Genomic DNA, 253,552 nt, shown 5'->3' on the forward strand with positions numbered 1-253,552 from the left:
TTCTGCTTTACAGTTGTGTATAATAAGGTGCTTTTAGGTAGAAGTGGTTACCTTTTAGGGTGCATTTTGTTTCTTTCCAAGTTCACTCTCCTGCGGCAAATCAGCCACGATTCTGCATGCCGAGGAACAGTCTCTAGTGTCACCAGAAGGAGGTTTGACGGTAAAAAGACCAAACACCCTCCCACCGACTAGCCCTGCTGCTGCCTGACCAGAGACCCCAAGTCTTGGTTTGCTGCTGCCTGACCTCGCCGGGCTCCAAAGCCGCCAAATCAGACACCCATGTTTCAGGGTTCCAGATTTAATATCTGAAGATTTCTTCTGCTACAGAATGAGGAATGGGTATCCTCCAGCACATGTAATCGCATCCTTTTTAATCTGTGGGAACATTTTCTTTTAAATGCTTAAGAACTATAGAAACATTTCATAAATGTAAGACTAGTGAATAGTTTACAGTATATAACACAGTGTAGAGTAGCACAGTCTAACAGGTTTAAAAAAATGTATGTTTTGCTTTACAGCTGTGTATAATAATTTGTTTTTAGGTAGAGGTTGTTAGTTTTTATGATGAATTTTGTTTTTTCTCCAAGTTCTCTCTCTCCTGCAGTTTATTAGCTGCTGTTCTGCTGCCTGACCAGATATCCCCCTTCACCTCAGCTACCACCTTACCAGGCTTGGTTGTACTGCGTCTTACCAGATACTTCCCCGCCTTGTTCTTCTGCACCTTACCAGATATCCCCCTCCCTGCCTGGCTCCACTGCTTTCACACCAGATACCCCCTCCACTGCGGCCTGACCAGACACCCATGTTTCAGGGTTCCCTGCTGCTACAGAATGAGGAACGGGCATTCTCCAAAACATGCAATCGTATGCTTTTTTTAAATTCATGGGCACTTTCTGCTTTAAAGGGTTAAGAATTATAGAAACATATAGTAAATGTGAAAATAGTAAATAGTCTATAGTAGTGTAGTGTAGAGTAACACAGTCTAAAAATATTCACAAAATATGTTCTGTTTTATAGTTGTGTACAATAATGTGTTTTTAGGTAGAAGTGGTTGCCATTTAGGGTGCATTTTGTTTCTTCCCCAAGTTATCTCTCCTGTGGCGAATCAGTGAATGCCGAGGAACAGTCTCTAGTGTCACCAGCAGGAGTTTTGAAGAGTAAAAAGACCAAACACCCTCCCACCGCCTAGCTCTGCTGCCACCTGACCAGAGACCCCAAGTCTTGGTTTGCTGCCACCTGACCAGAGACACCTCGCTGGGCTCCACAGCCGCCAAACCAGATACCCATGTTTCAGGGTTCCAGATTGAATATTTGAAGATTTCTGCTGCTACAGAATGAGGAATGGGTATCCTCCAGCACATGCAATCATATCCTTTTTAATCTGTGGGAACATTTTGCTTTAAATGGTTAAGAACTCTAGAAACATATAGTAAATGTAAGAATAGTGAATAGTCTATAGTAAATAGCATAGTGCAGAGTAGCACAGTCTAACCGGTTTAAAACAAATGTATGTTTTGCTTTACAGTTTTGTATAATAATGTGTTTTAGGTAGAGGTTGTACTTTTTAGGTTGCATTTAGTTTTTTCTCCAAGTTCTCTCTCTCCTGCAGTTTATTAGCTGCTGTTCTGCTGCCTGACCAGATATCCCCCTCCACCTGTTTCCGCTACCGCCTTACCAGCCTTGGCTCCGCTGCGCCTGATCAGATACTCCCCCGCATTGTTCTTCTGCACCTTACCAGATATCCACCAACCCGCCTGGCTCCACTGCTTTCTAACCAGACACCCCCTCCACTGCCGCCTGACCAGACACCCATGTTTCAGGGTTCCCTGCTGCTACAGAATGAGGAATGGGTATCCTTCAAAACATGCAATCATATCCTTTTTTAATTCATGGGCACTTTCTGCTTTAAAGGGTTAAGAATTATAGAAACATATAGTAAATGTGAAAATAGTAAATAGTCTATAGTAGTGTAGGTTAGAGTAGCAAAGTCTAATAGGTTTCAAATAATATGTTCTGTTTTATAGTTGTGTATAATAATGCGTTTTAGGTAGAAGTGGTTACCTTTTAGGATGCATTTTGTTTCTTCCCCAAGTTATCTCTCCTGCAGCAACTCAGCCGCAATTCTGCATGCCGAGCAACAGTCTCTAGTGTCACCAGAAGGAGGTTTGACGGTAAAAAGACCAAACACCCTCCCACCGCCTAGCTCTGCTGCAACCTGACCAGAGACCCCTCGCCTGGCTCCACAGCCGCCAAACCAGATACCCATGTTTCAGGGTTCCAGATTGAATATCTGAAGATTTCTGCTGCTACAGAATGAGGAATGGGTATCCTCCAGCACATGCAATCGTATCCTTTTTAATCCGTAGGAACTTTTTCCTTTAAATGGTTAAGAACTCTAGAAACATATAGTAAATGTAAGAATAGTGAATAGTCTATCGTAAATAGCATAGTGTAGAGCAGTACAGTCTAACCGGTTCTAAAAAAAATGTATGTTTTGCTTTACAGCTGTGTATAATAATGTGTTTTAGATAGAGGTTGTTAGTTTTTAGGATGAATTTTGTTTCTTCTCCAAGTTCTCTCCTGCTGTTTATTAGCTGCTGTTCTGCTGCCTGACCAGACCTGTTTCCGCTACCGCCTTACCAGGCTTACCTCCGCTGTGCCTGACCAGATACTCCCCCGTCTTGTTCTTCTGCACCTTACCAGATATCCACCAACCCGCCTGGCTCCTCTGCTTTCTAACCAGACACCCCCTCCACTGCCGCCTGACCAGACACCCATGTTTCAGGGTTCCCTGCTGCTACAGAATGAGGAATGGGCATCCTCCAAAACATGCAATCATATCCTTTTTTAATTCATGGGAATTTTCTGCTTTAAAGGGGTAAGAATTATAGAAACACATAGTAAATGTAAAATAGTGAATAGTCTATAGTAGTGTAGGTTAGAGTAGCACAGTCTCATAGGTTTCAAATAAGATGTTCTGTTTTATAGTTGTGTATAATAATGTGTTTTTAGGTAGAAGCGGTTACCTTTTAGGATGCATTTTGTTTCTTCCCCAAGTTCTCTCTCCTGCAGCAACTCAGCCGCAATTCTGCATGCAGAGGAACAGTCTCTAGTGTCACCAGAAGGAGGTTTGAAGGGTAAAAAGACCAAACACCCTCCCACCGCCTAGCTCTGCTGCCACCTGACCAGAGACCCCAAGTCTTGGTTTGCTGCTGCCTGACCAGAGCCGCCAAACCAGATACCCATGTTTCAGGGTTCCAGATTGAATATTTGAAGATTTCTGCTGCTACAGAATGAGGAATGGGTATCCTCCAGCACATGCAATTGTATCCTTTTTAATCTGTAGGAACTTTTTGCTTTAAATGGTTAAGAACTCTAGAAACATATAGTAAATGTAAGAATAGTGAATAGTCTATAGTAAATAGCATAGTGCAGAGTAGCACAGTCTAACAGGTTTAAAACAAATGTATGTTTTGCTTTACAGTTGTGTATAATAATGTGTTTTAGGTAGAGGTTGTACTTTTTAGGTTGAATTTTGTTTTTTCTCCAGGTTCTCTCTCTCCTGCAGTTTATTAGCTGCTCTTCTGCTGCCTGACCAGATATCCCCCTCCACCTGTTTCCGCTACCGCCTTACCAGGCTTGGCTCCGCTGCGCCTGATCAGATACTCCCCCGTCTTGTTCTTCTGCACCCTACCAGATATCCACCAACCTGTCTGCTCCACTGCTTTCTAACCAGACACCCTCTCCATTGCCGCCTGACCAGACACCCATGTTTCAGGGTTCCCTGCTGCTACAGAATGAGGAATGGGTATCCTTCAAAACATGCAATCATATCCTTTTTTTTAATTCATGGGCACTTTCTGCTTTAAAGGGTTAAGAATTATAGAAACATATAGTACATGTAAAATAGTGAATAGTCTATAGTAGTGTAGGTTAGAGTAGCGCAGTCTAATAGGTTTCAAATAATATGTTCTGTTTTATAGTTGTGTATAATAATGTGTTTTTAGGTAGAAGTGGTTACCTTTTAGGATGCATTTTGTTTCTTCCCCAAGTTCTCTCTCCTGCAGCAAATCAGCCGCAATTCTGCATGCCGAGGAACAGTCTCTAGTGTCACCAGAAGGAGGTTTGATGGATAAAAAGACCAGACACCCTCCCACCGCCTAGCTCTGCTGCTGCCTGACCAGAGACCCCTCGCCTGGCTCCACAGCCGCCAAACCAGACACCCATGTTTCAGGGTTCCAGATTGAATATCTGAAGATTTCTGCTGCGACAGAATGAGGAATTGGTATACTCCAGCACATTTAATCCGTAGGAACTTTTTGCTTTAAATGGTTAAGAACTCTAGAAACATAGAGTAAATGTAAGAATATTGAATAGTCTATAGTAAATAGCATAGTGTAGAGTAGTACAGTCTAACCGGTTCTAAAGAAATTTATGTTTTGCTTTACAGCTGTGTATAATAATGTGTTTTTATGTAGAGGTTGTTACTTTTTAGGTTGAATTTTGTTTCTTCTGCAAGTTCTCTCTCTCCTGCTGTTTATTAGCTGCTGTTCTGCTGCCTGACCAGACCTGTTTCGGCTACCGCCTTACCAGGCTTGCCTCCGCTGCGCCTGATCAGATACTCCCCCGTCTTGTTCTTCTGCACCCTACCAGATATCCCCCTCCCTGCCTGGCTCCACTGCTTTCGCACCAGACACCCCCTCCACTACCGCCTGACCAGACACCCATGTTTCAGGGTTCCCTGCTGCTACAGTGTGAGGAATGGCCATCCTCCAAGACATGCAGTTGTATCCTTTTTTAATTCATGGGCACTTTATGCTTTAAAGAGTTAAGAATTACAGAAACATATAGTAAATGTAAAAATAGTGAATAGTCTATAGTAGTGTAGGTTAGAGTAGCAAAGTCTAATAGACTTTAAATAATATGTTCTTTTTTATAGTTGTGTATCATAATGTGTTTTTAGGTAGAGGTGGTAACCTTTTAGGATACATTTTGTTTCTTCCCCAAGTTCTCTCTCCTGCAGCAACTCAGCCACGATTCTGCATGCCGCGGAACAGATTCTAGTGTCACCAGCAGGAGGTTTGGCGGGTAAAAATACCAGATACCCTCCCACCGCCTAGCTCTGCTGCCACCTGACCAGAGACCCCTCGCCTGGCTCCGCTATCACCTGACCTGACACCCCCTTGTGGCTCCCCAGATACCCATGTTTCAGGGTTCCAGATTGAATATCTGAAGATTTCTGCTGCTACAGAATGAGGAATGGGTATCCTCCAGCACATGCAATCATATCCTTTTTAATCTGTGGGAACATTTTTCTTTAAATGGTTAAGAATTCTAGAAACATATAGTAAACATATAGTAAATGTAAGAATAGTGAATAGTCTAACTGGTTTAAAAAAATGTATATTTGCATTAGAGTTGTGTATAATAATGTGTTTCTAGATAGAGGTTGTTAGTTTTTAGGATGAATTTTGTTTTTTCTCCAAGTTCTCTCTCTCCTTCAGTTTATCAGCTGTTGTTTTGCTGCCTGACCAGATATCCCCCTCCACCTGTTTCCGCTACCGTCTTACCAGGCTTGGCTCTGCTGTGCTTGACCAGATACTCCCCCGCCTTATTCTTCTGCACCTTACCAGATGTCCACCAACCCCTCTGGCTCCGCTGCTTTCACACCAGACACCCCCTTCACTGCCGCCTGACAAGACACCCATGTTTTAGGATTCCCTGCTGCTACAGAATGAGTAATGGGCATCCTCCAAGACATGCATTCATATCCTTTTTTTAATTCATGGGCACTTTCTGCTTTAAAGGGTTAAGAATTATAGAAACACATAGTAAATGTAAAATAGTAAATAGTCTATAGTAGTGTAGGTTAGAGTAGCGCAGTCTAATAGGTTTCAAATAAGATGTTCTGATTTACAGTTGTGTATAATAAGGTGCTTTTAGGTAGAAGTGGTTACCTTTTAGGATGCATTTTGTTTCTTTCCAAGTTCACTCTCCTGCGGCAAATCAGCCACGATTCTGCATGCCGAGGAACAGTCTCTAGTGTCACCAGAAGGAGGTTTGACAGTAAAAAGACCAACCACCCTCCCACCGACTAGCCCTGCTGCTGCCTGACCAGAGACCCCAAGTCTTGGTTTGCTGCTGCCTGACCTCGCCGGGCTCCAAAGCCGCCAAATCAGACACCCATGTTTCAGGGTTCCAGATTTAATATCTGAAGATTTCTTCTGCTACAGAATGAGGAATGGGTATCCTCCAGCACATGCAATCGTATCCTTTTTAATCTGTGGGAACATTTTCTTTTAAATGCTTAAGAACTATAGAAACATTTCATAAATGTAAGACTAGTGAATAGTTTACAGTATATAACACAGTGTAGAGTAGCACAGTCTAACAGGTTTAAAAAAATGTATGTTTTGCTTTACAGCTGTGTATAATAATTTGTTTTTAGGTAGAGGTTGTTACTTTTTATGATGAATTTTGTTTTTTCTCCAAGTTCTCTCTCTCCTGCAGTTTATTAGCTGCTGTTCTGCTGCCTGACCAGATATCCCCCTTCACCTCAGCTACCACCTTACCAGGATTGGTTGTACTGCATCTTACCAGATACTTCCCCGCCTTGTTCTTCTGCACCTTACCAGATATCCCCCTCCCTGCCTGGCTCCACTGCTTTCACACCAGACACCCCCTCCACTGCGGCCTGACCAGACACCCATGTTTCAGGGTTCCCTGCTGCTACAGAATGAGGAACGGGCATTCTCCAAAACATGCAATCGTATGCTTTTTTAAATTCATGGGCACTTTTTGCTTTAAAGGGTTAAGAATTATAGAAACACATAGTAAATGTGAAAATAGTAAATAGTCTATAGTAGTGTAGTGTAGAGTAACACAGTCTAAAAATATTCAAAAAATATGTTCTGTTTTATAGTTGTGTACAATAATGTGTTTTTAGGTAGAAGTGGTTACCATTTAGGGTGCATTTTGTTTCTTCCCCAAGTTATCTCTCCTGTGGCGAATCAGTGAATGCCGAGGAACAGTCTCTAGTGTCACCAGCAGGAGTTTTGAAGAGTAAAAAGACCAAACACCCTCCCACCGTCTAGCTCTGCTGCCACCTGACCAGAGACCCCAAGTCTTGGTTTGCTGCCACCTGACCAGAGACACCTCACTGGGCTCCACAGCCGCCAAACCAGATACCCATGTTTCAGGGTTCCAGAAAGAATATTTGAAGATTTCTGCTGCTACAGAATGAGGAATGGGTATCCTCCAGCACATGCAATCGTATCCTTTTTAATCCGTGGGAACATTTTGCTTTAAATGGTTAAGAACTCTAGAAACATATAGTAAATGTAAGAATAGTGAATAGTCTATAGTAAATAGCATAGTGCAGAGTAGCACAGTCTAACAGGCTTAAAATAAATGTATGTTTTGCTTTACAGTTGTGTATAATAATGTGTTTTAGGTAGAGGTTGTACTTTTTAGGTTGCATTTAGTTTTTTCTCCAAGTTCTCTCTCTCCTGCAGTTTATTAGCTGCTGTTCTGCTGCCTGACCAGATATCCCCCTCCACCTGTTTCCGCTACCGCCTTACCAGCCTTGGCTCCGCTGTGCCTGACCAGATACTCCCCCGCATTGTTCTTCTGCACCTTACCAGATATCCACCAACCCGCCTGGCTCCACTGCTTTCTAACCAGACACCCCCTCCACTGCCGCCTGACCAGACACCCATGTTTCAGGGTTCCCTGCTGCTACAGAATGAGGAACGGGTATCCTTCAAAACATGCAATCATATCCTTTTTTAATTCATGGGCACTTTCTGCTTTAAAGAGTTAAGAATTATAGAAACACATAGTAAATGTGAAAATAGTAAATAGTCTATAGTAGTGTAGGTTAGAGTAGCAAAGTCTAATAGGTTTCAAATAAGATGTTCTGTTTTATAGTTGTGTATAATAATGCGTTTTAGGTAGAAGTGGTTACCTTTTAGGATGCATTTTGTTTCTTCCCCAAGTTCTCTCTCCTGCAGCAAATCAGCCGCAATTCTGCATGCCGAGCAACAGTCTCTAGTGTCACCAGAAGGAGGTTTGACGGTAAAAAGACCAAACACCCTCCCACCGCCTAGCTCTGCTGCAACCTGACCAGAGACCCCTCGCCTGGCTCCACAGCCGCCAAACCAGATACCCATGTTTCAGGGTTCCAGATTGAATATCTGAAGATTTCTGCTGCGACAGAACGAGGAATGGGCATCCTCCAGCACATGCAATCATATACTTTTTAATCCGTAGGAACTTTTTCCTTTAAGTGGTTAAGAACTCTAGAAACATATAGTAAATGTAAGAATAGTGAATAGTCTATAGTAAATAGCATAGTGTAGAGTCATACAGTCTAAGCGGTTCTAAAAAAATTATGTTTTGCTTTACAGCTGTGTATAATAATGTGTTTTTAGGTAGAGGTTGTTAGTTTTTAGGATGAATTTTGTTTCTTCTCCAAGTTCTCTCCTGCTGTTTATTAGCTGCTGTTCTGCTGCCTGACCAGACCTGTTTCCGCTACCGCCTTACCAGGCTTGCCTCCGCTGCGCCTGATCAGATACTCCCCCGTCTTGTTCTTCTGCACCCTACCAGATATCCACCTCTCTGCCTGGCTCCACTGCTTTCGCACCAGACACCCCCTCCACTGCGGCCTGACCAAACACCCATGTTTCAGGGTTCCCTGCTGCTACAGAATGAGGAATGGGCATCCTCCAAAACATGCAATCGTATCCTTTTTTTTTAATTCATGGGCACTTTCTGCTTTAAAGGGTTAAGAATTATAGAAACATATAGTAAATGTGAAAATAGTGAATAGTCTATAGTAGTGTAGTGTAGAGTAGCACAGTCTAATAGATTTCAAATAATAAGTCTTGCTTTATAGTTGTGTATCATAATGTGTTTTTAGGTAGAAGTGGTTACCTTTTAGGATGCATTTTGTTTCTTCCCCAAGCTCTTTCTCCTGCAGCAAATCAGCCGTGATTCTGTATGCCGAGGAACAGTCTCTAGTGTCACCAGAAGGAGTTTTGAAGAGTAAAAAGACCAATCACCCTCCCACCGTCTAGCTCTGCTGCCACCTGACCAGAGACCCCAAGTCTTGGTTTGCTGCTGCCTGACCAGAGACCCCTCGCCTGGCTCCACAGCCGCCAAACCAGATACCCATGTTTCAGGGTTCCAGATTAAATATTTGAAGATTTCTGCTGCTACAGAATGAGGAATGGGTATCCTCCAGCACATGCAATCGTATCCTTTTTAATCTGTAGGAACTTTTTGCTTTAAATGGTTAAGAACTCTAGAAACATATAGTAAATGTAAGAATAGTGAATAGTCTATAGTAAATAGCACAGTGTAGAGTAGCACAGTCTAACAGGTTCTAAAGAAATGTATGTTTTGCTTTACAGCTGTGTATAATAATGTGTTTTTAGGTAGAGGTTGTTAGTTTTTAGGATGAATTTTGTTTCTTCCCCAAGTTCTCTCCTGCTGTTTATTAGCTGCTGTTCTGCTGCCTGACCAGACCTGTTTCGGCTACCGTCTTACCAGGCTTACCTCCGCTGCGCCTGATCAGATACTCCCCCGTCTTGTTCTTCTGCACCTTACCAGATATCCACCAACCCGCCTGGCTCCACTGCTTTCGCACCAGACACCCCCTTCACTGCGGCCTGACCAGACACCCATGTTTCAGGGTTCCCTGCTGCTACAGAATGAGGAATGGGTATCCTTCAAAACATGCAATCATATCCTTTTTTAATTCATGGGCACTTTCTGCTTTAAAGGGTTAAGAATTATAGAAACATATAGTAAATGTGAAAATAGTGAATAGTCTATAGTAGTGTAGTGTAGAGTAGCACAGTCTAATAGGTTTCAAATAATATGTTCTGTTTTATAGTTGTGTATAATAATGTGTTTTTAGGTAGAAGTGGTTACCTTTTAGGATGCATTTTGTTTCTTCCCCAAGTTCTCTCTCCTGCAGCAACTCAGCCGCAATTCTGCATGCCGAGGAACAGTCTCTAGTGTCACCAGAAGGAGGTTTGACGGTAAAAAGACCAAACACCCTCCCACCGCCTAGCTCTGCTGCAACCTGACCAGAGACCCCTCGCCTGGCTCCACAGCCGCCAAACCAGATACCCATGTTTCAGGGTTCCAGATTGAATATTTGAAGATTTCTGCTGCTACAGAATGAGGAATGGGCATCCTCCAGCACATGCAATTGTATCCTTTTTAATCCGTAGGAACTTTTTGCTTTAAATGGTTAAGAACTCTAGAAACATATAGTAAATGTAAGAATAGTGAATAGTCTATAGTAAATAGCACAGTGTAGATTAGCACAGTCTAATAGGTTCTAAAGAAATGTATGTTTTGCTTTACAGCTGTGTATAATAATGTGTTTTTAGGTAGAGGTTGTACTTTTTAGGTTGCATTTTGTTTTTTCCCCAAGTTCTCTCTCTCCTGCTGTTTATTAGCTGCTGTTCTGCTGCCTGACCAGACCTGTTTCCGCTACCGCCTTACCAGGCTTGGCTCCGCTGCGCCTGATCAGATACTCCCCCGTCTTGTTCTTCTGCACCTTACCAGATATCCCCCTCCCCGTCTGGCTCCACTGCTTTCGCACCAGACACCCCATCCACTGCCGCCTGACCAGACACCCATGTTTCAGGGTTCCCTGCTGCTACAGTGTGAGGAATGGCCATCCTCCAAGACATGCAGGCGTATCCTTTTTTAATTCATGGGCACTTTATGCTTTAAAGGGTTAAGAATTACAGAAACACATAGTAAATGTAAAAATAGTGAATAGTCTATAGTAGTGTAGGTTAGAGTAGCGCAGTCTAATAGACTTCAAATTATATGTTCTGTTTTATAGTTGTGTATAATAATGTGTTTTTAGGTAGAAGTGGTTACCTTTTAGGATGCATTTTGTTTCTTCCCCAAGTTCTCTCTCCTGCAGCAACTCAGCCACGATTCTGCATGCCGAGGAACAGATTCTAGTGTCACCAGCAGGAGGTTTGGCGGGTAAAAATACCAGACACCATCCCACCGACTAGCTCTGCTGCCACCTGACCAGAGACCCCTCGCCTGGCTCCGCTATCACCTGACCTGACACCCCCCTTGTGGCTCCCCAGATACCCATGTTTCAGGGTTCCAGATTGAATATCTGAAGATTTCTGCTGCTACAGAATGAGGAATGGGTATCCTCCCGCACATGCAATCATATCCTTTTTAATCTGTGGGAACATTTTTCTTTAAATGGTTAAGAATTCTAGAAACATATAGTAAACATATAGTAAATGTAAGAATAGTGAATAGTCTATAGTAAATATCACAGTGTTGAGTAGTACAGTCTAACTGTTTTAAAAAAATGTATATTTGCATTAGAGTTGTGTATAATAATGTGTTTTTAGATAGAGGTTGTTAGTTTTTAGGATGAATTTTGTTTTTTCTCCAAGTTCTCTCTCTCCTTTAGTTTATCAGCTGTTGTTTTGCTGCCTGACCAGATATCCCCCTCCACCTGTTTCCGCTACCGTCTTACCAGCCTTGGCTCCGCTGTGCCTGATCAGATACTCCCCCGCATTGTTCTTCTGCACCTTACCAGATATCCACCAACCCCTCTGGCTCCTCTGCTTTCGCACCAGACACCCTCTCCACTGCCGCCTGACCAGACACCCATGTTTTAGGATTCCCTGCTGCTACAGAATGGGGAATGGGCATCCTCCAAAACATGCAATCATATCCTTTTTTAATTCATGGGCACTTTCTGCTTTAAAGGGTTAAGAATTATAGAAACACATAGTAAATGTAAAATAGTAAATAGTCTATAGTAGTGTAGGTTAAAGTAGCACAGTCTAATAGGTTTCAAATAATATGTTCTGTTTTATAGTTGTGTATAATAATGCGTTTTTAGGTAGAAGTGGTTACCTTTTAGGATGCATTTTGTTTCTTCCCCAAGTTCTCTCTCCTGCAGCAACTCAGCCGCAATTCTGCATGCCGAGCAACAGTCTCTAGTGTCACTAGAAGGAGGTTTGAGGGATAAAAAGGCCAGACACCCTCCCACCACCTAGCTCTGCTGCTGCCTGACCAGAGACCCCTCGCCTGTCTCCACAGCCGCCAAACCAGATACCCATGTTTCAGGGTTCCAGATTGAATATCTGAAGATTTCTGCTGCTACAGAATGAGGAATTGGTATACTCCAGCACATTTAATCCGTAGGAACTTTTTGCTTTAAATGGTTAAGAACTCTAGAAACATAGAGTAAATGTAAGAATAGTGAATAGTCTATAGTAAATAGCATAGTGTAGAGTAGTACAGTCTAATCGGTTCTAAAGAAATTTATGTTTTGCTTTACAGCTGTGTATAATAATGTGTTTTTAGGTAGAGGTTGTTACTTTTTAGGATGAATTTTGTTTCTTCTGCAAGTTCTCTCTCTCCTGCTGTTTATTAGCTGCTGTTCTGCTGCCTGACCAGACCTGTTTCGGCTACCGCCTTACCAGGCTTGCCTCCGCTGCGCCTGACCAGATACTCCCACGTCTTGTTCTTCTGCACCTTACCAGATATCCACCTCTTTGCTTGGCTCCACTGCTTTTGCACCAGACACCCCCTCCACTGCCGCCTGACCAGACACCCATGTTTCAGGGTTCCCTGCTGCTACAGAATGAGGAATGGGCATCCTCCAAAACATGCAATCATATCCTTTTTTAATTCATGGGCACTTTCTGCTTTAAAGGGTTAAGAATTATAGAAACATATAGTAAATGTAAAATAGTAAATAGTCTATAGTAGTGTAGGTTAGAGTAGCGCAGTCTAATAGGTTTCAAATAATATGTTCTGTTTTATAGTTGTGTATAATAAGGTGCTTTTAGTTAGAAGTGGTTACCTTTTAGGGTGCATTTTGTTTCTTTCCAAGTTCACTCTCCTGCGGCAAATCAGCCACGATTCTGCATGCCGAGCAACAGTCTCTAGTGTCACCAGAAGGAGGTTTGACGGTAAAAAGACCAAACACCCTCCCACCGCCTAGCTCTGCTGCTGCCTGACCAGAGACCCAAAGTCTTGGTTTGCTGCTGCCTGACCTCGCCGGGCTCCAAAGCCGCCAAATCAGACACCCATGTTTCAGGGTTCCAGATTTAATATCTGAAGATTTCTTCTGCTACAGAATGAGGAATGGGTATCCTCCAGCACATGCAATCGTATCCTTTTTAATCTGTGGGAACATTTTCTTTTAAATGCTTAAGAACTATAGAAACATTTCATAAATGTAAGACTAGTGAATAGTTTACAGTATATAACACAGTGTAGAGTAGCACAGTCTAAGAGGTTTAAAAAAATTTATGTTTTGCTTTACAGCTGTGTATAATAATGTGTTTTTAGGTAGAGGTTGTTACTTTTTATGATGAATTTTGTTTCTTCTCCAAGTTCTCTCTCTCCTGCAGTTTATTAGCTGCTGTTCTGCTGCCTGACCAGATATCCCCCTTCACCTCAGCTACCACCTTACCAGGCTTGGTTGTACTGCATCTTACCAGATACTTCCCCGCCTTGTTCTTCTGCACCTTACCAGATATCCCCCTCCCTGCCTGGCTCCACTGCTTTCACACCAGATACCCATGTTTCAGGGTTCCAGAAAGAATATTTGAAGATTTCTGCTGCTACAGAATGAGGAATGGGTATCCTCCAGCACATGCAATCATATCCTTTTTAATCCGTGGGAACATTTTGCTTTAAATGGTTAAGAACTCTAGAAACATATAGTAAATGTAAGAATAGTGAATAGTCTATAGTAAATAGCATAGTGTAGAGTAGCACAGTCTAACAGGCTTAAAATAAATGTATGTTTTGCTTTACAGTTTTGTATAATAATGTGTTTTAGGTAGAGGTTGTACTTTTTAGGTTGCATTTAGTTTTTTCTCCAAGTTCTCTCTCTCTCCTGCAGTTTATTAGCTGCTGTTCTGCTGCCTGACCAGATATCCCCCTCCACCTGTTTCCGCTACCGTCTTACCAGCCTTGGCTCCGCTGTGCCTGATCAGATACTCCCCCGCATTGTTCTTCTGCACCTTACCAGATATCCACCAACCCGCCTGGCTCCACTGCTTTCTAACCAGACACCCCATCCACTGCGGCCTGACCAGACACCCATGTTTCAAGGTTCCCTGCTGCTACAGAATGAGGAATGGGTATCCTTCAAAACATGCAATCATATCCTTTTTTAATTCATGGGCACTTTCTGCTTTAAAGGGTTAAGAATTATAGAAACATATAGTAAATGTGAAAATAGTAAATAGTCTATAGTAGTGTAGGTTAGAGTAGCAAAGTCTAATAGGTTTCAAATAATATGTTCTGTTTTATAGTTGTGTATAATAATGCGTTTTAGGTAGAAGTGGTTACCTTTTAGGATGCATTTTGTTTCTTCCCCAAGTTCTCTCTCCTGCAGCAAATCAGCCGCAATTCTGCATGCCGAGCAACAGTCTCTAGTGTCACCAGAAGGAGGTTTGACGGTAAAAAGACCAAACACCCTCCCACCGCCTAGCTCTGCTGCCACCTGACCAGAGACCCCTCGCCTGGCTCCACAGCCGCCAAACCAGATACCCATGTTTCAGGGTTCCAGATTGAATATCTGAAGATTTCTGCTGCGACAGAACGAGGAATGGGCATCCTCCAGCACATGCAATCATATCCTTTTTAATCCGTAGGAACTTTTTCCTTTAAGTGGTTAAGAATTCTACAAACATATAGTAAATGTAAGAATAGTGAATAGTCTATAGTAAATAGCATAGTGTAGAGTCGTACAGTCTAAGCGGTTCTAAAAAAATTATGTTTTGCTTTACAGCTGTGTATAATAATGTGTTTTTAGGTAGAGGTTGTTAGTTTTTAGGATGAATTTTGTTTCTTCCCCAAGTTCTCTCCTGCTGTTTATTAGCTGCTGTTCTGCTGCCTGACCAGACCTGTTTCCGCTACCGCCTTACCAGGCTTACCTCCGCTGCGCCTGATCAGATACTCCCCCGTCTTGTTCTTCTGCACCTTACCAGATATCCACCAACCCGCCTGGCTCCACTGCTTTCTAACCAGACACCCCCTTCACTGCGGCCTGACCAGACACCCATGTTTCAGGGTTCCCTGCTGCTACAGAATGAGGAATGGGTATCCTTCAAAACATGCAATCATATCCTTTTTTAATTCATGGGCACTTTCTGCTTTAAAGGGTTAAGAATTATAGAAACATATAGTAAATGTGAAAATAGTGAATAGTCTATAGTAGTGTAGTGTAGAGTAGCACAGTCTAATAGGTTTCAAATAATATGTTCTGTTTTATAGTTGTGTATAATAATGTGTTTTTAGGTAGAAGTGGTTACCTTTTAGGATGCATTTTGTTTCTTCCCCAAGTTCTCTCTCCTGCAGCAACTCAGCCGCAATTCTGCATGCCGAGGAACAGTCTCTAGTGTCACCAGAAGGAGGTTTGACGGTAAAAAGACCAAACACCCTCCCACCACCTAGCCCTGCTGCTGCCTGACCAGAGACCCCTCGCCTGGCTCCGCTATCACCTGACCTGACACCCCCCTTGTGGCTCCCCAGACACCCATGTTTCAGGGTTCCAGATTGAATATCTGAAGATTTCTGCTGCTACAGAATGAGGAATGGGTATCCTCCAGCACATGCAATCATATCCTTTTTAATCTGTGGGAACATTTTTCTTTAAATGGTTAAGAATTCTAGAAACATATAGTAAACATATAGTAAATGTAAGAATAGTGAATAGTCTATAGTAAATATCACAGTGTTGAGTAGTACAGTCTAACTGGTTTAAAAAAATGTATATTTGCATTAGAGTTGTGTATAATAATGTGTTTTTAGATAGAGGTTGTTAGTTTTTAGGATGAATTTTGTTTTTTCTCCAAGTTCTCTCTCTCCTTTAGTTTATTAGCTGTTGTTTTGCTGCCTGACCAGATATCCCCCTCCACCTGTTTCCGCTACCGCCTTACCAGGCTTGGCTCTGCTGTGCCTGACCAGATACTCCCCCGCCTTATTCTTCTGCACCTTACCAGATATCCACCTCTCTGCCTGGCTCCACTGCTTTCGCACCAGACACCCCCTCCACTGCCGCCTGACAAGACACCCATGTTTCAGGGTTCCCTGCTGCTACAGAATGAGGAATGGGCATCCTCCAAAACATGCAATCATATCCTTTTTTAATTCATGGGCACTTTCTGCTTTAAAGGGTTAAGAATTATAGAAACACATAGTAAATGTAAAATAGTAAATAGTCTATAGTAGTGTAGGTTAGAGTAGCAAAGTCTAATAGGTTTCAAATAAGATGTTCTGCTTTACGGTTGTGTATAATAAGGTGCTTTTAGGTAGAAGTGGTTACCTTTTAGGGTGCATTTTGTTTCTTTCCAAGTTCACTCTCCTGCGGCAAATCAGCCGCAATTCTGCATGCCGAGGAACAGTCTCTAGTGTCACCAGAAGGAGGTTTGACGGTAAAAAGACCAAACACCCTCCCACCGCCTAGCTCTGCTGCTGCCTGACCAGAGACCCCAAGTCTTGGTTTGCTGCTGCCTGACCTCGCCGGGCTCCAAAGCCGCCAAATCAGATACCCATGTTTCAGGGTTCCAGATTTAATATCTGAAGATTTCTTCTGCTACAGAATGAGGAATGGGTATCCTCCAGCACATGTAATCGCATCCTTTTTAATCTGTGGGAATATTTTCTTTTAAATGCTTAAGAACTATAGAAACATATAGTAAATGTAAGACGAGTGAATAGTTTACAGTATATAACACAGTGTAGAGTAGTACAGTCTAAGAGGTTTAAAAAATGTATGTTTTGCTTTACAGCTGTGTATAATAATGGGTTTTAGGTAGAGGTTGTTACTTTTTATGATGAATTTTGTTTTTTCTCCAAGTTCTCTCTCTCCTGCAGTTTATTAGCTGCTGTTCTGCTGCCTGACCAGATATCCCCCTCCACCTGTTTCCGCTACCGCCTTACCAGCCTTGGCTCCGCTGCGCCTGATCAGTTACTCCCCCGCATTGTTCTTCTGCACCTTACCAGATATCCACCAACCCGTCTGGCTCCACTGCTTTCTAACCAGACACCCCATCCACTGCCGCCTGACCAGACACCCATGTTTCAGGGTTCCCTGCTGCTACAGAGTGAGGAATGGCCATCCTCCAAGACATGCAATCATATCCTTTTTTAATTCATGGGCACTTTCTGCTTTAAAGGGTTAAGAATTATAGAAACATATAGTAAATGTAAAAATAGTGAATAGTCTATAGTAGTGTAGGTTAGAGTAGCGCAGTCTAATAGACTTCAAATGATATGTTCTGTTTTATAGTTGTGTATAATAATGTGCTTTTAGGTAGAAGTGGTTACCTTTTAGGATGCATTTTGTTTCTTCCCCAAGTTCTCTCTCCTGCAGCGACTCAGCCACGATTCTGCATGCCACGGAACAGATTCTAGTGTCACCAGCAGGAGGTTTGGCGGGTAAAAATACCAGACACCCTCCCACCGACTAGCTCTGCTGCCACCTGACCAGAGACCCCTCGCCTGGCTCCGCTATCACCTGACCTGACACCCCCCTTGTGGCTCCCCAGACACCCATGTTTCAGGGTTCCAGATTGAATATCTGAAGATTTCTTCTGCTACAGAATGTGGGATGGGTATCCTCCAGCACATGCAATCATATCCTTTTTAATCTGTGGGAACATTTTGCTTTAAATGGTTAAGAACTCTAGAAACATATAGTAAATGTAAGAATAGTGAATAGTCTATAGTAAATAGCATAGTGCAGAGTAGCACAGTCTAATAGGCTTAAAATAAATGTATGTTTTGCTTTACAGTTTTGTATAATAATGTGTTTTAGGTAGAGGTTGTACTTTTTAGGTTGCATTTAGTTTTTTCTCCAAGTTCTCTCTCTCCTGCAGTTTATTAGCTGCTGTTCTGCTGCCTGACCAGATATCCCCCTCCACCTGTTTCCGCTACCGCCTTACCAGCCTTGGCTCCGCTGCGCCTGATCAGATACTCCCCCGCATTGTTCTTCTGCACCTTACTAGATATCCCCCTCCCCGTCTGGCTCCTCTGCTTTCTAACCAGACACCCCCTCCACCGCCGCCTGACCAGACACCCATGTTTCAGGGTTCCCTGTTGCTACAAAATGAGGAATGGGTATCCTTCAAAACGTGCATTCATATCCTTTTCTAATTCATGGGCACTTTCTGCTTTAAAGGGTTAAGAATTATAGAAACATATAGTAAATGTAAAAATAGTGAATAGTCTATAGTAGTGTAGGTTAGAGTAGCAAAGTCTAATAGGTTTCAAATAATATGTTCTGTTTTATAGTTGTGTATAATAATGCGTTTTTAGGTAGAAGTGGTTACCTTTTAGGATGCATTTTGTTTCTTCCCCAAGTTCTCTCTCCTGCAGCAAATCAGCCGCAATTCTGCATGCCGAGGAACAGTCTCTAGTGTCACCAGAAGGAGGTTTGACGGTAAAAAGACCAAACACCCTCCCACCGCCTAGCTCTGCTGCAACCACAGCCGCCAAACCAGATACCCATGTTTCAGGGTTCCAGATTGAATATCTGAAGATTTCTTCTGCTACAGAATGTGGGATGGGTATCCTCCAGCAGATGCAATCATATCCTTTTTAATCTGTGGGAACATTTTCTTTTAAATGCTTAAGAACTATAGAAACATTTCGTAAATGTAAGACTAGTGAATAGTTTACAGTATATAACACAGTGTAGAGTAGCACAGTCTAACAGGTTTTAAATAATATGCTTTGCTTTACAGTTGTGTATAATAATGTGTTTTTAGGTAGAAGTTGTTACTTTTTAGGATGGATTTTGTTCTTTCTCCAAGTTCTCTCTCTCCTGCAGTTTATCAGCTGTTGTTTTGCTGCCTGACCAGATATCCCCCTTCACCTTTTTTGGCTACCGCCTTACCAGGCTTGGCTCCGCTGCGCCTGACCAGATAGTCCCCCGCCTTATTCTTCTGCACCTTACCAGATATCCCCCTCCCCGTCTGGCTCCTTTGCTTTCTAACCAGACACCCCCTCCACTGCCGCCTGACCAGACACCCATGTTTCAGGGTTCCCTGCTGCTACAGAATGAGGAATGGGCATTCTCCAAAACATGCAATCATATCCTTTTTTTTAATTCATGGGAATTTTCTGCTTTAAAGGGGTAAGAATTATAGAAACACATAGTAAATGTAAAATAGTAAATAGTCTATAGTAGTGTAGGTTAGAGTAGCACAGTCTCATAGGTTTCAAATAATATGTTCTGTTTTATAGTTGTGTATAATAATGTGTTTTTAGGTAGAAGTGGTTACCTTTTAGGGTGCATTTTGTTTCTTCCCCAAGTTCTCTCTTCTGCAGCAACTCAGCCGCAATTCTGCATGCAGAGGAACAGTCTCGTATCCTTTTTAATCTGTGTGAACATTTTGCTTTAAATGGTTAAGAACTCTAGAAACATATAGTAAATGTAAGAATAGTGAATAGTCTATAGTAAATAGCATAGTGTAGACTAGCACAGTCTAACAGGTTTAAAACAAATGTATGTTTTGCTTTACAGTTTTGTATAATAATGTGTTTTAGGTAGAGGTTGTACTTTTTAGGTTGCATTTTCTTTTTTTCTCCAAGTTCTCTCTCTCCTGCTGTTTATTAGCTGCTGTTCTGCTGCCTGACCAGATATCCCCCTCCACCTGTTTCCGCTACCGCCTTACCAGCCTTGGCTCCGCTGTGCCTGATCAGATACTCCCCCGCATTGTTCTTCTGCACCCTACCAGATATCCACCAACCCGCCTGGCTCCACTGCTTTCTAACCAGACACCCCCTCCACTGCCGCCTGACCAGACACCCATGTTTCAGGGTTCCCTGCTGCTACAGAATGAGGAATGGCTATCCACCAAAACATGAAATCGTGTCCTTTTTTAATTCATGGGCACTTTCTGCTTTAAAGGGTTAAGAATTATAGAAACATATAGTCAATGTGAAAATAGTGAATAGTCTATAGTAGTGTAGTGTAGAGTAGCAAAGTCTAATAGATTTCAAATAATATGTTCTGTTTTATTGTTTTGTATAATAATGCGTTTTTAGGTGCTGCCTGACCCGAGACACCTTGCCTGGCTCCAGAGCCGCCAAATCAGATACCTATGTTTCAGGGTTCCAGATTGAATATCGGAAGATTTCTGCTGCTACAGAATGAGGAATGGGTATCCTCCAGCACATGCAATCATATCCTTTTTAATCTGTGGGAACATTTTGCTTTAAATGGTTAAGAACTATAGAAACATATAGTAAATGTAAGAATAGTGAATCGTCTATAGTAGATAGCATAGTGTAGAGTAGCACAGTCTAATAGGTTTTAAATAATATATTCTGTTTTATAGTTGTGTATAATAATGTGTTTTTAGGTAGAAATGGTTACCTTTTAAGATGCATTTTGTTTCTTCCCCAAGTTATCTCTCCTGCGGCAAATCAGCCACGATTCTACATGGCGAGGAACAGTTTCTAGTTGGCCTGCTGCTGCCTGACCAGAAACCCCCCCGGGCTCCGCTGTCAGCAGATCAGACATCCATGTTTTAAAGTTCCAGGTTGGATATCTGAAGATTTCTGCTGCTACATAATGAGGAATTGGCACCCTCCAACACATACCATGATATCCTTTTTTTAATTCATGGGCACTTATTTGCTTTAAAATGTTAAGAACTATAGAAACACATAGTAAATGTAAGAATAGTGAGTAGTCTATAGTAAATAGTGTAGAGTAGCACAGTTTAACAGGTTTAAAAAAAAAAACATGTCTTTCTTCATAGTTTTATGATGCATGTAGTTTCTTCCCAAAGTTCTCTCTCCTGCAGGAAATCAACCGCTATAGTACTATAGTACTGTAGTACTATAGAAACACATAGTAAATGTAAGAATAGCGAATAATGTATAGTACATAGCACACTTCAGTGTAGTACAGTCTAACAGGTTAAAAAATGTATGTTTTGATTTATACTTATGCATCATGTATTTCTATGTAGACGTTATTACTTTTTAGGATGCTTAGTTTCTTCCCCAAGTTCCCTCATGCAGCACATCTATCATGATTCTAAACAGCGAAGAAAAGTCTCTAGTGTCACCAGCTAGAGGTTTGGCGTGTAAAAAGTTCAGATATCCCCCACCTGGCTCCACTGCCATCTCACCAGAGACTCTCCTGTCTGGCTCCACCACCGCCCCCCTGGTTGGCTCTGGTACCACTTGAGCGCACACCTGGCTATGCTCCAGCCTGACCAGACACTGCACCACTTGCCTGGCTCTGCTGCCTCCTGATGAGACACCTTAACAGACACCTCCCTGCGTGGCTTTGCTGCAACTTGACCAGACACCCCCCTGACACACCTGGCTCTGCTGCCGCTTGAACTGACAACAAATCAGTCTCATTCTACACAGCGTGGAATAGCCTCTAGTGCCACAAACTAAAAGTTTAGTGCCTAAAGATATCATCAGAGAAAAGAGAGACTGCTTTTTTTAAACATCCACAGTATATATATGTAATTTAATATGCTACCAATAAACATTATATTAACCTCTTAAAGCCCAGAGGGAAGGGCAATTCTTCAAGCCATGGTTCCCCAAAGGTTTCCTCCAAATATATGGGGGTTTTTCCTTTCCTGAGAATGCTGAAGAATGACTCTTTATGAGTCCAGAGGTCTTACCTCCTTTAATGTAAATATGTAGCTTCTGCTTCTGTTCACAAATATTATTTGATTTAATAATAAACTTTAGTTTTGTCTCTCAATTCTTTCTACGTGTAAGTTATTGTTTTAAAATATCACAAGGGTATATATTGCCTTACATATGAGAAAATGGGAGGGAGTACTTTATGTATGTGTGTGTACTAATTTGTTAGATGATTGCATTTTTAAGCTCGAACATAATTGTTGCACAGCATATGAGAAAGTTTTAAAAAGTCCAGGTACATGACCCAATAAATAATATATATTAGAATGAATATAGTTTAATATGAAACCTTGAAATAATTTAATCTTTGGTATATTAAAACACAAAAAGAGGAATAATGGTTAAACATACAAGCTTGAGTCTTTATGTTGTAAAATACCCATAGTCATAAAGGGGTTAACTGCGGTACTGTACAAAGTGACCAAGTACTGAAGAAAGGTGTGCTTTATGTTGTATAATGAACATTCATTAACTCTAGATTTGTAATATATGAAAATAAAAACATGACTGGGAAAGAAAATACCACTTTGTATATATTAGAGGCATGTGTGAAACGTATATAACATGTTGCAAAACACACATTTTCGTTCAGGAAACATCCCACTGCTACCTCCAAACACAATATCCTGCAGACCCCTGCAAGGCTCCTCCCAATGCACCTGGATTTAAATGGTTTTACGATATTGAATGTGTGAAATTAGTTACTTATATTATGAAGCAAATAAATGGAATATTGTTCATAATATGGAGGAAGCGACAGCTTTAATGTTTCCTCTACCAGTTAGTGATGTTAACAAGCACCTTCTGAATGTTCAGTCCCTTTCAAAATGCATTAACAAGCCTTGGTGACTGTGACAGAATGAGCTGTCATACAGGGCCCCAAGGTAGTCCAGAGGTGGCTCCAGCCTGGCTGCCAAACAGGCAGGAACTCCATTATGTAAACTAATCCGATTAACAGGATTGCCGCCAGGGGGAGCTTCAGTAGCTAAAGGGGATTAAAGGTTGGGTTGTCTACATGTACCTGTTTATCAATGTTAATTTATGTTAATAAGGTTCTGTGGCTATATCAGTCTATGTTTTACAAGAATAAACTGTCCATTCCTGCTGTACTCAATTCAAGGTAGTTGTGTCTACTTATTGGGTACACATAGCAGGGTTCCAAGGTGTGCATGCTGACTGGTGCTGGAAGTGATTTCGTGGGACTACAGGAGGATACATGTGGGTGATCTCTGGGAGTTATTACAGCTCTCTTGGTGAACCCGTTACATTTACGGCAGCGGTTGGAACCTCCTTGCAAACGTCCCAGCGGAGTACCAGCGGGTATACCAGCAGCAAGCTAAAGATGGTTCCAGCGCTACAGGACGTGTTGGTGAGCAGCAGAGTCGTGAGTTACATAAATGCCTGGATGGAGGCTCTCAGAGTGGACCAGGGTGTCCGGGGAATAGTCCTCCCATCCTCCAAGGACCCCAGCCTCTCTGTCTTCTCCCCAGCGGCTGAGAGGACTGAAGGGAGAAGGCACATTTGGCCCTTCTTCCCAGAATGACCTGTCATACAGGAGGATACATGTGGGTGTTCTCTGGGAGTTACTACAGCTCTCTTGGTGAACCTGTTACAGTGACCCACTTGCATTGTGGGGCCTGCAGGGTTCTGTGTTACGTCCCCAAAGCAGAAGGAGGCTCAGTTGCTTGTAGAACTCTAGTATACATCTCTGGCTGATGTCCATTGTAACAATACTTAGATTTGTAAACTTGGGTTATTGTGTTGGTTGTGTTATTTTCTTGGTATCTCATACCCTATGTGACTATGCCAGAAATGAAACATTATGTGACAAGGGGTACACTTTATTACTGAGAATACACAAGCTTTACTTTCACATACTTTCAATAGCATGTTCCAGGGCACATCCATTTAGATACAAAGCAGCATATGTATATCGGGAACTGCTCCTTAACAGAATTGCAAGTGCATCCAGGATCTTGTGATGCCACTGTTCTGTTTACCAAACAATACCATTACATAAGTTATGGTGGGTAAAGGTGATGGAAACCCTTCCACTTAAATTTAAGGGGTAGTAGAAGTATTATTAAACACTCATCTACAGACACCAGACAAGCCAAAAGGCTTGTTTTCCCCTCAGAAATCTCATGGTGCTGCCGCAATCACAAGGGATTCTGGGTAGGCACATGGAAATAAGGCTAACAATTATCACCTCTATATCCACTGGATCCCATGAAAGTAATTGCCCGCTGTACAGGACAGCCTTTAGACAAAACTCGGGAAGAGGTGCAGTAGCCAGATCATCACTCATGGACAGCTGTTTTGTCCTTAATGGGACTCATCAACATGAGATTGTGATACTGGCTTAGTTAATAGTTGAGGCTTGGGGTAGCCAAGAAATACCATTACATAAGTTATGGTGGGTAAAGGTGATGGAAACCCTTCCACTTGGTGTGGCAGAGCCTGTCCTGGTGTGTGTGTTTGGGTGTCAGTGTGGCAGAGCCTGTCCTGGTGTGTGTGTGTTTGATGTGTCGGTGTTGTAAAGCCCGTTCTGGTGTGTGTGTGTTTGGTGTGTTGGTGTGGCAGAGCCTGTCCTGGTGTGTGTGTGTTGGGGTGTCGATGTGGCAGAGCCTGTCCTGGTGTGTGTGTTTGGCTGTCGGTGTGGCAGAGCCTGTCCTGGCGTGTGTGTTTGGGTGTGTCAGGGTCCTGCAGGAAGGATTCGCCGCAGCGACTCACCGGAGTACCCGCTGCCCGCGGGTACGGGTTCCATCGCCGCGACATCCATCTTCTGTTCTTCCTCCGGCGTGTGTAGCTAGGGGTGAGCGCACGCCCTCTAGCTTAACTTTATTGTTCCCATTCTGGGAACACTGTGTGCACGCTCGGAGACTGTCCCGCCCCTAGGGCAAGTTTAAAACCAAGGAATTGTGCTTCCTATACGTACCTTCTGAGTGCTCTCTCCTGCTGATTGACCCTTCGTATACCAGACCCGGCTTGCCTTGATTCCTCTATTGATTGACCCTTCGTGTACCAGACCCGGCTTGCCTTGATTCCTCTATTGATTGACCCTTCGTGTACCAGACCCGGCTTGCCTTGATTCCTCTATTGATTGACCCTTCGTGTACCAGACCCGGCTGGCCTACGTTTTTCCTTGCGGTTCCTCCTTGGCCTTGGCGTCTAAACGGCTGCTTCACCTGTGTACCGATTTTTGGCTTCTCCTTGACTTCGTTTTTGGAACTTATTATCTATTCCGTGCCTGTTTCTCCTGCATACTGGTCTCCGCTCCATTACTGTCGTTGCAGTCCAGTAACCCTGATAGGGTGTCAGTGTGGCAGAGCCTGTCCTGGTGTGTGTGTTTGGTCATCTGTTTCCTGGCACTTTACTTACTGTAGGGATAAATAATCCTGTGTATGATAAATAATCCCGTGTATGATGATTTTTGTTTTAGTGTACTGGTGTACTCCCAATCCCCTCACATAACATCAATATGCATTAGAAAATCAGGAAAAGATGCGCATGGATGTTGGGCTGATTCAGTGGCGCAATGGCCACTTGACTAGCTTTGCCCCCCAGGCCACACCTATTGCTAACAAGTGTAGAAAATAAAAAACACATTGACAGCTATCTCCACAGACAAGCACTAACAGTAGAATGGATCGTACTGGAGAGCTCAGTAACTTGAAAGGTGTCCTCAAGCAGTTACAAGCAGCTTTAATGAAGAGCTCCAAGCTATACATATTTCTCATAATTTGTTAACCAACTCATACCACCCTCTTCACACATGCACACATTTTCTGGCATTTCTTTTACTTTTTGTTACATTGTCTAAAAAGATAGTTCCTTTTCAGGTGAAATGATGCACTGTGATTAGGGTTATTGAGAGGGAGGTGTACCAATGTAGGGTTTTTCATAAAATATTGTTTGAAGGTTGTCTGATTCTAGGAATTAATACGCCTCCAGGCGTCTCTTGATCACGCAGAGTTCTCTTACAGAGTTCAGGTGCTTTATAGATGAGATCAAACACCCACCTCTAGTTAGTTACAGCTGAGGTGAAGACTACTTTACCTTTCTTTGCACTGTTTTTCTTTATCACATAATTTGTTGAACATAAAAGCAAATGCCACCTAATGAGACCTTGAGCGGAATTTAAATATAACTTGATGCCCAAATATTCCATCTTTTTGCAGATTATTTACACAAGGGACACAAAAGGATACACGGTACAGCATTTGCTTACATTTCTTGTCAAAGAAAATATTACATTTAAAGCAAATGAGCAACCATTGTTAGGTATTTCTATACTTGTTGGTTATTACCTTTAGAAATATTAGTATCAGTGTTCCACCATATCTATGACCTTCTAAGAAGCTGATAACATGAACGCACAGCAGTGCGGTACAATATTGTTAACTATTAACCCAAAATGATATATCCTAATATATTTCTATTACTAAAACAAACAAGTAGAGTGTATCAAAGAGAAACACTGGAAAAGAAAGTCATTAGAAATGTTATCTTGTTTCGTATTGTCAATGACCTTGCAAGTGTAAATGACTACATGAGTATACAACAGAATAAAGACAAAAAACATAAAGAGTATAAAAATTTAAATAAAGTCACTTATCTCCAGCAACCATAAATTAGCAGTGTAAAGACATTTCGCAACAGATTGGTTTGTTCATGAAGGTGCAGTTCCTTAGAGTAATGCAAGCTAGTGGCATTAAATATATTATTGTGATAAGAGCATTCTGTTTGCAGATAAGAAGACTAAACTTGGAGAGATTAAATAAACTATATTAAATTATAGTATAGCTAGCTGTCCAACTGAAGACCATGGGTTGGATTAGATCCAATAGGGATTTTATATGTACCAGATATGTTGATCTATGTTCAATAATATCTTTAGTATCCATAAACTGGGTGTTTTTTTTATATGTGTTATACTTATTTATTACCATGCCTTGGAACCTCCATATGTAATAAAAGATTTAGCGGCACAAGAGCTACGGTGGATACAATGGTTGGATGTTTCTGATTATATTGTGTTCTGACTGCAAGTAATAGAATGTTGGTTGATGCAATTTTTCACAAGAAAACGCAAACTAGTGTCCTGTAATAAACACAAAACATGGTGGCATTTTATTGTTTTGTTACTTTGAGGTACAGCTTTTTGAGCTATTAACTATATTACCAGGGATGAATTGAGCTTTCCTAAATTATAAAAGTGTACCTCTCAGTAAACATTTCTATCAAACTTTATTAGTGCAGAATTCTTTACATATTATGTTAGCCAAGAAATGTATGGATGAAAAGTTACCCTATTGATAATACAGATGTGTGTACAATATTTCTGTACACAATGTGAGATGCATTTAACTGCATTGATTGAATTCTGTGATAGATCTTGTTGTACAGCACTGTATGATATGATGGCCCTATAGTAATAAAAAGAATAATAATGAGAGAACAGCCGACTGGACAGGATGACAAGAAACGTTTTGTATTCTATTTATATAATTGAGAAGAAATTCTCTATCGCAATTTACATATTCAATGTGACAGTCTGTGTTTAGCCATAATATCCACATGGTGCTTGTGGCATCTATATAGTGGCCTTTGCAAAAAAAACTTAACTTTTACTGTAATTTTAAACTAGGTTGGCAGCATTACAATACAGGCTTCTGGCCTGCGACAACAAAAGTAGCAGACAAGTCAATCAGCAGGGGATCCCTTCTGTCTATAGAAAAAAGCATGAAGCAACACCATTAAGATACACATGACCCCGTCAATATATGTCCTCTCTCTGACAGGACCTGGTCAATGTCCCACTGCTGAGGGTCGTGGTAATTTAGGTCCACTGTGTGTACTTTAACTTATCTGCACTGGAGCTGGCTGGTCTCTTTCAGTCAGCCTGTCTCCTTGCAGGCTGTGAGACTTTCCTGACTGAAGAACTAAGTGGGAACTGACTGCTTTCCTCCTGCCAAGTTCCCCAGCCTCACCAATAACAACAAACACAACGCTGGAGCCAAGCAGCTCCATTCCAAGCACAGCAGACACTGCACGGCAAGTCAGCAACATGCTCTGTGCTCTCACATCTTACTCCCCCTAAATGGTCATGTCGCGCTTCATGCCCTATTTGTAATCTGGTGAACAAAAAGGAAAGGGATCATTGTTAATTGTTCTTGGTCGACTTAATCTGTGGCAATTAAGTCACTTGCGCAGTGACACTTACAATATCGCATGTGGGTAAATCTCCCTGGGTTTTGTTTTGGGGCCTGTTATTCTATAATTCCTGCGGGAGGCATTTGTTCACCGCAATGAAGTATATAAATACTTGTCCAGCAACATTCTTTAATCTGGTTTATTTCTTTTTACAAAATGGCTTTAATTATCTTTCTTGTTTTAGTTAGAAATATATATATATATATATAAAAAATATTGTTTCATCTACCGAACTAATATCAACTTTGTATTAAGAATTGAAAAAAACACCATTCTACCCTGTAAATGTTTTTTATTTTTTATATTTTTTAAATATAATTTATAAGTGCTTACTGACTCTAATTCAAAGTAGACAGACATAGAGAGATAATTTTTATTATTATTAGGAATTATGCCATTAGTAAAATCTGTATATATACACATATATATATAATGTTTATGCTTCTAAGTGATGTCTATATTGTTGAGGCTATATACATAAAAGATTATTTTATTTATATAGCCTGGATTCACTATGAGTATTAATTCATTTATAAAGCACCATCATATTCCATATATTCCACATAACAAGAAATGCATCACAAACGGATGTATTACTATTATTTATTTTTTTATATAGCACCATCATTCTCCGTAGCGCTGTACAAGGGGTAGACAGGACATAACAAGTAGTATATAACAAAACAATTTCACTTATAGAAACAACAGGTGAGGAGGGCACTGCTCAAACGAGCTTACAATCTAGTGGCATTCCTAGTATTGTCCAAAGGCCAAATGTTTCTCAGAAATAATTCTTTAAATAATGCCAAATTTTGCATTACTCAGGAAATGGTTAATTGTCATGTGACACAGAACCAGGCATTGATGGGGCATTGCTATCAGAGGAAAGGATGAAATGACAGATCTGCTTATTTGCTTAACATGCTAGAGAGGTCAGTTGATGTTTTGTCTAAGTGGAACAGCACTATTTATGTTATAACTTCTAGATATGTGTAGCTCACATGTAGTAGCCCTGCAGAGGTTTATTTGCTAAACTGTTGTATATTCCTGATGTAAAATGTGTGACAGTGTAATGGGACTTGAGAAAAGAAGCTGAGCTGAAAACAGGAAAGCAGCATGCTCCAAAATACATGCTTTACTCAAAAGTTCAAATAAATCACATAATTCTTTTATTCTACAGTCTAAAAGTGTCATTCTCTAACATCAGCAAGAGCTTAAAGTAACTCTGACATTTTATTTTAAATAAAATGTTAAAATGCACAGCATCGCTAAGGCTAGAGCCCTCCCACACACATGTATGGGCACGGGGATGAGGACAGGTCCAGAGACATAGTTTGTTTAATGATCCTTGTGACAAATAATATCAAAATATGTGTAAATTTAAAACTGTTACTAAAATGTGTAATTGCTGTTATAAGTAACTTTGATGGCATAAGAAAATTGAGTCATTTCTTGATTTTTAAAAACAAAGCATTAACAAAGAACATACAGTACCACATATCTATATGTCATATATAACTTCCTTCTGTCTCAATCTCCCTCAACCTCCTAATAGATTGTAAGCTCTCAAGATCAGGGCCGTCCTTTTGTTCTATTATGCTTTTTCATGTTATTGTTCATTTAGTATGTTGTTCATTTTCATGTTATTGTTCATTTTGTATTCTCTTATTGTAATAGTGCTACAAAATTTGCTGGTGCTCTGTAAATAAAATAATAATAATAAAAACAAATAACTATTCAGGAGCCCAATCAAACAAAATCTATGTTTTATTCACAAAATTCAACAATGCAAATCATAAACCTCTGTAGAGTACTTTAAGCAATTGCTTTGGCCATGTGAACTCTATTATAGAGCGAATATTCCTATATTTCATCAGACTTCCCTGGAAGGGGTCATGCAAAGACCACATCTACATTTTCACAAGAATGAAATTCAAGTCTCGGAAGGAAATGGAGCCAGTCATTTTTTGTTCGACACATGAATGCTACCAGTGCAATCAGACTCATGTAATTCCTCATGAGTTGACCTGCTTTTTGTCATTACTGTCTTGCATTTAAGAAAAAAAAATAAGATTGTCCACTGAACTGTTGTAACATTCATCAAGTCAAAGTGCAGTTTGCTGCTAAACTGAATTAAACAGAACCACAAATGAAAGTCGTGTGAAGGGATCAGATTAATCACTTTTACAACTCAATTTTTTATGTCCTTAATAGTGGGATTGTAATGATTGCAGACACTGGCTATGTGCACGTAATATGGGAAAATTCTCCTGCTCTAATTATAATGAAAGCCAGCATTTCTAGCTCTGTTAAATACCTTGTGAATGGCTGGGTGACATATGTTCAATAATGTTATTGTTCCTTATTCATTAAGCAGACGAGAATGTCAATTAACACAAAGTGATGAAATAATGTATCATCAACAAGACAACAGGCTGTGCCGTTTATTCAATTAGACAATACCTAAAAATTCATAAAAATGTTAAATTGAATAAATAAGATTATGGCACCATATCTGCTAATTTCTCATCAATATTTCTATTTTTTTTCGACTCGTGTTAATTAAATACCATGGGTGTACTGCAAAGTATTGGTAGTCTTTACATGAATGACTTTCTTATATTAAATACCGCTACATAACCCCCCTCTTATGAACAGTACACTCTTCATATTTAAATTGAAAGTTTAAATTAAACATAATAAGTAAAGCAAAAGTTCCAGGGTAAGAGGGTGCTTGTGAAAAATAAGGCATAGAAACTCAAGAGACATGTTCTCACTTTGATCACTTACAATGTTCTTCAAACATGATTCCCAACTCTGAAATAATTCAAAGAGAATACTTATGTATGTATTTCCAAACCTGTTTTGAATTATGTTTTTCCTGTTGTTAGCTTTCCGGTTATTATTGTTATTATTATTATTAATACCTTTTATTTATATAGCGCCAATTTACACAACTCTTACTGCATTACATAAATTCAAAGGGTATTGAATTTATCAACATCAGTTGTTGGCTACCAAGGGTTTAAAAAATTCTAGTGTATGACCAGCAAGACTATGTTTTTTTTTATTCATAGTTACATAGTTACATCTGTTAATTGCTGTCCAAAAGCAGGCAAAAAAACTCCAGTTTGTAGCTCTTTCCAATTATGCAACAAACTAGGAATTCCTTCTTGACCCCAGAATGGCAGTCAGATCTCGCCTTGGAACAAGAAGCTGTTTCCCCATAATTTAAAAATTATATCCCTGAATATTATGTTTTTCATGTGATAAAGACATGGGAACTGCTGCCAAATATGAAAATGGGTATTCCCAGTGAGTAAATGCATACCTGGATACTCTCTGCGTTTTTGCCCCAGTCTTAGGGTATCGGTGTGAAGGGGTAGATTCTCAATGTGACATAGTTTGAAAGTGGCTCGTTCCTATTGTACACTGCTGTGATCATACCAAAGACTCCCAATTAGTGCTTTTGTTACCAGTATGGTTGATATCCCTGCTTGAATGCGGTTGAAATATATCTTTTCATGATGACAACTTAGGGTTTCCGTGAGTACCGCTATTAGAGCCATTTGGTGAACACATTTGGCGAGTCACTACATATAATCTTCACAATGGGCTATTAAAGAGCTAAGGAGTGCTGGGATCAGCTCATTTAGAAAGTCTCCACGTATACGCAAGAATGGAGCAGTTAGTTTCCTTCTCAAAGGATTCTGATATGTTTATCGCAGATCCCTGAAACAAAGCATGGCCATCCCATTAAATGTTTTAATATGTTTTCAACCAAAACTAACAAGAGGCTGTAATTTACTACTGAGAACTTGAAGTGCTTCGTATTTTCTGCCAATAAAAAAGTGACATAATTGTCTTGTTTTTCTGCTCATTGTTTTGACTGACATGCAAGATAGTAAAATGTATCATTGTTTGCAAACTTGAAAACCAATTGGAAAGCACATCACATATTGCATGGCTCAGGTCAGATAGACTTGGTTCCTTTTCAGAAGGTTTGCCTTAGTCTCAAGGACACTACTTGCAATCTTTCTTCTCCAAGATTAAGCTGGCAATATGCCATAGCAAACACTAAATCTCACTTACATGCTCGAAAGATTAAATATCTGATTAAATTTCTGGCTGCTAATTTGTTGTACTTGGCCACATGAGTCACTTTGAGCAATGAACGGCCTTTAATTGTGCCTTTTGTTATTTCACATGACGGAAAGGAGGTTGCATTTTATATGAAAAATTAGCACAGAATGATGCTTTTTTTTTTTACTACAAACTTTGTTAAAACAATTAACTCTTTCTATTTTAGGGGTCAGCTAATATTTCCCTGGAGAGAACATACAGTATATTGAAAGAAAATAAATATAATATAAACAGACAAGTAAACAAATGAGTCGGAAATATAATTTACAATATGCAAAATGCTGGTAGATTTCATAGAATTAAATAAGCTAGTGCTGTATTCCTTGTTATAGATAGTAATTGTAGCTAATGATTTCTTATTACTGCTCCCCCAGTCCTAAAAGTCAAATTCTACCATTATTTCAACATGAAGTTGAGAAACATTGTCAAGCATATTTAGCATTTTCTAAGGTGTTACCAGTTACCAGTTTTATGGTGCATTGTTTAAATGTTGGATGCCATATTTTGGCCAGGTCTTTCATGGGGTCTTTTTTTTTATTGGTATTAGACTAGGGCTGCGTAGTCCTTGATGGCAAGAAAATAACATTTTTGGATATCCTAAATAGAGAACAGGTTTCTCGATTAAACATGAATTAAAATAGTTGTCGGTGAATTCACGGTCCCAGAATGAAAGTCAAATAATATAAAGTAGCGAGAGTGGCACACCCGCAATTACTGTATTTGCTCGATTACAAGACAAGGTTTTTTACAGAGAAAATGCAGTCGTCTTCTAATCAGACTATGGTCTGACTATGAGACTAAGATCAAGATCCCCCGCAGCACTGCAGGGGACCTGGATCCTCCTGTCTGGTAACCTCCGCTGCTGCTGGCACTTCCACCGGGCATCTATCACCGAGCGCCGGCGAAAGCAGCGGAGGTTCTTTACGTGCATACCTTTCCCGGGATGTGCCCTCAGCATGGGGGGAGCCTCCTCCGCTCCGGGATAGCCCGCCCACTGCCAGGGAATAATATTTTATTAAATATATAAATAGTTTACATGAATTAATATTTACTAGTAAAACTTTTTTCCTATAGGGTCGTCTTTTAATCAGACTTTTCTTTTATTTCCAGATTTTGGGGGGTCATCTTATAATCGAGCAAATGCGGTAATTAGTATGTTATCTCCTCAGAATGGAAGTCACCAGCATGCAGTGGCGTCGCTACAGGGGGGCAAGGGGGGGCAATTGCCCCCCCTAAGTTATTCCTTGCCCCCCCTGTTGCCCCCCCGCCGAATTTGTAACCCCTTGACTGCTAACGACGGCATGGTGCCGTCGCTAGCAGTCCCAGTCAGGTGCTAACGACGGCACCATGCCGTCACTAGCACAACCTTACCTTGATGGAGGCCTGTGGACCTCCATTACCACCTACCCCGGCGATCTGCCCCTCAAACCGAAGGGCATCACCGGAGCCACCCGATCTGCCCGGTGACGTCTCGCGCAATGACGCGATGACGTCACCGCGCAACTTTATTAACAACTGACAATTGTCAGTTAAAGAGGTATGGGGCCATGCTGCTTAGATGCCTGTATCTCAGGCATCTAAGCAGCTACAGACCACCAACATATACCATTGGAAAGGTAATTGCCTCGCCTTTCCAATGGTATATAGCTTGTAAAAAAATAATAAAAAATATTAAGTTAAAAAAATAAAAATGTAAAAAAAATGATTTGGGGGTCTCTAAAGGCAGATAAAAAAGATCAAAATTGCCTAGAGACCCCCAAATTAAATTATTTAAACATAAAGTAGTTTAACGTAAAAAAAAAAAAAAAGTTTAAGTATTCTAGCTAAATGATCACTGTGGTAGCCAATGTTACCACAGCGATCATATAGCTATAAAAAGTCACATTCCCTTTTTAAAAATGGCCGATACTAATTTTTAATCCTATGATCCCTTTGATCATGGGGTTAAATTTAGCCAACGGTAGAGGGAGGTAATTTTTGAAATCCTGATGAACTGCAAATATTATTAAAATCAGCCATTTAGCTTGTGCGGTACGTGAGTAACCATCTCATCCCTGGAGCGCCTTGCATTTTTACTGCAAAACTTAATTTTGCTATAAAAGTGATTTTTTTCTGCCTTTACCATCATTTCTTTGGGATTGTAAGGGGAAAGAATGGTGTGTGCTTCTGTGAGTGAATGTATGGAAAGTATGGTGTGTGCTTCTGAGAGTGAATGGAGATATGAAAGGCGTGTGAATGATCAGTAATTAGAGTTGAAGCCTTGACGTGGCATTACTGCTCACGTAGGAAGTTAAATTATGGCACAAAAAGTACACATTTGCAAGAACTACACCCCTTGGCGGATCAAATGAGGGGCTGCATGTGTTTCTAGTACAAACCTGGAGTGCGCTAGACACAAATGAACATGTCGCTATGGATAGAAAAAACATATTTTCAAGCCAAAGCAACATATTCCATCATTATTTGTGCACTCAACTTTTGTCCTAGAAATACATGTAGCCCCTCATTTGAAGCTCCAAGGGGTGTAGTTTCTTAAAATGGATGAATTGTCTGAATGAGGGAGAGCATGAGTTAATGTGATTGTGCGTATCATAGATGTATAATTGTGGAAGGGCAAAGATGGCACTAGCAGGATGTTTGAGCCTTGGGGACCAAGATGGCACAAGCCGGGTGTATATGGGACAAAGATGGCAAATCGTATGTGTGTTATCTGGGTGTGCAACCTGTGATCTATCCCTGTAATTTAGGGGGTTTTAAATATACCATTAATGCCGTGTTTTTATGTGAATTCCAATTGATCTATACCTGCAAAGCTGGGTTTGTGTGTTCTTCTGTAGATCCATATCTGCTATGCTATGTGTCCATACATTATTTATGTATACCTGCAAATACAGGATTTGTATGTCTTGTTCAGTTGATTAATACCTGCAATGCTGTTTCCATGTATTTATTTGATCTATACCTGCGATGCTACGTTTCATATATTATTATTGTATACCTGCAAATACAGGATTTGTATGTCTGATTCTGTTTATTTGATATATACCTTCAGTGCTGAGATCACAAGTGAATTTCAATTGATCTATACATGCAAAGCTGGGTTTGTGTGTTAATGTGTTGATCTATACCTGCTATCGGCAGCAGGGTCTAATATTTATATCTATAGCGGCAGCAGAGACTAATATTAATATATATATCGGCAACTGGGGCTAATATTAATATATATGGGCAGCAGGGGATAATATATATATATATCGGCAGCAGGATCTAATATTAGGCCCTGAAATCATTTAGTGCAAAAGTTAAGGTATTGTGTTGTTTAAAGGATTTCAAGGATTAGTCGTACTAAATTGTGGCTTCAGGCTTCCCATGTTGAATGATCAAGTATTGTATTGTCCAATAACAAAAGTATCATTCCATAGCACATTACTTTTGGCAATATATATATATATATATATATATATATATGTGTGTGTGTGTGTGTGTGTGTTTTTTCAGTGGTATGATTTAATGGTGGAAATTATTAATGCCCCCCCAGTTTGACTGTGGTATCTTGTGTGCCCCCCCTATATATTGTTTCTAGAGTCGCCACTGCCAGCATGGTAGATGATGGTATAGTCATTATGCTGTCACATGCAATGGTAGAGACACAGTAACACAAGTTGCACAATAACAACGCTATACATATGGATTAACTATATGCATTTACACCCCTTGATTTTTAGAACAATTAGATGGGCTCTATTCTAGATACACTATTAATAGTCTATTCTATGTACTCTTAGCACTTTTATTACATATTACAGAGACCTACTAACAACTCCAACTATATGGGAAATGAACCTGCTTTATTTTGCTTGGGTCTCTTTTAGTAACTTTTCTTGCAATATAATAGGAAAACTTCCCATTTCCTAAATGATACTTGACTCACCTTGTCCTTGTAAGCACAATTGTACATATTCTTTGTACATAAAAAAACATGGGTCACTGGTTATTACACATTAGTCAATTAAAGCATGAATCTGTTGGTTTTTACATGTAGTATGATGATTAACATAAATTATTACTTAACATTTCTGTTGGTAAGGGTGTCACAGTTTAATTAGGGAGTAATTATTTAATTACTCCCTAATTAATCAATTAGCATGGGTAAATGATGGAAAAATATTTATTGATGAAAACAAAATTGAGTAACATAAACATTAAAGGTTTTTAGATGAACTATTATAAATGTTATTTGATAAGTATATGTGAAGGGTTGGTTATATATTAGTTATAATTCAACACCCTGTGTCTTTGAACTATAGCCCAAAAGGAATAAATTATTTTTTTGCTAACCTGTAAAGAATATGGCAGAATCCAAATGTTTTAATGAATAAGAGTGGTTCATATGTGCTTTTTGGCTATATTTCAAAACACTAAAAAGTTAAGCAGTAGCATCTGTAATCCTGAGATATATCTTTATTTACTCTAACATTACTATTGTGTTGCTATGAGAACCAGGATAATGCAATTATACTGTCTGCAGAATGTGCTAAAAATGCAGTCAATATAATGAAAACAGCTCATACAATTGTGAGATTTAAATCATATCAGGGGGGTCCATCAGAGAGGGGAGTAAAAGGCTGCATATTCCTACGTGGGCATTATACCCCCAAAGGATGAAGATTGGAGATCCGGGTTCCACTGTGGCCCTATTACTTTGGATCACCTGTCAACCTCTTCAATGTACAAGGAGAGTCATGAGGTACCTTCTAGGATAAAAAAAATAAATTTGACTATCCTTAAAGCAACTGTAAGTCCCTGGGATGAAAACAAACTGTGATGAGCTGATATGGAAAAACAGAGGCCCACAATTACACTATCCGTGCTCCATCCATCATAAAGTGTTGAAAGGAAATAAAGTGAAACCAGACTGTCCCATCTCCGAAATATACTTGCCCAGTGCTTGACCAAATAAGGTAGTGGGCAATTAGCTATACAGCATTCTTAGCCATGCTCGGATTCTGTAATGCTGTGTAATCATGTTCTATGTGTTTAACTGTCATGATGCATTTGTCAATCAGTTTTAATTGTTTAGTAGAACAATTAGCCAGCGCTACCTTGGGAAAGCCCTTCTGTTGTATCTGACATAATTTCGGTTTTCTACTTATCTTCTAATTTTCAAGGTGGTAACTTGCTATAAATAGAATATCATTAATAGATTCACGAAAAGCAAGCATGAAAGGCAATTCATCTATAATTATATCTTTACAACATGAGTATTACCTTTTGTAACTTAATTTAATAAAAATCAGTACTTTGGTGGCAGAAGTCTTGAGTGAGTAATTAGAACTGATAAACACCATTTCTTCCAACAATGGTACCATAGAAAACAAATACAAAGGTATATAAGCTTTCAAGACGAAAAGCTTATGCAACAATACATATTTTTCTGTTGACTGAGTAAAAGATTCCATTTTATGGTGGGCTAACACAGCTATATCCCTTATATTTTAGTAAGACCGAAAGTCCATAAAATCAGGAAGAGATAGTGTGACCAACCATGTAGCCCGAGGGCCATAAAATGTCACAGTTAGGGGTCTTAAGCACAGTCCTCTAGGGCAATCAGGCAAATGAACACCAACTTGTAGCATAACACTGCTTTATTTTTAATTGATCAAACGAAACACCCCCCCCCCCCAAAAAATCATAAAAAGAAACAACCTAGCTCCCAATTGGAGCCCTCTCTAACTACACTATGCTGGCCCAGACTGACCCAGTTAAGTCAGGCTCTGGAAAACCTCCCCCAGACAGTACACAAATGGTCCAGGTCGGTAATGCCTCACTTGGCTCTTCAGGGCCTCTCATTGCCCTGGGGGAAACTTAATCTTCCCCCAACACTCTCTCTGATTATCAGGCTCCAGGGGTTTAATGTCCAGCACCTGTGCCTGATGCCGGCCCCATATGAATCTCAGACCGGATCCTGCAGACTTCTAGCCTCTTGGAGAAGCTGGCATGGATTTTCCACATAATGGAGGAACGGAGCATTGCCCCACCCTGCTCTCCAATTGCTCCACCCCAGGGACCAATATGTATGATCTGCATAGCACCTGTACCCAAATGCCATGCTAATCATCTCCCTGGGATTTACAGCCTCACAATAGCTATAGGAATTTTGGTAAAATAAGTAGCTTGCTACCATGCCAATAAATTGGTGAAAAAAGTCCCTAAAAGAATGTAGAATAATCAGGGTAATGGGAGAAGGAGGTTCACCAACATCTTCCAGTAAAAGGAGAGAAACCTGTCACCTGGAATAAGGTACCAGATTGTAAACTGACAAATTGACACAAACAACTCATTACCAAACAAACAGCAGGTGTTCGCCACATCTGTTCCTCTTAAACAGTTATACACCTGTGGGCTTTCTTAGGGGCACAGTTTCTCCACACATACAGGCCTATTTGCCAGCTGTACCAATTTGCCTTGGACAGTCCTGTGATTTGGGATCTGGTCCCGTCATATTCCTGTCCCGGTTCATGTCCCGTGAAATCAACACTTGCAGGTATTGTACAGCTGCAGGGCCAGTTGGAGAGATTATTTATCTCCCGCTCAATGGCCCAAAATTAAGGGAGTGTGGGGTGCAATGCTCAGAGAAATTTCAAAAACTCAAGTGTTACATATCAGACTCTATAGGCTTCAGTTAGCATGTCAAATGTTAAAGTCCATGACAGTACAATTAGAAAAAGACTGTACAAACAAGTATGCTTTGTTTGGAAGGGTTGCCAGGAGAAAACCTCTTTTCTCTAAAAAGTACATGGCAGCACATAGGTTTGCAAAGTTACATCGGCACAAAACACAGGACTTCTGGAACAAAGTCCTTTGGACAGACGAGACCAAAGTAGAGATGTTTGGCCATAATGCTCAGCGCCACATTTGGCAAAAATCAAACACAGCATATCAGCACAAACACCTCATATCAACTGTCAAGCACGGTGGTGGAGGAATGATGATTTGGGCTTGTTTTGCAGCCACAGGAGTCATTAAGTCGAACATGACCTCCTCTGTGTACCAAAGTGTTCTAGATTCAAATGTGAGGCCATCTGTCCGACAGCTAAAGCTTAGCCAAAATTGGGTCATGCAATGGATGAAAAAAAAAGAATCAAGGTGTTTGAATGCTGTGGTGGGACCTTCAGATAGCTGTGCAGAAACAAATGCCCGCAAACCTCCTTTCAATGAAGCAACATTGTAAAGTGGGCCAAAATTCATCCACACCTATGTGAGAGACTGAAAAAGTCATACAAAAAAATATTACTTCCAAGTTATTGCTTAAAGTGGTTCTACAAGCTATTGAATCATAAGGTGTACTTAGTTTTTAACAGATAGCTTCTCCATTTTGGCTTTATTTTTGTTGACTAAATCAGGACTAAGTGTAATATCTCATGTGTTGTTGTTCACCTGAGGTTGTAGTTACCTAATTTTTAGACCCGCTAAAGAACAGATGATTGTTATTATGTTATGATATGTAAAACCATAAAATTCAAAGAGGGTGTGCTTTCAAAATCTTTGCCCTGCCAATCAGCACTTTTGTGCTGATGTCAAACTATTGGTATAATAAGGACATGTTAGCGCTATTCAGCCGTTATCCCTGTCTATGCCCTATATAATTTTGCCTATGTCCTGCCCCATGAACATGTCTGTGTCATCAGAGGCATGAATATTAATCACCTAAAACGAACAAACTACCAATAATGGTAGAGGTACGTGCACTGTACATATATAAACACCAAAACCTATTGCAAGGAGAGCACGTAAGGAAAAAAGGTATATACAAAGTAAATCTTTATTAAACAATATGATTTGAATACATATAAAAATATATATATAATATAAAAGCATCTCGGCACCAAGACACATATAGGAAGGTACATATGAACAGAGGCACAGGACTACAGGAACTAGGATGGAAATACGTATGTATATAAAGGCACAAATAAGAAACACAGCGATAAAGTGAAAAGGAACAAATGAAATAACATACAGCAATGGTACATCGGTGCTCAAAAGTTACTAACCAACCTAGAAACAAGGCTGAAAACAGCAAAAAGCCAGGTAATGAATGGTGCCAAGTCCAAGCGTACCAACCCCAAAGTACATTTCGCTACAATGAGCTTCGTCATGATCTACTGAGTAAATATCTATTTACACTCTAATTCATATTAACAATTTGTTATCCATTAGTGGATCACAAAGTACTAGTCGACTTTAGTTATGTAACAGTCGCTATTCTGTAGTATATTTGGTTAGTTTCCAAGATGCAATAGAATGATTATGAGAAAAGCAAAAAAACTCTTAAATAAGGTCACCTATGGGAATAACTGATATCCTAATTATATCATTTCAAATAATAACTTTTTAAAAGGGGACTTTGTTTAGAAGTAGCTTTGTTTTTAAGATAGACAACATTGATCCTATAGACATGCGCATTTTTGAAATGTTTAATTGTAATTATAATTATTATTTATTTATATAGTTTTAATCAACATTTTGGTGGCATAAAGGAAATAGCACAGTATACATGTTAAAGCTGGCAGTATAGTATATCACAATAGCACAGATTAGCGAGGTTGTTTGAATGGAATAAATTGTAAAGCAGCAGATTTTTCTCAGTATAGTAAGGGTTAAAAACTACACAAATGTAATTACTTTTTTAAATATGTTCCATTGATTACATCTTTCAGTTATTCATGTATTCACGTCTTTTCTATTGCTAAGGAAAAAAAAGGAAAATCTTATTATTTTATTTATTCTTGTTCCAAAAATCCAGGATCAGCCACAAAGAACAGTCACCCTGTCTTGGCAATAGAATGTATGGGAAAGTCTTATAATAAAAACAAATGTGTTTGTGTACTGGGACTGTGTTAGCAAGTTCACTAATTTAAAAGGATCTGCTGTAGACCAATAACTCCCCCAGCAGTTCTCCTTTCTCCATTTGCATTTAGTCTTTATTTATGCGTTTATACTCTGTATGTATTATATCTGCCACATTTAAATTAGTAGCATTTGAAAGAACACATTAAGATACATGGTAAAGAAAAATGCAAACAAGTTGCTTAAATAGACACTCAAAGTGTTTCTATTTAGCTCCACCAATGATACCTTAATATGCATTCATTAGATGTCCCAAAAAATAAATAAATAAATAATAAAACACTAGGAGACGATGCATCTTCAAAACTGCAGGCCACCACCAGGGGCTGGTTGGCCCGAAGGCAATTGCCACCCTGGATAAGCCAAAATTCCTGGCCCAATCGGGTAGGAGAGAGCACAGTGAGGCCACATAATGCAATATTATCATTGCCATAAGGAAAGGCTCAGGACAAGTTATGTATGAGGTGTTATGATAGTGTGATGATGTTTTAATGTAAGTGTGCATTAAAGTAAGTGTATGTTAGTTGAGTGTGTGTATGTATAAGTGTATGAGTGTGTTAGAGTGGGTATACGTAACTGTGTGTGAGTGTGAATGCTAGTGTGTACACTCACTGGCCACTTTATTAGGTACATCTTGCTAGTACTGGGTTGGACCCCCTTTTGCCTTCACAACTGCCTTAATTCTTTGTGGCAGACTATCTACAAGTTGCTGGAATCATCACACAGTTGCTGCAGATTTGTCGGCTGTAAATCCTGTTCCACCACATTCCAAAGGTGCTCTATTGGATTGAGATCTGGTGACTGTGGAGGCCATTGGAGTACAGTTGCTCATTGTCATGCTCAAGAAACAAGTTTGAGATGAGGTGAACTTTGTGACATGGTGCATTGTCCTGCTGGAAGTAGCCATCAGAAGATGTGTACACTGTGGTCATAAAGGGATGGACACGGTCAGCAACCATACTCAGGTAGGCTATTGCATTTAAACGAAGCCCAATGAGTACTAAGGGGCCCAAAGTGTGCCATGAAAATGTCCCCCACATCATTATACCACCACAGCCTGAACTGTTGATAAACAGCAGGATGGATTTATGCTTTCATGTTGTTTACTCCAAAGTCTAACCCTGCCATCTGAATGTCGCAGCTGGAATCGAGCTCAACGGACCAGGCAACGTTCTTCCAGTCTTCCATTGTCCAATTTTGGTGAGCCTTTGTGACTTGTAGGCTCAATTTCCTGTTCTTAGCTGACAGCAGTGGCACCCGGTGTGGTCTTTTGCTGCTGTAGCCAATCAGCTTCAAGGTTCAAAGTGTTGTGTGTTCAGAGATGATTTTCTGCATACCTTTCTGCCCATTCTCCGCTGACATCAACAAGGCATTTTCGTCCACAAAACTGCCGCTCACTGGATATTTTCTCTTTTTTGAAAGTCCCAGTAGATCTGCAGTTTCCGAAATACTCAGACCAGCCCGTTTGGCATCAACAACCATGCCACATTCAAAGCCACTTAATTCCCCTTTCTTCCCCATTCTGGTGCTTGGTTTGAAGTTCAGCAAGTTGTCTTGACCACATCTACATGCCTAAATGCATTGAGTTGCTGCAATGTGATTGGCTGATTAGCTATTTGTGTTAACAAGCAATTGAACAGGTGTACCTAATAAAGTGGCCAGTGAGTGTATATTGACTACAGGAGGGAATTACCTGTCCACTGCCCCATCCATGGTCCAGCTTTCAAGTCAGTTTTGGTTTCTTTAAGCAGCCAATCACTGGTAGGAAAGTGCTTCCACTGAAATCCATGAGAGGACTTTCTGGTCATGCACATGTGAGGTCTTGTTAGACCAGCCAGGGAGCTGGGGGGGAAAATGCAATTGCAAATGCAAAATGTGTTAATTTAAAGGGGACACTTGGAGGTGCATATTATGCCTGGAGTGTCTCGTGAAATAGTTTTTAAAACAATAAAAGGATCACTGTAGTTATATCATTCATATGGGCTTAAACCTCTGTGCAATTGTGTCAAATATTTACACAGAGAAAAGTTAGATTTTAAAATGTAACAAAATACACATAAATATATTAGTTATATGCAGAAAAACTGGTCTACTTGTCAACAACCATTTTGGAAAAAAGCTTTTTTGATATCTAACATTGTTAAATAGACATTTAAAGTCTCATATACCGTACTTCCTAAAATATAGGGCAACTCGCATTATAAGGCAAACTTCAACAAACTTGAAATCCTAATGCCAGAAAAATGGACAACCCTAAGGAAAGATGATTCTCACAACTCAGTAAACAGTGTATTTCCCTAGAAAGGGCAATTTGCACTCTGTGAGTCTCAGCCACTTAATTTAGTAGAGAAAAAATCTGAATTAATCTGAATAACCGTACTTTATTCGTCGGTCAATAAAATGATACCTCTGCATTACACTTTCTAACAGATCCCATAAAATGGTATATGTGCACACTCAATCACACTATCATCATACAGTAATTGTATCCAGCTGGCAGCCACGCATAAAAGTACCGGATCTGCCACGTGAGCAGCAATAAAAGTATATGGGAGGCATCATGGGGCATTCGGTTTCCCAATGGCCATCTTGCTTTCGAATCTCCTGCTATATGCAAATTGAGGTACAATTCATTACTGACTAATGAGTCAGGGTATGATGAGGCAGGCTCAAAGTGCTAATGCATATCAGAGTCCAGCAACTGATTGCCCTAACCACTGAGCTGGATGGAGGGGAGAATCAATGTACACAGTTAAGCTATGCATTAAATTGTATTATTGCTAAGATGTCATTAACTACTTATCCTTCTAATGTTCCCTTTTAAGAGAAACAATCACATTTGTTATCACACTATTAATCTATATTACTAAGAAATAAGGGATATTGAATACTCTGAGTGCAGGCTGCAAAGTCTAAATACAGCGAATCTTTTTTTTTCCAATGCTATAAACTCCTCTATGAGAACAGGAGCCCCCGTGGACAACTGGATCCCTGGTCTTTGTCTTTATATTCTTATCTACTTAAAATAGGATAGACCTATTACCTCCCTTCCACAGTTAAAAGGCCAGCCAGAACGGCCACGTTTTCTCAGTCCCCATGAAGAAAAGAACAGTTGGCATCTACTTGGCCATCATATTCCATAGCACTGTACATAGAATATAAACTGTGAGTTGCACCTTTCCTACTATTTGTAATTTTTTAACATGATGATCCATTAATCTATCATGAATGATATACTACATTACAAAATGAGCTAAAAAAAAGAGGACAGTAATAGTTGGTATATAAATATACATAGGTATATGTCTAAAGGCTAGAATGATAAATACTAAAACGCAATTAATTATTGATATGAGCTACATTTATTATGGGTAATCATCAAGGCCTTCATCTTAGATGAGCTTTCTCTACTTGGTGGAGAGTGCAGTCCTCCATCACACCGTGCCAATACTGGCTACATCAAATATAAAGCTGTACATATTTTGCAATTCCGGGACAAAATGTTTAAACTGGTGTTTTCCCTAAACTTGTACATAAGGTCTCTGTTTAGTTTTAACCTGGGTCACCATGCATTCATGACAACATGGCCTCTTTGTGGATCTGTACGGCGGTTGTTCTAGAAACTAAGGGATGAAAAAAAACAAACAAACTCTGCTTTAAGGTAAATTAATTTTCAAACTGCCAAAGAGGAAGAAAAGGATAGAAACCAAGAAACAGAAGTGCATGCCACCACCTGTTTGCAGTACAAGGATGTTGAAATTCATTCTGTTTACCCTAACACACCGTTCCCAGCTCGGACAAAAAAATGGTTTTATTATTTACAGTCTGCACTTAGCACAGTCATCAAGGTTGATTGTGGGTTTATTGTTGCTGGCCAACCTCCTTACACCAGCAGGTGCCAGGCACTAGGAGCTACACTCCCATAGAACATTGACCCTGGAATACGTGAACAAGCAGTGATGGATTCTGTTTACTCCGACCGTAAGCCTGCTCCTCCCGTCCTGTGGACACATCCCACGGACAATAAAATGTTTGCAGCGAGCCAGAACTGTGGGATCATTCACGCGTGACTCATCCATGATCATATTCAGCCGTATAGAGGAATAGTTAACTTTTTCACTGCCTATGAAAACACATGCATTAAAATAACCTAACTCTATACATTTGGATACTGTATATATTTATATATCATTGTATATAGATAGATACTATAGATGTATGTCAATGAGACATATTTTATCTACATTATATATATATATATATATATATAATACATAATACAGTAATACATGTTAATATATATATTAGAGAGAAATACAAAAGGGAATTCTTCAAAGGGTTAAAATTCCTGTCTGAGGCATGTGCTTCGGCTGAAGGGGGCGAGAGGCCCCCCTCTGCTACCAGCACAGGAAATTCTCAGAAAATGGCACCCATAAATGTTATCAATGCCCCACCCCTCCTTGGATACGGTTAATAATTTGTGTGTCTATATATATATATATATTTGTGTGTGTGTGTATATATATATATATATATATATATATATCTATATATATATATATATATATAGATATATATATATAGATATATATATATATTGTGATATTATGTATATTTCTATATTTTCTGTGGATGCGTATGGTGTCAAGTAAAGACATGCTACTTAGTTACACTAAACAGGCCATATATTGTTTACCCCAAGCTGGAGAGTTTTAACTAATTCTAACAGCAATATTTGCCAACATTTGAAATGACCAAAAGGGTACACGTATATAACTTCTATATAACTGAGTAGGCATTCAGAAGAGAAATAACGTATTTTAGTTACATCGTTTAACCAATTTTGAGTTGTTCTATATATTTTTTAGGGGAGGCACAGAGTGTCTGTACTTCCTTAAGTGTGACATTTGGAAGGTATGCATGACTATATTGACACAAAGGTGGCACCACTTTGGGTGTCTGGGGCCGGTGCATATTTATCCCTGTGGGAAACTGGGCCAATTTTTGTAGTTTTGCAGCCGTTAGATTTAGGCGACAATCATATAAACAGTTTACAGTTTACCTATCTATTTTTAGACAAGTAAGTTAGGCTATTAATAGATGACAAGTTTAACGCAAACAGTGCATCAGATCCCGTTACAGGAGTAAAAATATTTGTTTCATAATGCCTTCCAGAACAAATAGTAAAAGTAATTAAAAAAAAAAGCAACTCATTTTCTAAAAAAACAAAAACGCCTGTATAAAACTTTTTCACTATAGATTGCACATAGAGCTAATGCAGCATACACTATATCATAGGATAGGCAGTTAAGGGGTTAAATTTCCAAGTTATGCTAAAGACAAAATATCGGTAGAAAATATGTGTCTACAAGAACAGCATTGTTTTTGCACCCATGGTGCAATTTTTTTTTGTGGGCTACAACTCCCACTCAGGAACATTCTGGCCACACAAAAAAGATAATTGATCCTTTTAAATAAAAAAGACCGGTATAAGTCTTTATAAAACGTTATCTGTATTTTGAGTTTTTGGGGTTTTTTTAAATCTTTTTTTATACTGAGGCAGAGGGTTTAGAGTGGTGGTGGGGACACCTGCATGCAGGGCTGGTGCAAGGATTTTTGCCACCCTAGGCAAAAGACAATTGTGCTTCCCCCTGGCTGCACCCCACAAGCCCCTCCCCCTTTGCCACACCCACTTCTCCCCATAGTGACCGCGAGCCACGGCCGCGCTTACTGAATTATCACGGCCGATAAATGCATTAATTTGATTTGGGTATTTACTTTAAGCACTGATTTTCTCATCATCAAGTGTCGGATGGTTAAAAGTTTAAATCTTTAAAGTAATAATGAACGGAGACAACCAGCTTGTCCCTACCCCCCTCGTATAGATTTCTATGAATAGTGTGCCTGTTATACTGGATGATCTCCAGAACTAAAAGAGGATTCATCTCTAATAAGGAGTATTAATGCACTTCTGGAATTTGCCTAATGACAAGATAATAATGTCTTTTCCGAGTGTTAGTTGAGATTCTTGCCAGCTGAGCACGACAGGCATAAAGAAGATGATAGGTGTAATGTGGCTACAACGCAGACACAGAGGTCCTGGGCAATATCATACACAGAAAGATAAAGTGGTTCATTATAATTAAAACAACTAAAATAGTAAATTAGTTGCTTGCTAACATGATGCAATGGAAATACAAGATTTTAAAATGCTTTTTTTAACAAGCAGTCAAATGATTGTATAGCTATTTGAATAAGCACACAACGAAAGTTTGGCACCCAAATTTAGACATTTATGTGAAAAGCTCTGCTTTCCTATAAAAAATGAACTCTTTGCTAAAAGTATGTAAATTTGCCTGAACCCATATATACCGTACTGCTATATGTTTGATGGGTGAGCCGGCATTTGTTCAAGCCAAATGTGCTGCGTGACCTGGCTTGTAGACAGTGCAAGCCTGAGCCAAGTCAACTGAAACCAGGGGTGAGCACCAACAATTTAATGATGTTCTGCAGACCTTTACAATCCTTGCCATGGACACTGGGGTTCTTGTACTTGTCAGTATCCTTGACTGAAACCCCTTTTTGCTATAGCATTTTAATTTCTATAAACAGCAGGCAAGTCCAGCTTGGTTCTTATAGGCTTGAAGAATCAGACCTGGGTTCTGGTTCAGCTTGACCACATTACCAACCAGCTACTTTACAAGCTAGCTCATATGTATAGAAAGCATATGCTAACACGTGCATTTAGACCAGGACCATAACTTCAATGGGGTAAGCAAGGAGCTGCTGGGTGAGGGGTGGACTTTAACAGCCTGATGGCAATGCCCCTGCACTTCTTTGCAATTTTCTTTACTCCTGGATGTGGATTTGACACCAGCCTGGAGTGCAACCTCTGACTTGTCCCAGGCACCAAGATTATAGCTCTTTTATACTGTCTGAAACATTAAAACAATGTGAGTTCTAGGTCAACTCTATGACAGGGTGACCATATACAAGATCTGGTATCTTTTTAAAAGCTACTAGGTTGCAGCCCTATTACTCCCAGAAATAAATTATTGTGGCTATGGACAGGAACATTCTGACTGGGTAAACTGAACTTTGCATTGGAGATGAGATGTTAATTAACAGCTTAGCCCTGGGTCACTTCCTTATTCGGTGGGCCAGGAGGTAATATTATAAAGCGCGTTGGGGTGATAGATAAATAGACCTCCTGGTACAATGGGGGAATTAATAGAATATGACATTATAAGGAGACCAAGGAAAGAAAAAAGGCACAGATCTCATTACACACCCATAATATCTCACCAATGGGTGGGTGTAGAGAGGACGTAGGTAAACCTTGGTGATTTGAACCATGTTTCAACTATAATAGCAAAACCGGTATGTCAGATTTGTCATTGGTTTGATCTCAGAAAGCCTCTGGTGCATTTATCCCCCTGGTGGTGGTGCAGTGGTAAGCACTCAGTGGTGCATTAGGGTGGCGGCACAATCTGAGAGGAACATGAGATGACTACCTCTGGCTGTTATTGTCTGAGATGTTACATGTTGAAATATCTAGGCTTATGAGTCAGCTAATGTCAGATGGTTACTGGAAAAGCAGCTGAAGTGCCTGACCAAAGCAGAAATAGAACGATAGTAAAGGGTGTGGTAGGAAGAAAAAATGCTTTTTTATACTAAGATCACATGGGGAATTTCATGTGTATGAATGAAGGAGATAAGGCTTAAAACTCTGGAGCATAAAGTAATGGCATTGTGCAAGAAAATGGGGCAATGTTATAAAAAGTAAGAGATAACAGCAGCTGACCTGAGAGTGATAATGCTCTGAGAAGGGTGACATTTTGGGTAAAAAAGAGGGAAACCACAGAAGACCACACTGGGATTTATATTGATATACATGGACAAAGACAGAGTTATAATGATGTGGTAAGAGCACTAAAAATGACATATGGGGTAGTGACAATGAAAGGAAGTTGGCAGTAACAACATCAAGTTTCTTCAAGTTACTCCTTCAATTTAATGCCATGTGCTAAAATGGAATGTGATTGGAAATGCAGATAAGTAATGACTATTTCCTAACTTGCCACCATTAGGCTTAATATTCCCAGCATCCTCTTTAATTTATAAAACCATTAAACAATGGCATGAACGTTTACATCGCCATTCTGACAGTAACTATGCAAGGTAATGACTTGCAATGGAATAGGAATTACTTGCAGGTGAGGTCATATGGCCGCATGTTAAGATGGACTTTGTTTTACAAATAAGCTTGCTGACTCATTTCTGGTCAGTCTGTTAAAATACCTTGAATGCTGGGTGTTTCCAATAACAGGTTGAGTTTTTATATATTGCACCAATGTACTCGGTGTTATATATGAGTTAGATGTATATTGCATTATTTTATTGATGTTGTGCAATTCTTTTACAGCCCCCACATGACAAATAAAGCACCGTGCTAAAATAAAGTTTTGATTTGTTAACTGAGACTATTCCAAAATAATATGAAAAGCGGATATGTTGTATCAGTTGTAGTAGGAGCGCTACTGCTTGCGCAAGCAGGGCTTTTCTTGCCGAGATCGGCAAAAACAGACAACCAACATGAGAGGTGCTGGAAAATTGTGTAGGTGATGAGATGAATGCTGAATATGCCAAAACAGTTCTTATGGTGATGTTTGTTATTTGCTAAGGTTCAATCTGGAAAGGTTATGAATGGGGGTAGCGGAGAATTATTAATATCAGAAGTATTCAAGTTACCGATAATGTTGGAATAATTTGGACTGGAAAACTAGGAGGACCTCATGGTTGTATAATAAATTAGATTTACAGTATTTTTCTAACAAGGAACCCTGTGCGCATGTGCAGAAATTTCTTCCATTGATTTCAATGATCAGTTTAGTGTCCAGAACTGCAAACTTAAGGATTTTTTTCTATGCACATAGCACCCAAGGTGGGTGTTCTCTGTCAATGCAAAGACTCACCAAGACAACTGACCTACTCCAGCAGCGGTTTACTGATGTAGCGGGACAAGGGATGCCTTTGGATCATCTATAACTTCATGCGCATATAGCGGGTGAAAGCATTTGTTCATTCTATACCATGTTGTATAGGCGACAACTATTGTTTTGATTGGCCCAGTTGAATTGTGTCAGTTGGTGTAGTACCACGTTTACTGCATGAAAGCTTCTTAGACCCTTATGATGGAGGACTGTCCTTTTATGTTTCTTAATTTTCTTTTGTTTACATTTTTGACACATACTTCAATTGATTTACATGATTGTTGTTTTTTTATATTAGTGAACCCAGCTGTGAAATGTAAACTGTGACATAAGGGTGATGGTGACGTGCAAGGACAAGTTAGTTTTTAGGTACTTTTAGGTAGTTATATTCAGATATTCTAATTACAATGGAATAGAGAAATAACATTTAACTGAAGAAATAATACAAATGCATATTAGTAGTGAAAGAAGTAGTGAAAAATAACGATCAGAAACATTTAGGAAGAAAAGGTTGTTGGTTTTTTTATATAAACAACAACAGTAATTCTTTCATTATAACTACTGTATTTGCTCAATTATAAGACGACCCAGATTATAAGGCAACCCCCCCAAAATCTGAATATTAATTTAGGAAAAAAGAAAAAGCTTGAATATAAGAAGACCCTATAGGAAAAAAGTTTTACTAGTAAATATTAATTCATGTAAAGTATGTTTTCATATTTAATAAAAGCTATGATTGAGAAAAATATTTTTTTGTTGTTTTTATTTCCTTTTATTTGCACATCTGCCTCCCTGATATGCCTTTAACCCCTATATGCCACTCTGCCTCGAGAAATGCCTTATACCCCCTTTATGCCATTCTGCCTCCAGAAATGCCTTTTAACCCCTATATGCCACTCTGCCTCCAGAAATGCCTTATACCAGAGTGGCAAGCAGTAGCGGGGGTTGTCTGCGTTCATCGAGCGGACGTTCGCAGGCTGGCAGAGAATTCCCCGCAGCGCTGCGGGGAATTCTCCTCTCTTGCAGTCGGGGAAGGTATGCGTGATGTGCGTAGACAACCTCCGCTGCTGCCGGCACTTTCGCCGGCGCTCGGTGATAGACGCCCAGTGTAAGTGCTGGCAGCAGCTGAGGTTACCAGATAGGAGGATCCAGGTCCCCTGCAGCGCTGTGGGGGATCTGGATCTTAGTCTCATAGTCAGACCTCATTTGAGGTCTGATTAGAAGACGACTTTGATTATAAATACGGTACTTTAAATACTAATACAACTAGCAAATGTTCATTTGATGAATGTACCAGTGTTTCCGATGCAGTCTCATAAATAGCCATCTGGGTCCAATGTGCAGACCTATTTGTGTTACTTAAATAGTTATTCATAATGTGTAAGGGTAGTTGGAATAGATTTGCTTGTCACATTGGATGAAAAGGTAATCTATAATTTAAACTTTTGTGGTCAGAAAATGTAATTCTTTTTTCGAAATGTAAAAAATATACTTAAGGGATACACACATCTATTTTGTTATGGGTTAATGGATCCAATAAAGTTGTTTGTTAATGTTCCATGCATTCCAGATTAAGGGAAAAACAATTAATAAATTATAATTCTAACTATTTCCAGGGACATAAACCCCCATGGTGTTACATAAACAGGGTGTTGGTAGCAGTACCTATTTAATCCCACCAGGTGTCCCCATCAAATACCCTCCCCTCTGAACAAACACTAGACATTTATTTAGCACTTATTCTTTACTTACAGTACAAGATGATACAATTTGGACTGTGCATTGGACAACAGCACTCATGGTGTTGCATAAACACGGCACTATTACTAGTACTATTAATTGCTACCATCTGCCAAAAAAGGCATGAATTGGAAACACAGCAAGCAAACTCCAGAAGATATCAGGAGAACGTGTTCGGATAAGAACTAGACTTGTGCATTCGTATTCGTACAAATTTAAATGTTAACGAAATCTACATATTTCGTCAATTCATACGGATGTCCAAAAACAAGGAGGGACCCCCAACCAAACAAATGGAAATTATGCTGTCTTCTTTCTTCATCCGCTTTTTCCCATGTCTTCTTTCTCTGGTTATTAAAACTTCCAGTCACACCCTAACCACCAGATTGGCAGAACGGGGGAAGAGGCTGTCCCTGTGGCTCCACCCTTTTGCAGAAGTGCATCGAGATGCCACATTAAGGCAGATAGATTCGCGGAGAAAGAGAGGTGCATTCGTGCATTCGTGGAGAATGCTTCTCTTTCTCCACGAATCTGTCTTCATTATTCTGGCCTCTTATCCTGTGAGAGCGCCTTAGCCATCTGAATTTCACATTTGAAAGCCCTCTGAATTACAAAAATTTCCATGAAATGGATTTTGTATACTTTTATCATGCAGTGTCAGCCTTGCTAAACATATTTACAAATAATAATGATTGTTTCCTTTGATGGGAAATAATAAAGACTTCCCCAACGGTACAAGCCGTTGGATGTGTACTTCCCACATTATGCAGAACTGATTGTGAGTAAATGACTGGCTTTCTCATACAATATTGCATAAATCGGGGTTCCCTTTAGCCAGGGCAGTTATCATGTATGTAGTTTACATACTAGTACTCCTTAATAGACTATTAACTGTTTTTGAGTGCTTGTGTTATGTTGTTATACTGTTATACTGAGGATAGTTTATTGGAAATATGTTTTTTGCAATCGTTTACATATCTTTAAATTTGTATGTGTATATTCACATACTGTTATATGATTTTTGCACACATTTACCTTTCGGTACACAGTTGCTGGGAAATATTGCTACTCTTCATTGCATGAAAATTAAATTCTAGCTATGTGAGTCCACCTTCCAACTAAGGCCTCTATGGTCATTGCTAACAACACAACATTTCAGGTGCCGTTATAGTTATTGCTGGGGTGGGACCACCCATCTATATCAACTGTTTTTTTTTATCTTGTGAGGTATTAAAGCAGAACACTGTGATATGATGTAATATTGAGGAGCAATACGTAGGTGCAAAAGCACAGATCAGTGAGTTGGTCAGGAGAGATCTTCTGATCTCCCTAACCTGCCCATGACCCAGCTGCCAAAAAAGCAGGGCAGTGCAGTGGGATTGTCCTGCTCAAATGTGACATTTAGGGGGTATGCTACCTATTCTTGTGTAGGATGTGAGTCAGAGGTAAAAAATACCTCTCCCCAAAGAAATATATCTATCTCTGATGTGGCATGAGAATTTCTCACCATCTCTCCTAGTTCTTCTCGATGTTCTTCATTCTGTGCGTATGAGATGATATGACATCTGACCACATCCATCTGTCACCTGTACACACACAATAATGGTAGTGAGGTGTCCCTGACAAATTTTCAAGAAACAACGGTAGTGTCAGGCAGCACTCCATTAAATCCAGGAGCAAAAATAAATAAAAGGGATATAACTCAGCACTCTGTAATAGAGACGTTTATTTCACCACTCGTGGCAAATTTTCACTTCTCAGCAAGCATTAGACGAACGCTTAACATTTTTATTTTTTACTTGCATTTCTAGTTGATACAAATTGCACATTATCTGTGCATTGTACAACAGCGCCACCTATAGTCTGTGATGGAAATTATAATTATAAGAGAGCATTATTCTAGAAAAATGGAATTGACGTCAGACTAATAACCAATAAGGCTAAAGTGCATTCTTTCTACCAACCTGGTGTTTGGATTAGTCTTATTTTTAAATTCACTGAATTCATTAAATGCTATCGCTTCTGCTGCTTGATTTCCCATTGCTGTGGTTTGGGGGGGGGTGACATATTGACAGCACAGTTTGTATTTACTAGATTAATTGATAAACAAAAAGCACTGTCCATTTTTACATTATGCACATCCTTGTGATATACTGTATCAATGTACAGGCCTGGACTTGCCATCTGCAAACTGTGCAAATACCAGTCAGCCGTGCATAAGGATGCCACTTGTTTGCCATTATTGCAACAGATGCCATCCTTTAGAGTGCTACCAGTGGATGTATATACACCTGTATCTTACACCTTTGGAGAGTGCAGTTGGATGTATCAACACACTTATAGATTGGGTTATTTTATCAGCCAGTGGCCATAAAGTGCCAGCAACTATTTTAATCCCCATTCCAGCCCTAGCTATTAATCTTTCCCCAAGTTGTCAAATTGGCATGTAAGGTTTACAATGTGGTTCCAGAGTTTTATTATATTAGGTACTCTGTTGATATAGTGGAACATTATAAAGGACATGAAGTTGTGTAAAGTTAGCAGAGGGACACATAAAATTGTAGTTAATTTTTTAAAAATATATAAGGATATATTCATATCGTTTGGCACAACATAAAGGCTTTATCAAACTGCTTTGAAGATAAATTATTAATAGGCCCTATTATGAACAAAGCAGGAATTATTGTGTAAAAAGCAATTCTCCATGTGGGTGGTCAGTGAAAAATATCCCCTCTTGGATTCCAAGATGCAAACTAGGAACAGCCTCACATTCTTCAGTCCAAATCAATCAGTCTACAACAGATCAATAAGATGTAATTCACTACAGAGGACCTGCAAGCATTAACCGCAAAGAGTTATGGGAAGTTGTAAAGGGCATACAGTCGACAGGTTAGCGTTACTGATCTTATTTACATGAGTTACCTTGGTAATGACAAAAATATATGAAAATATATTTTACATTGCAAATGACATTTAGACAGTCCATGGTACAATTGCACTTTTGTTATTTCAAGGTTACAAAGAGCTCTTTGCTTCCTGCACTCTAAATACGAGAGGTTTGCAAATGTGTTATTTAGAACATAGCAGATAGTGTGTCCAGCAAGATTACATAATGCTATAAAACTCAACATGGTGAGTAAATTTAAACATGGATGAGACGGACATAAAGCTTGAAGACAAGAGCAAGGACTGATTCATCTTTGAGTCTTTAAAGAAATGGACAGACTAGATGCGCCAATGGTCCTTATCTGCCGTCATATTCTTTGTTTCCAAATGATTGTTCAACAATAGCTACTCATATAATCAATCACTGGAGTTATATACAGTCAGAACAAAACCAAGAGATTAAGGAAAATCTCCACAATTTCATGAATAACTGAATATTTATATATTTGTTTGAAAGTTAGCCATTTGTCACAACGCATAACTGATATGAATTGTTTAAATTCACCTAAAACCTCAAGTTTAATGCAAAAAAACATAGTTAAGGGAGATGTATTTTGTATATATTGAAGCAACATGTACTCCTTGCTTAAGAAAATGGAAAGCATTTTTACATACACTAGTTTTTTAATTATTTACACTTATAACTGTTCAGCTGGTTATTAATTGTGGATGTTGGCGTCTAATATTACAAACATTGTTTTAAGATCTATAAATCTATAAGAGAATAGGAGGAAACGTGTGTATAAAAGGGGACCTTTAAGGGCATGAAAGTTGGACTTTATGCCAGAGGAATGTGGGATTTTTGTTTCACTGTTATATATCACCTTGAGAGAGCTAAAGGCTGAAACCTTAAGTCTCCTGTGTTTCTGCAAAACTGTGACCTTTCTACCATTTTTCTCTTTAAATACTTTTTTCCCCAGACAGACAAAAAAAAAAAGAAAACCAAACACAATGGCATCATTTATCACAATATGCTGGACAATAAGTGGACAATCCAAAAAAAACCCATAAATAAATACCAGCATTTATGTATAAATCTGTCTAAAATATCATCTGATCTGGGTCAAAGTTACAATAATGAACAAACACATTCCGCTTTAACTAATAGCACACACATTATTGTATTGTTCTTATCCACATTGAATACATGATTCAAACATTCAGTGTGGGTTGGAAAAAGTATGTGAGCCCCTAGACTAATGATAACAAAAGCTCCCTGGAGTCAGAAGTTACCAAACCTGGAGTCTAATCAATGTAACGGAATTGGAGATGTATTGAAGAGCTACTGTGACGTAAACCTTTTTGAGTTTGGTATTCGCAAGAATCACCTGCAGTGGTGAACCATGCCACCCAAAAAATACATTTCAGAAGATATGATCGAGAATTGTTGATTTGCATAAAGCTGTGTTACAAGGTAATATTAAAGAGTTTACATATTCATCAGTCCACAATTAGACAAATCATTTATAAATAGAAATGCTTTGGTAATGTGGCTACTCTCCCTAAACGTGGGCGCCCAGCCAAGATGACTGAGTTATACAAAAGGCTTTCGTCAGAAGTAAAGGGAGGAAAGAAAAAAGTAGATAGTAAAAGAAAGATGCAACTAAGCAAACACCCCAGAGTGTGTTCCCATATCCTAGAAGAAAAGCAAAAATAAATGGATAATTGGAAATGGTACTAGCGAAGAAAGTAATAGGGTAAATAATCACAGGTATAAAATACATTTTATGAAATAAATCTTAAAACATAATAAACATAAAAAGGTCAATAAAAGCAAAAAAAAATGTGTAATAAACACCATGGGCGTAGGAACCCCTAAAAATCTGGGGGGGATAGCATTTTTACTGGTAGGGTATACCTGACCATTTCACCAACAGGGACTTTTATGACATTGCATTATAAATACATAGACATTAATATTTAGTTGGTCCCCCTTTGGTGCTATAACGGCTTACACTCTTCTGGGAACGATATCCACAAGATTTTGGAGAGTTTCTGTGGGGAATTTTTGCAACCATGCCTTTATGGACCTTGTTTTGTACACTGGGGCACAGTCATGATGGAATAGAAAAGGACCGTCCCCAAAACTGTTCCCACAAAGTTAGAAGCATAGTGTTGTCCAAAATGTCTTGGTTTATCACCTTCAGCTCATAAAACGTTCTACTAGATGAATGGGAGAAAATTCCCACAGAAACTCACAAAAAAAGACAAATCTTACAACCACAGATGGACCCCACTGGACACAGCCACAGAGACTACTATGATGTACTGAAGGAACCATCTAAGACTCCTAACACGTCATGCACACAGGAACATATCTACACGCTTAAACACTTGAATAACATACACACGCATGCACACACACACACACAATGGGTTAAACATGTGTTACAGGGAATCATTATCTTCCCTTTAAGTACGACATGCCTGCTCATACACACATATGCACTGCTCTTACGCATGCCTGCCCACAAAAACACACATATACGCTGCAATTGCCTGCAGATACACACTTGCCAGTACTCACACTTATGCACTACCCTTATACACGCCTGCCCAAACACACATAAACTGCTCACACACACACATGCCTCCCCATAAATATACACTGCTCTTGCACATACTTACACAGACATATACACTATAAGACAAATACACTCCTTATATACACACATATACACTGCCCATACAGACGTACACGTATACAATGCCCATACAGACGTAAACATATACACTGCCCATACAGACGTACACATATACACTGCCCATACAGACGTTCACATATACACTGCCCATACAGACGTACACATATACACTGCCCATACAGACATACACATATACACTGCCTATACACACGTACACATATACACTGCCTATACACACGTACACATATACATATACACTGCCCATACACACACATATACACTGCCCATACAGACATACACATATACACTGTCTATACAGACATACACATATACACTGCCCATACAGACATACACATATACACTGCCCATACAGACGTACACATATACACTGCCCATACAGACGTACACATATACACTGCCCATACAGACGTACACATATACACTGCCCATACAGACGTACACATATGCACTGCCCATACAGATGTACACATATACACAGCTGCCCTATACACAAACACATATGCCTGCCCAAGTACCCATACACATGCCTCACCATATGTATATGCACACACAAATCTACCATCAGACCCCCCACCTTCGTTCTCCACATCAGACCCCCCCAAACCTTTGTTCTCCACATCAGACCCCCCCTCCACAACCTTTGTTCTCCACATCAGACCCCCCCTCCACAACCTTTGTTCTCCACATCAGATCCCCCTCCACAACCTTTGTTCTCCACATCAGACCCCCCTCCACAACCTTTGTTCTCCACATCAGACCCCCCCCACCTTTGTTCTCCACATCAGACCCCCCCCACCTTTGTTCTCCACATCAGACCCCCCCCACCTTCGTTTTCCACATCATAACCACCCACCTTCGTTTTCCACATCATAACCACCCACCCACCTTCGTTTTCCACATCATACCCACCCACCTTCGTTTTCCACATCATAACCACCCACCCACCTTCGTTTTCCACATCATACCCACCCACCTTCGTTTTCCACATCATATCCACCCACCTACCTACCTTCGTTTTCCACATCTCTTACCTTTCTCTTCCTCCTTTCTGCTTTCTCTTCCTCCTTTCTGCTTTCTCTTCCTCCTTTCTCTTCCTCCTTTCTGCTTTCTCTTCCTCCTTTCTGCTTTCTCTTCCTCCTTTCTGCTTTCTCTTCCTCCTTTCTGCTTTCTCTTCCACCTTTCCGCTTTCTCTTCCAACTTTCCTTTTTGCCGCTCGCAGTCTGTGCAGTGCGGCTGCGCACAGCTGTTTATGCTGAGCGCCGGGGCTGGATATAAACGTCATATCCCGTCGCCCCGGCGCTCAGTTACAGACAGCACGCTGGTGAGTGTGACCTTTATGCAGCTGCAGCCTGCAGGACTGGTTGGGGAGATCACGGATTTCCCTAACCAGTCCTGCAGGCTACAGCTGCTCATCGGGCAGCTGTGAGCACCCTCACAGCTGCACCCGAGTGCACTCACCTCAGGTACAGCCCTGGGGGGGATATCTATATTATCGGTCCCCCCCTTATGATTTCCTGGGGGGGATCTGTCCCCCCCGTCCCCCCCGGTTCCTACGCCCGTGATAAACACATTAAAAATAAAATGCGTCTGATGTGTTTCGCCTTGCTGGGCTTCTTCAGAGGCAAGTGCACAGTAAATAGACAAAAGGCAAATTTACCTTTTTATGTTAATATGTTTTAAGATTTCATTGTTGTAAAATAACTTTTATATCTGTGATGATTTACCCTACTATTACTTTATTCTGAAGACTGGTTGCAATTATCATTGTACAATAACCCTAAACATTGAAATAAATCTACTACAGAATTGCTTTTGAAAAAAAATTGCCTTTTGGTGTGGCCTAGCCAGAGCTCAGACCTTAACCCATTAGAGATGCTGCAGAATGACCTCAAGAGATCCGCTCACACCAGACATCCTAAAAATATGGCTGAGCTTAAGCAGTTCTGTAAGGAAGAATGGTCTAAAATTCCTCCTGATGATTACTGCTGCCAAAGGAGGTTCGACCAGCTATTAAATCCAAGGGTTCACTCACCTTTTCCACCAGCACTGTGAATGTTTAATTGGTGAGTTCAATAAAGACATGAAATGAAAGATTAGCAAGTTTGTTCATTATTGATGAAGATCAGACTATATTTTCAGACAAATATATAAATAAATCCTGGTTTACATATTGTTTTTATTGCCACCGTATAATGAAATGAAGAGTTTAATGTTAAGGATTAAAGTATAGCTTGGTGAGGCAACATGGGTCCAACATGCACTTGAGCCCAAGGTCACGCTCGCCCCAGCTCATCAATGTGAAACGAGTGTGAGCCAGAGATGAAGAAGCTAAAGGGCCTTCTCCTCTTTGACTGTTGGGTCCTTGCACAAGGTGTAAAACTGGTTCATTTTTGTTGCAGGCTTAAATCCAATTTTTTGCAGCAGAAAAACTTTAACGAATAACATTGTGTGTTGTTTTTGCATTTCTTCTGAACCAGTAGAGAGGTCAATTAAAGAATGGTTGTGGACATCATCCAGATTATGGCTACTCATACAATGAACACAGCATTTACCTTACATCCTCTGGCTTAGAAATAACACATCAAACCTACAATGGCTCCAGTGCATTTTGTTTTTTGCTTTCTTCCTTATCAAGAAAGAAAAAGACCAACACTCCATTATTTCACTATGTGGAAAAAATGCCCCAAATGACTGTTGTCATTAAGGTGCAGAAGTCAAGATAACTGAGCTGCACTATTCCAGGTGACTGCTTGAAGTCTGTGTGATTTGGTTTCTGGAGAATAAATTCGCTAACAACTCTTAGAGGAAGTTTCATACAAACAGAGGAAACAGGGCCCTTTTTGAGGAAAAATTAGGAGCTCAGCTCTGATGCCTGCAATCGATAAAACCTGGGAAAACGGGACTCCTTATTGTTGCTTATGTGATTTTACTTGTGCATCTGAACTGTTGTGCATATATCACTTATTTTCATACGGCGCCCAGTGAAACAGTGGGAAACCCTTTTAATGTCCCAGGTTAGGTCAAAGTCATTAAGTCATGTCGCATTTTCCTCTTTTTTTAAAAAGAATAATATGTTTTTCTAGTTCCCCTTATTGTTGTGTTGCTATTCAACAAATGGGAAAGTAGAGAACATATTTAAAAAGGTCATTCCAACACTCTTGTTTTGATTTCTGAAAACAAAGGAACTGTAAGAGCTCTTTTTTCTGAGTGAAAACTATCTGTTCTAATTAGGGGTTATCTGTATTCTCCTTCAGTCTGTTAGGCTGCAAGTCCCAATAGCCACTTTACTCTGTGACTTCTTTAACTGCTTCGTGGTCAATTACATCATGAAAATGTGTCCCTAGGGAATCCATGATGTACCTGGTACGATCCTGGGATCACTTATTCGGCCAATCACATGCATGTATATAGTGAAATGAAGTGCTTGTAAACAGGGCGTTTGGCCCTGTTCTCTGCCCCTTTCCTTTTCTTCTCACTGTGATCATGAACTGGAGAGAGACAGAAAATATGTTGTTTTTTGTTTGTTTTTTTAAAGCCCTACTTGTCCTGAAAAAGTTAGTGGGTTCACCAAATGATAACAAGGAAAATAACAGTTAAAGAGAAACATGAAAAATATTCTGATCCTGTACCGTAAAATAGCTAGGTCAATATGCAAAATAGGGGTCAAAATAAAAACAAAGCACTTACGCAAAACACATGCTGCAGCCCTGCAGGAGAAGCTGCCCTTCTCCTTCATGGTCTAACATTTCTTGCCACTAGGAGGAAAGTGCTTCCTTGTGAGTGTTTTTCACGCATTTCTTTGGGGCGAGGGGAGGGCAAAAGCACATAGGGGGAATTCTGCGGAAATCCCCCCCATGTATTTGCAAGAGAAAAATAAGATGGCTGGAGTGTTAATTTAAGCCAGTCAGAGAATAGAGAACAGCCGTTCTATACACAGTATGAACATGGCAATTCATTGCCCCAGGCTGAAAAGCAAACAACCAACAGCCATAAGCAATGCTATCACGTAATCAGACCATAAAGTGTGCAGCGAGAACAGCCAAACCACTTAAGCCCCAATAAATACCAAACGATGTTTAAGTGCCCTGTATACCTTGCAACAACCTAAACAACCTATATAAACTCCCGCGGAACTGTTAGTCTTTGGATGGACTTTCATCGAACGACAACACAGGGCGAAGGAACGGTGGATATTTAGAGAGACAGAAAAGAAGAGAGAGTTGATATTGGATATATTTGGCCGCAGGTATACGAGGAGAGACCTGCACACACTGCTATGTATTACGCATTCTAAAATGTTATTTGAACCATGCAATTTGCGACTGACAGGGCATTTTGTTGAATAGGGGTGATACGAGTGTGCAAATGAGTAGTGGAGCATTTTGAAGTCATGATGGTAAGTTTGCTTAGTAATGTGTAAGTAGTGCAGGAATAGATGCGTCATTGATATCATATGGTTAATAACATGTGCTGAATTATTTGAGGGTCTTAAGTCTACAGGCAAAAATGTATCCATTTTCGATGCACCTCAATGAATCACTTTAAGGGAAGGGTTTTCTGTGGTTTCAATCTAGCATTGTCTGTAGTCGTACGAGCCATTGAATTGCTACCTGCGTTCTCTTTTTCACACCGTTGAGGCCAATAAAGGTTAAGTCAAGTCAGAATCAAGCCCATTATTTCTTCTAATACATACTTTAAGCACCATCTTTCTATAAAAACGGAAGCGTTATATATAAACCCAACAATAGATGGCGCAAAACCCACTTTTTGTGAAAAAGATTTCACAAAAATCCACTGGGCTTTATTTATAATAGAGAAATTCTAGTTTACTATACTAATTCTGGTTTTATTATTATTATTGTTTTATCTAGAGCTATCATATTCTGCAGTGCTGAACAATCAGACTTACAGAAACGACTATGCTAAATACCAAGTAGACACAAATGAAAGCAATGTAAACTACCAGGATTGCTTTGCATTTAGCACTTAGCACCAGAAGTGCTCTGCAGAGATCTAGTACAATCTGTGGCTTTTTGTGCAGACAAATTGAAATATTGTTTCAAGAATGAATTGAAACATTGCTGACAGTGCTAGAATAAAACTGCACTTAAAATGTAAAAAATATACTATAAATGTAGACTTTTTAAAAAAATGAACCTTTCCAATGCTGATAACTGAATTATTTTACGCTGAAATTACTTAAATTCTCCTGGGCCTGAAGTGTCCATTGGTAATGTTGTACCGTATTATAATCCGTGTCTCATACATCAAACTTTCCTCAGCTATTGAATATAAATTAACCACATGTTTTGGTCCAAACCAAACCAAACCAAGCCAAGTTAAATATATTTCTTTTAACAACTCAATTTGCATACAAAATAGTATTCTGCTGCTGATACCATGAACAGGTATATAAATATTGCCATCCAGAATGCAAAATAGGTTTTGTTTAGTGTTCATTGGGTTGGAAAAAAAAGACACCAAGAAGAAACCACATACTATTTACTAATATGAACCACTATAAATACCTATAAACAAGTTTGTAGCACCCTTTAAGGACCATCCTCTGACAGCCATATCAATGCACTCTATGGCAGGACCTTAAGACTTAACTTTTATTAATTTGTTTTAAATCACCGTGAATCAGATCTCCAAGACACACAACCCATTAAATTTGAAAACATAAAATGGTGCTGTGAATCTTTCTCACTGTAGAATGGTAGACTTTAACTTGTTTGGAAATGGCCTTATAACCCTTCCCAGATTGATGAGCAGGAATAATATCTTCTCTGAGATCATTCCTGATGTCTCTCCTCCTTGACATTGTGTTAAAACACACCTGAACGCTCCAGACCAGCAAACTGCTTAAAATTCAGCTTTTATAGAGGTGGCCACACTTGCTGATGATCAATTAATCAAGGGCATCTGATTAGCAGCTCATGTCTGCTGCTTAGCATCTTAATTCCTATGGAAGCAGTAAGGGTGTTCTTAGTTTTTTCACACATGGCTTTTCCATTTTGGCTTTATTTTGCTGAATATATCATGACACAGTGTAATATGTCATGTGTTGTTTTTCATCTGAGATTGTATTTACCTAACTTTTAGCTAAGGAACTGATGATTGTTATTATACACTGATATGTAAAACTATAGAATTCAAAGAGGGTATACTTTCTATTTCACACAACTGTATATCAGATTTCTGATGTTCTGAGCATTTGTACTGATGATGCTTTTGCTTCTGTGGTGCATCCCAGTACAGAGTGTATTTTATTGATACGTGTTTTAAATGAATGAAAATAAAATGTAAATGAATATATATATATATTTATTTCTGTAATGGGAGGAGCCTGAACATGAATTACTGCTTTGAGGAATGCATTCTGAGCCTTTGCTGGTAGAGGCATGTCGCCGATGCTACTAAAACAAACCAGGAAGATGAAATTAATATCAAGTTCTCACTTGCTTTCAGGACAGGGTGCGCTGGCAGCTGCTGTCATCAGCCTTGTGGCAATGTATTTTTCTAATGTGTCTAGTGTATTGAATTAAAGCACACTGCCTGTTAAATAGGGAGGAGACGTGAGCTGACAAGACAATCTGAATAATACTCATTTCTTCCATTTTCGTGAAGGCTCTGTTTACAGTAAAGGTTGTGAATGAACTATGACATACCTGAAATGAATTAATCAACTTTCCGTGGGGAAAAAAAACACAATATTTTCTATCATGAGCCCAACCCTGAATTGATATAATCCGGGCATATATGGATATATAATTGCACAGTATTCAAGTACTACAACATGGTGCATTACTACCACTACCTAACTTTATTAACACTATGATGTGAAATAAAACATTTTATATGTGAGTGTAGTGGCATTAGCATTGTTGAATGTTATTTGTTTCTACCTAAGAAATCCTTTCACTAATGCCAAGTGAGTCAGCGAGAGCACACTGTGGACAAGAAAATAGTAATACATATAAATCTTTTTGTAACATACATTTTAGATACATTTAGCAGATTTTGTAAAGTTGAAACAGATTAAAAGTTTATGGAATAAGATTTTTGACTACTCACTGTCAAAATAAATCCCTAACTGGTTGTTGATATGAGAGTCTCTGTAGATGGTTCTGAAAGGAAAGGAAGGGTTAATTCCATATGTGCCATAGGTGCATGTATAATAATGGGCTACAAAGGTAGGTTACAATCCCTTCAAAATTGAACTGTTTATATGAAAGCATATAGAGAAAGGATTTAAGGTCCACTGATTAATGTAAATGTGTTTTTATTTGACAGGCCCAATGTAATTTAAGCTTCATGTATGGGTAATGTCATTTGTCTTAAAACCTGGCACAGTCAAACCCACCTGGTATGTCAATGCAAGCCACGGCTGATGGAGCCTTCCACAAACAGGTGCTTAAGTTTGGTTAACAAATAAACAGGGATTGAGTTACATACAACAACCACAACAAAATGAACTTACCGTTCTGGCAGAGAACCCAGACGCTGTCCTTGGCTTGACCTCATGGAATTCTCCTTCAATTATAGTTGCTACAGACTGGCAGCTTTAATAAGGTTGTACTGTACATAAAAACATTTTTATCAGAAAGTAAATACTCAAAATAATTGGCAAATGATTATTTTCAAAGTCAAATAAGAAGTTAATACTTCAAATACTTTCTTTGGAATAAGCGTCAATGCCAAAATGCGTTTGTTCATCAGTTTATTCTAGCTTGTACCATGTTCTGTAAATATAGAATATATTTGTATATTTAAGAGGAAATGGTCCAATACTATTTTCATGACTAGTTAGGCCCACTGTGTATGCCTGACATGATTTATGATCTCCCATCTCCAAAGTATCCATGGCAGGGTCATCATCCTGGTAGTGGCTGGATCTGGAATCTTGCCAAACTGAATGGAAAGTGCTTTCACAGCAACTCCCCTATTCCACTATAATGTCAGGAAGTTGGCTTCCATGAGTTTCCCCTGGGCGACAACATTCAGATATCTATAGAAGACAATTGCTATTGTAAGAAATGTGTCCTGCATAGGACAGACACCACATATATTGTAACAATTCTGCTTACACTGGTAATGCAACATCCTCAGAAGTAGATCAGGGTGTGGCAGCTGTAGATGCTACACTGATATCTTACCAGGGGGAGGCTGGCACCTTCTGGCTCAGGAGGCAGTTAAGGCCAAGTAGCCCCAAAGGGACCCTCCCTGTAACTCACATAAGCAGCAGCATACACATATACACACATTCTCACACTTACTCAAGCCTACACATTCATGCTAACACATGAACACACACATGCTCACACACACTTACACATGCAAATTTATGCTCACACATACTTACAAATACACATTCATGCAACCTCACATGACAAATGCTAACACACACACACACACATTCAAGCTCGCACACCTACATGCATGCATAAACCCTCCCTCCCTTGTCCTCTCACTCGCAACTCTCTTAACGTGACCCTGTTGCATTACATTACATTTATTTATAAAGCGCCGGCAGATTCCGCAGCGCTGTTACAGTCAGAAGAATTTATAATCACATACAATAACAAACTGGTGCAAAGGAGAAGACGGCCCTGCTCTTGCGAGCTAACAATCTAGTCGGTGGTTGAGGGGAGTGAGACAATAGGAGAGGACTGCTTGGATGGGGATGAGTTAATCTGGTTCAGATGATGTGTTGAAGGTGTTGTTTGTTCAGATGCCTTGATTATGATGATGGTTGGGCGTAATGGGAAGGAATGTTACACGCTTCCCTGAACAGGTGGGTTTTCAGAGAGGTTTTGAAAGTTACGTATGAGGCAGAAAGTCTGATGGAACAGGGAAGGGAATTCCACAGGGTGGGGGTGCTGCACGGGTGAAATCCTGAATATGGGAGTGGGAAGAGGTAACAACAGTAGAAGATAGCCGCAGGTCATGAGAAGAGCGAAGGGGTGTATTTGGATAGGAGTATAGATATGATAGGGGGTCAGAAGTTTTTCCCCTGCCCCCGGGCTAGTCCAAAGGTCCAAGTTGGACCGAGTAGTGAAGATTTTTGGATTGGCCCAGGGGCCGCTGCCCCTATTTCCTAGTGGGGGGCAGGCTACCCCAGATTCTGACATGAACTATATTTAGTGTACCCCTAGACAGTGACGTATTCTGGCCCAGGCCTCCTTGCCCTAGGGTGGTGGGTCCAGGGGGAGGCAGACCCTCTGCTGCATATCAGGGAGCCTCAGGCTGCATCACCACCACTCAACAGGCTGGTTAAAGCTTATATCTGTGATCTTCCCAATCAGTCTGTGCAAAGTCGGCATGGTTTCCATAGTTTCATTCAGCACCTTTTAAAAGTGTGACACTGCCATATGATGTTATATCCCAACACCCATAAGTATGGACAGCATCGTGCAGGATGCAGCAAGTGGTGCTGCCATGGGTTAGGCTTAGGGCAGCACCGAAGGAAAGTAGATCACTGCTCCCCGCTTCCCAAAACCAGGGCACCCCTAGCTTTCCCAGCCTACTCCCACCACAAGCTCTGTTAATTCAAATGGTAGTTTTGCGACAAGTTCATTTTTTTTATATTTTCTAAAAACACTAAGTGCCCTAAAGAAGTTACCAGTTTACCTTTTCTGAAAAATGGCGTGATAACACCAACTAAACATTTTTTGAAGACCATATAAAAAATAATTGTTGTAATTGTTTCTGTTTTAAAACACCAAAAGTCAGTCAAAAAACAATGTCAGAGATTACTAATTTCCAGAAAATGGGGGGTTGGCTTTACCATTGCTTTATTGCCATTTACGTTGTGTCATATTTTAAGAGTGTCATAGTTTACTAGATGTACCTTGTCACATTTTTCTTTCAATACACTGTCCTGTAACTTTTACACATCCATTCTCCAGTATATTAAATTAAGACAACACCTCTGATTGCTTAGAGATTTAGAGTAAGCTGAGAAGTACCTGGCAATTAATTTCAGGAAGCATGTAAATTCTTGCAAGAGCAGAAAATGAAAAGGGATTTTCCAGAACTTTACAAAACCATCAGAGGTTTTTTGCATTTTTTACCATTATGTTTATTAAACCATTTTCCTTTTTCCCATTTTTGATGTACTCATACAAATTATATATATCATTTTTTCAAGACATGTAATGATGTAAAAAATGGTAAGTTTTTTGGGTTTTTTTTGCAATTTAGTGTAGGATTTCTTCTACATAGTAGGTGTCACTATTTAAAAACTCAATTCATGTTTAGCAGAATTCTCTAATTCTGGTAATACCCTCCACACATAGTTTTTTATGTTCTAGAGATCCTTCACATTTTTATAATGCTTCTAGGTTTGCGGTAGTGAAGGTTTTTAAAAAATATTTTGAAAGGAACATGATTTTCTTTTTTATATATATATATATAAAATGGTACAGGTGGTTTTAAGGTTGCCATCAAAATCAAACCATAGCAAAATTGAAAAGTGGCCCTGGACGAAAAATGTATCTGAAATGGCAATTGTTTACAAAAAAGTTAGGTTTTTAAGTGAAAGGAGTAATGTAAAAGGGCCACGATGATTTTAGCACCTGCAGTTACTTCATATACTGTCCAAACTCCCTGTTTCTGGTTATAGCTTGCCTGACAGAGAGACTTTTGTATTCTTTACTCTTTATGCTTTTTCCTGTACAAGGTGACAGTGATCACAAACAAAGTCGTGCAGAAGGTGCTGCCAGGACCCAGGTATGATGATTTCACGTGAAACTCAAACGTCCCATTTAAAACACTCTTGCAAACCATCACGGAACAATGCACGAGCAACAAACATATGATCTGTTCGATATGTGGAAAAACTTGATTTTGTTGTTCTAAGCAACCCTTCAGCCAGTGCCTTTTTATTCTGTATATTATTGGATTTCAGATTTTCCATTACACATTATGAAAATATCTTCCAGTATTTGCATGAAGGTATTATATAACTAGTTATCATACACATGTAAGCAAACAGTAATATTCAGCTGTTAAGTGACTAAAATATTTGTAAATTGAAAATGCAGTAAACATATGTCCTGGTGTTTACCCAATAAACTAGATTTAAGATATGGCATGATACTACAGAGAACATGGATAAAATATAAATAATTTGAACTCTATATCTGATTTTCTAAAATAACTACTGAAAACAAGATAACTCAATATATTATTCCTGGCAAAATACTTCTAAACTAAAAAAATCAGGCCGGTCCAGTGGTGTATTTCTGGCCTATGACAAGTAGGCCTTGAATGCCAGTTTCATGGACAAAAGCCCTTCTGCCTTAAACCACGAAGGGCAGAATGCTCCCAGTTCTTTTGGCCAGTTACAGATATCTCTCTTGTGACCATCCAATTTCCACCGTGGAGGACTGTGCTGAGCTTTTCTGGTGAAGGGGAGCTAGGTAGCTCTTACGACTGCCCCCCCTCAAAACGTGGTTTCAGTGGCCCTAACCCTTGTGGGAAGGGGCCAAGAAGATCCAACCCTCTTGCAGGTGTCCCCTTTGGGGAATGTGGTTTACAGAAGAAACAAAAAAGGGGACCTGGTGTGGCTTATCAAGGCAACATGCTGTTACCTTGTAACCTTTGTTCCCTTCCTTTGCCAATTGTCCTTTAGGATCAGATGGTGAAGATTCTGCAAAATTTGGGCTGGTTAATCAACCATCAAAAGTCCTTCTTAGTGCCATGCCAGTGGTTGGAGTCCATGGGTCTGGTGTTTGACTCTGATGAAGAGATGGGAAAGGTCCCCTCATTCTTTGGAATGCCAGGTGATAATCCTCAGTCACAAAAAGGCGTTTCTTTATTGGTGGTGAAGGTTTTCCAGAATGGTATCTTGGTTGTTTCCTGATTAAATATCACTACAGACACCAGTTCAGCAGGTTGGGGAGCACATTTTGGAAGCAACTTTGTGCAAGAATGATTGCCAGAGTAAATTCAGTGTCACTATCACAAAGTGCATCACAACAGAAATCAGTCAGTAAGTATCAAGTGCGACAACACCTCTGTAGTGGTGTATTTGAAAAGGCAATATGACGCAAAAAGTCACAACTTATGTATTTTAGTTTTAGATGCAAAGGGGTTTGTATCTGTATTCAGGGTGTTCTGAATGCTACAACAGACTACATGAGTCACCATCCTGTTCTTCCAGGAGAATGGAGTCTGCAGCCATAAGTGTTTTCTTGCTATGCCACACAAATGAGTGGGAGTCTGGAAGGTCCAGACGCCCTGTCCCATGTCTGAGTGTTCAATCTAACCTGCGCATTTCCACCCTTCCCTATGATGTCAAGAATGGTCCACAAGATCAGGAGAGGCAGATCTCATGTGACCCGTATTGTTACAAATTAGACCTAGAGGATCTGGTACTCAGAACTGGTGGGAATGATGCTGGAAACATTATTTTCCTTTGCCTGTGTGTCTAGGACTTCTATCTCAAGGTCCAGTCATGCACCCAGATGCTCAGTCTCTGAAGTAGACATTCTGGTTTCTGATGTTTGCTCATTGGTGCCACAAGAGAAAACTACCTATGGTTGAGGTTTCAGCCTCTAACATACTAGACAGGAAGGGTTAGCAAAGAGACCTGCAGCTATAAAATTCTTGAAACCTCAACATAAATATGGAGACACAGAACGGGGATAGACGTAGTCACAACATCTTCTTGAATATATCTATGCATAGCATAAAATGCCTTTATCATGCAAGTTTCATTCATCATAATGAATAGTGACATGATAGAGTTAAAACCACAACTCTCCTGCCAACTCTTCCTTTAGTGTTTGGTGAGAGAAGTACTGATTTGCTTTAACATTCTTCACGGAATATTTGCATTCTTTGTACCATATCCACCTTTTAGTTATATAGTCTATTTAATACATGCTGTGATTTAGCACTAGGTAGATGCCGCTCTCAAAAGCAAAGTGTAAAATTGCACATTATAACGATGCAGGTCAAAGAATTAACCTTAAGCTAGTTTTACTTTTAAAGGGAATCATAAACAAATGAACCATAAAACTTAGTTACCGTGAAAACAAGTAGTCATGCTTAAAACTACAAAGGACAGACATGTAAATGCACACCTTTTCTGGGGGACTAATTTTATTACAATGGAAAAAAACTATACTTTTCCCTTCGAGTTTATTAGCAATCTATCTGAATTTTGGCTTGAAACCGGTCACTGCAATAACCAAAAACATTTTGTAAAATTAATATATATAATATATAATATATAATACAATACAATGTACCTACTACAATCCCATATGATAACAGTAGTGAGGTTTATATTTTATATGCATTTCCAACTTAAACTCTAGGGTATTTTTTCCCACATATGTTTATAGCACTGCAAAAAAATACTATGTAATGTGGTATCACACTTGGCTCGAAAAAAAATGGTTTTAGCGAAAAAGGTTACGTGAGAAGACAATGATTCTGCAATTCATCTTCATCAGGCTCAGCTTCTTCCTCTTTAAACAAAATATGAGTGCTGCAAATAACGTGCCCTGTGGCACAATGCTAATTATTGTTACATGAAAAATAGTTTGAAAAGAATCTGCAAATCTATTTTGCCTTTCATCATGGAGCTCTTAAAGCATGAAGGGAAACGTTGGAACAGCAATAATCAGCTCGTGTATGAATCTGTTGTGCTTTAGTTGAGCTGAAACAGACAGGGTGTGTTTGCTTTATAGCTTACTCATTCAGCAATCAAATAAGACAACATTAATCTTTTGGATACCAGTGGGGGCATACAACGCTTATAGCAGTGCTGGGGTTGGAATAGAAAAAAATAATGCATGAAAAGTTGAGAATTACATGAGATGCTTGTTTCAAAACCCATGTAGCTTTTGTATTTAAAATTGTTTTATTAATACAAAAAACTATACAGGTGGATGACAATTTCAAGTGATACATATTTACTGTACATTTGTAGGTACTGCAACGCAACGCAGGACTATTCGTGTATAGTACAAACTCACATTTATGGAAAGCTCTGACTACAGTAAAAGCAAGTGTACACTTATAATTCCAGACATGGTACATATGGTTTAGCACATTGGAAAGCAGACCTGGAGAAATGGGGTGGTGTTGTGGGTGCAGAGTGTAGGTTTGGGGCCAGGTGAGGGTTGAGGAGAGTGGGCCAGGAGGGAAGTGGGACTAGTCCTCCTCCTGTAGAATGTCCCTAGGAGAATAGTCCCCTCAAAACATGTACCCAACATACAAACATTTGTACTTTACTACTAGCTTACAGTGGGGCAAGAAAGTATTTAGTCAGCCACCAATTGGTTCTCCCACTTAAAAAGATGAGAGAGGCCTGTAATTTTCACCATAGGTACACTTCAACTATGAGAGACAGAATGGGGGAAAGAATACAGGAAATCACATTGTAGGATTTTTTATGAATTCATCAGTAAATTCCTCGGTAAAATAAGTATTTGGTCACCTACAAAAAAGAAAGATATCTGGCTCTCACAGACCTGTAACATCCTCTTTAAGAGTCTCCTCTGTCCTCCACTCGTTACCTGTATTAATGGCACCTGTTTGAACTTGTTATCAGTATAAAAGACACCTGTCCACAACCTCAAACAGTCACACTCCAAACCCCACTATGGCCAAGACCAAAGAGCCGTCGAAGGACACAGAAACAAAATGGTAGACCTGCACCAGGTTGGGAAGACTGAATCTGCAATAGTCAAGCAGCTTGGTGTGAAGAAATCAACTGTGGGAGCAATTATTCGAAAATGGAAGACAGGACCACTGATAATCTCCCTCGATCTGGGGCTCCACACAAGATCTCACCCCGTGGTGTCAAAATGATCACAAGAACGGTGAGGAAAAATCCCAGAACCACACGGGGGGACCTAGTGAATGACCTGCAGAGAGCTGGGACCAAAGTAACAAAGGCTACCATCAGTAACACACTACTCCGCCAGGGACTCAAATCATGCAGTGCCAGGCGTGTCCCCCTGCTTAAGCCAGTACATGTCCGGTCCCGTCTGAAGTTTGCTAGAGAGTATTTGGATGATCCAGAAGAGGAATGGGGCAATGTCATATGGGCAGATGAAACCAAGGTAGAACTTTTTGGTAGGAACTCAACTCGTCGTGTTTGGAGGAGAAAGAATGCTGAGTTGCATCCAAAGAACACCTACGGTGTGGAAACATGGGGGTGGAAACATCATGCTTTGGGGCTGTTTTTCTGCAAAGATAAGATAAGTTTTAATATGTTTACATAGGACTTGTTGGACTTGGGTCTTTTTCTACCTAAATTGCTATGTTACTACACCTTTGAGTTAGACTTGAAAGTTACCAGGGCATTTCTGTTTACTTTACTTCGTTATAATTTTTTTTTATTATCATAGCTTAAAAGGGGTACATACTGTAAATATAGTTATATTGTTATTCTTTAAATAAACTTGGGAAGTATATCAGGTCTGTACTGTATATCTTTCACATCACCCCTTTAAAGTATATACCTGGAAGGCATGGATTCTCTGCTGCACTCCCTGCATAGCACATATCCCTATAGTTATAGCATTTTTACCATCTAACAGCATCCCCTCTGCACTGGTATTTTGAAGCCCATAGGGCGGATGTGAAAATGTAGGAATAGGTTCTAATAATAACAGCATCTATAGGATCTTTGTGTACCTGACATGGATGTTTGCCACTCCCCCAGCAGAACGCTAAATTATTTTGCTGGAGGCTACAACATTCTCTCCCTGTTTGTTGAGCGTTGATCAAGGAATGAATCATTCACAGAAGTGTATGGAGCTTTGTGGTGCTGAGCCACAGCATGTCCTTGTAGTCTTTGATGAAGACCGGTTAAACTTGTTCCTAGCTGACTGAGCAACTGGTTTGACCAGTATTTTATGCCAACAAATTCTGGTATCATTCCATGTTACACAGTATGCAGAAACCTGCCCAGCCAGTTGAATGAAAGGCATATTAGGATATCCATTGCACATTGTATATATGTGAGGTGTAGCTTAACTTAACTCTCACTTCAGCTGCAGTTGCACCAGGATGGTCCAGCCTGCACACTTCATCGCTGAGAACCTGAGGAGGCGACAGCAGTAAATCCTCAGCATCATTTGCAATCACATAACTGAAATAAAAACTGTAAGTCTCTTATTCATATACTGTTTTTTATATATATTTTTTTAATTAAGAACAATCTATTTTTGAATTACAGAGTGCTATTTATTTAAGATGAAGCACATTTGTAAGAAGATACTTCGGCGTGTTTGTATGTTAAATTTAATGCAATGATCAAAACATTAATTTTATGTTAATTTTTTAATTACTACTTTGTTTCAATGTACTAATTGTACTAATAATGCCTTTATGGACAATAATTCTGTATATTAGAAAAGCACTCGCTAACCTGTCTGCCAGGACCTCAGTGGGATTGAGAGCACCTCCAGTGAATCCAAGAACTGGCCTACTAATATGTATTTAGATGTTTGTCTTCTGAAGCTCAACATTGTGTGGGATCCTCAAAGTGTTTTACCACAGTAAAGTTCATCTGGAGTGTTTGAGGTCAGTGTATTAGGGAATTTCTTTAAACGGAACAGTGAGTGACAATGTTTGTGAGCATAGCTGAGAAATAAGGTAGAATGACCTGGTAAAGAATGCTTAATAATAGGAATAAAGCCACAGTCAAGTAATTGATTAACCTCAGAACGTCGCATAATATACTGGAGCCGAACAGAAAGGAATGAAGACAGGTTACATCATGCCTATCAGTCCTGAAACATTCTTTAGTTCAGGACAATTAGAATCTGCATATAGTATTTTCAAGGTATAAATAAATAAAGCAAGAAGTCTTATGACCTTTTTCTACACCATACCGTCTGAGATGCCACTGAATTTAAAATTATACTATGTCTCACAAGAGAATGAGACAAACACAATTAGGATTCCAAATCACAAAAAGAATCACTAACACAATATGAGTAAAAAAATAAAAATAAAATGTGCAGCCAAAACATAAAATACAGCAATAATTGTTATTGTGAGTGACATAAAATATTTCATACAGTCAACTTCACTATGCATTATGCCTTTGTGCAGGATAAGGGGTTGGCTCATCATAATGCATAGTGAAGTTGACTGTATGAAATATTTGATGTCACCTTTATGTAACCATAGTTAATGTGGAGAGATTAATTGATCTCGCAGATTGCTCTGTACATCATGTAGGGTCATACTTTGCAATGGCACTGTCTGGATTTGGCCCTTCATAATGTAAAGGGAAGTTGTTGAGACAAAATCATTCCTCTCATCTCAACTTGTCTTCAAACTCACCTGAAACATAATATTTAGAACATTTTAAAAGATAACATATGTGTTACCTACTTAGCACACAGGTCTGTTTTTGTATAAAATGGTACTGCTTCGGATTACTAATGGAATTGCTGCATGGAGGGAATTCTGGGGACTGCCTATTTTTTCCATTCTGTCTCTGATGTGGTTCAAGTTAACAAAGACACTGTCCACAGGACCAGACACATAGAGCGTGGAAAGACAGAAAGTCCCCATAATGCAGGGGGGTGTTTTCAGTTCACCATTTGCTAAAGTTTCTATTACATTTAAAGTACCAAGAACCAAGTATATGCCCCATATAAATTCAGGGAGAGAGGAGATTTTGGCAATTACCGGGCAAGCTGGGCAGGTCTACATTGTCATCTTTTTCAGTCCTGTTGGTATGCACAACTGTGAATCTCTTGGTACATACATTTGTTGCTTGCCATTAGTTCTGGAAAATGGACCTGGATTTTTAGGCCCAAAGAAAGCACATTTTGTTTTATGAAAACTTGCAGTCGTGAGAATTTAGCGGACATTAAAGCCTGCAAGACATTTTGTACATGTGTTAACTATAACATAAGCAAGTTGGATGGACTTTTGAAATTTAGCTCCCATTCAGCTTCCCATTCTACTCAAATGATAGGGATGGGAAGGTGCACCCAGTTTTTCTTCTACAGGGGCACAGTGTCACTTCAGGATTATGCAGCTGTAGCTGGGTAACAAAGAAGACATGTGTTCTTTCTATTTAAAAGACGTGATGCTGAAATGTAAGCAGACTCAGACTTCAGGGATTCCATGCGTGCTCTGTTGAGGTGTGGCGCAATTAAGGAACTCCAAAGACACATTTGTATTGCATTAGTATGTGTGTGCTTCCCATTGCATTAAAAGGACACTTGAAATATTTTTATTTCGTTATTGTACTCCAGGGGCCTAACTAAATACTAATAATAAATCTTAGGTCAATGTAGATGGCAGTTTCTATAAAATTGTAAATTACTGAATATTTTCTGGATTACATGTCGCACAGCTTCTAATGTACTCTTTACAAAGCTTATATTAATGGCAGTGTCTGGAGGATCTACAGTCGTCTGTGTACAGTGTTTCTGTAATAGACATTGTTCCCCATGGTTCGATGCTTGCAACAAATATGGATTTCCTTTTTTTCCACTTGATAAGCTGTCTGATGTTACCAGAAGCAGTTAATCATCTGAACAAGCTGCTTCATATGATGCTAAATAATAATTGTAACAATATCAGGCCAAACAGGTAAAATCATTTATCATTCTATGTTTGACATTTACTTTGGTTCCAAAATAAAGGGGAAGTTCGTTACGGTCTAGTTTCACCACAATGGATTGAGTTTCCAAAATGCAGTAACAGATAGGAAGAAGCTCTTCAATTAATGTATGTGATAGCTCATATTTACGCATGATAATGTTTTCACTCTATAGTCGGTTTTCATTTATTTACACTGTCACATAAAACATAATTGTTAGATTATATTGGGCTCACTTCACGCATCTGTAAAATATTACATTATACAGCGTGAAATAAATGTATTACATTTATGAAGATGATGATTGGGTTTTAGGTGCAAGAGACGCGTTGCCATTCCCTGGTTTCCTATTCCAGAGAGGGACTCAATCTCTCTCGCTCTCTAGATGTATAATATAACATTTTGTTAAAGGTTATTCTTTGAGTTTTAGTGTTTGAGGTATAACACGTCGTGAAAATATATCAAAAAAGCATAAAAAAATTAACAAAGTATTAATTCAAATATTTTTTACCATTAATACAATTTGGAGTATTTCAGAGGCATTGCAGGTATCTAACAAAACCAAATATGAACAAAAGGTTAATTGTTCTTCAAATTACATGTTGATTATGTTACATTTGGTACCTAAGAGATCATTTGCCAAGTTAGATAATTCCCTTTGGGGGGAAAGCAGTGAGCTGTTTTACATTGTGATCATACATGCGTTTGCTGTGTCTCGGGGGGCGCGTAAATATAAAGTATTATTATATTTTTTTTTATTTTGTAGTTAGGTTGCTTACACGCAGACCATCAATTAATCTAGTAATACGTTCACAAATATCAACCAAATTTAATTTCAGATCTGCTTACTTGTAAGAATACTAGCCTGATTCTTTTTTCCCACACTTTTACTGCTTAGGTGTGTACATATACTTATAGTCAAACCAACTAGCTCTTCCAGTCTGCCCAGTAGTATTCATAGAGTGAGTGTTGAAGAAAGGAACACGTGAATGAACGGTGGAAAATTTTGAAAATTCATATGTGCGCATTGTGGAGAACCATATCTTTTTTCAGATGTTTATTTAGGTCTTTGTTGTCTTTGGCTATTTTGGGGTTCGGAGAGCAAAAAGGAGGGAGTGTTAAACTGTTAAACACAATGGCATTATGATGTAAGGTATGCAAGGAATGTTTGTATAATAAGCATCGATATTTAACTAGACAAATATACATTTAAATAATCTGAACGTTAAGTAATACAGAATTCAGATTCAATTGTGAGTGAAAGAAAAGCTTGTTCTTTTAACCTGTAGCATACTAAAGTTGTATTTACTATTTGGTTCCCGAAACTTGGGCTGCAGCTACAGCCTATTAATCTAATATTTCATTTATGTACAGTATGATAGGGAAGAACTTTGATTTTACATTTTATTAAACAAAACGTAGGTGCGCCCATCCTCTGGATGACCCAGGATTCATCGGTCTTTGAATTTAACAAAATACAAACTTTATGAGTATTTTATGAGTACCAAGCGTGGGAGTGTATTACAAATTCATTTTTTGATGAATGATATTGACAATCCTGATCACCAGTGCTCAAGTTACTAGGGTTGCATCCGTTATGATATGGCTATCCCAATATATGAATATATTAATGATTATAAACTTATTTAAATATGCATGGGACAGACACACGGCTACCCTGAAGATAGTTACTTTGGGGTCTTTGTATTTATAGGAATATGTCTGCTGTGAGTTCTGCTCAGCAGATGACGCGACTTGTGAGCAGTAATATGAAAAATCATGGCTACTTCCTATTTGAATAGCGCTATAGGGGCACACAAGACTAACCCCAATTATTTATGGTGCTGTGTAGAGTGCAAATACCCATGTATACGATTCTAGCTTTTATACACTAGTGACGTTTGGCAGAGACGATAAATAAGCATGTAATCCCGGTATCCCGCCCCGTTGTGTGACAGACAATGCATGTTACTAGCAGTGCAGAGTGTGACAGTGTGTTAATAAAGTTCGGAGGAAGGGGAAGTCGCTGATTTCCTGTGTTTGTATTTCCCGCCCGGCGCTCTCTCAGGCAGCGGAGTGGAGGGTTCTCGCTACCCACTCTCTGCAGGGGTAAACGGACTGCTGCTCTCTCTGCCTACCGCTGTACGTGGGATTTCAGCGGGTTCGCACTTATATATAGACGTGATCGCCGCAGATCACCCAGAGTTTGTCGCCCGGGAGATATAAACTCTCTTCAGGTATTGCAGCATTGCATTGTGGGATGTGTAGTCCGAGGCAGCTGAGGTGCCAGCCTAGGGGGGGCACACTGTCCGCATGAGGAAAGACACCACCTTACGGCCTCACAGTAGGGTTTTTTTTTTGTTCTCTGTTGTTAAGTCAGTAACAGGTTATTTCTCAGTTTAATGTGATTTACACTTTATTATATCTGTCCAAACACACTGGCAGTTTTAATGTGTGTTATTATATAACTTGTATAACTAAATTAATATAGCACTTCCATCTCAGTATAGCTGATGTGATCATTCTTGGTCGCCAGAGTCCGTCACTGGTCCAGAATGTACTTTAAGCCTCACAGATGCCGCTGACGAGTCATTTCAGGACAGTGACATTTGTTTTTTGTCATGTTTACAAAAGCAATTACTCTATGGTTAAGTTAACATTTCTCCTAAAGCGTATGGATGTAATTACTACGGGATTCATGAAATAATGAACTGTAATTATACGTCCTCCTGCCATATACACTCTAGCAAAAATTTCTAAGGTTTGTTATTTACACTTTTGGCTAGTTTGTTTGTTTGTACCCCCGAATGCATACTTTTCTTGTCAGTGTGAAAGGGTTTTACTGAAATAAAGTACATTTACGGTACAGGTTTTTTTTTAAGCAATATAGTTTAAATCCATACACCCAGATACATTCTAGGCTATCAGGTTAGAAAAGTGGTTTTATTACCATAGCAACCAATGCATTACTCAAATGAGATCAATTAGACCAAGCCTTGGTTTAACATTGTAACTTTGTTTAAACCCTTGAATTGTCAGAACTATAGCAGTAATTTTACATCTCTTACGTTTAATACATGTGCATTTATCAGAATGGTTATTAATGTCTCTTGATTAATTTGTTTGTGACGATAATGTTCCCTCAATCTGTCTTTTCAGGCGTCTGCCAACGTCTTGTAAGTGCGGTATCACTATGAGATTTGCAGAAAGTAAGCCAGTTGGATAAGACGTCGGGGTTGCTTTTGTCTTCAGGATGAACATCTCAGGAGGCAGCTGTGGGAGCCCAAGCTCTACTGAAAGTCTTCCTGCAGGGGACCTATTTAAGGAGCTATGGTCCAAACTAAAGGAATGCCATGATAAAGAATTACAAGGTATGATGGGAAGCCTGTGCAGAATTAAAAACCGTGTGCAATTACTTTCTTGTGTCATAGGACAAATCATTTTATGGAAAAATAGTTCATTCTGTTGCTTTTGTAAAGATGCCAAAACCGTACTTGTGTACAGGAGATAAGGCTACTAAAGTTTCCCTGTATAGTCGGTAAGGTGACTTTCAAGAATTCTCGGTGTGATTTAATTATACATTATACAGGGCCAGCCAGGCTCCTCTTGCAGCAGGAGCTCACTGGGGTTGGACATTTCATAATGTGTAATGGAATTGGAGAGTTGAAACAACAGCATTCCACTGTAGCGAATTAAACGCTTTGTCCTGTCAAAATGCTCCTGCCCTTTTAAATAAATCTTCAGCATTTTACTTAGAAACGCCGCCTGAAGACTTTCCACGTGTCGCCTGCATGTTTTCTTGGTGGCCTTGCTACTGTTTATACTGCTCATTAGACATTTCCACATGGACCAAAAGGATTCGGACACGTTTGTTTCTTTTTTTTTTTTTTTTTTTTTTTTTTTTTTTTTTTTTTTGGACAACAAATTTTGTTGAGAGCTGAGAGAGAGAGAAATGAATACATGCTCGCCAGAAAAACATTAGGGGCTGAAGCAAGATATCTGCTAGGGCTGGGAAAACTATTCCTAATCTGTCACAGTTTTTATTCCTTGATTTGGTGTTTTAGCTCAGTGAGAATACTTGAGAAAAACAAAGTATGCTTGCCAGTTAGCAATATTTTACCTGTTCATGCAAGTAGAGACCAAGGAGTAGCGTTTCCTACTATTGCGTTAATGCTTGGCCACTACGTAGCTATTTAGATTGTTCTAGCACAATGAACCACTCATTGTTCTCTGTGAGCGTACAGTTTATACTATTTAAGGCTAGTTCCCGCTTGCTAAATGGGGGGGGGGTCGCTGCATGGTATTTTTTTTACCTTTGTTTCAGGACTGTACATGTGGTCACATCTTATTTTACATAAAACAATGAACTGTACCAGGTCTTGGCTCATGGTGATGGGGTTTGCTCACAGAAGGCAGCTATGAAAGGTCTGACTCCTAAATGGTTTGATTTCAGAAATATTTTCAGACCTCTGATTTATTTGACTTTGTGTGTGTGTATATATATATATATATATATATATATATATAATGTGTTAAGCATCTGTAATTTAATATACCTGTTTTATACATGAATTGTGCCCATTAAGTTGAGGGCATGCAGACAAGATGTCGTAGTCTGTATGATCAATTTATTGTCTTTGCATCTTTGTCTAAAAGCAGAATATCCGTGTGCTCTTTGGGGAGCGGTACATGTGTAACTGAAACCATTTCTTTTCTTTCAGAGCTTCTATTGAAAATCGCCAAGCTAAAGAAGCAGAGGTGCTTGTAAGTATTGAACGCGCTGGATGCAGCCATATTCAGTAAGATTCTGCAGCTGCTGATTAATCGGGGAGAACAGAATCCGCTGAGTTTAAAGCAACACTAATCTTTAACCCCTTAATGTACATGTACGGGCTCAAATGCATTGTTTTCAATGGGTTTAGGGACCGCCCATTGTCCTTAAGGGGTTAAAAATAACTGCTTTCTTATGAGGAAGTGGGTTATTTTTCTAAAACAAACCAGAAATGCAACCTGTACTTTAGATCTCTTTCCCGACTACAGTCAGGCGATGAAGGCGGTCGAAACAAGGTCCCCTCTACTTTTTGCTGCCGAGAGAGGAGATGAAGGCATGTCCGCAGCCAATCCGCTGTCACTCGTATAGCTACAGAAAATTAGTTGTATTTTCGGATGCTGCATTTTGGTTTCTGATAATAAATAGAAATTGAATCCAAAAGGATTTAAAAATGTTTTCTTTTTTAGGTTCTCTCTTGCAGGTGATGGTAGCAATTCTAAGAAAACCCTCAAAAAACACTCATAGAAACATTAAGATATATTCACCCCCCCCAGATCCTAAGATAATACAGCCTATACTTACTTCCCCCCCCTGCACAGAGCTGTATATTTTGGCTATGTAATAGATAATATCTAAAAGAAGACTACTTTAAATGTGGAAGACAATCCCACAGTTCTGGCATTGACCATGAAATTTACAAACCTACTGATCACTCCTCCTTAATTCTGAACTTTCAGAAACATTTTAATTTGAGGGAAGAATGGGCTGACTACATAGTACTTATCTGCTGTCAAATTCAGTGTTTATATGTAACCGAAGAGGTCCTTCTTTAAACCAATATGCTGTCTAAAATTCTATCCACTTTTTCCTAAAACAACGTTTGACTGTAGAAATGTGATGAGCTTTGGTGCTCTAATTCTGCAGTATTAAAGCATTTCGTTTCCGTGCTTTCCTTAAACATGAAAGAGTATTTTATTTTCACCAGCTTGGCTGTAGTGTCTGTGGGAGACGAATATCCTCCACAGGCTTCTGTTGTGACTTAATGCATACCAATCCAAATACCTTAATTATTGTTTGCTGGAGCCTCGACAAGCACTTCATTGTAGATACAATAACTGTATATAGGCGTTCTTGTTCTCTGTGACCCTTGCTAAATACCTGAGGTTTAATATTTCAGAGCTGATAACCAGAACGACAATGAGTGCCTTATGTTTATTCAAGGTTTCCCATTGAATCTTATGATCTCCGAGAGGCCGGGTCATAGACCATGATTGCCAATGCAGCGTGGAGCCAATCTGTCAGTCGTTTTACATGTAGCGACTCAAATAGTTTGAACCTGCTTTTAGTCCCTTTCTCACGGTGTGCACCTTGAACCCATGATTTGGGTCTGCACTGCTCTGCCATTTTTCATATATATATTTGTGCAAATACTGGCACAATCACTGGACTTTCCACAGATGAATTGTCGTTAAATCCCAAATCTTCATATATATGTGTTTTGATGCAAAATGTCACCATGAATACAAGCATTGATTTATTTTGGGGAGAATACCACGGATGCCTCTTCTCTTGTATTTTGATTTAGCTGGCATTTGGATTTTATTTACCTTCGGAGTCAACACGTCTATTTGTATGTGATATTTATTTATTTTATTTTTTGTCCAGAGATGCGCAACGTTTGGAAGAATTTTACACTAAAAATAAGCAGTTGAGAGAGCAGCAGAAGGTGCTTCATGACACTATTAAAGTTTTAGAAGACAGGTAAGATAATATATTATGTGTGAGGCCATCAAACATCAATACTACTCACCGGGACAAAATGCGCACCCAAAGCTTCTTCCTGCAAAGAGGTCCCAATAAGGACCGGAACTACTAGTTATGATTGAGCATTTCCATAATCTTTAGAAATGATCTCTTGGTGTATTTAAAGTTTTTAAGTATACTTTGTAGTAGTCATTTACATATGAACATAGCACCCTCCTTTTTTGCGGTTTGGGAATTCGGTATGCGATTTACCTCGGTAAGTATTATTGGCCATCGATCTGTTTATTCATCAGGTAGGTATAGAGAGGAAAATGCATATTTAGGTATATTACCTGCTTTCTGTAGAGGTGGTCGTTAAATGAGAGAGACGTCTAAAGAATATGTGCTTCAATGTGCATGCAGTAAAATGCATTAAAGGGACACCCAGCTTCTATATGCGTATGATAGCTGACTGTAATCTTTAAAAGAATGTTTTGTCTTCCGGCGTGAATGTATGGAGGGATTCACAAAAATCTCCTTGTATGCATTTTCGCTGTGTCTCTACCTCCCATCTGTTTGGCTTGCTGGAGATGCGTTCCATTCCATCTGTATGGGATTACATTTCTATTGATATCAAGCCAATGTAGGGAATGGTGCGCTTTAAGTCTGCAGTCGAAGTGTTTTGGGAAGGTAAGGTTGTCTTCCCTCTCCCTAGCATTTGTTGAATGCGTATTTTAGTACTTTAACATTCTTAGTTGGTGGGGTGTTAAGCTTTCCCTTTAAATAAAGATAAAAACAAAATAGGCACTAGACTGCTCTCCAAATAACTGTGATCTTGAGAGATCAATGTAGTGTGAAAAGGGGGTGGGAGTGGAGCTAACATAAAAACATAAAATCCTTCAAAAAAATTAAAAAAAAAAAATGTTTAGTTTATATGTACAATGTATTTTATAGGGCTTAAAGAGTATGTTTTCTTTGTGCTTCTCATCAGACTCAGGGCTGGGCTGTGTGACCGCTGTGCTGTAACAGAGGAACATATGAGAAAGAAACAGCAGGAATTTGAAAACATCAGGCAGCAGAATCTGAAACTCATCACTGAACTTAGTGAGTTGGGTTACTCTGTTTCATTTATTTTTTTTGTACAGCTATATTACTTTACAAACAAAATAATATACTGTGTTTTTATGTTTTCCGTGTTTTGCTTATATTATTGTTATGATATTGCATGGAATGGCCATTAGTGTGATTGCATTGCTATTACTGTATTTGCTCGATTATAAGACCATGTTTTTTTCAGAGCAAATGCTCTGAAAAATAATAATTGTCTTAAATTTGAGGTTGTCTTCTAATCAGACCTCAAATAGAGGTCTGACTACAAGACTAAGATCCAGATCCTCCACAGCGCTGCAGGGGACCTGGATCCTCCTTTCTGACAGCCTCTGCTGCTGTCAGAGTGGCATATAGGGGGGTGTACGGCTAACTGGCAGGCAGATGTGCATAACTGGGGGCAGGTTGACAAAAGGAAATAAAAACAAAAAATGCATTTTTCTCAAACATAGTTTTTATTAAATATGAAAAAATAGTTTACACGTGAATTAATATTTACTAGTTAAACTTTTTTTCTTATAGGGTAGTCTTATATTCAGACTTTATTTTTCTAAATTAATATTCAAATTTTGGGAGGGTTGTCTTATATATCACAAATACGGTAATTTACACTTATAAGCAAATACGGTAATTTACGCTTGTGTATTACATGATTAAACAATGATTTGCTCTTAGCCGCTATCATGATCTCCATTACTGGGCAACGCCCCAGCTTTTTATGCGGCTGTTTGTGTTTTCCTGGTAGAATCCTAAAAATTATTAGGTTTTTGAACTTTGGCTTTAGTCACTGGTGTATGTATATTTACTAGTATATTAAACAGGCATTTGCATTTATATAGTGCTATAAGAATGCATATGTTATAAAATAAGATCCCTGTCCCATAGAGTTTACATTCTAAGTAAGTTGTAGGTGTGTTTGTGGTGAGATAAAAAAAAAATGGTTCAGCTCTGCTTGCAAGTAGAAACTGGAGTGTCTCTTGTCCTCATTGAATCTTGCAAGCTTGACACTTGTGTTAACCGTATTGTGTGTCACGCACTGCTATACCTGTGTGCTTGGTGATGAGTGTGAAGGTGCACCTATTGGTCAATTTGAATTTCTGCAGATAAAGTAGTGAAACTGTAGTGAAGTTAAACCTATTTTCCTTTTTTCGTTTCCTGCAGTGAATGATAAGAACACTCTTCAGGATGAAAATAAAAGGCTTTCAGAGCAGCTCAAGCACATGCAAAAAACAGAGTGAGTACTTTGTTCAAATCCATTTTCTTTACCAATTACCTCTGATCTACCTTGAATCTAAGCTTTAGTTGAGAGTTAGGGTTACTTATCCCATTGATAAGGCTTCTGTTTTAGGCATTAAAAACAAATAGTTATAGTATTTCTAAGATTAAGTAAACCAAAATAGTGGTATCTAAAGCAAGCCCTTCCTGTCCTCAGAGATAAATATATATAATATATTTTTTTTTTGTGTGTGTGTGTTGGCACGCTGAATGAGAAAATTACAGATAAACATGAGCACTACAGCCTTGGTCAGGAAGGGTACGAAACAAACAAAAAAAAAACTACCGTACAGTCCTTCAGGGGTTGAAATACAAAAAATGTTTTTTTTGTTTGTGATGATCTTTACTTTAAATGAAGAATACATCTTCATTGCTTCTGTCAAGCTTACTTATGTGGCCACTATTACTCTAACATTAGTTCCCATGTTTAAGGGATATTTTAGGACGTTCATACCTCCTTATTGTTCAGAGTGTTTGAAATACTACATGATGGCCACTACTGGGATCTGCTTTCAAGCCTTTTTTAGCCATCCCAATTCTTCACATGCATTCCCATTTATTTTAGGGTTTCCGTTGTTCAGTCTCTTGTGGCTTTGGCTTACTGTTACAGCATTTATTTTAAATCTTTATATTCAGCATTAAGCAGATAACAAGTGACGGGCCAACAGATGCTGGAGGGGACTGCGAGGATGGTATTATCCCAGACTCCCCAGTCAGTTCCTTTCCCCTGTCCATGGTCAGTCGGATGCGCAGAAGAAAAGAAAACCAGCGTGTCAGATATACTGAACAAGCACAAGAAGTGGGAGCTGCGGAACCCAGCAGTAAGTGTGTGCTGCCTTTATAAGTTTAAGGTCCATACAGACTTTCATTTAAAAAAGAAAATTCTTACAAATGTTCTTGAGTCATATTTCTATGGAAACTCATGAGTTAAGATTGAGAGAAACAGTTTTGGCAGAATTCCTCCGTAATTTATATGTTTAGGGCACTTGATGGTAACCTTACCATGGGATTTGCTGTTGGGGGACTTCCTCTAAATCCTGCGAATGACGTCTGAACTAAGATGATCGTTATGGTTCCTACCAGGACATACATGAGACCAGCTCTCCGCTTACTGATTAAAATCAAGCAAGCCCAAATTAGCAGGACTGTTACTCAAAAAATGAGTACACACCAGGTGTTAACACTCTCACCAGTGCTCTTTTTTTATTTTATGCTATAATGGGTGTTATACACCCCCACTTAATACAGCTCTTCATATTCTTTGTTATTAATAAACTTTAAAAGCAACACAACTAAGTCATGCTCCCTTAGACATTTTGATTCTATAAAGAACATTGGCTTTGGTGTGTCTTTGAAAGAGTGCTTAAGAGCTGGAACTGAGCATATATCAAACATAACTGGCTGATGTGGCTACACAAACCGCGTGTAATCGCACATCCTTTTTTTGGCTGATTCCGAAGCACTGTTCATGCGGTAAAATGCAATATGTCTTTGCCTCCTTTTGTAGACCTTAAAAACCGCCGTTTGTAGTACAATACATTGTTTTTGTTAAATATTTTTGTTTGTTTTAGGTTCTGGGAGCGTACTACGTACACCCACTCAAGCAAATGTAAGAAAAGGAGAGGATATTTTGGTAGCAGAAACTTGTGACATGGAACAGTCTTCTGTTTCCAGTAAGTACATGCAAACGTGGGGCCATATATCAGCCAAATTATTCTTTTTTTGCATTTTTTTTCATCTGACAAGATAATCTGTTCATTTTTACCTTATTACATGTTCATTATTACTTGGTTTAATTTACGTGTACTTATCCTCTCAGTTTTCATGTTCGCTCTTCTTTTCTGATTTAATTGAGTTCAAGATCATGTAAAAGACACGTTGAGCCTTAATTGTAAAGAGCAATTGTGGGGAAACCATGTTATATTCCATTATTATTATTATATTATTTTAGAACGTTACCCTAAAATTGCTGCTTCCAAATACTTGGCATAGTTCCCATGGTCTCATTCCTTCCACTTTATTTGTTGTTTTATTTTTCTTTCCCTGGCAATATTTTTAATATCACTCCAATCTTATTGAGATCTTACTACAGTGTTATAGAGTTGTGAGAGCTAGTCAGATAAGAGGATGTTTTGGAGTGTGTAACGCCACTACGCAGAAGCAATTTTCATTCTCAAATTGGTCATTTTTGTTTACACAGATAAGCAAGGCGAGAAACCATTTTTTAACTTGGCAGCAGTTGTTGCAGAAACGCTAGGCCTTGAAGCACACGAAGACTCTGTAAGTACAACTGCAGCTGTGTCCAAACAAATGTCTAACATGCAAACTATTAATTAATCGGCAGTAGGGAGGTACGGTGATTTGGGCTTCTGTGTTTGAATATTAACATAATCTTGCTTTTCTCTATTTTGTTCAAGCAATCCCAAAGTGTCTTAAATCATCCTCGGGCTGATGCTCACAAGCAAGAGGAACATTCCCCAAGACTGGCCGAGCTAGCGTAAGATCAATACAGGTTAAGGTTTTAAAGGGAAAGTAATTGCAATATGTAGCACATGTGCTTAAGCCTAACAGAATTGGATTTTTAAAATATCAGATTTATTGTATCAACTATTGCAATAGTACAGGGACAGTGTAATGTCCCTGACACCCCTACTATGCTAATTAAAAGATTCTGTGAATACATTAACCCCTTAAGGACAATGGGCGGCCCCTAAACCCATTGAAAACAATGCATTTTGAGCCCGTACATGTACGGGCTTTGTCATTAAGGGGTTAATATGCATTCTTCCAAAATGAAATTAAAGCTCTTACCTAACATAGAAGACAACAGAAACTGTACCCCTCCTTCATGATCTGATTGGCTGCTTAAGCTGTCAATCAATAGCAGCATAGTACTTCCAATAAAATCATTGGGATTATGTCCTGTCGCCAATTGACATCTTAGACAGCCAATCAGTGGCAAGACCCGTGTTCCTCAGAGCCAGTGCTGTGGCTGACCGGTGCTGCAGAGATGCATTTGGCCGAATGCGACTCCTGCAGGGCATTTAGCTGGGTAATGGGGCAAATGCATTTGAGGGTCGTCTGCAGAATACCCCCATGCATTTGCAAAACGGACCACATGAAAATTTAGAGGGATCACACACCTAGCATATGCATTAAAGTGGATATGCTGGCAACAGTGTCTGTTTAAGTCACGAAAAAGGCAGAGCTGAACATTGTAATATGGTTATTTGAAACATTCTGATATTTTCAGCAGGCAAAAAAAGCTGTTTTGATGCATTCTTATGGCTGCGTCATTTGGCATTCTGTATTTTTTTTAATTGCATGGTATCATTTTGCATCAGGTGTACTCTACTTTTTTCTCCCATTCAGATATACAGATAACTCTCAGGATAATCCACATGGAATGGAATGGGGCACACAGCAAGCTTCCCCCGTATTTGGAGCATCCCCTGTGTTAAATGGAAACAGCACAGATGCAGACACTTCTACGTCCGTCCTTATGGGAATAAAGAGCAAGTTGAAGTTTCCGTATTATAGCAGAACATCTGACTCTCCGTTGCAGAAAACGAAGGCATTGTCTGAAGATGCGACTGTAGTTGTGCCCGTCTGCCTTGGCGCAGAAGCAGATTCTGTAATAAGTGGATATTCAGGCAACCGACAACCAAATGTCTCCATTATCGATGTCATCAACACTAATGACAATTTGAGTACAAAAAACACTTTTGACAGAGAGCTTTATAAACCGACCAAAAACAGATATGTGAAAAGGAGAAAAGCGGATAGCGATGAAGAGGTCAGCTGTGACATTTCTGTCAATAAGGAAAACAATGGACCTTATAGAACCATCTCGCTGGACAAGCCTTTGGATCTTTCAGATCGTTTCTCAGGGCTTCACCCTCGGGAGAGTAGCCACAATAGTTCTAGCGCCAATGTTATACCCCTAAATGCGCAGGACTCCTTGAAGCTGGGTTCCAAAAAGAACTCCTCATTTGGGAATTTGCATGGAAGCTCATTATTACATCCAGATCTCAAACAGGATCCCCATCTGCAAGAGCCACAGGAACAAGCTCTTGGATCAAATAACGGGGGGCATTATGAAAACAATGATGAAACCGAAGATGACAAACTACTTTTTGATGATTTAAAGGTATATTTAATCTCATCTCATTTTTTCAATGTTAAAAAAACTAAAAGGATATTGAAGCAGATGGTATGCATAATGTATAAATATAGTTAAATTAATGCCTGTTGTAAGTATGAGGGGGGGGGCATTTTGTTTATAAGGACGGGGCTCGCTCTAATGTAGTGTTGGAGAAATTGTTGGCTCCTTATAGATAGGATTTCTTGGACCAATCCAGGAATCCTTGAAGTATTTGGGGTTAAGTTTATTTAATCCATATAATGCTCCGGTAATTCACTTTTGCAAGTTTCTCTGTGTTGTTGTTTTTTTTTATTTTATTTTTTTATTATATTTAGACTGGAAGCACCCAGGAGCCAAGGAGAAAAGGGAGAACGGTGAACAGAGGCTGTGAGCTGACGTCCGTTCTGCAGCCAAACCCCCACATGGTACAGGCCAAAGTCATTTCCTTGAATAATGGGCCAAGTAAGATTTTCTTTAAACAAAAAAATAAATAAAATACACTTTAATGAATTTGGGACATGATAGTGTTATTGTCTGGCTGAAAATGATGCCAAAATCAAAGATAATAGTGGGATGGATCTATAATCCTAAGTAGTATGAATTCAAAGGTAATCATGGCATCAGTCAGTATAAAATAAGGGTTCCGTAAGGCAATAACGGGTGCAATCAGCATGAACAGCGATGTAATAAAAAAGAGCTGCAGAAGGGTGTTTTGTTTATCCATTGTACATCACTGGGGAATATGATGGCTATAATATATATATATATATATATATATATATATATATATATAACAACCCTAGATGCCAAAATGTGGGCCACTCTTTGTCTTGTCTGTTAACTGCGCATTTTATGTGGTGACTGTATTAACACATCATCTGTTGGCTGTGTGGGGATAATTTCCATAAAAGTTATGTGTGTAAGGCAATAGCCTAAGTTCAGGAAAACGCCCCTAAAGAAAACACTCTTAGTTCCCTATTTTAGTACATGTTGTTGAACAACGTTATTACAGTAGTGATTTATTAATGTGGAAAAAAATCTGCTAGGTACAAAGTGCAGTGCTGCCAGTGAAATGCATGCTTCATGAAAGAGAGATGGATGGATGTGTACATGTTCCGTGACATGGAGCGCATCTCTTCCCTCATGTGTATTGTGTTACGCTGACAAGGCATTTGATAAGTGCTGACATGCACCCATTTCTCTTCAGCCTTAAGTGCTTATTCCTCACTGTATGTTATGGGAGACCAAGAAAACATTTCTCTACATGGTTAATGATTTTTTTTGTGGGGCTTTAAAAGTATATATTTTCAATTCTGATATTTTGTTATCCACATCTCTTTTACTGATTCTAATACGCCTAGCTGTTTGTGTATAAAAAATATAAAAAAGTGAAAATGTAAAAGTTCTGGTCATCAGTAGTCATGCCTCAAAAGCTAATGATGAGTTTTCTTTTTAAGGTACACCTCCATTGGATAACATGCCATGGAGCATAGATCCGGGGGCAGATCTTTCTCAATACAAAATGGACTATAGTGAAGAAGAAGAAGCCAAAGTAATTGACACAAAATGCAAATAAAATTCAGGGCTCACGCTCTAGTCAACTGTCTAGTAAATCATTTTTCATTTTTTTCTATTTTGATAAATAGGATGAGGTCCTAGGAAAGACAGAGCAGGACGACATGGACTACACCTATGTGAGTGACAGTATGTTATTAAAGATGAGAAAGCAGGAGCTCATTGACAGTGACACTCCACGTAAGTGTATAACGTACCCAGGGTTTGTTTTCTATAGAATATAATGCGGTTTCATGCAAACACCTGTGATTAGATTAAAAAACATACACGAGGAGGAGTATTGAGAGATCTTAAATCCTGTCTAGGTTGTATATTTAAGCGGTTATAAACTATATGTATGTTGCTTAAAAAGGGGCATGTCAATATAATTGTTAGATGTTGATGGTGATTGTTCTACATTACTGTCCGGTTGCATTTTATTCTTTGGCATTGAGAGAACCCCCATGACCAACAGTTACTTGCAAGGTATTTGGCTTTAAGCCCCAGTCCAAGCATATAATATGATCAAGACTGACAAGCTTTCAAGACATCAGCAGTGTTGTCTTCAGGTGTAAGAAGGGGCCTCTGAAGTCTTGGGAGGTTGTGTGATTTTTGCATTTGATTCTACCTCTTAGATTTCTCCACTATAAGTTATTGCACGTTTCTAAAGAATCAATCTCTACCGGAAACATTATAAAAAGATCAATGTTTAGCTAATTAGCTTTGAGGGTCACAAACAGACATATATTTCCCATTTAGGGTGTGTTACAACAGGGGTATTTGCCTGCTTCTGTAGTTATTATAGGCACTCATGAAAGCCCAATGACCATTTAGGTGTTTCCAAAGACCTGCAATTCTGGCATAAGGCAAATGGGATAAGTGAAACTTAAATGCTTTTGGACCTTATTAAACTTGTTAAAGAAAATTGTGTATATATGTACGTATGTATGTGTATATATTGTGTCCATTTTAATGCGCTGTACGTGATATAATTAAGCAATATGCAATGTTTCCTGCAGCAGAAGAAAGCAAAGAAAATGACAGCTTTGAGGAGATGTTTGACAAAACAGAGTGTGGGGACTATGTGTCCTATCTCCATGAAAAGAGGTTGGAGGTTGATGGAGAGCATGAAGTGTCTGCATTGAAAAGGAAAAAGGGAAAAGAAAGAGGTTAGCAGTTTTTAAAACTGAAAATGACATACCTTTTTAGTTATTACAGAATCTTGCATTATTACCCTTTTTGCTAGAAATCATCATCATCTGTAGTTTATGCCATGTTCAAATGGATGCAAGGTTTTCATTGCATAAATTCTGTGTAATCCTGTGTTCGCAGAGGCTGATGGTAAGGAAGTCACCCATCGGAAACAGAAGGCATTTATAGAACCTTACTTCCAAAGTCCTGAAAGGTAAGATATCTTTGCCTAAATTATAGCTTTTATAGGACTGTATGAATAGTATTCAATATTGTAGATTTTGTCACAACGTTGGGGTTTATTCAAGAGTGACTCTTGACATTCTGGCAGCTTTTTGAATTCACACTATACATACTGCAGTGTAAGAGCTTGTCTTGACCTGTTTTATGTATAGTTAAATCAGTGAGGATGCTTCATTCTCTCTACCCTTTGATTTACATTATTATTTTTTAAAGCAAGAGTTAAAACCTCAGCCTTTAGGGAATAAACCCACATTTAGGCCATAATGAAATTATTGGTACAAGACCCATGAGTGCTTCATGTTATTGGTGGATATATAGTATACATACACAAGCGCTTCTTGCATGACCAGTATGTACACACAACAAATCAAGGAACCAGTAGACACCGAAATGCTATGTTTAAAATCACCTAATCTAAGGCATAAATATCAGGGATTCTGTCGCATAATTTTGATGCATCTTTCAGGAAAAGGTCTGCAGTGGACTATCCTCATATTGAGGTTGTACGCAACAAAGAGGAGAGAAGAAAGATGCTCGGGCATACATGCAAGGAATGTGAAATCGTAAGTACACAGGCCCTTGGACCTTTATACTCTACTAGGAATTTCTTAATCGGGGAAAAAAGAAAGCCGAAGCTTAACAAATGTTCTAAAAATGCACAGGTATGACACTTGCTTCTGAAGCGGCAGCGTGTGCCAAAATCCCTAACTTTTAATAGGTACCCTCCCCGCTATAAAGAATGGCAAAAAATTGACCTGCTGTTAACCCCTGTTTTGTTTGCCCCCTCTCTATCCCGTTTACTGTGGAATAAAGGGTTAATGGATACTAATCCCATGTCCATTGCACACTAGCCCAGAGCTGTGTCCAAATGACTCACACAAATTAGTTAAGGGACTGTCTAATACTTTGGTCCACTGTATGCAACATAGGTTGGGGATTATTGCTTGTATGACCTCTACCAATGACCTTCACCCCCCCCACACACACACAAAATGATAATCCTATTGTACCCACTATTTACCTCTGAGCTGGCAAGTAGGGAAGACTATGAATGGGTGCAAGGTAAACATTCATAATTGTTTTGCTCTGTGTATTTTCAGTATTATGCTGATCTCCCAGAAGAAGAGAGAGCAAAGAAGCTGGCGTCGTGCTCAAGGCATCGCTTCCGCTACATCCCACCCAGCACACCAGAGAATTTCTGGGAAGTGGGCTTTCCTTCTACCCAGACTTGTAAAGACAGAGGCAAGTACAGACCTTAACTCATAGATTGTTCCCCTATTTGTAAAGCATCATATGTGTATATCATTGGAAATGAGGAAACACACAACCCCTTTTTATAAATCTAGCAATTTACAGCATGCACGTTTCAAATCTTTATTCTATCTGCCTGTGGCATGCTTCCAAAACAAAAGAAGATGTCAAAAGTAGCACCTGCCATATTTCATAACTACTGCCATTTGAATCGGACACAATTCTAAAAAGATCCTATATCTATATACATACACACACACTGCCATCAAAAGAAAGGCTAATTGGTAACTAACACTTAGGAGCATAATTTTTATAATGATCCCAGAATAATCCCAAAGGGACCCAACTCCATATAATCAAACATTGTCATTCATATAACAATTACTACATTATGATCACATACACCTACAATATCATATAAGACACAAGTCAAATTCATATAAAGGGACTTAAATCCAATTGATTCACCAAAAAAGCCCACTGCAGCCATCTTATGCACTTTGCTGCATGGTCCCTTTTTAGATTTCTATGCCGTCAGTTTTGCAAATGGGGAAATTACCCAGAATCTGCGGTCCACACCAGTCTATTACCGTATTGGCTCGGATATAGGCCGCCCCCGTATATAGGCCGCACCCTAAAAGTTTGGTGCTTTTTTAAAGAAAAATTTTTTTTCTTTAAAAAAGCACCAAAAAACATGCTGCCACTCTGTCCTCTCCCCCCCGAGATATGCTGCCACTCTGTCCTCCCCCTCCGAGATATGCTGCCACTCTGTCCCCCCCCGAGATATGCTGCCACTCTCCCCCTCCCCGAGATACGCTGCCACTCTGTCCTCACCCCCCTCGAGATACGCTGCCACTCTGTCCCCCCCTCGAGATACGCTGCCACTCTGTCCCCCCCCCTCGAGATACGCTGCCACTCTGTCCTCCCCCCCTCGAGATACGCTGCCACTCTGTCCCCCCCCCCTCGAGATACGCTGCCACTCTGTCCTCCCCCGACTAACCAGAGCAGACTCCCGGGTGTCTTAAGGGGCCGGAGGGGGACATCTATGCACATCGTGTATACAACTCCCGGTGCCGGCACTGCAGCGGAAGTGCCGGTACCGGAAGTTGTATACGCGTATTGCGTAGATGTCTTCACGCAATGCTGAAATATTTTATTTGGCTAAAATCCATCACTGCTTTCCTAGTAAAGTTTATTTTAAAGTCTAAATATGTATAATATTTTTTTTTAATGAAGGTTACATCAAAGAGGAGCTTTCGCCCTGTCAGCGTCCACGGAGAAGACAGCCGTATAATGTAATGTTTTCTCCAAAAGGCAAGGAACAGAAGACCTGAACACGAGAACAGACTTTTTTTATGTGAATTCAGTAACTTTCTTGGCTAAACACAATTTTAGGAAAAGAGCAGCTGCATTTCTGTGGGCATTACTAGCAGTTCTGTGTACGTTTAATGGAAGGGGTTAGCTTCCGTAGGCGCAAGCAATACCTATTAGACGGTCTTGCTCAGTTTTTTGGTAGCTGGATTTTGATGTAACACATCAATATTAATCAAAATTATAAAACATTTTATACGTAATTATAAAACAACCTTCTTAATGTCTATGTATTTTCATTAATATAATTCATGATATGCATGAAGCATTAATATCCACATGCCTTCATTCTTCAAATGTACCAAAAGATAACATGTGCTGTGTATGACATGATGTCGTCCCGCAGCTCTTATTCTGTATGTGTGTTATATACATGTGTGTATTGTACCCAGGATTTTACTTTATGCGTTATCTAAAATGAGACTTTACCTTGCTTCACTCCTGCCTCTTTAAATATTACAATACTGGCTCAATAGATCTTTTTTTTAATTATATATTTTTTTAATAAATCATAATGAGACCTTGTGACAAAAAGTGGTTGTCAAAGGGCCCTAAGATCTACTAGGTCTTCTGGCACCAGTCTTTAAAAGGATCTTTTTATACTTCTATAAAAAGCTACTCTTAATTAAGCTCATAATTTGGTAAATATGACCTGCATTCTCTTTATAAGGTGGAGGTTATAATCCTGTTTTTCTTGTTTGTATAAAATATCTGCAGTTATTATATTTATGTGTAATTTTGTATTTGTAAATGAGTCTGTTTGTATTCTAGCACCTTTTTTAGTGTTTAGGGTGCACTCGGTTTTGCACTGGATAACTTAATGTAAAAACATATTTTTTTTGTTTAATAGTTGAAAAACCAGTAATTGTAATAAAATTGTGGATTATAGTATGGGTGTGTGTTCTTTTATATAGTTTAATAATTTACACAGTGCTGTATAGTACATGGATTCAGTGGGTACGACAAAACTGGAATTGACAGACTAAGACATTTATGCTTACAGTGTTTAACCAATATATCAACAAAAACATATGCATACATTCCCTATGTGACTTACCCTGCTTCATCCATCTGGGAATTCAATTCCATCATCATTTTGGGGTTCCATTAAATCTAGCATGATGTCATAGAATATTGCTATATTAAGCAATAGGTTATTATTGGGGCAAATGGGGGGAGTTGGTTGGTTAGAAGTTGAAGTTAGTGTTAGGAAGAAAAAGCTAAGATGATACAATATACTGTAATGGCCCGAATATAGGCCGCACTTTTTTCCCCCACTTTAAGTCTTTAAAGTGGGGGTGCGGCCTATATTCGGGGTCTAGCGCCCGACGCCCGGGACATGCAGTCCCGGGCGCCGGGCAGGCAGCGGGGTTAGGATACAGATCCCCCGCAGCGGTGCAGGGGACCTGTATCCTACTGTCTGGTACGCTCAGACAGCCTCCCCTGCCGGCACTTTCCACGGGGGGGGAGTACCGGCACGGGAGGTTGTCTAAGCGCATCGCACGGACGTTCACCGGCAGCGGCGATGCGCCGTTGCCGGTGAACGTGCGCACGATGCATTCTAACCCCCCCCGACTTACCAGGGCAGACTCCCGGGTCTTGCAGGGCCGGCGGAAGACATCTACGCAATACGCGTATACAACTTCCGGTACCGGCACTTCCGCTGAGTGCCAGCACCGGGAGTTGTATACACGATGTGCATAGATGTCCCCCTCCGGCCCCGTAAGACACCCGGGAGTCTGCTCTGGTAAGTCGGGGGAGGGGGGAGGACAGAGTGGCAGCGTATCTCGAGGGGGGGGACAGAGTGGCAGCGTATCTCGAGGGGGGGGAGGACAGAGTGGCAGCGTATCTCGAGGGGGGTGAGGACAGAGTGGCAGCATATCTCGGGGGGGAGAGGACAGAGTGGCAGCATATCTCGGGGAGGGGGAGAGGACAGAGTGGCAGCATATCTCGGAGGGGGAGGACAGAGTGGCAGCATATCTCGGGGGGGGAGAGGACAGAGTGGCAGCATATCTCGGGGGGGGAGAGGACAGAGTGGCAGCATGTTTTTTGGTGCTTTTTTAAAAAAAAAAAAATTTCTTTTAGGGTGCGGCCTATATACGGGGGCGGCCTATATCCGAGCCAATACGGTATATATATATACCGGTATATATAAAAAAAAAAAATCCTAGTTCCATGTTTTTGCTAGGGTGATGTGATCTGGGGGGGGTTGCTACTGTTTTTTGTTTGTTTTATGTGTTTTGTTTCTTTTCCTGTGATAAACTTACAAATTAAATAATTGGTCAAATATATAAATATTGTATTGGAAGAAATCTCGCTTCATCCTTAAAGCAATAAATAATTCATTCTGTCGGGGCAGCTCTACACACTACACGTGAAACAACCAAGGCACGGAAAGGTAGGGACAATCATCTCCGTCAGTATCTGTGGCTGCTGTACCTCCTGCTGGTGGCCATGTGTTAGTGAATGGTGGTAAAGGGAGTGTATGTGACAACTGCAGTAAGTATTTATTACAGTAAGCAATATCCATACTCAAAAGAATCCTACCTCAGATCACGCAAAACTTTAATATCTTTAAAAATTTCAACCATAACACCAACTTGTAGTAGAGAGGATCACTCAAAACGAGGAAAAGAAAAAGATTCTGGATTTGAAGCTACTAGTATGAAATTTTGGTCCACAAAAATAAGTTTATGCTTCACTCAGCTGCCCCTAAATATAGAATAATCCTTGCTTGACCAACTAAATAGGCATCCCAATCGAAGCAGTTATGACATTCACAAGAAAACGCGCCGGGCTTAATGGTTTATGCTTAATACACGTTGGGATCCTGGGGGCGAGTAAACGTAAAAATGTGTGTCACTGTAATATGTCATATCCAGCTGCCTCAGGGATTTCATTGTGACCTTGTGTGATGGAGCAGTTACCATGATAAAAAAATATTTTAAGCATTATATCTATTTTAGTTTTTTGCTTTAGTTTAAATATTTCTAATTTAAGAAATATTATCATATTTTCATAGTGGAAAAAAAAAAAGCGCCTATATTAAACCGGATACAAAAATTTGTTTAAAATGTGTACAATAAAAAATCCCCCTACACACACACATGGAGTTTAAAAGCATTTCAGTTTCTCAACTTTACTGTGATTTTGAAGAGAGCCAAACCCAGCAGCTTTCTCTTGCAAGAAAGAGGAATGGTCCTGGTATAAAGCATATTTTAATGATAACTTTATTATGCATTAGGCAGGGCCAACTCAATTTACAGAAGACGCTCACTGTATAAAGTATACCTGTAATCTCCCAATTCAGGGAATAATTTGTATACTTATTTGAACTAAGATGTTTGATTTGTCAATATGACTCTGAGAATAACCAAAATGTTATCGTTTTGATTGTAAAAACTGAACCTGGACTGGCTCAGTCAAACACAGTGGAGTCATGTTACTTGACTATCCGGGCCGGACCTAAAGCTGTAGGAGGGGTAAGGAGGTACAGGCTGGAGAGAGGTAGTGTGTATGTTTGTATGTATGTGAACATGAATGTCTATGTATACATGTGTGTGAGCATGGATGTCTAAGTGGGGTTGGATGTAGTGTGTGTGTGTTAGCATGTGTAAATGTGTGTGTTTTCATATGTATGCCACACTGTATGTTGGAGGGAGGAAGGGACAATGATGACACAGGCTGTTTGGGGGTTAGGATGGCACTGATAAACTGCTTGAAGCAAAGGTAGTGCTCACAAGCTGTTTGGGGGCAGAGGTGGCACTTGTGGCTTGATGAGTTTGTGTGGTTTCTAGTTACACCATGGGTGTAGCATTCCTAATGTTGGCTGTGACGGATATTGAACCCTGATGTTATCAAGATTATTGGGACTGCAATTTTACATTGAGTTACAGGGGTTAAATTGTAATACTTGTTTCTGTTTCTCTGTGTATTAAGAATGACTCACCGTCTAGTCTACATTTAAGTGTTACTTCCATAATCCCTTCATTTGCACCATTGTTGAATTTGTGGGGAGATTAGTTTGGAGCCGATGTTTGTATAATCCAATGCCATTGTGTTATGTGTTAAGCCCTGTCCCAATAAAGCGTTCTCATGCATCCTGACTGGTGTGTCGTGTGATGAATGGTGGTGGAGCGCCTTTACTCTGAGAACCGGAGCATCTACCCATCTTGTAACCGGCTTTTGCTACGAGTAAGGTGGCCGTGACAGCCAGGGACATCCTAGCACACCCCCTGATTCCCGTTAAAGTGGCCATAGAATATTACATTTTTTTTTTAAGGAGGTAACACCGCCTATTAGTTTTCCTATCTGTCATTTTGATTGCTTTGCCGTTACTTGGTTTAAAGGCTTACCACAGGCAAGCTGAGATATGTGGCTGTATGTGGCAGACTCGGCATCATCAAATGTTGCTGTTGAAATTTATTTCCCTTGTCTTCACCCTCTCTTACAAAAACCAGATAAATCTAAAAAGTAACCAGAGAAATAATGATGCAGATGCTGAGAATAGTAAGTTATTATGATTGGTCACATTTAATATACAGTCATCCAAACAGAACCAGAAGCAAACATTTGACTGCTCCCATGACTTTAGTTTTTATGAAAGATCACACTTAGATTCAACTGAAAATGGTTTGAAGTGACTGGGAATTTATTAGCCTTATTGCTCCATTTTGTAGCAGATTTCTGATTTCAGATTGTTTCTCACTGTGCATTTTATGGCAAATGACCACAATTTCAATTACAGCTGACAACCCAAGAAGTCAAGCAGAGCTCTGCTTTGGTTTCAACAGTGCCAGATCTCTTTTTATTATGTGTTTACAACTCCTGTACCCTGCTTTCTTCGTAAAGTCTCCAAAACTTTGTATATTGATTAAAATTTTGCTCAGTGTGTTGTTTCATGTAAAAATCCTTGTGGTCAATATTGAGACTTTTAATAGCAGTTTGAATGTGCAGTTCCTCAAACGTCCACTAGAGTGAGACACACACTACAAATGCAGCTTGTATGTATTGCTGTTTTTGCAGTTCCTCAAACGTCCACTAGAGTGAGACACACACTACAAATGCAGCTTGTATGTATTGCTGTTTTTGTTTTAATGCAAGTCCTTTTAGGCGTAACCGCACTTTTTGTATAATAAGAGTGTAGGTGAAATTGCAAACATCAGCAATATCAAAAGTTCCATCGACACATTGAACTTGACAGCCGATAAGAACAATTCAGCTCACCTAGTCTGCCCTTTTTCCTGCTGTACCAAATCAGACCTCAATCAGACCACCAAAAGATTAGAATTTAAAGCTGTGGCTTCTGCAAGGGTGTCCAGCTCTGTATCTGGGAGGTCTTTCCTCCAAGTGGGTAAACCCTGTCTTTAGGAGCTCCATAATCTCACATTTCTCTTTATCTCATCTCTCCATTTTCACTTTATCTCTCCCATTCTTTATCTCTCCCTTTTCGTCCTACCTTTTTCCTTTCTCTTTGATCTCTTTCACGTTATCTCTCCTTTCTATCTCTCTCCTTTCTTTTTATCTCTTTGTTCTCACCTTTTCTCTTATGTCCTTATTCTCTCCTTTTCTCTTTATCTCTGCTTTTTTAAGTTTACCTCCTCTTTTTTTATCTATCCCTACCCTTTCTGTTATCTCCCCTCCTCTTTATCTTCCTACCTCTCCCTTTTCTCCTTTACCTCTCACACTTTACTTTGATCCTGTTTCTTATTATCTCTCCTCTTTTTTATCATCTCATCTCTCCTCTTTCTCTCTCACTCTCTCCATGTTATCCCTATTTCTCTCCTTTATCATTATCTCCCCTTTTTCTCATTATATCTTCCCACTTTCTCTCCCATCTCTTTCTCATCATTTCTCACTCCTTTATCTCTTTATCTCTCTTTCATATTATCTCTCCATTTTTATACTACCTATTCTATACTATTTATCCCTCCCCTTTCTCCCCATCACTTACCTTTCTACAGACCTGTAGTGGGAGCCCAGGGTATGATAACATCATATCCAGGCACTCAGGATTAATAGCCAGGATGCTTCAAAAGGGAGCAGTGACGCAGAGGTCTGTATGAACATTTTTTTCTTTATTTTGGGTCGGTTAGAGGGAGATTCACGATCAGCCTATTGGGTCCTACTCCTCCAGTGACATGTATTTAAAAAAAACACAGACGGTGTTTCAGTAGGGCGGCATATGGGGTGGCCAGGATATTATGAAGGGGGGGCATGGCGCCCACTACCCACTGTTATGAGCATGCATGGTTCATTAATTTAAAGGTAACACTAAGCTGTTATACGCATTAAAGTGCATATGGTGGCTGGAGTGTCACTTTTATTAATAATAAAGTGTAAGATTATCACTTCACTTACAAATTCCTATTTTTTAAAAAAAAAAAGCCATTAAAGTCCTTCAAAATAACATGAAATGGATCGGATTGTTAATTTTGTAAATGACCGTAGCAAGAATTGGCTATTTTTTTATGGAATATCTTCATAGGCATACATTTATCACTCCCATCACTCCTTCATCACCCCTGTGTTCCAATGGCATGCTGTGTTTGCTAATCCAAGCGTCAGTTTAAAAGGATAATTGATCGTTAGAAAACCGTTTTGTACTTATAGTTAGAAATTTCCATGTTTTCCTATGAAACGTGACCGCCAACTTTTGAACAGTAGCGTATGTTCTGCTCAAAGGGAAGCACCATAAAAATATACCGTATTTGCTTGTTTATAAGACGAGGTTTGCTCTGAAAAATAACCATCGTCTTATATTTGAGGTCATCTTCTAATCAGACCTCAAATAGAGGTCTGACTACAAAATCCTTTTTCAATCCTAGTTTTTTATTGACTGTGAAATTTTGTTTTACATGTGAATTAATGTTTACTAGTAAAACTTTTTTCTTATAGGTTAGTCTTATATTCAGGCATTTTCTTTTTTCCCTAAATTAATATTAAAATTTTGGGGGTCATATTATAATCAAGAAAATACGGTATATTTTTTCTCTTTGAGCACATAAAATGCAATGCTGTATGCTGTACGCAGTAATGTAGGTCGACGTTGACAAACTCATGACTTTATTTCACTTTCTGCCGTTAAACTCCTTTTATTTGCAGACCTGGAGGCCACCATTGTTGTCAGTCGTGTGATATTTTGGGTGACTTTCCTGCTCAAACACCACACTGAGCTGATTATGGCCATGCCAATGAAGTCTGTTCCTCCATAGAGTTAAAACTAGTCAGTGTCCTGCTTAGTGATTCAGACTAAGCCATTCTATTGCCACATACAGAATGTGTTTGTCTAGTAGATTGGGCTAAGACTACAGAACAAATCGCTAACAGACCGTTTTATAAAAGGTGAGCGCACGTTTTATGAAACGTGATTCCAGTGCTAATAAAGCGAGTTGCGGGTAAGGCGGCGGGAGGCCGCGGTGCAGGGCTTGCATTATTTACACACACCGGAGGCGGTCAGGAAGCATGTCAGCTGAGAGCCCGCCCCCTCCCAGCAATAACAAGCAGTGCCTTACTGCTGCGCTGCGACCGGCTGCCGTTCATCATACGCAGATACATGGCGACCGCCGCCAGCAATGGAATAATGATAGGAGGCTCCGTGCAGTCCCCGGGTGCCCACAGTCTGGATCATGCCAGGAGGCAGCAGCAGCAGCAGCAGCGCATGGACCCCCGCAGGAGGCAGGCAGCCCTCTCGTTCCTCACCAACATCTCGCTGGACGGGAGACCCCTGCAGGATAACGGGGGAACCGGAGAGGAGGAGGATGCAGCGGGCGCTCAGGAGCCCGCATACAGTTCACCGCCCAGCGAGTCCCCCGTGCACCGGCTGCATGCCCCCTACAGCAGGGCGAGCTGGGCCTCCCCGCAGCTTGTCACGATATGTGCAGAGGGCGTGTTACGGCAGAGTCGGGAGAGCAGGGCGTGCGTGGAAAGTGCGCTACTTGGCGAAGGGGAGGATGAGTTCGGAGGCGGCGGCATCCCCCTGTCTGCCTTTACAGGTAGCGCGGTGCCCGCGGGGAGCCGGGGTCGCCTCAACTCCTTCACCTATGGGATCCTACCGGCTGCCTTCAGGAGCCCGGCTGCCCAGAGCTTCTCCTCTCCGGACCCGGTGCCAGGGGCGGTGTGCAGCGCCATCGACTGCCAGAGGTCTCGGTGAGTGTTAGCTGTGCCGCTGCAGGAGCCCCGCGGTGTGGCACCGGGGGTATGGGGCATGATGAAGGCCGGCTACAGGGCGTCAGTAGCTGCTGCCCGAGCGGTTCGATGACAAACATCTTTGGAACAGCAAGTGGCCCATTTAACCCTTTGCGCTCCAATTATGTTGACCCAATTGGCTTTATCCAGGGTGTACAGAGAACCCTGTGTTCTGTATGTATTAATGCAGGGCGATGTTGGAACTATTCCTTCCAGAGGATATATCCAATAATATAGACTTTTATATTGTAAGTTGCGTGTCAGAGAAGACCTCCGTGTCCCCTGAAAAATGAATGCATATTAAAGTATGTTTTAAGTCATTTAATATGCATTCATTAAACCTGCTTACATAGAAGCTGCATCTCCAGAGCTGCTGCAGAACACCTCCCCTATGCTCTGACTTTTCATGGTGCTGATTGGCTGCTTGAAACAACCAATAGGTGGCAGTGGGAGCACTTCTAACAGGTGTGCAGAAGGGCGTCTCGATAGACCACTTTGGAGCCAGCGCCGAAGCTCACTGGCAGCGAGTATACCGCGTGTCGGGCCATGTGAGATGTGTCCACCCAAAAACAAGAACAAAAAAAGTGCAGTTTCACCTCCGTGGCAGATCCATCCGGTTTAACACGGCGAGATCTGTTTACTAAAGGGAGCGATGACAGGACAGTTTGCCAGAGCGCTGTGGTTTCCATTTATTGACTTCTCTATACATTATGAAGGGCTAGCCTCCATATGCTTCTGCTTCAGAAAGCGCTTGGCTGGCCCTGGAATAATGTATATATTAATCAGTGAGATGTGCAGAAACTTGCCAGTGCTTGTCCTTCATGATAAATAATGAAGTGAGGAACCCCCTCCTTCAATAAATAAACCCCAGCACCTTTTAATGAACTCTTGGCAAATTCTGCCTTTCTTTTACTTTTCCTGAGGAAATGGTAGATACGTGGCACAACCTCCCAGCAGAAGGGGTCGATACTATTACAGTGAGGGAATTTAAACATGTACTGGACAGACATAAAGCGATCCTGAATCTGAAACAAGACCAAGGGCTGTTTAAGACCTCGGTCTCTACATTAAGAAAGCGGGCAGTCTAGACGGCTGAATGGTTCTTATCTGCCATGAAATTCTATGTTTGGGTAGAAAGCTGCAGTTTCACTTCTTTTCTGTATAAAGCCAGCCTAGAAAGTCTAATCCTGCCATTAAGCAATGAGTACAGCGTGTGGGGCGAGAAGGGGGGAGCGTAAGGTTAGTGGTGCCTGAGAGCAATATTTCTTCACCCCCCCCCCACATAGCTAACCCACACACACCAACACGCAGACTCACTCTAATACATTGCTTCCCCTCTCCCAGGCACACACACACACACACACACACACACGCTAACGCCAAATACTAACAATAAAGCAAGGCTGGGCAATGTGGCAGCATTTACCAGTTAAACCATATCTCTGTAATTCCCACTAAATTGGGCGTTATTGGGTTAGTAGCTCTACAACTGCTGGAAGGCTGTACGTTGCCCAGACCTGTTCTAGAATCACAGAGGCAAATATATGTATCAGCAATGACGAGCACGTTTTCCTCTATAAGTGATTGTATGTAAAGTGGCTACATGTTTAAAAAGCACTTTATCTGTGTTTATCCATTTACGGGAAGGGTGTAGAAAACAAATTAGTTACTGCCAAGGGTTTTCTGGACGGTCTCTCAGGTAAGAAGTAGAGTTGTTGTATACATTTTTCGGGAGCTGAAGATGGTCATTTAGGTGTCACAGTATTAACAGGCCTCCGTGTCTATGTTATATATTATATATGTGTGTATGTATGCATTCACTGCAAAACACCTCTAGACGCTGCATTCTGGGTTTGTTATAGGTTATATTGTCTCCTAAAACTACTTTCTGGGATTTGAAGGAGTAATGGTCTCCTGGTCAATAAACCGACCAGCTAGACTACAGATTATATGGAGTAATGATCAGCCCCAGATCAAGGTCTTATATGAAAGGCAAGTGTCTTCTGTCTTAGCAGTCACAATGAACTTGCACCTGATTTTTTTTTGATGGTGTAAATCTACAAGAAAGTGCATACCTTGTTGCGATGTACAGCAAATGGTAAAGAAATCCCCCGAGGGCAACCAGTAAAAGTAATGATGCTCTGTGGGGAATGCCTCATGTTTAGATGAACGAAGAACATCAAGACCTATGGCACAACCTCAATAAATTAGAGCTAAGGCCTATAGTGAACAGGCTACATCATGCCAAGGGGACAACGCTGGCTGAGTATTATTTTGTTTAAACAAAAAAAATACTTTCTTCAAGAACTCTGGATCATATGACTGTATTTAGAGACAAGGTGGTGATTTTATATTATTATTAAACACAAAGTTTTGATTTAGCAGGAATATAGGAGCTATTCGCACTTTTTTAATATTTATTTTGTGGGCTATAATCACACACGCTGCTACTGCACTTCTTACATTTTGTAACGTGCTTATATCATAATCCTATTCAGCTAGCACTGGCTTTCACAAGCTAGACTGTCTGCAAGGGAGCAATAGGGATGGTCCACAATACCATGTAGAGATTTGGGACCAATGACAAGCTGCTACTAGCTGCCCAAATTCTTTTAATCCAAACAGACCCAGGGACCCAGAAATGGGTAAGATGGTCATAAAGCAACATTAGCGGAGCTGGACTGAACAAAGTTCCTTGAATGTCTACTCCCAGACACGTTTTGGGACCTACTAACCAAGGATGCGGGAAGGCATTTGCACTAGTTCAATCTCCTTATAATGCACCTCCTGCCCTTATAAAACCAGGCTCAGCTTTTCCAATCTTAATTCTTAGCCTTCTGAATTGTCCGTGTCCTGAGCGGGCCTTCAAACAGGAGTGCAACTCTTACAGGGTCCTCTCTTCTAGTTTGTTTTTAGGAATATTCTACAATGTATTATTAAAGTTTGAAAACATAAGGAAAGAGCTGCTGCAGGTTTAGTTTGATCGCATTGATGATGGAACTTGCCTTGGGGAACACATTTGGTTGTCTCTGAAACCTTATCGTTGGGTGCATAACACCACCTGTTAAAGACTGAAGGCAAAGTGCTGCTACATTATTCAGTGTCTGCTCATATACGTTAGATTTATTCCAACATAGGACATAGATTAGCACACTCTGCAATTTCATTTTATTAGACCTGAAACAACGAATCGATAAAATCGATAATAATCGATAACGGGAATCGTTGTCGACGATTTCCGTTATCGATTAATCGAGTGATGGATTCGTCGTTGGAGCGCTCGGCTCCTTTCACTTACCTCCGCCAGCGTTCCCCCGTTTCTGCTGCAGAGCTCTGTAGTGTCCGTCTGCTTGAAGTTACGTAATGACGGATGTGACGCGCGTGAACGATGAAGATTTGAATAAAGTTTTGCGGTTGAACGTTGTAAGTGGAACGATGCGGTAGCGGAGGTACGGAGGTACGGAGGTACGGAGAGAGAGAGAGAGAGAGAGAGAGAGAAACTGATGGGGCAGAGTGTGGGTGGGTGCAGGGCATTTCATTAAATTATTAAATATTGTTTTTTTTTATCCGATTAATCGAAAAAATAATCGGCCGATTAATCGATTATTAAAATAATCGTTAGTTGCAGCCCTACATTTTATATATATTAATTCATAAAGGATAGCTGAATAATGCACCTAAATCAGATTAGGTACGTGGACCTTTGACAATGAAGTTGTTTACATTATTGATTTCTGCCATGAATAATACATTGCTTGCTTGGAGCTCAGCTGCCATCTCATTGGCTGATGGTCCAAATGGCTCTCATGCAGTCTGTGATCTTGCGGTGCTTTTAGTCATTTAGGAGGAACACTCATGGTCTGCTGATGTTTTAAGTATGATCCCTATGAAGGAATGGGCTTTATTTCATTTGGATTGATTTGCCATAAGGTTTTTGCTGCTGTTGTCGCTCATGTAAGAGGCCTTGGTGTAATTGAGTAGCATGTATATCATTTTTATACATTGTTTCACCAATCAGAAAACTAATATTTTGAGGAAAAGGCATCTGGTGCAGCATAGGTCTGGACCCATCACAAAGCCATGGCTGTGCATTTTATCACTTGTGGATATAAAGCAATGTTTAGGTGTTTCCTGGAGTATCTGTTTAGCTTCCAAGAAGGTTTTATATTTTGGTTCATCAGCAAAAGGCAGACATATCCTAAGCGTATGGATGTTGGGTTATGCTGTCGTGATTGCCCTCTTGCGTTTTTGTTGGACAGGTTGTGCAAGAAGATGCCAAGATCGCGATTTCCTTACACATTCTTATACGTTTTCCTTAGCCGCTCCCAAACACTGCTCTTTTCTGTATGTCTGTCCCTGAGAGCATTTTGATGTTTTCGGTCTACAAACCCTTATAGCTCCAGCCACGATAACTTAAAATGAATGAACTATATAACCCGTTGAACTGTTTATACTTTCTTTGCCGATTATACACCTGTCAGGTGTAAGCTCCTGTCCATAGGCTTTTCTAAAATTACAGTTTTACGTGAATTATGGTATTTTTAGAATATGGTTACTTCCCATTTCTCCACAATTAATGAGAATAGTTTGGAACCCGTCCAAAATCATCAGCCATAGGTACAATTTTTTTTAGGCTGCTCATCTATGATAATAAGCTTGTATAAGGCTAACTTGTATCATCTGAAAAGCCATGTTTCTTTTTTTGTTTTGGTCTTTTCCATTAAAATTCACAATAAATCAGAATTCTGGAAATATCCCCTGTAACGTGGTTATTATGGAATCCTAGCATACTAAACCGCAGAACATGTTTGGCCTTTTTTGTGTGTTTGTTTTAAGGAAATAAATAACTATGAAAGCCGATGGCACGTTATTTATATTTAACAAAAACACTACTTCTATCGTATTTAAAATGCCCTGTAGGTGGAGCAAATGGTCTATGAAGAGATTGCACTTTGTATGAAATTGGGGAGATCCAGCCCATTCCTGCACACGTGCGGTAGTCATAAACAGGGGAGGGGAGGAAAGGAAGCATGTCATCTGGGAGCCTTCCCCCTCCCAGCAATAACAAGCAGTGCCTTACTGCTGCTGTTTGTGATCTGCTGTGTACTCGTGCTCTGTGCTGCCTGCACCGAGCTCCCCATTCATCACACTCACACTCACACACACACACACATATATACTATGGCAACTGCCACCAGCACTAAAATCAGCAGCAATGGAATAATGATAGGAGGCTCCGTGCAGTCTCCAGGTACCCACAGTCTGAATCATGTTAGGAGGCAGCAGCAGCAGCAGCAGCGCATGGACCCTCGCAGGAGGCAGGCAGCCCTCTTGTTCCTCACCAACATCTCGCTGGATGGGAGACCCCTGCAGCCTTATGGGGTATCAAGGAAAGATGCAATTACCGAAGACGCCCATATAGAGGGGCAGCAGCCTGCACATAAGGGGGCAAATCAGGGTTCACCACCCAATGCAAGATTACCTGCAGCCCCTCAGCTCAATGTGCAATACAACAGGGGAGGCTGGGCCTCTCCATCGGGACCATTACCATGTGCTATAGTAAACAGACAGGAGTCCATGGAGCAAGAGATGCAATTAAAAAGGCAGGAGGCGAAGGCGTATGATGAGGAAGACGAAGAAGAGGATGCATTTACAAGCAGTGTTCCACTGTCTGCGCCCCCCGGTGGTGCTGGGTCTGGCCTACCTGGCTGCCGGAGTCGCCTGAACTCTCTTACCTCAGGAATATTATCCCCTGCCTTCAGGACATCAGCTACCCCAGCATTCTTCTCTGACCAAATGCAGGGGACTGCCAGCAGTGCCTTCGACATTCCCAGGTCACGGTAAGGCATAGTGATCTAACCCCCGGCATGGGTTGCATGACCTCACCAACAAGAAGGTAATCTAAGTATAGCAAAATAAAACAAATATAAGGGACGTCAGTCGACGGAGGCCGGGTGTGGAAATGCAGGTGCTCTCTATGTATTCATAAGAAGGCATGTGAATTGTGTAACTCGGATATATGGTAATACGTGCCAGCTCTCTTGTTTTCTAGAAGCTGTGTAGAGTAGGTGTTTTGGAGACTAAATGAGCTTTTGTGTAATATTTTTTTTACATAATTTGATATTTGTAGTCCCCCAAACCTTTCCCTGCCTAGAATAATGTTTGTATGTGAAACACTCTGCGGATAGCGAAGCCCCTCCGTCTCCATGCACTAGTACTTTCAGGAGGCTGGTGTATCCGTGGCATGGACAGGTCACAGCCGGGCTCAAACTGTGGATGCCAGCAATGGACTTTTGGCATGACGTTCCTTTATATAACAGAGAGGTGTGTTTTTAGCACCTATGTACTAGGGTGTTACTAATAAGTGTCAAAGGTACACTCCAGCCCTTGTGCACCTTAATGCCCTCTCTATACATTTGGTGAAATGCATCTGATCACCGTTGCACAAGGAACCTACCTTCTGCCAAATCCAGCTCTGCCTCATGTGAGATTTCCGAGGAAAGGTTCTAGTGAGATACACGGTGTGCATGCGCATTTGGCTTTCCTGCCACAGATTGGTTGCTTGACATAGGCCAAGAACCATAGACAATCTAATATCTTGTGCAATGAGAGCAGGTAGATGGGAATTAAAAACCACCTATAGCGTTTTTCCCCTGGTTCCGTACGTCATTCATGGCTGTGCTTCCCCAGGCAATTGCATGCATTTATCACATGTCACTCAAACACCTTGTTAACACATCTGCAGTTAGCATGGGTTCATTGAGTTGTTGAAGAGGCGCATAGCAGCCGGTTGTAAGATGCTTGCATATGCAAATATGTGCATACAGTCTAAACTGATCTAAAAATGCTTGCCGCGTAAGAAAATGTATGCTGTTGGATGTCTTTTGGAAATGCATTGCACGGGGCAGCAATTCTGTAATATACTGGTTCTGTACACACCCCAGTTTAAAAGGAATACCCTTCCCCCAACACACTGCAGCTTCACTGGTGATGAATGGGTGACTGCTATCAATAACCTGTTTTTGTGTGCATTTACAATAATGTCTTTAATGCGGTCATGGTAAAATCCAGTTCTCTAGTTACTGTTGGGCTACAACACCCATCACCCTCTGACAGGTATGAAAATGGGTGTCTTAGTCTGGTTCATGAAACTTTACCAATTCATTGAGACGCGCTGAGAATGAATGAACGACTGTCCATGTGGACACATCGGTCAGCTCTGCCCTGTCATTGCATCACTTTATATAGAGCTGCCTGGAGCATTGTGGGTGTAAGCCATCCATTGTTCAGGTTTCCTAATGTAAAGCCTCCTCCGTAGAAGTGAATAGACTATGGGAGTAGACGCCTGGTGATCTTACACGCATTCTGTATGTCAAAAAGCTTCCATGGGAATGCAGCGTGCTGTGCGTGTAGCTGTGTGCATTAGCATCCCTTTTCCACTTGCTCTCCAAGCTGATTGGACCAGAAAGTCAGTCTTCCCATGAGGAGGGCAGATATTGCCTCTCTTACACATGTACGGGGTCAGTCCTTATTTCCCCCCCCCCCCGATTAAATAGAAGGATCTTAAGCACAGTCTGTTGATCATGATTACCCCTTTAATAGCAAAGCGTGATTCATTGATCAATATATGAGCAGAGCAATGCACCTGCGCTGAAGAGTAGATATAGATAGATATATAGATTAGATATAGATATATATATATATATATATATATATATATATAGATATATATATAGATATATATATATATATAGATATATCACACACTACAGCATCTTGTAATGAGGAGGCAGATGAGTGAGATACTATGCCCGTTTCTTCAAACTTAGAACTGTATACTACACAGGCCGTGCTCAATGCAGTTCGGACACACTTTGTAATGTGGCCAGTTACATTTGTTGAGAAAGTTACAATAGTTGGTCAATTACTAGATCAGTGGCTTTCTGCGGTCTGCAGGGTCATAAAAAGAATATGAACTGGAGAGCATGTCTTGCAAAACAAGAATACATCTGTGTATTATAGAAAGTTGTGTAACTTTGTAAGACAAGTACATTTTTTGTAAACTTTAACTATTATTATTTCAGCTATTGAATTTAATAGATTTTTATTTAAAGGTGCTGTTCCACTAAGAAAAAAACTGATTGTATTCTCTAGTGTGTAAAGCAGCTCTTAGCAGAGATGTCTTGTATTCTTTCCTCTGAAGGTTAAATCACATAAAAACCATAAAGAAACTTCTAAGTAGCTTTTTTTCAGTTTCTATGATAACCTTTTTTTTTATTATTTATTTTTGCACATGAGACAATTTGGTGTTCTTGACTAAAAATAGGTGAATTCTAAATGATTGACTGTTGGGAACTGTTTCTTATGTTAATTATAAAAATGTCGACGAATTATTGGAGCAATGCCTTTTAAAAAGAGTGAAAAAGTGATCCAACATAAACTTTAGCCATAGATCTGGCTCGTGCTTTTCCCGTGATCCTGCATTTCTGTCTGTAGAATAGCAACGCAAGGCACTCTGGCCGAGTTCCATCTTTGGGCTACCTATACCAATCCGTTGCTCCTTTGGTTTTCTGTGGATGTCCTAAAAGTTTACATCAGAATCATTATTCCCATGATCACAGCATGGTATACTCTATAACACCGTATTCTAGGACGTTTCAAGAAACGCGGGAATGGGATCAGAGACGTTGCCCACCCCTGACAGTAATGCCACAACAGGACAGCTGTGTGAACACGAAATGGGCCAGTTAGGTTGACTCGGGTATTAAATGAAGTGGCTTGGAGGAGGACTGAGAGAATATAGTCTATGCTTGTTCTGTTTGACCTCAGGCATGGAAATTCTAATATCTCTCTATTATGGATACCGCAATCAGGGATTTGTCTGAGTTGTTTGAGATCGTAAAAGCCATTTCAATAATTATTCTGTTCTTATGTGAAATCCCTCTAGCACTGTTTTGTTTTTATATCCTTCCCTTCCCTTGGAATACAAATATAGAGGGTGATTTGTTGAGCTCCTAGAAAGGCAGCCACCCTTTCTAGTTTCAGAGCACGACTGTTCACGCGAACAAAAGCATAGCATTTACATGTGTTAGCTTTGCTGTATTTTCCTTTTGGGAACCATGCAGAAAAAACAAACAAATTGTCATTAGCGCAGGCTGATTCAGACGTGTGGATACAAGTACGTAAATAGTTTGTGCTTTTACAGGAGCCCATTATGAAGAAATTATCTCTATCTGCTGTTCATATTTGGAAATGGTAATAGGTTTTATAATTCCGTTTCAAGAGACATATATATATTTTTTTTAACAAAGTGTGTGTAACCTATTTTTAATTAGATTTAACATTTTAATTAAAAACATGAAGGCATCAAAAGGTAGCTTAGCCTAAGGAGCGTGCAGTAGTTGGGGGCAGGTTCACATGAAGCACATCTAGGTAGTTTTTTGCTTATAGGAAGAGCTTAGAAAGGTGATGTTGTCCCTAGACAAAAAAGATCTGCTGCTATGGCAATAAAGCTTTTCAGAGTGATCCCCAGTGAAACCCATGTATAAACGTTACAGAATCTGAGAATAGCTTTACTGATATTTGAGACCTTGATGGACCCACAGTATTTAATATGTATCAGAAAACATTTCAGATGAGCTAGATGTTGGTGACATCCATTACTTTGGCAACATCTTTTTCATAGCACTGAAGAACATTTGGGAAGTCTTCTTGATAAGGCCCAGAATGCACTGAATGGAGTAGGCTGCGCATGAATAACAGGTTTAGGGAAATTTATGTAGCCTACATAATTTTATAGATATTCTCACAGCAATACCATATTGTGCACTAAATGGAACACAAGCTGTTGGGCTGCTTCCAAATAGCCATGGGGCAACTTGCTTTACATGGATCTGTAGTCCCAAAAATGCCACTTTTCATTGTAGCTCTCAAATTGTTCATCAGTGGTAAGTAGGTCTCATCAACTTTTCTCTGTGGCTTTTTTGTAGGGTGGTCCTTTGCTTAATTTAGGAAAAGCAATATAATTCTATCCGTGTAGTAACACAGGGTGCTTTTGTTTCAATGGGAGGCCGTTGTTGTGCAATATTCCTTTAAATGCTCAGAAACTGTATTATGTTGGCAATGTGTTGTAAGTCTAAAGCTGCTTTTGTGTGAGTCTTAATCTGTGTGCATTGTCTGTCTAAATTGATGTAAAACTCTTCCTTATAACACATCAATTGTCATGGATTAATTAATGCTTTGTTAGTCTAAAGTAATATTCTCAATGCACGGACAAAAGGCACCAAAGGTTGCATAACCACTCTTGGCAGATCTCTTTGATTAGTATAATAGAAAATGTGCCTAAAGTTTCATTTTATTATTTGATGGTTTAATATAGTCCAAAAACAAAACACATAAACCTGTAAAAAGCCTTCATGTCACATAGCTGCATTTACATTTTTATGATGCTCCCCATGCAAGCTTTTTTTCTGGCACTGATTCGTTCTTTAAGAAGCCAATCAGTGATGAGAATCATCAGGCCATGGAGGAGGAGGACAACTTCTACCTAAGTTAAGTGCTTTTATAATATCATAATGTATAGTGGAGTCAAGTGTATTCACCATAATGCTAGTTGACAAGAGGGTTTGTAGGAGAGTTGAGTTTCAGTTCCTTTCACTTCATTATACATTATATATATTAAAAAAAAGCATAATAAGATCAGTGCACCTCTGCTGCAACACAAGTTTGGCTGGCCCTGTATAATGTATTGTTAAATCAAGATTTCTCCTAGGTCTTCTCACCCGTATGTTATGTGGAGCCAGCTCAGCTCTTCTTGCTTAAGAAATCTGACAGCGTTTCCCTTCATGATGAATAGTGAAGTGAGAGAGAAGTAAAACCACAACTCTCTTGTTAACAAAGGTACAGGTAAATGAAAAAGGGGGTCTGTGAAAATATTAGTGTGTGCATATGTTACTGAGTGTATATGTGTAAGTATCTTACTGCGTGCGTATGTTTTTTAGTATGTGTATGAAAGTATTTTACTGCGTGTGTGAATGTTACTGAGTGTGTGTTAGTTTGTGTAAGTATGTTAGTGTATGTATGTTGGTGTGCATGTGTGTAACGGTGTTAGTATGTGTAATATTTATCATCATTGGGGGGGCGGCTGGCTCCTGCAAATTTGTTGACCCTTGGTCCAGCTCATGCTTTCCAGTTGCCATTTTCCTTTGAGGCTGCCTTCGTATTCTATCCTGCACACGTTCTGTGTTCTGTCTGTAGGATAGGTGTTGGCAACACAAGGCTTTGCCATGGGCTACTTACACCAACCCATTAATCTTCGATTGTATAGAGATGTTTGTAATTTCTTGTCCTGGTAAACTTGTTACCTCGTATACTATAATAACATTTACTGGGCAACATAGAAAACTCAGAGATCTCTCCTTTCAATGAAAACATCAGTTTTATGTACTTATTAGTAAATATATTATGACCTCATAGCAAAAATCTGACTCGGTGCTCACTTGACCACACATTTTTATCTGTGTTCCTTAATGCAGGTAGAATTGGTTAATGTTTGTCATACAGCATAGTACCAAATAATCATATACATATTTTTCATTCGGTTAAGTGTATTCAGGTGACAGATTGCAGAAGTGAATGTTTACTTAAATAAACCATAAAGTGTTTAATTCTTCAAAGAAAGACTGCCAGGAATGACAGATGTAGAATTTAGCCCTGAAAAAAAGGAGTTTCTGTTTAACAATAAATACAGTAGCCACTTCGGCCTGCCTTAAGTTAGTTGGGGATGAGTCCTTGTCATGGGGAAATTTAATAATTGCTTGTTTTGGGTAATTAGTATTTTAGACCAATCTTTAGATTTACCGCTGATCTATTGTAAATGCCACTCCTGTTTTCATGTCGCTTATATAACCTATTTATGGAACATGGAAAAAACTGGTTTGTGCTGTGACAGCAACTCTTAGTTTTTGCAGGCAGATGATGTAACCATAGTCCTGGTCCTCTTCTTATTTCAGTGCAGCTCAACACAGTAGTTATTAGCAGGGTTCGCTATCAGGGCGATGGGTGGTGTTTGGCCCAGGAGGGCCAGAATTTCAGGGTACGCAATTATTCTTCACCAGCCATCCGTATATTCGCATCAGCCCTTAGTGCTCTAGTATATAGAATACCATGAGAGCTCTTTCACTATTTCTTTTAATCTTTTACTTTTTTTTTTATCTTGTTTGTAATATTTTTAAGGTTTGTTTAAACACAAAGTAAACTAGTCTCTGCTCCAGTTAAATATTTGGTGCATTTTATAGCTTTAAAAGGGTGGATAGTTACAGTGTATTTGTTATATATTTGGGTGATGGTATCTGTAAAATATTTTCTCACCAGTCGCAAAATTTTTGCAGGAAAAACTCCCCAGAGTGAGCACTTTGTAGTTCATTGTTACTTCAGCCCTTATATTCAGACAATATTCCAATAGCAAATCTTTATGCGTTTCCTTAGATTGCAACTGATGGATTACAGCATAAAATTGGAAATATTCTACGTTAATTTACCTTTTTTAGAAATATACAGACACAGTTTATATCCGAGATATTTTGCCAACCAGTAGTAGTCCCAAATAAGCGATGGGAAATTGTAAGCATAAGGATACGAAGTAAAGTACTCGCCATTTGTGTGAGTGGTGAGGTTCTGAGTGCTTGGCCAGTTTGCAATTTAACCAACATCTCCTGGATTCTGTGAATTCGGAACCTGTAGCGTGGCTTGCAGGGTCATAACTGGCAAGTGATAGCGGTTCTCCTGCAAGAAGTCCTGAGTTTGTCCTTCAGACATTTCATTGAATGGCCTCTTCCCTTTAGACCAGCTGAGCCCTTAGTGAGTGTACCCCAGAGTGAACTGTGCCATACTCGGTCCTTAAACATTATGTATTCTTGCAAAAAAAGGTCAAAACAAGCAGTGTGACATACAAATCTGTGATTGTCTTCACAGTGGGCAAAGCAGAGCTGGTTTGGATAGACAAGCAGGCTGGGTGCACGTGATGTGTTTTAAGATATTACTAATACAAGTGATTTTTCTTTTTATTAAAATATGAATTTCTCCAAACATTCTTTGCAGAAAAGCCATGGTCATAATACGTGAAAATGTCTTATGTTGGTTGTTTTGAAGCTAGCCTAGGTGTAGCAGTGAATGAATGATGATTTCTTGGATGGGTGATATACACAGAACAGTGTGTGCTGAGCTCCAAGACCGGAATTAGCATAACAATGCACGTTAACGGCTAATTCCCAATCTACGATTGGCAGAACCAAAGTGTTTTATTTAAATCTGATTGCAAAGCTGTTTGTTCTATTTTTAATGAGCTGCCTCATGCCCTGTCACATTCAGGCTTGTGACACAAGTAATTTAAACTGACCCCGTATGGATGATGATTGGATGATCCTTGTGTTAATTATCGGAAATGAAACCCATACAAATGGGTGGGGGGGGCTCCATTTGATGTGTTTTAATACTATTGCTTTTACAAACTTCATTCACGTTTTACTGAAATGCCTGTGTACTTTACTATGTAGTTTACTTATTTGTGTCGAAACATCTCCAGTAACAGAAATGCTAACATACAGTACATTGGGCCTAAGTCATTGAGGGGCTTCTGAAGAAGTTCTCTAAACTCTAAATATGCTTATATTCATGGGACTCCCTTGTCAAAGTAACACTTGTTTATGTATTTTAAAAGACCACCATGTTGTACAGTTTTACGTGTTAATCCTTTGTATATGCTATCACTTTCTCTGTGTATATTGTAAAATGTTTTAGACTGAAAACTAGCAGGCTATGGTGTGTCGCTTCTGAGATAAATATGAAGTTCTATGAGTTCTAATGGTTGGAAGTTGTGATGTCAGTGCTCCCAGAAGGCATTGCGTTTTCTGTGTTAAGTATAACGTTAAGCAGTAATAATTAGCATTTGGGAACCGGTCCCTGATTTAGTGAATAAACCTGCAGGTGCTTATCTGAGTCTTAGACGTGCACTTTGTTTCTCCTTGATGACACTCGTAGGTTCATCTGGTAGCATTGCAGGTCACCACGTGTAACCACGTGTCACAACTATAAAAAACAAACACTGTTACTGTGTAAATAAAGACTTTTAGTTATCATTGGTGATAATCTTTTTTTCCATGAGTCAGGTACATTCACAGGCAACACCTGTAAACTTTACAAGAGGTCAGCAGAACGATATGTTGGTAACGTTTTAAGACAATTGCGGAGTTGCTTGTATACACGAACTCATCTGAGCAAACTCTCCTGGAGAACTTTTTTCCCAAGAATACATAAGATTCATCAAGAATTTGAGGATAATGCAGAAACATCCTGTTTAGTTTTTATGGAATATTTTATGTTTTTAATAATTTTTTCCCCACAAACTAGCTCAACTAGCCCCATCTCAACTAACTGCCCCAGGTGAGCCACTTAGTTAACTTGGCAAGATAAAATGCTTCAGATGAATTTATTGAACCAACCCGGTGTATTTTATATGATAAATAATTAGGTGGAATGGCCTCCACCTCATGTTTTTATCAACTTGCATACATGTGAAATACATGTAGAACAAGCAATACTAATGATTTTAGGTACGAATCCTATTGCTAATTTTCTTATGCCGGTACACAGTAAAACATTAAGTAATTACCTAATTGTGCTATAATAGGTATTCTGAAAAATATACGTCATCATCATGAAAAAAAGGTAAGGTCTTAGATTCAGCTCTTATGGCATAATCCTTATGTTCCTTGCTCTTTTAAAAGCCGAAACTGTTTTTTCCTTTGAAGAAGTAGACAATATTTGAATCTTAAAATATCTGTTTTGTAGAATATTACACTGTGTATTCTTTTAGAAAAAATAGAAAATGTATATGCATAGGGACTGTTATCTTTACAAATCTAGTTCTTAGTATAGTCTATTTGTCCTAATAGATTGCAAAAATGGGGCTCTCTTCTCCTTCTGTACCAGTATGCCTTGGGTATGTTAATGTTTTTCTCAAATTAATGTTTATTTTTCACTGACCCTTATTGTAATGGCTCTACAGAATCTGTTGGCTCTCTATAAAATGTCGCGTCATGGAATCTGTGTGTTTTTTTAATCCGAAATTGTTAGCTCTGACCCATGCGGGTGAATCTGAAAACAGGAGCTAGCCGTATTCTGCATAAATAATATGCCAACATGGGCCTGTCTTAAAAACTTTTTTGCTCTGAATTCACAGTTTCCATTAGTGCCTAATAATTCCAAAGATTTTTTTACTCTGGCCCGCAGGGTGCTATTTTTGGGTCCCCATGTCATGTGTAAATGCTCAAACATCCCTTCAGAGGTACCATTTTGGATTATGGTCTGATGGGACTGTGCGACATCGTAGCTGAAACATAGAAAGCAGTCATGGAGGGGGAGGGGTGCCATTTGAGTCTGGTATACATTCTGTCAAATATTTACAGCATTGTATTTTATGTGGTAGGAAGCAGTACTTCCCTTTTCTAAATACTGTTTTAAACCAAGATCAAGGAAGATATATTTATATACGGTACTTTTATTAATCCACTTTATCCTTAACTGTATAGGTGTATAATTTAAAAAAAATAAAAAAAAATATATATATATATATATATAATATACATAATTACACTGTGTGTATCTATAATATATAATCACCTAACTATCCCTGTGTTTTGCAGCATTGAACACACAATCTGTTATATTGTAATTTCACAAAAGCCCGGTCATCTTCTCCTCCTTCACCAGTCTGCCTTATTGTGTGTTTTGTATTCTCTCCTATTTTATAGTACTACAGAATATTCAAGGCTCTCGATAAATAAAATGTATCTTATTTTATAATACTTAGAAAATGTATTATATGATTTCCACGGTTAAAACCTTGTGTATCCCCTCGATGAAGTCGAGATACCCTCCATTAGATTAAGAACTATAAGGCATAGTAAACCAGCTGGAACCCCCTGCATAGAAAGTGCTAAATGCAGTCCACAAAGAAGCTGCAGTTTATTCTAAATGTTTCTAATTGTTATTTCTTACAGGTAAATAATGCATATTAGAGTACCCACACAGTGCTACCATATGCTTTCTTTGATGGCGGGGCTGTATGGGATATAGGCGTGCCCTTTTAATATGCCTGTAAAGGTAGTTCGATGTCAGGCAACACATTGACTGTTGCCCCTTGTGTCTTAATAAAATAGACTTGGCTTCTGATTTGACTTTAAGACAGTGGTCTCCTTGATTTTTAGAGACTGAAAGGGACTCCATGAATGCTCTTATTCTGGTTTTGTAAATGGTTACTTCGCATTGGTGACAGTTTTGTCATTGGTTACACCCATGCTAATCTGCACAGCATGCATACAACTTTGTGTCTTATCTCATCAAGTCTTTGTCCTCTTGAATACTCTTTAATACTTTAGTATTCTCATGTAGGCTTCTCTTATTTGCCCAGCGCCTCATTTTCTGCTCACTGGACACATCTCCTGTTCTCCTAGTTTGGGTATATGTAGACATGTATTTACCTTCCCTGCGGCTTCTGCTCCTTCTAATGCAGCCCATAATGTAAATGAAATGTAAGTGAGATCAAAGATCTCCTCTGTAACCGACCCATTGAGCAGCATCAGACCGAGGGGCCAAGAGGGAGATCTGCCCCTTGTTTTGCAGCAAGAGGACTACCGACTCCTGGACCTGCCACCCTGCACCTAATTGGCCTAGACCAGGATATTCATTTTCCACCCTGTCTTTGTGTTCTCATATTATGATCATTGATGTATTCTTGTTTTTCTGTCCATTCTTGCTTACTTATGGGTAATAAATGATCAGGTAGCTGACAGACTTTGTTTCACAGTTGACACTCGTCTATGTAGGCCAACATTATAAGTTAAAGGTTTTCCTCTTATTTTAGCCTTGCCTGTTCCTCAGTCCTTCATTGTCACCCTTCCCCTGTTTCTTCCCTCAATACAATCTTAAATATTTAACAGACGTATATATCAATGTAATAAAATACATCTAGAACTAATGAGCGATTGAGCTGTGGTTGTATTTATTTTTTTATATTGGGTACATATGCCTGAAAGACTACTTCGTTGCACAATAGCTGGGTTGGAAGGGATCCAACCTCTCTAAAGGGCTATTTATCATGGATAGTATTATGTTACAGCCAGTGAGCCCCAGTGTTTAGAAAAACATAGCGGAGCTCTATGAAAAAACTGTGTTAATATAATTAAAGTGGGTCACTTTCTCAAGTCCCATACCTTAAGAATATATAACATTGTTGTTTGTTAGTAATGGCTTTTAAATATGTGTATCGTATCCCCCTCATCCCCCTAAGATGAACCGTGCAACATGCAGATCTTTAAATGTGAATAAAATCAAAAAATGTAATAGGGTTTGCTGAGAGGAGCTATGCAGCTGCTCAGAATCAGTCCGGTGTGATTAATGTACATTCTAGAATAAAACCATGTTTAAATCCAAAGTGCAACCAAATGGAAGTGTGTGGTCAATAGGGACCAGGTATCTAAGCCCTTATTTCTTTCTGCATGCCTATTAACTGGCACACTTTATAGATGGTAAGATTTGAATGTTATTTTAGCAGACACAAACTTGGGCAATATTCCACAGATCTTGTTAGTATTATTCTTTAGTTTTAACCAGCCATTTTTAGGTGAAGAATTGGCTGTCCTACCCAACAGGTCCCGGCTAACAGTTACAATGTGGCTAGTATAACACCTGATAATTGTAATAACACTTAAAGTATGCGTGATGGAAAGTCGAAACACCTTGAGCAGCATTATAACAGATGGAAATCTTGTGATCGATCCAGCTGGGTTTGGTACCCAAGGTGTAGGCCCAGCACTGGTAGAATAGCTTTTCTCTGTCGCCAGAAAAAAAAGCTTTGCTCAACATCCAGTTGTCTGATCCGACAGCCTTGGGGCCTCCATGGCATGCATAGTATGCTAAGTGAGATTGGTACTAGAACTTTGGTGTTCTCAAAATGTGCAACACAAATTTCAGGTCCTACAAGGTCAGAAAAAAATACATTGAATACAAACCACTGCAGGTAGCTTATTCCATCCATTAAGTAATGCTAGGGAAGTATGTAGGCTATTGGACTCCTTTGCGTTAAATAGATCTATATCGCTCGGATCACACAATGTTGTGTACCCGCTACACAATGTAAACTCATTGACCAAGTTTTGGTCGTGCCACTGAAATGCTGAAAGTCGTTGGGTTCTGCAGCAAAGTTTATGGTTTAAACATCCAAATCCACAGAATGCACAGAACAATCCCTGAATGGGTAAAAAAGAAAACTAGACAAATAACTTATAATATTATTATTATAGCAAAATTGTTCTCTCCTTTAAAAGCAGCCTCTCCTTGTCCTTACTAAGGCCTCTTATTCTAATATTATAAACTAAAATTGACCCCGCCTGTAACCTGTTCATGCATTTTAAACATATTGCAACATATAATTAAAATTAAATTAGGCTTCTGGGACTGCAATCCTGTGTTATTACACACATATCTGTGCTTTGTTACAGAGTATTGCAAGTATTATTGTTTTTACCTGCTTGTACCAGATGCGATCACATACGTTCTCTTAGGTGCCAAGTGGAAGGGAGCTATTCTAACATCTGCCTTCCTGTCGTAACTAATCCTTCAATTGTTAATCATGTGTGACGAAGGAAAATGAATGAAAAATGAAAATAAAACAACCTGTCGTTTTGGATTCTGGAAGGATTTCCAGTTTTATCTTGGGGTCCCAGATGGTGGTAGAATTTATTTTTTAGCCGATATAAGTTAAAAGGGTCACAAACAATGTATATGAAAGTAGTTTGTAAGGTCTTTCATCTGCATTTGTCAAATAAAAAATAAATAAAAATGTATTTAAGAGCTGCTGCAGCCCACCCCCCTGTGACCCTAGGATTCTTGCCTCTGATTGGCTGCTTGAAGCCAATCAGAGGCAAACTCTACCAAACTGTAATCTGGAGTACTAAAGTGTTGATCCCCAGAGGCTTGGGTTTCAAGTTTCTTGTTGTGTTTATTACCAAAATGCTGATTCCCAACGTTGGACTGTAATCGTGTTGCGACTGTATTGATTTTAATTGTAACGCTGGGGAAGCGGTTAGATAATTGAGTTTTAATTCACATGTATCTAGCTGCCAAACTAATTGGCATTTGAATCCATGCTTGTGATTGTCGTGAAGCATTCCTGCTCTCAACTCCTAGGCAACCCCACCTTTTTGGCAGGTGTTAAACAGATAAAAGCAGTTTATGCTTAAATTGAGCTATTCTGTAATGCTTCATAGATTGCGAAAGACTGTCTCTAATTAGGCTGTTGCTAAGTTACAGGAGAGCGCTATAAGCATCCCCTTTATGTAATATAGGAAACGTCCCCTTTTGTTAGGGGAACTGGTGCTCACTTTATGTAATGGTAACATTTTCCAGCCAGACTGCAAACTATGAGAACATTTATCTGATCTCAAAAAAGCACAAGTAAAGAGTATGTATTCGCAACACATATTGTTGTCTGTATTCCAAACACCGGCAAGTGTTTATTTCCTCACTCTTAAGTACCAGCTTTGATAGCTGCTGTTATGTAACCATGTTTTCGTGTTGGAATATAAGGCTTTTCACCATGGTAACCATTAAGTAGAATGATTCTTTGCCGTAGCTGCCAGGTATCCATCTTTTGGACCCAAAAATAGTTTGAGTAAGCATGTAGAGAATAAATCCCCCTGTGCTCATATTTGAGGAGATCTTGAAAACGTGCAGTGTTGTTTTATCACCTCCACACCGCTTCATCACAAGTACCTGTAATACGTACTGTATGGGGGTGAAAATGTTGCGCCCCAGTATTGCACCATACCAGTGGCATCTGTTCCAGGACTGTCTCTCACTGTCTGCGAAATAAGTATTTGGGATATGCTACCATATGCTGGTGCTTGGTGTCGGCAGACCGTGTAAGCACCGCTAAGTGGTGTTTCGGTGCTTGGTTAATTACCCAACGTTGGTCATGCAGGTGGTCAAGCATTGGGAGCACTTCTACACGCATCACTCTGTGTGATAACAGACAGGCTTACAATACCACATGTTCTTTGTTTTTTATAGATGCATAGTATTGTTGTAGGTAGCAGTGTGGAGTTAATTACTAGAAAATTTTCTTGCAACTGATTGGCTGCTTCAGGCAGCCAATCAGTGGCAAGAAAAGTCAGACCAAGGATGAGGAGGGCAGCTGCAGCAATGGGGTAAGTAACCTGTTTTATATATTTTTTGTTTTGAGGAATGCATATTAAAGTACTCACAGATGGCATTACTTGGCATTCTTCTTTAATAGGAGTGTCAGGGACATTAAACTCTTATTTAAGATGTCTGTTAGAGGCATTTCTGCTTTATTTCCACACGTGACCTAGAATTTCAGCACATTTCTCAAATAGGGCAGTCAGCCAATAGTTTTTGGTATTTTTTGTTTTTTTTTTAATAATTTTATTTGCCTTGTTTATAAACAGAAATTTTGCAATCTACGGTTTACTCAGAATCCTTTCCCCATTCCTCAGGTATCGGCAACAATATATTTATTTGTGGCTATCCTGCTAAAAATACTCAAAATATATTTTTAGAAAATGTAATGTTCCAACCCTGTTTCCTGTAAGAGCTCTCCTTATCGCGTGAGTTTTATCACATCTATTTAGAGGGGGGAGTATAGTATCCTGACTGCTGGGGTCAGTGAGGAAAACGTGTTCTTATTGCAATCGATACAATAGTAGTTACTAGTTCATTGATAAGATAAAGGCATGCCCTTCACAGCTGTCCACCGTACAGACTCAACATCTTCTAGTACTTGGTGACGTCATAACCTCTGGAACAGAAAAGTACGAAATGGGGGAAAGGGGAAAACTTTCGCTTTGGGCCACTTCCACAATATTTTTTTGTGTGATTCCACATACATCGCCAGGCTGTCTGAAGTAAAATGAACTTAATGGTAGCGTGTACACCCTAACCAGATCCATTTGTGTGGATTTCTTTTCTATAGATGTGCAGTGTGTTGACATTACCTCTTTTGGGGCTACGTTGTTAGTGTGTCATTCTGTTACACCCGTGGCACATGATTTAATGATGTGAGGAAAACAGAACATAATTGGAATATTTCAATACATTTCCCTTTTACCTTTATGATTAAACAAGAGCAATTTGGGGGAAGGTGATCAAAGCCTCTTACAGCAGCCCATGGCCAGGAAAGCTTTTATTCATTCAAGGTCCGGACCTGAAAAGTTCAAAACTGAAACCTACTCCGTTTCCAAAATATTATGTTCTTTGCGAATGGCAAGATCTGTATTTTTATTTTGGCCAGATAGATGTCTGCAGATGTTCTATAATAGTCATTATGTTATTAGTGAAATGTCTTACAATACAGTTTTTATAATTAAAACATTTTCTAAATACCGGTACTTCTACTATATATATATATATATATATATATATATATATATATATATATATTATATATTTATATTATATTATATTATATTATAAAGCATATATATATACTTATGGGAAGGGATCATGTATGTAAAACATGTATCATGTTTTAATACACAACAAATAATCCCTCATTCTAAAATATATATGTGTGTGTGTGTGTGTGTGTGTATATGAAAAGGTAACGGGCACGGCCTGGATAAAAGCAAACACTAGCAGCCTAATGCTAGAGCCGGTCATGGGATGCCATTGTTGGAAGTGTACATAACCATTCTGAATGCACCTGTTGACAGGGAAAATAAACAACTCCCATTGTACAGCAGGCTTTTTATCAGATTCTCTTTCCAGCAAGTACATCACATGCTTGCTTCCAGCGGTTCCAGAACAAACAGTATTAAAACCACTCTGTTCACACCTTTTATTTTTTTGTGAAGACTGTTTAAGAAACAAACAGCTGATTCAAATCTGATTCATTTTTTTAAGTTTTTTAAATGTACAATTTAACTTACATCTCCCATTTATATGAGAGTTTCAGATCTTTGTATGAGCTAAACACTCAAGAATTCTAGAATTTCTGAAGAAACTCTCGGAACCAACATGGCCCCCATGCCAAAGCATTTCTACTTCATTACATTTGAGCATCTATCTGAAACCCATTGAGGTTTTACAGTAGAACTGGTTTTCTGATTAACAAAGCAGTTGATTTGGCTCACAAAACCCTACAAAAGGTTATTCCTTCTCTGTCTCACCATGACAGGTGTTCCAGAACCAGCATCTTAGAAATCATAGGACCTATTTCAACTTCATCTGTGTAGTTGGCCAATGGTCACGCTATCGATTTGCCTAGTAGCAGCCGTGTCATATTTTGGGCGACATTCCCTGCTCAAACTGCTTAAAATATAAAATAGAGTGCTGTATGCTGAAAGCGTGTTTGAGATAATTTGCCCAAGAGGGGGTCTAAACAAACTGGTCCACTTTGCCTAAATACTCAAACAATCAGAAGCACTCGCTTTAGAAGCAGCATCATGGAGTTCCTTGGGAAACTGCAGTAAAATAAACTGATGTCAGTTGATTAACATTTTGTTGTGTTCTTGTTTTAGTGATCAGCAGGTGTTATATTTCATTTTCTAATGCATTTTAATTTACCGTCTTGTCCCCCCCCCCCATTCTTCTTTCTCTCAGTGTGGGTCTGATGCTGTTTGTAGGAGATTATTTATTTTATTTTTTTTGGAATGTATGTTTCTCAGATTTCCAAAGCAATGAAACTCAATATGGTGTCTGCTTAAAGTACGGTAAATGTGTTTATAACGTATTTATACGCATTATACTGTATATGTATTATAAAAGACTTGATTATGAAAAAGAGATGAAATATAAAAAGTGGATCATCATGCCACTTCAGAAAATAAAATACTCCCTTTGGCCATTTGAAATGTTAGGAGGTATATTTTCTGATTATGTATTTTATTTATGTACAACATTTAATTGTATGTTAATTTTATTCAGGCGACGCCTTATCTCCCAGAGATCATCGTTGGAAACACTTGAAGATATTGAAGAAAATGCTCCTTTGCGGAGGTAAAATCCATGTTGTCTGGGGTTTTTGTTTTGGTTTGTTTTTTCTTTCCCAGGGTTTTATTTTTTGGTTTTGTTGAATGGGTTACAATAACATCTGGTTACCAGCAAGTCTCTGATGATCAACTCTCAATGCCAGTGTGCTGCTACTTCAAGCCTTGGCGTCACTAAATATTGAACGAGCTCGTTTCTGTTCTGTAGCCACGTAAAATGCAATTCATGTTTGTGTTTGACACCTTTGCCTAGCCGTTCCAACGGGAGAGTAAATTCTTGCAAAGAGATTTTGACAAGAAATATTAGAAAGAACTGAGAAACTTTGAATGATTACCTTTTATTCCAAACTGCTCCATCCAACAGAGCTCCTGAGGGTAGATTAAATTCCTACTCTGCGTGCATGCAGCGCAAGCACATTCTCACACAGTGTTTACTTTCAAGTGTGATCACAATTATTTTTTTGCCTCTTCTGTGACTAGTAGATTAAATGGAAGGAAACTGTATGTAGTCCTGTAAGAAAATGTTACGGTAGGAAAAAAATAGATCTCCCCCCTGTATTTGTTCGTTGCGTTCCTGCCGTCTGTGAAATGCGGGTAGACTGGAGTCATTTGTCTGGTCTTTCCTTCCTGTCTTTGTGTTGGGATGCCACTAGCGGCTTCAGTCTTGGCTCTAATATCCTTATTTTTCAGATGTCGGACTCTGTCCGGTTCCCCCAGACCAAAGAGTTTTAAGAAGGTTCATTTTATTAAGAGTATGAGACAACATGACACCAGAAGTGGCAGGTAACCTACAGTGCACACACTTCCTAAGATTTCTTACATGTTAACAATGCTATAATATATATATAATATATAATATATTTCTGCGGTGTGCATCTTGTTTTTAATCCTATACATAATCACCACTCGTCAATCTTAATTATTGTTCATTTTACAGAATAGTCTTGATAAGTGGAAGAAGATCATTCTGTAGCATATTTTCAGTGCTACCCTACAGAGACTGTGCAAATATTGGGTATGTACAAACTTTCACGCAATGCTCTGTCTCTGTAGATTTCCTTAAATTTATCTGGTTTATTCCGCCATAGCATTTCTTCTTAACCCTGTAAACGGAAGAACGGTTCTCCATAAAAATCACGAGCTCACTTACAGCGTTGGGAGAGTCCCTGTTTGTATGGAAACTTGTAAGGACCAAATCGGCAAAATTAGCCAGCTCTGCTCAGACTTGCAGTCCTCCAGTCTTGGTTAATTATCTTTATATCCATACTAATAAATTATTACAGGAAAGTGGTTAATATTTTTTCTCCACCCTATTCCACCGCCATGAATTTTTAACCATAAAATACAAAGTGATGCACCAAATAACCCCCCACTTCCTTGTGACAATTTAATGACTAAAAGTAGGCATAGGATTAAGGGGGTTCCTTCTGCTCTTATACCTTAACATCAGGAGAGGAACTTCTAGGAAGACGTCTGTGTCTTTGGGGCATTGTTTCTCACTTGGCCGTGTCTACACCATGTGGCACCAGGCTGTAGTAAAGAGAAAGCACTGGTGCCACCATTGTGGACCTGTTGACAAAATGGGATCTTAGTACTTTTCTAAGGCAAATATCAGTAAATATGAAAGACAAAGGCAGCTGCTTTTATGCTGTTATTCTGTTATTTCCATGGTATTGTGGGAGAAAGTAGGTGTAATTCAGTGAGGAGAGAATTTGGGGGACAAAAAGGCATTTCACAGCGCAGGCTAGGTGTGTGTGTGTGTGTGTGTGTGTATATTTATGTGTGCGTGTCTGTAATATTAATATACTTGTCTAAATAATAAGTGTCAAGAGGGTGATAAGGAGCAGAGAGCTTGTGCACATGAAATAGGAATCATTTATATTAACCAAGCCTTGTAAATCAGGAAATCTGATTCTGTGAATTGCTGGAACAATATTTTGTTCTTTGATTTATCTTGTTTAGAGACACATACCAAGGCCTTTATCTTTCACGCTTCATTTCTTGTTAAAAATGTTCAAATATTTAATAAGCTTTTTAAAATAATCCCCAGCAAATGCTTGCTGGCGAATAAAAGGAACAATGTAATACCCCTGACACTCTCACTAAAGAAGAATGCATACTAAAGTACGCTGTGAGTACTTTAATATGCATACTTCAAAACAAAACAAAAAAAAAACCAATTACCCAAGCTAGAAACTGCAGCCCTGCTGTTGCAGTTGCCCTCCTGCATAAATGCATATTGGGATATTCTGCAGAATTTGCAAAAGGAACATGTAAAAGGGCCACACAGCATTAAAGTATAAATGGTGACTGGAATGTCCCTTTAACAGTAAATGCCAGAAAAACCAGTTGTATTTCATGCTTCGTCTATCACATTGTTTCAAAGACAGCGCATGTAGAGAGTGTGTTGGGTGTGAAACTTGTGTTAAGATATGTGATCATGTAGGGGAATATATTTATTATACTAGAGGTTCTGCATTGGTTCCTAACATTGAATTGTTATTAGAGAAATATTTATCATATCCCACCAACTCCAAGCATAGTAAATTAATTCTCAAAGGTAACTCATTGCTGTGTGTTGTTGGGGGTCAGGTGTCTCGGCAGCATTTTTATGCCTTATGCTGCTGGTGTAGGAGTTATTTGGTCTAAGAGTGAAAGAAAGTAGGTCCACCGTCTGGTTCGCGTTGTATGCTAACGTTAGCCCCCTCGTTACTAGCCCAACATGCTAAACATTGTCATCCTTAATTTAGAGTAATAACATTTCTATTTTTAAGACTCTCACTTTTTTGTCTACAAAATGTCTAAACAGACATGACTGCACTGAGACTCGTCTTTTGTAGTGTTTAACTTGGCACAAAGTATTGTATTGTTTGGCTTATTAATGATCCATTAGATAAATTCCTCCATGTTATAGAAGTAATGACTTTATATGTGATTATTTATGGAGCTGAATATATAAACTGCTGTACTCCAGGTTCCTTAGACTTTGGGGGGGAAAGAAAACTAAAATAGTGAAGTAAAGGAATGTTGTTATTTGGAGGAGTAGCCGTTCTTCAGTTCTTCAATAATTCACATGACTAGGCAGACATCCCAGGAAGACAGGATTAATCACGTGAGGCCAACATCAGTCGGCTTAGCTGCCCGCGGTATCCTGGTGCAGTGTCTGGACATTTCTAATACCTGGCTTTAGAGTTCTAAGAAGTTTTTCCCCCAGCTAATTATCTTTAATAATGACATATATTAAAATGGAAGTAGATCCCTGTCCATAATAGGTTACATTCAGCTGGCTTTAATCCATTATTGCCAAAAATGGACAGTGCTCGTCCTTGGAAGAGGTAGGTCCTTTTGTGGCTCTATCTTAGCCAAGTGGACTTGTGACTTGTGACATGTTCCACTATTTAAAGGAGACTTGCCTGTGTGTTTTGTTCCGGTAATTTGTGTTTATTCAGTAAATCAGGAGATTTGCAGTTTCAATTCACTGGAATTAGCATGTAATATGTTGGGCCAACCTCATCTTTTGCAAAAAGGACTGGGGTGGCCCTGTATAATGCATAATTCAATGAGTGAAGAGACTTTGAAGAAATCTTAGTAATTTAACTTGCAGGAGGAGCTCAGTAGGGTTGCCTGTTTACAATACATTGAACTTGGCATGCTGAATCAACCCCTTTGCGATAGAAGCACTAAGCTTTTATACTTAAAAGAACAAAAAATGTTGAAAATATAAAAAAAAAAAACCTGTTCCAGGGTAGTCACTTTCTATATTCCTGCCTTGTTACCCCTGGGAGTCTTCACAGCCTCTAAGAAGAATTTTGTAAAAGAGTTACAAATTCTAAAATAGCCATAAAAATCAATCTATATTACTTTTGATTGCTCCAAAATTATCCTCCTCCAAACTTTTTTGCTTATGTTTTGGAAGCGAATAAAGTAGTCATGTATTTCTTACGCCACGTGGCAACACAGTACTTACTAACATATGAAATGCACGTTTAGTTTACAAGGTATTCGTGTATAATGCTTTTTTTTATTAATGGAAACGTGTTTGGATTTATGAGGAGTAACACTGAACCTGTTTTCATTGGTTGTGTACGATAAATAGGGATCTGAAACTCGAAGGGACAAGGCAGCGCCATTCCTCGGGCGGAATCGGAACGCGAGAAATGATCCTTGGCCTGGAAGGAGTTGAACTCGGTGCTGATGGGAAGGTGAGAGCATAGGCAATTACTTTATACACCAGGGCTATCATATTGTCAAGAAGTAGTGTGAGCTCGAGTACAGCAAGCGGCTTAACATATAAATGTGTGGAATAATTTGCACTTGGTGACTAAAACTGGCTGGATTGTATGTCCGCAAAACCTAGGGGAGCTTATTCACTAAAGTTAGCTTTATACAAGAATCGGGTTAAGTGAAATTGTTTGTATTGCACAAATTCTGATCTATGCAGTCTCTACAGATGACAAGTTCTTTGCTTCATCTTTGGACATGGAAACTTATTGGCTTGAGTTTTACCAAATGGCATGTATCAGCTGTGTACAGTAGTCATTTGACAATCCAGTCCAATCCCCATTGTGGCTCTGAGATACTCTTTCTGGCTACATTGCATGGAGGTGAATGAGCGTCCTTAAGTGACTGACTATGGCTGTTCTTAAACACCACCAAAGCTATTAATATATGTTACGTGATGGCTTTGTAAGGTTGTTACAGATTCTCCACAAAAGTTTTCACCTCAGTTCGTCACTGTTTTATTAGTGAGTTGACAGACCCCGTAGGATTAACAAAATGGCATAAAAGGCAAAAATGTGTGTAATAAACACTGGTACAGTGTCTTCAGATAAAGTTCAGGAAGCAGATTATGTAATAATAACTGTAGGATTCTTTCCCTGGCTTTCTGCGTGTAACTGCTTCTAGGAAAATGTTTCACCGATGATGCAAGAATAAAACGGTAACTGTGTAACTATTTAACCCCTTAAACAGCTGGTTATGGGGCACTTGATTCTGCCTGTTAAATTTGTGTTTTTAAATATACATACTTGCATCTGTCTAAATATTTGTGTTCTTGCTCCTCCAGACTGTTTCCTATACCCAGTTTTTGTACTCCACCAACTCCTTGGGAGCTCGCAGAAACACAATAGATTCAACCTGCTCCTTTGCCCAGGGGCGCAACACAAGTTACCGCAACCTCACGCTGGGCAGAGCCAACAGTATCCAGGGGAGCATTGATACAGGTGACGATCATTTTGCTCACTGTTTATGAATGGCTTCAGAGCTCATCTTCTGAATTGTACCCTAGCATTCAGTAAGGCGACATCCCACCTTTTTTAGTTAATCACTGGCAATGACATACAAGTAGCTCAAGTTCCCGTTGTACGGCACTGCAGACTATGATGGCACTATGTAAATTTTTTAATAGATTATTTTTTTTGTGTGCATTTTCAGCACCGTGTCAGAATGCAAGGTTTTTTTTCCACGACACGACTTTTTAATTTATAGATCTAGTCTGTATGTATTTTTGTAAAACAATCATGGTTTGGGCCTCTGAATACAAGATCAGATCATGAGCTGGGCAGTGATGAGGATCGTTTTCCATAATATTCTGAAAGTAATCAAGTCATTTCGTGTCTTTGTTTATGATGTAGGTAGCGACATAGGAGATTTCATTGAATATGATCCAAACCTTCTGGATGACCCTCAGTGGCCATGCGGCAAGCACAAAAGGGTGTTAATATTCCCTTCCTATATGGTAAGTGAGTTTTCAGCTACAGGGCTATATTTTTACACTTAGACTTAATATGAGTGTTTATTGAACAAGTGCACAAAGCCCTCTAATTACATCTGGATACGTATCAATATTTAATTAGGCAAAATGGAGTTTGATGTGTGTTTAAGTAAAAAAAATGCTCTATATATGTTGTGGCTATTAGAAAATAATATTATATTAGAAAATATTTTATATTGCATAATTCACAATGTTTTCAATAGAAAAAACTTGTAACTTTCTGTATTCCATCAACTCCACTTTTTTGTGTTATAACAATGTTGTACCACGGAGACAGACTATTTCCCCAGAGCTGTAACAAAGTAATTTAGTGGGCTTTGTCTTGGGGTAAAAAGTATTCTTAATGAAACATTATTGTCAGAAATATGAGGTCACTTAAATGGTACATCACTACAGTTTACTCTGTACAACCGCTTTATTGGTTCCTTTGTTAGCTGTGGTGTAAAGTCATCTTGTGGTTTGTTTGTGTTTTTAAGCATACTTTTGACACAAATTTGTACATACCATTGTTTTCACACCTTTCCAAATTACTAAAGTGCGTCGGGGTGATTTAGCGGTCCGTCAATCACCTGTGCGGAGCAAAAAAATAACAGAAAACACAAGTTTGAGTACTTGGCAGAATCACCACTCAGTGGGCAACCAATGCTAGGTCAACAAATTGACAATTAATTATAGTCCACTGATTAATGTTAAGTTCTCTGTCTTTTGTTTTCTCAACAACCTATTTTACCTAGGGTTTCCTTTTGAAGATAAAGCCCCAGTCATTCTTCGGTTGTCTACACGCATCATACCATTTATCTGTGTTTAATTCCACAGGTCACGTTGATGAACACATACTCTGTGTACAAATATAGTACTTCTACAAGAAGATGGGGTTACGACATCAGCATAATTACCTTTTGTAAAAATTGCAGAATGCGAATGAGATACAAACGTGATCTCTGTATGGGAAAGCAATACAGGAAGCAAAGCCAGTCTCTTGAAAAATTATATCCTCATTGTATGTATTTCACCGCAAAGTCTGGTCCTGATGCGGCCTAGTTTGTTGAGGTTACTACTGTACCCAGCTGAGTATATGAACTGTCATGTCAAAAAAAAAAAAAAAAACTTACATAAAATGTAGAATTCTTTCTTTGGCCAACAATACGAGGCACCATTATATATTAAGAGGCCTGTCGTTTCCCCTGTTAAATTTGTTGTAGTTAGTTCCTGGTGTCTCGGCTTCCTAATGAAAATTACAGTTTGCTTGGCCTCAAGATCCAACCTAAATCCTAAAGAAAGTAACAATTGTGTTGGTATTTATGGCATTGCTATTGCATGCCATATGTCACCCTCTACCATGCAATATTTCACATGCACCATTACATATGCAATAGACATAGAGTATGTTTAATAAAGCTATAAAGAGGACACAAAAAAGAACTAGGGTACCACACACAGTACACAGTTCTTAAAAATGACGTGTCGTTACAAACAGCAGGTAATTTTACAAAACAAAATAAAAAAGAAAAATCTACAAACTAAAATGTCGGAATTTTAAGCACCAACTTTACATACAGCAAATTCCCTTTAACTAATTCAGGGTAGTTAGCATAGGTTTAACCAACTTGTTTCAAGCACTGCTTAGTTGTCCTGCTCCCAGGAAGACAAACTCGATTCTGGCCCATAGTCTCTGCACACGGATAAACAGGTTGTTGAACCAGCTAAATGGGAACAGGGAGTAGAGTTTTATAGGGGTTTCTGGGTCCTGGATAACTTCCCACTATTACTCTCTATACACCCTATTTGCCCGGTTATAAAACAAGTTTTTTTCTGAAAAATAGCCCTCATCTTATATTTGAGGTTGTTTTATAATCAGACCTCAAATAGAGGTCTGACTACAAGACTGCAGGGGACCTGGATCCTCCTCTTTGGCAGCCGGTGGGCGTCTGTGTGATGCGCCTCTGCTGCTGCCGGCACTTCCGCCAGGGCTTCTGACAGAGCACCGGCGTGACACGACCTTCCGGTGCTCCACCGTAGAAGCCCACACAGACGTTCACCGCCTGCTAGAGAGGAGGATCCCCCGCAGCGCTGCAGAAGACCTGGATCCTCCTCACTGGCAGCTGGTAAACATCTGCATGATGCGCACAGACCACCTTTGTTGCTTACGGCACTTCCGCCGGGGCTTCTATGACAGAGCACATGACCTTCCGGTGCTCAGACATAGAAACCCCGGCGGAACTAACGGGCAGCAGTGGCAGAGGATGTCTGCGCGTCTCACAGACGTCCACCGGCTGGCCCTACTAGACACCGGGGAATCTGAAGCACGGGTGGACAAGTCTAGGGATGCACTGGTAAGTTTGGGGGGGTAAGAGTGGCATATAGGGGGGTACAAGGGATTTCTGGAGGCAGAGTGGCATATAGGGGGTTAAAAGGCATATCTGAGGGCAGATGTGCATAATTGGGTGTAGGTTGGCAAATAAAAGGAAATAAAAACAAAAAATTCATTTTTCTCAATCATAATTTTTATTATGGCATGGATGGGGTGTTGCTAGGTTTTGTGCTGCCACAAGGAAAAATGAAGATGCCCAGTATCACAGGTTTCTGCAAGCAGTTTTTCCCGGTAAAATGCTGCCTGGATTGCAGGAAAATGTTTGCTTCGCTAACGCCTGAAGAAATACGCATAAAACAAGAGTTGGGTGGTGCATATTAAAAGTATAACAAGAATACTAAAGTGCAGAAGTACACCCGCTAATGGGAAATATCACTTGGCAATCCCAAAGGATGGCATAAAACAAACAAGCATACCACTCACATGTTTTATGTCATGCACAAACATGTTGGCCATACGTGTTATAGTTGTTTTATAGTTATTGTGTTATAGTTATTATGTTATAGTTATTGTGTGAAACTGTTAAGACTGTTACAGTGGGCTCATTTAATATATTTATTTGTGTACACTTGTGTATATGTTATGCTCCGTCACACATTCATTAAAGAACAAACCTTGTAAAGGATGATAATGGTTGAGATATTATGTTTTTTTCATATGAAGATGCTAAGGAAGGACGCAAAGTAAATGCACAAAGGAGGAAGGCTAAAATGAAGTTCAGTGAAGCTGATGCTTAACTTATGTTGGGCAAGCACACTGACAGCTGAAGCATTTGAAGTCGTTTAGATTGTATTTTTCTGTATCCACAGACCACTGTGATAGAGTATGTGAAACCCTCCGACCTCAAGAAAGATATGAATGAAACGTTCAAAGAGAAGTTTCCTCATATTAAGCTGACGCTCAGCAAAATAAGAAGGTATGGTAAATTGTATGTGTAGCCCCTGCTGCTACCAATCCATCTTCGTGTTTTTTTCTTTTGTCATTCTAGGTTTGACTATTATTTTTCCCACTGTAAACATGTAATTCTGTCCAGTCCATACAATATATATGATATATTTATCATCTGTCCAGTCCACACAATGTATATGATAAATACCGTATATCATCTGTCCAATCCACACAATGGTTATCAAGTAACACTACCTATTATCCTATTACATCCACCCACCTTCTAGTGTTATCCATCCATGTTCTAGGCCAGTGTGGCACTTTTTTTTTTTGTGGCTAATGTAGAATGATGGCATGTATTAGATTATGTGCACCATAGGCATATACACGCTGGATTTAACAATTCTTCTCTTCACTGGTGTCTAGTCTAAAACGTGATATTCGTAAGCTGGCGCAGGATGACTGTGGCTATGAGGAGCCCACGGTAGCCATGGCTTTTGTATATTTTGAGAAGCTTGCATTGAAGGGGAAGTTGAACAAGCAGAACAGAAAGCTTTGTGCTGGAGCCTGCATTTTATTAGCTGCCAAAATTGGCAGTGACCTCCGGAAACACGAAGTTAAACACCTCATTGATGTAAGTTTATGTACTTTGCTTGATTTTTTGAAATGGCACCATGTTGCTACCAATATGTTGAAGCTTAGAAAACCCATTCCATAGGAACATATTTGTATGTCAAAGTTCTTTGTGACTGTGCAGAAAAGGAGAGGAAAGGGCCATGTAGGGGAATGAGAGGAAGGGGCTGTGCAGAAAAGGAGGGGAATAAGAGGAAGGGGCTGTGCAGAAAAGAAGGGGAATGAGAGGAAAGGGTTGTGTATAAAAGGAGGGGAATGAGAGGAAGGGGCTGTGCAGAAAAGAAGGGGGAATGAGGGGAAGGGGCTGTGCAGAAAGGGAGGGGAATGAGAGGAAGGGGCTGTCCAGAAAAGGAGGGGAATTGAGAAGAATGCAGAAGGGGATGTGAGAAGGGAGGAGTGTGTATATTAAAACGGGGACTCAATTTAGCTGTTTGTGAAGGATGCAGGATGGGATAAAGATGTGAGCCATGTGGTGGATGAGAGAATGATTTATTTACTAAAACAGTCATTTGCATTTTCAACTCCTGCTCATTATGCAATATCAAGGGCCAACTCTGACAAATGTCTGTATGACGGACTGAACTGGTCCTAATGACACCTAGCTCACCTGGAAAGATGACTATGAAATGTTTACTGCAAGCTCTTGTAGGAGAAGCTCACTGGAGTTGGCAGTTTGAAGGATGCATTATTTTAAGGTGTATACTATACAATTTTTTTAAATAATCATTGTAAATCTCAGATTGTATGTAACATGCCCTCTGCTCCTCTGTATTTAGAAACTAGAAGAAAAGTTTCGTTTGAACAGAAGGGAGTTAATGGCCTTTGAATTCCCTGTACTGGTTGCCTTGGAGTTTGCTCTTCATCTGCCGGAGCATGAAATAATGCCTCATTATAGACGCTTAATCCAAAATTCCTAGCACAGGACACACAACTCTTCTACAATACTGTGTGGATTTATCAAGCTGCAGCTGCTACTGGAAACGCAAAAAAATCAATGAAATGTCCTTTTTGGTGCGGATCTTTGGTATTTTTTTTATATATACCAACAGATAGAAACACTATTGCAAATGCTACTAGGAAGAGACAACATATAACTGGACCTCAGCTTTTTTAGGAGCTACAGATCACATTTGTTTCATCTCCACTTAACTACACATCTGACATTAAACATAGTGATAAAGGACTCTACACTTGTGTAGAACTTTGGAAGCCACCTTAGCTGTTAAAATGTTTGTGCCAATCAATTTTTATGATCCGCTTTTTGGAAGCACTTTTATTGTTTGTACTTCATAATACAGAATCTGGATTTCTTTCTACCCTTGGAAAAATCGAACAGAGATTCATGTTCGGGGGGAAAAAACATGTCTTAATCCTCTGAACAGAGATACAAGGAAAATCAAGCTGATTTTACATTCCCTTGACGCAGTATCCAACACTACAAATGGATAAGTGCATCAGAACATTTCATTCCACTGATATATAGCTAAACCTGGACGTTTTTTTTGAGTTGCTGTGTATCTTGAAGGCCAAAATAAGACTGGTGAAAAAGCCATGACTTTATAAACAGTTGCACTTTTCCACAGTGGATGAGTTGCGGATAATTGCACTCTTTAGTGTGGCATTCCTGTGCTCTATGTTAGAGTACGTATAACGCACGATTTATAGTGCTCTTTGTTCTGCAGTGTTTCGTTGGCATTAAAGCAGTCATCTGTGGTGCAGATACATTCAACTTCATGACTATGAGAAATGTAACTTTATTCAGTGAATCCTCTTGCTTTTAAAGCCTTTTATAAACCAAACAATCCAATCAGAAAGCATCATTGCATTTTAATAAATCAATAATCCACTGCCAATTAGGTGCAAAAGGTCTAGGTTGTTAATCGTGCAGATCCATGATATAGTTTATGTGGATGTCTTCTACTGCTCAGATCTTTGCATACGCTATCAAGAATAGATATATCTGTGTGGACAGATATCGAGACAGAAGATATTTTTATGTAAGGAAAAAACATATGGTGTTTTGATGTTTTGGGGGGAAGAAAAGTTTTAATACAAATATAGTGTTATACATTTAGGAGTGGAAACAAAATTGCTCGGCTATGTTATGGCGCGTTCCCCCTGAACCCGGCTGCGAGCCTGGATTCTCTGTGACTCGGAGTGGCTGAGGAAACGTGAGCTAGAGAAACGTGGAATTTCTTGAGTGCTGACGGTGCTCGAGCTCCACATGTATTGTTATCTATGTCAAGCCAGGTCTGCTTTATAAAGGAGCTGTATTACAGGTGGCAATGTAACATAGGTAATTGGCCCCATAAAAAGAAAATTAGAAACTGTCAATATCATGTGTTAGTATTCCCTTTATTAATGTTTAGCAAAGGAAGATATTCAAACTAAAGCCAATTAAAACGTATTGGTTTTAAGGGTGAGTGGCCTTGACACTGCTTGGCTCAAACTGCATACGAGATGTTTATGGACATATGCTAGGACAATAATACCAGGAGAGGAGAGGCGTATTTTAGTTGGATGTTGCTCATACTTCTCCCCATTTGAGGAACCAGACTGGATTGGGTTTAAGTACACTCTGGCTAGTATAGCTATAGTGCATACCATGCGATGTTGGTAACAAGAGTGCACCTGCCTTCGTTTTTTTGTGTGATTTGCTACTTAATTTCAATATTTTTGAAATGTGTTATAGCCACAGAGACCTAGAACACAGAGGAATATTTTTGTCCCCAGGGCCCAGATGTTCGGATAGCTCGGCCAGACCATCATAATTCATTTAAATTAACCTGGTAAAGGTCATTTCTGTTTTCAGAAATAACATGAGTATAGTATTACAGATCCTGGTATGGAAACGCAACAAGGAGAACCTTTTGGTTTTATTTTTGAAAAATGTATCTGCTTGTTTTCTCCACAATAAGCATCGTCGGAGTTGCATTGCTTTGCTTTTCAGCAGTTTACTGGCTTAATAATTTTAATGACCCTAGTTTGAACAGCTTAAGTTGTATGAACAAGAGACTACGCCGTTTGATTGCTAAAGCCAATTGTGTCAAAGTGTATTATTTTGGGAACATTCTAAATTTTGATGCAATAATTATAATCTGATTTATACTTTGAAAATGAACAGAGCTGAACGGATATATAAGGGCTTCTTCATTCATTACATATCTTTATCTGTCACTAAATAGGTTATAATGGAAGAAATATGAGCCTTTTATCAATATCGTCATTTGTAGGTACAAATAAGCAACCTCTGGCAAGGCAAGTCTAAAATTAAAATGAACCACTGTTTCCTGGATGAATAAAGTAAGTGAAAACGGAAGTGTGAGCTGTATCTGTTTCAAATTACATAATATGTAATTTATGCCACACAATGTTTTTGTTTCCAATTATATTATAATAGTATAAGATGACTGAAGCTGACTAAGAATCATGGAGATGCTTTTCCGTTACCCAGACTGGATGCCATGACTTTAAAATAAAACTATTTCTAACATGCTGATTCAATAACAATGTCATTTGTTTGATTGAGCTACTTACGATCTCCTTTTAATTTCTGTGGTAGGTTGCGTTAAGGCCAATGGCAGTGCAATATATGAACCTGGTTCATTACCCCCCTAATGTCATCTATGGCCCAGGTTATTGGACTAAATTCCTAAAGTTTGTGATGTCTTATCCTCCACAACTGTTTTAATTTGACACCTAAGATGCTTGACCCGCTATATTTTGTATCCGACCTGGAATGTCTTTGATCGTGTAGCCTGTGCCTCTTGTTAGGTCTCGCACAAGATGCTGACACTAATGCAAGGAGCATACCTGTGCTTCATGGCTCTTGTGAAAATAACAAACAAAAGGGCTACATCTGTCCCAAGAGCCTAATACTAACGTGTGTGTGCGTGTGCGCTAATGCTGCAGTCTCGCTGTATGGCATAGGCTGACCCATTCAACACAAATTATTTTTTATTTATATAGCGCCAACAATTTACTCAAGACTAGAATTGACAGACTAAGACAAACCGATACATTAGGTGGAGAAGGCCCTGTTGCAAGCTTACAATCTTGAGGGAATGGTTTAAATGACTCAATATGCATTCTCCTGGTTTGGTTAATTGAGAGAGGGGGGAACAACAGCCTTTCAGCATTTTCAGAGAACCTTTAAGAGACAGTCCAGCCATCATATGCATTAAATATTATATAATGCATGGGGGAGGGAATCTGTATCAATTTGCCTCTTTCCCCTTCCCTCCAAGCTAAATGCTGTGCTGGAGCCATGCTTGAGATGTGTTCATTCCTGCCACTCATAGGCTGCTTCAAGCAGCCTATCAGTGACGAGAATCATTGGACCATGGAGGAGGAGGGCAGCTGCAGGGATGCTTTTTAATTTAAGAATGCGTATTAAAGCACTGACAATGTATTTAGTGGGGCTTTAAAGTAACCAAGAATGTATCATGATTATGTTCACTGACCTACCCGTCCAAAAGATATTACTATATTGTGATAAAGTACCTTTACATCAATTTTTCATGTGTGTCTAGGATTAAAGAATATTGTGGCCCAAGCATGTCCTCTGTTTCGCAGCATAGTTTAGCATTGCCAGTGCTCTGTTACATGCTGTGTTTGGTCTGTCTGCTGTGGGTAGCTCACGCTCCCAGTGAGATGGCCTCAGACCAGCCTTGTGGTTAGAATTGCTTTCCAAAAACATTTAGTTCAGCTATGCTTCTGTAAGTAGTGGAAATTCCCAGGTTCCAGATCATTCCTGCCAGCAAAAAAAAAGGGAACGCTAATTCCTAACCGAATAAGAAATGTTTAACTCTGCTTAGCGCTGAACACTGCATCCATTCTTCACCGTGAGGTTACTAATCCCCTGTAATTGGTTGCAGGTTGTCTTGACGTTATATTTTGATAATGTAAATTTATCTGTACATTTTGGTATTCAGATCATATGTATGTCAAAAGCTCAATTTGAATCTTAGCGCTATTATTTCAATTTTTATATTGCTCCAAAGACGATACCAAAAACTGACTACAAGCTATTCTTAAATGTTTAAGTTATACATTAGATACAGTAAGAGTTAATACCATAAAGAATGATATGCTTACATGTAATGCTACTTAAAATACCATTAGCAGTTGGGTGGCCAGCTATTGTTAACACATTCTGGATATGGTTTATAACAGATCACAGTAATCGAGATGTACAGAAAATGTGCTCAGACTGTAATATCTGTATGATAGAGACTATTTTTTCTATATGTCAAATAATAGCGATACAGCAAAGATCATTTATGGGTTCCACATAAGCCAAATCACAGGGAAAAATGAGTGTTTTGTAATGACTTGCAGAGTTCCAAAATAACAATTTATATCTCACCACGTGAATATTGTCCGTGTCAATCCTGGTGTAGGGGTTTTCTCAATAGGTTATACCATTTAAACTAAAAGCAATTACCTTTTAGAGGCAAATCCAGGAGGTCAAAATCCAGTTTGGAGTAAATCATCAAAATTTAAGATACTGACTCTGCCAAATGGAAAGCAGGTCAACAGCTGTTACTCGTCATTCTTATGATTTCATTTTTTGTTTCATTTTTGAGGGTATGTGACAACCAATACTTAAAGCTCTGTGCAAAACACAGCACCATTGATTCTAGCCAGACACGGACATGATATTTATGGTGGTACTTGATACTACTAGTTCTTAGTGAATGCCTGAACACAGCACTGCTTCTCTCCTACCAGTGATGGGGTTTAACAAACTCCAGCCTCTGAATAACCACAATCCTCTAAAAGAAACCCCTGGAAACACATTAGCATGATAATTTAGACAGGTTATGTATATATTGAAATTTTGAGGTTAAGCTAATACTTTGATGCGTTGAGTTTGATAAGTCAAATAGGAAAAGGAGAATAATTAGCAGTTTACAAATTCTACTACTTTCTTGGAACCATAGTTTATACTAATTGTAAAATGGTGTCAAAAAGGAGAAAACATGAAAGCTTTGCATTTATGCTAAAATGTTCCTGAACCCATGGCACAAAAAAAACATCTACATTGAAAAATGCACTTAAGTTGAACCGATGACCTAACTGATCCAAGACCGGATTCAAACGTTTTAGTATGTTAGGGAGACCCAACGCCACATGCCTGTTTAAGGCATACCTACCAAAAATATAAATTTTCTAAATGCAAGTCTCAAAAAAAAAATTGCGCTGTGATAAAAATTTACTTTGCCTTTTAATAGGGAAAGATGCATTTTTTACGTGCAGATAATGCCTTATTCTCCAGCATAACAAAATGCACCTAGGTTTACAGGTATGTGTATGGAACATTATGCTTTACATCAGGAATAACCAGCCAGACTAGATCGGCTGAATGGTATGTGGTCAAAATCTATTCGTTTACTTAGATATGTCCATTGGCATATTTTATAACGCAAACACACAAAGTATGTATTTTATATTATTATTATTCCTTACCCTTGGTTACAGGGGTGCCCTCATTTGAATACACAGCGTTAATTTTTTTTGAGGTACATGGTAGGAACAGTAGTGAATCTTGAATATCTAGATCTAGTGCATATAGCCAACAATGTTGGGTCATAAGAGCCAAAAAGCCACTGTAGAAAACTCAAGGTATTATGATTTCCTATCTGTTGTAGAAAATGGAGGTGGCCATGTGGATACCCAACCTTCCCAAAAGAGCAGAAGGAGGGCTCAATCTTCTTGCCCCCCCCCCATCACATACACAAAGAAGAGGGGAAACCATTTAAGTCTTTTGAGGCGAGATGATGGCCAAAGGCAGCCCCCACCAAAGTTGAGTCTTGCTGGACCGACCTCCAGTGTGTGCGCAAATTCATGTCTGAATCATCTCATTCAATCAAAACCAGTGTGCTTACCACCACAGCCCCAGTGGGTACTTTGTGAAAAATCACCAAAAACACACCCATGCAACTAAGGCTTCATTGTTTCTTCAGCCCTACGGCCAAATAATCAAGTGTTCCCTTCTCTTATAGAAACACATGATCTTCGCCAAAAGGAGGAGAACCAGAAAAATACACTTGTGACTGTGTGCGTACCTCAGCCTTAGATGTGCCCATAATGGCAGAGTATTTTATTTTGGGAAAAGTCACAAGGAAAAGCAGTTTCTACATCTTCTACTTTCTGAGGGCTATAGTTATAGCATTTGTAAAACGGCGACAATGTTGAAAAGTTCAAAAAAAAAAGTACTAACAATGGAGGGCTATTGCCCGTTTTGACCCACCATAAGCACATCTGTTTACTTCTTGTTAAAATATTTTAACACTTTCCCCCTCCTTTGTCAAACCTTAAAGCTTTTAATAGGAAACATGAGAAATACTTCATTTTTTCAGTAGTAGTCGCCTAGTGCTTCTATGAGGAGCAGTATACGTTGTCCCAAAGTCCATTATTCTAGCTGGTTCCACAGGATATCCACGTATAAGCTACAGACATTCATAACAATAGTGTTTAAGTGCCAGAAGACAAGCAGCACCCAGAATTACTGGGTATATCTACTTATCTAGATAAGTGCAGGTGTCCCTTTAACCAGAAATAAACCTGTCCAGGTTCTGAGCGAGTTGTTTCACTGTTTTTGTAACTGTATATGCAATAATAGCATGATGTGATGTGACCCTCAACTGTAACTGTACTTTTTGCCACTCTGAATAATAATCTTTGTGGGATGGAGACTTTTGTGAATAAAATTCACCTTATGGCCAAGTTTTACATTCTTATCTGCCCATCCCTTCGGAATAGAGTCCTTATCTAGAGTTGTTTTCCTGCATTTGAAAAGAGAAGTAATGTATCATCACAATCTGCTGAAAGTATTAATGACTTGTACTATTTATACCTAGATCTTTAAAAAAAAATGACCTACAGGTTTAGCTAGGGAAATAGTTAAGCAATGCATCATGTGCTAAAAAATAAAGTTTGTTTCATGAGTAGGGACTCCAGCTCTACGAAAACAGTTACAAGAAATAAACCTAATACTTTCACATACCCACCACATATCTGTATACCTGAAAGTTTCTTAGGATCCACAGAAAGCGTACCTTGATACGAAATAAGCATCTCTGTCCAAAAGTCATCTTATTAGCAGATGTGCTAGAAAATCCTATTTTGGTAATTTAGCTAATCCATATAATGTACAAGACTGCGGTTTCATTAATAAAAATGAACGATGAAGCTAGAGGCTACAAAATCCCTAAATGCAGAGTAATTTGTTTCATATATTAGCGCCTTATGTCTTTGCAATGTTCCCGACAGCAATATAGCCACTCCAGTCAAATTTCACAGGGCTACAATTATTTGACCGAATTATAATTTAGAACAGAAAACATTAACATGTTAAGAGTTCAGTATACGTTTATCTGTTGTTCACCGTTCAATCTTTCATTCTGTCCACTTTCCTTGGCTTGAGGCTTTATAAAGCCATACGATGTCATCGTGGATTTTCTGGACCAATAGTAAATAAAAGAAAATTTACAAAAGGCTAATAGAAAGGGAACAGTGGATTTCTTAAGTGAAAATGTAAATGTTAGGTTGTTGCCCTTTCGTAATGATTTCCTGTTATTTGTGTGAACATCCTTGATTAAGGAATTCGCTTCGGCTTTCCAGGATTTCTAGAAAGGTTTTAAAGGAAAATGCTTGGAAGTTATAAAAAAAAATATATAAAATAAGCAATGGAAAGTTTTTTTAAAATATTTTAATATCCATAAAGACAGAAACAGATGAAATATGATCGTACATTTTATAAAGAGTAGGGACATGAGCCAAGAGGTACTTATCTTCTCAGTTTCTGTAAAATCATACAGACCGTTCATTAATTTTCAGGCATCGCAGAACTCTAAACATGCGCTGATTTATTTTGTGGTTACATTTTAGGTATTCTAACAAGAGCCATGGTGTTTCCATTACAAGCTTCCATTAGCATTTGGAACAATGTGCAGCCTTCTCCAAAGATTTAAGTCGGATGCTTACTTGGGCTCTTTCTGGTTGCTTCAAAACATTTATTTAAACAAAAAACATTATCTTTTGTTTCCACCCGGTGACCTAGACCACCTTAAGTGTTTTTGTTTGCTACAAAAATATTTAAAAACATTTGTATAGAGCGAGTACATATATCATATAAATATATTTATATACAAGTATATCAAGTGAGAATAAACAGTTTGCAACGTGTTCTATTGAATTCTATTTTCTAGGGATTTCTTAGGATAAGGATGTTTTTCTACAGCACCCTTTATAAACCATACGGCCACAATAACGGTTAAAATGCATTTTGTAGAAATTCACAGTATAACGAGCGAGGATGCAGCTCCAGTCTTTACGTCTTCAATATAATAACATGGTGATAATATTCTTGTCTCGGTTTACTCATTGGAGAGATGTTGCGAAGAATGGCATGTAAGATACAGATTGCAGTCATCCCATTCTATATGATGCTAAATGGTAAAAATAACATCTTCGCTTTATTTATACAGACAGTATGAATGGAGTTGAACATTGGTACACAAAACGAAACCTTGGCAGCGGGAGGTATCTTTTTTCGGAAGATTACATGCCAAACATTCTTCCTACTGACTTCTCAAAACATACTGTGTCGTGGGCTGTAAACATCTCTGGCACGTTTGGCCAAACGGGCTACCTAAGCATGCTGGGAGTCCTAGTGATCTGCATTTGATCATGGCCTTTGTAGCACAAGTAACACCAAAAGCAGACAAATCCTGATCCTGCCATGATGTGCCTGCTGCGTTTTAATAAAATGCACGGTTAGAACAAGGCAAGTTCATGTCCTTGATAGTAATTATTTACAACGATGAAGACAAAACACGTTATTGGTATTGTGGTTCACATGTAAGAGAACATCATTCTGTTACCAATGCAAACATTCCCCGATTTACACAAATTGTAAGAACACGACTACAATGCATAGGGTACCACGTGTGAAACGTCAGGTATCACTAACTTGTCCACTGACAGATCAATGCCAGACAGTCAATGGACTTGACTTTTTTGAAGAATTGCAAGAGTTGAATCCAGAACTCCCATTTGCAGCAGAGACTGAAGAGATCTGTGATTATGAGCGGAAGCCTGGATGGAAAAAGCTGCCATTCTGTAGTGTGTTCTACAGTTTAGATTATGATCCACATACCCCGGTTATATTCCTGCCTTCTCCGTGTAGACAAGAAGAGCTTCTCCTAAACCACACGTTACAAAACTGTAGGGAGAAAAGGCAGAGGATTAACAGATAAAGCATCAAAGCAAAACAACATACAACACAATAACAATTTACTTACATTCATTGCCCTAATGTCATTTTACACAACATATCTCTTTGGTTTTACTCAATAGTCCACATTCAAAAGTTTAAAGTTAATACAGATTGGATGCCTATCCTCCCGTGTTGCTCACAACAAAAAGGGAGTTAAAATATATACGCAAAAAAAAAAAAACTGCAATTTTGTTTTATAGACAAAATTCAGATCAATGCACTTACCATATACAGAGAGGTGCACTCATTGAGATTTCAAAGAAGAACAATGACAAGGCAGATGTTATGACCTTAAGGAAGAAACAAAAACAAATTACAATAATGCAACATATGAGTGACCCTTAAACGGACACTCAAACTCTATTCTTGTGTTAAATGCCTTTTGGAGTACATTTTGCATTTTACTGCATACAACCGGTGCAGACATTCTCTAATTCGGTTTCACTTAACTCCTCCTCCAGCTGCTTCAACTGAAAGCAGGGAGCATACCACAGTATGCTTCCTGCACATGCTCAGTAGAAGTACCTTCTAGTCAACAGGAGCTGAATGCCAACAGAAATCAAAGGGAGGAGCAGCAGCCAATCAGATGCATGTCTGAGCACTGTTTCACTCGCATATATATATGATTGCTGCTTCCATGACTTCAACGGGAGTGTCACCGAGCATTTTCATGTACACACTAATGCTTCCTGCTTTCAGTAGAGACAGGAGAGGAATTAAATTATTTAGTGAAGTACAATAACTAAATAATGTATGCTCCAATTGGACTCCATGCATTAAAACAATAGAAATACAGTTTTCGGGGCCAGAGTTTTGCTTTTACTCACAAAACACATTTTACTGCAAAAATCTTATTGCATTCGATAGCAGTGCACTGTACAATCCCTTAAGTAACTATCTAAGCCATATTATTTTGCCTTTCTTCAGTGTAGGAACAAGTGTGACCAGATACAAAAGCCACTTCTGTGCTAAACCGAATATACACCAGACAATCATATCTGGAGTCAAAGATCGTAACATTTTCAAAACATACCACACTGAATATATCTGCAAATCCACACTAGGGGGGTACTTCTTACTATTATTAAATACAGAAAGTGGACAGACATCCCCACGTCCTTACATGACTTCCAGCCGGATGCCAATCCACAGTAAAAGGATCACAGGTTGAATCAGGAACTAAATCATGTGCCTACTTGTTTAGAAAACACAATGAGGATTCTTGGCAAGCTGCATACAAATAGAGCGTTATTATGACCCAATCTCTACCAAGGAAATTTGCCAAAAGAAGGTTCAGAGTTGTTTTTCCTAATAAAACTGAAACAATGGTTCTTTTAAGCTGGTTTGGGGACTTATAAACGCATAGTTTCATTGTTTTTTTTTTTTTGTTTTTTTTTCGATTTTAAATTAAATATAGGAATGTAAAGGAAATATAAAAAATATGCTTCCGAAACATTAAGGAGCAATTCAAAAACTAATGCTGTATAATAAAAATAAAAGTAACGCATATTCTGTTAAATTAATAAATATGATGTCTTCCCGAGAACTCGGGCTTCAAGGACAGCATTGTCTGTATACAGGCATAATATCTAAGGTTGTTGAAGAAGGTACAAATATTAGTGATAATGATCTCCATTAATGATTTAATAGTGATCAGTGAAGCACGGTGGTGGAAAAGCCAAAGTCCCCAAGGCTCGGGCCCCCTATTAGGTTGAATAATTCAAAATTAGATAACTGTAAAACACCACTTCCCACACTAATTTCCATGACATTGTCTACTTAAATATGCATATGGTCATTAAACCCAGTAAAAAAGTTTGATGCTTGGCAACATTCACTGGCAGTACAGGAGAAGTCTAATGAATGTACAGGTTTCACTTTGCATACGCAACTGTACACAAAGTAAGATTTATTTATGTTTTGTTTAGGATTATTTATATCATATGTAGATCATATTAATCCTTTCATTGGCATACGGATAGTTAATATCACAATGTGTACTTCGAAGGTGTGGCAGATACTCAGTCCAGCTTCAAGTGAGAGAAAATGATGTCATAGTGATTAGAGTACATTATCAGCAGACACTATACCAATAGATAGAATGAAAGGGGAAGCAACGACACATAAGATACTGGATTTCATTTTCCAGTTGACCTTGCACTGTTCAGTTGACCTTGCACTGTTAGGCAATGCTCAAATCAGTAGTCTATAACTAATTGAAACCCCTTATTTAAAAAGAACCTGCGTTGTACTAATCCCCTTTATAGTGTGAATTCATCATAGCCTTGATATTCTGCATAATTCTCTGATGCCTTTTCCATTCCTTGGGACAGAAACAAAAACAAATTAGGGTAGAGTAATACAATTCCCAAACGTGCTTCGTGGGGAATGTCGGTGAATAATTTCTTGGCACGTGCTGTCTGAACACACTAATTATGTTCATATATGCCATATTAAAAGGGACCATAAGCAGTTTATGTATACAATAGCTGCATGGGCCCTTCAGAATTCCATGTTTGTTCCCCCTTGCAAAAGCAATAAAGGGGGAATCTGGAAATCCCTCCATATGTATTTGCCCCTTTGCCTTCCCCGGCTACCTTCCGTGCAAGAGATGTGTTTGGCGGAGCACATCTGCTAACACGTGGCTTTCCTGCTACTGGCGGGCTACTTCAAGCAACCAAATCAGTGGCAAGAATAGTATGACCGAGGGCAGCTGCAGAGATTCAGTTTCTACCTCTAGTAAGTAAACAAATAAAAAGTACTCAATGTCATTTATTTGCGATGCCTCTTTTTGTAACAGTGCTATGGAATCTGCTGGAGCTATATAAATAAACACAATGTACAGAATACTTTAATACGCATGCTTCTGTGGTGGGACGGTCAGGGGCATTAGATTGTCCATTTAATAAGTAGATGGTATGCTACGTTTGTTAGGTACGCGTTTACACACATGGTTTAGTTTTGCCAACATCTGATGCAAATCCATACATATGTATGCAGGATTAACTATGCATGCACTTTACATCAATATCCCTTTGCTGATTTATGGGGGTTAAAATAAAATATTCAACAGTGAAATTACAAAAAGAAACGATTCCTAAAATCGGTACCATGTCCAACGGGCACATTCTCAGAAACTTGCACAGATTAATGCAGACAAGCAATCAACACAAGATTACAATCCAAGAAAAGATGTGAGGTCACTAAAAACATAAAAAGGAGCTTTAAAAAATGCTCAGCCTCTGCATTAGTATGCAAAGTCAGGAACTCTGCCAACAACGCACAAACTTAATCCATTCTGAAGCACTGATTGCAAAAACAAGATAGAGTGGATGCCGGCTGGTAGACATGTTCTGTTCATGCGCTTTTAGCTTAAAAGGTCAATAAAATACTCCCATGGGAAGAACACGGGGAATAAAATTCAAAGCCGTGAAGAGCAGCCCTCTACTACCAAACTCACCCTAGATTACAAATGGTTGCTTCTGTGACGTATAGGCTTCTGGTGGGATGAAAAAGTTAGTCGGCTTTGCCAACAATGGAAAATTAGCATAAAAGTATGTTTTGTTTTTACAGATGTTGTGCAGGTCTTAGTGCCAAACACACCAGCTTCCCAACACACCTCTGGCTGGGGAAGGTTCTGTATATTTACATAAGAAATCATTTCTTTACATTGGTTAAAGAAATGCCAAAAATGCTTGTTTTGGCCCACTGAGAAAGACAACCGGACTCTTCATTGCCACTTCCTTGATTGAACAAGGTTGATTCACGTACTGTCACTGGGTGAACGTACACACATTACCTGCCGCGGACACGCAAAGCTCAGAAGAAGCACCGCAAGGGAGAAGGCATTAACTTGTAACGATTGAAAGTTTTCAACAAAGTTGTATATTGCATTATATTTAATTCTCCGATACAGTCATTTCCATAAACAAGTGCCGAGGTATTTTAGTGAAAGAGAGAGTGCATATTTTTCTTCCCCTAAAAATAGATACTTTTATCTAGTTTTACTTTTTTTTTTTTTTTTTTTTAGATATTCAAGGTCAAGGTTAGGAATTTTTATTTTGTAAGTGAAAATGTTGTATTTTTTTTTAAACCACATCGGCAACCCTGCTGTATGACTATCACTCTCCACTGAGGAATACAATTGTGCTGATCTATGTTACTTCAGGTCTTCTACCATCCTACCAAATTTCATGAAAATCTGAGATGGTCGGATTATACAACAACCACACTACCTCTCACCCTTTCTCTGTTCCTTATGTTTGTCCTCATCCCATTCCCTCAAGATTGTAAGCTTGCGAGCAGGGCTCTCTCCACCTAATGTATCGGTTTGTCTTAGTCTGTCAATTCTCGTCTTATCATACCCCTTGAATATATGTATTGTATTAAGCGCTGCGTAAACTGTTGGTGCTATATAAATAAAAGATAATAATAATAAAAATAATAATAATTAGGAGCTGGGATAATTTGGAATGGAGTGGCAAAATTAAAGCAGTATAATTCCCCTACACAGCCTAACCAATGAAGAATGTTATTAACATACTTCCTAAGCACTTTAATATACATCTTTTACAGCAGCAAATAAAGAAAGCTGCTGCTTACCACCCTAAATGTTAATTTAAAGGTGACACCCATCTATCAAGTAAATACAGAAAAAAAAAGCAAGAAAAAAAGTTTTACATTTTCCACAACAAATTTGGATCAAATATGATATTTGAAAAAAGCCTACTGTCCTGGAAAACTTACATGGATGTAATAATGAGTGGTTATATCAATGAACAAAAACGTAAAGGTTGCATTTTTTGGATGAATTGCGTCCAAGACTCTTGAAAACAGTGTGAGGTTACACAACGGGCAGGGAATGACAAATAGCATGTATCCTCTATGGGCAACAGGGGGTAGAAGAGCTGGCAGAAATACTTACTGCCAAGCTATCCGGCCCTCGAAGGACTGATCTATATTGCACCCTCCAAAATGCATTCTCGGATATCCCAGTAACTGAAGGCTTGGTTCTCATTGCACAATGTTCTGTATGAAACAGTGTTCTGCGCCCAAAGATTAAAAGAAATATTTCTCGAGGAATGCCAGCTGTCTGTATTCTCAGACACTGAGTAATTCCTTCATGGTCATTCAGCACATTTTTTTTTAATACAGAACATGAACAGAATCAAGGTTAAATGCAAAAGTAATATTATCTTCTATTGAAGCGCCAACAATTTACGCCGGGCTTCTTACAATAGGCACATTGAAAGGGTGAAAGACAAACCAATACATTAGGTAAAGAGGGCCCTGCTCACAAGATATCTTGTATCTTGATTAAGCTGTGAAACGAGGTTGCACTAAATTACCCCCAGCTTACACCGACTATCTGCATTGTTACCAATAACTGACGTAAAATGCCTGGCATCTAACCCCTGGTTTAAGCATCCGTGGCATCTGGTGATGTTAGCAGCCACAGTAGCCCCGCCAACCTCTCATAAAGGTATGTTCTACAGCATCTCAGACACACTGTAATACCCTACATGTATAACAGGTCTTTATGTTATTGGAGGAAATAAAAGTGGCAGAATAGTTCCTAAAACACATTTCGGCCATTCAAACTCAGTGAAGCCCACATTGAATGTTGCTACGATGTTGATCACCTCGGAGCAGTGATGTTGTCTCTCGATGACAGAGGGGAGATCAGACTGTTGGCAGGCAATGTGACCTCCTGTAGACCGAGAGGGAGATGGCACTGGAGCTTCTGCACTGGTACAACGCCTCAGAAGAGGAAGGGATATTTTTTGGAATCATGTGAACAGGTGCTCCCTACATCTGCGAACAGTGCTGGGCAAAAGTCTGAAGATAGCCACCAGGGAAGTGACCTATCAACATAGTTTGTCTTAATGATCATTAAAGAAAATGTGGAATGACAACCACTTTAAACAACTATTCTACTCAATGATCAATTTTATCATCAGTATTAGACCCCACTAAAACAAAACAATGCCTCGAGTAGACAATCTTGCTTAATCCCATCGTGAAACCACAGAGCACTATCATCAAGGTCTATACTAGCAGCTCCGTAAGAAAATCACAAAATCTGCAGCTGCTGCTGCAACAATAACCTAACTTATGGCTCTTGGGGGTCAAGTTCATCATCAGCTGCTGAGCCATGTGTGGCTCCTCTCAGTAGAGATATGTTTTTCCTTTTACTATCTTAAACTGCTTTTTGTGGTAAACAGCCATATAGCTAGAAAAAGGTTAATCTTCCCGACAGGGGATGCCTTCTGATAACTTTGCAGACTTTGAGCCCTGCTAGAACATTTGTGCGATACTCAATAACAACCCCACCCTGTCTAATTCAGACACCGAGTGAAGTGCAATATACGGGAAAGGCAGCCACGTAACGAGCAAATGGCAGCACCTCCAGGAGATAATAGCCAAAACACACACATCCCTTTCCTCTGGCAAACAGCTTCTAGAACACAAACACGCTGCCATTGTCTGTCTGGGTTACAAAACAAGTCAGAAGCTGCAGCAGACACCGCTCCATTACTGCGATCACACGAACAAAACTATTAATGTGAAGCTTTAACCATTGAGTCATATTTAACTTTGCTTGATAATTGCTAGTTCATGCAACCCAACCTTTTTTTTTTTTTTTTTTAACCCATACTGGACGTCAATTCCAGTTCATTTATTGTGTTTGGTTGACCATAACCTTTAGAGTGCTTCCTTGCATTACAGTGGAATGAATAAACGTGTTTAAATAATTGGTTTTCCATGCATATATACGGTCATGCATCTTGCAGCTCAAAAAAAACTTTTATTTTATGGGCTTATATATTCACCATCTTCAACATGCATTACAAAAGGCTTAAGCTGAAAGGTTATAGTCTTATAACCTTACAAGGAGGGCTGAGCTGGCTTTGCATAATGCGTAGTTCAATATGTGAGTTTTGGGGAAATCTCGCTGATTTAACTGCACATTCCATATGATCAGCTCAGTCCTCCTAGCAACAGAAGCTCACTACTGTTGGCCCTTCATAATGCATAACTAAGGTGGTAAGGTGCAAGGGTCCAGCAGACTAGAGGACTGCATTGGGAGGCGGGTCACACAGGTCCCGCCAAAAAACTTGCGGCCGTGGGCGGTCTAGCTGGTGTTGCGGACGGTCAGGCACTGTACCTGTGCGTCCCGGTAATCCTGCGCAGTCCTGCAAGGCTGCCTTCGCGCTGCTCCCTTACAGTGTCTCTTCTCTTGCTCCGCCCAGGAACAAAGCTGAGTCACGTGATGTGACGTCACTTCCCGTGACTCCGCCTTGTTCCTGGGCGGAGCAAGAGAAGAGACGATGTGAGGGAGCAGCGCGAAGGCTGCTCCTCCAACTCGAGGGCAGCCTTGCGGGACTGTGCGGGAAAGGAGGTGGGCGGGATTGGCCACAAATGAGGCGGGCGGGATTGGCCACAAATGTGGCGGGAGCGGTCGGGATTGGCCACAAATGTGGCGGGAGCGGAACACCCACATTGCGGGAGTGGGCGGGATTGGGCAAAAAAATCTGCGGGAGCGGGATAAAAAAAGCAGTCCCGTGCAGGGTTCTACAGCAGACTCTTGCCTTAGTGAAAAAAAAGTGCATTCAAAGCCTAAATAATTGATTGTTAGCTTGCTCTGGTATGTAGCATTTAAGGAATTTCTACTTTACATTTCAATCACCACGAGGGATGAAGACCTATTCTCCATGTGGCTTGTAGCTTTCTGACATACATTTAAATTATCTTATAGTTTACGGAATCATTTACTGCAGATTTTCAGAGTTATTGCATACAGGTGTCAATCTCCATATCAATATCTTCTTACAACATTATGTTGGCACAGAAGTAAGACTTTTAAAGTACCTTAACCCTTTAAGGTTGACAGTTTTTTTTACACTTGGGGACAAGATTGTTTGCAGCACTTTTACTATGTCAAATTCTGTAATTTTTTAGGGTGCAGCTTGTTCTTTCTTCGTTAACTATATTACATATATAAATATACTGTATATATACACGCACACACGAGTTAAAATACGGAACGGACGATCTGTGTTGAAATCTAGCAAATTAATTATTTCATGCCCCGTTATCTTAAAACCCTTTGAACAGGGTGGTTAGATAGCTGTTTCCATGGTATACAAATAAGGTGTTTTTCTAATACGTATAAATACCAGGCAATTCTCCATGTTTAGCCCGGAGACTCCAGGTGAAACGCTGCTTCTCTGGGTTACTAGGGGGAAACTTTGGGTCGCAGGAGCAGTATTGCATCCCACCCCACTCCCCCATCAACAATGGCATGTACCATGTGTTAACGGGGCTGCCCATCTACGTTAGTAGAAATTTCCCAGGTATATACACATTATACAAATATTTAGAATTTCAGAAAGTATTATAATTAAGTTAAGAATAAACCAAGAATAAAATGTGAATATGAAATACACCCAAGAACCTGATCTACAAAGCATGCCAAAAAACGGTCAAAGTCTTCAGGGGAACAGAGAGGAATATCAGGGGTGGGAGAGGCCAAAAGGAGTATTTTCATTTTTCCCTCTGGGGCACAGATATACCTACTGTGTACTCTCTATAGACTGGTGGAGAAAGTCTTTTGTACACTTTGTTATACATTCCCTCTACAGCTTTCCCTACCTTAGACATTATGAACACCACAAAGAATTAGCTTAGCAAACTACCTAAATTTACTTAATTCAGTATTATTAAAAGAAAAAAGTCAAAGTGCTTATTCAGAGGAATCTTAATTGTTCTTTCTTCCTCTGCTCAGTCACGGATTTTGCCTTCATCACAGCTCTGATTGTGAGCTTAACCTTTTGCATTTCCTTTCTTCTTTTTTTTTTTTAGCTTTTGTTGCCCAAAAAATATGAGGCAGATTTATTCTTCAGCATATCCTAGGTCAAAGAGGAAATCTTGATAAAATAAGACCCCCAAAACCACTGTCCCTCTTTAGCTGGTCGACGTGGTTATGTGACATCTAGAACTATAAGAAGCAATGTATTAGAGAAGGGAGTTACTGCACCCACGAAGAATTCCAACAAGGAAAACTCCAGTAACCAGTAATATTATTGCACCCAAAGCAGAGGTAAGCACTGGGAGTATTTATATTTTTACCCTAATTATTTACGATGACATTTTCACTGCTCACAGTAATTTATTACACATACTATATCTGTGCAAATCCTGTTAGTGGCAAAGCACTGAGGCAAACTGAACGTCCTTATCAAATAAAGGAAGCGGAAAGACATACTTTTAAGTCCAACGCCACATAGTTCTCATACTTGTGCATCAGAGCAATTTTTGGAAGGGTCATTGCTCCCAAAATAAATACAAATACAAAAGTGCCTCCTCCTTATAAATATAAACTATATATATAGATAGTATAGACAGATATACATGGACTATATGGAGAAAGGTATTGGGAAACACCTCAATTATTACATTTAGGCGTTTCAATCAAACCCATTGCCACAGGTGTATAAAATCAGGCACCTAGTCTGCATTTACAAACATCCTGAAGAGCTCAGTGAATTCAAGCAAGACTGTGATAGGAAGCCACCTTTACAATAAGTCAGTTTGTGAAATTTCATCCCTGCTAGGTCAACTATAAGTCGTTATACTGGAAAGTGAAAGCGTTTAGGAACAGCGACAACTCAGCCGCGAAGCAGAAGACCACAAAGTCTCAGCGCGGGGTCATCGAGTGCTGAGGCGCATGGTGTGTAAAAGACGCTAACACTCTGCTGATTCCATAGCTGAAGAGTTTCAAACTTCCACTGGCATTAATATCAGCACACAAACTCTGCGGCGGGAGCTTCATGGCATGGGTTTCCATGGCCGAGCAGCTGCATGCAAGCCCCACATCACAAGCGTTAGATCGAGTGGTGTAAACCACGCCGTCACTAGACCCTGGAGAAGTAGACGTGTATCTGTTGAGTGATCACGCTTCTCTGTTTGCCAGTCTGATCGTTGAGTCTGGGTTTGGTGGATGCCAGGAGAACATTATCTGCCTGACTACATTGTGCCAACTGTAAAGTTTGGTGGAGGAGGGATAATGGTCTGGGACTGTTTTTCAGGGGTTGGGCCCCTAACTTCCAGTGAAGGGAAATCAAAAAAGACATTTTGTACAACGCAAATGCTTCCAACTTTGTGGGAACAGCTTGGGGAAGGCCTATTCCAGCATGACTGTGCCCCAGTACATAAAGCAAGGTCCATAAAGACATGGTTTGGTGAGCTTGGTGTGGAAGAACTTGACCGGCTGCACAGAGACCTGACCTAACGGAGATTGCGAGCCAGGACTTCTCGTCCAACATAAGTGCCCAGCCTCACAAATGCTCTACTGGATGAACGGGGGAAAAAATTCCCAGAGAAACAGGTATTCAAATACTTTTGTCCATATAGCGTGTACGTATGTACTGTATGTGTACATACATATAAATCCGAAACAGTAGACACAATTTGCAAACAGATTTTTTTTGAAGAAAAAAAAAAATAAAAAAAATAAAAAAAAGTTGAGCAGTTTGCAAGATGTTTTTGTAATAAAATGGGACCTATGTGACCCGTAAACTCATTAGGCTACGGGCCTTTTCAGCACACTTCTACGTGCCCCTCAGCTTGATTTCAACATCAGACAAGTTATAAACTATTTAAAGAGACACAACAAGCAGACAATCAGTAACACCAGTCTAGGATATTTTATGTTGTAACCAAAACTGTTAGTGTAAGTGCTAATGTGAAATAAAAACCATCTTTAAAACGGCAAAATGGTTTTTAATATATACAGCACTGCATTAACTCTTTGTGTGTCGCCGGTTATGGCACATTTTGTCAACTGAAATGTTTGAATTGTTTTGCTATACTTAGATTTAGGTGGCAGCTTAGATTAGGTGGCAGCTTAACCTAGACATGCTAAATGATTCAAGCATGCCTAGTGTAAGGCAAGCTGTGCATCCCATCCCATGATAGAATGATAAAATACAATTATATTAAATTTCATATTTATATATTCAATTTCATTATTTTTAAAAAGTAAAAAAAAAAATAACTATTTTCTCACAAGCCCCCACTCTGTAAGTGTATTGAATATATGCAGTTATACATAAATATGGGCGCAAAGTCCATGTAGTTTATTGCATGGTAGGTACACATAAGGGGTTACATTCCGTAATTCTGCAACACTTTTTGCAACTCCTGTGCATTATTTTTTGAGGGCTAAAGCTATAAACCTCTTCAGCATTTTGGCTTGAAGGCGATGCCAAGTTCCAGTTTAAAAAATCTCTTTATATTAAAAAAATTAAAATGCATTCATATACATTTTCATGCTTTTGTGCGAGATTGTATTTATTTTTAATATTAGGAAAGGGTTTTGCCCCAGACAGAGCCTCGAGGTTTACGAGAGGCCCCCCGTCAACACACTAGAGACTTCTGTCGGGGGAGGAAAAAAGAAGAATCCCCATCTTTCTTACACACTACAGACATTTTTTTGTTATTATTATTTTTAAACCTAAACCAAAAGAGTCGCACATAAAACTATAAAATAACTCAGTATGTATTACTTACTGCAATTTTTGTTTTGTTTATATACCGCTAGAAATGACCCCAAAATAGCAGAATACTTCCCATTCTACTAGACAGACAAGCCATCTGCGAATTTGTATAGTGTTCACGCTGTTTTACAAGTGATGTCATGGAAAAGAAGCAGACATGCTAATTACTGACTGGAAAATCATGGTTCTGCTGGAATTTGAGTTTTCCACGGGATACAAATAAATTCCATGTTACAGCATTCATACTGTAAGGGCACAAGGAATGGACTGCCTGGGAATAATGTAAAAACGCACAAAGAACTGGCAACAATCTCCATCAGGCTGAGGGCAGTCTAGTCCAGAAACACAATTTAAATCTATATGATGGGACCAACAACCCCAGGGCTATGTTTCAGCCTTTGTGGGCCTTGTTTCGGAGGTAGACTGCTATACATTTAGGCACAGTGAACGACAAGGTCTGTCCTTTGATTCTCAGGGATAAGATTCTACAGTCATCAAAAAATTCAGCACAAAAATTCAGCACAAAAATGCAAATGAGGAGATAGTAATGAAGCGCTGTGGACATGTAGACAATATTCCTGGCCATACAGAACCTACGCTCTAGTGTGAGGACAATTAATATACCGCCCTGTTAATCTGGTATGTTTTTTGCAGTTATAGCTATCGGAATAAAGCTCACCTTAGCTAGGAAACTCCATGATACGTGATGTGCAGGGGACAGACTGCTCCTTAACTTTACAGACATTAGCATTAGCAGGAAGCCTAAAATCCCACTGCAAAAAAAAGCAAGAGAATATAGTTGACTTACATTTGGATGGGACACACACCATATCACTTGATATACCGTATCATCAGCCATGTATCTTTAAATGTACTGTTAGTAAGAGATTGAAAAATCCAAATAAAAATATACTTTAAAACATCTGTCCTAATAAAGTCTAAAAAATATTTTTTGTGTGTACCATATTTCATGTTCCACGTTAAAACCAATCAAGAGAATAGTTTCTTCTTCCAGCATTGGCCAAGCCAAAACGTGGCTATTAATCAACGAAACCCCATGGTGTCTTGATATTACCTGGCACAACATCCACTGTGAAATCTGTAGAAATACAGGAATGGAAACTCCAAGGCACTGAACAGGTCACCTTAGGATATAAAAAGGATCAGTTAATAGAAGGGACACATGCTTTAAAAAAAGGTATATGTGTGTTCAAAATATATCCTGTTAAATTCTCTATTAAGCATGATTAAATTCACTTCTAATAGGTTCATCATATAAATTCCCTGCACTGGTGTTCTGAATGAGGTGGGGGGGGAACCGAGAGAGAGAGAGAGGAGAAAGGAGAAAGAATTATAACCAGTAAACAGCATTACATAAGCTTATTTCGTGTAATAAACTCTAAAATGCTACATTTGGATAGGTGTAATTAGTCACGTATGAATGACCAGTTTGTTTCCAAGTCATATGAATGCTTTATTGTCGAAGACTGAAAACTTGTGAGCAGGACTGTCTTTAACTTAAGTTCCGATCTGTCGTTCTTATTGCCATATACCCATAGGCTGTTTAAATTAGTGGAGACACCAATGGTCAGAATGATAATTCAGTAACAAGCATAGACGAATGGTAAACAGTCATCTATCACCATATGGCAAGTTTTTTTTGTTTTTTTTTTAAGTTAAAATGAAAAATGTATAACAAAACAATCGGTATGCATGACCCATTTCCTTCATTAGTTTATAAGGGTTGGAAGAACATTCCTTTACATTAAAAGGAAGAAAAATATTTCCCTACATTTCTCCTTCTGCTATTTTTGATCAGTTATTTTTTTCTACCAGACTGCAGATGTCAGGGCTTTTTATTCCAGTTTATACAAAACGTTCATAATGGGTTTTCTTCAGCTTTCCTGTTTTATAACTAGCTACACTTCGCATGAATTTACCAAAGGTCATCCCACACTTCATATAGATAAGCATTCAGGGTCATTACTAATCTAAAAAGTACAAAGCAAACCTATTAAGTACAAGCTGGTTGACTTAAGACACTGAACTACGTGCTTTATTTTTATCTTCCAAGAACATGGAAGCTGAACGCGATGGTAGATATGTACGTGACTGAGGAGTAGGTGGCGTGATCTGCTTTAAAAAGAAATTATCTAAACCGTGCTAAACCAAAAAGGAAATATTGATGAAACAATTGGACACAAAAAAAAAAATAAAAAAAATCAGTGGGAGCGCGTGAAAGCGGGATTAAAAAAGCAGTCCCGCGCAGGGCTCTACTTTACAGTCTAATTAAACAAGCGGCAATGTAAATCAAACTTTTAAATCAAATATGTATGGGTTAAGTTTGTTGTTTGTTGGGCCATTATAGGAGATTTGTAATTTTCCAGCCTCACATAGTTCCAACAAGAAGTACTTTTCTAGCTTGTTACTTCGTTGAAGTTTGGACCATGCAACAACAGGACCTTTCAGCATGGGGACTGCTCAGCTGCTAGCTACCAACACACAGAGGATGACTTGGTTTTTTCGACACGCACGTCTGTTTATTGTCCAACACTGCATTACTACATTCAGACTGAGCACAGTGTAACCCGAGACCCCAAATGGGTCACAGGAAGAAGAGGCTTGGCTCCATAGTAGAAAACATCACAGGGCACATTCCTGTTATGTGTAACTCCAGCATGTTTATACGGAATAATATTGATGCTGAAATCCTTTACGATGAGACGTCTTGCACAAAGTACACAGCACAGAAACAAAACCTTCAACATGTAAGTACAGGGATGCACTACCTTTCTTTAGCAGGCAATAGAACAAAATAAGTATGTAAGAAATGTTCTTAGAAAAGTTGCTCTCACGAGGAATGCTGCAAAGTAAAGTATGCAATTGTATTTAATAAAATGTTAGGATGTCCCAAAATATGCTTACCTGTTGGATGAGAGGCAAATGCCAACAGTATAACACTGCAAAATATAAAATATGCTTCTTAGCTTAAAGGATCACGTTGCACAAACACTGGAAGACCCCCCAACATGCATTCATGAAATAGTACGTTTTGATCAACTCAGGGAATCATGAAGCTCCTATAAACATTTCCATGTCAAGTGTCTCCTCCAAGAATGTCAACGAGCAGCCAATGAGGCTTAAACGCAAAAAGGAGAGTTTCCTGGAGAATTGTGGTTTTAACTCTCTCACATCACTATTTATTGATGGGTCAACAATGGACGGTTTCTCTAAAGGGCTGAGCTTTGCCCTGTATAACCTATATTTAAATGGCTCACCAATTTAACTATACAGTATACATGGTCAGCCAAGCTGCTCCTACAGCAGAAGCTCACTGGGGGTTGGACCTTCATCATGTATAAAGATGAAGCTAAGAAGCTGAAAAGCAACTGTCCGACGAGTTTGAATTTTCATCCACCCCAAACTTCCATATTAGCAAATACAAAGGATACATTACATCATAATGTAAAACAAGACAAGCTATACATACCTGAAAACGTAGTTTATGTACTGCTGATCAAGGTCACTGTAAAAAAACAATACAAAAGTAATAATGCTGCAGTATTTTATACTATGCACAATCTTAAGCATTACCATATATTCTGTATTAGCATAGTATGGGCTATTGTGTTACATGTAGCGGGTAGTTATTGCAGACAGATGTGTCTGAGTGCCAGTAACGTCACCAGCAAAATTCGGGGCGCATGTGTACATAGAAAAAAGAAATAATCTGATAGTGTAATATTGTCAAAAACAATAAGATATGTAGAAGGTGTAAAATGCACTCACAAACAGTGCCAGCACAACAGGCTCGTCTGAGGTATGAAGACTGTTCTTTATTCTTTAAAATCTCTAAGAGCATAAAATAAAGAAAACAACCATATGGTGCAGTATCTTCCTTAATGGTATGTGCGCAAGTTAAAAAAGCACTTACAGGATGGTTGAATTCAAGTCGCTATTCAAAATAAATGTCCATTGAAGTGGATCAGGAACATGCAGATTAAAAAACTTCTCAACGCGTTTCGCCGCTCACTGGGCTTCCTCAGGAGAAATAAATATCAATTGATGTCATCCGCTATGATAATCCGCAATCGTGGTGAGTAAAAATATTTTTACTCACCACGATTGCGGATTATCATAGCGGATGACATCAATTGATATTTATTTCTCCTGAGGAAGCCCAGTGAGCGGCGAAACGCGTTGAGAAGTTTTTTAATCTGCATGTTCCTGATCCACTTCAATGGACATTTATTTTGAATAGCGACTTGAATTCAACCATCCTGTAAGTGCTTTTTTAACTTGCGCACATACCATTAAGGAAGATACTGCACCATATGGTTGTTTTCTTTATTTTATGCTCTTAGAGATTTTAAAGAATAAAGAACAGTCTTCATACCTCAGACGAGCCTGTTGTGCTGGCACTGTTTGTGAGTGCATTTTACACCTTCTACATATCTTATTGTTTTTGACAATATTACACTATCAGATTATTTCTTTTTTCTATGTACACATGCGCCCCGAATTTTGCTGGTTACGTGTTTGAACGCCGAGAGGAGCGTTTTGGTTGGGCTGCGGCAGTGATACATTAGAGAAGTATTTTTTGGTTCCTATTCTTTTACCATCACCTTACACGTGTTTTTTGGGTGTTTTTAGTTTTTAGTTTTCCAGTAACGTCACACAAGGATTTATGAGTGATGACAGAAGCCAGAACGTCTAGGGCTTTAACTAAAGACGAGATCTCTCCTCTTGTTAGAGAATTTGTGGGAACCACAAGACAGCATCTACGTTTGATGAGCTAATCTCATTTTTACTTATATAGTAAATGAGCGGCAGTAAACCCCAAATGTGTTTTTTATTATGCGCTCTAGAATTTATAGGGATCCTTATGGTAGTCCATGGCAGCTGTCCATTTTGCTTTGCATGTAGGACGACCCTGCAGACATTATATTATAAAAGGTTTCACAGTGTGATATTTTCTTTAGTTTTGATGAATATGGTTGACAAAACTAAAAGTTGTCAAAATAAAATTCTAGACTTAGGTGAGCTTGGGCGTTCAGATGCTGGATGACCTCTCCTTTTCAGGGCATTATTACCTTAAGGTTGACTTTTGAATTTTCTGGAATGCTCTGTAACACCCTATCAAAATACAAAAAAAGATATAAAAACATTACTATATAGGAGTGACTACACAGACGTTGTATATATTTAGCGTGGGGACTAGTAAGAAAGAAAAAAACAAACAAACAATGGGAGAAGATAACTTAATAGGAAGTGCAGAAAAGCAAGTTAATATAACTGTTCCTAGGGTATACATATAAGGTGTCACCTTCTGCCACAGATCCCATTTTTAAATATTAAAATTAATAAATTCAGTTAAAAGCTTCCCCTTTCTATTTTGCAGACAAATGTTGCTGTAACAGCTACAAACATCAAGGGTTCCTTTATTAAAGCTCCTTAGCGTGAGCACAAAATTAGATTGCGTAGGTGATGATGATGTTGCCCTGAAAACATCATGAGGTCATTATATTTCAGTTCTTATGTTGTCATAGTTACTTGGAACTGAAGAAACACCTGGAAGCTTCAAGTCTTACAGCTACATTTCGCTATCACTGGTTTCTTTAACATTTGTATTCACCTGAGATTTAGAACGGGGAACAACTTTCTGTTTTAATCCCCAAAAAGCATGTTACTAAAACAAGAGACCAGAGGGAGGAAATGAGAGTTAATAATATAAATGCCATCAAAGAAAATACAGCAGATTTGTAGAAAGCCTCCAATAGAGTTTGTAGGAACGTTGTGGCTGAAGATGTAAAATAACGTCTTGTTTTAATAAATGTTTAGATTTGCTTTCATAAATAAAATGCCCTTTACTGACTTAACTTTCCTATTTCTGACAACACATGTAATATTTTAGCTTCTCTGTAGTAAATAATCCCAATGCGCCATACAAATTAATGCCCCCATAAGTCTGGTCACTTACCTACACACGTTAGATGAATCACAGCCCAGAAATAACCGTCGGCATCAAACTGCAACAATAAATGATATTTACAAAATATGAATAACAGAATTAAAGGGGTTCAGGGACCTAAATCCATCAAGTTTAACATTTCCAAGACTTCCTTATGTCCAGATGCAGGAAGTAAAAAAGCCAATGCCAACTTTGCCTCAGAGGGCAGAAAGAAAAGCGTAAGACTACGAAAAGGCAGCCTGATCTTTCTCTGGATCAGCACCTATTAATTACAAACAAACCATGTGCCAATGCATGCCTTTCCTTGCCAAGAAAATAATTCAAATATTTCTGAAAAGCATCAACATTATTTGCACTCTCCACTTCCCTAGGTAATACATTTCCGGGCTTCACTGCCCTCACAGTAATACCTTCAGGACTTGAATGGCCATCAGGCACACTGGCCAAATGCCTGCCGTGCCGCTGGCCGACAATGCCCCATACTCACCCAATCTTTGCAGAAGTCTGCCGGATGGATATGCGCAGCCGCACGCGACATGAGCTTAAAAAAGTACCACATGGCCAAGCACATACAGCCATTGGCTGCATACACAAGGCGGCCGCCGGCCTTAAAGTGCCAGGGTCTCCTCATCACTGCCTGTCCAGCCCGGAATATCATCCTCAGTTTTTAAACATTTTTAGATGGAGTCTTGTTCATTGCTCAGTTCATGGAATGAACTATTTCCCAGAGTAAAAATACACAGTTTGGCCAGGTGCTCATCGTCATTCAATCCATTCCATTCCCCTAATTAATTTAGTAGCCCTTTTTGTATCCTATCAAATTCTAAAATATATTTATTAGTTTCATTCCAAGCAGTGCTCTAGCTTCCGTTTTGCTTTTTATTAGAGTATCATAAGCTGAATACAGAACATTTTCAAATATATGTAGGTGATATAAATAAATCTGTAACAGACAGGGTAATAATAAAGCAATTTGTCATCTAATGGCACATCTAGTATTTTCATTTTGTTGAATCTGTGGTTTAAATTGCTATCATCTGAGACTTAGGTTTCAAGGAAAAGCTGCAGTATATTAAGAATTAAAGCGTTTAACAGCAGCCTTGAACTTTCTCTCTACAGAAGGAAAAGAAATCCTGTGGCACATAGCCTGGTTGCCAGAGCAACCGATATACCATGCGAGTTCACAATCACTTGGATGTATTTTTCTATCACATGTGCTGTAAATCTCTCACATATATTTATATATATATATATATATATATATATTTATATTATACATACACACACATACACACAACTACCGAGTTTTACCAGTGCATCCAACAAGACATCATAAAACATTACCGCACGTTACATCCCACATATAATAAAGCAGGCATTCTGACTGGTCACATGTTCCACCCAAATTACTATTACCTATGAATCTTCTGTGAGCTACACTGGCATAGTTTTGACTTCATGGCCCATTTTAAAATAGAAACAAAAGTCTTTTTCTACTAAGAAAACTCTTAAATTATCCAATCACCATTCCAAGCAAGGTACCATAATAGATAAAACCGTGCTAAAAATAATGTTTAGTTGTATTCATTTGTTAGTTATAATTGAAAGCTGGGACGGCCTATTTAAGGGTATTTTGTTCAAATGAATATAACATTTGAAACCCTGTCTTATGGTTGGTTTCTTCTTATTTCCGCATCATTGAGTTTGGAAGGCTTCATTTCTTTATAATTTTGTTTTTGCTATTACCATGTGTACGCTCTATGATTTAGTGTGAGTAATGTATACTATTTAAGTATTAATTACTGAGGAAGAAAGACTTGGTTATTTAAAGGGGTACAACATATAATCAATGTCACCAATGGAAAATAAGCTTTTATTACGGAAAAAAAGATGCATAAATTCAAGGGGAAACAAGGAGAATTAAGACTTTTCATGAAGTAAATATGTAGAAAGAATGCCAGGCTGACATTCAAAACAGTGTTGCATTTACAGGGGTTGGATGGCCCAGAGTAGCACCCAAGCTCTTCCTCAGGGCCTACCCTGGGAACCAACGCCTCTCCCATGTGTACTTTGTTCCAAGTGCCTTGGTGCTCCCCCTCTAGACACGTAGGGTAAGCGTGCTAAAGAGATTATGCCAACAACATAATGGGTAAATAGGCAAGGTACAAGGAACTACCCAGACCGGGCCTAATGAGCAGTGGTGCGCCAGGAAGCCTTATTACCACATTACAAGACAATCTGCAGCCCATGTGATACAAGGGATAACCCAGTAACCTAGGCCAGAATACACAGATGGTTCACAATACTGAATATATGGACTGATTTGGTAAAGAAATATAAAATAAAAAGACACAACCTGTGGATACCAAACAGATCCCACTGATGATGCCTATGGAGGCCAAAACGTATGCATGGGGTTGTTGGCTTCCTCATGCAAAGTTTGCCTTACAGTTCAGGACTGCCCTTGGGACAGGATCAGACGGATATGTCGATGGACATTGTTCTCTGTACTGGATAAAATGCGAGATGCCCAAGCGGGACGCACCGTAAGGCAAGCTATAAAGCTGCTGTCCGTTCTTGGTGACGTCTTGCTTCATAAGAAACAGTACCCACAACAAAAAAATTAAATTCTAAGAAAATAACTTTTTTTTCTGCATAGTTGTCATTGAGCAATAGAAATGTATGTTATCCCTTTTTGTTTTTAAAATATGCTTCTGTAACGAGTCCACAAAGTTTTACCAACATTGGACTATTATACTATATACAGCGTCTAGACTTTGGGGGTTATGTACATACCTGAGAACTTCCCAGGGTAGGCTACCTGAAGCTCTCCTTTGAGGGGAGTGGCTTCATGAAGGGGTGGGGCTACCCATGCATAGAGGGATAACAAGCCCAAGACATCCTTTAGTGGGTTGGGAGTGGAGGTAAGTGGGCAGTGAGCAGGCATAAAGTTGATGTGGATGGCAGCGTCCTAACGCCAAACCCTACCTGGAGAAATCAGAAACCGACCCGGAGACCTGGGTTCACTCATAGCCTGTGTGTCAATCCCGGAGAATTCTCAGGAAAAGTCGTGTACGATAGGGGATTCTAGCACAATAGTGTGATACCGTCTAAATCCGGGAACCAATCATGATATAAGTGCCGACAAATGTGCTTCCTACTCTTAAAACCCTGGTGGCCATATGGAGAACTGCGAGAAAGCACAAAATCTTAAGGTAGTGGCTTTAAATCAGAGTGGCCTAGGGTGCCCCCTTGCAAGCTCTTCCCTGATGGGGAGGAATATCTCTCAACAACCACAAAACAACCAGCAAACCATGAACAAATTAAATAGATTGCGTAGCCTAAGCACTGCAGTAGTTGCAGTAGTAATTATTGTGTTACATTTTTATTTCTATTTTAGGGAATGTTGTTGTTCGCTGTGTCATAATAGAATAAATAGTAGGTTTTTGAAAAGAATATTTAAACGATAGGTGGGAAATTAAAGCATAAGAACAGGAAACAATGGGAGCGCGTTAAATGTGATCATGCAGCTCTGTTTAACCTGCAATGTTAATCATTAGAGGTTAATGAAGTGCGCTCGGTGGGGGATATTACATGGAGAGGAAAAAAAGCAAATAAGCCGCATTACCAAGTAAAAGGTAATTTGACTGGATTCCTTCAATAATTCCCGACAGCTCCACAGGTTTCTTAGATAATTGGTACCTTGTATAACAGCTTGCACTGTAAGTAAACAGGCAGCTATAGAAAAGGAAGGCTCAAGGTTTGTCAGGGGCGAGATCAGCATTAGGCTGTCAGCTGTCATAATACACTACTAGTCCCATCATCATTTAAATCCATGATGGCATAAGTAGTTAGAGAAAGATTATAAAGATGAGATATATTTGTATAGAATATTTTTGTCTCTGCAATACTATACCTGGGATACACCCTGTCATTACTAGTATTCATGTCCTTTATCTCGGATCTCATGCTGGTATTCATCGGATCCTGCATATTTTGTATTTTCTTCCGCATAGAAAAAGCTCTTCATGTATAAGGCATGCCATCTCATGTTTAAAAAGCTCTTCATGTATAAGGCATACCATCTCATGTTTAAATCCCATTTTCTAATAACAAGCCTTTTCTCTTTCTACAACAATCCTATGAATGCTTTCTCCTTGTGCCGTATGACTACAGGATGAAATTAAGCAGTCCCCGAGAAAAAATACGGACGGAGCCAAATCTGACATGAATATACCGTTATTTCAGGGCAGCCTTTGGGCTTTCAGCAAAACAAGAGAAGTGAACTCTAATTTCCTAGTTTATTTCCAAATGTAAAAGTGCTCTACATTGTAAGCTTGCGAGCAGCGATCTCTTTGCCTAATGAATCAACGTGTCTAAATCTGTCCATTCTAGTTTTGTCACAGCCTTTTAATATATGTAATGTAAGAAGTGCTGCGTAGATTGTTGGCGCTACATAAATAAAAGACAATAATAATCTATTTGTATAGATGTGTAAATCATCTGTACAGAGATAACAGTTGCTGCACTTATTACCCAATAATAGGTTCTTCTAGACAAGTGTATTGAAAGAACACAGATGGTTGTCTCCAAAATATGATTTGTAACAAGCATTAAAGTTAAAGGAAACCACAGTGTACACTGAATATATTAAACGGATGATGTTTAACAGGGGAAAACAGATTCTCTATTTCAGGGAACTTTACTGAAATGTAATCTTAGCAGCATAAGGCTCACTAAGACAGCCATCTGCTAGGGAAATACACACAAGTAGGAATGTGAAAAATGAGGAGGCATACATGAACGCTGTGCTAACCCGTTAACGTTGCTGAGGATTGTAGGGTTTGTCCAATTCACTCTCTGTTAGAACAAAAGACTGCGTTTGTTACAGTAAAAAGCATATGACGTCACATTATGTGGAATATAATAAAACCTACATTTACACTTTGTGCAGGCTACGGGGAAAAAAATTGATTTTCAATTAAATTTTGCATGTTTAAACGCCATCTAGTTCTAAATATATATATATATATATATATATATATATATATATATGTAAATGTATATATATACACACACACACACACACACACATTTTCTACAATGTCTTTTTTCACCAAACGAGATGTCCCTTCTTAGGAGGTCTAAGAACATGTGCCACCTGGAAAGTTTTAAGCGCTATGATGGTCTGGCCCCAAGACGATATACTTGTACATAACTAAAACAAAGAGCATTTAGTTTATGTACGTACCTGAGGATCATGTAATGGAAGGCACCCAGCGGAAACCAGCATCAATAGTACACTGAGAAGAAAAGGAGACATGGTGAAGAATCTCTGTAACATAGCACACAAAGTTCTAAACAAAATTATTGAGAACGACAAGATTTCGCAATTTCATCTTCATAAATGAACATATTTATTCATATCTGATAGAACCACTAACACAGGCAAAAACACAAAAAACACAGGCATTTCACCAAACACTTGATTTATATACTTATATTACAGTATCAGATGGCAGCACATTCATAAAAGCGTGTTTAAGAGATATTTGCTCCAGAGCACTTGAATTTAAGAACACTTTTTTTTTCCTCAGGAAAAACACATGAGGATCTTCAATTTAAGATGTTAATGGATATAGAACAGAAAGCAGATATAGCTACAAATAAACTCCAACAAAACAAAAATACTTTGATGAACCGGGCACTCTTTTGACCATAGACCGTTCACCACCTACATCATTGTCCAGGTGACACTATAAACCCCATCCAGTTAGTCTCCATAGTATATTCTAATAAATGAAAGAGACCTAAACAGGCAGTTCACAGGGGTGTAAAACCCAAGTACCAATCTGCCATGAGAAATTATATAGTGAGCGACTGAGCGTATCAAGCTATTACAACCCTTTTGGTCTCTGACATTAGGGTGATATAAGTACTAGATAATGTACTCTCACCATTGTCTGAAGTAGTTGCCCCTTATTTTTAAATTCACGTACACAGTACATTGGTGGAACAGATTTAGTTTAATTATGGTTTGGAGTACTGCGTTTAACATAAGCATGTGATGAGGAGGACATCAGGGACTACACTGTCTAAAAGACCTACTGAAGAGTCATACCTGTGCCTCTGTTTGGCACTTGCTATAGTCATACGAAAGAAGCGTTCCAGATTGAAGGTTGTTACCTTCTTCTCGACAGTTCTCCATTATATCTCTTTGTCTTCTTTTGTGCTTGTAAGAGAAGATAAGGCTTGTTTTTGGACTTTGAGAGGAGGGTGGCATTATTAAGTGAAGGTGAAGCAAGATAATTGAAAGGTGCCGTTCCATCTGGTCTCCTAAATGTTATGTTTTGTTAGCTAAAGACAGCATTAGAAACATGATTTTAATGCTGTTTAAATGTCCCAACATCCCTTCAATAAATGCATGTATATTAAAGTACAATGTGCATTCTTCCAAAATGAAAAGGAAAAAAAAGCACTTTAAAAGCATCTGACGCAGTAGAGAGGCATCCCTGCGGCAGTGGCTGCCCTCCTCCTCCCTGGTCTGACTATTATTGCCGCCGACAGGGAATACTCCCGGTACGAGCCTTAAAGCAGCCAAAGCCAGAATCGAAGCTAAATGAAGGTGAGTAAATCTCGTACCGGGAGATTTGTTTAGCTGAACAAACTTTCCCCACAGCGTTTAGCTGGGAGGTGGAGGAAAGGGGTAAATGCATACCCGCAGAATCTCCCCCAATGCATTTGCACAAACATTAAACGTACATATGGTGCATTGAGTGTCCCTTTGATTCCCAAACACTTCTTATCTTTAATCGTGTAAACTGGTGCTTCTTTCATAATTTTTGGAGGGGAAACAATCATCACGTTTTGTTGCTGCTTCTAAGCCTTTAGAAGAAAGAATAAAATGACAGATACTAATGCGTATTTTCTTAACATGGTTTAGGTTTAGTCTAAGTGGCACAGAACCTTTAAATCCTAAATCCTAACCAACAATATCATGCTAGGTTTTCTCCATCTCTGATGCATTCATTTTCTTCAGGCTTTCCTGTTCATCCAGGTGTAATTAGTATTATTTGATATTATACATAGGAATGTATACCAGGACCTTAAAATATTGCAATATTAATTGGCTACTGTAACATTTCCTTTTATTTCTGCTTGTTTCCCTTGCCCAAGTGCAATGATTCAGTAGTCCTATTGTCTTTACATCAGTTGGGTTTACAAATCGATGGGCATATCAAACAATAAAAAAACAAAAATTGTTTAGACACAGAGAGAGAGAACCTTACCTGGAAGTTCTTGTGTAAGAATATTGCTAGAAAGAAATAAAAGTATGTAAAATGTCATATTTTAGTAAGCCATCTAACAATTACCATTTCATGTTAATGTGGTACAGTGATCATTCTGTGACACATTTATCAGACGTGATCACGTGTAATACATAGGTAATGTCATACCTCTAAGGAAAGTCCCTCTTTGCATCACATATCCTTGCCTGCTGTCTCTATTTTCTAGGATGTTTTGATGGTATGTGTATATAGACATTAATATGGATGTTAAAAAAAAAGGAAATGTGATTAAAAAATTGTGTTAAAAAAAATATATTTCCCAAAATACTGTATTCAAATTACATAAAACTATCTACTGGTCAATGTCACATAGGAGGACTACGTCTAGTCACTGCCAGGGGCATAACTAGAAACCACAGGGCTCTGGAGCGAACGTTGCCTCCTCAAACAACTTGTCTGTGCCTTCTTTGCCCTTCCTTTCAACATACACTCTGGCACATATATGCAGACACACTTACACAAATTACACACACAATTGGACATCCATGCTCTCGCAAAAACACAAATAAATATACATACAAATGTTCCCGCCCCCGCAGCTTTCTGTCCGGCTGCTCGCACTTCGGTTTCACCGCGGGGTCACGTCACCACGTGACCCCGATACACTTCTGTCTCCCCGTGCCGGTTCAAAAATAGTTAAGAAAGGGCCCTTCCGATCTGGAGTGGTGCAAGGAGACATAAACAAGGGGTTGGACCGGGCCCCCTAGAGGAACGGGCCCCGTCGCAGCTGCACCCCTGTAGTTACACCAGTGGTCACTTTTCTTTTGGCTATATAAAATGCTGGGAGGTGTGCACCAAGTATCTGCATATAGGTGGGTCCACAAGCATTCAATACACTTTTCCCCTTTGAACCATCAAGAAAGATGAGGAATTCAGACAATAAGTGTTTTTTTTTTGTTTTTTTTTTTATAAAACACCATGCTTTTCTATTGAAAAGGATGGGATCTAAGTCGAAGATTTCCTGCTTCATTTCAGAGACAAAATGCTTAGGGGCTTTAGTCACTTTTCCCAAATTCTGCATTCTACAGGTTTATAAATTGATTATTCCTATGTAACCATGTCTACAGATTAGACAAAATTATTGAACTGACAGACGCAAATGAAAAGCATGTTGTTTGTAGTGTCAATAAGCAAATATCCCTATGCTAAAAGCTGCGACAGCTCCCCTAAGGATATCGCGGTTGTCTCTTTCTGCCCAAAATGATTCTTACCTCTTTGAAGATAAACCTCTGGATTCCATAGCTCACAGCTTCGGCTGCATTGTGTAACGTGAAAAACACAGGTACAGGCTGCAGGGGGAGATAACGGCCATTAGAAAAACATGTTTGTCTGCCCATTCACACACACGCTAACCAAAATAAATTATTATTATTATGCAAGGGCAAAGCTGAGAGGGGCCAAAGAGAAAGGGGGAACATATTTACTTTGATATAGTATATCAAGAAAGCAAACAGCTGTGGTCCCTGCTATTAACTGGCAAAGATTATTACTATTTGTTGAAAGATGTTATCAGGAGACAGTTATTTTGTGTATGAGCAGCCAAAAAGTTCATGTTCCACAAACGCAGTAATACCATCAGAGAAGCAGAATCTACTAAGGATTTCGTGGTCACAGCACTGAAAGAAGACCTTTTCCCCACTGCTATTTATTAAGGAAAGGATCTATCCCCCTCCACAATTTGCAGAGCTATGGTTTTAGATTTTGAAGCACTGAGAGAACACAAAATATACAAATTCTTTCAACGGCACGCAAACATCTGAATATTTTTCACGCATCCTACTATTGTTTTTTTTGTTTGTTTTAGTATGGGTTGTCACACAAGAAATGGGATCTGAAAGGCCAAAGACCGAGTCACCCTATTAGTCACCAAAAGGGCAGACTGTTAGCTAACCGTTTCAGAGCAGGATATGGGTGAGTTAGTAAAGTTGTACAAAAATAAAAAATAGAATGTTGTGAGGAGTGATTAACACAAAATGCCAAATGTAGTTGGAAAGCAATGTTTATTCTATGACATACCAGTCTTGACAATGCCCTGGAACCTGCATAAATGTTTCCCACAAAAAGAGCAGAAGCTGGTAGCCATGATACAAAGGCCCTAAAAAGATAATGAATAAGAGGCGTGTTAATTCAATCAAGGTGTTCAGAAACTGGATACTGACCATATTGAACGACATGAACCCTTTTGGTGTACTTCCCAATTAAAAATGACAGGGATGCCATTTAACCTCCCTTTTTAAATTTTCTTCTTTTCCATTTAGTGTACCCACACAAATAATATATTGGCTTTTTCAGGACAAGAGGGGTTTTTTTTTTAGACACCATTACTTTGATAATATATAATTTACTATAAAAAATATGGTGAGAAATTGAAAGAAAAATTATTTTTTACTCCTCCACTTTCCCATTGGCTTTTTAACATTTGTCCTGAGTTCAGAAATGTCTTGCATTTTGTGTTTTTGCAAGTTATAGTGCAATAAGTAAAATAGTGTATTGCTATTTCATATTTTTTCAAAATAAGAGACTGTAACACTGATATATGTCATAAACATCTGAATCACCTACCACATGTACATATTTTTCAAAAGAAGAGAACCTGGCGTATTCAACTTGCAGCTATTTTACCACAAATCTTTACCAAACACAGATCGCAATTCAGGTATACATTTATACAACAGCCCAATAAACATCTGGTGAGCAGAGTGAGACAAACCATGCATAGGTTTGATTGGTCTTTTGGGGGCTAAAAGGCCACAATTGGGACATATGCATTGCCGCTTTTCATCATCTGGTCATCCTGCACCCATGTCCTATTTGGGGCATCTTTAAAGCCTGCCATTTGAATTTACCCCCACAAACCATATATACCCCATGGTATTTCAATGCTTTCTCTGCACTAATGCTAACATTATTTAAAAAAAAAAATCACTATTATTTATTGATTTATATAGAACCATTATATTCTGGAGCACTGTACAACCAGTAAGCAGGACATAAGTAATGCATCACATAATTATAAATATGTGCTTTCCTGCTGTACATGTTGTAAATAGTGCTAATACAATTGTCATAATTTGTGTATTTTTGATGAAGAATCATTTATACATGCATCCCCTAATTGTCCATTCTAACTGAGAAAGAAGGATTTGAAAAATATTGCAACGTAGATTGTTTATCAATCTGGAATAGAAATGGTTTAATTGTTTGTGTTATATGTGTCTTCACTCATAATCTGCTACACACATTTTGTGTTCTATCACACTGCTATATCATTGTTACAAAAGTCTAAGCGAATACTGCCCCCTGGTGGCTAATCTAAAGTAAAGCCACGGGAGTATAATTCTTTCAAAATAAATAAAAAAATAAATATACCGTATTTATCGGCATATAACACGCACTTTTTTAACTAAAATATTAAGCTGAAACCCTACCTGCGTGTTATACGCCGATAAATCCTAGAGCCAGTGGCGGAACTACCGGGGTCGCAACTGCGACCGGGCCCTGGAGTTCTGCCAGTCAGGGGGGGGCCCAAGGGGTGCCGAGCGGTTGCTGAAGACGACCGCTCGGCAACTCTCGGGCCCCCCTGACTGACAGAAATCCAGGACTCCTCTGCTGGCGGCCGCCGCCGCCTGCCTCAGCCGCCTGCCTCAGCCGCCGCCGCCTGCCTCAGCCGCCGCCGCCGCCTGCCGCCTGCCTCAGCCGCCTGCCTCAGCAGCCGCCGCCGCCTGCCGCCTGCCTCAGCCTCAGCCTGCCTCAGCGCTTCAACTCCTGTGTTGGAAGCGTGAAGCGTTTGTCTCGGGTGCCGGCGCTCAGCAGTGAAGCGCCGGCACCCGAGACAAACGCCTCACGCTTCCAACACAGGAGTTGAAGGTAAGTGACCGGGATGGGGTTAGGGAGAGAGAGGGGAGATCCTGAGAAGGGGGGTTAGGGTGTGTGTGTCTGAGTGTGAGTGTGTCTTACTGTGTGTGTGTCTTACTGTGTGTGTGTGTGTGTGTGGTTTCCCAGATAGCAGTGATTCTGATGAAGTTTTTTTTGTTCAGTTTTTTTTGTTCAAAAATGGGGGTGCGTGTTATACGCCAGTGCGTGTTATACGCCGATAAATACGGTATATCATTTGAAGCAAAGTGTTAAGGAACATGTTTGGTGAAAATAATAAGGAAAAATAGTTTTTTTTAAATTGAACAAGGAGTAAGAAAGAAAAAAAAAATTCAACATCATGTTTCATTTGCATTCCACCATTTAAATGTAGTCTGTATATAAGCCAATATTCACATATATCTATATGGATTTATTAAAGTAAAAAGTACACTCACTTCTAATGGCAACATGAAGACACAATGAAATGTTAATCCGATCACAAAACATAGATATTAATATACTGGTCACAAGGACTATAGTCTGAAAATGTAAGCATATCTGAAGAAGTCTTCATACATTTAATCAAGAAACGAGGGGGGTTAATTGAGTAAGTCAATTTAATTGAAAGTACCTGGAACCGCAATTTATCTCCACCCAGCCCAGCTTCCAGCATATGTGAAGAAGAAGTCCCCCCACAAGGGTCTGCCACCTGCCAGGGAAAGAACATACATTACAGCATATAGAAGGTATGTACAGTGAGCGTCGCATGGCATTGCAACCCATACAGCGTGAAACATCTGTGCTTCTCTACGGAACATCATTGTTGTGCTAACAACCAATCCTTCAATATACTAAAGTAGGGTAAAATGATGTTTAATATGCAACATTTCACAGTAAATCGTGTGAATTGATATTTCACCTCTGTTCCTTTACAGCAGTTTACTGAGTTAACGAACCGCAGAACCGGGAAACAAAATCGGCATTAGCAGAAGTTGGGTGCAAAACACTTTAAAGAGGGACATAACCCAAGATGTAAAAATATGCAGCCCAACTTATAATTTTTTTATGTGTTTCATGTGGCAAGAAGAAAGGAAAAAAAAAAGAAATACGTGTATTAGAAACCAATTTTCTTTTTTAGGCTATCTAAAGATGTTTTTTTAAGCGGCTACCTGTCTTGGCTGTCTAAAGGTCTAAAGGTCTGAGAGCCAAGAACAGAAATCTTAATGACATCTACGCCAGAACAAAAGAAATGCATGACATCAAAAACTAACCTACATCAATTGAACACCCATATGAGTACAGGTAAATAATAAATATAAATTCTGTAATGCGTAGAAATAATACTTACCCTTGGAAAAGAGTAGGGTAAGTGAATTTCAGAATAGACAGGACATACTGTAAAACAAAGACCATATTGTGTTAAATCATCATATAGCACGTGATCTACTGATTGAGACTACATTACGCAATAAGCAAGTACAATTTCCCCGGACACCATAAAACAAATGCTCAGGTTAATCAAAGACGGGAAAATTACTGTTTAAGGTATATCAATTAATTTTTTGCAACGGAAAATTATTTAATAGGCAAGAAAAAAAATTAAAATAAAATGATAAATTATTTATCTAAACATGATAATTAACTAAAGTGAAGTATATATAGGAACAAAATCACATACAAACAATGAAAGTATTTTATTAATGATACATAAAGAGGTATTATTATCCAATGACAATTTGCACAATTCTCATACAATGTGGCTTTGAGGTCTTTCGCTGATCTTTATTTTGTAAATGATATAGGAAGACTGTATGGAAAAAAAATCCCTTTAACATACGGGTGGATTTAAAAAAAAAATATATATAAAAAATAAATGTATATATTGCAATACACTGAGTTTTCCTTGGGGGATTTGGCGAAAAAGTTGCGTTTCACTATACATTATAAAATTCAAACCACGGCGAGCTTCTGCTTCCGGGGAAACGTGGCTGGCCCTGTAAAACGTATAGTCAAATCAGGAAGGGTTCACGAAATACTCTTTACACGATGGTTTATGCATTATACAGGACCAGCTCAGAACTTCTTGCTGGACAAACATGCTAGTGATGGCCCTTCTTCGTGAATAGCGAGAGGGTAAAAACCACAAGTCTCCCTTTAGTGAAACCCTTCTGTGTCACCACTAACAGCGGGGAAAGGAAAAAACTGTGGGACATTCACTGTGAACCTGAAACTATCCACACCCAACTTGTGGTAGCCATCTACTGAGTTAAACAAAGCAAAGTCCAAGGTGCTGATGACGTGGAGTTTTCACTCGACTGCCATGGCACCCGGCTAATAAGGCATTTAGTGCATAAAACCGATGTAGAAATCATACAAAGTATTTGATGTCCAACTTTTTTTATTGAGGTTTTTCAGCCAGACCATAAGCCCAGACGGCTCCTTGGGCCCACTGGCTTCAGTTGGGACAACAATGTCACAAAGATCAGTGATGAGCATCCTTCCCAAAGTAAATCACAGGTATCAGCAGACGTTCTTTGCATGGTCTTCTGCACATTACAAGTAGGACGCGACATACAATAGTATATCAGCTACGTGATCCTGAGAAGGTCACAATTTATCTCATCAACCCAGGACTGCACAATGTACGTTATCCATAACTGGTGTCCACCATGTTGACCTCTACTACGCTGAAATCCCTGATCCCCCATACACACTGGCATTGGATGCACGTCTCCATCTATTTGGGTATATTTTTTAATATGGTCAAATATTCTGAATTTTTATTAAAAAAAAATAGAATTTGTGCTCCAGCAACATAATTAAACTATTATATAAATCTTATAAGCATTAGAAATACAGATCTGCATAAAGATGGCAGATTAATTAACGGATGGACCACTTTACAAAATTATAACATCTGAAAATAGGTAAATAATACAACTTGATGTTTTCAAGCCAATAATAAATATTAATAATAATAGATTATTTATTGATTTACAAAGTGCCATGATATCCTGAAGATCCGTACAATAAATCCATATGTTGTTTCGTACATAACATGTAAAAGTTAAAAAAAATACCAAGCCAAAAGCTTTGATTGCTTATGTCATTAGTTACAATATTTTATAAACTTTTAACCTTTAACGTGCCAAAAGGTGGGAAACTACATTAAAATAACCAATGGTTGTGACTGAAATGAAAGCCAACACATAGCGTGTATTTAGGAGAAGTGTCACCAGATGCTCTTCTCACCTTATTTGTGAAATAGAAAGCCAAAAAGAAGAATGAGAAGGAGAGACCCACGGCAGGGACCCTAAGATACATCTGTCACCGCATTACACTGTGCTGCGAGCGCCTACATCCCCGACTTCATTCCTCCGGCCGGATCTACAGCGGGGCAGGAAGGAGACAGCTGGGAGCTGCCATAACGGAGACACGTTGCTGAGACCCTCCTCCAATCAGAGATTTGGACTCACTAGAACGCCCCGCCTCTTTAAAGAGATATAGCAACAGCAAAACCCAGTATGCCCAGCTTTAGATCTGCAGCAGACAGAAGCTTCTTGATCTTGTTGGCCCTGGTGTGGTACATGCAATTCAGTATTTACTAAAACCCCCATCAGATCTAGGCTGACCCACCATGATGGCCAGGGCGTCGGACTGGGGATGACAGGTGGCCTGTGCACTTTAAGGCCGGCAGCAGGCTAATAATAAAAGCGCGGCCAACGGCTGGATCTGAGTGGCTGTAAATCACTTTTGCTCGCGCTGTGTGCAGTCAGGCATATCCAGCTGGTGGACTGCTGTAAGCTAGCGGCCCATCCTGTGCTAGAATGCCAGTCCGGGCCTCACTCTGGCATACTTCCCAAATACGCACATACGTTTAAGATGTAAACAGTTACCCTGCGGTATGAGGGATGTACCTGAGTAACTGATCAACTTGTGTGATTTTCTATATCAGACATACTGCTGGGCACCACTTTTCATATGCTGTTCAGGAACACTTGTAATGTAGGCATCCTGGAAAGAATGGCAGATGTGGTCACCCTAAACAGAAAGCGCTGTGCAAATCACTCAATGTTTTAACGGCATTGCCTTTAGAGCTAGTATAAACCCTTCGTTACCCTACAAGTACAAGTATGTCTGCAAAAGGCATGGCAAGACTACCTTTAGGATGCCCTGCCTCTGTGTGGGAGATGAGGCTGTCTATTGACAGTCTGGACTCCCTAATGTCAGCAGAAGCTGGATTCCAGCAGACTGATTGTGTGTAACAGCGCTCAGCGAGAGCCCGGTACACCATTATATAAAGAATGCCTCATTAGGCATTCTCTTACGGTATACGTCCCTGCTGACACCCACTAGGAAAGTTACTAGAGGACAGGAGAGTCTGTCTAAAGACCCTGCTAGGAGCTCCAATTGCTCCCCCTGCTGGCTGATTTTACGCATTGCGATCATCAATGGATCCTTGCTTGCTGATCACAATGTGATCAATGTGGGGGAGATCAGAGGGAAGAGAGTGAGAAACAACAAATAATACACTGAAGACAGTGATGTCATTGTGATATCACTGGCATACATATGATGTATGAGGGGCCACATTTTTTTCCATAAAAATATGTCTAAACTGTGTGTACATCAAATACGGAAAAGGGGAATCTTGATTAAAGATAACAAAAGTTAAAAATGGCAAAAAATATGGTACTTGGGATACTAAAAGCCTTCAGTACCGAAGGGGTTAAGCAGCGTGTGTACAGGAGAGTTGCAATTTCGATCATGCATTCCAGTCTTAATAGTTTCACCTCGAGAAAGGCCGCATAGCAAAGTGCTCAAGGGGTGAGTCACACTGGGGTTTATTCACTAAAGTATGAGCCGGCAGGAGAGTCGGAGATTCAACAATTCAACGAGTACAAAGACGTTCAATAAATCTCACTGCCCGTTACATACAGCCAAGACTCTGGCAGGTTTCTCCAGCAAAAAAGAGCTGAACTGGCCCAGTATGATGTATATTTCATTGGGTAAAATGACGAGACACCTCAATGATGAAACTATACATCAGACAGGCCAGCCAAACGCCTAATGCCGCAGAAGCTCACTGGTTGGCTTACAATGTATAGCGAATTAATCTTCAGCAAACCCATCCGTCAACTCCCGCTTTAGTGAATAGACCCTCCTCGGTGTTACATGGCATTTATTTCCCTTTAAGCTGTGTGGTCTCCTTGGTAACTCTCGCGTCACAACCGTATACATCGCTATAGAACGCCCTTCTCCGATGGTTCTCTCCAATCGGCGCCCGCATTCTTTTTGATTGATAGGTGCTGGCTAAGCTAACATCAAAAGGTGTAATGCCTGATATCGCGTGACACATTCAGTGATATGTACACATTTCACACAAAAAACCGAACATTTGTCTGGAGACAGTTTTCTTTTGCGTTGTTTTTGTTCCGCAGAATAGTTTTTAATCGGAGACGCAGACGTAAAACGTGCTTATGTCTCTAGTGTTTAGAACAGTGGCATAGCCTCTTTTGACCCAGACGTTCAGACGTAACGAACGAGGTGATGTCATCTTTCCCAGCGTGCGTTGTGCTCGTCAACGGGGTCCCGGCAATTGTTTGGTGACAGGATCTTCGGCTATAGTCTTGCTATACAGCCCCCATAGGTCGCCTTAGAGTGTGTCAGTGGGCACCTTCAGGTACGGTACCGTAAAATTGTATGAACCGTATCGGCCTAAGCGGAAGTTGACCCAAAATAGACCCAGCTCAGTGACTGACGGACAAGTCCGGGCAGATCCCGATTTACAGGCCGCGGTTACGTCACCCGCACGCTATATATATCGAGATATCTCGGAGCGCCCATATTCCAGCGTGTTTCTCACCCTCCGCACACTGACGGCTTTTCAATCCTCCTGTATCCGCCCGAGTCTGAATGAGAAGATGGATCAAGTGGGCTTTATCACAGCTGAAACCCGGCCGGTGAGCGTTCAGCCTTCCATACTTGAGATAAACCTTTTATATAGCAGCTGTGTACCGTTTGTGGATATTTACCGGTATACTAATGTATACACTTCCGGTATGCTAATGTATACCCTCCTGCCATCCTATGACGTCAAGATAATGGATGAATAAAGTATATTTTAGTTTGATATTTGTAACATGTAGGCGGTGTGGTTTTCTATTTTTTGCCTGTCTGGAATTTGTTTGCCATAAGGGCATCGGGTAAACCCGAAGGGCGAGGGGGGGTATGTAAACCTTATCACATTTATTATTATTATTATTATTAAGCATTACTAGAACTCAATGTCCTGTGTGGACCTTGCTTGATACAGGATATATAATAATAGTTTATATATTGGCATTTTTCTCTTAATTCTAAAACTTTGCTCCAGAATGTATAAAACTCTTTTGGCAAAATATACTTTTTTTGTGTGTGTGTCAGATGCCAATTTTAACACTTAGGAGTCGTGTTTTTTTTTTTGCTTTGGTTTATGATCTGTATAAGATATTCATGTGGTGGGTCTTGTGTCTATTGTGTGTGTGTGTGTGTGTTTTTGTTGTTGTGGTTTTTCTCAATTTACAGAGTTAGTAGCCTTTTAATCGGCACTTACATATGTTGTCCCATTTTCTGCTTTGTCATTCTGCTGTCCCTGTCACTCGATGACCTTAATAGACTTTGTATGTTCGTCATACTAGGAAGGGGTGCAGCGATCGCAGTGATAAGATGTTTGTGTGTCACGGCGCTCATGATCTTGTGCCGAGATCGTTGTTAATGCTCTTCTTCCATTCCCTTCCTCCAAATCATATTTTGGCCAATAGAGCTAATACTGCTGGAGAGCACACCCGTTTCAATAGTACATTAAATGAGTCATTTTTAAAAACTTATTAATTTGGTTTTGTGACTTCCAATTAGACTTGAGGGCATTTATTTATACCGTTATACCGAAAAGAAAACGGGTACCGGGAATCTGATGGTACTGATGCCAGTTAGTCCTGGGTGTTAGTATAAGTTAGTGGTGGGAGAGCTATATAGCCTTTTTTATCTTTCTAGTGCTCTAAAATCCATGGACAATGTACTCAAAATCAAGCCTTTATCCCGTTAAATGTTAACGCATTTGAACAGTCTGGAAAAACTGACTGCCTAAAACAAATAATTTAATAAGAAAGCTAGAAGGTAGAGTGATCGTAGCAGACACGCCATTTGGTGAAATGATGGTTTAGCATACTGGCTAATCCTCTCCACACCCTGTTTGCTAACTCCTCAAAGGTGAACCAGGAAAACTCCCTCCCCGACGGGTGATTAATAGACATATTACTGCCCATGGAGGCTTGTTGCTATGTACACGCACACACACACATACACACACACGCTCTCTCTCTAGGTAATGCTCCATTTCACAATCTACAGTTGCGTCGTCTGTGACGGGTAAAGGTGATTTGGCATGATCTGTCACTGTGGCGTTTGTCTTTAAATAAATGTTAGGATTTCAATAGGTCCTCTAGCAATGCTCCAAATCTGCTCAGAAGAAGTATTTGATTATAAGATGACCCCCCCAAAATTTGAATATAATTTAGGAAAAAAAGAAAGCCTCAATATAAGACTACCCTATAAGAAAAAAGTTGTTTTTTTTTTGTTTCCTTTTATTTGCGCATCTGTCCCCAGATATGCTGTATACCCCATTATATGCCACTATATCCCCCAAAAATGCCTTATACCCCCCCAGATATGGCACTCTGCCCCCCAGATATGGCACGCTATATGCCACTCTGGCTTCCTGATATTATTTTTAACCCCCTATATGCCACTCTGCCTCCAGAAAGAATAGGCCTTTTGGGGGTGTCCAGAATATGAGTTTTAATCTCCAGACGAGTCTTCCTAAACTCCAAAAACTTGCATATAAATGTCTCCTGTGTTTCAGCATAACTGCTGTAGATATCGCTTCGTCTTGGCATATAGCATATAGAGCCACAAAGTGGTTCCCTTGTATCACATACCCGCTAGCCGGCAGGAACTCTTGAGCCAACTGGTGGTTAATAAATGTAAAGAAATGGCATACTAGTCTGTTCTGCGTTACAGCGACCCCGACGGTAATAGTTTGCAGACGTAGTTACTACCCGAAGCTTCCTCTGTGCTCTGCTATGGTGATAAGCCTGCTTTCTCCACAAGAATAACCTTTTTATGTATTACCGCCGATGTAATGTACCTGGCTTTAAAGGGATTGCCTGGTACATGCCTGGTACGTGCGGCACCTGTATTACAACTATATATATATATATATATATATATATATATATATATATATATATATATATATATATATATATATATATATATATATGTGGCTCATTTAATGAGAGCAGGTGAATGAGCCAATAGCGTATGGTCTTGGCCTCATTGCTTGCATGGCTGATCTTTAATGGTACAATACAGCAATCATATGTGCTTTAATGCATATGATAGCTGCATGTCCACTTAAACTTTGCAAATGCCCCCGGCTTGAAGGAGATTCCTTCACTAGGGGTCTCTTTTTAAGGAAGAAGACTTGACTGCAACTTTAAAGAAAACCTGATTACAAAATTGTCAAGTCATGAAACGTAATGTGCAGTTCCATGCTGTGTTTATGGATCCTTCTTCATCAAAATATATCTGCCTTCTAGAGGGATGGTTATCTATTCTTTTCAAATACATTTGACGTTTGGGGACAAATGGCCCATGAACAAGGTAAATGTGCCTTTGCTCAAAATAGGGCAAATTACTTTGGACTTCGACCTGCATGGGGACCCTAGTGGACTCCAGAAATATTCCCACTATTGCTGAAATCTATTAAATTACAAAGCTGTGCCAATAACTTAACACAAGCCATGCCACCATCTTAACCGCTCCAAGATAACAATGTTAACCCTGTGATTTCAGTATTGTCCATTGCATAAAGGCCACCGATTGTATTGCATTTAATCGCGGGTTTCTTTTGTCTGGTTCCTCTGTAACCTGTCGTGTAACAGCTCCCTGTTCTTACAGTTTTATGCTTGCTTTATTACATTTTCAGAGCCCTTGGGGCGTAGCTACAAAACCTGTAAACCAATGCTCGTTGGCCGATGTCATGAGTGAGCAGCTGGCAAGAGAGCTCCAGCTAGAAGAAGAAAGCCATGCCTTTCCGCAGGAGCTACTGTGAGTGACCAAACGGGGTTTTCTCTTTCCTTAAATGTGAACCTAAAGCAGTTTTTTTTCACTCAACAAATGTTTGCCAGCGCTGTAGACACCACATGGGTGCAGAACAGTGCTTTGCTGTATGTTTCAAAGAAGACTGAAGCAATCACAAATATCTATGTAGTATTACACATGCTTTAAGAAAAACGGGTGCTTTTTTTTGTTTTGCTGTCAGGCACCATGTAAGTGTTTTGAGAATAAAACTGGCTAGAGGTTGCTGTTAGCTTGGCGCCGTCTACTGTTTAAGTGCTTAACACCTTTCCTTAAAAGTTAGCTCATTTTTTATTTTATTTTTATTTGTATGATTTTGCCTTCCAGGTCTGATGAAGGTCCCTTCCTGACTGGGGAGGGCATTGAGACATCAAGTGATGAAGTCCTGGCTCAAATGCTGCAGATGCAGTTTGACAGAGAACATGATGCTCAGCTTCGTAGAGAGGAGAAAAAGTTTAATGGAGACAGTAAAGGTAGGACAACGAAGTAAACAATACATTGTGTGGAAAATAAGTCCAATAATTAGAGGAATCTCTAATTTCGTGTGTGTGTTCCAGTCTCCATATCCTTTGAGAACTATCGGAAGATCCATCCTTGTGAGGATAGCGACAGCTCTGGTGAGGAAGTGGACTGGCAGGACACACGTCACGATCCATACAAAGCAGGTATACATTTCATTATGGAAATCTGATTGTTACCCAGGTTTTTACATGTTATGTCCAATTATTGGAGGAAAAACTTTGCCCTGTTTTGTGCCATGTTACCGGAACAAGGTCTCAGATCTTGACAATAGCAGACTGTAGTTTTGGCCCTTGTGGCATTTTGTAAACTGGAGAAGAGTCATGTAACTTATTTTGATATTTTCTTTAGATAAACCTACCACCACCCCTAAGAAGGGCTTTGTTGGAAAAGGGAAAGACATCACAACTAAACATGATGAGGTGGTGTGTGGCAGAAAGAACACAGCTAGGATGGAGAATGTAAGCATTGAAACAACTATATTGGAATATACATCACAGCCTTTAAGCTTTTGTGTTTGGTATCTCTAAACCACATTCACGAGGGGCCAGTGACCCCCCCCCGAACCCTATTTACAGTTTAAATATTTAACTCACTGGTGAGAATGTATTTGTCTTGGAATGACGGTCTGTCATTGATGTGCATTTAAGAGAAACGGCGCTGAATTCAAACCGGTCTTGTCATTCTGAGCCAACCAGATGTTGAAGTGCTGCCATCTTTCTTAATAGTTGATGTAAAAAGACTCCAATATGCAACCTTTTGTGTCTGTTTCAGTTTACACCAGAATTTCAGGTTGGAGATGGCATTGGAATGGATCTAAAGTTGCCAAACCGTGTTTTCAATGCCTTGAAGCAACACTCTATTTCTGAGCAACGCAGAAGTGCCAGACTGCATGATAAGAAGGAAGTCTCCACCGCTGTAAGTAAAACTATCAGCAAAATGCCCCCCCAAAAAAATGACCGAAAATAATCGTCCGCAGGGCCCTGCTGCTTACCTCTGCGTTTCTCAGCACCGGCTCTTGTTTCGTCCAGGGGAAGCAGGAACCCAGCGGAGTCATGTGGATGTATGTCACCGCGTGTGACTCCGCTCCGTTCCTATTCCCCTGGAAGGAACAAGAGACGTTTGCACAGAATGCGAGCAACGCAGAGGGAAGCAGCAGCCCCTGCTCTGCAAGCGGCACTAGAAGATCTGCAGTTCAGGTAAGAGGGTGGGGGAGGCTGTATGAACTAGTATGCGTGATTGAGGAAGTGAATGAGTGAATGAACGTGTGAGATAGCATGGGTGTGTGTAAGTAGGGGGGCATGGCACAGGGAGGCTGTAAGCGATGTGCAGACCCCATATGCTTGGGCATGATAGGAGTGTGATTGCTATATTATATATATATATATATATATATATATATAATTAACAGCAATCACACATCAGTCCTGCATATGTGTATATATAAACATTTCATATACATGGTGTCATTCAATCACACTGACTACTCTGATGCTTAGGCAGCCATCACTCAGCAGATTCCAGCATATACACACAGAACCATTATGTCTACGTTGTCTGTATTTATTCAACATGTTTTATGATTTATTGTAGGAAAAAGTAGTGGACCCGAAAACCAGACTCTTATTGTATAAAATCGTGAATTCTGGAGCACTCGAGAACATCAATGGTTGTGTAAGCACTGGAAAGGAGTCAGTAGTGTTTCATGCAGATGGTGGAAGGTATGTTTTAATGTCAAGTTGCAAACGCCTGTACTATAGACATTATATGGAAAAGTACCTCTTATCAAAGGCACATATTCCAAACACGTGTTAACATATTTGTAAAACTACACTATAGGTTGAAATGTTTGCGCATAAATTGTCATTACCGTTTGCGGCATCTCTTGCTTTGTGTGAGTGTTAACTGGTTATGATGCTGTTTACAGCATGGAAGATCAAGACGTACCCCCTGAATGTGCATTAAAGGTCTTCAAGACTACCTTAAATGAGTTTAAGAACAGGGATAAATACATCAAAGATGACTATCGGTTCAAAGATCGCTTCAGCAAGCTGAATCCACGCAAAATAATTCGCATGTGGGCTGAAAAGGAAATGCACAATCTGAAGAGGTGAGAAGATGCCCTGATTTCGTAGATAATTTTTATCTACCTGATGGAAGCACTATGCTATATCAATCCCTGTGACGAGTGGCTCTAAAAAACCCCCAAAAAATAATTAACAAACAAAAATGCTTGGCATGTCATACCTAGCAAATGGGTTTATGTAATGTGTAATGCGTTTATAATCTATGCATGGTGCATTTAATAACTATCTTCTGTACAGAATGCAGAAAGCTGGAATACCGTGCCCTGAAGTTGTCATGTTAAAGAAGCATGTTCTGGTCATGTCCTTTATCGGAAAGGATCAGATGCCAGCTCCCACGCTGAAGGAAGCAAAGCTTGGTCTAGAGGAATCCAAGCAGGCTTATTACCAAGTGCTTTCTGTAAGTTCCCATGTTTTGCAATGCATTGATTCCTCTGACAATGTGTGTAATATATATATATATATATATATATATATATATATATATATATATATATATATATATAATATGTGTGTGTGTGTGTATGTATGTATGTTTAACATTCATCAAGGGGAAGAGAGCAGATCAGGGTCTGTGGTTGTGCATCCACCATATATTTCACACAATCTTTCCTTTGTTTAATCCGTAACCTGCACATACCTAGGTTATCACAATATACAGGTCAAAAATTCAATACTTGGTATGATACTTACCAGATTTGTTTTTTTATTCCCCCCCGCCAGATGATGAAGCAGCTTTATGATGAGTGCAGTCTTGTCCATGCAGATCTGAGTGAATACAATATGTTATGGCATGATGGAAAAGTGAGTATAAGAAAGAAATCCTGTCCTAAATGCTTCAATTTTTTTTTTCTGGGATTTATCCAGTCGTTGTACATTATATCAGTAATATCTCATAGTTAAGTACTATATAGGGATAGGCTGAGCTCCATAGTCAATTTTTTATTTGTTTAATGTTCTGAGTAAAATGATTTCTTGTTGCAGGTGTGGCTTATTGATGTGAGCCAGTCAGTCGAGCCCACTCACCCTCATGGATTGGAGTTTCTCTACAGGGACTGCAGAAACGTGTCCCAGGTACGCAGTAGATTCACACATCTGCAGACCACCCTGAACTTTTTGAGCCCAAATCATTGACTGAAGACAATTACAGTAGATGACAAAGTACTCAAACACTAGGGTGGAAGCCATTGTTACAAGATTACTGTCAAAATTTTACATATTGGAGGCATTCCCACTTTTTTGTGCTGTTCACATTCTCTGTGCACTTTAATGCAGACCCATCCACACATGTGAACAGTATTGTTTTTGCCTGCCGTGAGTTACTGACAGCCTTCTTCCTTATTACATTAGTTCTTTCAGAAGTCGGGTGTTGCAGAAACGCCTAATGAACGTGAGCTATTCAACATCGTGTCTGGCTTGAATATAACTTCAGACAATCAAGTGGATTTCATGGCTGAGGTAAATTTATAATCTGTAGATTTATTATTGCTCAAAAGCGTCGTGTATCTTATCCAAGGAAAATGCACTTCAGGATATGGTGAAGGTCCCTAGATGTAAACCTGTTCAAAAGAAGTGTGAAAATTCATTGTATGTGTGTTTATGGGGGGCGTACATATACCCTGCCCTTACACATAAATGCCCATTGACACATATGCACTGCCTACTTACATGCGCGCACACACACCCCTGCCCATACACACACGCAATGCCCTTAGCCACTTCTGCCCACACACTGGCTTGAAGCTTACAGCAACCCTTAATCCCTATCAGATACCCCCTTTCACATGCACAGCAAATACCTCAATTTCTGCCCCAGACATGGATTTGACAGGGAGAAAGTTGTGAGGTATGCCAGTCGGTCCTGCAGCCACCCCTCATAACTGCGCCCCAGGCAAGTGCCTCACTCGCCTCACCCTTGCCACGGCTATGGTGAGACACAATATCATAACTATATGTTGTATATTACAGATTGAAGCATTGGAGAAGATGAATGAAGATCATGTTCAGAATCATTCAAAGAAGATATCCACGTTTCAAAAAGATGACGAGGGCCCTCCCTTAATTTATGATGAATAACCCTAATGCAATGTGTAACGATAGTTAACAAAAATAAGAAAAAAGATTGCTGTGCTCCAACAGCATTGATGCCCTCTGCCTCGCGTAGGTTGGAAGTGATGAATCAGAATGCCAAAAAAAAGGCACTCTGTATTCTAGCTGAGGTGTATGGCGCGTCTGGATTTAGCCAGCTGAGAAATTGAAATGGCACCATTTTTTCTCTGTTCGTAGAAACATTGTGCATGTTTTTAAGCAAACTTTCACATGGGTTGTTTAACTTTTCCAGTTATTTTGCTGGCTCTTCTGTCACTAAAATGCGTGTTGAATACGCAGGTAAAATAGTTTATTGTAAGTGAGGGTTGCCAAAGGATATTGTCAGATCTAAAAATCCAAGGTGTCCATACGGTCATTGGACTGCATTATCCTACTTCTATATATGTTGCAAGATCAATTACAATCTATATTTATATTTTAAATAAACTCACTCAACTGTGCATTCCACAATTAGCGGAATACAGATATTTATCTTAAGATTTCTGCACAAGAAATCTGAAAGAACCCAGGTTAGATTGTTTATGTATTTCATTGTGCTGGTGCATTCAAAGTCATTGGGAAACCCACTGGATTAGTTGTGTAAAGGCCATAGCCGTGCTCTTTTACATGGCCTTGTGCTAAAGAGTTCATAAATACATGCTCAGTGTTTCCATGTATGTCTTTACTTGGCATTGCCAAGGACTCCACAAGGTGCTAAGAACCTTACAGGGTTTGCCTTCATTGCTTTAAAACTAATTGATGCATTTTAAGGTTTACATAGTATGTGTCTTCTTATAACATAGTTGGAAAATAGGTGTTTTACTCAATGTAACCATGTAGTTAAGGGAAAAAAAACTTGTAGTTTAAACAGTTATTTGAAGTAATTAAGTGTCCTGTGTTGGCATTATAAAAAAAATAAATACTATGGGTTAAAATCTGAATTAGTTTCTTTTTTTTTCCACCCAAACAAAAAGCACATTTTTGGTGTTAAGCAATGGATACGACTGTTAATGTTAACCTTTTGTACTGTGCTGCGGAATCTGATGGGGCTATATAAAAGAATAAATTTGAAATCTGATTACATTATTGCAGTGTGACTTTACCTTTAAGTGACTTAAATTATTAACTAGGCCATTGCTCAGCTGGTAGTCAATCACCATTTTGAATATACATGGTCTCGGCAGCAACATTTACGCGGGATACTACACAGTTCCTGGAAGTACATTTGTACAAGCGTTGATCCAAACTAGCATCTACACAAAAACAAAAAACTCTGATACTGCCAACCGTGATAGATAAGTGTAAAAGCCAAGGCTTTCTTGACGTTGACAGACTCGTTGTCTTCGCAATTTCTTCTAAAACATGCATAGGTTTAGCCATAGAATGGTTTGATCTTATCTAGTGCATATGTATGTTAATGTCAAGTTTCTCCAGAATAAAGGGCTAACCTGGCCCTGTGTAATGTATCGTTTGGTGTGTAAGGGGTTCACGCTGATTTAACTATACATTATACAGGGCAAGCCAAGCTCTTCCTAGTTGTATAGTGAAGTCAATGGTTGGTAAACACTGACTGCTTTCAGTGAATGAACAACATACAAAATTAACAATAACTTGTCCTCATGTTAAGACATACTAATATAGAAGGGGAAGAGGACCCTGCTCTTTTATCTAATCCAAGGAAAGCTAAACTCTTCCAGGAGAAATAAATGACACCAATAATGGTTGCATATCACCCATCATTTTAAATTGCTTTATGATTTTCCAGGAACAGCGTGGTGTTGAGAGAGTATTTCATAGTCTGTTACTGCCGTGGATTTATCCAAAGCCTGCTGAGGGACTATTCTTCTACAGACAGTCCCGGTCCTAGCCCACACTCCTCAACCCTGACAATTTACAATTTCAGTACTGTAAGAATTTACCTCTATGGAAAAGTAAGCAGCTGAGGAAGCACTAAGTACACTACACCCCCTTCCCGTTCTCCTGTCTATTCTTTCTGTGCAGTAGAACACTATCTCATGTACTGACCCCCCGCCTTTCTCCTTACTCCACCCTCTTCTGTCAGGAATGGTCCCTGCTTCTGCTAGGGGGATCAGAATAGACCAGAAAATGATTGGAGGAGGTAAGTAAGCTGGCAGGGGGCACAGGCAAGACTGAGGGATCGAGAGAGGTATTTTTGTGCAACAAATTTAGTTTTGTTTAGTATGGCTAGTAGTGCTGAGTGAGGGCCATCTGGGTAGGGGGCCTCAGACCATTTGTTTGTTAAGGGGCTCCAAAACTACTGATGGAGGCCCCGGGGAGGGTCAAGCTGACAGAATAAGCAAATGCATGCGCTGTGCGAGTGTGTGCTGCCAACGCCAAAGGAGGGAAAAGCGGACTCTGCCTCAGTCTCCAGAGGTGTTGCCGGCAGTCGGACAGTGCTTCAGTCTTCCACTACAACACTAGGTCCTCATTATAGCCCTTAGAAAAAGACCAAGAAGATCGGCCCCTCTTTCAGGATTGGGCCTGGCAGGGAAGAAAGGCATATACGTTTGGGATCTGGTTTTCCACTGTTACACGTTGTCCAGCACATTTAGGTCACCTCCTCACTTCTTCACGCAAAAAAAAATAAAGTGTTATGAGCTCCAGGAATAATTAGCTCAATCAATCCATAAACACTAAGGAGGTACCCATCAGGATGCTGAAGACACAATACCACTGACAGAAGCGGAACTCTCACTAACCAACAGCACAGATGAAAGCTTTTATACTTTTATTATTTAAAAGTGCTGTGCTTATTACTTATAGTTATTCTAACTGCATGTAACATTGCGTCACAACTACCCTTTAATTATGAAGATTGTTTTTTTTATGCTGTGAAACGTGAACGCCTGTTTACAGCTACAGCCCACCAACAAAATGGCCGCTTACTGGTATAGCGACGTGTATTATTTCAGGGGCGGTACCCAGACAGCGCTGGAGAACGCTTAGCTTCACATGACTCGCTTACGTTTTAGTGACGCCTGAAGTTTGTATTCAATGGAAGGGGAAGCGGATCCTACCGGGAAGAGAAGAAACGGTACTCTGCGGTTAATGTTGGGCGGTGCACGGAAATAATCCCCCCCGGAGCGTAATTTAATCTGGCTGCCCGGATTTCTGGTATCACTTCCCGAGGCGGACAGAAGGCTGTGCCCCTGTTACCTACCTGTCACTGAGGGTGCAGCCATGGATCAGGACTATTATCTGGAGCTGAGTGACAGACCTGTGCTGTTTGAGAAGGCCACCAATGTCAACAGCGTGTTCTTCGATGAGGCTAATAAACAGGTGACATCCCACCATCTGAACACAAGTGATATCTCCCAGACAATTAACATCTAAGTGCAGCCTAGACTGAGTGATGATTATTACTATATGTTATCACTAGTATCGCATTAAACACGGTTTAAAAGTTCTGATGTAGGCAGCTGAGAGTTCGCGCTCTTTTAAGTTAGCTCAATCTACTAGACAAACACCCTGACCGCTCATCATACTGCCTGCGGTACACAATAGAATTGCTCAATGTTAATGACATAGCCTGACCCTCTGATTTATGAAAGGGTAAGGAGAAAATGACTTAATTAGCATTGCCATAAAGAATCAGCTCTGTGTATCCTCTGAGCACACGACTGCGTACGTGTTGTACTATTGGAACAACATGCAATAAAATAATGTAATGTTCAGTGCTAAACTGTATTAAACGTCTTCTAAAACCCTGGATGGAGATCTGTGCAAATGCAAGCCTTCTAAAACAGATTACCCCTGCAGATCCCGCATTTTACGGGACCGCTTCTGACTCATCAAGAAAAAGTAACCGGTTACATGCCAGGCCAGCGTAGATGAATGTGGGATACATTATATACCAGCATGTTTAAAATAGTTATTAAAAGTACTTCCAGTCATAACCGGATCCCTGGAGCCCGTCCTGTCTCCTACAATTTGAGTTATATCACCAATTAGGAACGTAATACTAATAAGAGGCACGTGATATTGTATCATAGGATGAGGGTAGGGATCCAATCTGAGTCTCTGTCTCGATTGGACAATATATAAGTAAGTTTTTTACAAATTAAATGATCGCTTTGAAAACCTGTTTTTTTTGCTAGGACTGATTAGGGCCAGGGATGTCTTTTAAGAGAGACTTCAAACACTGATGGAGATGAATTGTGTATGTAAATTCATAGGACTGGCGTTCATAGTGGGAAAGGAGAAGAGTGTGTGACTTTACACATGGTAGAATCCAATACAATGTATGACACATATAAGGTAGCGAATGTAATGTATATTGCTATCCATGGGAAGGGGGCTTTCAATATTTCAGTTGTCCGGGTTTGATTCTATAAATATGACCGCTGGATTGTGGCTGATGTTTCTCAGATCATAGCATTTGCATGCGTGCACCATGAATAACCCCAGTGCAGTCCACAATGCTGCCACAATGCCGCCGTGTGTAGCATGTAGACTATACAACCAAAAGTTGTATACACCATTTATTTAGGTTTTTTAGCCACACTTATTGCTATCAAGTGTATAAAATCAAGCACGTAGGCAGCCATCTCCATAGACAAACATTGGCAGTAGAATGGGTCTTACTGTAGAGCTCAGTGATTTAGGCTTGGCACTGTCATAGGATGCCACCTTTGCCACAAGTCAGTTTGTGAAAGTTCTGCCCTAGTTCACCGTGTTATTAATGTCACGTAGAAGTGTCTAGAAGCTGCCACAGCTCAGCCGCGAAGTGGTAGATGACACACAATGATGGTGAGAGCTGAAGCGCGTAGCGCGTGAAAACCGCCAGTATGCTGTGGCATCACTCCTAAATTGCCGCTGGAAGCACTTGGTGTACAGAGCTTCACCAAATGGGTTTCCATTGTTCCATGGCCGAGCATTTGCACAAGAGCTAGCGATGGCTAGATGGACTCCGGAGCAGCGGAAACATGTTCTCTGGAATAATGAATCACGCTTCGTCTGGAAGTCCGATGGACACTTTAATTATCCACTGGGTATTGACATTTAGTTTTACTGCATATGATGCCATGTATTTAAACTGTATCAATGTATCCTTTTCAAGGTATTTGCTGTGCGTTCTGGAGGAGCCACTGGCGTTGTTGTCAAAGGACCAGAAGACAGAAGTCCAATCTCTTTTCGGTAATGTTCATACAACGCAAATATCGATTGTTTAGCATTTGTTCGTTTTTCTCGTTTAAAGAAGTTTGTTCATTTTTCTCGTTTTAAGAATGGAGGACAAAGGAGAAGTCAAATGCATAAAGTTTTCCTTAGGGAACAGAATACTGGCCGTGCAGAGGACGTTGAGAACTGTGGTGAGTATTCATTTCAATTGATCCCCAAATACTTGTTGTTCCATCTTCTATAATCATACTTTGGAACTCTTTCAGTTTGGCCTCCAGGTGTAACACCAAGTGCGCTGCTTAGACTAGGAGATTGGTACGTCCATCTATTAGTAGTCATGAGAAGTATACCTACCTAGTCCCCCACGCGGTGATATACATACAAAAATCCTCGACATACTTCTATAACTAAAGACAACAATAATCTCCAATCCTTATCCAGAAATAATCAATTATTTTGCTTCATTTATAATTTTTCCGGAAATGCTTATTTGTCATGTGACACAGAATGGACACTGAGAGGTTGACATGCTGTGAAGAAAGCTCCTTAAGTGTTGGGTTTTGTCTTTTCATATTATTACACTGTTAGAGGAAAATGTCATCTCTTTCAAATTAATGGTGACGTCCAGGTTTACTATGGGACAATAACAAATTCTTTACTTAAAATATGAATGAAAATTACATTTCAAACATAATTACTCTATACCCAAACACATTTTTCTATTGAAATAAATAATAATAATAATAATAAATACATGAGTAATGAAAAATGCCTTCAAAATGGCAGATATTTTGGTTAAAAAAAAAAACAAACAAAAAATATTTCTGTTGTCTGGAAAAATTTACGCTTTTAACACTTCTATTTTGTTTCTCAGGATTTCATCAATTTAATTCAAGATTACTCACAGTTAGAATATTCCCAAGAATGCAAGGTACTTATGTTCCACTAATTCTTCTTTTTAACTTTAATATTTGACCTGATTAAATCCTTTGATTATATAAAGCATATTTATAGAACATTAATAAGAATATATTTTTTATGATACATACCCCATTGAACGTCTTGTGTAGAATCTTGTCTACACGTACTATATTTTACTAAATATTAAGATGCTTAAAGGGTAGGTGCATATTATATACAACATTAATTCTATGTACAACAAAAACATTGGCACAATAAGTGTGTTTAATGCGCAAAAGTGTATGTTAAACCTATTTTTTTTGACAGTTTGTTTGAGAATATCGTTGAAAATTGTCTGCAATGTGTGTAGATACTCCAAGTAGGCCTTGTATTTTCCAGACTCTCTTACATTGTTCTGGGACACAATTCTAAATGTGTAAGAATAAGCCTGGGAACAGGACCTGCTGAAACATTTAGCGCTTTTAATGGTGCTCTGTTTTTCAGTTTATAAATTGTAATTGAAACAATTTTGTATAATAATGCTGTCCCCTGACTCGCCTTTTAATTTTTTTCCCTCCAAGACCAGAAACTCACGGATTATGGGATTCTGCTGGACCAGTTCTAGTGAGATAGTCTTTATAACTGATCAGGGAATTGAATTTTACCAGGTAGGATACCTGTAGTTGTTTAGCTACTGTCTATTTTCATCAGTGCGACCATGAACATTTGGGAAATAGAGTGACTGTGACAATGGTGTTGGCTATATTGGGAGTTTCTTATATAAATGAGTGTATGTGGGGGGCACCAAACAATGTAGCTACTCTGCAATCAGTGTTTCTGGTGCAACGCCTTGTGGGAAGCGAATGTCTGTCTGTATCTGTTTTATAATCTTTCCATGCTTCAAAACAGAACTAGGGGTTCAGGGTGACACAGGGGAGGCCTGACAACTTCACACACACACACACACCATTATTCTAACACACATGTGCTCCCTCTTACACACACCCACGCTCATACATTTACACATACACATCCATGCTCACAAATTTGTAAATACATACTTACCCCTTACCCTCTCTATAACTCACTTGCTCCCTCCTTCAACCCCTGACCCCAACTGCAGCTTTCTCTCTGACTGCTGCTTCACTTTTTACCATGGGGTCAAGTAACATTGAGTTATGTGACCCCCGCTGCATTCCTGCCTCCCCAGCCCAGTCCAAAAGTGTCCACAAAGGGCAGGTCCCCCCAGAATTACGCTGAATACATACACTCTGAAGTGCTGTTTCAGGTGACATTTGCAGCTTCACGTTTAGTTTAATAGATTTCCATTTTCTGTCAGATGGTTTAGGACTTCACTATTTCTTGGAGAAACGGCTTAGACTCAGAACATGGTTGTAGTTAGTTTGGTGGGGTTTTTTTCAGGTTTTGCCTGAGAAGCGGTCGTTGAAGCTGTTGAAGAGTCAGAGTATTAATGTAAACTGGTACATGTATTGTCCGGAGAGCAGCGTCATCCTGCTGTCCACTGCCAACCACTGCAATGTGCTCCAGCCTTTCCATTTCAAGGTGAGACACAGCACCAACACTATGAACATTTTCTCTGTTAAAGGAAGCTATGTAGAAATGTTACCCCATCAATCACATACATCTTAAACATTATCAACTGTTTTAATTAAGCCACAATACACATTTCCAATTCGGTAACCTTTCTCTTGTACTTTATCACTTAAAGGTCCTGTTCCACTTTGTCAAAACATTACTGCATTCTCTAGTGTGATCACCAAATAAACCCCACATTTTATCATTTCCTCTAAAGGTTTAATCACTTAATATACAACACATTTTTAAGAGGCCTTTTTTTTTTTTTTAGTTTCTATGGCAATGACCTATCCATGCCGCCTTTTGTCAGATGACATTTAACTCACCCTTGCAAACATTATGAGTGAGGCAGTTTTTTCTGTGCTAACTTTCAAAAGTTTGGGGTCATTGAAAACCAGAACTTTTCTAGCTGCGTAACATAATGTACCATTGGTATGCCCATGTAGATATTCGATTAGAAATCAGCCATTCTCGGCTACAGTAGGCCTTAACGTGGGTAAACATTAACGAGTGGTGCTTCCGCTTACGTGCTTCTCTGGTTGGAGGTATGGTTACAGTGCAGTTGTCATGCAGGGCCACACCTCGATGTCCAGCGGGCCGCTATGAGATATTATTCCCCTATAAATACCATGTGTATATCTCGCCCTCAGACGGGTAAGACCACCTAGAGATAGCTAGTATTTAATGTTGCATGTTCTCTAGTGTAAATTAGCTCATTTTTATATATATCATTTTGTTTATAACAGGGTCCAACCATGTCTAAGATGACAAAATTTGAGATTGAATTGCCAATGCCCACAGCCAAGACAATAAAAATTTCTGAAAGAGACATAGCCATGGCAACAATGTAAGTATCAAATGTGTATTAATGAGGAAGGGAACATACCGATAACTGCAAGCTCTGTGCATTGTCTATGTGTAATTGGTCCTGGAACTTCTACCTCCTCCAAGGGTTTTATCAGTGGCTTGTAAGCCTTTAAACCAGGTTTGGGTACCTGCACTTGTGACAATACTTCACACCATCTAGTAATTGAGTAATCGGAAAGCTATCAGAAATTGGTTATATTTTCTCTTGCTGTCCAGTAGAAATAGGGAGATGATATGTATGTTATTATGTTGTGTAATATATAAAATCTTGAAGTAATTGAATTTTCATTTCTCATCGGAAACTGCTTGTTGTCACGTTGTGTTTATGGGGATTTTGGCTGACCCTCCAGCATTCTCTGATACTGTTCTTGTCTTTTGATGCTTTTTCTAGATACAGCCAGCTTTATGTCATGTTTCTGAGACATCATGCGAAGGCTTCTAGCAGTGCTGGAGCAGAGGTGGTTCTGTTTCATTTACCGCGGTAAGTCGGTCCTGACCTGCTTCCATCTCTTAAATATCCTTGGTATATATATGTGGACTGTTCTCTAAACGGACTCATTCCCTGTGACTAAGAATGATTCAATGGTTTGGATCACCATAAACTTATCAGCATAACATTATTATAGTGGGTTGCTTAGTTGTAAGGGACATTAAACCTTTAACATACGAGCTGACTTTGACGTGAATAACCTTCAGTGGTAATTTGATTAACCTCTAATTGGGAGGAGGGATTAGTATCCCAGGTCAGCTGTTACTTTAATGTCCTAGACTAATTTGTCTTGGTGGAATGGGACTTGCATGTGAAAGCTTTAAAGGGGGTGCCATTCCAAAGCATAGGGAAGAAAATAATTCACTTCTTATGGAAAAAGTAGTCTGGCCACAATAGGAGCTCATATATATATGTTCTTCAGGATGATGAGAAACGGTTTGATTCCTGTAAAACTCCAGTGAAACACTGAGAAATGTGTGCTCCACTCTGTATGGTAACCTGCTAAAAAAACATTGCTGTAATTTATGTTTTCCTTTTGATTTTTCCATAATCACCAGGGAAGGTTCTCCTAAGAAGATGCACATCTTGAAACTCAACCGGACAGGGAAGTTTGCACTCAATGTTGTAGATAACTTGGTGGTTGTTCATCACCAGGACACAGAGGTGAGGCTGGTTTATCATAAAGGTCTAAATCTAAACCTAGGAAACCTGTAAACATCCGGAGATTGAGAGAATTCTTGCCGGAGAAACTGTTAGAGTTGGCTTATCATAATGCCCCATAATACAAAGTTAAATCTCCCCTTAATTTGCTGATTTTATGAATAAATGCAATAGTATTTCAGTTCAGCGTGTAAGGTGTAACCCAGGGTATAGCAGAAGGAAAAGACAGGAGTTTGATGGTCTGAGGATCTTGGTTGTTCACTGAACAAAGGGCCCATAGGAAAGACTGGATTGTGTGTTAATGGTGTATTTTGTAAATATCTATAATTTATATATCATTTTTACGTGTTTCAGACATCGGTTATATATGATATCCGGTTACGGGGAGAGAGTGATGGTAATGTTATGTTGCACCAGCCTGTGCTCCCGCCTCGATCCATACATCCTTACCAGATCCCTCTAACAGGTATGGATCATTTGTGTGATTATTGCCTATGATGGGACTGGGTGTTTAGAGACTTGAAGGAGGAACACTTTTTGATTTTCAAGATTATGTGCATACTTGAAATTTTTTTTTACCTGTGCGCTAGGTAGACGATTCTTAACTTAAGGACTGAAATGCTAATTTGCCGTGTTTATGCAAATAAATATCTATGGACCTTACAAAGTACCAGTGCTTACACTGTCCTGGGAAAAATGAATTGTCCTGTTGGCTGTCCTATGCGTCTGTGTACCATCTGGATAGTTTTGTATAAGTTAAAGTTGGGGTGTGCGCAGTGTTATATATCCAAATGGTTTGTTCTGTTAAAGAATATTAAAGCTTTTGAAATATGGTAATTTTTCTTTTTCATTCTGCAGTCCCCTCGACTGTGCCAGGACAACCCCCTACTCCATGCAAACTCTGTATCCTTTCCATCTCTGCGGCATAGATGATACTTTGTATGGCATATCGACCTCTGGCTTGTTTGGGAGTGATTGAGCGCTAAACTATAGAATAGGACATTAAATGGAAGTAGAATTTCCTTCAGGGTCTAAGTAGACCCGTCTCCTCTGCATGTTGGAAAGCATACACTACACACATTTTCTAACTGTCCTTACAACTAACTTTCATTGTTTGTTTTTCTAAATGGTGTTGTTGCCCAAAATGGAATAAGTTATATGCTGCCTGTGGTCATGTTTCACTCGTGTTCTCCAATATTATCTTTAACAGACAGATTCCTCTTCTTGGATTGTCTTTCAGCCTGATATTATAATTAGCGCCAGCGAAGGTAATTATGTTGTGTGCTGTCAAAATACATTTTATGACCTAATTATGATTTGGAGCATGGGAATCGTACGCCATCGGGAGCATTGTGAACATCGGTTTTCTGTAGGAGAAGCAGAAAAGTGTTGGTTGTTTGGTTTTGGGAATTCTCTGTTTGATTTTGGGTCCTTTTGTTATAATGACATTTCTAGCACTCCGTTGTTCGAAAATGTTTGTGTTTTGGATTGTGTATTCTGTATGTGCGGTTTAAAAGCAGACCTCAGAATCTTATCTGACAGTTTAATAAGAGATTGTGTTCTGTTTGCAGGATACCTCTGGTATCTACGGATAAAACTTCAGCCCATAGTCCGCCTGCTTCTCGACAAAGGACGGCTAATGGATTTTCTTCTTCAGCGAAAAGATTGCAAAGCTGTTATCCTCTCTGTGTGTTCTCAAAGTGAGTTTCAGTGGCTGTGTTGGTGCATTTGCTGAATAGCCAATAATACACGTAATAATGTTCTGTTCTCTATAGTGTTGACGGGACCGGATAGGTCGCCATTACCAGTTATTGCTACAGTGTTTGACAAACTCAACAGTGAATATAAAAAATACCTGGATGCGGAGCACAGCTACACATTGGTAAGGGGATTACCCGTTTCTCTTTCTGCCGTTTTATTCTACTTTTTTATATTTATAAATGTAGTTGTTGTAGTAATATCACATTTCTCTTTCAGCTATTTGTCGTAGCTGCTTAATTTTTTTTAAACTAATGTTGATATTTGGACGATAGGCTTAGTTTTATTTACTAAGACATGACTGTCAGTTCTCATTTTGAGAAAGCCATTATATGTATAGAGATGTTAAAACTATCTGAGCTTTGAAACTTCATTGTAATGTAATACATATAAATATATTGTGATGTTGGCAATGGAGGAACGTTTTTATTGTTTATTTTTTTTTATATCCAGGCAGTTGAGACGAGCCAGGGTCGAAGCAATGCTCTCCTGAAAAGACCAGTGCGAGGCCAGGCTGTCGTAGACCAGTCGGACATGTACACCCATGTTTTGTCTGTCTTCACGGACTTGAAGGTAGGTGGACCAGGACAGATGTGTATAATAACTCGCCTTATACGCCAACACTTCTGTATTTGCTTAAACACAGGAAACATAATGAAGGAAATGTAACATCAAATACTTTATACTCTGCATTATGACATGTTTTGGGGACACCAGTGCACGAATGATATCATTTTGGAGTGCATATTGGCCCATCTCAGCAAAGCACTATGTTGGTTTATTTACCACCCAGGATCTGAGATTATTCTGGGGGGATTATGACAGGTATATTTATCCCTTGCAGTTTGGGTTAGTATAATTGTAACACTGTATTGTCCATTTCTAGGAAGCCCCTCACAAGTTCATAACTGCTGTTCTGATGGAATACATCCGCTCCCTCAACCAGTTCCAGATACCAGTGCAGGTAATGTGCGCATGGTCTAAAAAATGCAGTAGAGTCCCCATGCAAAACGGACTCCAGTATGCATTTAATATGAAAATATGTGCTGTAGCGCTCCTTTTATATAAGATGCAATGTATAGCAAAGCTTTTGACAGTATCTCCGTTTTCCTTTTTAGCATTACCTGTATGAGCTGGTGATCAAAACCCTTGTGCAGCATAACCTCTTCTACATGCTGCATCAGTTCCTCCAGTACCACGTCCTCAGCGACTCCAAACCTCTGGTATGTTCTTCAGCGCTCACTCATGCTAGATCCAGCATTTCACTCACATTTCCATCTTTTGTCTTTGTGACATTTGCATCTTGTATCTTTGTTGATAAACTTCCCGCTGCATTTAACGTAAAAATTATTTGATTGCCTTTCCTCGCGTTTTTATGGACTATTCGCTTGTGATACAGCAGTTGGTCAGCTCAGCCTTTCAGCTGTGGCTGGTCAGAAAGCAAAGGACTCCCAAAATAGACATCATTTTATTTTGCCTGCAGGCTTGTCTTCTGTTGTCTTTGGAGAGTGTGTATCCACCAGCTCATCAACTTTCTCTTGACATGTTAAAGGTATGTTTACGGCATGGAAACCCCTGTAACCATGAGACCGGGAATTTGATTAATTCTTGGATATTTAACTTTTTTCTTAAGCCACTCCAATCTTGCTTTGTGCATACTCTCTCACCTCTCCTCTGCCACTTCTGCTGGGAGGCTGTTCCACTTACATACCACCCATACCAGCGTAAATCTCTGGCCCTCTAGTCTTAGATTACAGCATTTGTCTGCAACAAGACATACCTTACATTTCAGACCTCTTTGTAACATTATTAATACAACGTATTAAAATGTATCACTCCCTGAGTGATCCCACTAGTAATAACACCTTGATATATACACACATAACTACAATATCCATTCAGCTATTTTAACATCCAAGCCCAAACACTTTTATCTCTTTTGTGTCTTCTATAAGGGACAGTGTGAAATATCTTGGTGAAATCTACATTGTCTGCTGCTCCTACTTGGTCTTGTCTTAGATCTAGTTTAGATCTCCCTGTAGTAAACCTGTGCTGTTTGTGATTATGCAAACCATATAAATCCAGATATTTAACAATCCTGTTCTTTAGCCTGGATTTAATGAATATTCCCAACCCTGCTACCCTTTTGTGAAGCGTCACTACAATTGCTGAAATCCAGTCTTCTGAAACTATCCCTGTCGAGTGTGACTGAATAACTCCATTTGCCAGAATGCTCTTTTTTAGTAACTTTGGGTATATCCCATCAGGTCCCATGGATCTATTTTTTACATTGGTCACTTCCCTTCACCCCCCCTTCATTTGGCTTCATTTGTTTATATTTTCTCCTTTTCACTTTTATATGTTTGTTCTCCTCTGTGTGCTTTGGTGCATCTAGCAATTCTTCGTGTGCATGCTTAAGCTTTATATTTATCTTCCTCAGTGTTTATGGTTCATAAATGCTTCCTTCTTCTGCGGATTACCACCGTGGCTTCCATTTTCCCAGTCTTAATGACAAGTTTAATGCAGCCTTTCAGCTGAACATCTTTCAAACAATTTCTGCTAGACTCATTCACGAGATATTCAGGCCATCAAATACTCTTCTAGATATCTTTCTAGTTTACTAATCTAAAACCTACCGTAGTTACATTAAACCGCACTGATTGAGGATCACCGGAGTCCAAACACCCCATGTTGAGAATTTAAGATGTCTCTACTCCTAGCTGATCCAGCTACCCCACCTTTCATTGACATCTCCCTTGTTTCCTCAATCAGCAGAGGACCTGACTCCTGTCTGTCTAGCTTTTTGGGGCTGTAAGTTGGCAGTTCTGTCTTGTGTGGCTTCTGTCACTAGTGTCCTTGTGATGAAGCTCTCAGACTACTACTGGGTGGGTAGCTTAATGGGGATATCTGTCTCTAGGTTCTGCAGAATGCTGTTTGGTTTTATGAACCCTTAGTAATAAGTTAACATGGAGGAATAATTAGACAGATCCTGGGGAAAAAAATGCAATTTGTTGTTGATTGCTTCAGACAGCCTTTTAGAGGTAGGTGAGGAGAAGGAATCAAACTTCTGTGAGATATTTCCAAACTAATTATAGATTTCCAAACAAAATGCATACACCATATATAGTTTTAATTAATCTAGTTGTGATAAATTCCCTTTAATTGTTCAGATTTAGGTTTTTCCATCTGTCATCTGTTTTCCACAAAAATATAAATAATAAAAATGCATAGATTAGCAGTTATGTTGCATGACTGTAGCTCTTCTAGGTTCATACGGGTTGCATTATAGAACTGTGCATATTTTTTGTCTTTTCAGAGACTTTCCACAGCTAATGATGAGATCATAGAGGTCCTTTTGTCCAAACATCAAGTTCTGGCTGCCTTGAGGTTTGTGAGGAGCATTGGAGGGCAGGACAATGTGTCTGCCCGCAAGTTTCTGGATGCTGCAAAGCAGACCAGCGATGATATGCTTTTTTACACAGTATTCCGCTTCTTTGAACAAAGAAACCAGCGTCTGCGAGGAAATCCTAATTTCACCCCAGGTGTGTAGAACACATTTATGCTCTACGTTTGCAACTTTCATTTTAACATTGTACACAATACTGTCCCCAGTTGGGTGTCTTCAGACCATGGATGGGAACAACCATGACAGATAGACCCCAAAAGCAACTGAACTTGCCAAATATAAATTCTCTACTCAGACATTATTTTTGTGAAATATGTCCAGTTATTATAGATTTGGCCCTAATGAAGGTGAGCTCCCCATGTTAACTGCATCAAATGACCTGTACATCTGGGAGAAACCAACTGTGGTTGGCTGGAAGTAATGTATTTTTCCACCAGGAAATGTTCTTCTCTCTGGCAAACTCCCTAGTTGGTTAGAAAATATATCCCAGTGGACAGGCTAAACTTTGGTTTTCACATGCTTTAGTCACTAAGCCCTGAGTTTGCAGATTTATTTAAATATTCTCATGAGTGAAAGGCAAATCTCAATACCCACAAAGGCAAATTGGCTTTGATCCATCTTGGCCCAGTGGCTTAACTGTATGGTGTAATGCCAACTCAGCCCTTCTTGCATACTTGGGTTAGCTTGTTTAAGGGCATACTCAAAGGCAAACTAATGTCCTAGACAGGAGTCTTTTCAAAATAATGCATATTAGAGTGGTCCACCGATATCAATAACTGTTTCTGCCCATGTGTGATTCTGCATTTGCCCCTTTCTTGCTGGGGGGGGGGTTTGTGCAGAACCCATGCACATGTGTGCAAAGTCCTATGGATTTCACTGGGAACATTTTCATGCAAATCGCCGATTAAAGTGGATGAATATTTTTCAGATCACACAGACTCATTCATTTTATACATTTTTAATACAATGAGAAACGGTCCAGTATTATCCCTTAAAAGTAGTGGAAAAAAAGTTTAAATGCAATCCTGTTTTGTTTAAAAAAAAAAAAAAAAACCACGCATGTCTGAAGCTTTGGCATTATGATGCCCATCTGACTGTTCTTTCTGCAGGTGAGCATTGTGAAGACCACGTGACTTCATTCAAACAGCTGTTTGGTGATCAGGCATTGCTTAAACTTCCCACCTGCTGACGTATCTCCCATCCAGTGCTGTAGAAAGTTCTATTTATTATAACAAATAAAGTCCATGCAGCTTCTGCTACCTATTAGAAAAATGTGAGGTTTCCTCTTTTATCCTTTATAAAAAGAAAATACTTTTTTTTTTTAGCAAACAAATTACTAAAATATATTTTATGCATTGGATTAGAAACTGCTGCAGGAAAAATTGCATTGGTTTTTGCACTCTATATTAAACAAATAGGTGGTTTCCCTATCCATTGAACAATGTATGGAAAATACAAACCTAAGAAAATGTAACTTCTATGTACAAAAAAATAGCATGTTAACACTGACTGCTTCATGGAAGTATCTATTCCTGAGACATAGCAGCTGCAAGCTTTGTGGATGATCACAAGTATTCTTTGATGCTGTTTCTCGGAACGAGGATGATCACTGAAGTCACGTTAGTGGTTAAGAAGTCTCTCTTGTTCTGTTCCTCTGGATCTTAACAGTGCGGCTTGGGCCTTGGCTTTATTCACTTTTGGTCCTGCGTAGAGGAAAAAGGGGGGAAACCTTTTAAGACCTGTCTAAAGAGTAGATGACAAATTTCAATAGGACAGTTTAATAAATAAAAAACAACCTTGTCCTATACACAAGTGGTCATTTCCAACGTGTGGTAGAAGTTAGTAGTACATAATTAAGTAAAATTGTGGGTAACACAAGGCACCCCACATAGTATGTTTAAACAGGCATATGCATAAATCTTTTCTTCAAGACCCATTAAACAGCACAAGCCATCACCTAAGCAGACTGTGTACAATCTTCGAGCCCTTTGATATCGGCGTTTTTATTCACGCAGAATGTTATGGTTATTAAATGGACTTTCATCCCTCGCTAATAACCTTTAGAGCGGCTTCAGTGTTCAGTGAACTCACACAACCTCCTTTGAGAGATGTTTAGGAGTGATGAACAGGACAGATTTCCCTCCTTGGGAAGAGAGGAGTTTAAATCCTGCGCAAAGTGTTCTTATTTATGGATGCCTGGATTTCTGTGACACTCTGTCGGTCTGCATGTTTGTTTCTAATCTTTCTTCCTCTGCTTCCTAATGCTCTACAGCAGCGGAATACATATTCAAGCAGCCAAAGTTTAAAGGATTTGTGGAATTATGGTGCATAAACACCATCGCAAATTCCCTCGCCTTTCCCAATGAGAACATGCCCCTGGAAATCTTTGCTCACATTAACAGACCAGTTAACACAGTTGTAGACACTGATCACTCAATAGGTCTATTGCAAAAGACAAAGGAATTATTCACAGACACAGGAATTCACAGACGTATGGTTTTCACTGAACCATATGAAGGGCCAGCCTCTGAGCTTGGCTGGCCCTGTATAATGCATAATTAAGATTTCTCAAGTCCTCTAGTTGATTGAACTAAGTATTAAGCTCAGTCTCGCAAGACAGACTTGTCAGGGTTGGCCCTTCATAAAAGTAAAGTGACTGAGCTGGAAAAGAAGACTTCTGCTTCAGTGAATTCACCTGCTAGAATCATGGAAGAACGGGCAACATGTCTATTCACTAAACCAACCATTATCAGCTCTGGTATTTGGAGAAGGGAAGGAGAGGTTACCAAGCGCACGTTGGTGTTTATAGAAGGCCAGGTTTTACCAAAAGTAAACAGACATCCGTGTCTCAAACGCGTAACCAGCATGTCCTCGAGCTTAGCGACACAAATCCATTAACGGAACTCCCCATTTCCTTCAGGACAGTTTAGCGCTCCGGAATACTTATCCATGATTACATAATTAGGGAATTATTTCTATGTAGCAGGAAAGGAGTTTCTATGGCTGCATTTAGTTATACAAGTGTAAAACCCAACAGGGGCTGGAACAGACACAGGGGTTTTGTATTAAAAAATTGCTCTATTTGAAATCCTTTTTTTGCCTTTGTTTGGTGTATATGTATTATTTATAATTATACACACTGACGCTGCTGAAATCATTTGTTTATGAGGGCATAAAAAGCGTTGGCTCAATTAAAAAGGTTTCAACTGAAGACTCCATTACACAATTATGTCGATCCAGTGTTCCGCATCGCTCAAGGTTGCTCAAATAAAGCGTAAAGAATATTATTGTGTAATGTGATTAAGTCTATAGCACCTTATTTTTTACTGGCTGTGAAGGCGTAGTTTAAGCTTTGTATTAAATTACAGCAAACAATATTTATTAGTGCTTTTGCAGAGTGCATCATTGTTCATCAGCATCACCCTCGCTGCACTCACCTATGTAGCTAAGAAGAACAGGTAGAAATATTAAACCGTGGGCGGCCCCCAGGAGCACCATCGGCAGATACATCCTGAAGTAGAAGATCTTAAATATCTGAGACTTCGAGAACCCCAGCACTCCGATACCAACAAACTTTGTCAGTGTGATTCCACTATAAACCTACGGGAAGAAGACATCACAATTAACATCACTGAAGCTATAAGGAGAACACCACGTTTATTCCTGTTACCAGATACGGCTATATGAGTGTTTGGATCATTAAGGAAAAAAGTGAAGTCATATATATATATATATATATATATATATATATATATATATATATATATATATATATAGTATGTATCCATGTATAGGAAAACTGAACCAAACTGCAGTTTTTAGCTGCTTCAGTCTTGGTAGGGCTTTGTGGTTAAAGCCCAACATGTTCTACACAAGATATGTCCTCCAAAGTAAGCAATAGACTAACCCACTAGCACTTTGAGCTCTATCACTATATGATGGAAGACAAACAATTCATGATGTCAACAGCATGAAAACGTTGCTAGGTTTACATAGAAAACAATATATTTTTCTATAGTTTAAGTTAAAGCCTACAAAAACACAACAAAACGCAAGCCCTATTAAAAAGTTAGGGCCAGGCCTCAAATGACAACAATCCGAAATTGAACCTTGTTGCAGACTTACTGAGCTGCCCATATTGGCCAATGCATCCTGCGCTCGCTGCACTCGGTTTCCCTTTGTGCTCACTGAGAACGCTCTGGTTATGTGGCTGCAAAATTCCACGGAGATGCCGCAGCACTGCAAGGGAGAGGAACAAAATATGATTGAATAATAAAATTTAAGAAGGAACAGGGGCGCATAATGTACCAATGTGAAAATAAATTGTTCTAGGGATTGTTCAAAGTAGTGCATATACCATATATGTGTTTTTTATTATAAAGCATGTTCTGTGCTTCAGAAATGAGTTTTTATACGAATGGAAAAAAAGCTGAAATGCATAAAAATGAACACAAAATAAGCAAGGCAGCAGCCACAGTCCCTGGCTTATACCAGAACCTGGCATCAGACAAAGCACTGAAAATGAAGATCTGATGGTGCAGAGGTCCGTGCCGGTATCAGGATAGACCTCCACTTCCATTACAATGCACCACCAGGGACACTGCAGCAGGTGTGACTTTTGGTTAAGGTAACGCATTATTTGCAACTGAAGCAGGTAAAGCAACAACACAAATAAAGATAGACACACATAGTTAGCTAACTGAAAAACACCATCTCCTGCACACATATCTGAAGCATTTGGCTCATCTTGGCTGGCCATTTATTGTTCTTCCATATCGTGCAGTAACATGCGTTGGAACAAACTTGAATGTGCAATTAACATGGAAAAAGGACCTGCCTGAATGGTCTTTAAAAAAAAAACATAGCTTGAACTCATAATGTATAACTCACCATAACCAAGTTCACGAGAGATACAGCATTCAAGTTGATGCCCCAGAGCCACATCACTCCGAACATATTGACAAGGATCATGGAAATTGTGACGCACATCAGAAACGAGGACCAAATTTCAAAGCCGAGCAGTATCACCGACACAAAGAATATTGCAGCCAATGACAGGCAAAGGTTAAAGATGGTATCATCCACAATGGTTAAATACTGTTCATAGAACACATAGAAAACGCTGCAAATGAGGGAGGAGAGTGACAATTAGCAGCTGATAGTGTCGAAGTGTTTTAACCCCTTAATGACAAACGGGCTCAAAAGGCATTGTTTTCAATGGGTTTAGGGACCGCCCATTGTCCTTAAGACAGACAAGAAGCGTTATTATGTATATCATAGACAAAGCATGCAATCAGGCCTTGTACAGAGTGGCGGAAAATAATCTTGACGTCGGACATTCTACAAAATATCAAAACAACCCATATAATCTACAAGCTCTCGGGCAATATGCAACATAAAATAGCTAAAGCTTTTTTCCAAATCTGTTAGATTTAAAACATAAAAGGCAACTTCCAGCCATTGCATTCAATGTTTGTATTCTATTTTTGGCAATCAGGATTATATACAAAACTGCCACACTTTGGCAATTCTCTTAAACAGGAAAGTAACGCAACATGGAAGTACCTGTAAGGGAAGACGCTGTAGTTTTTCCCAGGGACGGCAATGCTGTCAGTAATATTCTTGGCTATGATTCGAGCTTTTGCCATGGCATCAATAAAGTCTGAAGAATTCTTCAGGATGGTGTGATAAGTCATGAAGTAGGTGGCACCCACCGCTGTGTCATTGTTGAGAAGGTCAACTGCTGTACCGTAAGCCGCATGCCCACTAAGGAGAAGATGGGGAAAAGTTTATTTTGGTTTAAATTTAGGGAAAGAAACCCAAAAACTTAAGGAAGTTCAGAAGAAGCTTAATAGCCGTGATTCAGCTGCTAATAAATATTTGTAATACATTTTGCCAAAGAACCCTTTGTTTTAAATCTGCCCAGAAGCTGGTTCTCCAAGAACATGGAGCATTTGTAAATACTAGACAATGCTTTTGAACACAGAAATGCGGAAGTGACCGAAGATGCCCTGTATGTGTGTTTTACAAATTCTCTAATTTGAAGGCAATGTTACTCTTAAAGGATGTTATTACACATAAATAAATAGTATGCTTTTTATAGTTCCATTTTTTGCATTAATAATCTGAAGAAAAAAAAAATTATGATCACATCCCTGTACACTGGTTCCACTGGCATAAATAAGCAGCATTGTTTAACCCCTTCATTCCCCTATAGACATACCGGGACGTCCAAAACACGCCCACTAAGAAACCACTATGGACGTCCCGGTACATCCAACCCTTCGTGCAGCGTCAAGGAATCGCCGGCTTTCTGCTGCCCGATCTCCCGTAACAGCTTCCGGCATGAAAGCCAGTAAGCTGTTACAGTTGAAAGTGCTTGGTGCAGGGGGATCGCGGGGAGGGGAGTGAGAAACCATGTCTCTCACTCCCCCTCCTGTCCTGAAAGAGAAAAGCAGATTTTTTTTTAAAAAAAATATATATATATATATAAAAAAAGATAAAAAAAAATATTAAAAAACCTTAATTCCCATTGCCCTAGCATAACATCTAGCCAGTATAACCCTCCTGCCCCCGTTCACAACCCCCAAACCCGTTAAGCCATAGGCATAAAAATTATACAAAATTGTACACCTAATAGTATGCTCCCTGGTGCTGGGAAAGTCTGGAAAATCTATATAAATTGGGTATTTCTGAAATCAGGACACCTGAATTAATAAACTTGGAGGGGATTTTCCATCACTTTACCTAATTTCGTGAGGATTCAGAGGGAAAATGTAAAAAAAAAAAATTTGTTTATTTTTCAAATCTTTGCTAGTTTTTACTACAATTCTCATTCTAAATTTTCAGCTAATCATCCAACTATGGTATCAAACGAAAGCTCTATCTCTCCTTGAAAAAACAATATATGGTTTATATGGGTGCACTATTCACAGGAAAAGAGAATCATCGCTAAACCGAAATACCCCAAAAATGGTAAAATTGCTCTGGGCTTTGAGGTACCAAAAACTGGTATTGAAGGGGTTAAAGTCATCCTAATACCATACAGGCAATGGTAATCTTACCCTTTTCCACATTTGGGGTTAGGATTATCAGAAAGGAACATGGGAAGGAACTGCATAAACTCTTCCCCAACTGGCTTCCTCTTTCCTTCTTGCGTATAAGGACGGCAACGCATGCACTGTGGATCAACAACTGGGGGAAAAACAAAACACATCAGATGCTAACAGGAAAACCTTCTGATTTTTTTTTTATAATTTTCTGATGTTTAAACACCAGGTGTCTGATAATATAAACACACCAAATAAGCATAAAAGAGGTCAACACCAAAAAAAAGCCCCTATTAAGTCATAGTATATAAAAATTTATATGTAATACATATGGTTCGGTTTTATATTTGGATTCTTCCAACAGCGAACAGCATATCAGTTGTATAAATGATTCAATTTAGTGTAGACGCATCCAGTACAACACGAATGTGGTTCCCATATGCTGATGGGAGTTACCTGAAGCGTTGCAGAACTGCCCTGTGCTGTTATATACGCGGCAACAGGTAGATTGAGGCTTCACCCAGTCAAAGTAGTCATCGAGCCAGGAGGATGGAGGATAGCCGACCTTTGTGCTGAATCCATGACAAAAGTGAATATTAGGCATGGCTTAACTGGCTTGATGTTTCCACTCACTGGGGTTTATGTATAAACTGCGGTTTTAGTAAGGAGTATTGGAATTGCAAAGTATGGAATATTTCAGACTGGACTTCTATTTTTGTTGCTATTGTGATCAGGATTCAAGCTTTGCATCATTATACGTTTGTATAAATAAACTCCTTTTTTGTCAATCCATGTTAAACACAGCGCACGCAATATTATACTCACTAGTTGGCCAATTGTGCTGCATTGTAAACTTGCTGCACCAGAGAATTGTTATTACATCCCGCGCCGCCGCAAACCATGGCCTGTCCTTCTTTTGTGGTGTAATCATGTCCTTCCTCAACCACAAAATACACGGGAGGACCAGTGTGCAGGTACTTACTGAGAGAATCAAAATAACGCAGCATATACGAATCCTGAAGAATAAAACAGATGCGTGGGTCCAAAAGAGCTTTCCTACTGGAGACGGCAATGACTATCAGCGCACGATACCTTATAGATACAGGGTTCGCCACATTAAGTGCGATGGCATGAAGATGTTCACATGATTCACATGAAGGTCGGTTTAAAATGGTTGTGATGGGTCTAATCAGCTTTGTCTGAATTTTTGTACAGGACTTTACTTCTCTTATACTGAACCTTTAACATACTTTTGTTACTATAACATTCCTTTTTTGCGACACTTTACCTAAGCCTATCTTTTTTTGGTAGGGTTTATTTTGTGGCGCTGGATATAATTATTTTTCACTTAAAGCACTTTGGCTATATTTTGTTTTGCTCATTCGCCACTTGTGAGAAAGGAAACCGGCAATGTGATTTAACATGTTTTCTTAACATATTCTGAATGCTGTAATTTAACGTGAACTTTGTTATTGAAATCCTATTGTTCGAGTTAACTTACATCAGGCATCGACAAAGACTGATCCAGACCGACCTCCACTTTATTCATCACAGCAATACTGAAGGACAGGATGCCCACGAAAACAGATATCTGGAAGACAGGCACACAGCTAATGGTGATGGGGCAGTAGCGAATTGTATAGCGGCACATAATATTCTTAAGAACATACTACTTATTTCAAGGCAGGTCTCATTATTCATAGAAACAACACCAAACCGCAGTCTCTCAACATAAAACATGTGCGCTCTTGGTTATCAACTGTAGAGAGAGAGGTACATTCATTAAAGCAGGAGTTGGAGAGAGAGTTGTGGTTTCAATCATTACAATCATCACTATACAGGGTTCTCCCAGCAAGCTTGTCTGGCCCTGTATAATGAATACTTGAATCCTCAACACTACTTGCCGAGAAGAAACCCTTCATCATGTATTATGAATTTAGTAAATTGAAACTCCTACTTCAGTGGATAAGCCCAGATAGGAAATAGTAATACAAGAAACAGCATTTCTTATGCAGCACTCTTTAATGCTATACCGTGGAATTAAGAGCAGCTTTCAATCAACATTTTGGCATCTAGAAAACAATCAGGAAGACAAACACAGGATACTTATAAGCTTTATTAAGCGAACATGGGCTGAAATACGTGAATACATACCACTATGGGCCGCACCCAGTTCTTCATCAACGCTGGGGAGAACAGCTTTTTGAAGAACAGAAAAACCCAGCTCTGGGATTTCTCAGCCCCACTGCTTTGGTTACAGCCTGGGAAACAGCAGAGGACGTCCAAGCGATTTTTCTACATGTTAAAAGAAAAATACATCAGAAAAAAACCCCACACAATAAATCGGGGAGCATTAAACCTCCCAAGATGCAAAGTAGGTCTTCTCAATCATTCAACATATTCTTGGCCACTTTCTTTTCATTTACATCCAAACTACACTTGATGACTATATATACTAAACTTCTAAGCTTTTTATACGTGTGTGTCTGTATTTAAAATGTGTATTCAATACTGCATTACGGAGATGCATTTAAGAGACAAACACAAACTGAATTCAATCAATAACGCTACGTAGTTGAAATCAATTACACTATTATTAACACGGTGCAAATGGTTGAACAAGGTTTCATTATTGTTTGGTAAATTCCTGACTTTTGCTGTCTACTGAATGATACAATTTGTTGCCAACATGTAAAAAGTAAAAAAAACAAAAAACAGATCAACAGCTATAGATATAAAAAAACATTTATCTCTACACATATATATATCTTTTCCATAGATTATTTCAGTCAATGTATAAAAGATTGTGAAAAGAAACACGTTTTGACCTGGGGGATTTTACTCCCAACCAATCAATTCACCTCTTGGCGTCTAATGTCCAAACCAAGGAGGCTCACAAAGCAGGTGATCTGAAGTAGGAAGTCCAAGAACACCGCCAACCCTGCGAAGAGTGAGAACGTGCGGACAGCTGGCATGGAGGATAAACCGCCTGAGAAGGGTCAAGAACACCTTATGTTACTTCAAGATAATGCAATAATCATTTCTCTCAGATAAATTAAAGGCATCAAGGAAACCTTTTTTTTTTTATGTAGTCAAATAATAATAATAAAAAGCCTTAGCATTTCACATGGCAACAAGGTATCGCCATATTTTCCTCCACATGCAACATGTACAGAAGTGAAACAAGTTATATAATTTCCATACAAAAGTTAAACATGTAGCAAACCTTGTCATATTTCCATAGGAATATTTTTGCATAATCATTACCTAAGAAGAAGGCAACAGTTTCTGCAAAAGCCGACAAGAATATGCTTGGAGCAACTTCACCCAAGACTCTGCCAATCTGCTGATCAAGAGTTTCCCCTTGAAGACGCTCATCTCTCTGTAAAAGACCAGAAAAAGGTGTAAGTAAACTGAAATAGCAAAAACATCAAATAAGGCTGTAGTTTTGAAATCAAGTCAATGTCTTCTAAAGACGCTAGAGTCATTTCATTATTTGATTTACTTTCCTGATAAAAAACAACATTATGTTGCAGACCAGAACAAACAAAAAAGAGGAGTCCGGTTCCTGAGAGTACCAGGTTGGTTAGCCAAGAATGAAAGTTGTAGTTGTACCACGCAAAGGAGGGTTGATTTACGTGGAAAACTGTTGGAAATCTATGTTAGCACAGCACAAAATTGTATGAACACACTACCATTATAAAATGCATACCTGCAGGGTTTGTACAATGATATATATGTTGTCCACACCAACGGCAAGGACCAGAAAAGGTATAACCTCTATTACGATCAGAGTGAGCGGAACCCCAATATAGCTGAAGATACCAATGGAGCACACTACAGAGCTGAGCACAATCAGAATGCCTGCCGTACCCAGGGTAATCTTGGAGTCAACCTGATGGGTAAGAGAATGGAAAAGTCAGTTAACGTTAAAAAAATGGAGTTTCACAAAAACGCCAATGGCAAAACCCCCCACAATATTCACAGAAAGAAAACCAAATATTAAATACTGCATACCAAAATCCTGCTCCATTGGTTGATGTTACCCAAGGCCAAGGAGATGTATACAAACATTAAAGCATAACTTATCAGGACAGTAGACACATCACTGGTGCTTTCACGATTAATCTCATCTTCAATGCTCCTCTCCGCAGAGAACGAAATGCTCAGATTTGAATTGTTGTAATTTTTCACAAAACTGATAAATCTTGGAGACACAAAATATTTCAGATCAGAAACACTGTAGTAATATTTTAGGTATTAAATAATATTATATATATATATATATATATATATATATATATATATATATATATATGAAAAATGTATACATTGATAAAATACATAATTGTAATACAATTCAAATTATACAGATTTTGGGAATGAAGAATAACTAGAGATACAATAAGTCACTATTATATATATATATATATATATATATATATATATATATATATATATATATATATATATATATATATAGCGTTAATCACAAAACTTACTCCTGTTCCCACGCCTTTGCTTTCTTTATTTTCTCTGAATCATTGTGGAAGTTGTTCACCGGGAAAGTGATCACAAGAGCTGTTGCATTGTTATAATTATCACCTACAAATCAAAGAACAGAATGTTTTTTATAGTTTAATGGAATAGTAAAAAAGCAAAACAAAAACTAAGGAAAAAAGCTTATGTAATGGACAGCTAATGATCTATTGATGCCTGTTAAATGGTTACTCTACAGGAGGGGAGTAACTGTTAAGGACTCACTTAAAACATATGTGGTGAAGTACCAACACAATAAATTAGGTAAACAAACAAGGTAGAAAAAAAACCAGTGAACAGTAATAATAAATAATAATAATAATAAAGAGGAAAACAAAAGTCAAATGTTTGGAATTTAGAACTCTTTACGCACCATCATAGCCTCCAAGTACCAGCCATGGGAAGATGGGCCCTCCAAATGTACCTAAGCAGGGGTCATGCAGAGCTGTTGTGTCATTCAAAGATGCTGGGGACCTAGAAGATGAAAAGGCAATAATTCCACATCATTTTAACAGGTGCTGAATTTACATAGAAGCTACATTTTGATCTATAAATAATCAAATTGTTTTCCTAATACAGTTATATCACTATGATGAAGCTTCTTACATCCTATAACATATAATGGAGCAGTAGGATGAAACAATAATGTAAAAGCCTTTGTGACAATGCCTGAGATTCTGAAGGAGTTATGCATGGTCAAGTAAGGGGCAGCATACATCTGACTTGTCAGTTTCACACTTCAGACTCTGTGGGGACAATAATCTTGTAGAGCTTTACCATCACATACTGTGCTTTACCCTTTAAGCGACATTATTTAATTTTAGGACAACTGAGAAGAAAACAGATGCAATTTTGGCCCCACACAAAAAAAGAAGGAGACAACTTACTGCACACAGAATAGGAAATGAGTATGATAATCTGCAATCACAAAGAACTCGTCTCTCTCAACATGATTCAAGACTGAGTAACTGTTCTGGAAATAATTCAGCACACTGAGAATGGTGCAGTTGTTATTATATGGAGCCAATGGTGCCATACAGATGTCCTTCAGCATTATACTTTCATTATTGTATGTAGCGGTTATATTTTCAATGGCATTTTGGAGTTCCAGGACCTGATGAATGGCAACAGAAAGTCATTAGTCTTCATTCGAGAGCAAACGGAACATCATAAACTTCCGTCGACGTTCCAGCATTTTCAAACAAGGATTACAACAGCAATTACACATCTTTGCATTGTTTCGTCATTATGTGTTATACTATAGAGAGGTTTCTGTATTCATTCAAAGAACGTAAAAATCAAGTAATCTTGTGCCAAAACTAATTTTCCCCCCCTACAAAGAGTAAGCGTAATACAGTGACCACAACTTGATTACCTCGAGTAAAATGTCTAAAACTAGAGGTGGACCAAAAGGAACATCACTTCCTGATGGATATGGTGAGTAGATCTCTCCGTGGCTGTTGGGGGCAGTGATGATGAGCTGCTCAGTACGGAAGAAAGGTCCAAAGTGCGTGTCAAAGTAATCCTTCTCTTTGCGAGCTACGCTGTGTGGATCAGACCAGAGCTCCACAGGGTCTGTAGTGAGCTTTGCGTATCTGAGCCCAGAACAGCAGGCGGCAATTGCAACCACAGAGAAGAAAATAACAATAAATGGGTTTCGGACACAGAATACACCCCATTTTGTGAAGGCCACTCTCAGGCAATTCTCCAGTCTTTCTCCGCATGTTTCACAGCTGGATGGCGTTCCTACATCAGGCAAAAGAGGACGTGACAATTCATGATTTTTTTTTGACCAGACAATATCCAAACTGAACTGAGAAAGTGCTTAGCATGAACAAACAGAACATAACTATAAAGTGAACATTTACACGGCTGAAGACCTGTTTGTAGCTGTAGTGGTAATGGTGCTAATGGTGCCACATATTCACCCAACAGCTAAGAGAACTGCAATATACGGCACAATACAGAATAAATAGTTGCTATCAATGTAATTTATATGACTCTGCTGTAGCCTATGTTTCACATACCTATGAAAAAACGAAAAACGTCCCTTCACCGCACACTGTTTATTCGAACCAACCAACCTATGACTCTGAATGGTGTGTAGGCATCCGCTTAAAAAAGCTTGGAAACACTGCTTTAGTATTTATTTATAAATAGGTAATATATAAAAACCACAGACTACATGGAGTGAATGGTCCTTATCTGCCATCAATATCTGTAAAAATCTTTATATATAGAAGATATATAGCTAGGGCCTATATGCCATTTTGAATTTCAGTTGAAGTAAATGTAGGCGCTTCTGCGTCTTTAACCCGGCACAAAGTGTAATTGGAAAAATGACAATTCATCTTTAACCTTCTACAACTGATCATATATTCATTTATTACCATATTTAAAGTCTAGCAAGAATACGTACGGTGACAAGTTAAACGTACTCTGTGCTCATATGTTTTGTTTACTGGTCAATGGTAATATATGTATATATATATATATATATATATATATACATATATATATATATATATATATATATATATATATATAAATATATAAATAAAACAGAAAGCATACCTGCTATAGGCGTAGAATTTACAGAATATGCCAAATTACTATCAATTGGAGCATACTCAGATATGATGTTCTTTTTTCTGCAATTATGAATGAGACAAATATTTATTAGCTAGAGATCACAAGCAAACAGGTAAAAAAAAATAGCTTAAACATAAATTATGCTAAAAGATCATACTGATATTTAATCGTTATGGATCAAGTTCAATGGTAATGCAATTAAAAAACACGCCTTAAAAGCTTCAATAAGCAAGATTTTATAAACTTATAGTATGAGTTCTCCTTCGGCTACTTCTCATTAAAGTTCCCCAAGGTTTATTTTGGGATACAAACCTAAAACAAAACCTGTTATCTGTGTATTTGGCTGAAAAAGAACAGGGGGAAATCGTAATACTACCGTTTGACATCGGGATGATAACAGATATGGAATGGTGGTTCCAGAAGCTTTACATTGCCTGTCTTTAGTAAAAGGACTTCCCTGTATTTAGTAGAAGGACTTCCTGTATTTAGTAGAAGGACTTCCTGTATTTGGAATATTCTATTGACTGTCCAGCATTCTAATCAACATTGGAATCATGACAGTTGATAGATTTTAGTTAATATAAAATCTGGTTTCTAATGAATACAAGTTACATCTCTGAAAACATAAGCCACATTTAAAGCTAGTGGTGAAATGCAAATCTTGCCGTGGACATACCTGTAACACCAGGAGCAAATGACAACCGCAGAAAAGAGGAGCAAGAACACAACATACGTTATCCACATGATGACAACCATTGCATCCAAACCAAAAATAAGCCAGGGTGCAGGGGGTGGAGGAGGCTGGGGTGTGTTCCCACACATAAGAGTGCAGTCCTGACAACTGCAAGGAGCCCCATCTTCATCCACAGCCTCATCGCATCCCTTGGTGGCATTGTTCATTGGAATCATCTGATGAAAGGGCACATCTAGAATGTAAATATATAAACACAATCAATCCCAGAACGATCAGAAAGAAATCATAAGTATGCGTCACCAGAACATTGAGCCTTTTCTCCAGAAGGATTCCTTATATTCTACAGGACAGTAGAAGTCTTGGGTTAAGACACAGGTGACTTTTTAAACAAAATAACAGATTTGTTCCTATGGTTTAACAGCCCAAATGCATGCATTCAGTCAGAAATAGCTGTTCCTGTACAAGATTTACGTAGTCAAGTGATCATCAAGTTGCTTATTATGGCCACCAGTGCAGACTTGGTTGATAATAGATGCCTCAAGAAGACTCACCAAGACTTTGCTGGATCCACATTAGAGTTATTGAGGTGATTGTTAAATCTGTATGATCTGTATTAGAAGGGGCCTGCGTTGTACCACTCCGTCAGCTAGTGTAAGGATGTGTATATGTCTCATGTCATAAACATAACAGCTGCTACAGGCTATCGTTCTACTAGCCCCTTAGAACCCTGTTTTTAGTGAGAACTTGTCCTAAGTACAAATTGGCAATGGTCACTTTAGGTCAGTCAAAAGCAGGCTGCTCGGGAATAGCTGAGTACTCTGCGTCTGCTTCAACCTACCGGAGAAGATAGGGGTGATAGTGAAGGGAATTTGACCGTTATCCTCATTGAACATGTACTCGATCCAGTTAGTTGCAGTGCAGTCCTTAGCATCCCTGCCACACATCAAACTCAAAGCTTTGACATTGCTTGAAGGAGCCTCTACATCCTGGCAGGCATTGAACATGGCTAAACAAGGAGAGGCAACGGAAAAAATGTCAAGTGCGCGATATTAAAAAGGTGCTCCAAAAGCACTTTGCTTCCAAGAGAACTCAAAATGCTAATCAAATAAAAAATACAAAAAACCTCTAAGTGTTGCTGTACTCAAAGCCAAGTTTAATTTACATCTTAGACCACTTGTAGGCACCAGGTAAAAATATGTTACGTATCGGAGAAAAAAGAAACGTGCAATAACGACAGTAGACATTCAATAATAAAAAAAAATGTAGCTCTGTATCGTTTATTCACATGCGGCTTCGGGGAAAGACCTTCATTTAAGCGTCTACTGATCATAAAAAGGAAGGTTTACATATTTACTCTTCCAAATCAATAAATCACATATTTGAAGCATATTATTGAGGACAAGAAAGCACTCTGTATAACATAGGATGTTTTTCCTACAGAAATACCAAGCTACTCACCTCCTGCAAAGTGCTGCCCAACATAATACTCCATGGCTATGATACTTTCATTTGATTTTTCTGGATCAGGGTTGGTGTAATTTATGGTTTGTGTAACGTTCAGAAACTCTGACTGCCGAGGACTACATGTCAGCTCACAAAACAAGGTCATTAGGTTATAAAAACAGGAAGGACATCTGGGTTTAAAAAAAAAAAAATAATAATTAATCATACATTAAAAGCAATATTTAGATTTCTTACTCAAAATACTATCCTTGAAATACAGCCCAGCTCAAGTTGTAAAGTAGGATTTTTCACATACATAAATTGTTAAGGACAAAACACTACAGTACAAGATTAGTATGAAACTCATTTTAAATTGACACAAAATAGCAGGGTTTGTGGGTCCTGACAGCAAGCGTACCATCAAGCTAAATGATTAAAGCTGGTGTTCCACTTGCTTCCAACAGAGCTCCTTTGGGTTAAATATCGGTATATAAAGCACCAAAGATCGGATTTTTTTTTTCTTTCCTCTGTATACATTTTTAAGACGCTTCTTCGGTTTCTATGGCATTGGACGTGAGTAGGGTTTAAGCATTGAATGGTACTAAGAAAAGTTTCTCTAATGTTGCAAAGCAGGTGGAACAGCATCTTTAAGCAAAAAAATTGGACTTTGCTCATGGGCTGGGGGGATTGTGAAGGACGTGCCTTTTCTAGGACCTTGTGAAAACTGCAAAGGCTCTTCTCACTTTGGGTCTGCCCACAGGAGACTATGGAGGAGATGCTTGCTCTCCATTCTAGGTATTCAGGACATTTCCAATGCCCCAAGAGAGACTGCGATGACCCTTTATGCTCTGTACCCTTTGTCCCTGGTATGGTGTGGAGGAGGTTCTCGCTATACATTCTAGGTATACAGGAAATTTCCAATGCCCCAAGAGAGACTGCGATGACCCTTCATGCTCTGTACCCTTTGTTCCTGGTATGGTGTGGTGTGGAGGAGGTGCTCCCTATGCATTCTAGGTATACAGGAAATTTCCAATGCCTCAAGAGAGACTACAATGACCCTTCGTGCGCTGTACCCTTTGCCCCTGGTATGCTGTGAGAGACCCCTCTGCCACCTTACAGTTGGTTATTGTAAAGAGAGGAGCAGCCACCACAAAAGGATCAATGCTACTTGCCCAGAATGTATAATGCTAGCATGGCAGATGCAGTTTTATGCTTCAATGGAGTCGCCGACTACTGGAAGGAAAGAGCGTGTGTGTACCCATGCAAAGCTTGCTTTTACTTCCCATTTACAACAACCTCTTAAAACATTACTTTGTGGGTGTATTTAAGGTCAAACATTTTTAAAGTTCCTTTATCTCAGTCTCAAGAAGCAGTGAGACACACTAATGACAGCTATTAAATATACAACACTGACTCAAGCAGTGATTACCCTATCACTGTATGTTCACACAAACATCACAACAACCACCTTTCAAGTGCCAGAGGCAAGAAAAACGTATTAAAGTGACAGGTATTTTTGATCAATGTAGATTTAAGATGGAAGCGTTGAAGGCTGATTTTTTTAACCCCTTAAGGACAATAGGGGTTATTACTCGTAGTATATTGTGGGACAATGGCTATTTTAACATTTTTCGGTGTTCCTGTTTAGCTGTGATTTTCTTCTTTCCCATTTCATGCTCCCACACATATTATATATTGTTTTTTTCAGGACAAACAGGGCTTTCTTTAGATACCATTAATTTTATCATATCATCTAATTTACTATAAAAAAAATGATAAAATATGGGGATTTTTTGTTAAAAAATTACTTTTTCTCACTTTTTAAACAAAAAACTTTTACTCATCTGCAAAAACGAATGAAAAAACCTGCTAAATAGATTCTACTATTTGTCCTGAGTTTAGAAATACCCAATGTTTTTATGTTTTTTTGCTTTTTTCTGCACGTTATGGGGCAATAAGTACAGGTAGCGTTTTGCTATTTCAAAACCTTTTTTTCCAAATCTGGTAATTCTTCCCCCCATGTGCCATTTCGGGTATCTTTGAAGCCGGCCAATGCAATTTACCCCATCAAATCATATATTTTTAAAAACTAGACACCCCAAGGTATTTCACATGCTGGTAATTTAACCCTTTCCATGCACTAATTTTACCACCAACCTTTGTGAAACTTTATGGTAGTAAATTTTTTTGTATTTTTTTTCCACACACGTTGTACTTCAGGTATAAAATTATCACTCCTGGTATATGTCCGTGTCAAACAACACCCCAATATGTGTTCAGTAACATCTCCTGAGCGCAGTGATACCCCACATGCATGGGTTTGTTGGGTTATTTGGGAGGTAAAAGGCCGCCTTTGTGAGGTGTGTATTTTTTGGCCATTTAGACATCTGATCCTACTGCCCCCATGTCCCATATTTGGGACACCTTTGAACCCGGCCAATTCAATTTATCCCATCCACTCATGCATTTTTTAATACGAGACACCCTATGGGCATTTGTAATGCCAATATTTTAACTCTTTCCATGCTGGAATTTTTGTAAAGATAAAGAATTTTAGGAGTTGCTTATTATTTTTTTTTTTTTTTTTTTTTGGTGACAGTGGGGATTTTTATATGTTACCATATTATTTTTATTTTTTAAACATTTTTTTACATTTTTTTTTTAAATTTTTTTTACATTTTTTTTTTAAATTTTTTTACATTTTTTTTTTTACTAATCACTCATTAGTGAGCTGGGCTCCATTGACCTTGCATGGTTGGATGCAGTACCTGCATTCAACCTGCAGGAGGAGCTCGAGAGTTCACAAGAGGGTCTGGATAGACCCTCTGAACTCAGATCTATTGTTAATGCCATCCTGTGAATGACGGCAACGTCATTCACAGGATGGCACTTGTGGTTGCTCTTCGGAGCAATCACAAGGCGATCGGGGGTCGGGGGGTAGTGTTGCTGACTTGCCTCGATATCGAGGCATGTCAGTAACACCATTTATGCTTAGGAAGCGATTCAGATCGCTTCCTAAGCTGTTTTAGCCGGGCGCCGCCGCGATCTTTCATGATCGGTGCGGCGGCGGCCATTTTTCTTCCGGGGAGGGCTGCCGAGGGCTGCCCTCCCCGGATCCACGGTCAGCCTCACTTGGGAGGCTTCCGTGGATGCTGCAAAGCCGCCGATCGCGGCGATGCAGCTGTTTAACGGCAGCCCGTACATGTACGGGCATTGTCGTTAACCCGTTGCACGGCAACCCCGTACATGTACGTGGATTGTCGTTAAGGGGTTAAGACAAAATTAGTAACTATTGCTAATAAATTAAAGCCCTGTGTTTAATCAAGAGCAAAGAAAATCAAGCTTTTAATTCTCCTTTTTCACCACATCCCTGTTTAGATTTTACATAGCTGTGGCTAAATGGCATTTTTTTTCCTTAACATAGCAAACATTTGGTCCTCTATAAAAAATAAAATATACATTTTAATACAAAGGTTAAAAGGTAATTTATCACCATATTACACGCAGTGTAGGTAGAATAAATGTTCTAGGATATGTGCCTATTTCTCTTAAATGACACGAAAACAGCAATGATTTCTCAGCACAGGAAGTTTTATGAAACACTTTTTCAATCAATTTGATAAACACTGGCCTGTTAATTCACAGTATTTCTATAGATCATAAAGAGGCCGTAAAACCAGCACTGGAGGTGTAATCAAGATAACTCATTCCATTTCCCCAAGTCATAATATCCCAATTGTAATGTTTTCGGTGTTAAAAGCCAGCTACGGTGTAACAATTCACAACGAATCGCAAGCCGGTGACCTACCTGGAGAGGAACTGCAAAGGAAGTTGCAAGTTGTTGTTTAGAGTGTTGAGTTGTTGAACATCGCAGCAAACACTGACATTGCCATAGTAAAGGGACGGGCACAGTTGCTGTAAGAGAACATTCTAATTTATTGCTCTTTTAATAAATTGTTTATTGCAGTAATATTTGGGGTAATCATTTAAAACGAGGGGTAGAGTTGTGCTAAATAATTCTAGCGCCTTTGGTGGGATGAGTGTGGTCACTAAATCTGAATCAGCAAAGACAATATAAACAGATTAATATATATATATATTTTTTTTTTAAATGCTACATTGGGTAGTATTTAATAACAAGTAACCTGTATACCCCATAGGAAGAGACAAGGACTCAAATAAAACACAGTTAGGGCTCTGAGACAGAAACTAAAAAGAAGCGCACAAAATGAAAGGACCAAGAGATGAATTTAAATGATACGATCCATAGATGATTCTAATTTTAAGAAATATAAATACAATTCTCATGAAATAATTATAATTATGGAGCAATCACCATAGAGTTCAGTGGAGTGTTCCAAAACATGCTTTTTAAAAAGTCTCATTGTATCTAACTCTATATGGCTCCTGATGTCCATTTCAATGTAACTACCTGGTCCCAAAGCATCATCTAATACCAGTTAAGGTAAAGCCTAGTTTCCGAACAATGCTTTACCATTAGAAGACAGAGAAACAAGCTTACCTGGAGCAGCTCATGACCATCTGGTGGAAGAGGTATAGGGGGCCCAGAATATGCACAGTTGTACCGTTTGCCCCCTTTGGCTATGCCGCATTCCCCATACCATACACAGTGCTGAGAAGATACCTTCACAACAAAAGGAGCAGATTAAAAGTCATTAAATATGGCATGCACACATACATACAAGCATTCCCTACTAATCTACTTCAACACCAAACAATTTAACGTAAATTAAGATTGAGAAGATGTTGAAGCATCACGCACATTTTCAGAGCAGAAAATAAAGATGGCTGCTCTCATGTCATATACTTACCCAGGAATGCACAAAAACCCAGGTTAATTCCCATATCATTTCCCATTTTGACTAATGCAACACTCTTTTGGTTGGCATTCCACTTTCTCGACTTTCTCCTCTGCAGTCTGTCCTAAATGCTGCTGCTAGGCTTATTTGTCTCGCACGGCGCTCTTCTTCTGCTTAAATCCTCTACTGGCTCCCTATTACCTTAAGAATTACATTTTATATCATTGTACAAACATATAAGGCCCTCCATAACACTCCACACATTTCCGCCCTCATTTAAAAAAATCAAAATAAATAAAATCAAAATAATTCCCAATTCGATCCTTATGTTCTTCCCATGGGCTAAGGCTCTGCTCCCTATTTATCACCTCTTCCTTTTCCCATCTACAAGATTTCACTCGGGCTGCCCCATACCTCTGGAATCTACTTCCAACGAACCTTCAGCATTCACCCTCCCTCCCAACATTCAAGAAACATCTCAAATCTCACTTCTTCAGAGAATCCGCACCATCTTAGCTGCTAGAACTTCCTTGTCACTGATACAACCACCACACTACCTCTCGCCCTTTCTCTGTTCCTTATGTTTGTCACCCCATTCACTCAAGATTGTAAGCTTGCGAGCCGGGCTCTCTCCACCTAATGTATCGGTTTGTCTTAATCAGTCAATTCTTGTCTTATCATACCCCTTGAATATATGTATTGTATTAAGCACTGCGTAAATTGTTGGCACTATACAAGTAAAAGATAATATATATTTATTGTAGCGTATAAATACCATGTTAATTTAATGAAATAAACCGTAAAAATGCAGAATCTGGGAAAGCAACAGATTGCGTGCCAGAGAAACATTAATCAATCCTTAAGGGGCTAAATGGGGAAACCTGTGCCAAGCAAAAATTCTGTTAATATTTACCTACGTGTTATCTGCAAAGGATTTGTTGGTTTACGCGCATAAATGTTAAGGAATGTGTTTTCGCAATAAGCACGGTCTTTATCATGGTAAACAGACCGATATCACTTTAACCCGTCAAAACAGAAACCCATTACACACTTCTAAAGGTGCCATTAATAAATATTCATGCATTTTCATATAATCTGCAGTGGTTACAAAAAGGACCATTAAACCATATCAGGCAATGCATCCTTCATGATCAGACGCCTGCTTCTTTTAAGTACAGAATTGTATGCGTTGTGCTACTGATTATTGTCCTTTTTACCTATTGTAGAGCTGCAGAGCGTGACTTCACTACATAAATTAATAAACAATAGCACACTAAAAATGATTATTCACAAGTATTAAAGTCCCTATCTCCCGTACGCCTAGACAATCAGCTACATAAATTGCCAACAAAAAAACCATTTCAAATGTAAAAGTTTAATGTTTCTATTCCCCCTGCAATAACATGCTGTTCATGTTTTACCCCTCCTTGTCTATGCAAAGAATAGACTTTGGTTTATCTAAATATGATTTCATTGAGATGCACAAAAGGTCAGAGAGTTACAGATCACGGCAAGTTCTGAAGACCTCAAATGTATCAGTGTGGAAGCAGCGGATAGAATAAAAATCGGACAGGCAGTCTTCACATTTACAGTTCCCCTGTATGACAATCTAATTGAACAATAATATTTTAGGGCTTTTTGATCCAAGGAGATTGTCTTTTGAAGTTACAAGTTTTTCCCCTAAGAGTCAAAAACCTAAAATAGTTAAGGTTTTTTTGCCTTCTTTTGGATCAGAAGTAGGAAGGATAGGTAGAAGGGTTGAACTTGATGGATTTAGGTTCTTTTTTCAACCTGAAAACCCACCCATTACTTTAAATGAACTGTCGCTCTAGTGTGTTTGAGAAAACGGTATGTGTTATTTTGACTGAAAGCGGTATGCTGATGGTTGCACAGATACTTTCAAAGTACGAGTGTCTGGGAAGTATACAACCCAAGAGTTAAATAGCCCTTCTCTGCTATTAAATAGCTTTTAACATTGTACACGTCACAAAAAAAGTGTACCAAATTTTATCCACTCATTTAAAAAAAAAATGTTTCATTTGGTATATAATAATGTACCATTAAAGTCTTATATTCCAAATGCAAATCATTTGTCTTTACAATTAACTCTTTCCTGGTGTAAGCATATTGCATATTTGTCAAAGTGTAAGAATGGTCAATATGAATTGGTTAAAATTTTTTTAAATGATTAGCCCTCTGGATGCCCCATGTACATTGCTCGGCACTCTAGCATGAAAATGAAGAGTGAAGGTGGTGGGGGTTACCTTTATTTTGGCTAATATTGGTTAACAAAAGTTTAAAAGGAACACTAACAATAACACACGTATTTAATGAACATGCCTATCTACTGTAGGTCATGATCCACTTTGTGAACAGGTCGCTAATTTTGTATGGATACCAGCCTGAAAGGGGCAATATTCTCTATTATAGGCCACATCACATACAAGGATTTTCAAAATAAGGGCCGAGTAAGGAAATACACATATTATCAATGTTTATGAACAGCAGGAATGCAGCTGTGTATACAGTGAATACACAGATGATGCAACCAGGTTATTGTGAGGCCCCCCCTCAAAGATTTCAGTTTGTTTTGTAATTGAATTGTTCAGGTTATCGGTCACATTAAAGGTGGAAAAAGTTCTGACATGATTTATCTTTGTCTCATTCTTTAAAATCACAAGAACCTGGCATTTTAACAGGGGTGTGTAGACTTTTTATATCCACTGTATATGATTATTAGGATTCATTAGATGGGCTGCTTTACCGTCACATCAGCTTTTTTGACTTAAAGGAGATGAGTTCTGGTGAACGCGTCGACAGAGCTGAACACAAATTATCCATATTTTTTATGTACATTTTATTTGTGCAGGGCTAACATGGATACCTTCTAACCTTATATCACCATCATACAGACATAGCGCATACAACGAACAGTAGTTTTCTGACCCACAGAGCTAACAGTTTAGTTGAATTACCAGTATTTAACTAGGATGTCCAAGGAGGCAGTCTGGTTTGTTGACATACATTCACTTTTCACGAATGTTACAAATTGCTTTTATGTGACAATTCACTGATTCTAGATGTACTCACTTTCACTTCTTATTTCAGAGGGTATTATAAAAACACCTCTTCTAAAAAGACAAAGATTTGTGGTTTGCAAAATGTTTGAGTTTGGAATGCAGATATTGTGTTGCACAAGCATGCATTCATGGCATACAATATTTTCTTTGTTAAAGGGAAAATAGAGCATTACTAAACGTTAATTGAGTGTGGCATGGCAAGAATTGGAGCGTGGGATGGCTGCTTTGGAAGCAGTTTTTCAGTAAGGTAAATTATTTGTATCCAGACTCTGGTCAGTAGAATAAACGTGGTCCTCAGATTCTTTCAACAATCACCATAGGATAGCAAAAGAAGAGTGAAAAAGTGCATCTTAAGAAGAACACGCTTATACTGTATTCATAGGACAGAAGGAGGGGGAAGGGTTTTATTGCTAGAATATTATATATTTAATTTAAATTAGTCAAATGTAGTGTAAATGTCAGCCAAAATACTTGTGATCAAGGTTCTTAATGCATAAGTTTTGGCGGTGAAGAGCATTGTATTAGCCAACGGGTTTCAGATGAGTACACATTTGCCACTGCTGAGAGGAGTCCAGCAGTGCAGACTGAAGGGTGGGGCAGAAGGAGTTAAAGGTAGAGTAGCAAATACTGGAGCATATGGATCAACATGAAGACAATTCCGTATATGAGATTAGTGCATGTACATTATGCTATTTCCCATCAGATGGGATTTCACAAGAGGTTGTGACCTTAAAATACCATGTAATACCAGTCTAGTATTAGCACTCAAATGCCAAGCGTGTAAGTTATCTTTGGGCCCAAGTTACATGCGACACAAGAAGAACAGAAGTTTAGATGGTAATTCAAAGCAGATACGCAATGTGTAACATTCTAAAAACACTTATGTGAATGGCTTACTGAAGTCTACCTAGTGTTCTTTCATGGAACCTTGAACACAAAAAGCAAAGGGAAGGTAATGATAAGATTAAGGGAGAGCCAGAGACTTTCTGGTCACAGTTAGTGATCAAGAGCAACCTTAATACTTTTTAGGTCATGATGCAGTTTAAACAAACTCAATTATCTTGCAGATGGAATGTAAATGACAGCCATAGCCCAAATACACATAATCAAGGTTATCAATTTAGACTGGATGAAGAGCCTTGAGAGTAGGACGACCTTTAAAACGATCCAGCGAAGCTGATCCTCTAAATGTTTCACTGCCTAATAGATGGTCGTTTTTATGAAAACTAGTGACATTCATGGAAAAACAGGTGGCTTTACTTTTTTTCTTTTAAAGTTTATTTTTTAACTCTTATAGTTACGTGGGTGTTACATTTCCAGTTTGAACAGATATTTCTCATGCCTTTAACCGTCCAAGATTCTTCAGTTTGTGATATCCACCAGGCAAGAGGAGGCATACCATATAGTCTCAATTCTCCTTTAGTTCTTTGGGAGATCCTTTTTTTGGATCCATGATACAAGAAACATCTCAAAACCCACTTCTTCAGAGAAGCATACTATTTTAGCTGCTAGAACTTCCTTGTCACTGATACAACCAGCACACTACCTCTCACCCTTTCTCTGTTCCTTATGTTTGTCACCTCATTCCCTCAAGATTGTAAACTTGCGAACAGGACTCTCCACCTAATGTATCGGTGTGTCTTAGTCTGTCAATTCTAGTTTTATCATACCCCTTGAACACAGGTATTGTAAGAAGAGCTGCAAAAATTGTTGGCACGATATAAATAAAAGATAATATTTATCCTGAGTTTAGAAATACCCAATGTTTATGGATTTTTTTTTTTTTTTTTGCACATTATAGGGCAATGAGTAGCATATTGCTATTTTATAAGGGCGTAAAATGCCCCCTTACATTCTACAATATTTTATTTTAGCCGGAGCTAAGAAGTTCCCAGGTATGCCCGGCATATTGTTTCGGTGTTGATGAACGCTTCGATATGAAGGCTTTGCAGTAACAACAGGGGGACCCGTAATGAAGCTCTCTATGAATAGTAAAATATTTTATCATCTTAAAGGGTATTAAAAGGTACCTTAAATGTCTGAGCCTCTAATTTTAGATCATGACCTCGAGGACAGCACAGATTACACCATCATTCTGTACATGGACAAGGAGAAAGGGGTGACTGTGCACAAACACTGCTGCATTGATTGCCAAATAAATAGTAGTCAGCAGTGACTTCTGGGCACATGACTGTCAGCCGGGGTAACAGACCCACTTGCTACAAGCCGGTGAATCACATACAATGCAGACTAGGCATTTACCAGCTTACTGCAGAGCTAGCACACAAACCTGAGAACGGATTACGCAAAATGTAAACAACTATAGCAGCTACAAAACGATTTTAATGGCATTTAAAAATGGATAAATAGATCCTGCCGTATTACATCGTCCTTGGAATTTTGCGAAAGCTTTTAGTATATTCATGGAACGGAAGGTCACTTTAGAAAACAGTATGTGTGTTCTCTTGGAGCCACAAACTGCATTATACCCATACACCAATAACTACATTAAAACATATCCCGATCCACCCCAATAACAAACTGAAGTTGAATGTTTAAAAGACAAGCTGCCCCTTAAACACAGAATTTGATGGCACGTAAGAACATTCGGCCCATCTAGTTTGCCCATTCTTCCTGGTGTAAAGACACAGACCTTAATCAGTCCTTGGTCTTGTCTTAGATTCAGGACAGCTTTATTGCCTATCCATTGCATGTTTAGTTTAGTACATACACAAAGTATTAAACTTACTGTTTGTTATAAGGACTTTTGCATAGACATGTCCAAAACCGACACACACCTATCCTAAGACATTACTACGTGCAGCTCTTTGCGGGCGTTTTCCACTAAAGTGTGAGTTTGGAGATCAGTTAATCATGGTTCCAAAGATGGTCGCTAAAGTTAACTATGCACAATTCAAAATCTGCCTTCTCTCAGCATGCGGTTTAAGAGGGTTTATTCACTAAAAGGGTGGGTTGAGACTAACTCCCTCACATCCCTATTCATCGTGAACGGCCAACACTGCCAATTTTCTCCAGCGGGAAGAGCTGAGCTGGCCCTGTATAATGTATAGTCCAATGTGTAAGCAGATTTTGACGGCATCTCAATAATTTACCAAATATGCTATACAGGAGAGTCAAGCTCTTTGTGAAGGCGCTCATTAATGTATAGTGACGTCAAGGAGGTTACAACTCCCCTGACACTTTTTTTTTTTTTTTTTTTTAGGTGAGTTGAAATAATAAATATGACCCATAACCATGAGTTACACAATCGTTTATTGTTTTATATAGTGCCATCATATTCCGCTGAGCTGTACGCATGCACAGTGCGTTTTGTTCAGAGTTGTAAATTTGGAACGTTGCTGTCGATCCCGCAAATACAACTCTTCCCAAGCAGGGGGAAGAAGCACAATAAGGGTTTCCTGTCACTAGCCGGAACCCGTCCATCCCAAAGCCCAGCGCTGCTCAATAGTAGCCATGAATGCTGTATACACGCGCATTAACTCTCTATTCATAAACATCAAGTATGTTATTTTTCTGCAATTTGGTTTTCATAACGATGGGTCCCTAAGTGAATAAAAAAAAGCACATCTATCCCTGAATACCATTTCTCTGATAACCCATAGTATAGATTTTTGACCTTTAGGGGCTGCCTTTTAGCGACACTGGGCTCTGTGTCATTTTACTATTTTTATTTTATATATTGTCCTCATATTCACCAGCGCTGTACAACGAATGGGTAAACAGGACACAACAAGTAGTAAATAACATAATTCCACTTACAGAAACAAGATGTAAGGAGGCCTTAACAGCAGGTCATCTCCTTTAAGATATTTAAACTATGAGGAAGCACAAAATATTCTAGTAGTTCTCCAAACACAAAAATCCCAAGCACTGACACAACAGACACACAATGGATGGTAGCAGATGGCACAAGGGCCCCTGGGTAACACAAACATATGATAGATATATATATATATATATATATATATTCATATCAAGAAAGATTTAAAGGCTTGACCCATACATGCCCATTCAATAATAATACTTCATGGAAAATAATACAGACACTGTCACAGCCACCAATTCATCACCAACTACACAAACGCCCATTTCCGCTTTTTTTAAACCCATGCTGCATTTTAACCCCAGCAGTCCCAACCAGGAGTGCACAGCCCACGGCTGGCAAACGGAAAAGCGACTTACAGAAATTAACAACAGATCAGTTGCAGTACAATGGTGTGTGTGATGAGTAGGAACGCAGTAAGAGTAAAGAAGATCACCAGTGAACCGTACTTTCTTGACTGAATGAGATGTACGACGTGATGTGACAGCCGCTCACACTCACCTGAGGCAGAAATAGCGCAGTCAGTAGGCATAGAGGCAGTAGATGCAGGCGCTTTCCGGGGGTCATCATGCAGCCCGGTTGAGGCGTGTACCCGGAACCGGTATCGCTGGCAACAGTAATGTCGCGCAGAACAGTGCCGGTACGAAGTGACGCCAGGAAGCCGCTCCCTGATCACTGAGGCTGTCTCTGCTGTCACCATCTGATGACTACAGCACGACTCAGCCCACAGCGAGCCCTGGACTCCTCCCACTAGGCGATGCGAGGGCGCCTGCGTATTGACGGGCTGGCCTTTGGCTGGTTCGGTTGATGCTTGGTAACGCGGGCCCTGTATGCAGTGCGTCACCGAGCTCTCAGTACGCGTTATTGATAATAGACTTCTATAGATTAACGGAAACAGTGACTCATTACGTAAAAGACAATTCTGGGGAGAACGTTCTAAATATTATTATTAATATATATATATATATGAGGGTGTTATCTAAAGTAAATCATAACAATAATATAGAATTATTTCCTAGCCCCTTCAATCCCAGGGGTTTTTGGTACCTCAAGCCCCAGAGCAATTTTTCCATTTTTGCGCTATGTTGGTTCAGCGATTATTCTCTTTTCCTGTGAATAGTGTACCCATGTAAACTATTTTTTTTTCAAGGAGAGATAGAGCTTTCTTTTGATACCATAGTTGAATGATTAGCTGAAAATTTAGAATGAGAAATTTAGTAAAAACTAGTGAAAATTAGAAAACAAAAACACCTAATATTTTTTACATTTTCCCTCTGAATCCTCCCAAAATTAGGTAAAGTGATGGAAAATCCCCTCCAAGTTTATCAATTCAGATGTCCTGATTTCAGAAATACCTAATTTATATAGATTTTCCATACTTTCCCAGCACCAGGGAACATACTATAAGGTGTACATTTTTTTGTATAATTTTTATTCCTATGGCTTAACGGGTTTGGAGGTTGTGAACAGGGGCCGGAGGGGTTATACTGGGTAGATGTTATGCTAGGGCAATGGGATGTAAGGTTTTTTTTATTTTTTTTATTATTATGTTTTTTATATATTTTTTAATTGAATTTTTTTTGTATTTTTATATATATATATATATATATATATATATTTAAAATGGTTAGAGGTTCTCTTAGGGACCTCCTGAACATGTTATTAATGCCAGTGATGTCACAATGACATCAATTTTAATGATTTTTTTATTATTATTTTTTAAATGAATAAACGTTTTTTTTTTCTCCTTCTCTGTTTCAGGATCCCCCTGCACCGATCACACTGTGATCTCTATGCAGGTCCTCACAGACGTGCATAGAGATTGCAGCGTCTGAGCAGCGTAGCGTGATCAGGCACTTTAAAATGTAACAGCTTTCCGGCTTTCATGAAAGCTTTTCCGGAAGCTGTTACATCAGATCGGACAGCAGAAAGCCGGTGTTGCCGGCTTCTGCTGTCAGTGGGAAGTCCAGGCTGTCAAATGACAGCCTGATCTCCCGTGCAGCGGCAGGGATGTGTCCCTGACGCTGCAAGAAGGGCTGGACGTACCGGTATGTCCATAGGGGATTCTTGAGAGGCGTTTTTTGGACGTCCCGGTACGTGTTTTAAAACCCATGATATACCGTATTTGCTCGATTATAAGACGAGGTTTTTTCCAGAGCAAATGCCCCCTCGTCTTATAATCAAATAGGTCTGATTATGAGACTAAGATCCAAATCCCCCGCAGCGATGCAGGGGACCTGGATCCTCCTGTGTTAACCCCCCCCCCAACTTACCGGTGCTTCTGAGTCCCCGGTGCTTAGTCCGGGCTGCGTGTAGAGCTCTACGCGATACAATCGCGTAGAGCTCTACACGCTTCCCGGACTAAGCACTGGGGACCCAGATGCAGGGGACCTGGATCCTCCTGTGTTAACCCCCGACCCAACTTACCGGTGCTTCTGAGTCCCCGGTGCTTAGTCAGGGCTGCGTGTAGATCTACAATCGCGTAGAGCTCTACATGATACAATCGCGTAGAGCTCTACACGCTGCCCGGACTAAGCACTGGGGACTCAGAAGCACCGGTAAGTTGGAGGGGGGGGGCATAACCCCCCTCCAACTTACCGGTGCTTCTGAGTCCCCGGCGCTTAGTCCGGGCAGCGTGTAGAGCTCTACGCGATTCGTGTGGAGCTCTACATGCTGCCCGGACTAAGCACCGGGGGCTCAGATGCAGGGAACCTGGATCCTCCTGTGTTATGCGCCCCCTCCCAACTCAGAAGCAGCGGTAAGTTTGGAGGAGGGAGGGGGAGTGTTAAATGGGGGGTGTAAGGCATTTCTGGAGGCAGAGTGCTCTGTGAAATGCCTCCTGAAATGCCTTTTACCTCCCTATATGCCTTTTAACCCCCTAAATGCCAGAGTGGCATATAGGGGTATAAGGCATTTCTGGAGGCAGAGTGGGACATAGGGGGTCAAAAGGCATATCATGGGGCACAGTGGCAAATAGAGGGTTAAAAGGCGTATCATGGGGCACAGTGGCATTTAGAGGGTTAAAAGGCATATTATGGGGTATAAGGCATTTCTGGGGCAGAGTGGCAAGCCTGGGGGCAGATGTGCGTAACTGGGGGGGCAGGTTGAAAAAAAAAGGAAATAAAAACAAAATATTTTTCTCAATCATAGCTTTTATTAACAAACAATTGTTCACATAGTTTACATGAACTAACATTTACTGGTAAAACTTTTTTCCTACAGGGTCGTCTTATATTCAGGCTTTTTCTTTTTTTCATAAGTTAATATTCAGATTTTGGGGGGTCATCCTATAATCAGGGTCGTCTTATAATCGAGCAAATACGGTATGTTCACTATGGGGCACTTAAATACATGGTTAATATTAAGCACTAGTGGACCTCAGGTTTCATAACCTAATAATTGCTACAATCCGTATGACTTGCACTTATAATTTTATTAAAATAATTTAGTTGTTTCTTATACTAGCTGGTATTTATCAAACCACTCTGTGTCTGGTTTGACACTGATCCTTATGCATTTGAGTTTGGTACAATAATCAATGCTTACAGATAACTGAAACGGAATTACAAGTAACTTAAATTAGCAGATGCACAAATTGCAGACTCCAAAAGCGACTTAAGCTTGAAGGGCTTTAACAAGATTTATACAGCCCCTGTTGAACACAGGACTTTGCTTGGTGCATTAAGCCCCAACAGCAATAGACAAGGCAGGTATTTCGACTGCTGCTCCTCCTCTTTCACTGTCCTTCTGCCAGTACCTGCCTACCCAGGCCCAGTGCCCTACATCTACTTCTGCTACTGCTCCACTCTTACTTCCCTTACCCTGGAGAATCAATTTTAATTTTTTCTAATATGGGGGGGTTATTCTTGTATCTGTATGTGTCTGTCTGCCGGTGCCTGACATGTCCTGTTTTCTACCCCTGCACCTGAATACCCTTCTTTACTCTGGGGAATCAATTCTTTTTTTTTTAAATATGGGGGGGTTTGTCTTGTGGCAGGATGTGTCTGTTTCCCAGTGCCTGGCCTGTGGCGCAGTGCCCTTACTCTGGGGGATCAATTTTTTCGTAATATAGAGGGGGATTCGTCTTAGGGTTGGATGTGTCCATGTACCAGTGCTTGGCGTGTCCTGCTCAATGCCCTTCCTTACTCTGGTGGATCACTTCTTGTGTGCCAGTGCTTGCCCTGCTCTTCCTCTGCTGCTACATTGCAACTTCCTTCCAATTTTTCTAATTTGAGGGGAAATTCAGTGTCCTGTATGGTGGGGCTAGATATGTGCCATTAAATTGAAAGAAAAAATCCCATACAGGCATGAAAAAACTTTACCTGAGAGAAAAAAAAGGCAGTGAGCTGCACATCCATAGGTAAATAAAGAAAAAACTTTTATTAAAAAAAGTTAAAAACAGAGGAAGATGTATCAACAGATGACACAGGCCACAGAGCAAAAATCCCTCAGCAGGGCGGAAACAGGTGGGAAATGAAATTCGTTGCTGGAAAACAAATGCGGAAAGAAAGAAACAGAAATTTGTGTTAGAATCTATTGAACAATGAATGTTGTAGAATTAGTTTGAGAAGCTTTTGTTCCTATGCACCGGAAGAACGAGGTACTGTTACACCACCATTCTTTAGGTATTTAACAAACTGTGTGGAGAGTTATTACATTTGTTACTAAGCAGTGAGTGTCTTCGCACATTCTCACACAAACCATCCCGTCTGTGTGTTTGGGAGGAGTCTGAAGGAGGGCTCTGGATCACACCACTTGTAATCTGATCTGTGTTGTATACCTTGATGCAATTGAAGTCTTGAGGGATTGTGCAATATTTATTTTTATTTTACTTTTGACCTTTAAATTATTTTTCTCCAGCGTGTGATATATGGACAACCTATTGCTAATTTTATATGAGCTGCACAGTCCTCAGTAAGTAGAAGGGCAATAATATAAGTTAGGTTGTATGGTTTTAGTGAAGGACATCTGAGGCTTTGGATATCTGTAGCTGTAAGTCATCACTTTTAGCTTGAGACCTGGTTATACATCTCAGAGCATTGTATATGTGTATACCAAATTAGCACAGTGTTAAATTATCACTAATGAGGCAAAATATTGGTTCAGAATACAAGTTTAATATGGGGTGAAACTGGTCTAGTAGAAGGCCTTTAGAAACCACCCTCACTGCATGATTCTAAAAACACATCAGAGGTGATTTCATTCCTCTTCTACAATAATGAAGCAACTTTTTTTGTCCAGGGGTGTTACAGGGTCACCGTACCCCTGTTTGAGGGCAGAGGAATCACCAGTCAGTACCCTCATACGGATAGCTCCTGCTATCCACGGATCAGTCAGACCACCATTTGTGTAGTAAAACAAGAACCACTTTTATTACAAACACATAGAACTTAATTCTATTAACATTCCTTTAACAGACGTTCTCAATGTACACAGAACCCAACTCCAAATCCCATCAACTTGGTGAGGTGATTAAGTGATATAATGAGTTTTCCCGCCTGTGTTACCCCCCCCCCCGGTAGTGATGCTGCAGTCTTGGCAAACTGGACTGTGGTAGCCGATTAAGAGCTCCAGCCAGGTTACATGATTGTCCCTTTGAAGGGCCGGAGCAGCAGCTACATTCAGTCTCTGGGGCCGGTTTTAAAATAAAACACTTTATAAAATATTACCGGGTCATGGGATCAGAAACAGGACACAGGAGTGCTCCATGACCCAGCTAAACTGCACACATATCTTCAATAAAGAGCTCCAAAACATTTTTACATAACGGAATACTTTGTGTAAATTGCCCTCAGACAACTCGACTTAGAGTTCCACGAGGTCCGGGGCAACTCCAGTTAACCTGGCCCTGTGACAAGGGGTATGTTACTTTGTTCTAAAAGACATGCTTCATTAATATATTTTGGTTGGTTCATATTCGCACTGTGTAATTCTCTAAAAGGTAATAACAATACAAATTTTGAGAAAGTAGCTTGTACTACAGAAGCTACAAGTTGCTTTCTCTGGATAACTGTCACTCTCAGTCACTCTCTGCAGGTCCATTGGGCACTTTGCTTACTGTAGAGCGTACAAGGGTGCTTGCTGTCTGGCTGTAGCTCCATGAGTGCTGCATTACAGTTCTTTAGCATGCTTATATTGAGATTAGGTATACAACAACATAAGGAACAGAAGAGGGACAAATGTGAGCACAGGCAAATAGATCTGGGCTGGTAGCTGCATAGATGTAATGTTTCCTACTGTCGACCATGGGTGAAGCTCATTAACCCCTTCAGGACCGTGATTTTGATACTAACGTGTCGCTAAAGGACCAGAGCCATTTTTGCTATGTCTTTCTTCAACTGTAATTTCTCTCTTATCAATTAGTGCACCCACACAAATCATATATTGTTTTTTTCAGCACAAGTAGGGCTTTCATTTGAAACCATATTATGCTGGGTAGTACATTGTTTTGTTTGAAATAAACTGGAAAAAGTGGGGGGAAAGTGAATTTTTTTTTTTTTTTTACAGTTTTGTATACATACAAATTGTACACACATTGAACCAATGGGAAAAAATTATCCAAAATATATTCATTAACTTGTTCTGATTTGGAAACCACCCAATATGGCCAGGATTTTCATCTATTTTGACAAGTAGAGGGCAAATATTGCAAGGCATGCATAACATTTTTAAAATGTATTTTTTTTCAAATTTGCCATGGTAGTCTAATAACTGCAATAGTTGTCACAGATACTGATTACCCCCCCAAAATTATATGTTTATGAAAAGTAGATAAGTCAAGGTGTACAACTAGGGTCATTTTGACACTTTTCAAACAGAGATTTTATCGCCAATTGCTGCCAAATTTTGAGGTATTTTTATATTTTTTTTGTTTTTTTGCATATGTTGCTTGAGATTTCATATTATATTTTGTATAAAATATGTGCAACTGCAGAAAGAAATACCAAATTGTGTTCACCAACATCCCCCGGTTCCAACAAGGCCTCACATGCATGGTTCATACATTTTTGGAGGAAGCTATGAGGGCCAAACTAGAACATGCACATTTTTAGTTTTTAAATTTGGAATTTTCAGAAATTGGTTTACTAGGCCCATATCCCATTTGGGACATTTTGGAAGCCCCCCACTGTAAATGACCCCATAAAAGTATATATTTATGAACAGCAGACAAGTCAAGGTTTTCAACGAAGGTGATTTTGACAGTTTTCATGCAGCTATTTCTTCACTGATGTCTGCTAAACTTCACAGGGAAATTTTTTTATTGCGTTTTTAACTCATAAATTTCAATGTTGCAATGGAAGAAAACACCACATTTTGTTCACCAACATCCCCTGATTCCAAAAAGGCCTCACATGCATGGTTCATGCATTTTTTGAGGAAGCTATGAGGCCAAAACTGGAACATGTGCAATTTTTTTGAAATTGGTTTACGGGGGCCCATATTGTTGGTGAACTTCCATATCTCTCTGGGGATAATCTGTGACACAACGCTCCATTTATCTGGATGTTAAGTGGAATAGCAAGGCCATCGTCCGCATTAGATCAGCTAGTCTGGAAAGCTGCCTGATTCTCTACCTGTGTTTTGAGTACCATTTGGTTTAAATGATTACAGCGACATCTACAGGCAAAGGAACATTTATTTTAAAACAAAAAAGGACGTAGAAAACCACCCAGAATTTATTGCCCCAAAGCCCTGTTTGTTAGAAGTTACATTTACTCCACGGCTGACCAGTACTGGAAATTACTGCATAATGAGTCCTCCAGAGCAGCCCATGTTTAGCTGTCAAAAATATGCCAACAGACAACCTCCGCTGCTGCTGGCACTTCTGCTGGGGCTTCTATGACTGAGCGCCAGCGTCACATGACCTTCCGGTGCTCATTCATAGAAGCCCGACGGAAGTGCCAGCAGCAGGTTGTCTGCACTCATCGTACAGACCTCCACTGGCTGCCCCACTAGACACCATGGAATCTGAAGCACGGGGATAAGTCTAGGGAAGCACTGGTAAGTCGGGGGAGGGTAAGAGTGGCATATGGGGGGTGTAAGGGCTTTCTGGAGGTAGAGTGACATATAGGGGGTTAAAAAGAATATCAGGGGCAGAGTGGCATATAGGGGGTTAAAAGGAATATCAGGGAGGCAGAGTGGCATATAGGGGGTTAAAAGGAAAATCAGGGAGGAAGAGTGGTATATTAAGGGGGTATGAGGCATATCTCGGGGCAGAGTGGCAAATAGGGAATATTTCTGGTGGGCAGAGTGTCAAATAGGGGGTCAAGAGGCATATCTGGGAGGCAGAGTGGCATATAGGGCGTATAAGGCATTTCTGGGGGGCAGAGTGGCATAAAAGGGGGTATAAGGCATATATGGGGGGGCAGATGTGCCTAACTTGGGGCAGGTTGGCAAATAAAAGCAAAAACAAAAAATGCATTTTTCTCAATCATAGTTTTTATTAAATATGAAAAAATAGTTTACATCTGAATTAATATTTACTAGTGAAACTTTTTTCTTATAGGGTAGTCTTATATTCAGGCTTTTTCTTTTTCCCCCTAAATTATTAAAAATTTTGGGGGGGGGTCATCTTATAATTGAGCAACTACAGCATATTTAACAACTCGCACTGTTAATAAAGAACCATCTTCTTTCTTCCTTATCTACATATGTACATATATTACCATCACCTTTTTCCTGTGCTCACCTTTTTAACAACATGAACAGTATTTTGGGATTCCTCAAATGTCATTCATGAAGGTGGGCAGATAAATTACTTCTATGGTTATTATCTTTTATTTATATATGTCTAATAATGTACATACATTCAAAGGGTATGACAAAGACTAAGACAATTAATTACATTAGGTAAAGAGGGCATTATGGTTTTATATAGCGTTTTTTTATATTATGCATATGTTCTCCCAATCTCAGCATTAAACGTCTAGTTGCACATCCTCCATGTTAAATTATAAGCAGACCTCACTGAGATATAGCATATTTACACCACTGAAGCTCAAATGCTAAGTCTTCTTATTGGTCTGTCCCATTCCATAAGATTCAAAATCTATTGTTCTTTCTGTTGCTATATCAGTACAATTGTGGCAAAGGTTGAAATTATTGCTAATTGACAATTTATTTATAATCTTTTTAATAATATTTTTTATTTGTCTGGTAACACCAATTGTAAAATGAGACTCTTATGTAAATCTATACTAGTATATTCTCCACTTAATACAGTGGATTTTTTTTTTTTAAATTAATACGTTTTTATATTTATTAATAGAGACATTTAGTTATTTTGGTATAGTTTCTATTTATTTATTTTTTTAATTATTTTACTCTTTATTTGTTTTATCAAATAAATAAATAAATACAATAAAACCAAATAGACAGTATTCACAAATTTATAACCCCCCTCCCAACCCACCCTGTGTCTGCAAGGGGAACAAAAAAACAAACCAAAAAAAATTATTATATATCACCATAGACCCCAAGTAAATTGGAAGTCCCTCATTTTCTTTTTGGATTCTCCACTTCTATATTGTTCATATTTTTTTATTTGGTCAATCAAATTTAACCACTGGGGTAGTACGGGGGCTCCTTTATCAAACCATTTCCTCAAGATCAATAGTCTCCCTAGAAAAAGAAATTTCTTGAAGAGTTTGTTTAACCTACCAAACTGTTCTACATCACCTAGTATTACAACCTTTGGATCTATTACACCATTACAATTAAATTTACTTTTCAAAAAATTAAATATACCGTCCCGGAAATTTTTTATCATATCACATTGCCACCATAAGTGCAATAAACCCGCATTAAGGGCCCCACATCTGGGACATTCTGAGTTGTCTCTACAATTAACCTTCCATAGCTGATGCGGAGAGTAGTATAGCCGATAAATAATTTTAAGTTGAGTGAATTGGTATTGTTTATTTACAGTGCAACACCCTGTGTTAATTAGAATACGGTTCCATGAGGCCTCATCAATAGCCTCAATCTCCTCTTCCCACCTCCTTTTTTTTTTAAGAAGTAATTTATTGTATTTTTCAAAATATAACAGAAAAATAAGGCAGGATTTCCAATGTAGCTATTGTCAGAGGTACATAGGTGACAAGAGGTGAGTACACAAAACCAGGCAACATAGATGGCGAACAATCGAGAGCCATATAGCAAGGACAGGCACAGCTCACAATAAAACAATCACGTATTGGTGAAACACATAATACATAAGCATTGATTGCAGAAGATTGAGCCGAAACTAGAATGCCACTAAAATGCTCTCCCCATCTAGCGCCTGTACAGACCGTAACACAGCTACGGAAATCCGCGGACATAGAAGAAAAGAAAGAGAGAAAGAGAAAGAAAGAAAGAAGAAGGGAGGGAAAAGGGGGAGGGGGAAATGACGACCCTCACAGCCAAGCTACAGCAACGTGGGACGGCACAAATTTGTCTAGCCATGGGTCCCATGTGAGGTAAAAGAGTTGTGACGTTCCATGCAAATATGCGGTGATTTTTTCCAGCTTGAGAATGTCCCATATTTTAGCCTCGATAAATGGGATGGCGGGGGCACCCGACTTCCAGATTTTAGCAATGGCCAGACGGACCGCCGTACAAATGTGGAAAATTAAACGATGAGCCGGTTTGGACAGTGTATCCAGTGGATAGTTTCTACAGAGAAGGGCCGTCCAAGGGTCAGGAGTCAGGCGGACACCAAGGGCTGCACTCAGACTGCCGAAGAAGTGGGACCAGAGAGGCGCTACCTGAGGGCAGGTCCACCACGTATGCAAAACGGTCCCTTCCTTGTCACAACCCCTAAAGCAAAGAGGCGAGAGTATCGGGAACATACGATGAAGTCTGGATGGTATCAGATGCCATCGCGAGAGAACTTTGTAGCAATTCTCCTGAACCAGAGTACATGCTGTGACCTTCCAGATGTTCTCGTAGATCTCTCCTTATTCGGCGGACTCAAGGGATTGCCCCAGGTCCTCCTCCCAGCGCTGTTCGAACAGAGGTGAAGACGTAAACTTGATCCCCAACATGTGATTGTAAAGATGAGAAATCGCTCCACACGATTTGTGTGGGAGCCGGGCCGCTTGCTCATAGAACGTTGGGGCATGGTCCGGATGATGCAGCAAAAAAAGCCGGACAAAATGAGAAAGCTGATGGAACCGGAAAATTTCTGTAGCCGGAAGTTCATAGCGAGAGAGGAGATGTTGGTAGGAGCAGGGCTTATTGTTTAGGAGCATATCCCCCACCCATTATTTTCCGTATAATTATATGCGTGTAATAATTGGTTGTACCAAAATTTATGAGCATTATCCAAACCATATTCAAATTTAAGCTCTCAAAGTCCTTAATATGGCCAGTAGTAAACAACTGACCAACAAAATTAATGCCTTTTTTAATCCAAAAGTCTCTCCCTAAACCCTTGTGAAACTCCTTAAATTTTAAATTGTGCCATATACGTGTATGGGGTAAACTTCCCCCAATTTTACAAATACGTTTAGTTTCTTGCCATACTTTCCTATATAGTTTCATCAAAGTTGTATAATCAACCTTCCCTTCCACTTGTAAATCCATCTCCAACATTTCAATGGGGTTAGAGGTCCCACTAGTTTCTAAAAGAAACCATATTAATCTTCCATATTCATCTAACCTCAAATTCTGAATCTTCGTAGCTAGAAAGTATAATTTGAAATGGGGTAATGCCCAACCACCCTCGCCCTCCGGTGATGTAAGCTTGGCATATTTCATACGCACTCTTCCTCTTCCCCACAAAAGTTTGCTCAGTGCAGCTTCTAATCCTCTAAACCATTTATCCGGAATCCACACTGGTGAGGCAGACAAAACAAACAAAACCTGCGGGAGAACAATCATCTTCACTAAACTCACTCTATCTGCCAACGATAATGGGAGTTTAGCCCAGGTCTCCGCCTTTTTTTGTATCTTTATACCTAATGGAATAAGATTCTGCTTCATAAAAAGCTCAACTTTACTCGAAATTTTAATCCCCAAGTATTCCACAGGATCCCCCTGACTCAAAATCTTAACCCCCTGGACTTTGGGGCTGCTTGCTGGATTCAATGGGAGAAGTGTTGATTTATCCCAATTAATTTTAAGACCTGAAAGACTACCAAAGTTATCAACCATGTCTATCACTATTGGGAGCGTTTTTCAGTATCTTCCAGAAACAATAATAGATCATCCGCATATAACAACAGTTTATCTTCGTTACCTTTTATCCCAAATCCTCTTATTTGTTGATTTTTCCTAATACTAAGAGCTAGGGGTTCAATATATAATATAAATAAAAGGGGGGAAAGTGGACATCCCTGCCGGGTTCCTCGACTTAACGAGAAGATGTCCGAAAGCTTACCATTTAAGTTTATCCTTGCTACTGGAGAACTATACATAAGTTGTATCCAGCTCAAGAAACCCTCTCCAAAACCAAAAGCTATTAACGTATGCCATAAAAAACTCCACTCCACCCTATCAAAAGCCTTCATGGCATCCAAAGATAGGATGGAGTAGGAAGAGTTCCTGCCCAGCTGGAGGTTGGCGAAAATTCTTTCAAGATTAGAATGTAATAATCTTCCTGGTACAAACCCTGTCTGATCTTCTCCAATCAGATCCGACACACCTTGCCAATCTTCTAGCGAGCACTTTGGCTAAGATTTTCACATCAGTGTTAAGTAAGGAAATCGGCCGGTATGATTCCACTTTTGCTGGATTTTTATCTTTTTTAAGAATAAGAATAATTACTGCTTCCAACATAGAACTTGGTAGCTGCTTTTCTTTCAGACCTTCAGTAAAAACTGAGCGTAACATAGGTAAGAGAGCACCTGCGTATTCCTGAGAGATCCCAAAAGGGAGACCGTCCCCTCCTGGGGCGGATGAGGATGCACAAGAGAAAAGTGCTCTTTAACATAATGACTTAATTTTCCATTTATCTCTTTAAAAAATGTGTATTTTCCCCCCGGAGTATACTAAATTAGGTAATACATTGTACACCTTTATCCCCACAGCAGTTGGCAAAACAGACACATGCTTTCCATCTGTTAAATTGTTTGTAATTAAATACTGATCAACTCTTTCCACACATGATAGACAGATTTGTGATTCTGCCACAAGTTTTGTTAGTGTACTAAACAGATATTTTCCTAAACACCAAATAACTAGGTTAGAGTAGAGGGGTTGATCCCCGGGATAGAATGACCAAAGACTTTGATGATCCCAATGGTGTGGAGACTCAGGAAAAAGGCTAATACAGTGGAGAGTAAAGTGTTGTAGAGTAGCAAAGAAACTTCCTGAGGTCCAGATGCCTGCAGATAGGAGATGTCTCAGGAAGGTACACAGAAAAGGTAGACCCTGGTAGTACCAATATGCCAGGCAAGGTACACAGGACAGATGCTGAGTTCAGTACACTAAGCGAGTAGTCAGAGTAGCCAAAATCACTACACAGAACAGGTAGTCAAAGATAGCTAGGTTCAGTGCACAGAACGGGTCAGCAGGATCCAAAAACGTTAGAAAAAGAGGAGTCAAAGGGGCCAGGAGTCAAACACAGTTCAGGAGTCAGACTTGCCAGGAAACAGGAGTTTAGAATGACAAATAACTAAAATAAATTGAGGACCACAGTAGTGTATCAGTAGACAGCAGTTCCAGGCATTTACACCATGGCTTCAAGCCTCATGTCACGGGCGCTGCCCCTACATCTTCTTCTGTGCTGCTTGTAACCCGATGGGACCCCCTAGGAGGTGGCTGCTTGGTAAGTACTTTCTGAGACCATGCTCTGACTAGCTTTAGCTTGGCTGACGCAAGCCGGTCTCTTGTACGTGACATAGACAGTCATTTTTTATTCAAAGCTGTGTTCCTGGTATATTTGCTTGTTGAAGCTGAGTTATGCATTATCTCTTTCGCTCTGTCACTGCTGAAAATTCAGTTTTAACTCTCACTGTCACATCGCGGAGACTTCCTGGCACAGGATTAATAAACCTTTCCTCGTTCCCACTATTATGTCCAATACAAAATTTGTTTAAATAACTGTTTATGAGCACTTCTCAGCTTCTCCACCTCAACAGCTACTGCATCCCAACATACGTAACAGTAACCAACCTAAACTCCTCCCACTTGATGACATCACTCACGCAAAGATAATACCATCATGTGACTCTCTATAACTGGTTTGTCATCCCAAACACCACTGCCGGCCATAAGAATATCACATGCATGGATATGTGTTGAGCCAGATATATCTCCTACAGAGCTGGGGGCAGATAAAAGAGCACATTTTTATGGAGGATTCACCATGAAAATTTGCAGGGATCACACAGATATCAAATGCCTTGAAGTGCATATAATGGCTGGAATGCACATTTAAGAACAACCACCCTTACATCAAGGAGACAGTATAAAATATGAAACAATTTAAACAAAATGATTGCCATTATTAAGTAGTGAATGCAAATAGCAACAAATGTTACAACAGAATGGCAACAAGTGTTACAATTTCACCTTTTTACTGTATACAGGGTAAGGACTATGTCAAATTATGACTGCAAGAAAAAAATCTAAGGATTTGATATGAACAAATACATTTATACATTTATTTGCTTATGTGAGGGGGCATTCATATGTCTTGCCCCTCATGGTTCCATAGTGCGCTTGATTCTGCTCTTAAATATAGGGGGCTGTTACAGACCGAAGACCTTCCCTAGCTGTCTCAGACCAAGTGACAAACATTCCCATGGTTATTGATACAGATGGTAGCACCAGTGATGATCTCCTATACGGAAATCATCCATAACCCGAAACCTGGAAGAATGGTTTATAAATGAAAACATAGAAAAATGATTTCTGAATCATTAAATAAGTCACACAACAATAAATAGGTATAATTATTGATGACTCAACAAAGAACATCACACATACACATTTACTTCTTAAAAGTTATATACAACTTGTAAATTATTTATAAACACTCCATACAGTATAAACTGCTTTGTGTGCCCACTATGTATGAGGTGAGAGTAGGTTTTCACCCTATTGAGAGTGTGCCTTGACGTGGCGGGTGAGCTTAATTATGCTTTAGCCAATTCATATAACCAAAACCTCTCATTTATATTATGTTTATATATTTGTTGCCAACTTTATTAGGGCGAGAAGCGCAGAGAGTTTTTGTTTTTTGTATACACTGTACAGCTCTCATTATTACTGTATTCAGATTATTGTTATTTTTCAATATCAAGTTCAGCAGCGTGCCACACATCTGCATAGAGTTTTTAATAAACAAAATAATTAAGATGATGAAAAAGCAACAAGCTTTAAAACACAATGGGAAATAATATACCCTCCAAGGAGCCCTCCTACATGAATAATATATAAAGCATTTGAAATTGCACAACTACCTACAGTTTGTATAATAAATAATAATAATAGACTAATAATCTAAATTCTCATACTTGTGCAGTTCTGATGTTCTGGGGTTCACTGCCAGAAGACGTCGAAGTTACAACACAGTATGGGGGCTCACCATCTGCGTAGCATGAAAATCAAAATGAGCAGCTGAACCTACTAACCAGGCTTTAAATGGTAACCTTGATCCACCAAATGTGTACACAAGCTGCATAGGGTATATTTCCTTAAAGCATAGTGGCTATTATATACAAGGCAAGCAATACTACTGCCAAGGACCACAGGAAACAGTATAGACTTGCTCATGGTTGTGATATCCTTACCTATTTCCTAGGTTGATACTTTTGTGTCTAATTCAGAGGAAAAGCAGCCAGTCTTCTGCTGCTTTCCTTGATGCAATCATACACCTGTATAACACATCCATCCACATGTGCAACAATCTGTAGCACAGCCTGCAAGTTATATAAAGTGTGGATCTTTTGTATTTTTCTTTTATTTCGACATTTTTTGTGCACCCTTATCAGTGTGATTAACAACATTTTTCATGTCGTATTTTCCTTTCTAGTTGAGAGAAATTAACTCCCTGGAAAGCGCAGGACTTGATCCAGTTGTGACCATGTGAGATTCCGACATGCAAACTGAGGATGAAGAACGCATGGATCAGGTAATTAGACAGCACAGCCCCGAAGGGAGAGAAATGGACGCAGGTGCCCATGACTGTGGGGGCCTGGGCTGCCCTTCCTCTCCTCCCCCCACTTTCAGCTTTTGCCCTTATGAGTTAGTTATAAGCAGAGTGCAGCTGTATGTAAATGGCTGATTAAGGGGTCACTTGGGGTTGGTCAGCAGCCCCTGGTGACACCCCACTGTTATTTAGACTATAAATTGGGCTCCCTACTGAGTTGTTCATTATTATTCAATTGTGCTCTTTAAGAAAATATTCCTCTGTTTGACATTATTTCTCTCCTGCAAGGCAATATTGCGTTTAACCTTTTCCTTACCGATGGATGAGCTTATCGCTGAATTGTAGCCCATGGAGGGTCCCAGAGCCGAATATCTTCGTGGCAGGATCGCTGGGCTTCTTGCTGAGGCTCCATCTGCAGTTGATCCGAGTCCCGTGGCCCCTGATGTTCGTCGTGGCCGGACGAGGCCTTCAAGGCCTATGGAGCATCTGAGCCCTGAAGTGGACCGCAGCAGGAGTAGTCGCCGGTCGCAAAGCAGGCCCAGGCTTTCTGACGGGCCTGTGAAGAGGCGTAACCCGCGGAGTGTGTGGTCCGGACGAGCAGCTCAGCCTCGTCAGTCCGGGACTGCTGAAGACCGCGTCCTGCAGACTCGGAGCTCTGGTTCGGGGGACGAGGTGAACCGGGATGCTGGTGAAGGACCATCCGGTGCTGCTGTTTGGCGGGAGCTGCCGCGAAGCTGGGCGGGTCGTCTGCGTGGTCAGGGGTGTAACTAGAAACCTCAGGGCTCCGGTGCGAGAATCTGTTAAGGGCCCCCCCAACCCATCTATCCCTTTCTCACTCCCCTCTCCCTCCCTAGCCCCCTTCTCACAATCTCCCCTCTCCCTCCCTACCCCCCCTTCTCACGATCTCCCCTCTCCCTCCCTACCCCCCCTTCTCACGATCTACCCTCTCCCCCCCCTTCTCACGATCTACCCACTCCCTCCCTACCCCCCTTTGTAGATCACTTAACGTCAACTCCTGTGTTGGGAACGTGAGGCGTTTGTCTCGGGTGCCGACGCTTCACTGCTGAGCGCCGGCATATGACGTCAGCGTGAAGCGCCGGCACCCAAGACAAACGCCTCACGCTCCCAACACTGCATTCTGGGCAGTGCTGAGGCAGGTGGCGGCGGCGGCGGCAGCAGCAACGGGGAGCAGAGGAGTCCTGGATTTCTGTCAGTCAGGGGGGCCCAAGAGGTGAAAACGACCGCTCGGCACCTCTTGGGCCCCCCTGACTGGCAGAACTCCAGGGCCCGGTCGCAGCCGCGACCCCTGCGACCCCGGTAGTTACGCCACTGTGCATGGTCCTAAGTCGTCTGTCCAAGGTGAGGAAGCTTCACGCTCCGAGGCTGACGCTCGGGAGCTCCTCTCTGCCGGTTTGGCCGCCATGCGTTCTGACCGGGCGGGCACTCGGCCTGCTGTTTCGCGCGCCTCATCAAATATGGCGCCCGCCACACGGGGATCTCCGGTGGCCATCTTGGAGGAGGAACGCTCAGTGGCTGCAGTAAGCACTGATGCGGATAAGGAATTTATGGGCACACCTGCCTTACTGTGGCAGGGTTTGTCTGCATCTCCCAGTATTGCGGCTAGGCCTGTTGCATCCACCTCTGCTGGTGTTCAGCCTTCAGGTGAGCATGGTTCTTCCCTCCCCCTTTTTTCCACTTTTTCTCCGCTTTCTTGGTTGCCTGTTGGGATGGGGCGTTCTGGGGTGTCCCCTGGGCACTCTTACGCTGGTGTTGAGCGTGCCAGGAAACAAGTGAATAAAACGATTTCTCGTTTTTTGGCTTTCCGGGGCACCGTCATTGTTCGGCATGACGATTTGGAAGGGGACCTCTCAGGTTTGTTTCTTCCTGATGGGGCTCACTTGTCCGATGTGGGTTTGGATATTTGGTTGCTCGATGTCCAGACAGGCCTCGAGAAGGCTCTTGCGGTGATGGGGGGCCAGTAAAATGCAAGTGGTCACATTCCCTGGCTGTGGAGGTTTTATGCTGGCATGGTGCTAGAGCTACTCACCTTTAAGGGTGGTTGGCTGGTGGTGCACAAGCCTTTCGGGTTTAAGTGCAAGACCGTCCTTTGGCTGGGGGCCCTTGAGATTGGTGCCACGGGCTGATGGGCAAGGGATGCCGTCAGTCACAGCGGGGATCCGGTTACACGCCTATGCCAGCTGGTGTTATTCATTGACGGTTAAACTGGTTACTGTTTCATTTTGATGGTGGTTCGTTAATTGTTAAAAGGGGGCGTTCGTTAAGCGCCCAACACATTGGAGTGAAGGTTACGAAGGGTTAATTGTACTTTACAGTTTTAATTGTGTTAGTGTCACGGTGCGGAGATGCAAGCTGGATTGCAACGTGGACAAAATAATCAGTAGTTGACTTTTATTTACATTGTTAATAAATAAATAAACTCAATTGTTAAAATTACATTTGGTGTTTGTCTGTTATTCTGGGTTCTGGGAGGAGGGGAAAAGAGGGGGGCTGCCAGGTAGGCCCTCCTCCAGTCATGCTACATAACAATTATGCCAGTCAGTCTAAACACACATTATATCACTTTTTGACACTTTAGTTTAGAGTTATTTCTCCACCCTGGGATGAAGACAAGGAACTGAGTATTGCAAGAAGTTTATTTTCTGCTTTTGAGTGCAACATAGTGTAATTTGAATCTTAGTATAACTCCTTAATTCTATATAGGTGCCCATCCATAAATCGGAATAAAAATGGACACACAGGTATATTTGACAAAACACTTAATTAATCAAATTAATTATCAAGAGGAACCACAACTAAAATTTTCCCTTGGAGACCTGGACGTTAAGCCTACAAAACATTTTTTTGGGGGGGAATTGTTCTGCTGTTGGGGAAAACCAAGAATAAAATAAATGGCTGTCAACAATAACACATTTTCAGCAATGATCCAGACCAGCAGCTGTAACATTGGAAGCAATGTGGACATTACTGCATCCAGTTTCAAGGATGCAAAAAGCAAGCAGTGCAGAAAACATTACCTTAGGTACACCCTAAGACCCAGACAGAGTGTCTCTCTTTTCTCCCCTTACTCTTTACCACTCAATGTTTTTCCCTATTTCCAAGGATGAGGCTTTTGTGGCCAATTCAGGGGAAAGCCAGTCTTCTGACGCTTTCATCGAAGCTGTCATACAACTGTATGAAGTCAGCAAAGTGATGTGCACATGTGCAAAATCTATGCAGCACAGCCTGCGCGTTGTAGTAAGTGCCAATCTTTTTGCGTTTTTCTTATATTTTAACAATGTATATTTTCATTGCATCTTTATAATATGACTAATGGTCTTCTTCACAATATATTCTAATGTTTCGGCATTTGGAGCTTTTTCTCATGTTGTATTTTCTTGTATCTGTCTGTGTATATTTGTAATTGTGAGTAAGCAGGGGTACCACGTTTGATCTAGCTGAGACCCCATATTAATACCAACAATGCTACGCAACAATTATGCCAGTCAGTCTAAACACACATTTTATTACTTTTTTAAACTTTAGTCTTCTTCGGAGAGTTATTACTCCACCTGTGACTCACCCTGGGAAGAAGACAAGGAACTGAGTGATCACAAGGAGAAACAACGAAGTCTTTCTTTGCTTATTTTCCTAAATATTCATTTAGATAATGTTTGATTGTTATTTATAGAATCTTGTATGTCACACTTTCCCGCCTTGTTAGATAGCTGGCCCAGATACCTGACCTCAGATGCTATAACGTAAAAAGTTTATTTTCCGCTTCTGAGTGCACCATCCTGTAACTTGAATTTTAGTATAAGTCCATAATTCTACTGAGCCGCCCATCCATAAAAGTGAAGACAAATGGATGTATAAATACATTGGAACTGTCAGAACACTTTTGTAAAATATTTTCTTTCACTGTGTAGGTTTCTCTATCAACCACTAATCATCAAGGGGAACCAGAGCTGAAAACTTCTCATGAAGACCTGGGAGATAAGCCGAAAAAAAGAAAAAAACATCGTTTTTGGAGATTCTTCTGCTGTTGGGGGAAACCCAGGACAAAATAAGAACTGTCAACAACAACCACGTGTTTTTCAGCAGTGCAAAAACGCTCCAAACTACGTGATTTCTTCAACCCGGCAGAGTCAGTGTTACCATCATATACTTAAAGGGACAGTCTAATGCCCCTGACACGTGTATAGAACAATGCATATTAAAATACGCGTGACTGACTCAAAGGTTTTAGCCGTGCTGCAAAATCTTCTTTGCCTATCCAAATTTTCTTGCCGCTTGTTTACTGTCGATCAGTGACAGTAAGTACATCCAATGAGACCAATAAAACCAATGTGAGTATGTCCCGTCACCATCAACGGGAAAACTTTACACATACACAGTGGGGTTTAAACAGCGTTCAGCTAGTGCTGGACCTGACCAGAGGTCATTATATGAGGTACAGGGAGATGCATTGGGGCAGGGGTAGAGTTAAGGGGCAAATGCATTTAAGATGATTGTATTTTGTTTTTTTCCAGTGAAGAAAATAAAATGACTTTATACACCCTGTTATGGCAGGACCAAGTAGCATAGGATGTGATTGTATAGTCAGCCACTAGAAGCATTGCTCCGCATGCATCCAGACAAGACATACTTCTTTGGTGCATCTTTTAGAAACTATATTATTCTGAAACAAAGAATTCAGAAAATGGTGACTGCTATTAGCAACAAAAGTTAGAATAGAAAAAACAATTACCATCCAGTTCCCATACTATATGTGTGAAAACAGCTACCTCCATTTATCCCAGCTGAAAAAGCAATTAATACAATGATGATAAGATATTATTCTTTTACTAAGTCTCTATTAATTGCCAATTGCAGCAACGATATATCCAGCATAGTCATCAAAATGTAAATGTTGAGCACAGTATATCAAAATACTTTTTGTTTTCCCCGGTTGGGAATCTGTACCTGTCACAAATAATATAAACAAATGACAAAAATTAAAGATTTAAATATATATATATATATATATATAAATATATATATACAAAATCAGATAACTGGATTCCACAGTGGTGTGGAGCCCCCTTACCACTAGTTCACCTGAGTAAATGGAACCATGAAATATATAATCCTTCATTCTGTTGCTTCTCTGTCCAGAGCCAGATTCTGTCAGACGATTGCCCCTACATGTCCACTTCATCTTCCTCTTATAAACTTTTACATAAATCTGAGGATAGATATTGAAAACCCCATGCCACTAAAGACCCACCTGGTATCCTCGCCCTCTCCTCAATCTCTCGGATAGACTTCTGTCTGGCGATATTCAGTCCATTTGTATCAATGTTTACATACATTTTTCAATTTACATAAAAAAAAAAACATTTAAATCCACAAGTTGATTTTGTTGATAAATCCATATACAGTAAAGTAAATCTGTAATCCATCTCATGGAGCCTCTGTCACTCTGCACATTTGTATACAGATTTATCATTTGGGTAGTTAGTCCTTCTGAGCAAAATTTCTTGTGTCAAACTGAAGATTTCTTTGCTTGTCTCTAACTAAGTGAACAACATCGATGCGCTTCTTGTCATATTGTTACAGATGGCAGAACCAGCGATTACTAAACAGTAATGTCTGCTGGAAAGCAATGAGGACGCTTACTGGCAATATATAAATAAAATATATATATATACGATAAATATACTTTTATAAAAAAGTAAGGGACACGACAATAAGTATGTATACTCATTTATGACTACACAAAGAATGTCGCACATACACATTCATTTTTGCATATAACTTTTAAATAATTTTTAGACACTCCATACAGGATACAAAGTAAGCAAATAATTAAATGAAATAAAATTATCAAATTGCAGACAGCTATATTTGGTGGTCTTATACACTAAAAGGGCGATTATAGGCAAGTGTGTTTGCGTAATCTCACTTATCATGCTATTAAAAGGGGCCAGCAAGGCTACTACTCACCTACGAGAATCAGTTTGGTGTTTTACTTGTATTGACGTTCTCTAAAATATTAGTAGTACGCATTGCGAGTGTATAGGTTTTCAGGTGTGGAATTTGAAATTAGCTAAAATCAAGGAAGATCATTATTATTTAATATGAAATTTGACAGCATGCCACACGCCTGCATAAAGTTTTTTGCATTAAACAAATACATTAAGATGACAAAAAGAGAAGTGGGTTTTGA

The 253,552-nt window shown here is 39.5% G+C and overlaps 6 protein-coding genes across 8 annotated transcripts; 4 read left to right on the top strand and 2 right to left on the bottom strand.

The window, feature by feature from the left end:
• Nucleotides 1-73,355: 73,355 nt before the first annotated feature.
• RBBP8 (RB binding protein 8, endonuclease) lies at nt 73,356-94,883 on the top strand. 2 transcript variants are annotated; one of them, XM_053467957.1, is made up of 19 exons: nt 73,356-73,462; nt 79,086-79,297; nt 80,648-80,690; nt 82,363-82,458; nt 83,432-83,544; nt 84,709-84,781; nt 85,459-85,643; nt 86,394-86,495; nt 87,023-87,102; nt 87,240-87,319; nt 88,195-88,972; nt 89,302-89,428; nt 90,424-90,518; nt 90,613-90,721; nt 91,540-91,689; nt 91,853-91,925; nt 92,421-92,517; nt 93,055-93,196; nt 94,442-94,883. In XM_053467957.1, the coding sequence occupies exons 2-19, from the start codon at nt 79,180-79,182 to the stop codon at nt 94,537-94,539; spliced, it is 2,559 nt and encodes an 852-aa protein (XP_053323932.1). In that variant the 5' UTR covers nt 73,356-73,462; nt 79,086-79,179; the 3' UTR covers nt 94,540-94,883. The 2 variants fall into 2 exon arrangements, with proteins under 2 accessions (XP_053323932.1, XP_053323933.1); XM_053467958.1 differs by lacking the exon at nt 73,356-73,462 and adding an exon at nt 78,100-78,163.
• A 7,167-nt stretch (nt 94,884-102,050) lies between these two features.
• Nucleotides 102,051-136,846, top strand: CABLES1 (Cdk5 and Abl enzyme substrate 1). Of its 2 annotated transcripts, XM_053467961.1 has the most exons (10): nt 102,051-102,724; nt 125,765-125,836; nt 126,517-126,609; nt 126,764-126,841; nt 129,923-130,028; nt 130,892-131,048; nt 131,460-131,563; nt 134,780-134,886; nt 135,285-135,492; nt 136,268-136,846. In XM_053467961.1, the coding sequence occupies exons 1-10, from the start codon at nt 102,132-102,134 to the stop codon at nt 136,406-136,408; spliced, it is 1,659 nt and encodes a 552-aa protein (XP_053323936.1). In that variant the 5' UTR covers nt 102,051-102,131; the 3' UTR covers nt 136,409-136,846. The 2 variants fall into 2 exon arrangements, with proteins under 2 accessions (XP_053323936.1, XP_053323937.1); XM_053467962.1 differs by lacking the exons at nt 102,051-102,724; nt 134,780-134,886; nt 135,285-135,492; nt 136,268-136,846 and adding exons at nt 107,808-108,603; nt 132,416-132,700.
• A 7,359-nt stretch (nt 136,847-144,205) lies between these two features.
• On the bottom strand, nt 144,206-177,932 carry TMEM241 (transmembrane protein 241). The gene is made up of 15 exons (XM_053467965.1): nt 177,765-177,932; nt 175,861-175,907; nt 175,144-175,221; nt 172,674-172,752; nt 171,869-171,946; nt 170,598-170,623; nt 168,560-168,611; nt 163,318-163,366; nt 162,431-162,473; nt 160,828-160,863; nt 160,263-160,297; nt 158,413-158,482; nt 158,017-158,110; nt 146,002-146,066; nt 144,206-145,722 (listed from the first exon to the last, which is right to left on the bottom strand). The coding sequence occupies exons 1-15, from the start codon at nt 177,834-177,836 to the stop codon at nt 145,662-145,664; spliced, it is 885 nt and encodes a 294-aa protein (XP_053323940.1). The 5' UTR covers nt 177,837-177,932; the 3' UTR covers nt 144,206-145,661.
• Nucleotides 177,933-180,090: 2,158 nt separating this feature from the next.
• RIOK3 (RIO kinase 3) lies at nt 180,091-188,876 on the top strand. The gene is made up of 13 exons (XM_053467963.1): nt 180,091-180,475; nt 183,544-183,665; nt 184,023-184,168; nt 184,253-184,360; nt 184,566-184,675; nt 184,989-185,132; nt 185,808-185,935; nt 186,142-186,324; nt 186,539-186,698; nt 187,022-187,102; nt 187,283-187,372; nt 187,649-187,756; nt 188,267-188,876. The coding sequence occupies exons 1-13, from the start codon at nt 180,437-180,439 to the stop codon at nt 188,372-188,374; spliced, it is 1,527 nt and encodes a 508-aa protein (XP_053323938.1). The 5' UTR covers nt 180,091-180,436; the 3' UTR covers nt 188,375-188,876.
• A 2,488-nt stretch (nt 188,877-191,364) lies between these two features.
• Nucleotides 191,365-204,474, top strand: RMC1 (regulator of MON1-CCZ1). Its single transcript, XM_053467960.1, has 20 exons — nt 191,365-191,686; nt 193,467-193,543; nt 193,632-193,716; nt 194,400-194,456; nt 195,007-195,093; nt 195,848-195,988; nt 196,768-196,868; nt 197,280-197,369; nt 197,936-198,041; nt 198,393-198,504; nt 198,897-198,941; nt 199,253-199,306; nt 199,610-199,738; nt 199,814-199,920; nt 200,250-200,369; nt 200,683-200,760; nt 200,915-201,019; nt 201,280-201,348; nt 203,113-203,338; nt 204,312-204,474. The coding sequence occupies exons 1-20, from the start codon at nt 191,588-191,590 to the stop codon at nt 204,389-204,391; spliced, it is 1,968 nt and encodes a 655-aa protein (XP_053323935.1). The 5' UTR covers nt 191,365-191,587; the 3' UTR covers nt 204,392-204,474.
• Nucleotides 204,244-231,935, bottom strand: NPC1 (NPC intracellular cholesterol transporter 1). The gene is made up of 25 exons (XM_053467964.1): nt 231,765-231,935; nt 224,042-224,164; nt 223,328-223,434; nt 219,535-219,710; nt 218,915-219,082; nt 218,059-218,308; nt 217,365-217,441; nt 216,166-216,536; nt 215,678-215,904; nt 215,164-215,264; nt 214,754-214,856; nt 214,269-214,458; nt 213,964-214,146; nt 213,519-213,633; nt 213,113-213,240; nt 212,406-212,546; nt 211,753-211,842; nt 211,077-211,267; nt 210,708-210,823; nt 210,267-210,396; nt 208,768-208,968; nt 208,093-208,324; nt 207,328-207,441; nt 206,640-206,802; nt 204,244-204,905 (listed from the first exon to the last, which is right to left on the bottom strand). The coding sequence occupies exons 1-25, from the start codon at nt 231,831-231,833 to the stop codon at nt 204,823-204,825; spliced, it is 3,849 nt and encodes a 1,282-aa protein (XP_053323939.1). The 5' UTR covers nt 231,834-231,935; the 3' UTR covers nt 204,244-204,822.
• Between the last annotated feature and the right edge of the window lie 21,617 nt (nt 231,936-253,552).

The sequence above is a fragment of the Spea bombifrons genome, chromosome 5, assembly GCF_027358695.1.
Source record: "Spea bombifrons isolate aSpeBom1 chromosome 5, aSpeBom1.2.pri, whole genome shotgun sequence".
Classification (NCBI taxonomy): Eukaryota; Metazoa; Chordata; class Amphibia; order Anura; family Pelobatidae; genus Spea; species Spea bombifrons.

Excerpts from the sequence above, each read along its gene's own strand:
- RMC1 (XM_053467960.1), top strand. The coding sequence starts at position 191,588 with ATGGATCAGGACTATTATCTGGAGCTGAGTGACAGACCTGTGCTGTTT. Across the intron at positions 193,544-193,631 it reads AGAAGTCCAATCTCTTTTCG|AATGGAGGACAAAGGAGAAG; the intron begins GTAATGTTCATA and ends TCTCGTTTTAAG. Across the intron at positions 195,989-196,767 it reads TCCAGCCTTTCCATTTCAAG|GGTCCAACCATGTCTAAGAT; the intron begins GTGAGACACAGC and ends TGTTTATAACAG.
- CABLES1 (XM_053467961.1), top strand. The coding sequence starts at position 102,132 with ATGGCGACCGCCGCCAGCAATGGAATAATGATAGGAGGCTCCGTGCAG. Across the intron at positions 102,725-125,764 it reads ATCGACTGCCAGAGGTCTCG|GCGACGCCTTATCTCCCAGA; the intron begins GTGAGTGTTAGC and ends AATTTTATTCAG. Across the intron at positions 126,842-129,922 it reads AGAGACTGTGCAAATATTGG|GGATCTGAAACTCGAAGGGA; the intron begins GTATGTACAAAC and ends TACGATAAATAG.
- NPC1 (XM_053467964.1), bottom strand. The coding sequence starts at position 231,833 with ATGATGACCCCCGGAAAGCGCCTGCATCTACTGCCTCTATGCCTACTG. Across the intron at positions 214,857-215,163 it reads GGTACTTGGAGGCTATGATG|GTGATAATTATAACAATGCA; the intron begins GTGCGTAAAGAG and ends TTTGATTTGTAG. Across the intron at positions 213,634-213,963 it reads TCATTGTACAAACCCTGCAG|AGAGATGAGCGTCTTCAAGG; the intron begins GTATGCATTTTA and ends GGTCTTTTACAG.
- TMEM241 (XM_053467965.1), bottom strand. The coding sequence starts at position 177,836 with ATGTATCTTAGGGTCCCTGCCGTGGGTCTCTCCTTCTCATTCTTCTTT. Across the intron at positions 158,483-160,262 it reads ATTTGCCTCTCATCCAACAG|GTGACCTGTTCAGTGCCTTG; the intron begins GTAAGCATATTT and ends TTATATCCTAAG. Across the intron at positions 145,723-146,001 it reads AGTGCACCTCTCTGTATATG|TTTTGTAACGTGTGGTTTAG; the intron begins GTAAGTGCATTG and ends TTCTCCCTACAG.
- RIOK3 (XM_053467963.1), top strand. The coding sequence starts at position 180,437 with ATGGATCAAGTGGGCTTTATCACAGCTGAAACCCGGCCG. Across the intron at positions 180,476-183,543 it reads TCACAGCTGAAACCCGGCCG|AGCCCTTGGGGCGTAGCTAC; the intron begins GTGAGCGTTCAG and ends TTACATTTTCAG. Across the intron at positions 186,325-186,538 it reads GAAATGCACAATCTGAAGAG|AATGCAGAAAGCTGGAATAC; the intron begins GTGAGAAGATGC and ends TCTTCTGTACAG.
- RBBP8 (XM_053467957.1), top strand. The coding sequence starts at position 79,180 with ATGAACATCTCAGGAGGCAGCTGTGGGAGCCCAAGCTCTACTGAAAGT. Across the intron at positions 90,519-90,612 it reads GTGAAGAAGAAGAAGCCAAA|GATGAGGTCCTAGGAAAGAC; the intron begins GTAATTGACACA and ends TTTGATAAATAG. Across the intron at positions 93,197-94,441 it reads CCAGACTTGTAAAGACAGAG|GTTACATCAAAGAGGAGCTT; the intron begins GCAAGTACAGAC and ends TTTTTAATGAAG.